Source organism: Monodelphis domestica, chromosome 1, assembly GCF_027887165.1.
Source record: "Monodelphis domestica isolate mMonDom1 chromosome 1, mMonDom1.pri, whole genome shotgun sequence".
Taxonomy (NCBI): domain Eukaryota; kingdom Metazoa; phylum Chordata; class Mammalia; order Didelphimorphia; family Didelphidae; genus Monodelphis; species Monodelphis domestica.
Window position 1 is genome coordinate 359,207,843 of NC_077227.1, and position 233,148 is coordinate 359,440,990.

General features: G+C 39.3%; 3 protein-coding genes across 4 annotated transcripts; 1 reads left to right on the forward strand and 2 right to left on the reverse strand.

Annotated features, from left to right (window-relative positions):
• Positions 1–13,062: 13,062 nt before the first annotated feature.
• On the reverse strand, positions 13,063–16,124 carry LOC100030072 (ribosomal L1 domain-containing protein 1-like). The gene has a single exon (XM_001379636.4). It carries the CDS (start codon positions 16,105–16,107, stop codon positions 14,767–14,769), a length of 1,341 nt encoding a protein of 446 aa, XP_001379673.1. The 5' UTR covers positions 16,108–16,124; the 3' UTR covers positions 13,063–14,766.
• Positions 16,125–34,547: 18,423 nt separating this feature from the next.
• NIPAL4 (NIPA like domain containing 4) lies at positions 34,548–58,164 on the forward strand. The gene is made up of 6 exons (XM_007473949.3): positions 34,548–34,805; positions 48,435–48,674; positions 49,313–49,369; positions 51,266–51,356; positions 52,532–52,692; positions 53,502–58,164. The coding sequence occupies exons 1-6, from the start codon at positions 34,769–34,771 to the stop codon at positions 54,125–54,127; spliced, it is 1,212 nt and encodes a 403-aa protein (XP_007474011.1). The 5' UTR covers positions 34,548–34,768; the 3' UTR covers positions 54,128–58,164.
• Positions 57,818–193,007, reverse strand: ADAM19 (ADAM metallopeptidase domain 19). 2 transcript variants are annotated; one of them, XM_056811523.1, is made up of 23 exons: positions 192,787–193,007; positions 189,851–189,936; positions 172,097–172,167; positions 132,500–132,578; positions 125,603–125,679; positions 114,021–114,213; positions 111,708–111,773; positions 100,947–101,018; positions 96,192–96,358; positions 88,911–88,995; positions 87,847–87,986; positions 82,158–82,335; positions 80,612–80,701; positions 78,061–78,256; positions 77,300–77,408; positions 75,926–76,130; positions 74,752–74,829; positions 74,484–74,592; positions 74,126–74,267; positions 70,702–70,786; positions 70,051–70,275; positions 61,146–61,304; positions 57,818–60,424 (listed from the first exon to the last, which is right to left on the reverse strand). In XM_056811523.1, exons 1-23 carry the CDS (start codon positions 192,908–192,910, stop codon positions 60,371–60,373), a joined length of 2,790 nt encoding a protein of 929 aa, XP_056667501.1. In that variant the 5' UTR covers positions 192,911–193,007; the 3' UTR covers positions 57,818–60,370. The 2 variants fall into 2 exon arrangements, with proteins under 2 accessions (XP_056667501.1, XP_056667502.1); XM_056811524.1 differs by having other exon boundaries at positions 61,109–61,304; positions 192,787–193,003.
• Positions 193,008–233,148: the final 40,141 nt, after the last annotated feature.

The window sequence follows — 233,148 nt, forward strand, 5'->3', positions numbered from 1 at the left end:
GTTTCATTCTTTGAATCTAGCACTTAGTAAGTATTCAATAAATACTTTTTGATTGATGGATGGATCTTCCCTTTACTGGTACAACCTTTGAGAACCCAGTCATTTCTACCCTACAATGAGACATTAGAGTAAATCATTTATGAAAGATAAATTTGACAATAATTTTAGATTAATTTACTAATTTTTAAACTATCTTAAAATCATAATAGCATTATATGTATTTGAAAGTGTCATGATATATATTCACATACACATATATATGCATTAGAGTCAAAGATGAATATAACAATTCTTGATGCACATATAAATTCAAGAATCCCATACAATAACTCCATGACACCTCCCCCCACCCCCAGCATTCTATAGCCCAGTGACTGATCAGTACAAATTTAGTAATCCCTTCATTCTATGAATGACATAGAATCAGAGAGGTAGAATTATTTGCCCCAGCTCTCACGGCTAGGTCCAGTACTCAAATCCCAAACCCCTATATTCTGCCTCCAAAGTCTAATATTCTTTCTACTATGCCATGCTTCTTCCCTCTATAGTATGTCCTGCCCCCTCTAACAAACAAGTAATTATTCAGCACTAGGATTTAGGAGACAGGTGTAAATTTTAGATTTACTCCACCCTGCTTAGTCTAACAAACAGGAATGTCTACACCCCCACTTAAGGATTAAGTGTTGGGGAGGAAGGTCTATGACTGGCATGTGCTAGCAAGTGACAAATCAGAAACAACTGACTGACCCCCTGGGCTGTCCTAAGTCAAGCTTAAGCCATCATTGGTACATTTGAGACACAGGAAGTAATGAAAAGAACTGCCTTTATATGTCACATCACTTCCTGTGATCACGCTCTCCACGGAGTTGGGAGCTCTCAGCAGTATTGGGAGTTCTGGGAGGTGTTTTGGCATGCTTGCAGCATTTCGCTCTGTAGTATGGTTTAGATGAGGTGTCTTCCCTGAGTGACCTTAGTGAGTGGTAAGGCTGATTCCTCCTTTCCTTTACCTCCTGAAAGGCACTATCCTCTGAGGAAGCCCCTCATCTTGGAGGAGGCCTCATGGCTGGAAGCCAAGCTAGATTTAATCTTCTGAGAAGGCCCCTTGTCTGAGGCCTCTGAACTTCCCTTGGCTTAGGCTAGGCTGGAGAAATCTTATACCCTTTCCTCTCTCTCTTCTTCTTAATTTCTTCCTACTATTGTAATTAAACCACCATAAAAATACCAAACTGACTTGAGTATTTTATTGGGATTGAATTTAAATCCCTGGCAACCACTAATTTAATATATTCAGTCAACAACCCTAATTGTATCCTTAACACAGGGCAATGAAAAAAGGCAAAGGTAATATTTCTTTGTCTTCGTGGAGCTCTGCTCTTCTTTTTTTTATTTTATTTAATTGATTAATTAAGAAAAATTTTCCATGGTTACATGATTCATGTTCTTTCTCTCCCCTCTTCCCAACCCCCTCTCATAGCCAATGTGCAATTCCACTGGGTTTTACATGTGTCACTGATAAAGACCTATTTCCATATTATTAATATTTGCACTAGGGTAATCGTTTAGAGATTCTATAACCCCAATCATATCCACATTGACCCAGGTGATCAAGCAGTTGTTTTTCTTCTGTGTTTCTACTCCCACAGTTCTTCCTCTGGATGTGGATAGCGTTCCTTCTCATAAGTCCTTCAGAATTGTCCTGAATCATTGCATTGCTGTTAGTAGAGAAGTTCATTACATTTGATTGTGCCACAGTATATCAGTCTCTGTGTATAACATTCTCCTGGTTCTGCTCCTTTCACTCTGCATCAATTCCTGAAGGTCATTCCAGTTCACATGGAATTCCTCCAGTTCATTATTCCTTTGAGCACAATAGTATTCCATCACCAACATATACCACAATTTGTTCAGCCATTCCCCAATTGAAGGGCATCCCCTCATTTTCCAATTTTTTGCCACCACAAAGAGCATGGCTATAAATCTATAAATATTTTTGTACAAGTCGTCTTCATTATTATCTCTTTGGGGTATAAACCCAACAGTGGTATGGATGGATCAAAGGGCAGGCAGTCTTTTAAAGCCCTTTGGGCATAGTTCCAAATTTCTGCTCTTCTTCTTATGCCACTGGCCATGTGTGGTGAGAGACAATGCAGTAAGGAGAGAGATTGGACCCTTTCTATCTGAGGCTGACACATAACCTAGAGGGAAAAAAAAAAAGTCCTTTGCCTGCCACAGAATTTGTTCTTTCTTTTTTAGGTGAAGGAGATGAATCTGAAAGCTCTCACTCTGGACATTTCAAGAGATCAAGAGAGCTAGCCTCCAGGAAGCAGGGAATCTGGAGTCCAGGAATCTCAGGACCACCAAAGATCCAATCGTCTGGGAATCAGAATCCATAATAGGTATTATAGCTAGACTCTGTATCAATACCCTGAAAAGAAAGGAGCCACCTTTAAATCCATCCCAGGACTAGCTGAGATAAGAATTCACTCATTAATCATGGCAGATTTGGATATGAAGTTGCTGGGTCAGGGGAAGGCAAAAAATGAGTCTATTCTCTTCAGAGACTCACATGATATAAAGAAGAATATACCCCCAACATCTTAAATTTGTACTTTTGTTATTACTATACCCTTGTAGTAAATATCAATTTGTAAAAGCTTTTAAAAAAAGAAGGGGATGTAGCTCTTATGCTCAAGAAGTTTATAATCTCTCTTTTTAGAGGAGTGAGACTAAGCTAAATAAATGAGTTCTGTCTGTCACAAAATAGAATAGAATTAAATTCCAGATTGAATGGAATAGGCTATAAGTGGTATAGAAAGAAAAAAGAGAGGGAGACTAATTAGTGCCACAATAATCAGGAATACTTAATGAAGGGGTTGAATTTTCCTCAAGTTGGAATTTCTGTGGTGAGGACTTAATGACATACTAGGTAGGAGAGACAGCCTATAGACCTATCAGGGTTTTCCCCATGCCACAACTTCTTTTGACGTGCCCCCCATCATTCCATCCCCAAGTTTCCCTGGCACCCATTAGAGACAGCTAAGTGGCACAGTAGATAGAGTGAGATGAGATAGATAGACTTAGGGTTGGGATGGCCTGAATTCAAATCCTGCCTCAGAGTTTTACTAGCTATGTGATCATGGAAAAGTCCCTTAACATCTGCCTCAGTTTCCTCAACTATAAAATGGATCATCTTGAGGATTAAATGAGATATTTATTAAGTGTTTAGTGTAGTGTCTGGCAGATAGTAGGCACTATATAAATGCTTATAATCAATCAGAAATATTTTTGAAGCATCTATTCTGTGCCAAGCAATAATAAGTACATATTTGTCCCAGACATTGTGCTAAACACAGGGAATACAATTACAAATGAAAAGAAAAAAAGGCAGTCCCTGCACTCAAGGAATTAATGATCAGTTGGGGAAACCAGACACAAAAAGAGACTAAAAGGCATTGGGGGAAGGAGCTGGGGATAGTGATTGGAGAAGATACCAGGAGATGAAAGGTATGTGGTACAAGTCCATAGATGTTTCAAAAAAATGAAGCTGGTGGGAGATGAGAAGACTATGTTGGACCCCTTCTTTAAATGAAGATTTTGGAGCTCTCAGCTCTGTCTGCCAGTCATATGGTTCAGGGTATGTGATGAGATGTGAGCACTGAGGTTGATTCAATCTTGTAGATTAATGAAGGCAAGAAAGAGGGAATAAGCACTTATATGTATCAGACACCACGTTAAGCACCTTTATAAGTATTATCTCATTTGATCTGTACAACAACCCTATGAGACAGGTGCTAGTATTGTCCCTATTTTACATGAAGGGAACTGAAGCAAGCAGAGGTAAAGTGACTTGCTCAGGATCTCACAGTAAGAGTCTGAGGTCATATTCAAATTCAGATCTTTCTTACTCTAGGACCATCACTCCATCCACTGTGCCCCCAGTTGCCTCAGATTTCTCAATGATGAGCAGAGTGTCAGAGACACAAATATAAAAGCCAGATAGTTCCTACCCTCAAAAAGCTTACCTCCTTTTCCAGGTTAAGATGGCTGAGGTATAGAAGCATGATTTTTACTCTCTTCTCAACCGACCAATATAGACTACCTCAAAAGGACAAAAAAAAAAACAAGTTCAGATGAATGAAGAGACCCCCACAGTAGGGTACAGCATTGAAGTGACAGAGTCAGAGTCAGCATGAGAGAATCAGAGCAATCTAGGGGCAACTCTAGCTCCTTGGGAGTTGACAGAGACCACCAGGGACTTACCCCTGAAAGCAGCTAGACTTGGGACCCCAGAAGGCTGAAGAGTGCAAACATTGGGCACTGAGATAGAGCAGAGAGGGGCAGCACACAGTAGAAGCTGCAGAGATTGGAAAAGTAGCCACAGGCAAGTTGTGCTCCATAGTTCCATCCACAGAGAGTCTGCCCTCCTCACTCAGACTCCTGGCTGGGAAGGGAAGGAAAAATCAGGCCAGCAATGACTAGCAATGCTCAAGAAATATAATTTTCAACCAGAAAAAAGAACAAAAGAAAGGCATTGATCCTGTATAAGTTTTAAGAAGAAAATCTAGACTACAGAAGAGACTGCAAAAGAAGACAAACAAGCAAATACATCCAAACTCCCCACCCCCCCAAAATGGAAGCTAGTCAGAAGCTCTCCAAGAAATCAGGCTGGAATTTGAGACCCAAGTTAAAAAGATAGGAGAAACTTGGTAAGAAAAGTGGGAAATAATTCAAAAAGGAAATAACAGTTTAAAAGACAGAATATCAACCTTGGAAAAAGACATCCAGAAATCAAATGAGATGATAAGCAAATTGAAGACCAGAAATGTCCTGCTGGAAGCCATGAAAAGCAGGATAGACCAAATCGAAAAGGAAAATCAAAAGATCATAGCAGAAAACCAGTCTTTAAAGACTAGAATTGGGCAAGTAGAAGCTAATGATCACACAAGACAGCAAGTATTAATAAAAACAAAGTCAAAAGACTGACAAAAAGAAGGAAACATGAAATATCTCACTGAAAAAATGACTGAGCAAGAAAACCAGTCTAGAAGAGGCAATTTGAGGATCATTAGTCTACTTGAAAATCCAGAAATAAACAGAAACCTGGACATCATACTACAAGAAAGTATCCAAGAAAACTGCCCTGATGTTCTTGAACAAGTGGGAAAAATAGACATTGAAAGAGCCCATAGATCACCCTCTACACTAAATCCTCAAAAGACAACCCCCAGGAATGTAATTACCATTCAAGAGCTTCCAAGCTAAGGAGAAAATATTGCAAGAAGACAGAGACAATTCAGATTTCAAGGAACATCAATTAGGATTACATGGGATCTGGCAGCATCTACACTAAAGGATTGCAAGGCTTGGAATATGATATTCAGAAAGTCAAGAGAATTGGGTTTGTAACCAAAGATAACCTACCCATCAAAATTGACTATATACTTCCAGAGAAAAGTATGGGCATTCAACAAAATAGAAGATTTCCAAGTATTTATAAATAAAAGATCAGAACTAAGCAGAAAGTTTGACATCCAAACACAAAAATCAAGAGAAACATGAAAAGATAAATAAGAGAGGGGAAAAGAAAAAAATTAAATGTTCTTCCATAAGGATTCAATAAGGTCAAATTGTTTATATTCCTATATGGAAAAATGTTATTTGTAACTCTCAAAAATTGTATTCACTATTATAGTAATTAGAAGAATTATTCATAGGTAGAGGTTGGGGTACTAAGTGGTCAAAGATGATATGCAAAAAAAAAAAGAAAGAAAGGGGGGGAAAGAAGATGGCACCAAGAAAAACTTGAAGGACTAAGAAAAATAGGATAATCTATACCACACAAAGAGGCTCATAGGAAGGGGAGGGGAAGGATATTATTATCAGAAGGAGAGGAAGAGAACGTTAATAGGTAATACTTAAACCTTACTTTCAGTGGAGTCAGTTCTGAGAGAGAAGAGTATCTAGATCCAATGGGGTATCAAATTTCATCTTACCCTACAGGGAAAGTGAGAAGGAAAAAACCAAGGTGGGGTAGAGGGGTGGAAATACAAAAATGGAGGGAAAGAGAGGGGGGAGGGAATTTAATAGACCTTAAAAATAATAAGAGAGGAACAAAAAGAGAGGGGGGTGTAAAGGGAAGAAAAATGGTAGGAATTAGGGGGGGGCTGGTTAAAAGCAAACCATTGGTTTAAAAGGAAATAGCAAAAGAAGAAAGGGAAGAACTAGGATAGGAAATCAAAATGTTGGGGAATACACACATGGTAATTATAACTCTGAATGTGATCTGAATGGGATGAACTCACCCATAAAATGGAAGCAAATAGCAGAGTGGATTAGAAACCAAAATCCTAACATATGTTGTCTACAAGAAACATGCAAGAGAAAGGTACACACACACACACACACACACACACACACACACACACACACACACACACACATACACGGTAAAGGTAAAAAGATGGAGCAAAATCTATTGAGCTTCAACTGAGAAAAAGAAGGCAGGAGTCACAACCATGATATCTGACAAAGTCAAAGTAAAAATAGATCTAATTAAAAGAGATAGGGAAGGGCAGTATAGACAATGAGGAAATAACAATACCCAATATGTATGTACCAAATGGTACAGCACCCAAATTTCTAAAGGAGAAACAGTGGAGCTCAAGGACAAAATAGATAGTAAAACTATGCTAGTGAGAGACCTGAACCTTCCTCTATCAGATTTAGGTAAATCCAACCAAAAATAAATAAGAAAGAGGTAAGAGATGTGAATGAAATATTGGAAAAATTAGAGTTACTATGTGGAGAAAAATAAATAGGGACAAAAAGGAATATACCTTTTCAGCAGCACATGGTATTTTCACAAAGATTGACCATGTACTAGGGCATAGAAACTTTACAAACAAGTGCAAAAGAGCAGATCATAATGCAATGAAAATAATAATTAGTAAGGGTACCTGGAGAGACAAATCAAAAATTAACTGGAAATTAAATAATATGATTCTCCAAAATCAGTTAAAGAACAAATCATAGAAAGTATTAATAATTTCATTGAAGAGAATGACAATGATGAGACATCCTACCAAAATCAATGGGATGCAGCCAAAGCAGTACTCAGGAGGAAATTTATATCCTTGGGTTCATATATTAACAAATTAGAGAGGGCAAAGATCAATTATTTGGGCATGCAAATTTAAAAAAACTAGAAAGCAAACAAATTAAAAATCCCCAGATGAAAACTAAATTAGAGATCCTAAAAATCAAAGGAGAAATTAATAAAATCAAATGTAAAAGAACTATTGAATTAACAAATAAGACAAGAAACTGGTACTTAAAAAAAAACAAATAAAACAGATAAAGTACTGGACAATCTAATAAAAAAAATAAAGAAGAAAACCAAATTGACAGTATCAAAGAGGAAAAGGGAGACCTCACCTCTAATGAACAGGAAATTAAAGCAATCATTAAAAATGATTTCACCCAATCATATGGCAATAAATATGGCAATCTAGGAGATATGGATGAATATTTACAAAAATATAAATTGCCTAGATTAACAGAAGAAGAAATAAAATACTTAAGTAATCCCATATTAGAAAAATAAATTGAACAAGCCATCAAATAACTCTCTAAGAAAAAATCTCCAGGACCAGATGGATTCACAAGTGAATTCTATCAAACATTCACAGAACAGCTAATCCCAATACTATACAAACTAATAAGCAAAGAAGTTATTCCAAATTCCTTTTATGACATAAATATGGTAGTAATTCCAAAGCCAAGTAGATCAAAAACAGAGAAAGAAAACTATAGACCAATCTCCTTAATGAATACAGATGCAAATATATTAAAAAGAATACTAGCAGAAAGATGCCAGGGGGCAGTTGAGTAGCTCAGTGGACTGAGAGCCAGGCCTAGAGATGGGAGTTCCTGGGTTCAAATGGTCATCAAAACAATATGGTACTGACTAAGAGAGACAGAAAGGCGGATCAGTGGAAGAGACTTGGGGTAAGTGACTTCAACAAGATAGTCTATGATAAACCCAAATATCTCAGATTTTGGAACAAAAATCCACTATTTGACAAAAACTGCTGGGAAAATTATAAAACAGTATGGGAGAGATTAGGTTTAGATCAACATCTCACACTCTACACCAAGATAAATTCAGAATAGGTGAATGACTTGAATATAAAGAAGGAAACTATAAGTAAGTTAGGTGAACACAGAATAGTATACTTGCCAGATCTTTAGGAAAGGAAAGATTTTAAGACAAAGGAAGAGTTAGAAAAAATTACAAAAAGTAAAATAAAAAATTTTTATTATATTGAATTAAAAATTTTTTGTACAAACAAAAGCAATGCAACCAAAATTAGAATGGAAGCAACAAATTGGGAAAAAATCTTCATAACAAAAAAACTCTGACAAAAGTCTAATTACTATAAAAATTAAATTATATTTCTACTAATACAATATTATATTTATGATGTTTATTAAGAATTATTAGAAAATCAAGGAATAAAGAAGATACAAAATAAAAATCACATGCCCATGGCTGATTAGCCAATTCAGAATACCTGTGTTTAGCTTACCACTAACTTTCTACATCATTGCAATTGAAGAGAGAGCATGGTAGGCGTTACTGCCAGTTAAATACTAATTGTGATCTCTCCCAGGTGGAGACTCAGGTGAGATTATAGGGAATTCTGGGAAATATGAAGGACTTTGGGGGATTGAAGTCTAGGGTTCAAAATCTCCATTTTTAAATTCCCCCTGAGGCCCAAAGAAGACTAGTCTCTCCGCTGGGTCTTGTAAACATATCAACTTTGAAATTACAATAATTTGAGGATAAGAGAAAAAGAGAACAAAACCAAAGATTGCTAGGCGCATTGACAAAAAGCCAGTTAGGAGGCAGTCCCCTTTGGCATAAGAGTATATATTCAAAACAAATGCATTTAAACCCCACACAGTTCAAATCACATCCCCAAGTTCACTCTGGATCTTCTGGTCTTCTTGTGTTCTGTGGAGGCATCTTCATGGTGCCTTCTCCAAACAGATCACTTTCTGGATTCAGAGAGTTAGCATGTTTCTTAACCTAAAATTACTCTCAAAAGGAATTTAAACTTTGCAATTTAAAATAATGATATTTTTTACATTCCCCCCCTGAAGAGGGTGATTGAAAAACACAGGGATCACTCAGGGATGCATGGCTGAGTTATGAAGTATATGAATTCAATTGGCAAGAGAAATAAAAAACATAAAAAAAATCCAAATAAAAAAAGCTAATTTCTGGTTAAAATATAGACTATCAAAGTCTTATGTGTAAAAATTCTAAGTATAGGAAAAAATAAATCTATAGCAGGTCCTTGAATCAGGGCCCAATTAAAATGATATAAGCATTTAAGCATCTACCCAATCAGTAGCCAGGACCATAGAAAGTTTGCCGCACTATGAAAGACAGAAAAGGGACTACATTTTTAGGAGCAAGGTAGGAGCCAAATTTGAGATACTTGGTAGAATGTGGAACAAGGAAGATCTGCCTTTAACACATGTTAAACAGCTGCAACCTCTAACCCCAAGCATGTTCAAGTCCTTTTGTCATGGCTCAAAATTATCATCAATCCCATCGGAATTGGTTGATCTCTTTGACCTTGTGCTCAATTGGCACTATGCAGTTTAGCTTTGTGCTTCCTTGGCACTATGCAATGGCTCTTTTTATTCTGTTGTCCTGGAATCAGATAGAATCATTAAGCAAAGTCCCATAATTTTTTTAAAACAATCAAGGGCATCATTTTTATAGTCTCAACCTTTTGGGTATGCATTGATATTATAGCAAATATATTTTAAACTTATATTACCGCAAAATTTAAAAAGTTAAAGAAAATCTTAATACTGGTGACATATGCTTAAAATGTAAAAAGGAGAGAAAAAAACTGAAATAGTATATTGCACATGAAAGAAGAATATAATAATAAAAGAGTTTTTAAAATATATTTTATAATCATTGACACACTGTGTCAGCTAAGAAAATGTAGAATACAAGGTTTCTCACCAAAAATGAGATCCATTTCCTCTTCATGCCTGGCCATGATCCACTGTGAGTACAAGCAAATGATTTTCACAAAGTAACAGGTTTTTTTTTTATAAAGAACAGTAGTACACCATGTAATACAAATTCAAAAGGTATCAGTATCCCCAAAATTCACAACAGCCCAGTTAATTACAATAGCAAATAAACCCACTATCATATTTCATATACGTTTCTATATGACATAAAAAAACTTATTAACTGATGGATATTTGTCACAATTTTTACAGGTGTAGCAATATTTAAACCTTGGCAAATACATTTTTAAACAAAGTAAAACTTATTTGGGTCTAGAACATCATCAAGAAATCTAGATTGTTCTGGTGAAAGCGTAAAGTGAACTGAAGAGTTATAAATGAGAGATACTCCCTTTTGGGGAGCCATCCAGGGGTACCATGCCCTGGGATTGACTTCCCTGCTCCTTTGGTATGAGACTGTGAGGTCCCATCCATTCACATTTTTATAAATGTGGGAGGTGGGGATTATAATTGTATTTCACTTCAGCTACTAAAATGGACCTTACCTCCTGTTAGAGGCAGGCAAAATGATCAGAGTTATTGAAAAAAAATCTAAAAATCATGTCTAAGAAACCCTTTAAAATCAATGTGAGATATTTAGCTCATTAAATTTTCCAAAGGTTGTTATACAATTGTAACCAGTTTTGATGAAGTCCATCCATCCTCTATGTGACAATTTACAAAGCCAAAATAGAAAAAAGGCTGTTTTTTTTTAAATATGGGCTTATTTCAGTAATATTTGTTCAGTATAGTTATAGGGGGAAAGCAACAGAATATAACAGTAGTTAAAACCCAGTACATTAAAATGATTCAGTGTAACAGAATAGTATTGAATACATTAATATATTAACTTAACCCCAACAAAATTAAATCTTAAACAAAACAATCAGAAAAATGCAATAAAATACAGAGAATTTTATAAAACATTGGAGTCTGAAAAGTCTTTAACCTCCAGTCCCTTTAAAGTTCGGGTTTTTTTTTTTTTGGTGTTTTGTTTTGTTTTTTTTTATCCATTTAGATTCCTTTTGTCAGTATTATGGGATCTCCCATGGGTTTTAGGAATCTCAAATCGGGCAGGTCCAAATGGCAAAGAGTTGCAGGGAGATGAATTTCTCCCCTGAATCTCAGGTAAAATAAGTAAAAGGATAAGTGCACTCAAAAAATATCCTTTGAAATAGGCAGTGCACTGCTCTCTCATAGAATATGCCATGCTTGTAATCAACTTCCTGTTTGGAAAAGTCTCTTCCTTCTCCTCATTCCCCCTCCCCCCCAAGTGGTCCCCAGCCATGAGGAGGCTAATTGTAGACTAAGGAAAGAACACCCCAGTTTTCACCAGCTGGTTTGTGGTTCTGAAGACACAGAAACAGCTACCAGCAGCCTGGGTCCTGGGGCTGGGCCTGGGGCGATCTGGGTCAGGGAAGCCGGAGATCAGCTGGGGCCAGGGGCCAGCTGGGTTTGGGACTGGGGTGGGAGAACGATCTGGGTCAAGCATGTCTGGAGTGGACGAATGGAGGCAGGAACAGGCAGCAGGAGAGAGCTGAATCAAGAGAGCTTTGCAAGGGGGGCCGAAAAGCCTTGGCAGGAGAAACTTGGCTTAAAAAAATTATCTAGGCTATCTTTAAAAAAAAATTGAGAAGTTCTTGTCCAATCTTGTGGCTGCCAAAAACTGTAAAAATTAAATTAGTATCTAGTAATAAAAAATTATATTTTTTGAGGTTTATTAAGAATTATTAGAAAATCAAGGAATAAAGAAGATACAAAATAAAAATCACATGCCCATGGCTGATAAGCCAATTCAGAATCCTTGTGCTTAGCTTACCACTAACTTCCTACATCATTGCAATTGAAGAGAGAGCATGGTAGGCGTTACTGCCAGTTAAATACTAATTGTAATCTCTCCCAGGTGGAGACTCAGGTGAGATTATAGGGAATTCTGGGAAATACCAAGGACTTCTGGGGATTGAAGTCTAGGGTTCAATATCTCCATTTTTACATTACTCAAACATATAAGTAGCTAAATCAACTGTACAAAAAAGCAAGCCATTCCCCAATTGACAAATGGGCAAGGGACATGAATAGATAATTTTCAAATAAAGAAATCAAAACTATCAATAAACACATGAAGAAATGTTCCAAATCTCTTGTAATTAGAGGAATGCAAATCAAAACAACTCTGAGGTACCATCTCATACCTAGCAGATTAGCTAATGTGACAGCAAAGGGAAGTAATAAATGTTGGAGGGGGTTTGGCAAAATTGAGACATTAATGCATTGCTGGTGGAGTTGTGAATTGATCCAATCATTTTGGATGGCAATTTGGAACTATGTTCAAAGGGCGTTAAAAGACTGTCTGCCCTTTGATCCAGCCATAACACTACTGGGTTTATACTCCAAAGAGACCATAGGGGGAAAAGACTTGTACAAAAATATTTATAGATGTATAGCCATGCTCTTTGTGGTGGCAAAAAATTGGAAAATGAGGTTGTGCCCTCCAATTGGGAATGATTGAACAAATTGTGGTATCTGTTGGTGATAGAATACTATTGTGCTCCAAGAAATAATAAACTGGAGGAATTCCATGTGAATTGGAATGACCTCCAGGAACTGATGCAGAGTGAGAGGAACAGAACCAGGAGAACATTATGCACAGAAATTGATACACTGGCACAATCAAATGTAATGGACTTCTCTACTAGCAGCCATGCAGATGAGGAACTTATGAGAAAGAATACTATCCATATTCAGAGAAAGAATGGTGGGAATAGAAACACAGAAGAAAAACAATTGTTTGATCACATGGGTCAATGGAGATATGTTTGGAGATTACCCTGGTGCAAACATCAATAATATGGAAATAAGTCTTGATCAATGACATATGAAAAACCCAGTGGAACTGTGCATCAGCTATGGGGGGGGGGGGGAGGGAAAGAATATGAATCATGTAACCATGAGAAAATATTCTTTTTTTTTTCACTTTTTCAAACATGTTTATTTATCAGTAGGAAAGTTAATTTAAAAAAGCAAACTATAAGGAAATAGAGATGGAGAAGTTGACGGTGTGTGTGGAGTGCATTAGCTTATTGGTATGTGTCGAGGCTATAGGGTATATGTGAAGTTTTCTTTTGATTTGGGAGATTTTACACGATTTAGATCCTTGTCTCCTTGATTCACTTATTAATTGTTTACAATTGAGGATATTTGTGCATCTATGCAAAATACTTGAATAATACAAATCATTGTGCCTTTTTCCTTGTTTATATTTAATTAAAATGAATTATGGTTTGCCATTTGAAATGCAAAAAAAAAAAGCAAACTATAAAATACATTGCATTTTCTAGAAGTATATTGCTGTACCCACAAGTCTTATGGCACCTCAAAGAGATGACAGCGACTATCTAACCTTTTAATGGCTTTTTCATTATTTTGAACATTTCTTTATTTTGTTGCCTATACTTTAAACTATGCCTAGTTGAGAGATTATTCTTGCGTAGAGATTCTTTAATGACCTATTTGTTCCTGGGATTGGCAAACTAAAATAAAAGGTAGAGGAATGAAATGAATGCACATAAATATTGTTTCCCGATTTTGGTTTCAAACAACAAGGAAGGTAGGGAGTAATTAAATGACTGAGTGGATAGAGCACCAGGCCTGAAGACAAATTCTGGGTTCAAATATGACCATAGGCATTTCCCAGCTGTGTGGCCCTGGGCAAGTCACTTAATCTCAATTGCATAGCCCTACTAAATATAAAGTAAGGGTTTAAAAAACAATAGAGAAAACTGAGGATGCAAATTTTTTACTATATTTTAAAATTAGAAGGATTTTTGGCCACTAGATATAGTCTATTCTGAATCTTCCAACAGCTTAACCACCCAACTTATGGGCTAAAAACCTGTTTGATTGTAAGGAAGGATTAAGGGACAGAAGAAGAAAAATCTTAAAAAAGGAAAGGTCGGGGGCATCTGGGTAGCTCAGTGGATTGAGAACCAGGCCTAGAGACGGGAGGTCCTAGGTTCAAATGTGGCCTCAGACATGTCCCAGCTGTGTGGTCCTGGGTAAGTCACTTGACCCACATTACCTAGCCCTTACCACTCTTCTGCCTTGGAGCCAATACACAGTATTGACGCCAAGACGGAAGGTAAGGGTTTAAAAAAAAAAAGGAAAGGTCATTTTTTGCCTTCATTAACCCTGTATCAATTCACTGTTTGCTTCACAAATAACTTGACCTATTTTAAGGTATTAGTAAAGAAAATAAATGCATTAAATCTGACAAGAAAACAGTTCAAGCCATGAGGCTTAAGTTAACATAGACAGCAACATTAATAAAGCAGAACTACTTTAAAAACAGGAGGAAGACTGGCTCAGGAACAAATGCTACTACAGAATAAGGGAACTGAAGCATCAGATTTGACCCTGAAAACACTTATTTTTTTCATTGTGTGAAGTAAATAGAAAAGCAAGTAAAAATAGACTTCATTCTAAATGCCATTCAAAAGATATCTAGGTTGTTTTGAGTGAAAATACATGTAAAACCTAGTGGAACTGCTTGTCAACTATGGGTGAGGGGAGGACAGGGGAGGGAGACAACAATCATGTAACTTGGGGAAACTTATGTATAGATTTGTTAATGGAATAAAAGAAAGAAAATTAAAAAAAAAAAGATACCTAGGTGGACTTGGGGGTGACTTTTGTTTTTTTCTGCTTTTGTCTTGGAGTTTGGGGAGCTTTGGGAGCTGATTTCATAATTTTCCCTACTTTATTGTGAGTAAATGACTTGGGTTGTGGTTTCTTGGGAGTCTTCTCCAGAGCTTTGACCTCTAGGGAAGAATTATTTTCTTTCTGTGTTTTCTTAGGGATGGGTCCTTGGCTTCTTACTTTGCCAGTGGTTGGAGTCTTCTTCAATTGTGTGGAACCTTTCTTAATCTGTTTTGAAGTCTCCAGAGCCATGGAGGCTTTTCTCTTTTTACCACGAGTTTTAGCTTGTGGTGTTTCAGGGCTGAGGTTCTCTCCTGTAGACTCCTTAATTAGGGCTATTTTCTCTGGACACTTTTGAGGAGATGTTGCTTGAATTGGAACTAGCTGTGGAATCTCATCCTCAGAGTCAGGTTCTGTTTTGCCATCCTTTGTGGCCTCAAGCCCATGACCTTCCAAATTTCCCTCACCATCAGGCCTCACTGCATTTTGATCAGGCTTCGAGGTCACTTTTTTGCCTTGATTTTGCTTCTTAGTTTTCTTATGAGTCCCCAAATGGGAGACAAATGAAGAAAAGATTGGAAGGGAAAGAGATTTTTCTGTTTTCAGGTGTAGAATTTTTACACTCTCCCACTTCATTGGCAGTTTTTCTGAAAGCACTTTTATAGCAGCAACAGTATTTTCTACTAGATGATCTACAGGCATTCCAGTGTGACCCACACGTGTTGTATTGCAACAACCATGATTAGTGACAGTCAATGTAGTTCCCTGGACAATCTTATTGATGTGTTCCAACAAATTTTGGGTCGTGAGGTCTACTGCTAGAGGTACTCTCTTTCTTCGATAGAAATGCTTTCCTATGTGTGAGGGCAAAAGTCGTCTAATTCTTTGATCAGCAAGAAAAAGGTCAAAACTATTCAAAAGGCGCCGCTTGGCTTCATAAGGTTTATATTCTTGTTTTAATCTTTTATAAGGGATGACCTCAGTAATGCTTGTAATTCCCTTCTTTTTCAAAAGCTGCTTATAGAAATGTTCTGTCTGTTCTGAAGTTAAATTGGATTCATCCTTGGTAAATAAGCATATGTCTTTTGAATCAGACCTGATACCGTGTGGCAAAGGGATTTTGATTTCTTTTCCCTTTGGGGGAATTTTCCATAATGTCACCATTAAAAACACATTCTCGTTCTCATTCAAAAGTAATGTATTATCATTTTGTTTCTTCTTTGTATAACTCAACAAAGCTTCTGTAGCCTTTTTAATCTGCTCGTGCGACACGAGATTAGGCTCAGTCTTCTCCCCCGCTTGACCATCCATTTTACTCGGAAGCACGTGTCCTCGAGAAAATATTCTAAATTAATTAATTAAATAAAATTTTCAATTAAGAAAAAAAGCTTACATTCTGTAATGGAGAATACAAAAGAAAAGAACAGGGATCTTCCTTGCAGGTTGGGTATTCTGAGATATAAAGCCAAGAAGATCAGACACACAAGCATCATCTTTACCTTAAGCCTGCTGCATTATCACAAAGTAAATTTGCACACCCTTCATTTGGAAACAACTGCTGTTGTTTTACAGGAGACAATTTTTATCTCCCTAAAACAATTTCCTGGGCCCCACCTTATCTCTTCTGGACTCCCTATCAATGAGGAATGCTATTCTCTGGGTAGGTCTGGAAGAGGTAGGGGAGAGGGATCTGAATCAGAACTATTTTTATAGCATGCCCTACTTGTCTTGTGGGGTGAAGAAATCTTAACCCACGCTCTGGATTCCTTCAGGGTATCTCACCACTCTCAAGAGCTCCCAAACCAGTATTTCTCGTGTATCTGCATTGGCAAGGAAGTCACTGCAATGAGGTTCATGGGCTTTGGACTCTTGCTTGTCTGTCCCTACAGGGTTGGAATTGAAGAGCTTTGATAACACTCTTTTCTGTAGGAAGGTGACAGTTTGGGAAGCCATCCTAGGAGTAGAAGCAGTATCCAGGGTCATGGCTGAGGACAGAAGGTAGAGAAGAAGTCCTGAAATTAGGAGAGATCCAAATTTAACTCCTGAATGTCTCTCCTCCCTAGAGACCTGCCTGGACTTGTGAAGAAGCAATTTCCCAAATCAAATGTGTAATGTCATCCTCAGAGTTTGAGTAATAGGAGAACTGGCATATAAGGATATGTCTCTTAAGACTGAGATGCTGTTTCCCCCTAGCTCTAGCCACTCTCTCTTTCTCATGACTCTCCAAGCAAAGGACTGTTGATGACACCCTGGGTGCATCTGTCCTCCTGATCCCTCTTCGCCATACTCATTGTTTAGTTTGAATAAACATGAATGCACCATGATCTAAGCAAAGCACTAGGAAAAATTTTTCAGTTAGAAAGTGGTTCCTTATTTCAGAATCCCACTTCACAGTAAGATTCAACTTTATCCAGAGAATTTCCAAATATATTTAAAATAGAATTTGAGGGAGTAACTAGGTGGCTCAGTGGATTGAGAACTAGTTCCTGGGTTCAAATATGATCTCAGACACTTCCTAGCTGTGTGACCCTGGGCAAGTCACTTAACCTCCATTACCTAGCCCTTACTGCTCTTCTGCCTTAGAACCAATACACAGTATTGATTCAAAGAAGGCAAGGATTGGGTTTTTTTTAATGGTATTTGATTTGATCATTCAACAAGCATTTATGAAAGGATACTAAGACAAAAATGAAACAATGCCTGCCCTCTAGAAACTTATATTCTATCATTTTATATGACAGAGGTTAATAGAGATACAGTATTTATTAAATATGAAGTGGTCCTATGTGTCAGTCACTGTGCTAAATATGAATTATACAAATACAAGCTGACAAGACCATTCCTTCCCTCCATGGGCTTGTAAATTCTAATAGAGAAATATGACACATAAAGATGAGCTAGAAAGCTAGAGGTTGAGAAGACGTAGTGAGGAAATTGAAGGGATTGGAGCAGCAGGTGGTTAATTGTGGGAATTGAGTGAACCACGCTGACTCCATCTTGTGCCTCAGTTCTGGAGCTAGCTCAGGTTCCTTTTTATTCAATTATGGGTGTAGGCCAGTTTCTATCTTGTGAGAAAATTGTATTCAACTGTGGGAATCGAAAGAAGACCTTATTACATAGTTTGAATATAGCTCTGTGTGGCTGGGAAGTTGAACCACCTTTAACTGAGGTTATTTGTTTTGATTTGTTTTTTACTTTCTATTTTACATCAATATCAGTTCAAAGAGGGAAGAGTGACAAGGGTTAGGCAATTGGGGTTAAATGACTTGCCCAGAGTCACACAGCTAGAAATGTCTGAGGCCAGATTTGAACCTAGGACCTCCCATCTCTATGTCTGGCTCTCTATCCACTGAACCATCTAGCTGCCCCTTACTTGAGATTTAAAGACCTAGGTTATGCTGACCAGAAACCAAATTAGATCCAAAAATTGATATAAGAATTTCCTCACAATTATACATCTCAAGAAATCCATATGTTTTATCTGAGAAATGACCTCTGTAAAAATGGAGATTTGAACCCCAGACTTCAATCTCCAAAAGTCCTTGGCAGTTCCCAGAATTCCCTATAATCTCACAAAAATCCCAACCTGGGCCGAGAACAAAATCGGTATTTAAATTGACTGTACCTCCTATTTGGTCTCGCTCTGCTTCCACTTCTAAGCACACAAGTCTCTCAAGATGTAGTAAGTGAAATTAAATGGGCTATGGGCCCTAGGCACGCACTTTCTTATTTTATATTTTCTTATTTCCTTGATTTCTAATAATCATTAATAAACCTCTAAAAATATAATACTTTTAGTAGAGAAACTAATTTAATTTTTACACCTCAAACTGATCAATAAGTAATTATTTCCATGTTCTTTTAATTGTTTGCAGACATTTGGGAGAACTGGGCTGCTCTTTATCTGAATTTAGGACTTTTCACCTGTTTACTCTCCTCTACCCAGTTTTGAGAGTCCCTAATTTATTCTTCAATTAGAAATCAGATAACCTAATGTGGTACCCTGGTTAATTGTTTTCTTTTTATAAATTGGTCTTATTTGACTCATGGTTTTTAATGTATAGAAGTCTGTCTCTTCCTGTATTCAGGATCCCAGAGTGTCAAAGCTGAGGGGGTTTGGTTGTTTTTTGTTAAACTGGCATGCATTCCTTAATAAATCAAAATGCTTGGGAGCTCAAAGGCCAGAGAGTGAATTCATTTGGGTGTGAAGTGGACATGACAAGGTCCTCATGAAATAACAAAATTATATTCAGAAAGTTGGCCATACAGCAGAGAAAATCATGGCAAAGTTGGAGAATCATCGACATAAAAGATCAAAAGCTTGGCAGTTTCTCAATATCATACAGTCAGGGGAGACTAGGATTATAGATTTAGAACTGGAAGAGCCTTTGGAGCTCATCTGATCCAACCCTCTCATTTTACCCATGAGGAAAAACTGTCATCTTAACTGGTATACTCTTTCCAAAGTTATTGATGAGCTCTTCATCACCAAACTTAATGGCCTTTTCTCAGGTTTTATTCTTCTTGGCCTCTCTGAAATATTTCACCATATAAACTTCTTTCTCCTCCTGGAATCTTTCTCTGGAGTTTTGTGGCTGTTCTCTCTTTGTTCTCCTCCTTCTATCTGTTGGTGGTTGTTGAGTTATTTTTCAATCATTTCTGCCTTTTTGGGACCCCATTTGTTTTTTCTTAGCAGAGATACTAGAGTGGTTTGCCAGATCCTTTTCCAGTTCATCTTACAGATGAGGAACCCAAGGCATGTAGTATTAAGTGACTTGTCCAGGGTTACACAGTTAGTGAGTATCTGGGACCAGATTTAAATTCAGAAAGATGAGTTTTTCCAATTCCAGGCTATACACTCTATCCTCTCTATCCACTGCACCACCTAGCTGCCCTCTATCTGTTGCTGTCTCCTCAATACCCCCCAAACTTCTACTGTAAGCCCCCTTTTTTCTCTACACTGTCTTATTTAGTAATCTCATCAGCTCCCAGGGTTTCAATTGTCATTTTTATGCAAATGATTCCCAGGTGAACATATCCAGCTCTAGTATCTCTATCTCTGTCTTTGACTCTGTCTCTGTCTCTGTTTCTGTCTCTCTCTCTCTCTCTCTCTCTCTCTCTCTCTCTCTCTCTCTCTCTCTCTCTCTCTCTCTCTCCTGAACTTCTGTTCCCAATCACTAATTGCCTTTTGGACATTTCTTTCTTTTTTATTCAAAGATATTTTATTTTCCCAATTACATGTAATAACAATTTTCAACATGTATTTTCTGAAATTATAAGATCCAAGCCTATTGTATATTTCAAACTGGATGCCCTATAGGTATTTCAAAGTTAATATCCCATACAAAAGTCATTATTCCCACCCCCCTGAAACCACCTATCTTCTGATATTACCTATTACTATTAAGGACACCCCTAACTTCCTCTATTCCTCACTCCATCTCATCCCAATATAACATACCCAATCTCTTGTCGTCTTGTTCTACTTTCACAATATCTTTTGTATACATCCCCTTCCCTCTCCTCACACTGTTACCCGCCTAGTTCATCACCTCTCCATGGACTGCTATAATGGCTTTTTCATTGGTCTTGCTTCCTTAACTCTCTTCTCATTCTAATCTACTCTCCACTCTGCTTCCAAAGTGATTTTCTGTAAGCAAAAGTCTGGTCATGCCTCTTGCCCCCAACTGGAAAAACATTCCAGTGACTCCCTAATATTTTTTAAACCCTTACCTTCCATCTTAGGCTCAGTAATATGCATTGGTTCCAAGGCAGAAGAATGGTAAGGGCTACCCAAGGAGGGGTAAGTGACTTGCCCAGGGTCACACAGCTAGGAAGTATCTGAGGTCACATTTGAACCCAGGACATCCAGTCTCTAGGTCTGACTCTCTATCCACTGAGCCTCTCAGCTGCCTCTGACTTTCTAATATCTTTAGAATATAATAGAATTCCTTTGTATAGCATTTAAACTGCTTCACAAAATATCTTCACAGTTGGTTGTATTTTTTTAACGTATCCCCTCCATGTGCTCTATGATCTTCCTATTTGCTGTTCCTCATACTACACTCCATCTCTCATCTCAGTACCTTTACAGAACTCTTACCCATGACTTGAATGCTTTTCCTCCTATTCTCACTCAGAATCCATAGCTTCCTTTAAGACTCAGAGACTCACTTGCCACCTTTGGTCTGAGGCCTTTTCCAGTTGCTGGTCTAGCTTCTCCCACCTCCCTTAACTAGGTTACCTAGTATTTGCTTTGCATGTGTTTTGCTTTTTCTATAACTATGCATATGATCTCCTCTCATGGAATGTAGCTTCCAGAGGCTGCTGAAAGGATCTGTAATCAGAAAGTCATTTGCCCTGACCTAGACAGAGAAGACTAAAGAGATAAAAAACCAGAAGTCCAGGATTACTGCTTCATTCTTTTATCTTTCTATTCTAGCACTTAGTACTGCCTGGCCACAACAGGTGTTTAAATAAATGATGCTTGGAGGCGGAGTCAAGATGGCAGCATAGAGGCAGCAAAAGTTCAGGCCTCTGAAAACCCTTCCTTACCAATTACAAACTAAATGCTCCTAGGGGACTGAAAATCAAACCTAACAACAAGACAGCCAAGGAGCCCTCCTGCCCCCAAAAGCCAGAATTCAAGAACACTCTGGTCTAAGGAGAAGGAAGAAGGAGTGCTAAGCTTCCAGAGGTAGCTGGAACCTCTGGGCAGGCAAGGGTGCTGGTCTAGAGAGAGTACCTTACCGGCAAAGCTGTGCCAGGCTTAGAGCTTCAAACAGGTGGTGGGAAAGCAATTAGAGAAGAAGTGCAGAGCATGCAACCTAGTTGCAGCAGTTGAGACACTCCATATTTCCCCCCTCACACGTTTTGGCCTCAGGGCACATCCAGCTCTGCAACTCAGCTGGGCTTAATCCCATCAAAGCCTCCAGAAGAATTAGGATAGGAAATCAAAATGTTGGGGAATACACACATGGTAATTATAACTCTGAATGTGAATGGGATGAACTCACCCATAAAATGGAAGCAAATAGAAGAGTGGATTAAAAACCAAAATCCTAACATATGTTGTCTACAAGAAACATACAAGAGACAGACAGACACACACAGAGTAAAGGTAAAAGGATGGAGTAAAATCTATTGAGTCTCAACTGATAAAAAGAAGGCAGGAGTCACAATCATGATATCTGAAAAAGCCAAAGTAAAAATAGATCTAGTTAAAAGAGATAGGGAAAGTAATTACATCCTGATAAAAAGCAGTATACACAATGAGGAAATATCAATACTCAAGATGTATGCACCAAATGGCATAGCATCCAAAATTCTAAAGGAGAAACTAGTGGAGTTCAAGGATGCAATAGATAGAAAAACTATACTAGTGGGGGATCTGAACCTTCCTCTATCAGAAGTACATAAATAAAACCAAAAAATAAATAAGAAAGATGTAAGAGAAGTGAATGCAATCTTAGAAAAATTAATTAGTAGATATGTGAAGAAAAATAAATAGGGACAAAAAGAAATACACCTTCTTTTCAGCAGCACATGGTACATTCACAAAGATTGATCATGCACTAGGGCATAGAAACTTGGCAAAAAAGTGCAAAAGAGCAGAAATAATAAATGCAACCTTCTCAGATCACAATGCAATGAAAATAATAATTAGTCAGGGCACATGGAAAGGCAAACCAAAAATTAATTGGAAATTAAACAATACGATTCTCCAGATTCAGTTAGTTAAAGAACAAATCATAGAAAAAATTAATAATTTCATTTAAGAAAATGACAATGATGAGACATCCTACCAAAATCTATGGGATGCAGCCAAAGCAGTACTCAGGAGGAAATTTATATCCTTGGGTTCATATATTAACAAATTAGAGAGGGCTGAGGACAATGAATTGGACATGCAAATTAAAAAACTAGAAAGTGAACAAATTAAAAATCCTCAGATGAAGGCTAAATTAGAGATTCTAAAAATCAAAGGAGAAATTAATAAAATTGAAAGTCAAAAAACTATTGATTTAATAAATAAGACTAGAAGCTGGTATTTTGAAAAAAAAATAAAATAGACACAGTACTGGTCAATCTAATTTAAAAAAAGAAAGAACAAAACCAAATTGACAGTATCAAAGAGGAAAAGGGAGACCTCACCTCTAATGAAGAGGAAATTAAAGCTATAACAATCCGGCCAGTGGTTGTTATATAATTTTCCTTTGTGGGTTATAACTTGAGAAGGAGAAGGGAGCCTGAGGAAAATGGGTGATAAATGAAGACTCAAAGATAAGTTAATTGATATGGGGAGTGGCGCTAACCCCTTATAAGGTTTTCCTTTGAAGGTTAATTAAAGGAATACTTGAGAAATAAGGAAACACGTGGAGGTAAGAATTCCTAGATAGGAAGCATGTGGGTGATAGTGTCACTAGGAAAGATAAGGAGAGATAGGAGGAAGAACTCCAAGGAAACAGGAATCAATACAAGGAATAACACGCCTCATCCGTATTTAATGAGGGATGTGGATTGGGAGGTATTGAATGAATATGTAACATAGCATAGGTCTTAACATTGGTTGAATTGATAGTGACGAAAACAAATAGGTAGAAGTAAATCCAACCCACGCTTTGCAAATGAGTGTACTCCAAGCAAAAGTGCCCACATCTTGCAAATGAGTGTACTCCCAGCCGAGGCAGTGTGGCTGTCCACGCCCAGCCCAAGAATTTGCCCATGCATTGGACTGTTCCTATCACACAATGAACATTAAGAGGTCTGACCATGTGTCTGGTAGTACAATATCAATACATCAATCATACTTCCCAAATGTCAACATCCCTGGTATGCTACAAAGGCAATTATTAAAAACTATTATACCCAATTATACAGCAATAAATGTGATAATCTAGGTGATGTGGATGAGTATTTACAAAAATATAAATTGCCTAGACTAACAGAGGAAGAAATAGACTAACTAAACAACCCCATAAGAGAAAAAGAAATTGAACGAGCCATCAAAGAACTCCCTAAGAAAAAATCCCGGGGACAGCTGGGTAGCTCAGTGGATTGAGAGTCAGGCCTAGAGATGGGAGGTCCTAGGTTCAAATCTGGCCTCAGCCACTTCCTAGCTGTGTGACCCTGGGCAAGTCACTTGACCCCCATTATCTAGCCCTAACCACTCTTCTGCCTTGGAGCCAATACACAGTATTGACTCCAACACAGAAGGTAAGGGTTTAAAAAAAAATCCCCAGGTCCAAATGAACTCACAAATGAATTCTATCAAACATTCAAAGAACAACTAATCCCAATATTACACAAACTATTTGACAGAATAAGCTAAGGAGGAGTTCTACCATATTCCTTTTACAACACAAATATGCTACTGATTCCAAAGATAAAGGTCAAAAACAGAGAAAGAAAACTATAGACCAATCTCCTTAATGAATATAGATGCAAAAATCATAAATAGGATACTAGCAAAAAGACTCCAGTAAGTGATCATGAGGGTTATCCACTATGACCAGGTAGGATTCATACCAGGAATGCAAGGATGGTTCAATATTAGGAAAACCATCCATATAATTGACCATATTAACAAGCACACCGACAAAAATGACATGATTATCTCAATAGATGCAGAAATAGCCTTTGACAAAATACAACACCCATACCTATTGAAAACACTAGAAAGTAGAGGAATAGAAGGGCCTTTCCTAAAAATAATAAACAGTGTATATCTAAAACCATCAGTTAACATCATCTGCAATGGGGATAAACTAGAAGCCTTTCTAATAAGATCAAGAGTGAAAAAAGAAAGCCCATTATCACTGCTATTATTTAACATTGTACTAGAAACATTAGCAGTAGCAATTAGAGAAGAAAAAGAAATTGAAGGTATTAAAATTGGCAATGAGGAAACCAAGCTATCACTCTTTACAGATGATATGATGGTCTATTTAAAGAATCCTAGAAAATCAACCAAAAAGCTAGTTGAAATAGTCAACAACTTTAGCAAAGTTGCAGGATACAAAATAAACCCACATAAGCCATCAGCATTTCTATATATCTCCAACACATCTCAGCAGCAAGAATTAGAAAGAGAAATTCCATTTAAAATCACCCTAGATAATATTAAAATACTTAGGAATCTATCTGCCGAGACAAACACAGGAACTATATGAACACAACTACAGAACACTTTGCACACAATTAAAACTAGATCTAAACAATTTGAAGAACATTGATTGTTCATGGGTAGGATAACATAATAAAAATTACAATCCTACCCAAATTAATTTACTTATTTAGTGCCATACCCATTGAACTACCAAAAAACTTTTTTACTGAATTAGAAAAAACCATAACAAAGTTCATTTGGAAGAAAAAAAAATCAAGGATATCCAGGAAAATCATGAAAAAAAATGTGAAGGAAGATGGCCTTGCAGTCCCAGATCTCAAGCTATATTATAAAGCAGTGGTCATCAAAACAATTTGGTACTGGCTAATGTGAGATTTAAAATGGTTGAGGTCTTAAACTGTAGTGATTAAAATAGTGGAAGATATAAATTGTGATAGATATAAGAGAGGGTGAACAAATTTGACCACAGAAATAGGTTTCACTACAGTGTCTTGGGTTTTAAAATCAAATATAAGGTGGTCGCCAGGGAAATATTCCCAATTATTCAAATACCCAAGTCAATTGGGTTTTATAGAGATTTTTAATTAACAATACAATGAGTAATCAAAGAAGGAGAGAGTAAGAAAAGAATCAGTTTTTTAACACTCACCACATGGTCTGACTAAACAAGGATTTTAGTGACACCAGGCCAGCATCCTTCCTCAAAGAGTCTTCCAGCCAGAGATTGTTTCAAAGGGCCTCTCTCAAGAGCCTCCAGAGCTCCTACCCCAGAGGGACAGAGCCCCTCAGAGGAGCTCCTCAAGGAGCTCTCCTTCAGAATGAGAGTCAGAAATAGAGATTGAGATCCTCCAAAAGGCTTTCTCCAAAAGGATATCTATATCCTCAAGAGATTCTGCTTTTTCTTATATAGGGGTTTTTCTCCCATGTCACCTCCCCTAAGTCCCTACATCTACCAATCACTGTAGATGTTTTCCAAAAGACAGCCCATTTTGAATTCACAGCTGAGTAGATTAATCTCTTTAGCAAGAGAGAAAAAAATGCTGCTATGTTGACTAATTTCATTAAGAGAAAACCTCTGAGTAAGTTTTCACCTTTTAGGTCTAAGTAGTTTAAAAGTTGCCCACCTTTATAGGTACTTAGTATCCCATTGTATCAATTCTAAAACAGTCATGACTCAAAGAACTTCCTGTCCCTTCCATAAGCATGGATCAAAGTACTTTTCATTGTTCTCAAGGAGCTCTCTGTCCTAAAACAGTCCTAAGTAGGGTGGAGTAGGGATATTCCCAAGGCAAGGAGCCCTCACATTCAAGTAGAATTCTCACTATCTGCTAGGGAATTTTTTAAGTAGAAGATTCCCCAATGGGGGAAATTTCCAACATTCATAAGTCTGAGAAATTTTGAGGTTTACACTAAGAGACAGAAAAGAGGATCAGTGGAAAAGACTTGGTGTAAGTGACCTCAGCAAGACAGTCTATGATAAACCCAAAGATCCCAGCTTTTGGGACCAAAATCCACTATTTGATAAAAACTGCTGTGAAAATTGGAAGACAGTATGGGAGAGATTAGGTTTAGATCAACATCTCACACCCCACACCAAGATAAACTCAGAATGGGTGAATGACTTGAATATAAAGAAAGAAACTATAAGCAAATTAGGTGAACACAGAATAGTATACTTGTCAGATCTTTGGTAAAGGAAGGAAAGACTTTAAAATCAAACAAGAGCTAGAAAAAAATCACAAAAAGTAAAATCAATAATTTTGATTACATCAAATTAAAAAGTTTTGGTACAAACAAAACCAATGCAATCAAAATTAGAAGGGAAGCAACAAATTGGAAAACAATCTTCATTACTAAAACCTCTGACAAAGGCCTCATTACTCAAATTTATAAATAGCTAAACCAATTGTACAAAAAAACCAAGCCATTCTCCAATTGATAAATGGTCAAGGGACATGAATAGGCAATTTTCAAATAAAGAAATCAAAACTATTAATAAGCACATGAAAAAGTATTCTAAATCTCTTATAATCAGAGAGATGCAAATCAAAACAACTCTGAGGTATCACCTCACACCTAGCAGATTGGTTAACGTGACAGCAAAGGAAAGTAATGAATGCTGGAGGGGATGTAGCAAAGTCAGGACATTAATGCATTGCTGGTGGAGTTGTGAATTTATCCAGCCATTCTGGAAGATAATTTGGAACTATGCCCAAAGGGTGCTAAAAGACTATCTGCCCTTTGATCCAGCCACAGCACTGCTGGGTTTGTACCCCAAAGAGATAATAAGGAAAAAGACACGTACAAGAATATTCATAGCTGCGCTCTTTGTTTTAGCAAAAAATAATGGAAAATGAGGGGATGTCCTCCAATTGGGGAATAGCTGAACAAATTGTAGTATATGTTGGTGACAGAATGCTATTGTGCTCAAAGGAATAATAAAGTGGAGGAATTCCATGAGAACTGGAATGACCTCCAGGAATTGATGCAGAGTGAAAGGAGCAGAACCAGAAGAACATTGTACACAGAGACCAATACACTGTGGTACAATCAAATGTAATGGACTTCACTATTAGTGGCAATGCAGTGTTCCTGAACAACTTGGAGGAATCTATGTGAAAAAAACACTATCCACATTCAGAGGAAAAACTGTGGGAGTAGAAACACAGAAGAAAAACAACTGCTTGAATACATGGATCGAGGGGATACCATTGGGGATGTAGACTCTAAATGAACATCCTAATGCAAACACCAACAACATGGAAACATGTTTTGACCAAGGACACATGTAATACCCAGTGAAATTGCACGTCAGGTACAGGAAGGATGGGGATAGGGGATGGAGGAAAAGAATATGATTCTTGTAACCAAGAAATTATGTTATAAATTGACTAAACAAATTAATTTAAATTTAAAAAAATTTTAAAAATAAATTAAAATAAATAAATAAATGCCTATTGATTAACTGGAAACCATCCTTCTATGACTCTTTTTACCTCTTCAAGGTTCCCCAGAAGGTCTAAAAGGATCATGTATTAAGGCACAGGTTTATTCCTAAAATATTTCCCACTCATGGCTTGCCATCTTCTAACATCATTCCATCCAGAGGAACATTAAAGAATTTCTCTTAGAATAGGAACTTTCTCCTGTCCACCTGGGAAGTTTCATATCATTCTGATGGGGATGATTCTGTGTTCCAAGGCTGGAGAAGATATGCAAGGTATCTGAAGGAGGAGAAGATACAAAAAAAATGGAAAAAACATTAGATCTAGTTAATATTTTTTTGTGAGAGAATGAGAGAACATTAATAACTATCAACTTACATGCCCTTTCCCATCTATATACGATCTTTATTGTTGTTAAATCATTTTAGTCATGTTCAACTCTTTGTGACCCCATTTTGGAGGATTTCTTGACAAAGATACTGGAGTAGTTTGCCATTTCCTTCTCCTGCTGATTTTGATGTAGAACTGAGACAAACCAAGTTAAGTGACTTGTCCAGGGTCACACAACCAGTAAGTCTGGAAGGCTAAATATGAACTCAAGTCATCCTAACTCCAAAGTCAGAATTCTGTATGTTTTGCCACCCCTCTGCCCCAAAATCTTCATACAAATCATTTATGTACCAACATGGGACATCCTTAATAAGTTGTTGTTTTTTTTTAAATAAGCCCTTACCTTCTATCTCAGAACCCGTTTCAAGGCAGAAGAGCTGTAAGAGCTGAGCAATTAGGGTCAAGTGACTTGCTTAGAGTAACACAGCTAAGACATATCTGAGGCCAAATTTGAATCCAGATAAGGTTATTAATAAAGAACAATCAGCAATATTCAACAATGAACCACATCTTTGCCATTTCACAATTAACTGAAGGAAGTAAAAAAAAATGATCCCAATGTGCTTATTATTTCTTATCGAAAATAAGTTGATTTGGTAAAGCATAGTAACCTCATAGATTCTTTTACAAGAAATTATCTTGAATCTACCTATTAAAGTCATCCAAGATTGCTTGAAAGAAATAACAGAAGTTTTGTTATTGTTGTTTTTCAATTGTTCAATCATGTCCAACTCTTTGTGAGCTATAAACCATACTGTCCATGGAGTTTTTTAAGAGTGATTAGCCCTTTCTTTTTCTAGAACAGTGGTTCTCAACCTTTCTAATGCCATGACTCCGCAATACAGTTCCTCATGTTGCGGTGACCCCAAACCAAAAAATTATTTTGGTGGCTACTTCAAAACTGTAATTTTGCTACAGTTATGATTCGGAATGTAAATACCTGATATGCATTATGTATTCTCATTGCTACAAATAAAACAAAATTTAAACATAGTGATTAATCACAAAAACAATATTTAATTATATGTTGAGAAATATTAATCCAGCAGGAGACATCCTGAGTGCTGGGGCAGGAGGTAAGGCCTGCCTGGAGAGGGGTTCCGCAGACACTGCCTTCTTCTTCCTATTGTCTCCCTCCAGTTCGAGCTGAGGCTTCACTTTGCTGGGGTTACTCTGCTCCATTATCCATTCCAGGAGTTATCCACTCCAGGACTCTTTCTTAACCACTCCCGAGCCAGCACCTGGGTGCTCTCTCTGGGTCTCTGTTTGAGTCTGGTCTCGAGGCTACAGGGTAAACCCATCACCCCTCATAGGGGGAGGGCTGCTGATAGATAACTAATATTAGTACAATGTGCAGGCAGCAGGGTCCCCGTTCTTTCTGAGATCTTGATGTAAAGTAGCACGATTTCTCAGTGGCTAAAGCCATTGGAAATATGTATTTTCTGATGGCTTTAGGCGACCCCTGTGTTTTGGTCGTTAGACCCCCGCCGGGGTCACAACCCACAGGTTGAGAACTGCTGCTCTAGAAGATTAAGGCAAACAGAGGTTAAGTGACTTGCCCAGAGTCACAGGTCTAGTAAGTATCTGAAAGACAACAACAGAAATAGCCTAAGCTTTGGACATGGAGATATATTCTTTGAATTCTCACCAAAAGTACTTGACACTGGGATAGAGGAATGTGAGAGAAGAGACTAAGCAGAAAAAGGATTTTTGTTGAAAGCTAAGGTTCTCCAGATGCTCCTTCTTATAGATATGTGATGATTGCCTCAACCCCTAATACACACAGAACGTCATGGACAAGATCTGTAATCCAAAGACATTTGGTCTAACCATTCACATGGGGAAGATTAAGTGGATAAAAAATGCCTGGTGCCTAGGTTAAAACATGCATTTGGATAGACAACCAATAAAACTTGTCCAATAATTTCTATATCTGAGATAGAAAAACAAATCTGACCCTGAATGGAAAAGAATGTGGAGGATACAACCTATGGTTTTTGAGAAACTGCAAACTAATTAAACTTTCAATTTTCCCATGAAAGCAAAGACCTATCTTTTTACTACCAACACTCTCCAGTGTTGCTATAGGTTAGTTAAGACATAGAATGTAGCAATCTTTGAAGAATTAATAATAAATATCATAGTGAGAGCAATGGAGAGGCATACAGTATATGGAAGAAGGCTACAACAAGTAATCAATGAGGAACTCAGAAAAAAAAACAGGAGTAAAGGAGGTTATCAAAAAATTATATGAGAATTGCCTTGGAGCCAATACACAGTATATATATATATATATATATATATATATATATATATATATATATATATATATATATATATACATACATGTGACTTTGTGTCATCAAAACCTAGTGCAATGCTGACACATAGTAGTTGCAGTTGCTCAATAAATGCTTGCTGAATAAATGAATAAATAAACAAGTGAGGAAAGAGGGAGGGAACATCTTAAGGTGTTTATCTGTATAGTCAAGCCATAATTCCATCACTGTCATCAAAAGAAAGCCCCCTCCTCCCTTTTACTCCCACTCCTTCCAGACTGTTCTCTAACCTGATTTCTTGTGGGCACATTCATAGTGTGATTTATCCCCAGCTGAATCCCACTGGGGATAGTCTTGCCCACTCCTAATGTTGTCCAAAAAGATGGGTTCATGCATTCACTTGTTCAATGAACATTTATTGAGTGCCTCTTGTGTTCAGTAACTGTACATCCTGGATTTTCTGAAGTTGTCCCAGTTTTTAAGAAAATAAAACATAATAAAATAAAATATAGCTTTGCAAAAAAGAAAAAAGAAAATAAAATACAACTTTGCAAAAGCTACTTCCTTTGTTAAACCAAGTTTTCTGATTTGGCCTTTTGAAAACTATGGTCTCTGTAGACTTTAGGGAGACTGAGGAAAGGTTAGAAAGGATTAACTAGATCCAAAGCTGCCCTAACTGGTCTCATAACTACTCTGATTTCCCCAGGCACTCAGGAAGGCGATTTGAGTGTAAGGCAACCTCCTGGAAGGAGAGGCCCTGGGGCCAGTGAATCAGTCATTAGTCTCACTTTAAGTCTCCATAAACTCCAGTAGTTGGACATGACAAGCCAAGCTCATTTCCATAGCTTAATATGTATTTGTATGTTCCATTGCAACCATTATTTTTCAAGACAATGGGACCTTTTAAATGAATGGCATGAGATTCACACCCAGAAAAGAAGGTCAGTCAAATTCCCAGGATACCAAGACAGAGAATAAGGCAATATACCCAATGGAGGCATGTCATTGCTGCTCCCTCCTTCCCCAATCTCCAATAAAAACAGGTGTAACAAATGTAGCAACGGATTGGAATGCTAGAGGGAAACCTAAATACATTTAATGTGATTAAAGACACCCAAGAAACTAAATATCAGTTTCATTATGACAGTATATAAGATTTTCTTTCATCTGAGAGTCATCAGTTCATAGATCTGAGCTGAAAGGACATTAGAGATCCAACCCTTCCCCATTTTATAGTTGAAGAAACTTGAGTTTCAGGGCTTCAGGGTTCAGGGAAGTGATTTTCCCAAGGTCAAATAAGTGTGTCCTCTGGGTCCAAATTCAGTATTTTCCTCACTGCACCAAAATGTCTCATTATAATGCAATGGAAAGAGAGCCATAGAGAGAGTTTAGGAACCTGGGTTCAAGTCCTGGCTACATCACTTGCTAACAATTGAACAGATCACTTTATTTCCTCTGCCATCTGAGTTGCCTCATTTATAAAATGAAGTGAATTGATCAGGCATTCCATCTCTATCCTTGCCTGAGATACCAATCTTCTTCACCTTTACCTCTGAAATCCCAGCTCTTTTCAAGCATTAGCTTAAGTGCTATTAATTATACAAGGCCTTGGGGGCAGCTGGGTGGCTCAGTGGATTGAGAGTCAGGCCTACAGATGGGAGGTCCTAGGTTCAAATCTGGCCTCAGACACTTCCCAGCTGTGTGACCCTGGGCAAGTCACTTAACCCCATTGCCTAGCCCTTACCTCTCTTCTGCCTTGAAATCAATACACAGTGTTGATTCCAAGATGGAAAGTAAGGGTTTTTTAATTAAAAAAAAAATTATACAAGGCCTTTCCAGATCTCTCCCCTCCCCACTCCAAGTGCTGTGGTCCACTTCTCCCCCCATCCTCCATCCGATGTCAATTTGTATTTGCTTTATATAAACTGTACACACACATTTGTATTTTTCTCTTTGTACTTATACTGAATACATAAGCTATGCATTTTTCTTTGACTTTGTATCCTCAGTATCTAGCAGTGCCTAGCACATAGTAGGCTATTTTAAAACAGGCAGTGTCTATTTTAATAAAGCACTTGAGTGTCCTAGCATTTGATACTTCTTGAATGGAATTGAATTATTCTTTCCAGTTGGAAAATTCTATGCTTCTGATATAGATGTTTGGGTCATTCCTGATAACCAAAACTATTCTTAATAGAGTTGGGGTTTAATGAATCAAACTCTGGAAAGATACTGCTATGACACTTTTAATGTTGACTGGTCTAACTCTTTAAAAGGACAGCCCCATAAAGCTGAGCTGAGTTGAGCTTGGACAAACAACAGTGCCGTCCATTGTTCTCCACAGGGAAGGACAATACTAAGGTCTACTCTGCCATCCTAACAGGGACATTGTTGCTGGAGAAAAGGGCATTGTGGTCAAATGGAGAAAAGGAGCCGGCAGTTCAATGGGGCAAATTGTGTCTGGAGTCATAGAATCCTAGAATGCCCAAGCTAGAAAGGAATTTAGAGATAATTTAAACTGTACCGCCCCCCCCCCATTTTACAGTTGCAGAAAGGGAGATGTTTAAAGAAGTAATGACTTATCCAAGATCACACTACAAATCAGGGACAGAGCCAGGGCTCCAGACTGCTGATCCAATATTCTTTTGACCATACCACATGACCTATGGGTATGGAAGTCATTTAAACCTAAACTCAGAAACCCAAGATCTAAGTAAGGCTGGAATCAAAGGCCATAAAGCAGTGTTGTATAGTAGATAAGACACTTTGGTCTGGGATTTCTAGACTGAATCTTGAAATCTTGGGTTCAAGTACTGACTCTATACTTACTAGCTAGGTGCCCCAGGGCAAGTCACTTTAAAAAATCGCTTTGATCCTTTGCCTCCTCCTTAAAGTAGAGAGAGCAAAGAGTTCTTGAAAGGATCAGTGAGATAAAATATGTAAAAATATGAGTAAAAAGCCAAAACAACTTAGCTATCATCACACAAAATTCAACTCTTTCTGGTGCATCATCCTGCTTTCCAAGAGCTGACCAGACATTTTCTTCATCCTAACCTGCTCCCACAAATGGTGGTTCCAATATTAAAAAAAAAAAAATTAGAAATGGTCTAAATTGGACAGGACCATGTAGATCAGTATTGTGTAGTGGTTCCAAGGCAGAAGAGTGGTTAAGAGCAATGAAGGTTAAGCAACTTGCCCAGGGTCATACAGTTAGGAAATGCCTGAAGTCAAATTTAAACTCAGGACCTCCTCTCTGGATCTGGCTCTTGACCTGATCCCTTCTTTACTTTGAGAAAAAACATCCAGATAATTGAAAATGGCTTTTCCCAATTAGCTGTAGTCAGAGCTGGGACTGGGCCCAGGTATTTAGTCGCCTACCACACTAATCCTCTTTTGCACTGTCACCCATTTAACAAGTTTATTTTTCCTTGATACAATTCGAGCCCAGGAAGGTCTTTCCAGTTTCTCCGGCTTTTAGACTCAGACGCTTTCTTTTATTTCATTATTTGGACTGCTGCCCCAAACCTAAATTGGCAAATTGTAAGATATCATCCCAGTTCTTGAGTGGCAAAGCAGAACTTCTAAAGAAAGGAGAAAGTTGCCTCAAAGGGGCGGGCTGAGAATAATCACCCAGAGTTAAAGAACCAAGGCAGAAAGATGTTGAAAGCATGACTAGGTGATTAAGTTGGTCCCGACTCCGGAGAGAAAGAAGTGAGTCATATTGCAGGTTACGAGATTTTTCCGGGACAATCCTTGATTCCAAAACATCGCTTGTCTATTAATTTAAGTTTTTTAACTAAGTTATCCCAAAGTGATGAAAGGTCCCACTTAGAGAAAGCAGCAGAGTACAGAGCTCTGGCGGGAATCCCGAAGTTAATTTCCATAGAACCTCTAGGCTCCATCCCTCCCTTCCGAGGAAGATTCCTTCCCCTCCATCCCCACCCAGCCCAAGAGATCCTCCCCTCTGCTGGGACCCAAGCCCCTTCATGCCCCGCCCAGCCTCGCTGCCTCTCCCCGCCCAGTCCCGGGGCCCGTGCCGGGAGCTGTCACTCTCCAAAGAAGGAATCGCTCACTGGCAACTTCTACCAAGCTGAGGACCAGGGTAGCAAGCCAGGCCGGGCCGGGACCACACGCCTCCTCTCCTGCGGCCAGAGTCGGGGCAGTCCCTGAGTCCACGCCCCTGGCTTCGCGCGCGGAGCCGGAGCGGGCGCCGGAGCCGCAGCTGCCCTATGGAGACGCTGGGGAGCAACAGCAGTTGTGCGAACGGTGCGCCCGGGATACGGCCCAGGGAGGAGGGAGAGACCGGGAGGTCTGGGTGCTGGATTTTGGGGTCGGGGTAGAATTGGGGGAGGGAGGGGAGGATGGCTTCAAAGAGGCGCTGATCCCTCTACCTTAGCGCACCACCTCTCTTGCGTTTTCTTATAATCCGGCCGAAGGAGACGTATAGTTTATGAACTCAGGCCACCCACTAAGGAGCGCGGAAGGGACGAACGCTGGGGTCGGTGTCTGGCTCCCTGGGCACAACTCCCAGATCCTAGCATTTCGAGTATCAATAAGTCAGTCCATAAGTATTCATTAAGCGCTTCCTATGGAAGCTGGAGGAGCAGAGAGTCAAAACACGGTTCTTGCCCTCAAAGAGCTCCCGTTCCAATGAGGGAGACCACAAGCCAACCATCCTGTCCATTCAAGCTCTAGACTGTGGGAATGGAAGGTGATCTCTGAGGTATAAGGGACAGGTAATGAATGCTGGGAGAGGCCCCCTGCAGAAGGCTGAATGGGAGCGGAGTGTTGAAAGAAACCAGGGGAGCCCAGAGGCCAAGGTGAGGCGGCAAAGCATTCCAGCCATGGGGAACAGCTAATAAAAGGTATGGAGTTAGGAAATGAGCCCGTATTCTAGGAAGAACAGCAAGTAGAACAATGTCATTGGGCCATACTGTGTATCGGAAGGAAGTAAAGTATAAGAAGTCAAGAAAGGTAGGGAAGAGCTTTGAAAAGCAAACTGAGGAGTATCTGACCCAGGGGGTAACAGGGGTGCCCTTGGAGTGAAATGTGTCAGGACTGACATGATCAGAAGTCATGGAGTTCAAACCCTTTATTTCAGGGGGGGAAACTGAGGCTATGAAAAGGATAAGGAACTTACCCATGGTCACATAGGTAAGATTCAACCTACATGCTTGGATCAGAGAGAGGCTAGGAACCCAGTTCAGTCACCTAACTAGGATTGTCTTGAAGATTATCTAGACCAGTGGGGTCAGACTCAATCTGTAGGTCAGGATTCCTGCAGGCCATAAATTGGCTTAATTTTTGAATGTAGTATTACCTATGTTTGGTTGTAGTTTTCTTTATTTTGTTCCCTATTTCCCAGGTCGCACTCAGAACTATTGTGAACCAATGATACATCAATTTTTTAGTTGTTTTTCAGTCATGCCCTACTCTTTGTGTCACCATTTGGGGTTTTCTTGACTGGAATGCTTTGCCATTTCTTTCTCCAGCTCATTTTACAAATGAGGAACTAAGGCAAGAGCTATATGACTTGCTCTGGGTCACACATCTAGTAAGTGTCTGAGTCTGGATTTGAACTTGGGAAGATGAGTCTTCTTGACTCCAGACCCAGCATGCTATCAGTGCTCCACTTAGCTGCCCTATATAATCAGGAAACATTTATTAAGCACCTACTCTCTGCCAGGTTTAGTGCCAAGCACTGGGGATATAAAAAGAGGTAAAAGCCCCTGCCCTCAAGGAGCTTGCAATCTAATGGGGACAGCAGGTAGCCCACACATGTGACACTTCCAATCTAGTCCAAGCCCTCATTTTACATGGAAGGAAAGTGAATTATTTTGGAATTTCATTTAATTTTGTCTTTAGGCCTCTTCCAGAACTTTTATCTTTATGAGAGAACCAGGTTAAATTATTACTCTCAAGTGAATAAAAAATCATTTATTATGTGCTAAGCCCTTTGCTGAGTGCTAGAGAAACAAATACAAGGCAGTCTTGACCTTTGAGGAATTTAAATTCTTTTTTATTTTAACTCTTACCTTTCATCTTAGAATCAATACTGTGTATTAGTTCCAGGATAGAAGAGTAGTTAGGATTAGGCAATGGGGGTCAAGTGACTTGGCTCCAGTCACAAAGCTAGGAAGTGTCTGAGGTCACATTTGAACCCAGGACCTCCCATCTCTAGGCCAGGCCTGGCCCTCTATCCACTGTGTCAAATAGTTGCCCCTATAGTGCTTCTAAAAGGGAACAGAATTCCTGGTTAGGCTTAGATTCCTCCTAAGCCTTTTGGCTCATTCCACCAAAAACTTTTGTGCTATATGGTTCTAGACACACCTGAGAGAGAACTGGAAACACATGCCAAGCTTGCTATGGATTCCAGATCCCAGTCAATTAAGTTTCTTAGTTTGTTTCCTTCTGCCCTCTTTTCCCCATGGGCTCTTGCTCACTTCCTCATCACTGGGAACTCCCCAGATTGTCTATCTCTTAGAAGGAGAGTTAACAACTCAGCTGATGTGGTGAGAGATGGAGACTGAACTGATAAGGAGGGTTTGGGAAGGGAGTCAGCTTGGGACTCAGGGAGACCTGAATCCAAGTAGGACCTGAGATTTATATCACTTAGCCTTTTAGTACCTACCTCCTAATGACTCTAAAAGCAGTTGCTGATTAGAGTTAGAAAAGGAAGTTTCTTCACAGAGAGGGAATTTCTTGACACCAATGAAAACACAGATTGAAACAAACAAACAAAAAAATACTTTACATAAGGGTTAGACATAATGATCCCAGATGCTGTTGAAGAGGAAAAGCATGGTATCTCAGAAAAACCATTGGACTAGGTTCATGTCCTAGATCCACCATTAGAAATAATGACAAAAGTTCACATTTGTTTGTTCATTGAACTTAAAGTTTTCAAGTCTTTTACATATGTTAGCTCACTTGATCCTTACAAAAATCCTTAGAGACAACTATCATAAATCATACCTCTACAAAGAAAAACTGAAGTCAGAGAGATAACATTTTGCTTAAAAGGGTTTAAGTGGCAAATCCAGAACTTGAACTCAGGTCTTTCTGATATTGTCAAATTGATGTTGCTAAGAGCCCCAGTGGATAGAATGCAGGGCTGGCAGTCAGAAAGACTCCTCTTCCTGAATTCAAATCTGGCCTAAGACACTTACTGTCCATGGGACCCTGGATAAGTCATTTAACTCTATTTGCCTCAGTTTTCTCATCTGCAAAAAGAAATAGAGAAAGAAATGGCAAATCACTCCAGTATCTTTGCCAAGAAAACCCCAAATGGGGTCATGAGAGTTGGACACGACTAAACAATAACAGCAAATTCATAACAATTGAAATTTATATAAAACTTTATGATTTGCAGAATTCTTTATGCACATCTTTTCATATCAGCCTGTGAGGTAGATAATGGGAGCATTATTATCTCACTTTATAGATGAATAAATTGAGGCTCAGATGGTTAATAACTTGCCCAAAACCTAATAGCTAGTAAATGACAAAGATTCTAGCTTAAGTCTTTTGCTTTTAATCACAACCTCTCTAGGCTTTTCTTATTTGCAAAATGATTAAACTGGGTGATCTCTACAATTCTTCCCCATGCTGACATTCTAGAATCTTTAGTCCATTCCAGCTCTGAAACTGTGATTCAGTGATTCCATAAATGTCTACCAACAAAATGGCAGCCAAACTTCACACGGAGGGAAACAATGGATCCACCATTCCCATTTCCCACCTTAAGGGATTTCTACCAAATAATCTTCTGACTCTTGGCTGATATTGGAGCTTGAGTCCTTGGAAGAGTTGGCCTAAAGTTGTAGTTTGGTGTGGGATTTAACCTAAAATTTCTTGAGTTTTCTTGGGATTCTAAGACCTTGAGCCAGACTTATGTCCAGAGTCAGAATCAGCCTTAGCAACATTTAGAGGGAATAGGAGAGCATGGGTGGAAGATCATGCCAATACCACAGTGTTCTCCTTTTGGAACTTGTTGCATTGTGGGTAATTGGCTTAATGAAGATCTCTCTTATCCAGAATATCTTTGTTTTAATTTAATCAAAATATGCTGACATCTATCATCATATCTCTAGAACTTTAGAGTATTGGATTTGAAAGACCTGAGTTTGAATCCTGCCTCACTTACTTATTATTTTTGTGATCTTGGTGGAGTCACTTAAGCTTTTCTCAATCTCAGTTTCCTCATCTATAAAATGGGCATTACCTCACAAGGTTGTGTGGAATTTAAATGAAATATGTGTCAAGTGTTTCGCAAACCTTGAAGTGTAATAGGAATGTTAGTTTTTATTTTGAACCTCCATCCTTATCTCCCTGTGTATTCCTGTGCTCCAGTATTCATCCCCTTTACCTATTTGTTTCCTTCCATTCAGCTTCTTTCCTGTCTGTATGTATCCCTCAATCTACCCTCATCATTTGTACCTGCTCTCTAGTATCCTTCATCATTCTACAGTGTCTCTATACCTCATAGCTTTCCTCATCCTCATATGTACCTGTCCTCCATCATCCATCCTCACAGCCATCTATTCTCCAACATTCATCCTCATTCCTCTATGACTCTCTCTCCTACATTCCTCTTTCCCCTCCATTTGTCCTTCTCCCCAACATCCATATTTGTCTCTTTTTTCTATATTTGTCCAACAGTATCTCACATGTGTTCCATCAGAATTTCTTTCCACCTCCATCCTCATCTCTGTTCCTATCGTTCGACAGATCTTGTCTTTCTGCCTGCCACTGTCCCAATATCTATCCTCATTCCTCATCCGTTTGTTTCCCAGCATCCATCTTTATCTTCCTTGATATCCATTCTCATTTCTCTCTCTGAACCTATCAACTAACATTTATTCTATTCCCTTGAAAAAGAGTTCCTAGCCAGCATGGGAGGTTGGAGTGTAGAATTTATGGAGTCTTCTCCAAATCTGCATGTTAAGATTAAGGCCTGGAAAGCTTTCAACCCTGTAAAGACATTCAGTTATTTAGGATGTGAGTTGGCTATTTACGACTTAGCCGAAGCACAGGGAGTGAGAGGTTTGGTTGTCCAGACCCAATATTTCATCTTTTGCAGAGGATTCCTAATAAGGAAAATTCCTCTACCAAGCAAGATCTTGAACTATTCTGCAACTTTGAGTCTTAGGAAGCTGTATTGGGCACATAGACCTTGATTTACTTGCCTAGGATAACACAGCCAATACTAATCAGAGGTAAAATTTGAACCCAGATCATCCTGTTTCTAAGATTAGCCTTCTATTAGCTTCTATTTGATGATGAAATCTTCAGGCTGAGAGGAAACTAGTTATAGAGGTAGCTGATGACACAATAGAGAGAGCACTGGATCTTGAGTCAAGAAGACCTGAGATCAGATATGACCTCAGGCACTAGCTTAGTGATTCTAGGCAAGTCATTTAAGCTCAGTTTTCTCTTTTGTAAGCCTGGGATAATAAAACTTACCTTGCAAGACTGTTGTGAGGATCAAATGAGATAATATTTATAAAGCACTGCACAGTATCTGGTACATAATAGGTGTCAAATAAATGCTCATTTCCTTCCTTTTCCCTTATAAAGATGGCCATACTGCTAGACAGACGGACATTTGACCTTAAGCCCCAAATCCTTGCTTTCCTATGGGAAAAGCTTCTCTGGCTTTTTTGCTTGGCTTCATTGGAAATTCAAAGGGAACAATGGCCAGCTCACTCATTTACAGAATCATAGAACCTCGGAGTCGGACTGGACTTTATAGGCCATCTTGGTCAAACTGACCCTGAGCAGAAATCTGTTCTCCAGTTATTCCTAACAAGTGGCCAAGCCTTCATTTGACAGCCTCCAGTGATGGCAGCCCATTCTCCTAGCTCTAGTTCTTATTAATAATAGTCAATATTTACATAGAATTTTAAGGTTTGAAAAACACTTTACATCTATTATCTCATTTTATCCTCCCATCTCATCCCAGGGAGGTAGGTGTTATTATTCCCACTTTTAAAAGGAGGAAACTAAAGCAGGCAGAGAGTAAATGACTTACTCTGGATCTCACAGTTGGTAAGGAATTAGAAACATCTTCCTTATATCCATCTGATATCTGCTCTTCTGTAATTTATACTCTTTACTCCAAGACATGATCTCTAGGGCACATAGAACAAGTCTAATCTTTCTCCATGATAGATCTTCAGATATCTGAAAATGGTTAATGTGGTCTTCTCGGTGTATCCACTTCTCCAGGCTAAATAGCCTTGGTTCCTTCAACCACATGGTGTACAACCTGGACTCCAGTACCCAACCATACTGGTTACCTTCCTGAAATATACTTCAGTTGTTATTGTCCTTCCTGAGATGCTGGCCATAAGAACTTTTATCCCCCTTGGGTCTCCCTAGCTCACCAAGGCTAGAAGTGTCCAATTGGCCACTGCATCCTTGACCTGCTCTGTTGCTGACCAAGAATCAGTCCTCTTTCTGGTAGCTTCTTTCTCCTATTGGTACCAAATCCTCCTTAGCCCATCTGCAGCTCAGAATTCTGGACATCAAAAATTTACCAACTTTGATCTTCCTGTATCAGAGATTATAGGTGTGAGGCACCATGTCTGTCTCATCGATTAGTCAATTAGCATCATTAAGGGCTTGGTATAACAGGGACTGGAGAGGGAAAAAAAAGAGGGCAAGGCAGGAAGCTGTGCCCTTTCTGAAGGAACTCATAGTCTATACAACTATACAAGTAACCATACAAACAAAATACTTACAGGATAAGGTGGGAGTGATCTTAGAGAGAGGGCACTAAGATTGCTGAGAAGTAGGTCAGGCTTCTTGTAGAAGGTAGGAATTTAGCTGTGACTTGGAGAAAGCCAGGAAAGCCAGGAGGTAAAGATGATGAGAAACAGGGTTCTAAAGATGGGGAAGAACCAGTGAAAATGCCAGGAACTGGGAGTGCATGAAAGTGTCCCTAGATCCCAGAGTTCTTGCAGGGGTAGTGGGAGTTGGGTGGGTAAAGCTTGAGAAGACTGGAAAAGCAGATAGGAGGGGCTTTAACAGTCCAAAGAGGATTTTATATTTGATCCTGGAAGGTAGCTGGGAGCCCTTGAAGTGATATGATCACACCCACATTTTAGGGACATCAATTTAAGGACTGAATGGAAAATGGATTAAAGTGGAATGGAACTTGGGCACAGAGAAACAAACCAGAAAAGTCTATTAAAATAGTCCAGGAGGAATTAAGTGTGTCAGTGGATAGAAAACCAGACTTAAAAACTGGGGATCCTGGGTTCAAATATGGCCTCAGACCCTTCCTAGCTGTGTGACTGTGGGCAAGTCACTTAACCCCCATCACCTAGCCCTTACTACACAGTATTGATTCTGAGACAGAAGGTAAAGGTTAAAAATAAAAGACAATAGCATAAGAGTGAGGTGATGAGGGCCTTCACCAGGGTTGTTGTGATATCAGAGGAAAGTAGGAAGCATAAAAGAAAGATATAATATGGAGGGAAGGTGGGCAGCTCACAGGTGGCAGAGTTGGCCACTCTCCTCCCCCCTCTCTACACTCACTGAAGACATTCCTCACTTCACCCATCCAGCAACCCAATGGGAGCACTTTCTCCCTCCTCTGTGTGGGGTAAGGAGGTAGGGGGCACCTGGTCCTCCATGGGGGGGGGAGGGGAGGGTGACAGCATGCAGTCTCTCGAGGGAGGAGACAGGCACCTCACTGAGGAGGCACTCCATCTCTAAAAGGTTTGCCATTACTGCCCTAGATCTTTTTTTTTTTTTAACTATTATCTAGCCACCTCTATAGTCTGATATTTGTACAGCTGGTTATTTGAACCCCAAGAAAAAAACTTAACATTTATCCTGCTTAAGTTTCATCTGATTTAACTCATCATTCTAACCTGTCAAGATTTTTGGGATCTGTATTTTGCCATCCAATATGTTTGTTATTCCTTCTAGCTTTATGGCATTCGCTAATTTGACAAGCATGAACCTATGTCTTCATTTAAGTTGGGGGTTTTTAAGTGTTAAACGGGGAATAGCCAGAGATGAATACTCTAAGACTCTCTACTGGTGACCACCCTCCAAGTTTTTTGGATCTAGTTATTCAATCAACTTTACATACACGGTTATGGTAGGATTTGGGGTGAGGAAAAAATAAGAGGAAACAAATAAATTCTGATTTATTGTTTAGGAAAGGTAGGAAGGAATAAGGGTTTAGGAATAAATTTATACTTAATTTTAAAGCTAATATTTATAACTAACTAAGCTACATTACTAAGCTAAACATTAATAATTCCCAATATCCAAGTCTCACACCAGGAGTCTAATAAAATAGGGCCAGGATCTCAAGTTGGTAGATGTCCAAGTAGGTCCAGAAATCTTCTCACTGATGCTGCCAGCAGAACAGATCCAGAAAACCTCTTTCCTCTGTTGGACACAGGAGAAAATCCTCTTCCAACCTTAATCTCAAATCCTTCAGGAGAGAAGACAGTTGGGCAGATAGAATCTTCTCCCAGATTCCTCAGGTTCCCATGTGACCCTTGATCATATACTCCTGTCAATCATTCTCTAAGGTTTGCATCTCTCAGTTTTTGCAAACCTTTATCACATCCTTTATCACAACACCTAACTCTACCATCAAGCAGAATACATTTCTCAATCTTGTCTACAAAAATGCAAGGTGTTCCCAAAATCTTAATACAATTTTCAGTTATTAAAGCTTAAAACTGAACTAAGATTTGGGGGACCTCCTGTATGAGGAAAAACTTTGGCAAATGCTCCACTGAACTCTGGGTATGTCTGTGATTGTAAGGGTGGTACGAGCACTGATTCTAAATATGCCTTAATTCTAACACAGATATTCTCAGTAATAGATAAGGTCTTAGAGAATATGGTCAAAGATGGTTCTGTCACTAATCTTAGGTCTAGGTTTCACCACACTGCCAAAAAATAGCAAGAACTCCTGACCTAGATGCTGTATTACTATCTCAGATTTCAATTTCTTCTCTACCATTTTTCTAGTTTACCTAATCTCAGAATTGCTTTCCTATATCAAAGAATCAGTAACAAAATATAGTTGATTCATTGTACCATGTTCCATTATTATTCACTCATCTGTCCTGAATAACAGCCACAGCCTTTGAAAACAATGAATCAATCTACCTACCACTGTTCCTTAGTGAATCTCTTAATGATTATGTCTTCCCCAAAAACTCTTTCTAGAGAGGCAGCTATGTGACTAGATGATAAGGTGACCAGGTCTAGAGATAAGAGGTCTTGGGTTCATATCTGACCTCAGACACTTCCTCATAATCAAATAGTAAGTGTAAGAGGTAGGCTTTGAATTCAGGTTTTCCTGACTTCCCATAAGTAAATAGCCTTCCAGGAACAGCTGGGTGGCTCAATGGATTGAGAGTTAGGCCTGGAGTTGGAAGAACCTGGGTTCAAATTTGATCTCAGACATTTCCTAGCTATGTGACCCTGGGCAAGTCACTTAACCCTCATTTCCTAGCCCTTATCACTCTTCTGCCTTGGAACCAATATGTAGTATTGATTATAAGACAGAAGGTAAGGGTTTCAAAAATAATAAAAAATAATAATGCATTCTATATTTGGAAGATCAACATCAGGATCTCTGGTTTGAAAATCAGACTTGTTAGCATGCTGGTTTATGTTTGAGCATACCAATCCCAGTGTTCTTTTAAATAGTTTATTATTTTTTATTCAAGTAGCAAGTATTTAATCTATCTCTACTATTTCCCTCATTAAACAAACTGAAAAAGAAAAGAATTCTTCAATAAGTTACTGCATAAATCAGCAAAACAAATTTCTGCATTAGCCATTTCTAAAAATGTATTTTTGGAATTTAAAATTCTGAATTTTAAGTTTCATAAGATGAGTGATGAATTTCATCTGCTTTCTTTTGGACTAACATTTCTTCACTGTATTGATCAGAGTTCCAAAGTCTTTCAAAGTTGTTTTTCCCTAAAAGGTTGTTAGCATTGTACAAATTTTTCTCCACATTCTGCTCACTTTAGACTAGCTCATACAAGATTTCTCAGGGCTTTTTAAATCATACTGTCCCTTTCAGCATTTATATCACAAGAATTCCATTATATTCATTTTCTTTAATTTGTTTAGCCATTGCCCAATCAGTGGACATACCTTTAATTTCCAGTTTGGGGCTACTATGAAATGAACTGCTATAAATACCTTTATTCATTTAAGTCCTTTTCTTTTCTCTTTGATCTCTCTGAAACATAGGCACATCCATAGTGGTACAGTTAGAGCTTAGTTGGTTAGTCTTCCTGCCACAGGTCCTCCCCACCTCAGTCCATTCTGCACTCACTCAGCTGTCAATGATCTCCCCATAGTACATACATACTCACTAAGCTCCATTGGCTCCCTATCACCTCTTGACTCAAATATAAAAGCCTCTGTTCAGCTTTTAAAACCCCTCCTGACTTTTCCCCTTCCTACCTTCTGTTAGATTTAAAATAGTTTTGAGCGTTAAATAGTTGTCAATAAGAGCGTGGGAGCCATAAAATGTGATAATTAAAATGTTTGGGAGCAAGGGAAATACATATATCAATTATGACCGCTGAAATATGTTTTCTACTGTGTCTTGGTTCTATATAAATATAAGATGGTTGCCAGGGAATATATTCCCAATTTATGAATATTCCCAAGCCAACTGGATTTTATAGAGAAATTTAATTTATAATACACTGATTAATCAATAGAAAAAGAAAGAAAGTAAGAAAGGAATAAGAATGAAGGGCCTCAAGCCAATAAGGCCTAGACCTCAGTCCTAAGAGATAAATCAGTCAGTTGGTTTTATCACTCACCCAAGATCTCTCTAGGTAAGGCTTCTCATGCCAACCTCAGGCTCCACCTTCAAGAGAGCCTCCTTTCAAGAAATGTTTCCAGAGAATCCTCCTCCTGACTCCTCCTGAGTTCTCCTTCCACAGTCTCCTTCAAGACCTCTCCAGGAGTTCTCCCTCCAGGACCTCTCTCCTCTCAGACGCCCTTCAGAGCATCCACCCCCTCAGTCCTCAGACCCCAGTATCTTTAAGCCAAAAATCTAAGTTCCCTCCTCTCTGTTCTCACATCTACCAATCACTGTCAATGTCTCCCCTCTGCCAATGGTGGCTCTAGCTTAACCCAGGACCGCCCAGAGGTCTGCCCCCTTTGCACATGTCTGTTGAAGGCCATATTCTCAAATAATTAAATCTTGATCTTTGCTGCAGCCCTTTCTAAATCCTGTTACTCTGAGAAGGGTGGAGATTGTAGTTTCCAAGACCTGGTTCTGTCATTCCAAGTACCTCTATTGTATCAATTCTAAAATCAATCATGACTCAAAGAACTTCCTGTTCTATGCTTAAGCATAGATCAAAGCCCTTTCCATTGTTTAGCAAAAGGTTTCTGTCCTAAAGTAGTCTTAAGTGGGGAGGAGAAGGATCCTCCCATGCCAAGGAGTTTCATATTCCAATAGAGTTCTTACTATCAGTAGGAGATTTTTTTAAGTATGAAATTTCCCAATGGGGAAATTTCCAACATTCATAAGTCTAAGAAATTTTAAGGTTTACACTTCCCAGCCTTCTTACACTCTACTTCCCCAGTCTGGAAGCCAGTAACACTGACCTCCATGAGGTTCCTCCTCCGTGATTGTCTGGTTCCTGACACCAGGCGTTTTCCTAGGTTCCCACCACCATCACCATGCCTAAAACTCTGTCTCTCCTCATTTCTGCCTCCTGACTTCTCTGGTTTCCTTCAAGACCCAGTTAAAGTCCTGCCGACCATCTGTAGGAAGCCCTTTCTAATCCTCCTTCATTCCTATGTCTTCTCTCTGCTGATTCTTTTTCCCTCTTTTAAGCCATACCTTCTTAGAGTCGATACTCAGACAGAAGAGTCTAAGGACAAGGCAATTAGAGCTAAGGGACTTGCTCAGGGTCACAGCTATCCTCTGCCGATTCTTTACAAAGTTTCCCTGTGTATAGCTTGTTTGTACTGTTGTTTACATGTTGTCCCTCTCATTAGATTGTGAGCTCTTCAAGGGCAGGAATAGTCCTTTGCCTTTATTCTTATCCTCAGTGCTTAGCTCAGTGACTGGCACGCAGTAAGTGCCTAAGAAATGTTTTTTGACTCACTGACTGACACAGCTCCAAATTGCTTTCCAGAATGGCAGGCCCATTCTCCACCCACAGTGCTTGTTAGTATGCCTGCTTTCATGCAATCCTTCCAGTGTTTGTCATTTTCCTCATTAGTTATCTTTGCCAACCTGATGGGCATGAGGAAGAACTTTAGGTTTATTTTATTTTATTATTATTTTTAAACCCTTACCTTCCATCTTAGAATCAATACTGTATATTGGTTCCAAGGCAGAAGAGTGGTAAGGGCTAGGCAATGGGGGTTAAGTGACTTTCCCAGGGTCACACAGCTGGGAAGTGTCTGAGGTTAGATTTGAACCTAGAACCTCCCATCTCTAGGCCTGTCTCTCAAACCACTGAGATACCCAGCTTCCCCCTAGGCTTACTTTAATTACATTTCTCTAATTATTAGTGATTTGGAAGCATTTTTCATATGGCTGTTGATAACTTGCCTTTTTTTTTCTTTGAGAAATACTTGTTTGCATTCTTTCTCCATTTATTCATTGGACAATGTATAAGAGATTATATTATAAGATAGAGATGTATACATTGGGTATGCAATATGTTATAAATTTAAATCAGTTACTTAACGTTTGAATAAGAGACCTTCATCAGAGAAACTTGCTGTTGAGATTTTATATGCAAGTTTTCTGTCTCCCCTCTAATTTTAACTGCATTAGATTTGTTGGTATAAAAACTTTTTAAATTTTCCATAATCAAAATAGTTTATTTTTATCTCCTATGAACTTTTCCATCACTGATTTAATTATGAACTCCTACCTTACCCACACACCTCTTTCTTCTCTAATTTGTTCATGATGGACTCATTTCAGATTTATCTTAGTAAATATGAAGTACATATGTAAATATATATGTATCTTAGTGTATATATACAGCATGAAGTGTTAGTTTATTCCTAATTTCCATGAGACTGCTTTCCAATTTTCTGAGCTTTTGTCAAATATGAATCTTTACCTAAACTAATTGGGATCTTTGGGTTTATCAGACTCCATGCTTTTACTGTGTTTGTTTCTGTATATTGTGTGGCTAATAACCAGAGCCAAATTGTTTTAATGAACACTGCTTTGTAGTGCAATTTGTGATATGCTACTGATGGACTTAATCTCAATATTCTTTTTTGTTTGTTTGTTTTTTATTTGTTTCTTTGTTTGCCTCATTAAAGTTCCCAGCTATCTCCCTCTCTCCCTACCCTTCCCCAATAAAAAAGGTATCATTTGACAAAAAAGAAATATATATATATATATATGAATGTATATGTAAAACTATGCATTGCATTTTTCTATTTATCAATTCTTTCTCTAGAGGTGAGCATTCACAATTATTTTTCAAACAACATTTGTTGTAGTATATTTAATGTTTTCTTGATTTTGCTCATTTCACTCCATAATTTCATGTAGATCTTTCCATGGTTTTTTAATTAAATTGCTCATCATTTCTTACCATGCATAACCCAATATTCATTTTTTTAAAAGTTCTTACCTTTTGTCTTAGAGTCAATACTGAATATTGAATCCAAAGCAGAAGAATGTAAGGGTTAGGCAATGAGGATTAAGTGACTTGCCCAGGATCACACAGCGAGGAAGTGTTGGAGGCCAGATTGGATCTCAGGACCTTCTATCTCTAGTTCTGGCTCTTAACCCACCAGGTCACCTAGCTTCCCCTTCGTAATCTTAATATTCTTAAGGAACATGGACATGTAAGCAATGTCTAAGTAATTGTTTCTCTTTCAATATCCATTTAGGCTCCCTGATCACCTTGTATTGTTACTCCCAGCAAGTCCTTTGCCAGATTGTCAGTGACTTTGAACCTGACAGCTCAAACAACATCACACTGAGCAGTTGGCAAAAGAGGGCCACCAAGAACTATGGCTTCTTCATTGGAGTGGGCCTGGCTATACTCTCCAGCTTCCTCATTGGCAGCAGCGTCATCCTTAAGAAGAAGGGCCTCGTTCGGCTGGTAGACAAGGGCGCCACTCGAGCTGGTAGGACTGCCGCTTACTGGGAAAAGATGGGGAGCTCGAGCACTGAATCACTAATGTATTCATTCTAATCAATTGTGTAGGAGCTTGAGAATTGGGTCTTATCAGCAGGATGGTTATGTCAGTCAAGCAAACTTCTGTAAACTTAATCAACAATCAAATCTTCAACATGCCTTCCAGGGTCAAATCTGCTTATTTTATGCCACTGTAACATCCATACCAGGTTGGGTCAGTGGGACAGCTAGCTTGCCACTATCTCCCTTCCCTTTTCTCCAGAAAATGCCCAAAGAGTAGGTTAATCCCTATGTCATCAGCAAAATGCCCATTTTCCCTGGCAGGGAAGTTATCCTAGATGAAGGGTTTGGTTAATAAATGTGACATCCCTAGCCCAGAGTCATAGATTGTTTCCAAGGCAGGGAAACCTATTTGGATCAACTCCAATTTTTACAGTTTCATTTCACAGCCTTTTAATATCTCTGTTTTGGCAATGGGGGTAGAAGTTCCTCTGCTGTAAAAATGATTATTATGGTGATTTATTCAGGCGTCCTCTTGAAGAATCAATTCTGGAAGCCTTGTGTGTTCCCTCTCTTCTACTGGGTGCATTCTAATTTCCTTAACTTTATTTTTCTTCCCTTTCCTAGTGGATGGAGGCTTCGGCTACCTCTTGGATAAAATGTGGTGGGCTGGATTTCTCACCAGTAAGTAGGTCATTTCCATTAATGATCATGTAAAGGAGGTGATGGGAGAATGGAGGGACCAATTTCCATCCTGTTATGCTTAGATCCAGCAAACTGTAGTCTAAGTGGAATCACTTTGCATCTGTTTTTAGTTATCTTTTACCCCAGATAAATTTTTCACCAACAAAACTTTGATGAGTTCAGATTGTATGAATCATTCTCTATCCTAAAACAAATTCTGACACCAGTATTTGGAAAGCTACTCTTAGTTGGATGTTTTATATGGAAGAGTGATTAGAATAGGAAATATAGAAACTTGACAGAACCTTAGAAAACAAAGGATAGAATGCTAGACTTGGAAACAATTTTTAGAGATCATCTAGTTCAATCCCTCAGTCAACCCTAAGGCCATCTTGCTATTCAATGCTGCTAATAGGAAAAGAGCAAAACTGGAATCCCTCAAGATTTTACTATGCCCACAATAGGCTTATTTTTCAGTCTTTATAGGGTTGAGTTAATCAGCCTAAATTTCCAGATGATACACATCTCTCTTGTCTTTCCTACTTCCAATTTATTCTTTCTGTCTGCTATACTCTGATGCTATACTTAGAGTCAAGAAAAGTCAAATCAAGACAACCAGCATTCATTAAGGATCTACTATGTGCCAGGCACTGTGCTAGGCACTGGGTTAAAAAAAAAAGGCAATGAGTTCCCAGTCTAATGGGAGAGAAAACATCCAAACAACTATGTATGAACTATATATATATATATATATATATATATATATATATGATAAATATACATACACATTATTCACACAGATCTGTATGTATAAATTATATCCATGTGTGTATATTTTTTATCATAGGACTGTGGAAAAATTTGTGTAAATTGTAAAGCACTGTAGAAATATGAACAATTATTACCAGTTCTCATGGGAAAGATATTTAAGAGAATCAAAGATTTGGGGGCTTGAGATGGGCAAAGAGCACTGGATTTGTAGCCAGAGATCTTGGGTTTTAATCCCAGCTCTCTGCCACTGCCACCATATCCGATGATGATTGCTGAATGATTTCCCTTGTTTCAGCCCAAGTTAGTTGCTCTATGAAATGAGGCATTCAGACAAGCTGATCTCTAAGATTCCTTCCAACCCTAAGTCTGTAGGAAGCCAAGGCTTTTCTTCATCGAAAGTAACCCTTTCTAGTGATTACCTGTTAAAGCTATTTTGGTGACCAAAGTTCCTTGAGTCCTGAGGAAATGACCTTCATGTAGACCTTTACCTAAATATAGACAGGATAGATGTGGGTCACTCATTGGACTTCTCCTTCCTATACTTGGCTATGAACTTGGTCATCAAGCATTTATTAACTACTTACAGTGTGCCAGGCACCATGCTAAGTGCTGAGAAAATAAAGGTATAAATTCAGCTCCTGGCCTCAAGGAGCTCACATTCTGATGGGATAGATAGATCATATAAAAATTACTGTCTACATATAAGATTTTGGATATAGATCTAGGCAAACCTAAGGAGACAGACAGATGATAGAGAGATAGATAGACAGACAGACAGGATGGATGGATGGGTGGTTGGGTAGATGGATAGATAGATATAGATAGATAGATAGATAGATAGATAGATAGATAGATAGATAGATAGATAGATAGATGGATGGACGAACAGGCAGACAGACAGACAGACAGTCAGACAGACAGACAGACAGACAGATAGATAGATAGATAGATAGATAGATAGATAGATAGATAGATAGATAGATAGACGGATGGGTGGATGGAAAGAAAGAAAAAAAAGACAAGGTAGAAGAACATTGTTAAAGCAGCTGGGGTCATAGGGAAAGTTTTAGATCTCTGTGATTTCAATAATGTACTATTTCTCCTTCCCCTCTTCTTGTTTACTAGTGGCTCTAGGTGAAGCTGCCAACTTTGGGGCCTACATATTTGCTCCTGCGACGGTGGTCACTCCACTGGGAGCCCTGAGCGTGCTTATAAGGTATTGATAAATTGTTTGCTTTTTTCCCACTTGTGGCTCATTATTGCATGCATTTGGATGAGGCTCTTCCAGAACCACCAAGTGAGGCTGAATGGATTTAATATGCCAAGAATGTGCCTTAGCCTCAGTTTCCCCAGAAAGAGGTGCTGTTTAACACTCTATAACAGAGAACAGTAAAAAAAAAAAACAACTTGCTTTTGGAGTCATGGAAGATGGATTTAAACAGTCTCTGCTGATTCCAGGCTGGACAACACTGAGCAGGTCATTTACCTCTCTGGGCATAAGTTTCTTTCCTTGTAAAATCAAGGAGTTGGACTAGATCAGGGATTTCTAGCCATGTTTGTGTCACTGTGGCTCTCTTTGGCAGACTGGTGAAGCCTATGCATCTCTTTTTGAAACCCTATTTATAAATTAATGAAGGAAATGATCAATTTCAGTTAGATGTTAGTGAAAATAAAGATGTAAATGTTTTCTTATCCAAGTTCATGGATCCCTTGAAACCTATGAAAAATATATTATAAATTTGTCTGTCTTCTAAAATCACAAACTCCTGGATGAAGAACTCCTGGATTAGAGGATTCCTAAGGTCTCTTCCATCTCCAAGTCCTATCTCTTAATGCAGCCTAGCAAATAAAATTTAAAACTGACCAGCTCAAATAGTTGACATAATAGAGTGCTCAGTCAATGTTTGCTACATATCAGTGTTTTGCAAACCTGCCTTCGTGGGCAGAGGTGACTGTAGTTATAAAAATATTCAAAACAGTTTTTCTAATCATCAGCATCTGTGGTTACTCTTCTCAGGCAAGTTGTATTTTCTTTTCTTTTTTTACACCTTTACCTGCCACCTTCGAATTAATACTCTGTATTGGCTCCAAAGCAGAAGAATGGGAAGGGCTAGGCAATGGAGGTTAAATGACTTGCCCAGAGTATGAGAGTGTCTGAAGTCAGATCTGAACCCAGGACTTCCCATCTCTAGGCCTGGCTCTCAATTCACTGAGCCACTCAGCTGCCCCCTACAAGTTCTATTTTCTAAAGTGGGATTAATGGTTTGATATAGTTTTCCTTTTGGAAGACTAGGCTTACCCCTAATGTTTCCCTTATTTTAAGGCCTCTTCAAAGGCAGTAAATGGCGTAAGCTGTGTTGTAACAACTTTGTCTCCCTTCTCTCTGTGTAGTGCGATATTATCATCTTACTTTCTGGGAGAGCGACTGAACTTGTTAGGCAAGTTGGGCTGCATGATTGCCATAGCAGGCAGTTCGGTGATGGTGATCCATGCCCCTGAAGAAGAGAAAGTCAACTCAATAAATGAAATGGCTTCAAAGCTGAAGGACACAGGTGAGGGTAACCAGTTACCCTAAAACTAGATAATGCTAGGAGATGTAGGAGATGTTTGCTCTGATTTTGTTTTGCTTTTGCTAATTTCTGGGCCACCTAAAGTCGACTAGTAAAAGAAATTTGCTGGATCTGTATGTAAGTAGAGAAGAGGGAGTAAAGGGGGGGTGGGAAGAATTGGTCAACGAGGGCCCAGTTCTGGGATGACCAGTTTGAGGAGGTTTGGGGGTCTTTGCTTACTACTTCAGAGCATGCAAGCTTATCTTAAGACTTTTTCTGGTCCACTGAATATGGTAAAAAAAGACTTTTGATTGGCAGCTGAGCCAGAACTGAATTTGCATTCAAAAGACAATAACTAGCCAAAGTGAGGTCTCCCTTTTTTTTTCTTTCTGGCTGCATTCCAGTGAGGAGGCAAAGACAGCTATAAGTCTCAGAATGGGTAGGAAGTGAGAGTTAGCCCTAACCGCAGAGTGGAAAGCAGGACCTAAAAGCATGTTCATCAAAAACATCTGTGTGTTCCTGGGACTGAGACCTCATTGGCCAGTACTCCCCATTTGCAAGGTTGGTTTAAAAGCACCCTGGGAAGGAGGACCTGAGATTTTCACCCCAGACATTTCCTAATTGGGCAAGTCACTTAACCCCCATTGCCTAGCTCTTTCTACTCTTCTGCCTTGGAACCCATACTTAGTATTGAGTTGAATGCAGAAGGTACAATTTAAGAAAAAAATCAACATCTTTTGTTAATGATACAATTTGCATATTTTCCCAAAATCTAATGTTGAGATTCAAGCTGTTTCCCTTCCCTTCTGCAGGCTTCATTGTGTTCGCTGTGCTCCTACTGGTAAGCTCTCTCATCCTCATCTTCATCATTGCCCCTCGCTATGGGCAGAAGAACATCCTTGTTTATATCATCATCTGTTCTGTGATGGGATCCTACTCCGTGTGTGCTGTCAAAGGCATGGGGATTGCCATCAAGGGCTTCTTCAAGGGACAGCCAGTTCTCCGGCACCCTCTTACATATTGCCTTGGACTGATCCTGGCAACTTCAATCCCCATACAGGTCAACTTCCTCAACAGGGCTCTGGATATCTACAACACCTCTTTAGTGTTCCCAATTTACTATGTGACCTTTACGAGTACGGTCATCACCTCCTCTATCATCCTCTTCAAAGAGTGGAACAGCATGTCAGTGGTGGACATCCTGGGCACAATCTCGGGTTTCATTACGATTATCCTAGGGGTATTCTTGCTCTACGCTTTTAAGGACCTCGATATTACCTGGGAAAGCCTTCCCCATACCCACAAAAACCCAATTCCACCTCCCACCCCTGAGCCCACAATCATCAAGCTGGAAGACAAAAATGTCCTTGTGGACAATATAGAATTGCCGCCCCCCTCACCTGAGGAGAAACCCAAAGTCTTCACAATCCACACCTAAAGCTTTTACTAGATGAGAGGATACATTCTATTAGCCCATCTAACCCCAGAACAATCTAGTGATTCCAAATATCATGTCAAGAGACAAGATGCTCTTTTCCTAACAGTGTGGCTTCATACCTCATTAATATTTCCAGGAGAAAAGAATTTCCAGTTATATAGGACCTGATCAGCTCCTGACTTCCTGGAAGCACAGTTGGCCATACTGCATGGTTTGTATTGGTGCACTATCTCTCCCTCCTTTCCTCCTGGTCCCTGAGGCCTCTAGAAAGACTTTTTTTTTTACCCTCTACCCTCCATGCCAGTGGAGGTTGCCTATGCTGGTAGGCGGAGAAGAGAACTTGACCCTTTGAATGTATTAGAGTCCAGCTGTTTCTGTGGGGTGAGCAAAACCAAGAGGTCCTCAGTTCTGACCTTCATCATGAGGATATATGAGCTACACCATTCCTCACCCCAAGGCAGAGGCCTGCTGAATCTAAGTGGGAGAAGGAAGGATTCCCTGCCCAAAGCTTATATGGAAAGAATCTGGCCAATGTTTATTCAAGCCATCCTCAGATCCTCACTTCTCCCTTCACACCAACCCAAGGGAGATGGACCTCTGCTTGACTTTGTTCTGCTAAAGTCACCTTGTGACTCAGGGAAAAGGCTGGAGCAAAAGAAACTTTTTTAAAAAAGAAAGAAACAAAATGAAAAAAAAGAAAAAAGAAAGAAAATCTAGGAGCCAAACTAATTCTCTGGATTTATAACTCAGTGGTGGACCTCTGCTATCTGTCTCTCTTTTGGCATGCTGGGGTACCAGTCACCAGGGAGGTCACACAATGACCTCAAGATTCAAACAAAAGACTCGTCACTACCAAATTCTGGATTAACTGGCATGCTTGCTCTCTCTTGTATTTCATCTTCTTGTCTTGGAAGGAGAATGGCAGCTGTTCCATAACTGCTTTGCTCTTTAAAAAAGTCTTGGTTTCTGAGTGGGAATCTGGCAAAGTGTGCCAGTTCCTGTTCCTCCTTAAGAAATAAACAAGATGTGGTATTTTGGAGATGTGGAGAGAAGGGAACCAGCATGGGAGGTGAGGGTTAGAGGGAAGCAATCCCAGCTCCACTGAAGCCAGAAGATTTATGCTCTTTGTTTATTCTGGGCTCTAACCAAGCACTTTGGACTGAAGGACTCCCACATCCGTCCTTCGCTATTGCCTCAGTGACCTGGCTCCCTGGTTAGTAAGTGTGCCTTAAATCTGGGTGACCTTGTGGGCACACAGGCGACGAGCTTGGCAAGGGGCACCCAATCCCTGATACTGGCTGCTGCTTCCTTTCCTCTGGGGCTTGCCCAGGGGCCAATCCCTGTCAATGAGCCGCCTACAAAGGCAGCCACCCAAGTATAATGGGCCAGCTCCAACAGCTGCGACTGCCTCATGTTCCATCATTACCCACTCCCTTCCCCCAGCCCAACTGAGTGCTAGCTCATCAGAGCAGCTGCCAGCACCAGGATCCTGGCTGAGCTGCAGTGCCAGGGACCTTCAGATGAATGGTTGGGCTCAGGGGGGATGGATGCTTCTTTCCCTGCTTGTCCTCCTTTCTTCTGTCTCTGCTCTAAGAGTAGAGAAGCTGGGGCAGAAATCTATAGAGGAAATACATGGTGTCTGGGTCAAAAAAATTAGAAAGTGGAATAAGTCCTTCTTAATAGTCATGATCTGAGGGTATGGACATTGCCCCCCAGTCACCCAGGCATGTATGCTCATACACCCAAGCCCCAAGCAGAGGGAAGCCATTTCTCAGAGATTTGCTGGTCCCTGTGGGAAGTTTTAGTCATGACTCTAGAGCCCGAATTTCCCCATTTCTGATGAATGTGAATTTCTGTCAAGGTCTAAATCAAAGCTACGTGTTTACTTATTGTTAGAACCTATTATCCTGAGATTAAAAGTGTACCTGTGGGAGCAGAGGACCAAGTTTCATACATGTGATTAACTGGGCCTTTAGGTGTCTTAGAAGTAAGGGATCTCAATTAACTGTCTCTGGTCTATGTCTCCATCCATCACTGGGTATCTCAAGGTTTCCCCTGATATGCCAAACTGGCTATTTTTGCTCATAGGGAGGGAGAAGGAAGCTTCCTTTAAGCAAGGTTCAGTTGATCACAATATTGAGGAGTAAGCATGGTATCCTGGCACCCCTGGCACTCTGACCCTAGCAATTTCTTATGTAAAATCAGGATAATAATGGCACCTACCTCCGTGTTGTTTGCAAGACTTAAATGAGATAATATGTAGAAAATATTTTGCGAACCCTAAAGTGCTTTATAAATATCAGCAGCTCTTATTATTACTACCTTGGGATATCATTTGGAGACATTCATCAATTCTCATTTTCTTATTTTAAACCAGCCTTAGGCCATCTACAGCAGCGGTTCTCAACCTCTCAGTTTGTAGCAATGAGAATACATAATGCATATCAGGTATTTACATTCCCAATCATAACTGTAGCAAAGTTACAGTTTTGAAGTAGCCACCAAAATCATTTTTTGGTTTGGGGTCACCGCAACATGAGGAATTGTACTGAGGGGTCACGGCATTAGAAAGGTCGAGAAACACTGCTCGAGAGTATAGCTCTTTACTGTGGCCTGTTTAAGAGTAGACCCAGTCCAAGACCTATTGTACTAAATGGGGACAATTCTAACACAGATTTCATTAAGTGGTGGCCTGAGGGCAGCTAAGTGGTACTGCAGATAAAGTACCAGGTCCAGAGTCAGGAAGACTCATCTTCTGAGTTCAAATTTGGCCTGAGATATCAACTAGCTGTGTGACCTTAGGCAAGTCACTTAATCCTGTTTGCCTCAGTTTCCTCATCTATAAAATGAGCTGGAGAAGGAAATGGCAAACCACTCCAATATCTTGGCCCAAAGATGCCCCAAGTGAGGTCAGAAAGAGTCAGATATAGGCTGAAAAATGGTTCAATAACAGACAACCTGTCATGGGGGAAAAAACATTTGGTAGGAATTTAAATCCTGATTTCTAATCCCAACTGTGCCACCTAATTTGCTATATGACCTTAAATATTTCTCTTCTCTTTTCTGGGCCTCATTGTCCCCAAATAAAGTGAGGGTACTAGACTAAATTGGTGGCTCTCCAATGTTTTGGTCCCAAGGTCCTTTTGTATTCTTTAAAATTATTCAAGATTCCACAAAGATTTTTTGTTTGGGTGGGTTATTTCTATCAACATTTACCACAAATGACATCATTAAGAAGATAATTTTGACTTCCTAGACTCCCTAAAAGGGTCTCGGGAACCCCTGGGGGGTCTTTGGACCCTATTTGGAGAAATGCTGCGCCAGTAGCCCATGGTCTTTGTCCCTTTGCTTCTCTACGTTTAAGCAGGTTACCTTTCCAAGTTAAGATCGGGCCTTGGCTCAGGGGTTTCACTGGTATTCTACTATTCTCAGTCTCACAAAGAAATATGTAAACAACTGAACTAGTTCTAGACTGTATAGAAAAACAGCCCCCTCTACTGGAGACGTGGGAGGCCAGGCTTTCTTCCTCATGAACTGGAACATTTGTGTTCTACTTTGATGGCCTGTAAGTGGCGCAGATATAAGCTTTTAAATGCTGCAGGGAGCTCCCTACAGCCAAGTAGCTGCTGGTGTCCAGATCCCAGCTCTGGGATCATTTTGGTATAGACTGGATTTGCAAGACAACTCATGTGGCATTTCAAATGGCAAACCATAATTCATTTTAATTAAATATAAACAAGGAAAAAGGCACAATGATTTGTATTATTCAAGTATTTTGCATAGATGCACAAATATCCTCAATTGTAAACAATTAATAAGTGAATCAAGGAGACAAGGATCTAAATCGTGTAAAATCTCCCAAATCAAAAGAAAACTTCACATATACCCTATAGCCTCGACACATACCAATAAGCAAATTCACTCCACATACACTGTCAACTTCTCCATCTGTTTCCTCCTTCTCTCTCTCTCTCTCTCTCTCTCTCTCTCTCTCTCTCTCTCTCTCTCTCTCTCACACACACACACACACACACACACACACATACATACATACATACCCACATACTAAAAGTTTACCTTGGAAGACTGTTTTTGCAAAGCCTCAGTCTACCAGTTTCCAAAGGAACTGGGGTACCTTTCCAGTCGGTTTCTGAATTTTATATTCCCTGGGATTTCCTTGGGCTTATATCCTGAGCAGTGCTTTTTAGACATGGTAATGGGTATCAAAAATAGAGGAGTGACTAAAACTCTTTTTAGCCTGGGATTCTATCAGGTTGGCCTGCTGTTTCCAGATCAGTCGAATAGATGCAGAATCAGTACAGGACAGAGATTCCAAAAGATTGCAGAATCCAGAGAAGATTCACCCATTTTCAGTTCCCAGTGCCCTTCTATGGGGATAGGGAGTAGGTAGAAAGAGGTTTTCAAAAAAGCAAAATTACTGGTTTCCTTTCCATGTTGTTTCAGGGAGAAATGATTTTAGGATTAAATGCCCTTCTTGCATCAGAGAGACATCTCAGCTGTGCATCTCCTATAATTAAGGATTAGGAGAAAGGCTGTGAGAAGGCTGGAGAGAACAGCTGGCTTAACCACTAGAATCTCTGCCAATGTACAACTGGCTAATAAAGCAATTTTTCTTTTCATTGTCTTCCCTTGACACAGATATTCTTTTTCTGGATAACTCCCACAGATCCAGGAGGAACTGGGTCATTTAGGACGGACAGTTTATAAAGGGTCTATGAGCTAGCTGGCAGGGAGAACACTGAAGCAACATTCTAAAAGGACTTGTGATCTAGACACTCCTCTGGATCTCTTGCTAGAGAGATTATTTTTCAGAGCTGGGAGATTCATGGGATGTATATTTTCTGGAATGTATGACTGGAGAGGATAGAAGATGCCCGAATCTGTTAACCCATGCCAAGAGGCAATTCCTTAGATATACATAGGAAATGGGGGAAAAAATAACCCCTGATTCCATAAAACAAAAATAGGCTAAGTTGGGGGAGGAAGCATCATCAGTGTCTCTATCTCTCCAATCTTATTCCAGTCAGTGATCCTGAGATCCAATATCAGAAAGCCCAAAGCACAAAGATAAACACAGATTTATAAGTAAGACCCTGTCTGCAATTCTAGGGAATTACTTATAAGCCCTGAGGATAGCTATATGCACCAGATCCCTAAGGAAGACAGGGCTTGCTATTGTCCATTCACCAAAGCACCACGCATCATTATAGTCAAGGACCAGGGTGAGAGTGAGGTGAGGGGAAGAGGGGAGGAATCAAGTGATGGAACTCCGGAGTAGCAAGTGCTAGAATGGAATGTACCTGATATGCACCAAGGAGGATAAGACAAGAGACCCAATCTATTGGTACTCAAGACCTTTGGCATTACCATTATGGCTCAGAGGAGACACAAGCATGGCACTCCCCCCTGCTGTCTATGTTATCATAGATGGACTGGTTAATCTAGCTGTAGTACCTATCTGAGTCAAAAATGACCCATGTGAATAATGGAGAGAGGGGAAGGGAAGTGGGAAAGAAGACTCCACAGGATATGTATCACAAACAGAGAAAGGATCGACAAAGCATCCCAATCAAGGTGGCTCAGGTGACCTGGCACATCTTGATCACAAGAGATTTTCCTCTGGTTCTCCTGGTTCCAGGGTTCCCTGGAGCTGAACCACTTATTCCAACTTCTTAGAGAGAGAAGGTATGGAAGACACATTGGATTGGTCTACCCCCTCCACGAGCCTCAGAGAGGCTTTTCCAGGCTGAGTCTTGATCTGAGATGGCTTAAGAGGTAGATGGGTCATCCCTCAATAGCCAGATTTCTCCTTTGATGCTGGTCTTTGGAGGTTCAGGTGACCATGGGAAGGTAAGTGACCCAGTCTCTGCAGATATTTTGAGTGATTGACAGTCAAGAGAAGCCAATATTCATCTTCTTTCTCAAGTTCCTACACTCTCCTCCTCCCCAAATTATATATTACATAAAACAACACTTAAATTTTGTTGAAAATGAGTCATTTGGGGTTCCAAAGGAAGTCAGATCATACTGAGTCTGGTTCAAAGTATCCAAGAATTGGAGGTGATGGGATAGGAGGAGGGAGAAGGAGGAGGTAAGTTAAGTAAATGGCAAGTAACTAGATATGGTTCTGCCTCATCACAAGGTCACGACATCTTTTGTGACATCCTAGGTCTTCATGGAAACAAGGAACTCCAGTTGGGACTCCTCATATAAGTGTTGGTATTATATTTTTGAGCTAGTCACTCTCCCAGCCCTCTGGGTCCTGAAATCTGGGAACTTTAGGAAACAAAAAAGGGAAAGAAGGGAATAATCAGTTCAATGCACTAAACAGAAACAAAGTTAACCATTTGAATGTTCGCTAAACATATTTACTAAGAGTGACCTCCCACAAGAGCTATCAGTCTGTCCATTCATAACAATAACTCACATTTCAAATCCTTTAAGGTTTACAAACTAGCAATATAGGTATCATCCCTATTTAAGAGATGAGGACACTGATGCTTAGAGAAGTACCAACCAATGATTACAGAGCTAGCAAGCAGCAATTAGGAGTCAAATTCAGGTCTTTAAAAACTCTAAAAGAAGAATTCTTACTGCCTCTATTTTCCATGGTCTCCCTCCTTCTCCCCACTGAACCAAGATATCAATAAATCACTTCCCCACAACCTAACAACTTAACTATGGGTTCAAACCCCCTGGAGACCCATGGTTTCATATATGCCCATGGATCTATCAACCTTTTGTGTCAAATGAAAGCTGGGTAAATCAGCTGACTTCATCATCTCCCCCATCTCCATCCCAGAACAGATAATATAGCAACACTCCAATCACAAAAGAGCTGTCCAAATACTTCATTTGGAATATTGATAGCACAAGGCAACAGAAGAGTCTGGTCTTTTACCCCCAAAGAACTACACTCATCTCTTCTGGACCCCAGGGGCAATTAGAGGCAATGTGTACCTTGTTCCTATTCTAAATGCTTCCTTGGGAGACACACCTTGGGAGCTGGAGCCACTAGTGGCCGAAGATGCCGCGGGCTGCTTCCAGCAGCAGGTGACAATAGAGTAGAGGAGCTGCTATTCTTTGGAAGTGTCTTGCGACCTGGCACAGGGTTAGCAGGCAGAGCTTTCTGAGGTGGACGGGGTCTGGAGAAGTCCTAAAGAGAAAGTAAAAAGACTTCAGCTTAACTAAACAGAAAGGATAACATCGGAGACCAGATAATGCAACTAGTGTCCTTAGGGTTACCAGCCCATTGGGATGGGGTAAAAGAAGTACTATGGAGAATAAAGATTCATTCAGTTCATTGAAGTTAGAGCCAGAAGGGCCCTTGGAGATGATCTGGTTCAATACTTTCATTTTCAGAGAAATGAAATAGATTCCTAATATGACTCCACTGAACAGGTTAGAGAATCCACAGAATTTTAAATTGGAAAGGATTTTATAGACCATCAGTAGTTCTCCCTTCTGTTACCACCCATTTTACAGATGAGAAAAGCAAGAGGTTCAGAGAAGTCAAGTGACTAAGGTTATATATATATTGGGTTAAATCATCAGAAATAGAATTTTATGTGACATAGTCAGGGAGGCTGAGAGGTGTCCTGCTAGCTAATGATGATGCTTCCTTGCTTGCTTAATGATGATACCAGTACATATTAATATAGCAGTTTAAAGGTTTTTTTAAATCTGTTCACAGAGGCAATCTTACAAAAATCCTATTGGAAATCCATATGAAATAGTTAGGGCAGATATTTGACACTCGAGAAGACTGAGGGATAAAGGAGTTAAATGATCTACTTAAAATTTCATAGCTTTTTTTTTTTTAGGGGCAGAGCTCCTCCTACAACCCAAGCCTCCTGAATCAAGTCCTTTATTCTTCCCATCAGTCCACACTGCCTCAATGAGTAAGGGAGAGAAAAAGAATGGTAGTGGGTGTAGAATGAGAGTTTTAGAGAGAAACAGAGCTTTCAAATGCCATATTTCGATCTTGATTCAGATTTTTTTTTCAACTTTCTCTTCCATTCTTGATATCACAACTGAAATCTCTCAAGGATACCCATCAAATGTAAGAAATGGAAGCTGCCTCACAAGTCAATGAAATACTCTACTGGCTTGACCTTGTCAACCTTTCTTTCATTCAACATTTCCTGAGCATCTGCTAAATTCAACACTTGAAAGACAAGGCACACTCCCTGCCGTCATGAAGTTTATAATCTGATCTTTTTTTAAACCAAAGGAACCAATTTGACAGATTTAAGTTTTTAATTCCTGGTTTTTTTTTCCTTTTGTCCATCCTCAGAGGAGATGCTAAGGGATAGTGGAAAAATCTGAGGATAATCTCAGGACCTGAAAAATTTACAATGTCAGTCATTGGACCTTAGATAATATAAACTGGTTTATATGGATTATTGAACTCCAGTGAAAGGATGGGTAGGTGGCTCTTGCAAATGAAAGGAGTTTTATCTAATTTATTTCATAAAATCCCTTGACTGATCAGCAAAATAGGAATGAAAATGTTCCTAAGGAATGAAGAAATGAACAGCTGTGTGCAGATGTCAGACAGTCATTGGAAAAACTCCACTGACAGCTGCAAAATTAATGTCTCAGGGGAAGCATTAGCAGGAAGGAATCTCCATCAAAATCTTAGTGTTTGGCCTCTCTGCTCCCCCTCTGGCTATGAGGAGAGAACTGATCATGACAAAGAACAGAGTGAGGCAGGTCAAAAGGCCTTCCTCAACTCTTGGCCACTTGGCCGCATTAAGAGCCACATTCAACTTACTGCACAGCTCTAGAAAAGGAACTGCCTATCTGCATAGAGTCAGGGATCAGAGAGGCAAGGAGACAAGGGGATCTTGGTATGCCAGGATATAAAGAATTCCATGGAAATCAATCAATCAGTCTACCAAATTTCCTCTAAGCATAGTGTCTATGAGGAGAAGAAGGGTCAGGAGACTAGAAATGTTGAATAGAGGCTCACTGAACACTCAGTGCCCTATATTCACTGCAAAAAATACAGTACTAGATCTTCAAGATTCTTAGTTTGGCCTTCAAAGATCTTCCAAGTCCTTCATAACTTCCCAAGCACCAAGCATTCTGCAGAGAGTAGCCACTTAGCTTTAGAAAACATGTAAATGTTTTTTGACTAAGTACTCATTGACACTGAAATCCATAAAAGCTAAAAACTTGGCTACTAAACTCACATTAGGTGATTTAACCCCTGTAGATCTCAATTTCCTTAGCTATAAAATGGGGACCATAATTTTTTTTTTGCCTGCCTAAAGAGGTCACTATGAGGTTCAAAGGAAAAAGTGAATATGAAAATCTTAGGGAAATGTTAAACTTGGGGAATTTTACTAAGGAGTAATGGTAGTACAGAACTTTGGAAGCCTACAAGACTGGGCTTTGAGAGCAAATCCAGTTATTGCCAAACACAGGGAAGGGGTTAGTTTTTTCACTTGTCTTTCCCACTGTATGATCTTCCTGCCACAGAGAGGAGTGGGCACTTCTGCCAGATTATATAGGTAGTCTGGTGAAAAATGGAGACCATTCTTGGTAGTAAGAGAAAATAGTGCTGAGAGATGGATAAGACAATCAAAAGAATACTGGGAAAGTCTCCTAGAAGCTTCAAAACATATGGCACAGCCTAGTGATGCCATCTGCACAATTCATCTCAATTCTCCTTTTCTTGTATAAAGAAGGTCCTCTTTTTGGTGTGTTGGGGATGGGAGACAAGTAGGCTTTCTAAGCATTTATATTAATCTATGTCATGCCTTGCATTTCTTGATTATAAATTCCTTGAGGGCAGGAGTTGTGTTTTATCTATACTTTCTTTTTCTCACCCCCCACCTCAGTGCCTAAAATAATGCACCGTACACATGTACTTAATAAATATTCGTTCAGTTTTATGTTTTGAAGTGTATTGACCCTGTACACAGCATATCCACATACTGGGAAACAAGTAAGGCTGAGGCTGTGAAATTAGACCCAGTCTAGTTCTGCTGATCTGACTTGAACTATCAGACTCAGTTTCAGCTTTTTGATATCTAGACAAAGATGGTGAAAAAAGCACTAGACAAACCTGAAGGGTATCAGCAGCAGCAGCATCACTTCAATGTAACGAGCAGTTATGACTGGGGTAGAAGGAGAAGACTTATAAAGGTGGACCAACAAGTTGGTCCATATGTTAAGTTTATCAGGAGAGAAGGTATATCAACAAACTGAGACTGATCTCGGCCACTTACTATCTGTGTGGCTTTTGGAGAGTCACAACTTTCCTGGGACTCAGCTCTCTCATCAATGAAACAAGTACTGATGGCCTCTAAGGTTCCTTCTAGCTCTAACAATCAAGGAGTTTATAATCACATAATCTGGGTTCGATGAATGAATCCACATTAAGATGTTAGCATCATAACTCACAAACACTTTCTCTTTAGAGTGGAGTTGTCACTCAGGTAGGCATGGAGTAGTAACTGGATACTTCCTGGTCGCTTCCTAAATTCATTTAAACCAAGCCCTTGCATTGTCCCAATAGTAACTGCCCTCCACTGCTTCTTTCTTTTATATATATGGCATTTATCAAAATGAAATGTATTGAAGAGCTCAAATAAGATATAGCTCTAAGCTCATTTTTTTTACCAATCAGTTAATATATTTCCCCAAGTGACTTTTTATTGAATAAAAATTCCATTTCCTAGAGATTTTTAGTAATTAGTTTATGAAACAAATCACTTATATACATTAATGGTCTATTCCTGGGTTTTCTGCTTTGTTCCATTAACAATTTTCCTTTGTTTTCCCCCAGGATGATACCATTTTTATAATTATTGGCTTAAATTTTTTTTTATTTCCATCTTGAAGGATGGGGTTCCTTTCACCTGCTCTTTTTCTTTTCTTTTTTATATTTTTACTCATTGACTTCTCCATTTTTCCCAGTGGTTTTTCCATTCCAATTTTAATTGTTCATGACTTTATTGAATCTTGTGATATAATCTACTGGTATAGGCATCAGAATTGCATTAAATCTATAAATTAATTTGGGAAGAATAGACACTTTGGGGAATATTTATTCAACTTAACCATGAGGAGGGTATAACATTTTTGTTTATTTCCTTCCTCAATTTCCATCAAAATCATTTTGAAGTTTTCTCTACATAATTCTATATAATGATAGGGTAAATATTTGACACAATTTGTTATCCTTACTAACGACATTTTCCAGAGTAGTTCTTTATTTTTGTTTAAGATATATAGAAATGAAAATTATTTTATTTTATTTTTTGCAGTGATACCAACTTGTGCTATTTCAGTGATACTGTGATGTGATATAATTTCTCTGTTCAGCATCACTTTTACTCTATCCATAGAACGAAATCATATTTTCCTCATGTATGGAATTTGATAGTGTGCCAACTTTCTTTATGTTTAAACAATCTCTATGTAGGAAAAGAAATTTTTAAGTGCTTAGATGAATTCACTTATGTGTCCATTCAACAACAGTCTTTGGGGTGAGGATAGCTCCTTAACAATTTGTTGATTTCTTCTTCTATGGTTGAATAATTTAGATTCTCTACTTTGCTGAAGATAGTTTTGGTTGTTTGTGTTGCCAGCTCTGTTCATTGTCATTAATCTTGGCTTTGTAATCTCTGTTTTCTCATTTCTAACTTTGGAAATTACAACTGGTCTTTTTTCCCTTTTTAATTGATTTATTCCATCTTTGTCAATTTGTTGTTGGTTTTATTTGTCATTTAAATTGTTTAATTGTTTTCAATTATGTTGATTTCAGTTCTTAATTTGGTTAGTTCCCTTTCTATTTCCTGTTAGAGCATTGTTTTGCTTATTTTTTTTTTAAGTGCAGACTCCTCTAGCCAGGTTTCTCTACTTATTGAATATGGACATTCAGCACTATGATGTTTTCTTTTGGGTTCTGCTTTGGTTATATCCCCAGGATTTTTATATATAGTACTTTGTGGTCTCTACCCAAGATAAAATCTATTGTTTTTACAATTTCATCCTTCCCTTGCATATTATTTAGCCATAAGCAAAATGACTTTTATCTTTTAATTATACCATTGTTGTTTATTATTAACTTTGTAGAACTATAATCTATAAATGTAGCTTATAGAATGTCTGCTTTTTTTTACCTATTTCTTCTTTCTTACTTGGCAGGTGATCTATTTTTTTGTTGTTGTTTATTTACTAGCCTTCAGGGGAAAATAATATATATTTATTTTCCACCTTCCCTTTTTCTCTTTTCTTTAGTTTATTGAATGTTTTGAATTTTAATTTAGTATAATTTTCCAAAGGTTTTCATCATTATTTATGAAATAGTTTGTCTTGAGGTAAGAAGTAGTAAGTATTTAATTCTATGGTTCAACTACCTGACTGCCTTTATAACAATGTGTTTGAAATCCATATAGTTCTGTGGATTGCTCAAAATCCAAAAGTTTATTATTTGTCTCTCTTTCCTAGTAACAGTACATTAAGCTTGACTGGACAGATAATTCCAACTTTCTAGCCCATGTATATGGGACAGTGGATAGTGCCAGACTTAGAGCCGGGAAGACCTGCTTTCAAATCCCATTTCTGACACTAGTAGTGGGAGCATGAGCAAGTTTTTAAACTTTCTAACCTACACTTTCCTCATCTATAAAATTGGTATAATTCTAAGAGTACCTAATTCATGGGTTGAGGTGAAATTCAAATTCCATAGTACTCTATGGAAAGTACTTTGCAAACTTAAAAAGTGCTACATTTGTTGTTGAATCATTCAGTCGTGTCTGACTCTTCATGACCCCATGGACCATATTGTCCAGGAGGTTTTCCTGGCAAAGATGCCAGAGTGATTTGCCATTTCATCCTCCAGTGGATTCAGACAAATAGAAATTAAGTGACTTGCCCAGGGTCACACAGTTAGTAAGTGTTTGAGGCTGGATTTGAACTTGTCTTCCTGATTCCAGGGCAGCTAGATGATCAATGGTTAGAGTGCTAGGCCAGACTCAGATAGGTTACTACCTATGTGACCCTGAGCAAGTCACATAACCTCTGTTTGCCTTAATCTACTAGAGAGAAAAAAAAAATTATAAATCACTCCACTACCTTTGCCAGGAAAACCTCATGGACAGAATGATTCACAGAACTTTGAAAAGTCAAACACAACTGACATGACTGCACAACAACGAATTTAATGATTCCAGTGCTTTATCTACTGAGCCACTTAGCTGTTGCCTCCTAAAGTGCTACATGCCTGTCAATTATTGTCAATAAAAATACTAATTTGTTACATTCTACATACTAACGTGTTATATTCCAATTTGTCTGCTCATTCTTTATGGTGAAATCTGCTGTCGTAATTAATGTTCTTAGTATGTTCTTTCTGTCTTATTACAGCTCAAATTGGATTCATTCCTTGTTGTTTTAATGCGGGAATTTATACTGTCTCTAGGAAAGTTGACTCAAGTTTTTTTCCAAGTAGGGGCCAATAGATTCTTTACATTTGCCTATTGTTATTTATTTTCATAATTCTGGAAATCTTTCTTGAATAATTTCCTGGAATAGAGTTTTAATGTTCTTTTCCATTTTCATTTTTGTTTTCAGATTGGCTGAGATGTTCGTAATCCCTGACATTAGTGGGCCCTGACTGATCCTCTGATCTCCCATATATCTTTGATTACTTTTCCATTTTCTCAATATGTTAATTCTCTTAGATTGTTTTTCTACTTTGTGCATACGTGTCTGTGACTCTTTTCCCCACTTTGTAAATTTATTTTTGACTGCTTCTACAATAATCTTTTTCAGATTTTTCTCTTAGGTTCTCCATTTTACTCATTTTAAAAATAATATCCTCTTTATTTCTTAAAATTAAAACTGTTACTTTCTGACTGAGAATCACTATCAAGTATCAATTCTAAGACAAAAAAGGCAGTAAGGACTAAGCAATTGGGGTTAAGTGACTTGCCTAGGGTCACACAGTTGGAAATATCTGAGGCCAAATTTGAACACAGTATTCCTGCCTCCAAGCCAGACACTCTATCCACTGAGCCACCTAGCTGCCCCATATCCTCCTAATTTTTATCTATTTATTCTTAAATATTTTTCCATGTTTCCATAATTCATTTTCTTTCCCTCCCCCTCCCAGAGCCAATAAGCAATTCCACTGGGTTGTACAAATGTTGCCACTTGATACCTATTTCCATATTATTCATTTTTGCTATCGAGTGATTTCCTCCTAATTTTTAAAGGGATCTTTTCATTCTAGCATTAGTTCCTCGCATATAAAAATTTCTACAAGTTTTTTTTTTTTGTTTGCTCTAGTGATTCTCTTGACATGGAAACTCCTCTTTTTAAATTATTTAAATATGGCATTTCTCCATTGAAGGATGTCAGGATATCTTGCATTGTTTCTTTTGCTTCTTAGATCTTAATCTGTTTCAGATGGTCTATGGTGTTTTGTGGTATTGTGTTTTTATTGTGCTGGTCCTTCTTTTTTTTTGTGGTAAATTTTTATGATCATGTGTGGTTTTCTAGTTATTTTTCTTTTGTCTTTAGTGTTTCTCTTGTTGTTTTTTAAGGGAATGTGAGGAATATGAGGCTTCCTCATAATTTCTCACTCCACCATCTTGCCTGGAAGCATGCCCAAGGACATCTAGCCCAGCTGTGCTCAATGTCTCAGTCGCAGTAAACACTCCTGATGTGAGGGGAAACAATCTCTGTGCTTGGGCACTAGGGATATTTACTTGACACTGATCCGTGGTCCCTTCCTGGTTTTGTTTGCTTCTTCTTCCTGCCAGGAGCCTTCTTAACTGGGAAGTGGGGGCTGGCAACTAAAGTTGGTTGCTTGTTTCTTCCCATCCTCCAGAGATATAGCTGTCCCTCTGAATTCCTTCTGCTCTGCCTTTCTCTTCCATCCCCTTGACCTCAGGCCAGTGGGTAATGTGGGGTGAGCCTGGTTCTTTCTTCCTCACAAAATGATTGAGCAGCTTTCTAGGAAAGAATAGACTGACAATTTCTCTCTCCACTCTCTTCAGTTTCTCTTTTTTTCCTTCTTTTTCTTTCGCCTTCTTTCTGTATTTCTCTCCCTCCTTTTTTTCTGCTTCTTCCTTTGTCTTCTTTTCTCCCATTTTGCCTTCTCTCTGCTTTCTCCATTCCTTTCTCACTGTCTCTCTCCTCTATTCTTCTTTTTCTAATGTTGTCTTTCCTCTTCCCTTTCTTAACTTTTTATCTTCCTTTTTTTCATCTTTTCCCCTTCCTCTCTTCCTTTTCCTTCTCTCTTCTGTTTCCCTTTCTTCTCTCCATTTTTAGCAAATGGATATAGGGAAGTATCATCAAGAAAAAAAACCCTTCAAAATCAGCACTAAACCCTCTTAGTTGGCTCAATAATAACCTTGACCCTACCTCCCCCAAACCCACTTAAGTCTTGACTTATATATATATATATATATATATATATATACATATAAATACATACACACACACATATGTATGTATATATAAGCATTATATAACACTGTTTCTATGATGGAAAGTAAGGGTTCCTTTTAAAAAAGGGAAAAAAAGAAAAGAAACCTTGGTATCTCTTCCTGATCTTCCTCAGCAGACAGTCCTCTCATTATAGAGCATCTTTAGCACATTCTGATAAAACAGGAACTTTTTTTAATTAATAAGTTCTCCCTGGTTCTAAATCCTTTGCAGTTGGTGGTGATGGGACAGGGAGCTGCTGGGATATACTTCATTGATACTCTCTGTTTAACATCTCTGCTGAATCCCACATTTAACTAGCTGTGGGACTTTGACAAGTCACTTGTGCTTTCCAAGTCTTAGGATGCTCATCTATGAAATTAGAAGGTTGCTCTGGGTGGTCTCTAAGGACCCTTTCTAGCTCTCATGCTAGGAGATGGGCAAACTCTTACCTGGGTGGCGACATAATTGGGAGCTGGAGGCACTGGCCGGCTTGGGGGAGGCCGTCTCACAGATTCTTTTCTTTCCACTTGGGTGCTGGCTCCTGGAGAGTTCCTGATATCCCTATTGAGGTGTATTGAGAGAGGGGGAGGGGGAGAGCTGCCATGCATATAGTCTGGAGGAGGTCGGGGAGGAGGTTGTGATGGCTTGCGTGGAACTTCAGGTGTGTTGGTAACCTGCATATGGGGCAAAAACACAAAACACTGATCAGCTGTCTGGACCCTCCCTGTACCTAAAGGGCCTGCATCTTTGTTGCCCTTCTCTAAATCCCATTGAGATAGATGATCAGAGCTAGGAGAATGAGCAAGATGAATTCTGGAGGATTCTCCTAAATCTAGAATTTCCAGATTTCATAGAACCACTTAGATAAATTCTTGTCTTCTTTTACAAGAATGTTATAACTAGGCATAATTTTCAGACCAATTCAGTAAAATGTGTTTACAGATAGATCTGTGCCCGTGTGAAAAGCAGACCTGGGTTCAAATCTGGCCTCAGAACTCTGGAGAAAACCAAAGGGCAATTCCATGTATGTGCAACATAGGGGACTGTGGGAAGGTACAGAAATAAGAAGATGCAGGTTTCCAAGCGTATGCTAGACTTACCTTTCTCTTTCCCTGGGGTGTCTGTAACTTGAAAGTCGGGTTGGCATGACCAGTGCCGTCATTTTGAGTCACCTTGAAGGGGCAACTGGAAACAAGAGAGAAGATTGGAAGCACATAACCACCACAGGTGCTGTCAGAGGCAAGCTGTCAGATGCTTCAGATTCCAAGTTGCTATCAGTGTGTCCAGATTTCTCCCTCCCCAATGCCCCTTTCTATCCTGAACAAAAGGAAGGAGCTTCTGTTCCCCTCTGTATGGTTCCTCACACCTACCCCACCACCCTCCATCCCTCTCTCCATAATCTGGCCTCAGGATGAAATAGAGGCTTGGCTCTCTGAAAACTGAAAGCATCCAAAATTGCTTTGGGACTTCCATCTTCCCAGCAGTATTTTTCTTCCCTCAAGGATGGTTCAAGTAGAAAGCACTTAGGCCCATGGGTACAAAATTTAATTTAATTTGTCAGTCAAAGCCTCTGCATCAGATGATTCTGCAAGAGCTGTTGTTGGTTTTGGTTATATGGGATAAAATAAATGAGAGGGGGAAATGACTGGAGTGTAAAAAAATGAAATAGGCTAACCTAAGCCAAAATAGAATGTCTCATGTCCTGACCCCAGAGGATGGGGAGATGAGGCTTTGCTCATCTCTGTTCCTTTTTTTTTCTCTGTCCCCTTGACTTGGAGCACACTCCCTCCTCAGCTCAGCCTTAGAGAAATCTCTCTTATTTTTCCTTTTTAAAACCCTCACCTTCCATCTTGGAATCAATACTATATATTGGTTCCAAGCCAGAAGAGCAGTAAGAGCTAGGCAATTGGGGTTGAGTGACTTGCCCAGGGTCACACAGCTGGGAAATGTCTGAGGCCAGATTTGAACCTAGGACCTCCCTTCTCTAGGTTTGACTCTCAATCCACCAAGCTACCCAGCTGTCCTCTCATTTGATTTTCAAGGCATAGTTCAATTATCACCTTCTAATCTACACAACATCTTTAACTAGACACCTCAAACTTTACTGATTTCTTTCTTTAAATATGTTGTATTGAATGGCTTTGTGTATATTTTGTATTTATTCTACCTATAGTGATCTATTTACATGTTTTCTCTAGAGTGAGCATTTCATATTTAACTGTACATTTTATTCTCCTGTAAAGTAAGGATTGTTTTATTTTGTTGCTATTGTTTTCTATCACAAAGGCCTGGTGCATAGTAAGGTGCTTAATAATATTTATGGATCAAATAGTTAATTTACTTCCAGGGCATTGAAATTTAGAAACTGTTGATGACCCTTGTATTTATTCTACAAGCAAAAATAATTGAACCTAGTACCTAATTAGCAAAAAAGTACTAGTTAAAATAAAAAGATAACAGATAGTTGCTTCCTTCCCAACCATAAGTTAGTGTAGGGAGCAGACAGCTACATCCCAGATGAATTCTTCACCAGCATGGACCTGGGAAAGACCTTTGTCCCTTACCTACTGGTCCCCCTCTCCACCAACAACTTTATGATGCTCTCAAGTCAATGCCCACAGGGAACAGGATCCTTATGTCTCTGTCTCCCTTCTCAGGGTCCCTCTTCTTTTCCCCTTCATCCTTGACCTTGCCTAAGATTAAATTTATGAACACTTGGTTGTGCAAAGACTTATAACTATAGCTATTAATCAATCAACAAACATTTATTAAGCACCTACTAGATGCCAGGCATGTGCTAAGCACTGGGGATACAAAAGAAAAAAGCAAGAGATAGTCCCTCTCTTCAAGAAACTTACAATCTAATGAGGGAGACAATGAGCAAACACAAGAGAGAGAGAGAGAGAGAGAGAGAGAGAGAGAGAGAGAGAGAGAGAGAGAGAGAGAGAGAGGAGAGAGAAGAGAGAGAGAAGAGAGAGAGGAGAGAGAGAGGAGAGAGAGAGAGAGAGAGAGAGGGAGAGACAGAGAGACAGAGAGACAGAGAGAGACAGAGAGAGAGACAGAGAGAGACAGAGAGAGAGAGAGAGAGAGAGAGAGAGAAAGTATAGCAGGATAAATAGGAAATAATTCACAGAGAGGAAACCTTTTTGAATGTATGGAGTTAGAGAAGATTTCCTATAGAATGTGGGATTTAGGACTTAAAAGGAAACCAGGGAAGTCAGTAGTCAGAAATTAAGAAAGGAGAATATTCCAGAAATGGGGGACAGCCAGAGAAAGGTCCTGGCATTGAAGGATGGAACATTTTGTTCTTGGGAGAGCCAGGAGGTCACTGTCGCTGGATCAAAGCATACATGCTAGGGAGTAAAGTATAAGAAGGCTGGAAAGGTAGCAGGAGGCTAAATTATGCAGGGATTTTAACACCAAACAGAGCATTTTGTATTTGATCCTGGAGAAACTGAGGGCCACTGGAACTTATTAAGTAGAGGAGTGACATGGTCAAACCTACACTTTAGGAAAATTACTTTAGTGGTTGAATGTAAGATAGATTGGAAAAGGGAAAGATTTGAGACAAGTTGATCCACCAACAGAGGAGGCCTATTGGAGAGATTAAATCGTCTAGTGTTGGCAACACATTAGATATTGGGAGGTGAGAGATAGTGAGAAATCCAGGATGATGCCTAGATTGTAGGTCTGAGGGATTGGGAAGATGGTGATGCCCTCCCCAGTAATAGGGAAGGTAAGGCTGAGAGATGGGGAGAGGAAGATTTAGGGGATACAATAATGAGTTCAGTTTCAGACATGTTGAGTTTACAATGTCTACTGGACATCTAATTCGAGATGTCTATAAGACAATTGGAAAATCAAGGTTGGAAGATAGCAGAGTGGTTGAGACAGGATAGATTTGAGAATTATCAGTATAGAGATGGTAATTAAATTCTCAGAAGTTGATAAGATCACCAAGTAAAATAATATAGAGAAAAGGCTTGAGTCAGAACTACTATACCCCTCTGAGGTGAAGTTTCCTTATTTTAGGGTTGAGAACCCCAGGGGGAGTCTGACATGGGAACTATAGTATGCCCAACAACTATCAGCACTAACTAATGATTTCCTAGATCATACAAGATGATGTGGGTGAAGCTGGCTTGGTATGGCAATGCAACATGCCAAGATGTCTTTGTGGAGTGGTGATCTAAGAGAACATTTTATGTCCTCTCAAGGTTTGTTCTATGCTGTCAGCTCCAGGTACCAGAAGAATTGTTCATTAAAGCTCTACCTGGCCTACGCTACTGCTAGTGCTAGTCCTTTACCCAGAAAGATATCATCTCTAACCTCCAAAATCCAAAGGAGGCTAAATAACCCCAAACAATCCAGCCACAATGTCAGACATCTAAAGGACTTATCATTAGAGAGACTCAAGGCATGGAAGCCTGCTAGAAGGGAATTACAACTGTCCAGAAAAGTGGTGGTCAAAATCTAAATTAGATAGTGGCTGTGTAAGTAGAGAAGTCAAGACACTCATCTCACCTGAACTGTTGCCTCCACTTGGAAGGGAGAGCAGAGGGCTTCAGGGGGCCCAGTCTGCGCCTTTTGCAATAATAGAACACCAGTAGGATGATACCCAACAACAAAATGGCGGTCAACACTCCAGCTACCACAGGGCCAACATCTGCCAGAAAGATCATAAAGAAACAAGCTGGAAAAAATGCTCACTATGCAAATGTAAGGATCATTTAAACTCAAGAAGTTTCTAAGAAATATAAGAGATCATAGCTCTCATTTGTGCTATAAGCTACCCCCAAGGTCCTCTACTCATCCTCTCCCACTTGCTCCATTCATTGCTGTAGAATACCGGCAATAACAAAGATGAGGGTATCTGACTCACTCTGGGGGGGCATAGGCCCACTGTCGATGCTGCCTCCATGGCCCACAGTATTGCAGAAAGGTGGGGCCCACCCTTGGAAGCAATGACAATTCTGTTTATTGTTACAGACCTGCAGTGGGAAGACAGAAAGCATGAGAGCCTGCCATCAGCCAGACTCTCAGCCCCATACTTCAGAAGAGAACCATAGCCTCCCACAGAGAACCACCTCACCACCACCACCACCCACTTCTGGAAACAGATGGAGGACAGGATGTCTGCCAAGACCTACCCCATGGCCGTGGCATTTCTTCCCACAACCTTCAGTTTCAAAAAATGAGGTATTCCTGCATTGTCCCTCGAAGCAAATCTATGGAAAGAAAGAAGCTAAGTCATCCATAAACAGGGAATCAGGTACCTTGGCTTCTGAATCTTGGCTTTTCCAAGACTTAAAATTGAAGCCAGTGTTTCCTGTCTGAGATCCTATCTCTCCATTTTCAAGTTGCCCAAGAAGGCAGACAGCCAAGCTCAGAAGGCACAGTGTCCTTGCGGCTATAAGCAATCATTAGTCATCCTCCAGGCTATAATAGATGACCCTGGTGAACCTGGCTTGGCATGCGGTACTACAAGATTCTCCCCCTGGGTGTCTGTATTGTGGTCTTCAAGGAGGGAAGTACATGTGGGAGAGAAGAGGATGTGGTTTGGGTATTATGTGCATGAGATGAAGGGACATACAACACGAAGGAGAGAGAAGGAGAGAGGGAAAAGGCATCTATCTAGGTGTGGACCCTTACAGCTTGTCCCACTTTTGAGTATTACGCTCTGAGTGTACTAGGAGACAGATACAGGCAGCGAGGTGCTCCAGTAGACAAGAGTGCAGGGTCTAGACTCAGGAAGACTTATTTTCTGAATTCAAATTTGGTCTCAGCAGTGGGACCCCTGGCAAGTCACTTAATTCTGCTTGCCTAGGTCCCCATATTTATAAAATGAGCTAGAGAAGGAAATGGCAAAACACTCTGGTAACTTTGCCAATACAATGACAAATGGGGTCATAAAGAGTCACCAAGAAAGAAGCCAACGGATGAGAGCTCAGCTATCCTCTACTTAATCATTACCTTAGCCTTCATGGTAATGGGTAATATGGAATTCATCACCCTTTTCCACTGGGGGACAGCTCTAATTGCTAGGAAGTTCTTCCCCATATCAAGGTGAAATTTTTTCTTGTTATAATTTCCATTCATTGGTCCTCAGCTCTTCCTTCTGAGGTCAAGTAGATTAAGTCTAATCCCTCCATCTCCTTTAAGTTTCCAATGGGAGACCTTGAACTTGGGGATTGGGGTAATTTATAGGATTATTTTCTTCCTACTGATCCACCTTGTCCCCGATACTCTTCCTCCTATGACAGACTTTCTCAAGTCCATTTTCCACTGTTGCAAGGCGAGGCAAGGCAAGGCAAGAATACTTACATGGTTATAGCCACACTTGGTTCCAGTCATCACTAGCCCTGGATCCAGCATGTCTCCCTCTTCCTCTGGACCTCGGTACACATGGGTGCCCCGGCAGCGAATCTGTTTCCCATTCATGGTGATGGTTGTATCAATGGGCACTGCATTGGACTCCAGGGGCCTGGCCTCTGAACTCTGACACTGGATTTTCCCACACTTGGCATCTCTAAAATCAAAAAAGAAAAATGGAGATGGAACTCAGGGAGTAGAAGAGGTATGGGTTAGCCACAAAGCAGCCTTTCTCTCTGACCATCATTCATAAGGTTGGCCCTATCCAAAAGATCCCCATTGATGAGTTTGGTAAAGCAACCTTCTCTTTAAAGAGTCTATACATTACAAAGGCAAAGCAATACCATCTTAGTTCCTGAAATCACTAGCCCTAGATCCAACACTGCTTCCTCTTTCTCCAGATTTCAATAGACATAGGTGCCCCAGCAGTGGATTTCCTCCCCAATACCCCTATGGTGGTATCAATGGATAATATAGAATGGGGCAGAAGAATTGGCAGAGGCCAACTCCCCCTTCATGGGAAGAAGAAAGGCTAGGGTGACTGATAACACAGCTTTGTAAGTTTGTGTGCTTTTCCAATCAAGAAAAGAGATTCATAGGGGCATCTGGATAGCACAGTAGATGGGAGGTCCTAGGTTCAAATCTGGCCTCAGACACTTCATAGCCATTGCCTAGCCCTTACGTCTCTTCTGCCTTGGAACCAATATACAGTATTGATTCTAAGGCAGAAGGTAAGTGAGAAAAGAAAGGGAGGGAGGGAGGGGGAGAGAGAGAAAGAGAGAGAGAGAGAGAGAGAGAGAGAGAGAGAGAGAGAGAGAGAGAGAGAGAGAGAGAGAGAGAGAGAGAGAGAGAGAGAGAGAAAGAGAGAGAAAGAGAGAGAGAGAGAAAGAGAGAGAAAGAGAGAGAGAGAGAGAAAGAAAGAGAGAAAGAGAGAAAGAGAGAAAGAGAGAAAGAGAGAAAGAGAGAAAGAGAGAAAGAGAGAAAGAGAGAAAGAGAGAAAGAGAGAAAGAGAGAAAGAGAGAAAGAGAGAAAGAGAGAAAAAAGAAAGAAAGAAAGAAAGAAAGAAAGAAAGAAAGAAAGAAAGAAAGAAAGAAAGAAAGAAAGAAAGAAAGAAAGAAAGAAAGAAAGAAAGAAAGAAAGATTCATCTGCTTCTATCACCATGTACTGAAACTGCAAGCAGGAACTATAGCAGAAGCAGGTAGCCAGGAGGGGCTATGGTCAGCCTGGAGCTTATAGAGCTTCCCTAGAACCAGGGTTAGCCTGGATATAGTGATTGGAACTTTTTGCCACTACTCTTCCCAAATGGCTTCTCTTACAATCATCACCTCATGGCACACTTCTTGTGTTCTCCATTCATGTTCTTCCCACAGTTCCCAAAAGTATCTCCTGCTACATTCACCTTCTCAAAGCAGAGATCAGGGGCCGGGCGAGCTCCTGGGGAGAGAACAAAACACATTTGTCAAGCAGTGTCCATCCAGAGAACGTGGAACAAATCTCCTGCAAAAGTATTCCATCAGTGAGTTTGTCCTGGCAGGTTCTCAGAATCCCCTTTATGTTCTGTTCTCTCCTTCTCTACTACTCTCAAAATAATAATAGCCAGCATTGATATATCACTTCAAGAATTTACAAAGTGTTTTACCAAGATCTCATTTGCTCCCCACAACAACTCTAGGTTGCTGCAATTTTTGTCCCTGTTTTGCAGATGAGGAAACTGAAACAAGTCAGAGGTTACGTGACTTGCTTCGGATCACACAGCTAGTAGTGTCTGAGGTCATATTTGAATTCAGTTCTTCCAGATTCCAAGCCCAACACTATCCAGTTGGCCATCTCACTTCTGCCAGAACTCATGCTTTATTTTGTTATTTTTCATTTTTGACATATATTTAGACTTATCTAAAACTTCTTCCAGATCTTAGGTATTATCTACCATCCAAGCTGCTGTGAGGAAAGGAGTTTCCTAAATCTGAAGACACCATACAAATGAGTTGTGAGGTTCTCTTAGCAGTAAGGCGTGATGTTATCCATGGCAATTAGAGAAGAGTCAGATTGAGATGAGGGCTTCTGGGAAGGAAAGTGTGTGTCTTACCAGGACCCCAGAGTTGCTGGCACTGCTCCTGATAGGTCAGGCACATGCCATTGTAACAGTATGCCTGCCCACCTTCACATGGGGTGCCATCCATCTGGTAGAAGTTGGTAGGACAGTGAGGTGACTTGCCAGTACAGAACTCCGGGAGGTCACACTGCCGGGATTGCTCACGGCACAGAGTACCTGGAGCTAGCAGCTGAGTCATAGGAAAGAAGGGATAAATCGTAAGTGAGTTATCTTCATTTAACCTCCCAAAGGCCCTGTGATCATCATCTATTTTATGTTTCTATAGAATTTTCTTATTTTTCATTTTTAATCCCAATATTCTCTTGCTGATGTGTCAGGTCTATTGTTCTTTTTTAAAATTTGAAATCTTTTATTTTTAAAAGATAATTTCATTTCTTTATTTTTTAATATTTTTCCACGGTTACATGATTTATGTTCTCTCCTTCCTCTCTTCCCTCCCCTCCTGGAACTGACAAGAAATTCTGCTGTGTTATACATATATTATCACTCAATACCTAGTGAGTGATAATTCATTTTTGTAATGTAGTCTTTTAAAACCAAAAACCCCAATCCTATACCCATATAAACAAGTGATAAATAGTGTTTTCCTTCTGCATTTCTATTTCCACAATTGTTGGGGAGATTTTTTTAAACCCTTACCTTCCATCTCAGAATCAATACTATGTATTGATTCCAAGGCAGAAGAGCAGCAAGTGGTAGGCCATGAGGGTTAAGTGACTTGCCCAAGGTCACACAGCTAGGAAGTATCTGACAGCAAATTTGAACCTAGGTTCTCCAGTCCCTAGGCCTGGCTCTTCATCTACTGAGCCACCCAGCTGCCCCCTCCAAGGTTCATTCTCTTGATATGGATAGTGTTCTTTCACATAAGTTCCTCGGGGTTGCCCTGGATCATTGCATTGCTATTAATAGGGTTATTAAGTTTGGAAACCCCTAACCTCAGAAGTATCAAAACTGTAGGTGACCCAAGGAGCAAAGGAGGGACACAGTATCACCAAGGACAGCACCAGAAAAGGAGGTGGGTCAGTTAAGTCATGCAAATACAAGACTTCCTAAATACTCCCAAGTGTTGCATCCATAGCCATTCAATAGTAAAAGGCTCAGGAGGAGGACCTCAGTTTACTGGGTAGATTTGTTATGGAGAACTTCTAAAAAGATAAAGACAAATTGCGCATCAACTCCGGGGGAGGGGAGAAGCGGAGGGAAAGAATATGAATCATGTAAAAATATTCTAAATTAATTAATGAAATAAAAATGTTCAATTCAATTAAAAATAAATAAATAAAAATAAAAACATAAAGACAAGATGCTAAGTAAGGCACCGAGGACTTGAGTACTACACCGTGGAAATGATGACACACACTCTCTCTAATTCAACTTGCTCCCTACTGGGATTCCAAAGAAAGTCCATTCACTAGGGGCATTAGGTGGAGAAGCCCGGTCTCTCCCCTTCTCTGCTCCTCTGTCATCAGTCTGTGCCTCACAGCTTTGTTCAGGCCATATCCCTGAGGCAGCCTCAGGAGCTACTTTGGAAAGAACAAGAGCAAACTATGTCCTTCCCCTCAACCTTCCAGCCAACGACCAGCAGTGTATACTTTCTTCTCTGGAGAAAGTGGACAAGGCCCCTCCTTTTTTTCCCCCTCCACTTTTTTCAAATTTTATTTAATTAGATGATTTAGAATAATTTTCCATGGCTTCCAAGACTCGTGGTCCTTCCCTCTCCTCCCCCCTCCCGTATCTGATGCACATGCCATCAATCAAGACCCATTTTGACAAGGCCCATTCTGCTGCCAAACTGGCGCCCTGAACGTGACAGGTGATGACAACGTGAGTCAGGGAGCTATTGGCGGGGAACCAACTTTATGAATAAAATCTCAGCCAAACTTTGGGAAAAAAGCAGAGATGTATTAAGGGAGATGAGGATCTTCGCCAATAGGTTGTTAGCAATCCATGTTCCTAAGTCTCAGGCTCCCGTCTGCACTTGGCCCCATTACATATCTGTCTTCCTTAGGGGACCTTGCTCAGGGTTCTCAGCTAGGGCAGGTAAACCAGTTTCTTCTGGAATAATGCAGGAGGCCTTCCATTAGCCTCCCAAAGAAAGCTAAGCCCAGACATTTCAGCAGCTTTAAAGAATAGGAAGCACAGTTCCCTGAGATGATTTTTAGTTTTTTAAACCTTTACTTTCCATCTTGGGATCAATATTGTGTATTGGTTCCAAGGTAAAAAAGTAGTAAGGGGCTTAAATGACTTGCCCAAGGTCACACAGCTAGGAAGAGCCCGAGGCCAAATTTGAACCCAGAATCTCCAGTCTCTAGCTAGGCCTGGCTCTCAATCCCCTGAGCCACCCAGCTGCCCCCTTCCCTGGGATGGCTCGAAATCAGCTTAACCTAGAGACAGAGCCACAGACTCAGTTCTCATTAGCAGACCCTTCCAGCAGAGAGCATCTCTCATTCCTACGCCTTCTCCTTTCTCCAGGGGAAGCCAGTCGTGTAACCCTCACCCCTCTCTGGTCGCCCAGTCTCCTCACCTTGCACTGGTGACAGCAGGAGCCATGTGCACACTCTGCCCCTGGTTTCAGAGTACAATTAGAAGCATTGCAGCAGGGATTGTGGCATTCCTGGGGGAGAGAGAATCACAAGGTGTTTATAGGGCTGATAGGAAGAGGGGGTGTGGGTGGAGAGGGGCACAAATCCATTTGCCTCTATTCCATGTCCCCACCCCACCCCCAACCATGCACTAGAGACCCCCAAAAGTCCACACCCTTCAGAATCCCTTGAGAGCCACTCCTCTGGCCCACAAAAAGTGCCCAGGAAGAGGCCATTAGAACAAGGGGCCAGTGGTTGCAGCCCCTAAACACACCTCGGTTGGTCTCCTGGGTTCTGTCCCAGAAACTTCCTTTCTTTTTTTTTTAAAGGAGATAACTTAATTTTTTTTTTAATTTGGAAAACTTTAATTAATTAATTTAGAATATTTTTTATTAAAAACTTATTTTCTTACTAAAACTAACCTTAGCCGAACCAGTCCCTTCAATTTCTAAAATGCTGTGAGGCGGTGGGCCGCCATTGGAAGATACTTCTTCCTTCTTCTCCCCAGCCTCAGTGGGGCTAATTTACTAAAAAGTCATGAACTTCTCATGTATGAAACATACAGAGCAAACTGATAAAACTGCCCATTGGCATTCGCAGCTTCTGTATTACAATTATGCTGGAGACTGAAGGGTTCAGTGAGGGAAAGGCAGGGTGGAAATTTAGAGCAGGACTTATCTAGAGAATCTCTGGGTTTGGCTATGAAAAGATGACCCAGTCTCCCTCTAATTATGATTATTTTGAAATTAGTGATTATTTACCTATTATTCACTATTTTTAGGTTCACAGGATTTTTATCTGGAGAGATATTAGAGGTCATCCAGCCCAGTTTTTCACAGATAAAGACTGAAGTTGAGGAGGAATGAAGTGACTTGCCCAAGGTCACACAAGTACTAAGTAAGAGAGAAGAGATTTGAACTCAGGCCTGATGAGGCCAAGTTCAGTACTCTTAGGTTCCATTTATTATACTAGACTGTCTCCCATTTTATAGATGAGGAAATTGAGGCCAAGGGTTAGGTTTGGGGAAGAGACTTTTCCAAGATTAGAGGAGCCATTATTCCAAGAACTTGGCAGTCTAGTTATCTCCAAATGAAGTAGTCTTGTTACTATACCAGCCCCTCTCTACAAGACTTTTGGGATCAATCAATAATCAAACACATTGGGGGTGAGGGGGTTTCCTCCTCTGAACTTTTTATTTTTAAACCTTTACCTTCCATTCTAGAATCAACACTGTGCATTGGTTCTAAGGCAAAAGAGAGGTAAGGGCTAGGCAATGGTGACTTGCCCAAGGTCACAGGACTAGGTAGTATCTGAGATCAGATTTGAACCCAGGACCTCCCATCTCTAGGCCTGGCTTTTAATCCACTGAGCCACCTATCACTCCCTCCCCCCTCCTGCATTAGCTTCAACCCATCGCAACAGTCCTTAGTTCTTCCCTTATGATCATATTCCCTCCCTCTTCCCCCAGCACCAGCACCAAGTTCTTACCTCCTCCTCACCACAGTCACACTCTTCTCCATCTTCCAGGTATCCATTTCCACATCTCTGGCCACCATACAATGTCCTGGTATCTGGCATGTTGGAAAGACACATGCCACCTCCTGACTGCAGGTATCTGTCCAGCTCCTTCCTGTTGCACCGATTGAATACCTTGGGGAAGGGGTGCCTGGTAGAGAACGGAACACAGAGCTGGAATGAGCCCACCAGCTGAGATAGCAATATGGTGGAGACGGGACACAAGTCTATTTGGATGAATCCCTCTGCCTGATGGTTACCAGAATCATGCGCCCATATTTCAAACTCCTTTTATCCTTTGTGCTGGCACAGGTTTGACTTTCATCTTTTATGGTGATTGATGCCCAATAGATACGGCTCCATCCTCTTACTTTGACCTGATGTGTATCCTCATGTGTGTTTCTTATAGACAGCATGTGGTAGGGTTTTGGATTCTAATCCATTCTGTTATTTGCTTGTGTTTTATGGGTGAGTTCATTCCATTCACATTCAGGGTTATGATTACTAGCTGTGTATTTCCCAGCATTTTGATTTCTACTCCTGGTCCTGCCTTTTCTTCTTTCACTATTTCCTTCCACACCAATGTTTTGTTTTTTAATCAGTCCCCCTAATTCCCACCCTTATTTTACTTCCCTTTCTACCCCCTTCCCTTCTTATTCCCCCCCTTATTTTCTTTACAATCCTTTTAAACTACCCCCCACCTTCTCCCTCCCTTATACTGCTTCCCTCCTCACCAGTCCATTTGTTACCCTTCTACTTCCCTATAGGGCGCAAGTCAATTCTCTGCCCCAATGGATTGGATTGTTCTTCCCTCTTTGGGTCAATTTCAATGCTCATAAGAGTTGAGTATTTCCTATCTTTCGCTGCCTCTACGCTGCCATCTTGACTCCACCCTCTTATATGATGATTGAGAGATGATCTATACAGCCCTGTGTTATGTTGCTTTCTTTGCCACATCATGAGAAGGTGAGGAAGGTCTTCAGTACATCGGCTGAAAGCTCTGTCAAACTTGGGGGAAAATGAGCCCATTCTTGCCCAACATGGGCACAGAGTGTCAACTATGATCTATACTGTTTCCAAATCGCTGCAGTCAGAGCCACACTTGATCCAGCTCCCGAGTGTGGACAACATGGGCGTTCTCGAATTCATTTTTTTGCTTCAGGCGGTACCAGAGCTGGTATTTGAAAATCAAAGACAGCAGCATCACTCTTGTGGCATGGATGATACAGATCTTTGATCTGTCTCAACGGAGTTAGACTTCTCTCCCCTTAGAACTAATGAGCAAGCCTACAAGAAAGTTTATTCACCAATTCAGTAAAAATGTATTAAGTGCCTACTATGAGAAAATCCCCTTTCTGGTGCTGAAGGACATTCAGAGTTTACGGGAGAAGGAATGTAGCATAGTAGATAGATATTGGACATGGAGTCAGGAAGATCGGATTTGAATTGTATTCTATAGACATTCATAACCTCTGCCACGCTGAGCTATTTATTGAACTTCTCCAAGCCTCAATTTTGTTATCAATAAAATGGGAGTAATAATAACACCCATCTAATAGGGTCTTTATTAAGATCAAATGAGATCCTGTATATAAAACACCTTGTAAATCTTCAAGTTCTATATAAATTTGCACAATTATTATTATTATTACATAAGCTTTAGTCTTATGTATGTTTTATGACAGTTTATGATAGTTTAATAAGGGGATAAAGATAAAGACATAAACACATGAAGCTAGAATACTGAGTATTACATAGTAAGTATGTTAGAGATAGATATTAAAACAAAGGGTTTTTGTGAGGTCTGAAGGAGCAAGTTTTTACAGACAAGAGGGATCAGAAAAGGCTTGGGGGGGGGGGGAGCTGGGTAGTTCAGTGTATTGAGAGCTAGGCCCAGAGGTCCTGGGTTCAAACCTGACCTCATACACTTCTCAGCTGTGTGACCCTGGTCAAGTCACTTAACCCCCATTACCACTCTTCTGCCAATACACAGTATTGATTCCAAGACGGAAGGTAAGGGTTTAAAAAAAAAAGAAAAAGGCTTCCTAGAAAAGGGGAAGGGAACAAGAATTAAAAAAAAAAATTTTAACATTCATTTTTCAAAGTTGGAATTTTTCCTTCCATCAGCCCTCTCCCACTCATTATTAAGGCAAGGCAAGATGTGGTTTCAATTATATATGTGAAATCATGCAAAACATAGCTTCATAGTTCCAATATAGCCATGTTGCAAAACAGAAAAAAATACAGTAAGCTTCTAAATTATGCTTCAATCTGTATTCAGACTATACCAGTTATCTCTCTGGAGGTGGGTAGTAATTTTCATCAAATGTCCTTTGAAATTGTCTTGGATCATTAAATTGATTATAATTCACACTCAGTCATTGTACAATTTCACTACTAATTAGTGTAAAATGTACTAGTTCTGATTCCTTCACTTTGCATCAATTTATAGAAATCTTCCAGGTTTTTTTTGAAACCATGCTGCTCATCTTTTCTTATAAGACAATAATGTTCCATTACAATAATATACCACAGTTTGTTCAGTCATTGCCAAATATGGGCATCTCCTCAATTTCCAATTCTTTGCCACCACAAAAAGAGCTGCTATAAATAGTTTTGTACATGAGTGTCTTTTTTCTTTTTTTCTTTGGAATGCAAACTTAATAGTGGTATTACGGAACAAAAGATATGCAGTTTTATAGCCTTTTAGGCATATTTCTAAATTGCTCTCCAGAATAGCTATACAAGTTCACAACTCCACCAACAATGTATTAGTGTCCAAATTTTCCCATGTCCCTGTTAGCATGTCATTTTCCTTTTCTATCATATTAGCCAACCTGATGTGAACATTTGTTAGTAACCTACTCTGTGTCAGACATTGTGTTAAGTATTTTATAAATATCATCTCATTTGATCCTCACAACAACCCTGAGAGGTAGGTGCTTTAATGATCTTCATTTTATAGTTGAGGAAAATGACAGAGGTTAAGTGACTTGCACAGGATAGCTAGTAAGTGTCTGAAGCTAATTCAAACTTATATCAGGGATCTACCCATTGCACCACCTAGCTAGAGGAGATAGCATTTGAGCTGGGCTTTAATTTAAAGGCTAGGAACTCAACCAGCATAGATGGAAAAGGAAAATATCCTACTGCTGTGGAATAGCATTAGCAAAGGCATGGAGGATAGGAATAACTAGGTGTATTTCAGGGAAGCAAATATTTCAGTTTGCTAGGAATATAGAGTCCAAAGAGGAGAAGGGGACATATGTGAAAAAGGCCTGGAACTGTCAGGGAGGGCCAGATTATAAGTGGCGATGAATGTTAGGCAGAGGAGTTTGAACCTTAGTAAGGAGTCAGTCAACTGGAAACCACTGACAATCTTTAAAAGGCTATTTAAGAATGTTTTAAGTTGATCAGAGGACTATACCAAGGGGCCCAAGTCATGGGCTCAATGCTATGCCAGATGGCTTCATTTCATTTCATGGTCACAGGCCACATCCCTAATTCTAGCCAGCCAGTACTCTTTCTTGAGTTGTTTCATAACTGCATCCTTCTAGTCACCTTAACATCAGTGTCTTCCTCAGCTCCCTATTATTGCTCATTATTCAGTTGTTCCCATCATGTCTGACTCTTCCATGAGCCCATTTGGGGTTTTCTTGACAAAGATACCAGAATAGTAGTTTGCCATTTCTTTCTCTAGCTCATTTTACAGGTGAGGAAACTGAGGCAAACAGGGTTAAGTGACTTGTCCAGAGTCACACAGCTGGGAAGACTAGAGATTAGATTTTAACTCAAGAAGCCGAGTCTTCCTGATTCCTGGTCCAGTGCTCTCTCCAAAGTGCCACCTAGAGGTCCCCTAAAATAAATAGGTATTATTGATCACAACGTGAACTAGCTGAAAGATTTTGGTGATTCAGTGAAAATATGTACCTGTGTAATTATTTCAGGGGATGGAGATGGGAATGAGTGAAGAGGCAACATGAGCCCCATAATGATGGGTTACCTACCATGAAGGGAGTAGAACCAGACAAACAATTTATATGACTATAATTATGTCAATGAAAACAACTGTGAGGGACCTCAAAATTCTGATCAAAGCAACAACTCATCACAACTCCAGAAGATAGATGATGCTTCCTTCTTCCCACTTCTTGGCTGAGCCACGATGGACCAGAGGTGCAGAATGAGACTATGATTTTCAGACGCAGCCAATGTGTGGATTGGCTTGACCTCTCTTATTTATTACAAAGAAGGGCTTCTATTTCTGGATAAAAGGAAACTCTACAGGATGGGGAATGGCTGGCTAATGATAATCATGCAACAAAGAAATGCAAAAGAAGCATTTAAATATATTTCTATTGTATTGTAGGGCTCAAAAAAAGCTCTGCTTAAAGTGAATTTCAGACCTGGGCAGATTAAACAAGGCACTCACTCCTTCTGGGAGATGAAGCCTCCCATGATGATGCTTCTACCTCCCCTTTTCTTTCTCTGAGGGACACAGCAGTGCTCCTCACAGAACCTGAGCCCCTCATGCTACTTTACATAATTCTTGTTATTGACAAACCCCCAAATCACCATAAGAAGCTATGATAATAACATTGATGATACCCAACATTTGGACAGTTTTAAAAATAGTTTTCATAGTATTGTCACTTTTTTTTCCCATTAGCACCTTAAAATGTCCCATCCCACAGGTAAGACAGGCACTATGACTGTGCTTTGAAAAGTTGACCCTGAGGCAGGAAAAGCAGGGCCAGAACCAAGATGGGAACCTGCCTTCAAAGTCAACTGTAGAGCATAGTAAAAAAAGGATACTAGACTTGGAATCAGACTAGAGGGGTTCAAGTTGGAGTTCTATTACCTAATAAGCTGAGGGACCATGGAACATATCACATCTCTCTGAGCCTCATTTTTCCCATTTGTGAAGTGGACAAAATTAGGAAAAGAGGAGGGGGAGGAAATGAGATTAGAAGAGCAAAATGCTTTAATACTCTAAAATAAAAGACAATTACCTTATGTTATTATACACCTATCACCTTCCTGCCAAAAGTCACAGATCTCCATAATTGCTTCTGAGAACCCTCTGCCCAAAGTTCTAACAAAGAACTTGCAGGATCCTTACAATCACCTTTAAGATACGTTGAAAAATAGACTATCATCCTGTCCCCCATGCCCTTAGCCTCCATCCTTACAAGCTTCTTAGTTAAAAGGCCTGGATATAAGTCTAAAGATCTGCCATTAACTTAGTTGTGTTCCATTAGGCAAATTGCTTCCAATCTTAATCATTTTCTCATTTATAAAATCAGGGATGATTTCCAAAATCCCATGTTCTAATATTCTATGTCCTTTCTAGCTCTAACATTTCATATTTAAAGATCCCTTCTAGATCCATCTCTAGTTTATGTTCTAAGATCTCTTCTAGTTCTAACATTCTATGTTTTAAAGGTTCCCTTCTAGTTCTATCTATATTCAATGTTCTAAGGTCTCTCCTAGCTCTAAGATTAAGCTTTAACATTCTCTGTTGTGTTCTTTCCAGGTCCAACATTCTTTGTTTTAGTTCTAGCACTAAGTTCTAAGGTCTCTGATAATTCTGCCATTCTGTGTTCCCATGTCCTTTCCATTCAGTGGTCTAAGATCCGTTCCAGCTCCCCATATGACTCACCCAGTGGCAGCAGCCATGATGCACCCACCATCTGCAGCACTTGCCGAGCAACAATCTGCCAAATCATGGCTCATTCCAAAGTTATGGCCCATCTCATGCGCCATAGTGGCAGCTACCCCAATGGCGTTCTCTGAGTGATCCTGGTGAAAGAGAAAGTTCAATCAACATGAGCAAATTGTTAGCCATCACCCTATAACCCTGACCTTCTCTAAAGATCTTCTCACCTGTTCTTTACAAATCCAGCCTTTTAACATACATACACACATAGACATTTAATAAGTGCTTGGAGCCCTTTTGATGCAGTGATTTGGGAGTCATTTTTTCATAGCATTTAAAGAAGATGAACTTAAGGTATTCTCTACTGGATTAGACACATGCCCAATATAGATAGCCTAGTGTTATGGCTCAGGGAGAGTACCTACCATGGGACATGTCATAGAAGGCTGTGATTATTTTTCTTAACATCACCCTGAAAGGTTACCTGTGAAACCCCTAATATAGTCTGTTGAGGAATACCTCAGCTAAGGACAGCAGTTTTTTAGAGTATTTACCAAAATCCTTAATTGCATAAGGACAGAGGTAGTGTCACTTCTATTACTTTCCCAGTTCCTTGGCTAGAACATACATGAGTCTTATACACTGCATATTTCAAGAAGGGATTGGGGATCCAAACGGGGTCAAGGGAGTGATGTTATCACATCAGGAGTAACACTGCTTCATTTAGTTGTAATTGATGCTAAATTAATTAACCTGAATTTATGGTTCAGTTGAATGCACACTAGAGCTTAGCTTTTTTAGTTTACATAGTAATTGCTTCCCTATCTCCTTTCTTCTGTTTTCTCATTGGAGATTTCCAAGAGGAATTGCATAGGAGGCTGGAGATATAAGATGTTCTTGGCCAGTATTTGCTGGGATTGCCACCAGTAGTTTGGGTGGGAGTGGGAGGGTCAGTTTTTTTATCCCAATGGGAAAAATAGAGGCCAATTTGCAGAGATGCAGATTTCCTGGTTCATGCAACAATCTAATTAACTTCTCTACTACCTGATTTAATGGGCAAGACTCACCATGTTGACCCCTCCAGACTGGTACACAGAACACATGGCCATCAGTGGGGCCAGACCAATTGTGGTACCATGGAAAGACATTCCCCTGAAAGTGAAGAGAAAAGGCAATGAAGCTTATCTTGAGAGGATCACCTCAAAAGTCAGCCAGATATAGGAACACCCTAATCAACAATGACCTGTTAATAGTTTTCAGTGACAAGCCAACTTTCATTTCAAGACCAAGAAAGAGTTAGAAAAAATTATAAAATGTAAAATAAATAATTTTGATTACATTAAATTAAAAAGTTTTTGAACAAACAAAACCAATGCAACCAAAATTAGAGGGGAAGCAACAAATTGGGGGGGAAATCTTTAACAAAAACCACTGACAAAGGTCTAATTACTCAAATATATAAGGAGCTAAATCAATTGTACAAAAAAGCAAGCCATTTCCCAACTGATAAATGGGCAAGGGACATGAATAGGCAATTTTCAGATAAAGAAATCAAAACTATCAATAAAAACATGAAAAAGTTCTAAATCTCTTATAATTAGAGAAATGCAATCAAAACAACTCAATTGGAGAGTGGCTAAACAAATTGTGGTATCTGTTGGTGATGGAATACTATTGTGCTCAAAGGAATAATAAAGTGGAGGAATTCCATGTGAACTGGAACAACCTCCAGGAAGTGATACAGAATGAAAGGAGCAGAACCAGGAGAACAATGTACACAGAGTCTGATACACTGTGGTACTATCAAATGTAATGGACTTCTCTGCTAGCAACAAGGCAATGATCCAAGACACTTCTGAGGGACTTAGGAGAAAGAACACTATCTGCATCCAGAGGAAGAACTCTGGGAGTATAAACACAGAAGAAAAACAACTGCTTGATCACATGGGTCAATGGGGATATGATTGGGCACGTAGACTCTAAATGATCATCCTAGTGCAAATATCAATAATATGGAAATAGGTCTTGATCAATGACACATGTAAAACCCAATGGAGGGGGCAGCTGGGTAGCTCAGTGTATTGAGAGCCAGGCCTAGAGACGAGAGGTCCTAGGTTCAAATCTGGCCTCAGACAATTCCTAGCTGTGTGACCCTGGGCAAGTCACTTGACCCCCATTGCCTAGTCCTTACCACTCTTCTGCCTTGGAGCCAATACACAGTATTGACTCCAAGATGGAAGGTAAGGGTTTAAAAAAAAAAAACCAGTGGAATTATGTGTTGGCTATGGGAATGGGGTGGGAGGGGGGAGGGAAAGAACATGAATCATATAACCATCGAAAAATTTTCTTAATTAATCAATTAAATAAAATTTTAAAAAATTAAAAAGAAAAAAAGAAAAAGAAAAGCCAACTTTCTTAAGCCCATCCTCTGACTCATAGACAAATAAAAGTCTTTTCATTTCTGGGTCATCTCTATGGCTTCCAAGATGACCCCCAACCCACTCACACCACCATTTTCCTTTATCCACTTCCATGCAAACTCACAGAGGAGAAAGGTAGAGAGCAAAGATTTCAAGAGTCAGAGATGCAGTTTCCCACTCTCCTCCCCTTCCTACAATATGCCAATAGCCTAATCTTACTGGAAGGAAATGAGCAGGGTTTATAAATTGCTTCCCATTCCTGCTGGACAGGATGAGGCCAGCTGGGTGGAGGAGGGGGGAAGGAGGGGAAGGTGGTATAAGTCATGATGCCCAAGATGATTCACACATATCCTTCAGCTGCCAAGCTTTCACATCAGCATCCCAGGCGGAAAGAGGTAGCTATGGGTTCTGGTGCATCAACCCCACATCACACCTCAGGACCAACAAAGCTAATAATATTTTGGGCTGTATTATGAACTTATAGGAATGAAAGGCTGATAGTTCCACTGTAAAAGATGCCCTGGTAAGGTCACATCTGGAATATCATAGTCAGTTTGGAGTCCCTTTTTAGGAATATTACTGAGGTGGAAAGCATTCAGAGAATGGCTGCCCTGATAGGAAAGGAGCTTATGTCCATACTATATGAGGAACTGAGCATAATTAGCCTGGAGAAGTAAAAACTGGTATGGGCAGGGATTAGGAGAGGAATGACGGGCTGCCTCTAAATATTTGTAAGTCCATTAAATGAGGAAGGGAGTTGACTTGTTCTGTTTGTCCTCAGAGGGTAGGTATAGAAGTCCTGGGTAGAAGAAGCAGAGGGAAATTTAATCTCGATTTAAGGGAAAGCTTCTAACAACCAGAGCTATCCACAAGAGAGATGGGCTGCCTTAGAAGGCTTGGGATCACCCTCAGTGGACGTCTTCAGGCACAGGCTAGATGACTATTTGCCCACTTTGTTGTAGCGGGATTCCACATGAAGTATGGGTTGGACTAGATGGTGACTGAGGTCCCTTACAATTCCCAGATTCTGTGATGCTACATTTAATTCCAAAGGTTCTTTCAAGTTCTAACATTCTATGTTCTAAGGTCCTTTCCAGTTCTTTTTTTTTTCTCTTGAGACTAAGCCTCCTTATCTCCCTCAGGCTAAAAGCACAGCAACCACTCAAAGGTCTAATCTCAATGCTGATAGGTAACAGAGGCAGAAAAATCTGCAGTTTTTCTAACCTAGGCAAGTTTGACCCTCCCTAGGCAGCCTGGCGGCATTCTGTTCTAAAGGAACTCAGCATATTACTGCCAGACAGTGCAAACATCCCATGGATTTTAGACCTGCTGAGGCTCAGAACCCCCACTCACACCATCCGCCAGCCTCAGTAGCCCCCAGCAGCAAGGATTACATCCCTTCTGAAGAGGCAAGATTACTTTCCACTTCTACACTATACATTATGTCTGTAACTTAATTGTTTGGTGTCTCCCTTTGGAATGTGATGCACCCTTGATGACCATGTTTTGCCTTTTCTTTGGATCTTCAGCCTTTGGCATAGTGCCTGACACAGTTATTATAGTTAAAATGTTTAACAACCATTATTCTTAGCCAACTGAGCTTACTCACTGATTTTGTGACTGAGCTTGGGAAAAGATACTATTCCATACTTTGGGACTCCATAAAATCTTGAGGTCCAAGTAGTCTAAACATGGTCCAAGCATGCTTTTGCAGGTACTTTCTTCAATTTTCTACCAGCAACTCTTACCATAATTCTCATTTAGCCTTTCTTTTTTAACTTTTCCCTAGCTCTAGGCATCTCCTTTTATTTGCTATGTGCTCCTAGGGAGAAGAGATAAATGAATGGAGAAGAAATCAGAAGACAAAAACCAAAGCATGACAATCGCCTGTCAATAATTTCTCTTAAAGAGAAAAAAGAAAAAAAACATGGTCCAACTAGTCTGAGAACTTATTGTGTTCCTTCCACAAGTGCAGGATTGCCACCCCTCCACATCTTTTATATCATACAATTCATAGATCATCCACAGAAGATATCCCCAATGTGCTAAAGGTCTTCTCTTTCCTTTAATCTTTCAGAGGATTATAATATCAGAATTTTAGAAATAAAAAAGGCCTTAGAGGTCAGATAATCCCTCCCCACCCATTTTATAGATGAGGTAGCTGAGCCCAGAGAGGTGAAATGATTATTATTGCTCAAGTTAGTAAGTGGTAGAGCCAAGAGTCAAACCTAGGTCCTCTAACTTCAAATCTGACACCCACCCAAAAGAAATACTCAACCATGATAATGGTGGCAGGCTGTCCATCTTTTATTCCTCCCTCTCTCTGCAAGGCCAGTCCATCTCCTTTTCTAGCCATACAGATCCTTGATGATGGCTTTTCTGCCATGTCTTCCTCTGTCTCCCCATATTAAATGCCAAAATGACTTGTGAGCCTCTTAAATCATTTCAAAATCTGGGCAAGATGCTTGGGAAGACCCAAGGGTAGACCAAGATTGGAGTAAAACTGTGGTCCAGCCAACCTGGCCTTCTCTCTGTTTCTCACACTGGAGATCCCATCTCCTATTTCCTTGCCTTTGACCTGGCCTTTTCTCATGTCTAAGATATACTCTCTCCTCATTCCACCTAATAGAATCCCTCTCTTCTTTTAAGACATAGCTCAATGGCCACCTTCTATATGAAGCCTTTTCTGATATTCCTGACTGCTGGTGCCCTCCCTCCCTCCCAATTCTGGTATAGGTGCTGCTGAAGCAAGTGTTTAACCACCTTGCATTTAGTTGTACTTATTCTCTTTATATTTATTCTGGAAATACAGGTCTATGTATTTGTTGTGTCTTACATTTAGATGCAAGAGGAAGGACTACTTCATTCTTCATCTTTGTGTCCCCAGAGACAGTGTCTAGTAGGCATTTAATAAATGTTTGTTGATTGATAGCAGGATGAAGTTACACCCATGATGCCAGGAAACTCTGAACATTTTTTTTCTAAACCCATACCTTTCATCTTAGAGTCAATACTGTGTATTGGCTCCAAGGCAGAAGAGTGGTACGGGCTAGGCAATGGGGGTTAAGTGACTTCCCAGGGTCACACAGCTGGGAAGTGTCTGAGGCCAGATTTGAACCTAGGACCTCCCATCTCTAGGCCTGGCTCTCAATCCACTGAGCCACCCAGCTGCCCCCTCTGGACAATTTTTAAGAACTGGAGAAAATATTTCATGTGGCCCCCACTGGATGGCTGTCCCTTTGCCCTCCATTAGGGTAGATTCCACTCTGCTGATCATTATATTAAAATATAGCCATTTTTATTGAAAGTGGCTGATTCATAGAATTTCAATTCTGAATGGGTAGAAGTTAAAAGTCTGTTGTTAGCTCACGCCTTTTCCCCCCTCTACTCTATACCCCCTGAGTTCATCTGTGGAATTCTTTTTTCTTTTTAACTCTTATGTTCTGCCTTAGAATTGATACCAAATACTGGTTCCAAGGCAGAAATGCAGATTTATGTAATAGGGGTTAAATGACTTGCTTTGGGTCACACAACAGGAAAGTATCTGAGGCCATTTGAACCCAGAAACTTCCAACACTAGACCTGGTGCACTATTCAGTGAGCCATGTAGCTGCCCCTATCCATTGCCTTTAATGCTTTTCTCCATTAATAGTGACATCATTTTAGTCCTCTGAGTACGAAGGACAACCACCAACCTTCTCTGTTAACTGACATGGACTCTACGTCCCCAGAGACAACCATGACAACGAGCACATACGTTTCCACAATGGGGTGAATGACTGGCCAGGCACTCTGTCCAAGTAATTAGAGACAAAGCAGCCCAAGGGAACAGGTTCCTACCTCATGGGTGCCAATTAGCTTTGAATAAAGAAAACTCCTGACCACACAGTCAACACTGTGATAAATGTGTGCCCTCTATCCCAGGAGGGTTTGCTTCACTCCCTAATTGGGCCTGTCATCTCTTTCTACTTCTTAAGGGCAGGAACTACATTTTATATTCCTTCTCTTCTGCTTAACACAGTGCTAGGCACATGCGGATCACAGAAAGGCATCAGCACAGCACCTCGCACACAAAAGATGCTTAAATATTGAATTGAACATAATCTAAGCTTCCCATTTTATAGATAAGGGAACTGAAGTCCAGAAACTGAAAGAGAAATTATTGGGTCAAGTATAAGGAGACAGGACTTGAACTCAAGTCCTCTGAGCGCTCACTCCACTGCCCCTCATTGCCTGATAGCATGTGCTTAACTAGAGCCTGGAGCAAATAGCCTACCACAAGATATTTGGTCACTAGCCCCAATGATGGAGAAATGCAAACAATAAGCACTTATGAAGGGCCTGCTCCTTCTTCAATGTCATGCTGCACACTGTGGATACAAGAACAAAAAGGAAATAACCAGTAATCTTAAGGATCTCGCTTACAGTCGATGAATCAGGAAAGCAATGAAGGGATTCTGCATCCATCACGCGTTTGGAACTCTTCTATTTATCCTTCTTAGATAGACTCAGAGATTAGACTCTGGTCTAGGACCAAAAGAGACAAAGCTCCTGCCCCAGCAAAACCAAACAGGCCAAGCACCTAAAGCCAAGAGGTGCAAGGAGATTTTTCTGGGCAATCCCTGACAGTAAACTCCTGTCGGCACAAACCACCTTTCTGGGCACATTCCTGGCTGTGGCGTCTCAAGTCTGACTTTAGCCCTGCTGCTATTGCTGCTGCCTTGACTGTTTTCTTGGTCTCAAAAGCAGCTTGTTAACTAAGCATCTGCCTGGTTCATGATCACTGCAGACTTCGCTCCCCATTCACTACCTCCTGGGTATTCTTGTAATGAATCCCCACATCCTTTCTGCCAGCTGCCTGATCTAACCCAAACCTTTCCAGTCTATCGCTGCCCTTGAACCTAACATAGTGCTTGGAACTGGCTCTCATTGGAGCCCTAGTCCAGCCCCTCGGGGAACCACCACCTTCCTCCATCCTTGTCCGAGATCATCTACTTGGTCATCTCTCAAAAAAAACTCAAGCAGCTAAATATTCACTCAAGGGAGAGTGGGCATTTTGCAGCACAATCTCACCTAGATCATCCTTTGTCACACAGATATTCATAATGTAAAATAAAATTTTTTTAAAAATAGTTGCCTGATAATCAAATGTAATGAACTTTTCTACTAGTAGACAATCCAGAGGATCTTATGAGAAAGAACACTATCCACATCCCGAGAAAGAACTGTGGGAGCAGAAATGCAGAAGAAAAACGTATGGTCAATCACATAGTTTGATGGACATATGATTGGGGTTTTGATGTTAAAAGATCACTCTATTGCAAATAGTAATAATATGGAAATAGTTTTTGAACAATGATACATGTAAAATCCAGTGGACCTGCTTGTTAGTTCCAGGAGAGGAGAGGGAGGAGGGGAAAGAAGGAACATGAATCATGTAACCATGGGAAAATATTCTAAATTAATTAATCAAATTTTAAAAATCTAAAAAAATTAAAAAAAATAGTTGCCTGACAATAATACATGTATAACCCAGACCAGTTCAGGGAGAGGTGAGGAGAGCGAGGTGGACAACATAACTTCAGAAAACCTATTTGGAAATTTGTTATTACATGTAATTGGTAAAATTAAATTAAAAATGGTTTCCTATTGTGGTTTACTAAGGATTTTATATTATCTCTTTTGGTCCTCAAAATACTTCCAGAAAGTTGTATATTATCCCCATTTTAGATGAGGAAATTGAGGCTCAGACCAATTAAATGATCTGCCCTGGGTTACACAGCTAGTAAGTAGCAGAGCTGAGATTAGAACCCAGGATTTCTGTCTGCAGATCAAGTACTCTTTCTGCTTTAGCACCAACAGTGGTAGGTGCTGTCCTCTTCATACAAGGAGAAGCAGTATCTCTTAGCTCAGGAATAGTCCACCTACGTGATCAGTTGGGCATTGTCGTGGTTCTTCTGTACAAGTAACTTGCGCCGCCAGCTGAGAAAGGACCAGAGAGTAGAATATGGATTCTCTGAGACTTCACACATGTTTCCATGAGTCCAGACTTCCAAGCCCACAAGGGCAATACGGATGTTCAGAGAGCGATAAAACTAAAAGGATAAGGAAAGCAAAAATATATATTGGTATCTCTTCTTGTTCATTCATTTCACTTGTGGGTCCAATTCTTTATGACCCCATTTAGAGTTTTCTTGACACAGATATCAAAATGATTTACCATTTCCTTTTCTAGCTCACTTTTTTACAGATGAGGAAACTTGAGGTAAGCAGAGTTAAGTGACTTTCCCAGGGTTACACAGTAGTAAGTGTCAAAATCCAGATTTGAATTGAGGAAGATGAGTCTTCCTGATGTCAGACACAGCAACCTATCCAGTGTGCCACCTCGCTGTTTCTGGCATCTCTTCACTACCTCTTAAAATAACATCAATTTGGATTCACATCATTTTTCCCCTAGTGAGCAGTCAAAGCATCAGTGATCACACTGGTTTTTCTCAGCATAACTTGGGGCAAAAAGAAACAGGCATTAGACCCGTCTTTCAGACAAGAAAAAATAGACCAAGAGGTGAAAGACTAATGGCAGAACCAAGAGCAGGATCTCAGGAGTAAGAGTTTAAAGGGTCCTTAGAAGCCATCTTGGTCTGAGAGATGTGAGAACTAATAACCAGAGAGTGTAGGTAGAGGCAAGATGGCACACTGGAAAGAATATGGGAGTTGGAGGACTCGGGCAGGGGAAGGGATAGTCACAATTCTATTATTAGTTCCTTGGATCTCATCCTTACTGAGTAATGATGGGAAATTCAAATATGGCCTCAGACACTCACTAGCTGTGTGACCCTGAGCAAGTCACTCAACTTCATTTGCCTCAGTTTCTCACCTGTAAAATGAGCTGGAGAAAGAAATGGCAAACTACTCCAGTATCATTGCCAAGAAAACCCCAGATGGAGTCACAGAGTCAGACACAACTGAACAACTGAGCAACAACAAGGATAGGGAAAGCACTTGAATGCTCTGTGCCTCAGTTTCCCTATATTTAAAATGGAAGTAAAATATTCATACATAGTACATACTTCGAAGACTTGCTGTGAAGTTCAAATTAAATAATACATGTGAAAGGTTTTGCAAACTCTAGAATAATATACAAATGTCAACTGTCATTATTATTATCATTACTATCTCAGAATCATGGTCAAATAACAGCATCTCTGAGCCCCAGTTTCCTTATCTATAAAATGAGAGGTTTGGGCTCATGGTCCTTTCCATATGATCTATGATCTATAATCCTTTAATAATTACCATAACCATTATTATTATCATCACTATATTGTAATTATTATCTTGGTCAAGTCTTCCTTTCTCTAGACCTCAATTTTCTAATCTGTAAAAGGAATCACCAAAGTTTCTTTCTCAATAAATAAAGCCAAAAGGGATTTCAATATGGGGCAATTAGATGATACAGTGGGTAGAGCACCACACCTGGAAACAAGAAAACTTATTCGCCTGAGTTCAAATCTGGCCTCAGATACTCACTGTATAACTTGGGCAAGACACTTTGCCCTGTTTACTTCAGATCTCAGTTTCCTTATCTGTAAAATGAGCTGGAAAAAGGAATAGCAAATCACTCCAGTATCTTTGCTCCAAAAAAAAAACCCCAAATGGGCTCATGAAGAATAGGAAACAACTGAAAAATGCCTAAACAACAAACAACATGATATGGAAGAATCACCACTGGATTTGGAATGAGCAAATCTGGATTCAAATCCTGGCTCTTCAACTTACTATGTGTGTGATCTTAGGTAAATTACCTCATTTCTCTGGGCTTCCTCAGATCCAGCAAGGCAGATGGAATAGAAGGATATTTTTCTTCATGTAAGTTAGTCATTCATTCAACAAACAGTTATTGAGTGACTGCTTGTTAATATGTGTAATACAAATGACCCATGACCAGGAGTGTAAATTAAGGCTGCAAGTGCCTTTGAAGCAGAGTTCTGAAAATCCTCACCATCAAAATGAAACACATGAACCATTTAGAAAATATTTCAAGAAAGATTTGTATCTTAATGACCCCTTTGCCTCTATTCCAATTTCATTCACCCCTTCTTTAGGTTGAACCAATCTGGCTAATCTGGGTCACTCTAAAAGCCAGACCAACTTCCCACCCACTAAAGCCTAAAAATAATGAATATTAAATGAAAAGCTACAGAATCTGTTTCCTCCAGTGGCCCCATGGGAGACACGTTTTTTCCATTTTTCCCAGATGTTGTTCTTGTTTTGGATTGAAAATTATTCCAATGTTATCCTAGAACAGACTGAGGGTTGGAAAGAGGTGCTAAAATAATGGCCCACGGGACCGATTCTTCTAGTCATTCCTGGCCCAAGTTTGGCAGTAACTTTCTTCTTCCCAGCTCTCCTTTCCTCCCTAACATCCTCTGGAGGGAGTCAGTTTGGGACCCACTTAAGGATAAGTCATTTAATTGGGACAGAAGTAAAGGCCTGAACTTGGGTAAATTTTTTTTTAATCAACTGTGAATGAGGGAGGCAAGGCAGGACAGAAGCCTTGTTTAAAAAAAACTGAGTTTAGCTGACTAAAAACTCATTAAGAGGCACCAAAGACCAGTGCCATATTAGGGCACACAAAAAGAATTCTAAGGTTCAAAAGGAAACAAAGACAATCAACACAGCTTTGAAAGTTATATATTTTTTATTTTTATAATATATATAATATAATATATATGATAATAATATAATAAATAAAAATAAATTTATTATATACTTTAAATTATTATTTTAAATAATTTATTAAAATTATTTTATATTTTAATATTTATATATTATATATTTGTATATTATGTATTATATAAATATGTAATATTATATATATTTATATATATACATTTAATAATACATCTATTAAAATAAGATGTACAGTCTCATATTCAAGTCTCCTTTTCTATCCTGCATATCTATTTTCTTAAATATTTCCTAATTACATTTTAATCTAGGTGGGGCCTCATGTGTTTGACATCTTTACCCAGCAACTCTCTACGCCTATAATTTGAAGAGAAGGACCTACCTACATTAGTAGAGTTTCCGTTACCCAAGAGTCCTCTATTCCAATGAAATCACCATTCAGTTCCTATCCCTAATGTATCAAACTGAAATCTATCTCTCTGCCCCCTTTCTCCTTAAAACTTCATTCTAGCGTCATAAATAAATAAATAAATAAATAAATGAATGAATAAATAAATAAATAAATAATGAATGAATGAATGAATGAATGAATGAATGAATGAATAAATGAATAAATAAATAAATAAATGAATGAATGAATGAATAGGAAGGCATGGATATCAGCCTCCCAGGCCCCAGCCTTAAGCTTTTTCTTCCATAATCCAAATATCTCAAGACTTCCAGCTGGTTGAAAGGTTCTTTCACTATCACTACTCCTGAAGTCACACTCCAGCTTGTCAAGACCTTTCTTAAAATGTAGAGCTCAGAAATGGTCATAATGATCCAGATATAATTACATTTCATATGGAAAAAAAATCTGGGGATTTTCATGGACTGAAACTAAAAAGGAGTCAATACTGTATCATGGTAACCCAAAAAGCCAATAAGAAATTAGGCAAGTATCGTGTACAGAATTCAAAAGGACATGGGCTTATGATTTGGGAAGGTAGGCTTATGCATATTAAATTTCATCTTATCATAGATGTTAGTAATTAAACTCATATTTTAATCCTTTGATATTTTTATTAAAATTCTACTATTCAACCCTTGTTGAGTTGTGTCATCTGAAGATTTGATAATCTCTTCCCTGTGGCTTCATCCTTGTTATGGTTAAAAATATTGAGCAAGACAAGTTTAATGATAGGAGTCTTGTGGCACTCCATAGTTCTCCACATTGACACTGATTTATTTATCATCACTTTTTTTTTTTGTGGGTCCATCAGTCAGTTCTGAAACTAATTATTTTCCTTTGTCAACTGAATGTCTCCATCTTGTCCACTAAAATATTGTGCAAGATTTTGTGAAATGCCTTATTGAAATTCTACTCGATTATGTATATAGTATTCCTCTGATTTCCTAATTTGATAACTAGATCAAAGGAAATGAGATTATCTTGGCACAATTTGCTTTTTTTAAAAAATACTATTTTTTTTAAAACACTTACTTTGTGTCTTAGAATCAGTACTAAGCATTAGTTCCAAGGCAGAAGAGTGGTAAGGGCTAGGCAATGGGGGTTAAGTGACTTGCCCAGGATCATATAGCTAGGAAGAGTTTGAGACCAGATTTGGACCCAAGACCTCCCCTCTCTATCCACTGAGTCTGCTAGTTGCCCTTAATGAATACATGATGGTTCATGGTGCTTCCTTTTTTAAAATTCTCATTTTGTCATTTAGACATTTTAGGTTCTTCATGAGCCCTTTTGGGGTTTTCTTGGCAAAGATGGTTGGCTATTTCCTTTTCTATGTCATTTTACAGATAAGGAAACTGAGGCAAACAAGGCTATATGACTTACCAGGACCACACAGCTAGTAGGCATCTGAGGCTAGATTTAAACTCATGTAAATGAATCTTCCTGACTCCTGATCCAGCCTTCTATCCACTGCACCACGTAGCTGCCCCCAAATTCTCATACACTGTCTGTTTAAATAATCCATTCTACACACCTGGTCTCACCTTATCAACATAATTAGCAATCTCCATGAGTTTGTGTCTGGTGGCATCCGGGTCTCGACGGTTCTTCTGAAACTGAAAGGAACAAACAAAACCAGGTGATTCGTCAAGAAGAGGCTTAGAATGTCTGTCCACTTTTTCGTAGTGATACTTATGGTAACTTGGCACCTTACAACCAAACTGGGACAAGTCCTCTGAGCAGGGAAAGCCGCATGAAATCTTGCCATTCTCAGGACTCCGTGACTAGCATCACCACCTCCATGGTGCTCAGGAGATATTCCCAAAGATAATCATCCAAGGAATGTGCATCATCATATTGAAAGCTTCAGAGGACATACGGCAGAAAGAGGTAGAAAACCAACTTTGAAGTCAGGAGGGATTGAAGGAGGTTAACAATGACATTGAAGAATATCCAGAGGATAACCCAGCATGGTAGAAGGCCCTGAGATCATATCATATGAGGATTGATTGAAGGAATTAGACCTGGTTAGCTTTGAGGAGAAGACGACTCAGGGGTGACCCGCCAGCTCTCTTCAAATATAAAATGGACTACCATGTGGAGAAGGGATTAGACTTTTTTTTTTTACCCCAGCGGAAAAACCAGAAGCTATTTTAGCCAATGTCAAAAGAATTTTTTCCTAGCAATCAGAACTGTCCAAAAGTAGAAGAAGCTGCCCCGTGATGTGGTAGGGTCCTTCTCCTTGAAGGGCTCCAAACAGAGGTGGGATGATCGCTATTTAGGTATATTATAGTAGATTAGTTGATTGCTAAGGATGCTACTAGCTCTCATATTCTGTGATTCATCAATCCCTGACTCTGACACATACTGGCTGTGTGACACTGGGCAAGTCACTTAATCTCTCACTGCTCCCAAACATGGAAGCTTATAAATGATTTAGAGGACTGCCACATACACACTGTGTAAATGAAAATCTTGTGTCTTTGAATTACATTTCCCAGGAGCCCACTGGCTTCCTGTCGATACCTGCTGACACAGACAGGGGATAAATAGGTTGGTCTTCCGTGACTAGCTCTCTTTCCTTCCTGGGTCAGGACATGGGTGGAGTGGGCTATTTGAACAGGTAGATTAGCCATGGACACGGGGTTTTATTTTGTTACCTTTTTATTCCTTTATTTCTAGTGATCATTAATGAATCGTATAAAATATAATTTTGAAGTTATTATAGATTAATTTTAATTTTTACGACACATAACTTCAGTGTGAGGAAGTTTGTTACAACAACAGAAGTTTGCTTTTTTCTTGAACTACATATTCAGTATAAGTCAAAAGACCTCCTAAGACTTGTTGGTCTTGATAATTACCACCCACTTTTGGTGATGCCCATAAGCATGAATATCATTGTCAGAAGGAACGTGAAAGGACTGTTATAGATTAGGATGTCAACCACAAGAAATAAAAGACTTTGGGGGCACAGGTGATATTTTTCATCTCTGCTATCAATCAAAGGCCAGAAACTGAACACTGTGATAAAGAGAAGCTCTCTGAGAATAGGCTTTGGATTCTAGATTATAACATAGAATATAGAAACGACGGGCTAGGGATGATTAAAAGACAACAGCAATATTGGACTATACTTTGATAAACTGAATCAAAGGGACTTTTAAGCTGCAAAAAAAAACTGCATATAGATAGAGGTGTGTGTGTGTGTGTGTGTGTGTGTGTGTGTGTTCCTGTTCAACAGGCTATATGTCATAGAGAATAAGAATCACTATAATTTGTAAAGATTAATACTGTTGGAAACACCCAGAAATTCACTGGAGATAAAATTTAATAAACAAGAACGTTTTGATAATACTAGACCTCAGATTTTTATACACAAATTCATGAAGTGTAGATAACGAATAGGGAATCCTACCAATTCTAACCAAAGAAAGGAAATTTGACATTCCAGATATCACTTATACCTAATGGGCTGAGACCCAGATAAGTCTAGATGGGTAAGCTATTTAAAAGGGAGGAAACAGGTGAAGAATGGGTTGAGAACATGTGGAATATGATTGTTTATTAAAAAATATACTCAATTGGAAGTCTCAGGACTGAGATCGAGTATATCTTCCCAGATTAATCTGAGTACCTTAATTAAAGACCCTTATTATAACTGAAGAAAAAGATACTTAAGACCCTTCATGACTCTAACCTGGGGGCAGCTGGGTAGCCCAGTGCATCAAGATCCAGGCCTAGAGATGGGAGGTCCTAGGTTCAAATCTGGCCTCAGACACTTCCCAGCTATGTGACCCTGGGCAAGTCACTTAACCCCCACTGCCTAGCCCTTACCACTCTTCTGCCACCAATACTCTGCACAGTATTGACTCTAAGATGGAAGATAAGGGTTTAAAAAAAAACACACACCTTACCTTCTGTCTTAGAATCCCTACTAAGTATCAGTTCCAAGGCAGAAAAATGGTAAGAGCTGGGCATCTGGGGATGGGTGAATTGCCCACAATCACACAGCAAGGAAAATCTGAGGACAAATTTGAACCCAAAATCTCCCATCTCCAAATCTGGCTTTCTATCCACTGAGTCACTTAGCTGCCCCCTTCTAAAAATCTTGATAATGAGGCATGCTTCCCAGTTAGCAGAGGTCTGATGGACCAGAATGAAACAAAAATGTGTATACATGATCAATATGTGGATTTATTTGGCTTGATTATACTTCTTCAAGCCTAGCTTTTATTTGGGGAAGGGGAGAGTTATGGTGGGCAAGTGAGTTAATAATGATAATACAAAAAAAACGAAAAGAGCATTTAAAATGAAGTCTTTTAAAAATATACGAAGAGGCAGAAACAGTGGTATATGCCTATAGTCCCTATTGCAGAGAAGGCAAAGGCTGGTGACTCTCTTGAGTTTAAGGATTCTGAACTGCTGTAGACTAAACCAATCAAGTGTCCATACCAAGTTCAGCCTTAATATGGTAAGCCTCCAAGAAGCAGAAGATCAACAGGTTGCTTTAGGAGTGGCAGAGGAGCTCAGATCAGAAAAACAAAACAGGTTAGAGCTCTGGTGCTGATCATTTGTGAGATCAGCTCCATGACTAGCTGCTGCAATTATAACTTGAGTGACATAAGGAGATCAAGTCTTAAAATATAAATAAGAGGACACATATAAGAGAATAAAGGCAAGTTGAGAAAGGAACACAGACAAACAGAACAGTGGATGCTATTGTGTTCAAATCCAAAACACACTTTAAAAACTTTAAAAATAAAAAATAAAAGTTCATGTCATATATAGTTCTCCTTTCTGTTCTTTGAATATTGAAATGTTCATAATAAAAAACATTTTTAAATAAAGAAGATATATTCATGGGAAGAAGTCCAAGGACCAGAGCAGGAAATGTGATAAAAGGACATTTGAGTGAAGATCAATATAGGCAGGAACAGAAGCAATATTGTCATTGGCATATACCACAGACCACCTGGACAAAAAGAGGAAATGCATAAGGACATCTTGGCAAACAGTCATGACATAGCAGTGACAGGGACTTCAATTATTTAGACATCTGCTGGTTCTCTCTCCACCTCCCTTGAACCCTCCTTCTCTCTTTCCCTCTCTTTGTTTCTATCTCCCTCTGTCTCTATCTCTGTCCATCTCTGCCTCCATGTTTCTCTTTGTCTATTTCTTTGTTGTCTTTCTACTGTCTCAGTGTCTGTCTCTTTCTTGTCTCTATTTCTCTGTCTGTCTCCAAAAAAGCAGAACAACTAACTTCTTGGCTTCCTTTAATCCTTCAAATTATGTGGGAATCATAGTTAGATTTTATTTAGGGAAATGGGGAGATTTAGGCAAAAGAAGAGTAGGGAACAGAGAGCAGATGAGAAAATGATAGCTGTGTTGCAGCAGAATGTAATCTTCTTGGAAGCAGGTACAGTTTTTTCATCTTTGTATTCTCAACATTAAGCATGGTATCTTGCACATAATTGGTATTTTAATAAATTCTTGCCAAATTGAACTGAAGTATTTAAGTATCCTGTAGAAGGGGAATTGCTCTTCTTGGCACCAGAGGTATGATAAGAAGGGGAAGTTGCAGAGGCAGATTTAGACCCATTGAAAGAAATCATTTCCCAACAATTAAAGGAATGGGTTGACTTGGAAAACACTGGATCTGCCTTTGTCTTTCTTTCTACCTCTGCCTCTGTTTCTCTGTGTCTCTGTCTCTCTCTCCCAAAAGCAGAACAGCTAGTAACTTCTTGGTTTCCTTCAATGATCATTTCATCCTTCAAAATATGTGAAGTAAGTAGGAACTTCAAGCAGAAGCCAATTTATCATTTGTTGGGCAGGTATTGTCAGCTAAGGTGTGGGATAAAAGACCAACTTTAAAATCCTGTGATGCTATGTGATGCCAGGGCTGTGAGATCTCAGGGGAACAACCTATCCTTTCAAGCTAGTGTTATCAAGCAGGCACTTCATGCCTTGTGTAAACCTCAAAATTCCTTAGACTTATAAATGTTGGAAATTTCACCATTGGGATATTTCATACTTGGAAAATTTCTTACTGATAGTCTATTGGAATGGGAACCCCATTGGCATGGGAGGTTCCTTCTCTTCCCTTCTTAAGATTACTTTAGGACAGAAACCTTTTGCTGAACAATGGAAAGGACTTTGAACTATGCTTAAGCATAGAACAGGAATTTCTTTGAGTCATGATTGATTTTAGAATTGATACAATGGAGATACTTGGAATCAATCTCCACCCTATTCAGTCCTAACAGGATTGAGTAAGGGCTGCAGCCTAGATCAAAATTTAATTATTCCAATCTCTACCCTACTCAGATTAACAGGATTTAGAAAGGGCTGTAGCAAAGGAGCAAAGATTTAATTATTGAAAATATGACCTTCAACAGACATGTGCAAAGCCTCTGGGCGGTCCTGGGTTAAGCTAGATCCTCCATTGGCACAGGGAAATTGATGGACAGTGATTGGTAGATGTGAGAACTGAGGGGAGGCAACTTGGATGGTTTCCTTAAAGATCAGGGGGGTCTGAAGACTCGAGGTGGTTGAGGAGTTGGTCGGAGTGGTGGCAGTGTACTCTGAGAAGCTTGCTCTGAAGGAAGCTGAAGGTGGGGGCCCCTGAGACTGTTTCTCCATTTTGGTCACGTGAGTAATAGGGACTGATCTCTTTTCTTTGCCCCAGCTATCTAAGGGCTTGGGTCTTTTGGCCCAGCCTAAACAGAAGGGGTATTTAAGCCCTATTCCCTTCTCTCCCTTTTTCTCTCTCTCTATCTCTAACTTCTTTCTTCCTCCTATTGTAATTAAACTCCATAAAAGATTGACTGCTGGCTTGAGTTTTCATTTTAGGAATTACATAGCTGAATTCCTTGGCGACCTTAAATTAATATATATCAGTCTTTTAAAGTGATTTCCTTGTAACACTTGGCAGGTGGGATTTTCTCCCATTCAACCTAAAATCCTCAAGCAATGAGAACATCCTGGTAAGTGTTCCTTAGGATAGAAGTTTAATTACCTGAACTGATTTCTACATGAAAAGGACTATATGTGTTGTTCCAACCCAAAACACACTATCCCTTCTCTCTATTCCTTCTACTTCATTTCCGTAATAAAAAGATCCTAAGAACTAAACAGTATTAACAGTAAGCATCAAAAGGATTAGCAAGATGTTAAGCTAAAAAGATGTCCAATTTTAACACACCTCTTAAAGATATTCAAGAATCCCAGGATTTCAATAATAAATCAATAAGCATTTATTAAATTCCTATTCTGTCTAGGTACAGTGCATAATGGGAACTAACATCAGTGGAATAGGCATAAAGAGTAGCCTGGTGATTTCATTGGCAAGGGGAACTACCAGGTGAGGAAAATCCTTCTGCCAATTCAAAAGAGCACATTCTCAGCAACTTATCATAATAGTGAGTTGCCTGGGGGCACTGAGCCTTTAAGTTGCTCAGAATCCTGGATTTACACTTAGACCATTAAGGGCACTTCTCGATTTACCATGTATCTGTGTGACCCTAGACAAGTCACATAACATCTCAATGACCCAGACAATTTCCTAAGAGGAATATGAGTTACAGAAAAAATGCCAACTGAATTGGTAGGAGTTCCTAGAATCAGTAAAACTACAGGTCCAATGACAGAAGCATCTCACAATAAAACTGCTTACTATGAGTTAGCATATGTATTTCCATTGTACTCTGCCCACCACTCTTGGTTAGGTCCATGTTCATACCTTTGCACTGAGCCACCCCCATCCCCAAAATGTATTCCCATCTCACCTCTGTCTCCATAGATGCCTCTGAAAATCCCTTCCTGACCTCCCAGTCCCACTCCCTCATATGCAATTACCTTACATTTATTGTTCATTTGTTCTATATTTATGTATGTGTGTGTGTGTGTGTGTGTGTGTGTGTGTGTGTGTGTGTGTGTGTGTGTGTGTGTATGGCATCTAGGTGATGTGGTGGATAGAGTACCAGGCTTGAAATCAAGAAGATTCATCTTCCTGGGTTCAAATCTAGTCTCAGACACTTCTTAGCTGTTTAACCTTAGGCAAATCACAACCCAGTTTGTCTCCATTTCCTCATCTATAAAATGGGCTGAAGAAGGAAATGGCAAACACTTTAGTATATTTGTCAAGAAAATGCCAAATGTGGTCACAAAGAAACAGACAACAACTAGAAACAATTAAACAACAATAACAATAAAAATGTGGGTGTATGTCTATATATGTATAGATATGTATATTCTATGTGTGCATATACTGTATTCTGATAGAAGGTAAACTCCTTGAGAAGAGGAATTCTTTCACATTCATATAATACATGATATATGCATATATATAAATATATTTATTATATATTATATCTATATAAAAATCCCTAGCAGCTAGTATAACGCCTGGCACTGAGTAGGCATTTAATATGTTCATTGATTGGTATTTGCCATATCTTCAGAGAGATGATCTATGATGACCATCTATGTCAATTACAACTTCAGCCCCTCCTTGACAATATCTCTGCCTGTTGAATGTCTGTCTCTCTGTCTCTCTCTCTCTGTCTCTCTCCTTCCTCTCTCTCTCTCTCTGTCTCTCTCTGTCTCTGTCTCTCTCTGTCTCTCTCTCTCTGTCTCTCTCTGTCTCTCTCTCTCTCTGTCTCTCTCTCTCTCTCTCTCTGTCTCTCTCTCTCTCTCTCTCTCTCTCTCTCTCTCTCTCTCTCCCTCCCTCCCCTTTGCCCTTGAATTGCATAGAGCACGGAAGGATAGGAAATCCTCAGTTGAAAAGATAATGGAAGGGAGAAGGAATGAGTCACCGGATTTTCCCTAAAGAGCTACATCTCTCATGGGGCAGTATATCACACTCAGCTCACAACCCTAAGGACCCTGTTTGGTTTCAGTACTAGGTTGTAAATCATGAATGAGCCAGACCTTCCCTTGTCCTTCTCCTCTTCTCGGGGCTAAGTAATTAATTAGTTGGTAATATAATTCTGCCAGGGAAAGACAAGAAGAATTGAATGTGGCTAAAGATACCTTGTTCAAGAATCTCAGTTTAAAAAAAAAAAAAAGCTTAGTCTTTGACATTCCCCTTCCCATGAATCATTCAGAACTGCAGAAAGGAATGAAAAATTGGGTAGGGCCCAGAGAAAGACAAATACCCTCCTATCAAATGTTACCATACTGAATCATTTCCATGCTGGAAGCTTGACTCTGAGAGTGATGTCATTGCTGGTGTTGGAGGGCTCTCCTCTGGGGATAGTTAAATGCAATATGGATCTGTATAGTCTGAAGCTGATCACAAAAATCTTAGGGCTGTTATTTTCCAGTGTCAATTTAGTGTGTGCTGTGACAGTTGCAGAGCCATAACTAATAGAGTTCAAACCAGAGAAAGAGATAGCAAGGGATGCTCTCCTAAAGTGTGACCCAGGAGGAGGAAGTATACCTGAAAATCTTTGGCAGTTTCTACACTGCTGAAAGGACTGGCCACAAATGAGAGAGCAAGACTCATATGAAATATACTCCCAGAACATTGTAAGAATTCTAGGCTCCTGAAAAGGAAGGAGGCATCACCTAAGATGGTGTTACCCATGCCTATAAATTTCCCAGCCTAGAGCAAAACTCAGATGGCCTCATGCTTGCTACAGCTCTTGACCTATTCCTAAATTACTGATAAAATCAAGATGGCTCTTCCACTCTTGCTTGTTCCAGGTCCCAAGGATGCAAACTAAATCAAGTCAGCAAAGAGAAAGAGCTGAAGACCAAGCAGCTGTCTCATTTCTTCAAGCCAACATTTCTGCTCCCAAAGAAACCATATACTAGGTTAAAGGAAAAGTCCAGTGTCTATGGAAACCTGGCTACACCACATGGTTCCTTTCTAAACAGGACTCTTGATATTCTGGTCTTTGGGGAGTTCTTATCTCTTAATGCAAAGTGGTGTTGTTTTTCTAATCATTGACTCAAAAGAGGAAAAATTAGGAGTTGGATAAACCACTACCAAACTTTTTGAGCCAATAATCCCAATGCTAGGCAGATATTCTAAGGAGATCAGAGTCAGCGGAGAAGCTCCCACATATACCCAAAAAAAAAAAAAGTATAGCAACACTTTTTGCAAAAACCTTAAAGAAAATTTGGGTGACTTTATTGGAGAATGGATGAACAAACTGGGTATATGGATGCAGAATCTAGAGAAACTTGGGAAGAAATGTATGCATTTGCACTCTTTGTGGTGGTCAAAAATTGGAAAATGAGGGGATGCCCTTCAATTGAGGAATGGCTGAACAAATTGTGGTATCTGTTGGTGATGGAATACTATTGTGCTCAAAGGAATAATAAAGTGGAGGAATTCCATGTGAACTGGAATGACCTCCAGGAAGTGAAACAAAGTGAGAGGAGCAGAACCAGGAAAATATTGTACACAGAGACTGATACACTGTGGTACAATCAAACGTAATGGACTTCTCCAATAATGGCTTTACAATGTCCCTGAATAATCTGCAGGGATCTATGAGAAGAAAACTATCCTCAAGCAGAGGACAAACTGTGAGAGTAAAAACACCGAGGAAAGGCAACTGCCTGACTACAGAGGTTGAGGGGATATGATTGAGGAGAGACTCTAAATGAGCACCCTAATGCAAATACCAACAACAAGGAAATGGGTTCGGAGCAAGGACACATGTGATACCCAGACGAATCGCGCCTCGGCTAGGGGGGCGGGGGAGGGGTTGGGGAGGGAGGAAAAGAAAATTATCTCTTTTTCCAATGAACAATGTATGAAAATGACCAAATAAAATAATGTTTAAAAAAAAAGAAATGTATGCATTAATGCAGAGCAAAGTGAGTAAAACCGGGAGAATACAACACTACCCTAATGATGTAATAGAAAACAACACTGAAATAATTCTAAACACTGATCAAAGTAGTGACCACCTGGGGCTTCATAGGACTGATGATGACACGTGCCTCTTAGCAGAAAGGCAATGGGCAGCAAATAGAGAATGAGACATACAATTTCAGATGCGGCCAGGAGGTAGATACTTGATAGAAGGGAAGGTTCTATTGGGGAATTTTTGGGAAATGGCAATGATATAAAAGAGAAAACAATATCAATAATGCATTTTTTAAATGGGGGGATGGAGAAAACCAATATCAAAAGAAAATGAAAACAGAAACCCTGCCAAAGCATAATTTTTGGCAAGGTTGAATTTAAAGATGTCAGTCATCTTCTTGGCATAGGAGATAGAATGTAAGATTTGGGAGTCATGAAGAACTGGGTTTCAATTCCTCCTCAGGGTCTTATTATTACTATATGACATTGGGGAAGTCCCTCAACTTCTCTATACTTCAAATTCCTCATCTGTAAAATGAAAGGGTGGGACTCAAAGACCTCTATGGTGAGATAGATAAGATAGATAGATAGACAGATAGAAAGATAGACAGATATCTATAGACAGACAGATAGATAGGTAGATAAATAGATAGATAGACAGATAGATAGATAGATAGATAGATAGATAGATAGATAGATAGATAGATAGAGATGTAGATAGAATATGGTTTTTGCTTTAAGTAGCAGATCAGGGGGTCAAAGCCAGGAATGAAGGGAATTGAATTTGGGGCAGAGAGAGTGCACTGTAAGAGTAGGGACAGTTAGAAGGAACAGAAATCACAATTAAGTTGAAGAATAGGCTTCTTGAGCATGAAAAAGTCAAAGAGAAGGGTAGGAGCACAAGTTCCAGATCTTGGAGGTGGTGCAGTTGTGAGACAGTAAAGGTCTAAGATCTTACTTTGGTCTTTGAAGTCTAAAGGAGCTAGAGAAAGTTGATGGAGTTGAGGAAGTCGAGGGCTCCATCCTCAGGGTCCATTTCCATCAATATGGCTGAGACTACTTTGTATTGAGATTAATGGAGTTCCTCAGGAATTCAACTTCTTCAGATAAGGGCTCAAGAATACCCACGTTTTAGCCAATTCCACTTGATCATAGAATGATAATTCTTTTTAACTTGGATGTGTTCTTGCATAAAACAATGGTTATGATTATTCTGTTAAAAGTAGGTTCTTTATGCCTTACATATCTGAATAATTTACTTTATTGTGTATACCTATAGAAAGATTTATAGAGGGGACTTTCGCTCATCTTTTCTACCTCAATGGCCAAAGAGATTTTAAAAAATGATAAAAATCCTATGAGGATAGGATTTGAAATGTTCAATGAAAGACACAAAAGAAAAGACTACTTAAGTCCCACTGTTTAACAACAATGGGAAAAAAATCAACCCAGAAATAATCCGCAGAGCCTCTTTTCTTACCTCTGCATAATCTGCTACCAGGTAGAGTTCCACATACTTTGTAGACTGTAAATCTTCCCTCCGGACCTAAGCAAAAGGCATAAAATGGGTCAGAATCACAGTAGAATTTAGCAACATTTCAAAAGAAGTGCTCAGCAATGGAATCTGGAACTTTTGTGCTCATTGTACTTGGGTTGCTTACACCTCCCCCTTCCTCCTGGTTACTAGTGGGGAACACACTGAGATGTTAGCATAGACATCAAACTATAAGATTTAGAATTGGAAGGGACTTTGGAGATCATTTAGTCCAACCCCTTCATTTTACAAACAAAGGCATGGCAGTCCAGAGAGGTCAAGTGTCTTCTCTGAGGTCACACAGGGTGGCAGAGCATTTTGACTAACTACAAAGGCAGTGTCCTTGACACTATACTCTGGCTGCCAGTCCCTTTCAAGTGGAAGAGTTTAAAGTAAATACAACTTAAACTGTAATTACTTTTTTCCCCACCACCAACTGCCCTCTATCCAAAGAGAGAGATACAAAGAGATAAACAGCCAAGAGCAACAGAGATGGAGAGAGAAGCAAGTAACACTAAAGAGAATCCAGCACCTTGCCACCTGAACTAAACACAAACAGGAGTGAAAAGAGCACTCAGTTACTTAAATGTGAGACCTTAATCAAGTTATTGGGCATTAATTCTTAATATTAGAAAGTGAAGGTATTTAACTTTTTAAATTCCTTTTAAATCTAAATCCATGATTCTGGGCTCCTACTCTTGGGAACTTTCCAATTAGGACTTCTCCCTTCTGTCAGGCAAGTTTAACTTTCACCAGAGGTCACAGTGTGACCTATGCCTACTCAGTTAAAGAACTCTTCCCTGATTGTGTCCTCAAGATCAGAATCAGAGTGGTTGTGGGCACGTAGGATCTCGAGAGTTCATCTGCTTCATTTAGAAATGAAACAACAGAAGCCCAGAGAGGTTAAGATTACAGTAACACTGACCTAGTGGGGCAAGGAGGGATGCAGGACAGCAGTCCACCAGCTGCCAAAAAGGACAACATCTGAAGCATGGAAAATGCAAATGGCCATCCAGCCAGTGCCTCCTTTAGAGAGTGCACCTCCATGCCAATATCCTACATATGGACCTTTGATAAATATGGACCTCTATTTTTACCTCCTGCTCAGCCTTTTGGTAATATGGTGAATACTTTCCTGACTGTAAAATTTCTTGGTTTCCAGCTTCTTTTCCCAGAGACCCTCTAACTGCCACCCAATTGCTAGCACTTGTTGCCTCTAGAAATTCCCTAGTGGGGAAGGGGAAGCACATGGAAATATAAATTATTTTCTCCCAAGGGTTGCATTACATGATAGGAGTAGAATTTACACATCTGGCTAGGTGTGGCAAGGTATAAGAAGTCCAGGGAACTCAGCTGTGAAATGTGAAAGAGGCTCACACAATTGGGTGTGGATCTCTAGTAAATAGCAACTGGTTTCCAAGTGTTCAAAATGCTGGATTAGAACTCACAAAGATCTGGATTCAAATCCTATTTCTGATACTTACTAGCTATATGATCAGGAGAAAATCACCTCCTCTGAGTCTCAACTTTCCCTAGGAGGAAGTTCAACTAGATGGCTTCTAAGATCCCTTTCAGTTCCAAAATCCATGCTTTTATGATCGCTGCCACCAAAAGTATTTATTCCAATGTTACGTGCATATTCCACTATTCCAAGCAAGTCAGACTCAATGTCTTGGGGAATTTATAACCTGAGACAGACCTTGCACTTTAAAGCAGGAAGTACAAATGCCCACAGGCCTTGAAAAGGCTATCCACATCAATAAATGTCTCTTGCTCCTATTTGGTGAATAAGGCATTCCCATCGATACAATAGATCAAGTTGGAATTTCCCAGAGGAAAAAGAATAACATGAGAGAGAAAGGACATTTTAGGTATTCTTTCCTTCTCTCTTTCCATTTCTTTATACCTCCTTTTGGCCTTGGTATCTGGAAGGCCACCTGCTTGCCCCAAGGTAAGAGTCCCAAAACAGAGCAAGGCACATTTCCATTTTTTTTTAAACCCTTACCTTCCATCTTGGAGTCAATACTGTGTATTGGCTCCAAGGCAGAAGAATGGTAAGGGCTAGGCAATGGGGGTTAAGTGACTTGCCCAAGATCACACAGCTGGGAAGTGTCTGAGGCCAGATTTGAACCTAGAACCTTCCATCTCCAGGTTTGACTATCAATCCACTGAGCCACCCAGCTGCCCCCCACATTTCCATTCTAAAGAGTCACAGCCCAGCAAGAGTCTAACACCCCAGATCAGCTGTGTGGAACTTACCCTGTGATGCCTCTTCTTGGCTTGGTTTGTGAACTGTAGAACCCAGTCCATGGCAGAGGGTTGGGAATGCTCATAACCACAACTTCCAGCAGGCAACTGGAGATGCTCCGATCTATAAATAAGGTGCTGGTCCTGCCCATTGGGCAGGGGTTCGATGATATAACTAAGGTTGCTCCTCACCACAATCAGGCCTCTGTAGAAAGGAGAAACCAAAACAAAGAGAAGTGCATTCAAGAATGATCAACATTCCTAATACCAAAGTTCTATCCTATCCAAGAAACCAAAGAACCTCCAGAATCTCAAAGATGCATATTACAACAACAACAACAAAAAATAACTAAAATGAGGCATAGCCCAGAATCACTTCTTTGATATCATAAATAATTAGTGTGGTATCAGGAAAAGGTAAAACTGGACTAGCAAATAAGAGAGTTGGTTTCTGGTTACAATTCTGCCTTGTGTAACCCAGGATCTTGCTTAGCCTTTTTATGCCTCATTTTTCTCATCTTAAAAATGGAAAGAATGATTCCTGCCTCCTCCAAACTCACAGAATGGTTCTAAGAAGCAAATGTGAGACATGATGCAAAAGTGCTTATCCAGATCAATACCAAATTCTCTTTTCTACAGGGTAACTAGGCCTCCGGGAAGGGCCCCAACCCTCCCAGAGAGGAATATCAGGCTTTTAGAGGTCAGAAGTATCGAGCCAGCAGCAATTCCCAGATCTTGTCCCAGGCTAATTTCATTCTGGTGCCAGGGAACCTGATCATTATCATGGGCTGGTCGCCAGGTCTGTCTCACCCAACCAGCAATAACTGCCTCTCCCCACAGCAAAAGCCCAAGGCTCCCTCTCTCCCTTTCCTAGCTGAAGGGCAAAAGCTAAGGTTATATCATTAACCCGTGGTGTTTTCTCAGGCAGGAGAACCAAAAAGCAGGAAAGAACAGAGGGAGGAGACCTGATCTGAGCATCCTGCTGGCCGAGTGATCTTCCCAATCCTGCTCTCAAAAGAGTACCAGGACAACAGATCATGTCTGACCACTTCCTATACCTCAGTCTCCCTTGACTGCCTGGAAAATTGGAAATGCAGAATCACTCCGAACAAATGTGAGCAAATAACCATTCGTGCTTCTAGGACACACTGAAATGGGACAAGAGGAGAGGGAAAGGCATGAGCACCAATCCAAATCAGTAGAATCAGAGTATAGATTAGATTAGATAAATACAGCAGATCAGGAATCTTACTTATCATGGACTTTGTTACTATTCAGTTGTTTCAGGTGTGTCAAATTCTTTGTGACTCCATTTGGGATTTTCTTGGCAAAGAGGATGGAGTGGTTTGCCATTTCCTTCTCCAGCTCATTTTACAGATGAGGAAACTGAGGCAGATAAGGGTTAAGTGACTTGCCCAGGGTCCCATAGCTAGTGAATGTCTGAGGTCAGATTTGAGCTCAGGTCTTCCTGACTCCAGGCCTGACTCTCTATTCCTTGTACCACCCACCTGCCCTATCACCGACTTTAGTGTGTAATGAAACTGAAATCAAGTCACACATTAAGTCATAGCAGTCATTTATACCTTAATGAGAATGAATTTGCCAGATTCTTCTTAAAGAATAGGTATTGATAGGAAGAAAAGAGATGAGGACACTCAGGAGATGAGAATAGTGGTATCAAGTATGTGGCAAATGGGGAAAAGAAGTAAGAAAGTATACAAAGTGGATTTAGAAGTTCTATGATAATCTCATTACTGTACCATTTGTCTGATAGCTAGTCATTGTCTGGAGTACACACTTTTCCCAAAGATGGGAGAATAGGAAGGGAAGTAAAAGAGATGTTGATTAGTGAGTGCCATGTGACTCTACATGACTCTATGGACTTTTGTCCATTGGGTTTTCTCAGCAAAAATACTAGAGCTGTTTGCCATTTCCTTCTCCTGTGTGTCCCCATCATTTTTTTTTACAGATGAGAAACTGAGGCATGACTTGCCCAGAGTCACACAACCAGCAAGTGTCTGAATCTAGATTTGAACTCAGATCTTCCTGTCTCCAAGCCCAGTGTTTTATCCACTATACCATCAAGTGAAGGAGAACTATGTTCTATTCCAAGAACATCTCCCAGAGGTAGAAGGAATTTACTGAGTCTGTATCACGGGAGTAGCTAAGCTCCCCACCGTACCTATTCACTCCCAGTACCATAACATGATGGGCAGAAAGAACACTACATTTTGGGGAATTGGAAGATCTGGGCTTGAGTACTGGTTATGACATTTACTAAGTGTATGATCCTGGCCACACTTTATATCCCTGTGAATTTCTGTTGTCTCATCTGTAAAATGAAGATAATAATATTTGAACCACTCATCTCACAAGGTGATCATCAGAAAAAACAAGAGAGAGAGAGAGAGAGAGAGAGAGAGAGCTAGCAAAGGAGTGTTACTGAGTTATTCAGACCTCAGTCTCAGTTTTCTCAAAGGCAAAATGGAGGGAGGAAACAATACTTACACTCTAAGTCCAAGGTCTATGTGAGGACAACTCTTTTGCAAAGCTAAAGATGCCACAGTCATGAGTATTACTATTTGTATTATTGCTGATTCCATTATCGAGCACAGAGAAACTAGGTGAAGCCGTTGGAGAGAGTGTCAGGGAGATTTATTTTCCTGAGTTCAAATCAAGCCTCAGACACTTCCTGGCTCTGTCACTTAACCCTGTTTGCCTCAGTTTCCTCATCTGTAAAATGAGCTGGAGAGGGAAATGGCAAGCCACTCTAGTATCTTTGCCAAGAAAGCTCTAAATGAGATCAACTGAGTCAAACTGAACAACTGTAAAGCACTATCAAAAATTGGGGCCTCTCCAGGTGGAATACACCTTCTAGACCTTCTCTCCCATTGTTGCCTGGATCTACCTCTCCCCATCTCAACAAGCCCCCTCCTAGACATGCTTGTTACTGCAGAAATAACAGGGACAGAAGCCAGGCTTTGCCCTCTACCAATGGCTTTGACCTTGAGAGAATTCCTCCGACTCTTCCTCCTAGCGCCCTTTCCTGCTGCAGTACCCATTCAGCGCAGCTACTCTTCCTCCTGTTTATTCTATTAGGAGATTCCGTTGATTTAATTTGTTCAATATTAGTGCTAGCAGACAGAGATTGGGTGAGGAAGAGAAAGGGTAGCCAGGCCTCTGGGTAGGCAGGAGACCTCGCACACCATCTTTCATCATTAAGTGCTCTCTGAAAATGAAATCCAACAGAATGAATCCAAATGGAGTCATGGAAGCCATGGACGTGGGAGCTGGTGAGGCTATTCACGTTTAACCTCTGATTGGCTGGGAAGCATGTCCCTGAAGCTGACGCCCTAGCAGCCCTGCAGAGGATCTACACACATAATTTAGGCATTCTAAACCTCATCTTTGGGTTATCAAGTTTACCTCGTGCTTAATGAATACCAAGGGTCATCTTCAAGGAGAAAAAAAGGGACAAAAGGACAGCTAGTATGCATCCTCGTGTGTACACAGGAAGGAGGACCTCTGTCTTATCTTGGTGAATGAGGAAAGCTGCTTCTCACAGAACTAATATGAGACTCAGCCTTTTTTAAAAAAAATACCACTTGCAAAAGCCACTTTCCCCATCTCTACTTCCACTCTTTCCCTCTTCTCTCAATCAAAGAAATTTTATAGGCACTGAGTTTTAGGCACTGAGGATATAAAAACAAATTAAATAATTCCTGCCCCTTTCCTCTAAAGAGCTTACAGCTGACTTACTAGCTTTGTGAACTTGGATAAGTCACTGCCTGCCTCTGTTTCCTCATCTGCAAAATGAGGATAGTAATAGCACCTGCTTGACAGAGTTGTTTTGAGAAGAAAATGAGAGATTTGTAAAGTGTATCACAAACCTTAAAACTATATAAATCCTGTTATTATTATTTGGGCAGTTGGGTGGGCAGAGTTACAGGGCCAAGAGTTAGAAAGGCCTAAGTTCAAATCCACCCTCAGACACTTATTATCTTTGTGACCCTGGACAAGTCACTTAGTCTCTCTTTGTCCAGGTTTCTTTCTCTGTAAAATGGGGATAATACTAACACTATCTTGCCAGGGTTGTTGTGAGGATCCAATGAGATAATAGTTATAAAGTACTTAGCACAATGCCTGGCATATATTAAGTGCTATATAAATGTTAGCTATTATTATTATTATTTTGGGAAGAAATAATACATAAGCATCTAAGTAAATACATGAAAGCAAACTCAGGGTCATTTTGGAGGGGAGGCACTAAAAGGTCCCCTCCAAAGGAGGGTCAGAAAAAGTCTCCTGTAAGAGATGGCTTTTGAACTGAGTTTTGAAGGAAACTAAGGATTTTAGGAATTGAAGGGGAGGAGGGGGCAGCATATGCTCCCGAGTGTCCTCAGTGGAAGGTAACCTCTACATGTGCAAAACTCCATGTCTAGGAACAGCTCGCTCAAAATAATAGAAATCACTAATATTTCTAGAAGGCTGACTATGCACTAGACACTGAGCTGGAGATTTGACAATAACTGTCTCACTTAATCCTCACAACAACCCTGGGAGGCAGATGACATTATCATCCCTATTTTACAAATTAGGCAATTGAGGCAAAGAGAGGTTGAGTGACTTGTCCAGGTCACATAGCTAGAAAGTGTCTAAGGTTGCTCTACCCACTGAGCAAAAACTGCCCTCAGAAGCTTCACAAGCCAGTCTGGTTCATAGTGGACTCACCGCAACAAAATATCATGACAACCTTAAAGCAGACAACTTGGCATAGAGACAAGAACACTGGAGTTTAAGGCAAAAGACCCAAGTTCGAATCTTGGTTCTGATACTTATTAGCTGTATGACTTTAGGCAAATCACTTACCCACTCTGTATTTCAGTTTATCTGAGAACGGAGATTAATTCTACTTGATCTACCTACTTCACATTCCTGATGGGAGGAAATTGCTTTGTTAATTTTAATAAAATAAACTATAGAAATACGAGTGATTTTAATTGTCCTTACAAAAGTATACAGCTGCCCGGCTGATATTATTTAAGGGTGGGAAGGGCTTCTTCCATATTCATCTACCATAGTGCCTACATTTTTACTAGTAAGAGATTCATTCCTTTTTGTTGTGAATAACATTTTCAAAGGATTTTCTTTTTTAAAAAAGAATAACAAAAGCTCAAGTTAGACCGCATTTATATATGTGTGTACATGTGTATCGCATGCATATATTATGTATATAATAGACATGTCAATTTATGGTTTACAAAGTAAATGAAGACAATACAAATGAAAAATAGCTAGCATTTATGTAGCGCTTCAAGGTTTGTAAAGCAATTTATACATAATATCCTATTAAATCCTTATAACAACCTTGATAGGGATTTGTTGCTTTGGGGTTGTTGTTTTTTTTTTAACACAGAAGGAACTGAAGCAGACAGAGGAATGAGAAAAAAAACCCCCATCAGGTTTGGCAATTAAGAAATCATACCTTAAAACAACTGAAATTGAAACCTATGGAGTTATAATGACCAGGTTTAGCCCAAAGAAGGAATATGAAAAGGCACCTCCACCACTCCTATGCAGAAATAGGATACTACATATAATGTCAGGCTTTTGTGATCAGTTGTTTAGTTTTGCTGAACTTTCCTTTTTTCATGTTTTTTTTTAAATAAAAGATGGCTCTCAAGGAGATGAGGGAAGACTACAGGGAATAGAAGTAGGGACTAGAAGTAATGTAAAAAAAGATATCAAAATTTTATTTTATTTTTTTTACAAAAGGAAATTGTTGATAACCTTAGAGAGAAGTTTCAGTTTATTATGAGAGTGGAAGCCAGATTGCAAAGGGTTAAGGAATAAATGAAAGGAGAGGAAGGGAAGGTAGAAAGAGTAGACATTTTTTTCTAGGAGTTTCAGGAAGGAACGATAGATATGGGATAACTTGAGAATGTGGGAGGGTCTAGGAAAGGGTTTGTTTGTTTTTAAGATAAGACTTAGGTATATTTGAAGACAACAGGGAAAGAATCAGGGATAGGAGGAGGTTGAAGATTAGAGAAGGAAATTTAATTGTGAAAGGTCAATCTGCTGAAGACTGAAGAGATTATGCTTAAGGACTGGGCAGCTAGGTGGCACAGTAGTTAGAGCACCAGGCCTGGAATCAAGAAGACATCTCCCTAAGTTCAAATATGGCCTCAGACATTTCTTAGATGTGTCACCCTGGGCAAGTCACTTACCCTGCTTGCCTCAATTTCCTCATCCTTAAATTGAGTTATAGAGAAGGAAATGGCAAGCCATTACAAATATTTTTGCCAAGAAAACCCCTAAAGGGTGCACAAAGAGTTGAATATGACTAAAAAACAACTAAAGACCAATATAGAGGAATTGGCCTTGGTGAGAAGAAGGGTCACCTCATCAGAAACTGTAGAGAAAAAGGAAAAAGGCAGGGACAATGTCAATGTATTTTGAGATGTAGAGAAAGGGACAAGAGGGAGCACATAGTAGGCACTCAATAAATAGAATGAAATTGATAAATCTTACATATCTCTTATAAAACAGGGGTTTTTAACCTTGAAGCCCATGAAAAATTTTTTTAATCATTTGATAAGTGTATTTCAATATAATTGGTTTCCTTTGTAATCCTAGATATTCAATTTTATCCATTTAAAAACATTCTGAAAAGTGGTCCATAAGCTTTACTAACTTACCAAAGGGCCTATAACATCCACCTAAAAAAAGATTAGGAGCCCCTGCTCTCAAGAAAATAACATAGATCAGAGGGGGAAATGATTAATTTAAAAGGACCTAGGTTTAAATCTTAAACTCCTACTACTTTCTACCGGCGTGGCCTTAGACAAATCATTTAATCTCCATTTTTTCTACTTACAGAAAGAGACTAAAAAACCTCTGATTTATTCTAGCTCAAGATCAACGATCCTGGCTTCTCTGCATTCTTCATAATCTAGCATAGTAATGATCTATCCATAGTAGGAGCTCAGCCATAGATGGTGAAAACTAATTGTCTCTTCCAGAAGTTACCTAACCCAAGGGTCAATTCATTCCCCTAAAGATCATATTTTCAATTTTAAATATAAATAAATATATTTTTCAGAAAAAGAGCTATGTAGAAAAATAAAGTGAATACGGCATAATTATAATAGTCAAAGTTAGTTCCAGGGAGAAGTTGAGAAAATGCACCTATTTCTCTGCTCTCCAGAGATAAGAGATTATTTGTATAGAATACTGAATCAACAGTTGGCTATAACAGATGATTGGTTGGCTTTCCTGAACCATTTTTTTCTCACTCTTCTTTAGGAGGGATGGCTTCTTTAGGAGGGATGGTAGGGGAGGGGAAAACTTATATTTGGAAATAAAGGTGATATAAAAACAAAAGCTACTGACAAAAACAAGATTAAAAGCGAAAGAGCAAGAGAAGGAAAGAGCTGCTTATCATGGACTGATAATTTTCCTGGGAAAGGCTCCAATTTTGCCATTCTAACTTTTCCACACCCTCACAGCCATCCTTGGCTTTTATTAAAGAACCCTCATAAAGAGAGATGAAAGTAATGGTGTCCAACAAGAGGATTCAAAAAAAAAAAGGAAAGGTGGGAAATGAGTGAGGGTCTATGGTAAAATTTGTCTCCCCCACCCTGGGGATTTGAGGGAAAGGAAGGAAACAAAAGGAAAACATTCCTGTTCTCTGCTCTTTAAGGACCAGAATCCTCTCTTCCTTCTGATCTCTGAAACCAGAGCCATACAAAAGGGGTGAGGAATGTGGACTTTGGCCTCCATAGGGAGTGAAAGGTGTTACTACTACTTTAATCAGAGTCCTGAGCTGGGAAGGGCAGTTAAGGAATCTAATCCTGCCTCTGGCTTGTTCTGAAATGGGACCCAAATAAACCATTAATAAAACCTCCCAGCAGAGGAGGGCTAGGAGCTAAATCCTGCCAGCCAGGATTTCCAGGGCCAGGAGCCAAGAAGCAAATGATAATAACACCACCTTCCATTTTTTGCAGCCTTTTCCAGGTTGCTCAGTGTCTTCCCATCCATTATCTATTTCAGTCCAATAACCTGTGAGGTAGGCAGGGCAAGGATTATCTCATTTCATGCTTTTTTTTTTTAAGGACACAAATGCTACAAGTTTAAATATCTTGCCCAAGGCCACATGGCTAGTGTCAGAGCTGAACCTCAAACTCAATCTACTGACTTTTTGAGTGCTTTTTCCATCCCACTACTCTGTAAAAGAAATCACCATTCCTCTTCCCCGTCCTGTACCTGCAACTCATCTGCCTCATGCCTTGGCACCAGCCCTGGAAAAGGAGAGCTCAAGGGAGAGCCTAGCAACAGTCTCTATGTCACAGAACAGGACCCAAAAGAAATAGGGTGAACTCCTCCACACTTGTTTCGTAGGGCCTGAAGATTCCTTATGGCATAAATCAAGTCCATTTCCTCAAATCACAGGGAACATGTTTCTAGTGGAGGAAAAGCAATTGCTATGGAGATTTTCCATTACAAAACTGCATTAATAAGACTCGGGAGCTAACCATGGTGTTATATGGGTTAGTCCTGGGAGATGGGGAGCTGCTGCTGCAGCCGGGCTTCTCCACTGGGGTTCGCTTAGAGCCATTTGGCCCCAGACCACTCGCTCTTAAACCAGTCGCACAGGAATCGTGTCTGGTCTGGAAACACCGTTGGTTTCCTGGGGGAGAGAGTGGAGAGGCAGAAGAGAATGTGGGGGCAGGGAAGAAGGTAAGGACTAGCATTCCCCACTGAGTTGGAAAGGCAAAGTGAAAACATATGGAAGCTTCAGCTGGTTTGCACACATTGTCAGGGCTTCTGGAATGATTTATAAAAGGCTTTGGAACCCAAGCCAAATTCCGGTGGCTCCTGCCAGAGTAGACAGAGGATAGCTAAAAAGAACCAGGTCACACCTGCACCTTCTCTTCTTCTGGGGAAGAATCTTATTTATTGGAGAACCACAGGTGGCTGAGGCTTAGCCTTGGTTCGCCAATATGCTGATCCAGTTTATGGGCTCAAGTCACTGGAGAAGATCTGGAGATCGTTTCATTCCAGCCCCTCGGCCAAACCTCGTTTCCTGACTGCTTGAATTCCCATTAGGGAGCTTCGCCAAACAGCATTAGGACGGAGACAGCCCTAAACAATCAGTATCCTATTTATAAACAAACATGCAGGGGTCACAATGTAGGGAATGAAGGATATGTCTCTTCTTTCAGAACATGCAAGACAGGACAAAGCAACGAGCATTTAAGTGCTTCCCATGTGCCAGGCAGAAGTATGAACCATGGATATTGGATCAGTTCAACCAACACAGATAGCTGCCAGATGGGATTGATGGTGCCATATTGGAAGGGTGATCTGCAGGCAAGGAGCCATTATGCATTTAAAAAAAAATGATGAGAGAGGAAAGAATTGAGGTTAGGGGAAGAGGTTGAATAAGAGATTCTAGGAAGGGGATCAGCAGAGAGATAACGGTGGTGGTGGTGGTGATAATGATAGATGATGACATTCATCTTCTATTGAGCCACCATACTGATTTTCCTAAAGCTCAGGTCTGACAATATCACCCCCTTACTCAATAAACTCCAGTGGTTTCCTGCCACTTCCAGGTTCAAATAAAAATTTTCTGCTTGATGTTTAAAGTACTTCATAACCAATTCCCCATAACCTTCCCAGTCTCCTTATATCTTACTGCCTTCCATGTACTTTTTAAAGATCCACTGGTCTCCTAGCTGTGCTCAAACAAGGCATGCTATCTCTCTGCTCCAGGTATCTGCCCTGACTGTCCTCCATGTCTACTCTTCCCTTCTCATTTCCTCCTCCTCAGCTTCCTTCAAGTCCTAGCCACAATCTCACTTTCTATAAGAAGTCTTTCCTAATCCCTCTTAATTCTGGTGCCTTATCTCCACTGATTATTTCCAATTTATCCTGTATGTAGTTCATTTGGACATACTTGTTTATGTGTTGTCTCCCCAATTAGACCATGAATTCCTCTAAGGCAGGGATCATCTTTTTCTTGTCTTTGTTTTCCCAGTGTTCAACATGTCATCTGGCACATAGTAGGAGCTTAATAAATGTTTACTGATTAACATAATAATAGCTAGCATTTATATGGGGCGTGTAGGTGGTCAGTAGATGGGACTCCAGGCCTAGAGTCAGGAAGACCTGAGTTTAAATCTAGCTTCAGATAATTATTAACTGTATGATCCTGAGCAAGTCACTTAACCCTGTTGCCTCAGTTTCCTCATCTATAAAATGAGCTGTTGAAGAAAATGGCAAATGACTCTAGTATCTTTGCCAAGAATACTCAAAATAGAGTCACAAAGAGTTGAGCACAACTAAAAAGTGACTGAACAACAACAGCTTTTATATATCACTTTAGAGTTTGAAAAGTGCTTTATAAATACTATCTTATTCTGGTCTCATAATAACCCTGGGAGATAGGTATTATTATTATTATTGTTGTTATTATTATTATTCCTATTTTAAAGATGACGAAACCAAGGCAGAGGATAAGTGATTTTTCTAGGATCATACAGTTACTAAGTGTTGGAGAATAGCTTTGAATTCAGGTCTTCATGGCTCCAGGTCCAGTGCTATGTACTATACCAATTGTGTTAAACTTAATTAGAAATGGATTAGATCCCTGCAGACTGTATATCTACTTAAAAAACTGCAAGTTAACATTATTTATGTTGTGTGGCATTTTTAATAATGTTTTTAAACATTTCCCGACTACATATTAATTTTAAAGAAGCACTCTGCCCTTTGTAGTTTCAAGTCAGTTTGGTACCTCTGCATTATATAGCTGTTTCTAAACTAAGGCTAAATGTTGCATCCTCTTTCCAAAAACCTCTCTGGTCAAATTGTTCAGATCAGTCTGTAGATTTTCTGGATTGGGTTGGCTCTGTTCCAAGAGAAAGCCACTCAAGTCTTTACTTAAAGCAATAAAAATGGCCCAAAAAAGACCTGCCCATCTCTTAAAATCTAGTTTGAAAAGAGGCAATAAAGAGCTGCTCACTGAGGTGTGAAGACTGTGTTTAATACCTCAAAAACCGTATTTGTGAATAAGTCAAGTGCCCTGACAAATCTCTAAGACTCTCAAATGTAGGAAAGGTTCTGACTTGCACTGGTAAAGGGAGATTGATTCCTCACCAGAAGAAAGGATCAAAATCAAAGAAATCACAGGTCTTTTTTTTTTTTTAGGAAAGAAGGAAGGGAAGGAGAAAGGGGGGGAAGGAAGGAGAGGGGGGGGGAGGGAGGGAGGGAAGGAGGGAGGAAGGAAGGAAGGAAGGAAGGAAGGAAAGAAGGAAGGAAGGAAGGAAGGAAGGAAGGAAGGAAGGAAGGAAGGAAGGAAGGAAGGAAGGAAGGAAGGAAGGAAGGAAGGAAGGAAGGAAGGAAGGAAGGAAGGAAGGAAGGAAGGAAGGAAGGAAGGAAGGAAGGAAGGAAGGAAGGAAGGAAGGAAGGAAGGAAGGAAGGAAGAAGAATGGGAGGCTTCAGTGGAATGATAGGATACCTGGGGAGAGAAGGGTGGTCCATTCTCTACCACACCCTGGATCATGAATAGGGTGCCCAGATCTACTTACCTGATGCCTCTACAGGTACTGAGAGTAACACTGGATTGTTCTTCCTTTCTCACTTTCCCATGGTAAAAACAGTCATCCTGGAAGAGTCAAAGAACTTGATCAAGACAGAGAAAAGAAAGAAAATGGTATCTAAAACTTGTAATTCTACAAGTTTCATCCCTCTTCCTTAAGAATTTCCTGACTTCTCTAGTCAAGTGACTGGTTGAGTTCTGTGCACGTTTTTACTCTAAGTTATTTATTCTCATTGCAAATTTCATTTTTTATCTCTTGTTTTAAGTATTTCATTTTTCCTTCTATTCTTGGGGTTCTTGTAGCCAATCCATTCCTTTTTCCTTAGAATTACATGATCATTTCTTATAAAATTCATTATTGATGTTTTGTTTTTATATTACAAACATAAAAGACCACTTATAGCAGATATGAAGCAAAAAGACATTATATCATCTGAAGGTTGCATGTAATATCTCACATTTGTAGTACCCCTCACCTCTCTTTTTTTCTTTTCTTTTTTTTAAATCCTTATCTTCCACCTTAGAATCATACTTTGTATTGGTCATAAGACAGAAGAGTGGTACAGGCTAGACAATGGGGGTTAAGTGACTTGCCCAGGGTCATACTGCTAGGAAGTGTCTAAATTCAGATTTGAACCCAGGACCTCCCATCTCTAGGCCTGGCTCTCAATCCACTGAGTTACCCAGTTGCCCCCCTTTGCCTCTTTTTTAAAAAATTAATAGAAATGCATTTTCTCTTCCTCTGACCCTCCTAATTCAATTGGAAAAAAAGAGAGAAGAAAGGCAATTCCTTGTAATAAATGTGCATAATCGAGCAAAACAAATTCCCTCAGCAATATCTGATATATAAACATATAATATGTATAGTGAAAGGAAAAGTGATGATGTAGTATGCTATCCATCTCCATACAAAGGTGGTGAGAATTTAGGTTTACATAATGAGACATTTAAGCTGCAGACCATAGCCTGGTGACAGAGCACAACTAACTGGTCCACAAGGAGATTGAAATCGTAACTTTCGCCTTTTTTGCAACATGCCCTCATCAACTGAGTAAGCCAACTGCAAATGGAAGATGAAGGTTATTTAGGCAGCAGAGCTATTACTAGAAGTTCTGGTGTCTGGGGGAAATTTATTGAGTAACAGTTGGGTACAATCACACAAAGAGAATATCCAATTCCTTCCCAAAAATCTGGCTCCAATCACCAAGGCATGGCCAATGACCCTTAACTGCGAACCCCCTGGGCTGTAGGAGACAGAACAGGAAGAGAAGGAAGGCAGTGGATTCAGGGATGAAGGTAGGTAAGTCCTAGGAAGCATTCAGCAATCAAGAATCATAGAGGTACAGGACTTGTGAACTGGTATACTATCAAGGAGAGAAAATGTAACCCCCAAATTTCAGCATCCTGATCCCCTTTCCCTAGTGATACTTTTGTGGGAAATTATTTTCTCAGTCTGCATGGCATTTAGATTAGTTATCTTGGCTACTACCTCATTTTCATCTGGATTTTAAGATGCTGACTAATGGCAAAATTTCTTCAACATCTGGGACTCGTGTTTTTATTCAAATATACACAATTCTAGCAGAGTTTTCTCTAGGAGGAAAAAAAGCATCATGTTCTCTCTCTATCTCTGTCTCTGTCTCTGTCTCAGTCTCTGATTCTGTCTCCACCCCCCCAACCCCTTCTTCTCAACTGATATTGGCATTATTAACAATTCCAGCCCTTGAAAAGAATAAAGCAAAAAAATAATAAAATAAATTTTAAAAAGAGAAAAGCTTGTCTCTAAGGAAATTATTCCTTCTCAATGGACAATCACCTCCATTCTTTAAAATCCTTCATTTAAGCCTGTCATCTTTTTAATCTATCAGGTTATATAGTCTCTTCTCCCATCTATGATCAAAATTCCAAAAAAAGTTATCTAAAGCTGTTACTCATCTGGCATCTCATAAGCTTTTAAAAATGACAACCACCCAGTCCTCCTAGACTCTCTCTCCTCCTTTTGTTTCCATAATATTACTCTCCCTTCTTACTTGTATGACTATTCTTCAGCCTCCATTGCTGAATCATCACCCACTTCCTAAGTAAAGGCGTCCTTCAACACTGTCCAGAGCCTCTTCTTTCTCTTTGCTTTCTCTCAGTGATCTCATCAGATCCAATAGGTTCTATTACCATATTTGTGTAAATGGAATCCAGAATCATATATCTAACCCAAATTTCTATCTTGATCTCCTGTCTCTCATTGTTGTTGTTCGGTCATTTCAATATTGTCTGACTTCATGACACTATTTGGGGTTTTCTTTTTTCTTTTCTTTTCTTTTTTTTTTTAAACCCTTACCTTCCATCTTGGAGTCAATACTGTGTATTGGCTCCAAAGCAGAAGCGTGGTAAGGGCTAGGCAATGGGGGTCAAGTGACTTGCCCAGGGTCACACAGCTAGGCCTATTTGGGGTTTTCTTGACAAAGATACTGGAATAGTTTGCCATTTTCTTCTCCAGATAATTTTACAGATAAGGAAACTGAGGCAAAGAGGATTAAGAGACTTGCTCACAGTCACACAGCTAGTAAACATTTAAGGCTGGATTTGAACTCAGGAAGATGAGTCTTCCTGACTGCAGATCCAGCACTCTTTATCCACCGAGCTACCTAGCTGCAAGTCTCACATTGCCAACTGCCTTATTAGATATCTCTACCTAGAAATCCTATTGATAGCATAATCTCACTGTGTCTAAAACAACACTCATTATATTACCCCACAATCCCACTCTTCTTCTAAACTTTCTTATTTTGCTTACAACATTGTCATCCTTCCTAGTCACAGCCCTTAACAGCCTTAGCATCATCTTGGATGATTCCCTTTCCCTTACCTGTCATATCTAATCAATTACTGAGTTTCTCACTTCTATCTCTGTAACTTCTCTTATAATCTTCCCCTTATCTCTATCCACAAAGTCACCACCACTATCAATTATACCTTGTACTACTGGAGTGTCAAGAAAGTAGCACTATAAATGGAGCTCCTGGGATGCAGGACAAAGGTGAGCAAGCTCCACCATCCACCTTACTAAGTAAAGCTTTAGAGAAATATGAATGACATCACTAAATACACCCTATTTTCTCACCCCAATCCAAATATCAGGCATACCTGAGAGTATTGCTTCTGAGAGAATTGCCTTTCTTGAGATCTCCAGCAGCGTGGAAGCTTCTTGAGATTGTTCCTTGCTTATAGTGTGCACCTCACCTGAACTTTCTTCCACCTCATTTCCCTGTTAAATTTCTATTCACTGTATTGACTTATTGAGTCTCGAACCCCTCAGGATCTCTGTGCTAATGACATTAGATTAGAAAAAAAGAATAGTCCATCCTCTCTGCACTTCCAAATCCATCTCTGATCCTCAATATCCCTTCCCAGATTACACAAAGAGACAGCGGTGCTTAATTTGGTCATCGAATCCAGAGAAAATTGCCAAGCCATGGAAGAGAGAGAAATTACTTCAAGTCAAGGCTATACGAGGAGTCCTTTAGAGTAGGTACCACATCCTCCTAAAGCTGACTCTGACTAGAGATGTGTCTCTGAATTTCTTGAAGTCTTTAGGCATTACCTAGTGTATCTGGGCATAGTCTTCAGGAAATATCAATTCAGCTGTAAGGAAAAACTTACAAATCATTATAGCTGCCAAATTCAGGAGACAAAGGATTGGTTCTATGTCATTAGAATTTTGTTCAGGATGTTGTAGAGGAATTGTTGGTCAGATATAAGTTGTTTTAGATGGTCTGTGAGACTGAAATTCTCTAATCTTTAAGGCTGGGCTCAAATGTAAGAACAGATAATTTCAGATTCATTTTACCCTTTGGTTCTTCAAAAAATAAAATGATTTGAGAACCCAATGTGACAGGCACAGGGGAAACAATCTATAAGCTTAAACAATAGGATTTTGGGGAAAGGATGGTCAACATTGTACATTCTGGATCACTAACTCAAAATATTTGGGTATCATTGTATTATTCAATAGAACTCTTGAACAAAGACTCAAAGGAAAGATATTAGGGAGTTAAGAAGTGCAATAGAGGGATGTTTATGTCTCCAAAGAAATTGCATGACATCTCCTTCTAATGCAAATGCCAAAGGCACAGAGAACAAGCAGATCATTAGGGTCTATGAAGTCACAGAATTCCATCCCCACTCTGCATCCCTGGGGGAGTCCATGACACCAGGAAGGATGAGCTCACTGACTTCTGCTAATGTGTGTTTCTAAGACTGTGACCCATTCTGATCCATGTGGAGCAACAGTGGCAGAAGCCCTGGACTGGCAGCAGAGAAGAAAGCAATTTCATGAAGTCTTTGTGGAAGCAATCTGGGCCAGCCCATGACCTCCCCAAAAGGCTAGGAACAGAGCTGACCCTGAAGTGAAAGTTTCCAGCAGAAGGGCAAGAGGAAGAAACAGATTCCTGGAGCTCTAGTCACAACTGGGCAGCCCCCTGGGAAGCTGGATAACACTACAGATTTAGTTGTTTCAGTAATGTCTGACTCTCATGACCCCATTTAGGATTTTCTGAGCAGATACCAGAGTAGTTTGTCATCTCCTTCTCCAGCTCATTTTACATATGAGGAAATTGAGGAAAATAGGGTTAAGTGACTTGCCCAGGGACACAGCAAGGAAGCATCTGAGTCCAAATCCAAATTCAGATCTTCCTGACTCTGGGCCTGGCACTCTATCCACTGTACCACCTAGTTGCCCCATTATTCTCAAATATACTCCCTTAAAAGAAGACATTTTCCATAAGTACTAGCTCTTAGCAAAGCTGTAGGAAGGTTAAAGTTTATCTTGGGTGTCTCTCCCCTCCCCTTCCAAGGTTTTTCCTTCCCAGAGATCAAGAGGCATGCACTGACGCAGCTCTGGACCTCTTTTTACTTCTATCCAAATTTACCAGTCCTATGTCCAAAGTCTGGAGTGCTACTTTACTAGTACTAATTTGAGAAGAAATTCCAATCTAAGGAGTTGATAATAGTTGATAATGGCATCATTCATTCATTCAACATTTATTAATAGCCTCTTTACTTTGTCCTTAATATTTTGATATTAAATATATATTTATTGATTGATATAATTGATATCAATCATTGATATCAAAATTGATATAAAAACATAATAATGTTTCATCCTCCCCAGATAGCATTTTTGTCTTAATAACATTTTCAACACCCTAAATAATAAGCAGTGTGGGAACTGTAGTAGACTGGTAAAAAAAAGGCAGGAAAGGGATTTCCTGGTGATCCCTAAATCACATCACAAAGACAACTCTACTCAGATTTCCATGCATCTTGAACCTTAGTTACTAGAGAAACCACATGGAATTTTAAGATGCAGGAGCAGGGAGCAACTAGGTAGCTCAGTGGATTGAGAGTCAGTCCCAGAGATGGGAGGTCCTGGGTTCAAATCTGGCCTCAGACACTTTCTAGCTGTGTGACCCTGGGCAAGTCACTTGACCCCGATTGCCTAGCCTTTAGCCACTCTTCTGCCTTATTGATTCCAAGACAGTAGGTAAGGGTTTAAAAAAGAGAGAGGTAGGAGCATAAAGGGAAAGATGATTGCATTAGGACCTCGGTTCAAATTTGGCTCTACCACTTATAACCTGTATTTCCTAGGGGAAGTTACTTCACATGTGTCATGCATATTCTCTGTCTGTAATATTAGAAGGGTGTTAAGCTAGATAGCCTCTAAAGCCCCTTCTTACTCTAAGTCTATGATATGACCTATGATTGGAGTCAGAAGACAGGTTTGAATCCTGACTCGGCCCCTCATTAGCTATGGGACATTCAATCAATTGACAAGCATGTATTGAGTACTTACTGTATGCCATGTACTGCTCTAGGTGCTGGGAATACAAGCATAAAGACAAAACTGCCCTCAAGGAGCTTGTATTTTATTAGAGGAGGTAATATGTACATATACTTACAGATCATACAAAATAAACCAAAGGTAGCTTGGGAAACGAGGTAACTAACAGCTAAGACTATTAACTTCATGTAGAAAGTGAAACTTTAGTTGTATCTTGAAGGTTACTAGGAATTCTAAGAGTCAAAAGTGAGGAGGGAATTCATTCCAGGAATGGAGACTACCTAGAGCAGAGAGAAGTTTGGAAATATAAGACTGGAGCATCACGTGTGAGCAAAAAGATGGCTGGACCACAGAGTGTGGGAAATGCAATGTATATAAGAAGACTGGAAATGTAGGAAGAGGTCAAATTATAAAAGGCTTTAATAGTCAGACAAGAGTATTTATATTTGTCCCTAGAGGCAACAGGAAGCTACTGGAGTTTGAGTAGGGGGATGATATGGTCAAGGGACACTGACAATTGTATGGAGAAATTGGAAAGGAGAGAAACAAAGCAAATAGGAGAGTATTACAATAGGTGAGAGGTAATAGAGTTTCAAAGCAAAGTGGTGGCCATTTGAGTAGTGAGAAGGTGTTTGGCATTAGTCATGTTGTGGAGACAGAATAAATAGATTGGAGACTGACTAGATCTGTGTGGTGAGAGTGAGAAATCAGTAATAGTACCAAGATTAGGAACCTGGATGACTGGAAATATGGTGGTGCCCTTGACAAAAATTTGAAAGTTCAGAATATGAGTGGGCTTGGGGATAAAGATAATGAATTCCAGTTGGGAAGTGTTGAGTTCAAGATGTTTCTAGGACATCCAGTCTGGAATGTCCAATAGGCTGTCGGTGAAGGGATCAAAACCCCTCAGGAATGGGGAGCTCAGCTCATTAGCAATGGATGTAACCCATGAACTGAATTTTGGACCTTCTATTTCTTCTGCACTTCCTTTTCCCACTCTACTTTCCCGTGTTGCCCTTCCTAGAGAAGGAAATGATTTAAGATACTGACCTCAGCTTTCAATGGTATGACTTGACGGCTTTTACTTGGAGTATACTGGGTTTCTGTGAAGCCAGGGGCAAAGAGGTACCTGCAGATGGCAAAAGCAGAACCAGGCTTTGTTAGACCAGGAATACCATTATCTCAGCAAAATCATTTACTGACCTTATCCACTTTCAGAGTATACTCAAAGTAGGTTCCCCTTTGAAGAATATCCTTTGAGTTCAAAATTACAATGAAATGGATTATGTTTCTATCACTCATTCATTTACTCAAACATTCATTAAATGCTGACCATAAGCAATATGATATGTTAGTTCCTCTGGACAAAAAAGAGATACATAACACAGAGCATCCTACACAAGAACTTACAACAGAATCAGGGAAAGGAAAAGAGGAAGCTAAATGGCACAGTGGATAAAGCACTCAACTTGAAGTCAGGAAGACCTGAGTTTAAATTTGGCTTCAGATATTAGTTTTGTGATCCCGTGAAAAATCACTTCACCTCTGTTTGCCTCAGTTTCTCCATCTATAAAATAGGGGTGGATAAAATACTTAGGAACCTATCTGCCGAGACAAACACAGGAACTATATGAACACAACTACAAAACACTCTCCACAAAATTAAAACTAGATCTAAATAATTGGAAAAACATTGATTGCTTATGAGTAGGATGAGCTAACATAATAAAAATTACAATCCTACCCAAATTAATTTACTTATTTAGTGCCATACCCATTGAACTACCAAAAAACTTTTTTACTGAAGAAGAAAAAAATAACAAAGTTCTTTTAGTACCAAAAGGGGGGTAAAAGACTGTCTGCTCTCTGACCCAGCCATAACACTGCTGAGTTTATAACCCAAAGAGATAATAAGGAAAAATACTTGTACAAAAATATTTATAGCAGCACTCTTTGTGGTGGAAAAAAAATTGGAAAATGAGGGGATACCCTTCAATTGTGGAATGGCTGAACAAAGTATGGTATATGTTGGTGATGGAATACTATTGTGCTCGAAGTAATAATAAAGTGGAGGAATTCCATGGGAACTGGACTGACATCCAGGAATTGATGCAGAGTGAGAGGAGTAGAACCAGGAGAACATTATACACAGAGACTGATACACTGTGGTACAATCGAATGTAATGGATTTCTCCATTAGTGGCAGTGATCCTGAACAACTCAGAGGGATTTAGGAGAAAGAAAGCTATCCACATCCAGAGGAAGAACTGTGGGAGTAGAAACACAGAAGAAAAACAACTGCTTGATCACTTGGGTCAATGGGGATACGATTGGGGATGTAGACTCTACATGATCATCCTAGTGCAAACATCAACAACATGGAAATAGGTTCTGACCAAGGACATATGTAAAACCCAGTGGAATTATGTGTTGGCTAAGGGAAGGGGTTGGGGTTGGGGAGGGAAGGAAAGAATATGATTCTTGTAACCAAGGAATTATGTTCTAAATGGACTGAATACAATTTTAAAAATAAAATAAAATAGGGGTGGTAATAATAGCATCTGCCTAACAGGTTTATTGTGGGGATCTAATGAGATCACTTTTATAGAGTGGTTAACATATAGTAGGCATCATATAAATCCTTATTCCCTTTACCTTATTTTTAAAGTAATCAAATAACTATAATATGGGGGAAAGTGAGCTTAATAAGAAAGAGAAATCAGTGTAACATATTATCAAACACAAAATCTGAGAAATGAGAGAATATTTTTACCTGGAAAGGACAAGTAAGGCTTCACCAAAAAGATACTAAGTTTGACTTAGGAGGGAAATACTTCCAAGGCTAAATTTAGGCAAAATTATAAAGCAGGAAAAGTGTTTCTCCTTTATTTGAAGGTTTATTCACATCACCCATCTCTCACTGGGTGCCTCATGACTGAGGGAGCCTCCTTGCCCTTGCCCCATTGATATGTTTCCCTTTCAATTGTCTTTCTCCCTACTAACACATAAGGCTTAGGGATCTCCCAACCTCGGGATGCGAAAATGTTCTCAGGGAGGCATCTGCTGACTCTGGTGATATCATTTTATCACAGTTCTTCCAACTAGACTTAGAAAAATTGATGCCTGGGGAACACATAGATAACACTGGTACAAAAGCCTACAAAGTTGATAACGCAGAGTAACTTCCCTCATGCTATTCTCAAAAGAAGGGCAATGGAAGATCACACAAAAATACACAAGGGGCACAACCAGAAGCCCTACAAACCTCACCTGGCTCTTCTTTTACTCTATCTTTTTACACAAACTCTCTGAAACCCATAGAACAATATGTCCAGTTCTGCAATGAACACCATCCCTGTTCTCCCTGTCTGTTTTCCTTAAATATCCTGCCTAAAACAGCACTGAGAGATTTATTGTTGTTGTCGTCAAGTCGTATCCAACTCTTCATGACCCCTGGATCACAGCTTACCAGACCCTTCTATTCTCCACTATCTCCCAAAGTCTATCTAATCTCATGTTCTTTTGCTTCCATGACACTATCTGTCCATCTCATCCTCTGCCATTTCCTTCTCCTTTAATTTTCCCCAGCATCAGCATCTTTTCTAGTGAGTTCTATTTTCTCATTGTGACCAAAGTATTTAAGCTTCAGTTTTAGTATTTGACTTTCCAAAGAATAGTGCTAATTAAATTTTCCTTTAAGTATTGACTAATTTGATCTTCTTGCTGTCTTAGAGACTCTCAAAATTCTTCTCCAGCACCACAATTTGAAAGCATAGATTCTGTGTGCTCAGCTTTCCTTCTAGTCTAGCTCTCACAGTCATACAATGCTACTGTATGTATGGTAAAAACCATAGCTTTGACTATATAGGCCTTTGTTGACAAGGTGATGTCTCTTCCTTTTAGTATGCTGTCCAGATTTGCCATATCTTTCCTTCCAAAGAGCATGCATCTTTTAATTTCATGGCATCATCTGCAAGTGATCTTTGAGCCCCAAAATATAAAATCTTTTACCATTTCCATTTCTTCTCCCTCTGTTTGTCAGGAAGTGGAAAAAGCAGCTGTCATGATCTTAGTTTGGGGTTTTTTTTTTTATATTGAGCTTCAAGCCAGCTTTTACTCATCTTTAATCCTCACCAAAGGGCTTCTTAATTCTTTACTTTCAGTCATGAGAGTATTCAGTCATGAGAGTAAAATATGCATCATCTGCATATTTTAGATTGTTGATATTTCTCTCAGCAATCTTAATTATGGCTTTTGATTCATCCAGTCTAGCATTTCATTTAATGTACTTTGTATATAAGTTAAATAAATATGGTGACAATATACAGCCTTGTCTTACTCCTTTTACAATCTTAAAGCAATCAGTTGTTCCATGTTTGGTTCTAACTGTTGCTTCTTGACCCACAGATTCCTAAGGAGATGAGTTAAGGTTTTCTGATACTCCCATCTCTTTGAGGAGTTACTGTATTTTGTTGTGGTCCACACACAGTCAACGACTTTAGCATAGTCAATGAAGCTGAAGTAGTTATTTTTCTGGAACTCCTTTGGTTTCTCCATAATCCAGCAAATGTTGGCAATTTGGTCTCTAGTTCTTTTGCCTCTTTGAAACTAGCCAGTACTTCTGCTATTCTTGGTTTACATATTGCTGAAACCTAGCTGCTGGCATGTGAAATAAGTAGAAGACATACCAAGGCAACTAACCAACTTCACAATAGCTACTTTCAGTATCCACTGCAGAGTGGAGGTCTCTTTTTTTAAATTGAACATTTTTATTTAATTAATTAATTTAGAATATTTTCCCAAGGTTACATGATTTATGTTCTTTCCCTCCCCTCCTCCTACCCCCCTCCCTGCCAAAGCCAACTAGCAATTCCACTGGGTTTTACTTGTGTTTATTGATCAAGACCTATTTCCAAGGGGCAACTGGGTAGCTCGGTTGATTGAGAGTCAGGCCTAGAGACGGGAGGTCCTAGGTTCAAATCTGACCTCAGATACTTCCCTGCTGTGTGAGCAGGGGCAAGTCACTTAACCCCCATTGCCTAACCCTTACCACTCTTCTGCCTTGGAATCAATATACAGTATTGATTCTAAAATGGTATTTTTGATAACTTCACTAGGGTGATTTAGTGTCTACATCTCTAATCATATCCCCAGAGTGGAGGCCTCTTGAGACCATTCCCTGCTCAGACCACACATCTCAAATGAACTTTCTTCCAACTCATTTCCCTGATAAATTTCCCTCTTCACTATACTGACCTTTTAAATCTCAATCCCTGTGCTAACGACACTAGATTGGAATAAAAGAATAGTTCATCTTCTCCCCAATCCCAACTCCATCTCTGCCTCTCAGGAGAAGATTCAATGTCCCTTGTCAGGTAATATATATATACAATATGCTTAATTTTGTCATTAAATTAAAAAAACTATGCCTTCAGCCAAACCAAGGAAGAGAGAATAGTGATTTTAAGTCAAAACTATAAGAGGGGTCATTTAGAGTAGGTATCACCTTCCCCTAAAGATGGCCCTGACCAGAGAACTGTCTCTGAACCTCATGAAGTTGTCAGATAACTTGGATACTACAGCATTCACCATGGGTTTCTGAATATAGTGTTTAGGAAACACCCACTTTGATGCTTTTGCCCTTAATTTACTCTCTATCTATCCTAATTATTTATGCATATAGTTTCTCCAGTTCCTACCATACACATATACCTTTGTCTCAAAATTCAATTCCATTCAAAAAATGTTTATTAAGTATATTTATTAAAATGTATTTGTTAAAATACCTTTACCAGGTATTTATCCTAAAGAGATCAAAGAAAAGTAAAAGAACCTATTTGTATTAAAAAAAAAAAACATTTATAGCACCTCTTTTTCTAGTGGAAGAGAATTGGAAATTGATGGGATGTTCATCAATTGGGGAGTGGCTAAACAAGTTGCAGTATATTATTGTGATGAAATACTAAGAGATGACAAGTAGGATAGTTTCAGAAAAACCTTGGAAGTTACATGCATTGATACAAAGTGGCATGAGCAGAACTAGGATGTTATACACAGTAACAGCAATATTGAAAGGATGTTGCTGTAAATCATTTTTTAATAATGTCTAACTTTTAATGATCCTTTTTGGGATTTTCTTGGTATAGATACTGGAATGGTTTGCCATTTCCTTCCCCAAATCATTTTATAGATAAGTAAACTGAAGCAAACAGAGTTAAGTGGCCTGCCCAGGGTCACACAGCAAGGAAGGGTCTAAGACCAGATTTGAACTTGGGTCTTCCTGCCTCCAGGCTCAATGCACTTTAATCACTACTCCATTGCAAGGATGATCAACGGTGAAAGACTTAGCTACTTTGATCAAGATACTGATCCATGTCTTAGATCCATGACAAAAAATGCTGTCCACCTCTAGAAAGAAAACTGATGAGCTCTCAATGTAGATAAAAATAAAACCTTTTATTTTCTTTATTTTTATTTTTTGTGTGTTTTCTTTTGCAATATGGCTAATATGGAAATATATTTTGCATGACTCTATACACGAAATTGATATAGTGCTTGCCTTCTCAAGGGGTAGCTAAATTTAAAGGTAAACTAAAAAATTAAATAAAAGCTTAAAAAAGCAAATTGAGAGAAAGGGAGATAATTTGGAATTCAACATTTAAAAAAATATAAAATATTTTTAAATGTAACTGGGAAATATTAAGTGAAATACACAAATATATTTTCGTGTGTTAAGTACTCTGTTAGGCTCTGGGTATGTAAAAACAAAAGTTGAAATAGTTTTCAAGGAGCTTATATTGTACATTAGACTATAAGATAGATCCCTTAGAGATCTGTATCAGATCGGCTTTTGCATTCTCATTGCCTACCACTACACTTTGCAACATAGAAGGCAGTAAATGTCTGTTAAATGGAACTAGATTCTTATATCAGCTTTTCAGTAGTGGTAGAAATAAGCCAAAAAATTGTAAAGGAGAAAATGATGGGGTCTTTTCTCATATCATGGTAGTTTTAAGGCTTTCAAAAGAATTTGGAAAGGAGTAGCAACCAAAAACCCTTTAAGGAAATATCCAATGGACTTGAAAAGCACAAATTGCCCTCTCCAGTCTTTGCTGGCTGAAAAAAAAAATGCCCTCAGACTAGACCCACATAGACAGCAGCTCCCTTCAAGGATCCTGTCAAGCACAAGGGCCTAAGGAGTGAGAAGGGAAACAGGGAAGTCTTGGCCATTAACTCTATATTCATGGGGATGCCTGGTGTGTGATGTGGCAGAGGGCTCTCCAAAGTCAAGAGGAGGCATGCAGAAAACAGTCTTTGTACTTTCTTTAAAAGGCAAAGAAAAAAGACAGAGAGAGGGACAAAGAATTAAATGAAAAGGAACAAGATCTCCTTTCATTTGGGAAATAGAGCAGTATAGGAAGAAATTAATTACACAGACAGAAACAATCAACTAGGACAAGGTCTTTTTTTTTTTAAACCCTTACCTTCTGTCTTAGAATCAGTACTGTGCATTGGTTCTAACGCAGAAGAGCAGTAAGGGCTAGGCAAAGGGGGTCATGTACTTTGCCCAGGGTCACACAGCTAGGAAGTGTCCGAGGCCAGATTTGAACCCAGGACTTGGCTCTCAATCCACTGAGCCACCCAGCTTCCCCCTAAGACAAGGTCTTAAATGCAAATAATAGAAAGCTATCACAGAGGCAAGTGAGACATATAAGAAAATATAGGGGATTGAGATTCAAAGGATCCAAGCCTGAATCCAAGATCTACTAATTACTGTCCACATGACCTTGAGCATTAAAAATAATAGTTTATATTTATGTTGCCATTTAAGGTTTGCAAAGTTCTTTAAGTTATTTCAGTGGACTCTTATAGCCACACTCTGCTTTACAGATAAGGAAATAGAGGCTCAGAAAGGTAGTGGGAATCTGAAGCAGGATTTCAACTCCAGTCTTCCTGACTCCAATTCTAGTACTCCATCTAATATGCCACCTACTGATCTCAGTAGTTATGAGTCTTTTCATTCAATTCAATCAACATTTAAGTGCCTACTGTGTGCCTCTCTGGGCCTCATTTTCCATTTCAGTAAAGTCTGGGAAGTTGGATTAGATGTTCTCAAAGGTCCTTTTCAGCTCTTCCTATTATCCTACCAATTCCAAATTAGATTGTACTTAAACTTTCTAACCCAGTGTTTAATTAAAGTCCTTTAGGTCAGGGTTAACCTTCTTAATACTCCATAGCTAAGTTCTCTCTTGGGCCATGAAGATAATAGGGGTTTTGTTCACCAAAGATGTTCTCTCCCTTTACTTCATCCATATCTGGTACTTAACTACCTGAATATTTCAGCATGGAGCTGCAACTGTGTGTGTGTGTGTGTGTAAGAGAAAGAGAGAGAGAGAGAGAGAGAGAGAGAGAGAGAGAGGGGATTGAACATTGAACACCAGCCATTCCCCTGAATATAGAGTTAATGGCCAGGACTCCTGTTTTCCTTCTTATTCCTCAAGGCTCTTTGTGCTTGACAGAATCCTTGAAAGGAGCTGCTGTCTATTTGCATTTAGTCTGAGGGCATTTTTCTCAACCAGGAAAGACTGGACTGGGCAATTTGTGTTTTTCTGTCTCTGTCCATTTTTGTGCTTTTTCTTGCTGGGATCTAGTGAGTCAAGAACTAGTGAGCTGCTACATTTGGAGAGGGACCTTAGCTAGTTACCCTATCTCCCATCCAGTCACCATTATGTCTGTGAACATATGCAATCTCTATTTCTTCAGAGTTTGTTTTTTATCTTGGCTATTCTGAGGTGAGAAGATCCAAGTGAAAGGTGAGACTAAGATCCATTAAGATATCAGAGGTCCAAAGAGCAATCAAAGCTGGTAGCAATAGCCAAGTCCACTAGGTAATTGGCTCTACAGTCAATCAACTACTTGACCATGCCCATCTATGGATGGACTTATCAGCTAAGACACCAGCTGAGCAAGGGGAGAAAATTGTCCACCTTTGAAACCTTACTCCAAAGCAAACTCGGTGGCAACTCCGAGGGCCCCCTTCATGTGTGCCTCATTACCTTTGAGCCCACTGCCCCCAGGTACTGTACATGTGCAGAGGGGAGAATAAGTGTCAGGCTTGGAAAAGGTTTTGTGACTTCTATCCTTGCTAAATGTTCTCAGTAAAGATCCCTTTTACAAAAGTTAACTGTTGTCAATTGGATGATCAATATATCATGGAAAGCACATTATCAGGGTTTGTGAATGACAGTAAAAGAAACCCTATAACCCCTCAAGGTTGTCCCTCAAACCCTGAGAACTGCAGTCATTGCCTTTGACAGCTAGTCCAGTGGAATTAAAATGAGGGAACCCAGAAAGGGTGTTATACACAAATGAGTCCTTTCTGAACCCTCCAGTTACTAAATCCCCTCCTCATCAAAATTTTACCATACATTTATTTTGTATATGCTGTTGTGTGCACATGTTTTCTCCCTCTGATAAGCTTCTTGATGGTAGATTTTTTATTTCTAGGTAATTGGCAAAGTATCCAGCACATAGTAGGTACCTAAAATCACTTAATGATTAATTGGTTAATCACTAGATAACTCCCTATCATGGAAGAGAAAAGGAAATATAAATACAGATAGCCCTTCCATCCCCTCAAATAAAAAATTCACACTAATGCAAAAGCACATAGAGATAACACCAATAATACACATATATATATATATATTCCCACTAACTTATTCATACTACAGAAAGGTCAAAGAGAAGGGTCATGAGTTCTCTTCTAAGGATGCCATGAGAAGCCAAATGTTAGACCCAGCTCAGGAACTTCAGGAATCCCCAGCAATGACCACAGCTTTTGAAGAGACAGTATTTCCTGGCCAAAATTCTTGGTCTCCTTCCCATCCACCCCCTCCCACCCCTACTCCCTTCTTTGTGGCCAGATGGACAAGATGCACAAGAATGGTCTCTCTTGTCACATTTCAACCCCCTTCTGCTTCTAGACTTTGGCTAGAAAACAAGAGACAGCAGGGAGATTAAATATAAAGCAAAACACAAGAACCATTCTCTTGGTTCAATGGAAAGTGACTCTCCCATGTCAGAATCTCTCCTATCCTCTCTCAAGTCCTTTCAGGTAACTCCACGTATCAAATTATCCAGTCCTCACCTCTCTCCTAAACTCCAGTACCACAATACTAATTGCCTGCTGAACATCTCTCCCTGGATGACCTATTAGTATCTCAAAGTCAACATGTCCAAAACCAAGCTCATTATTTTTTCTCCTAAATCTACTCCTTCTTTGATGACAGCATCGTCCTTCCCATCACTTCAGGCTTAAAACGAGAGTCAATCTCAACTCTTCCTTTTCCCTATACTCTCCATGTCCAACCAGTTACCAATTCTTGTCAATTTTATCTCCATAACATCTTATACAGTAGAGGATGCATACTAAAGATTTTTTAAAATGCAACTTTCATACATTCATTCATTCAGAACATCTCTACCATCTCCCTCATTTCCTCCACTCATATAGTCACCACTCTAGTCCAGGCTATTATCACCTCTTGCAGGGACTATTGTAATAATCTCTTAATTGGTCTGCTTGCCTTTGGTCTCTTTCTCTCTCTAATCTATCACATAAAACACCAAATGGATTTTTCTAAATAAGAGAGCTGTACATATCACTGCCTTGCTCAAAAAGTGTCAAGGGTTCCTAATTATCTCTAGGATAAAACAAAAACTCTGGCATTTAAAGCCCTTCACAATCCTGTTCCAACTTCTCTTTTCAGAATATTTTTATATCACTTCCCCCTTCACACATTTATGAAGTATCTACTATGTGGCAAAACTGTGCTACACCCTGGAGGTACAAAAAAGAGGACAAACAGTCCCTACCCTCAGGGTGCTTACAAGGTAAAAAGAAAGACATGTAATCAAATATGGTTATCTCTTCCACATCAGGGGGGGGGCACCCCTGATCTGGAAAATTCATGTAAAAATTTTAGCCCTTCCTTCATACCACAGAAGAAGTCAGAATTTTTTCTTTTTCTTTTATGAGATGCTTACATTATCTTATTGTAAATTTGGGGTTGTTTGCATTTCTGAGTTTCCAATTTTTTTTTATGTTGTCTGAAGGCCTTCATATGTCATCTTCAAATTCAACAAATCTCCCAAAAAACTCCTATTTATTTTCTTATGCTAACCCACAATATATCAAAACCTCAACGGAGAAAGTCACGATATGGAAGGAATAGTTGTATATACAAAGCAAGCTACATACAGGCTAAAATGGAAATAATTAACAGAGAGAAGGTACTATAATTAAGAGGGATTTGGGGAAGTCTTCTATACAAGATGGAATTTTAATTGGAATTTAAAGGAAATCCTAGAGGTCAGCAGTCTGAATAAAGGAGAGAGAGCATTCCAGGCATAGGAGAATAGACAAAGAAAACACCTGGAGCTGAGATATAGTGTCTTGTTCTTGGAACAGCCAGGAGGCCAGTGTCACTAGATTGAAGAGAATGTGTCCAAGACTGGAAAGGAAGGAGAGGGCTAGGTTTTGAAGAGTTCTGAATGCCAGACAGCAAAACGCCCAATCACTTTAAGTCTTACAAATTTTAGCTTATCTAAGGACAAAGTTAAAATGGCTATTCCCAGTTTTCATCATCATTTTTCTTTTAAAAAATGCTTTTAATTCTGAATATATTTTAACTAAACCAAATCTAAGTTCTATAACTTTCTCTTCTATTTATTTTGGAATCACTTGTCCCATTCTACTTATTTCAAACAACTTTCTTAACCTTTCTCCTTTCATTTAACCACTGAACTTATATCCTGAGAGAATTTATTTTTAATAGATACTGAATTGTTCTTATATCTGAGTTCTAAATTAGAGGTCAACTTCCTGGTGATGAGCCTCCCCTGTGCTAGTTAGCTGGTCCTTAGTCAGCAGACACTATCCATCACTGGGATCCAGGAGCAATGTAAGAGACAATATATCAAAGAAAAAATTTAAGTGGAAAAAAAGATGCCCATGAAATATTAAAGGATGCAGAGGAGGGCCCCCAGCACATTAGGCATATACTCTTGAGAATTACAGACAAGAATTACACACCATGAGTAGGTATAGATCTGTGATCTCTACTAGTGAATGGAGTATCCATAGAGCCAAAACATAGGCTACACTGGCAGATTATGATAGGGGAGAGTAACAGAGTTTTCTCTATTGTCAGTTGAGTTCAAATTGTTTAATGGATTATAGGCTAATAGTTCACACAATAATAGTCCTTCTCCAAGGCCTTCAGCCTAGCTATAAATTTTCTTTCAGAGAATGTACCTTTGGTTATATAAATATACTAGCACCAAGAATAGTCAACCTACAAGAATTTGTAGAAGTAGAAGGAACCTTAGATTTGGGTCAGGAGCCCTGGGTTCAAATTCAATATCTGAAATTTATTAACTGTGAGTCTGTAGAATTACATCACTTCATCTCTCTGGCTCTCAGTTTTATCAGCTGTAAAATGGGCATACTTGTACTATTCACTTCACAGAGGCAGAAAGCTCTGAGAAAAGTTCTGATCTGCTGATCTGATACCCCATATAAATATAAGTGAATCCTGGAACTCTAAAAAAAAAAAATCATTCATTTGATGAAATTAAGATCATCCAAAGGGAATCACTCTTTCTCCCTGAAACACCATCAGAGGTTCCCCAAGCTCCAATCTTTTCCCCTACTATAATCTATTCCTTTTTCATGCAATCAAATACCCAGAGTCAATGGATCCAGAACTGATGCTAACAAAATAGAAGCTAGGTAGAACCTGGGGGCATCAGGCATCCCACATCCCCATCAGCATCTCCTCAGGCTCCTAACCTTGGTGTTTTATTTGACTCTTCACTCTTCCTCAACCACAAATCCAATCCATTGCCAAATTTTGTCTTTACTTTCCCAACATCTCATATGTCTCCTCTCCACTCACATAGCTGTCACCCTAGTTCAGACCTTCTTCACCTACTGGGGCAATTGAAGTAGCCTATTACTAACTGATCTCATTGCCACAAGTCTTTCCTTCACTCCATTCTCCATTCTCCATTCAGCTGCCAAGGTGATTCTGACCAGTCTCCTCCCTACTCTATGAGTTCCAGCAGCTCCCTTGTACCTCTAGAATCAAATGCCTATTTGGCTTTTAAAGCTCTCTGTAACCTGACCCATTCTTATACCTTTCTCCCCTCAATGTAGTCAATGATCCAGCTTTACTGGTCTGCCTTTCTCTACCTTCTGGGTCCAGTGACATGCCTTAGCACTGGCTCTCCTCCCTTTTTAGATTCCTTTGCCTCTTTATTTCCTTGGCTTCCATAAAGATTCAACTCAAATCCTACCTCCTTCAGGAAGCCTTTCCTGGTTCTGAAGCTGCTCCTGCCTCTCTTCTCTTATCTTGGAGAAGCATATGGAAAACTGCTCCAGTATCTTTGTAGAGAAAACCCCAAAGGGGGGAAAATGATTGACCAGCAACTTTGGTATCTATCTTTAGGTACCTAGTTATTTCCAAGTTATTACCTCACTTAGCATACATTAAAATGTAGATTTCTTGAGGGCAAGAAATGTCTTTGGCATTCCTTTCCCTAGGGCTTAGCACAATGCCTGGTACATATTACACACATAATAAATGACTGACTGTTGGTTGACAAAAGATTTAAGTTGCCAACGATCCAAGCCAAAAACACAAAAGAAGAAGAGTAGAAAGGTCAAAACAGTTTCCATTATGTATTTGTGAGACCTTGCCTCCATTTCCTCATCTGTAAAATGAGGGGATTAAACTAAAGAGAATTTAAGATCCCTTTCAGCACTCCGTGTTTTATCCTATGATCTCTAGTCTTGTCAACCAGAGGAAAACCTTGAAGTGCCACTGACCACCTCAGGAATGAAGATTGGTACTCAGGCAAGGGTCTCCAAGGGAACCCATCCTCAACCTTACTGAAAGGCAGCCCAGATGCTAAAGAGTGTTTACTGAAAGGCTTCCTAGAATCTCAGCCTGGTCAGAGCTCATCCTTCCTGGAAAATAACATGGATCCCTGAATTATAGAATGACTGCACAATGTCTCTTTACTGTGCTCCTCCTCTACCACCACACATCCTCTCACCTCCAGGGGAGAACTGAGGCAGAGGGAAGGGAGTGTCCCAAATAGCCCCTGGGTCATTACTACCAACAATAAGCCATAGAAATCGAGTAAATCAGGTTCTGCCTCCAGGGCTTTGTCTTTTACTCCCCCCCCCCCCTCTCATCATTTAGGACCTCAGATAGACCAGCCTGGGAGTCTGGAAGACTTGGGCTCAGATCTTTCTTATGACAGTTGTGAGATTCTGGCCAAAGCACCGACCTCATCACCTGAAGCAACTCTGGGAGTCTAAGAATTATAGAAGAGATGTTGATGTGTACTGGTAGAAGGACTTTCCTCAGAAGGAGTTCCTTAAAGCAATAAAATCACAGGTTTAAAAAAAAAAATCTCCTCCCTTTCCAACAAATAGTCAAGCCACCTCCATTCTCTGTGTCCAGTTTCCTCCTTTATTGGAAAAAAAAAAGCCTCTGGATCAGCTTCAGGAAAAGCTAAGATTTTTTTCCAGCTCCAGACCTATGATCCCCATGACCTAGATTCAAAGTCAAATTCTACCACTTAATAGCTGTGTGGTTTAAGGCAAAACACTGCCTCATTCTGTGCCTTAGTTTCCTCAGATGTAAAATGGGAATAATGAGGCTTTGGGGTACAACTTAATTTGAATTTAAATTTTTCTACTGACTACCTAGGTGACTTTAGGCAAGGAATTTCCCCCACTGTTGGCTTCAGTTTCCTCATCTGTAAAATGAAAGCATTAGACTAGATAATCTCTAATCCAATGATTCTGAATCCAATGATTCTAAGATATGCATCATTCAGAAGCTTCAAACAGGACTCTAGGACTGGCAGGGCTGCTATCAACACCAGTGCTTCCGAGGAGAAAATAGCATACAGAACTAGTCACGAAACACTTCCCCTTCTCAGCCCACATCTTTTTTTTTTCTACTCTCTTCCCTGACAGGAGCTGGCTCAGCAAGAATCCACAGGAAGCCAGTCTTTCATCACTCAACTGAATTAGAATTTTCAAGAAACCATCTTGAATGATGTGATTCCCAGAAGATTTTCATACATACAACACACACACACACACACACACACACACACACACACACACACACACACACACTTCCCTCCTAATGGCCTGGTTAAAAAAAAAAGGAAATGGGGACAGGGATGGGGATGGATATGGAGGAGGAAATGACTTACTGCATCTCTCAATGGTTAACTAGTTCCCCTTTGTTTCCTCTAACTAGTTCCTCATGTTTGTTCACTACAAGGATGTTGATAGTTTTGGTTCTCTGAGTTCCTGGACATGGTTAGAAAATTCTCTCCAGTCAAGCATCATCCTGGGATAAAGCCCTCTCCAAAGATTAGCCTTTAGCACTGTGCCTGGTACCTAAGGTGTGCTAGATAAATGCTTCTTTATTCATGCACAGAGTGTAAACCATAGTGAAATGGCACCAAGTTAGATTTCTTAATATTTGCCACCAAGTACTGTAACCAAAAGCGAGTCTGAAAATAGCTCCCTGGTTTCTAATACATGCAGTAAAGCCCTTTTAGAGACCTTTTAAGTCTCTCCATATTACAAAAGCTCTTCTAGTATCTGATCTTTAAAGTCCCTTTTTCCTTGTTGAAAGGATGTGCACCATTTCTTTTTCTAGCCAACCTCTTTCTTTAGTGTGATAAGTTGATTCTCAGATAAGCTGATGAACAATTCTTAACTGCTTTAAAAGATGGAAACTTTTTGCAGACAAATTCAACAGAAATAAAAGTCACTGTCTCTATTATTCTAATTATGAACCTGGAGTGAGGAATCAGGAAACCTTCCTTTCACTCCAACTCTTGGACAGAAAATATTTCTGGGTCTCAGTTTCCTCACAATAAAGAGATTATTTTTAGGGTCCCTTCTGGCTCATAGAATCCTGAAAGATTCTAACTCCCTCCCTAAGAACCCTTATATTCATTAACGATGGGAGGAGTGGGTATCTAAAATCATTTTTAGGTACTTCTATGGCAGGGGTTCTTAATCTTTGGGGTCAAGGGCCCATTTGGCAATCTGGCTAAAGCTCATGAAGCCCTTTTTCAGAGTGACATTTTAAATTTTTAGTTAGGTTAGTGAAAATAAAGATGTAATTTTCCCATTCTCGTTCTCTGGTTAGGCTAAGAGCTCCTATTCTATAGTGACTAAGCCTGAAGACATCAGGAGGCAGGCCAGGCATAGACTTGTGGGTCACCTCCTACCTCCTATCTACCTCTTCCCAGGTAGAATGTAAATTCCTTGGGGCCAAAAACTTTCAATTTTGACTTTGTATTCCCATCACCTAACACAGTACCTACCATACAGTAAGCAGTTAATAAATATTCTCTTGCTTAATTAACTGATTGCACTGGAGAATTCCCAAAAATAACCCCTGGTTTTAGTAAATAATTGGACAATAGCATTTTCTGTAAAAATTTTAATGCTTTCCTAATCACTTCCACCCCTTTCTTTGCATAACCCCCAAGGCCAAAGGTGATACCAGAAGGAGAGGGACTGCCACTGCTAACAGCACCAAGCCAGAAGACCTGGGTTCTAGTCCTATCTTTTTCACCATCTATCTTTCCCTTTGGGTCAGTCTTGCCCAGGTCTTCACCTTCTTCTGTCCAGTGAAGAATAATATTTCTAGTTTTATCTATCCTCACATTCAATTTCAAATTAATTTAGCAAGCATTTACTGAATGCCAAATAGGTACTTATGTGCTAGCCCCGAGGATACAAAGACAAATAAAATCTGCCCCTCCACAAATTCACCTTACTCCACAGTCTTCTATAGTCTTTCAGAACTTCTGTGAGGATAAAGGTGATCAGGGTCAAAGATCTTTAGAAAACAGATTGCTGCACAGATGTTCCAAATACTTAATTGAAAGGTCAACAACTTTTTTTTTTCTTTAAATGAGCTTCTCAGGGAAACTGAGGCTCAAAGTGTTACACTATCTCTTGATTTAAACCATGAAAGAGAAGGAAATTTTAACCTGGAATCCTATAGCTTGTTCTTTTTTAAAATTTTGATAACTATATTTCAGAATGAGTTTCCTTTGTAATCTTATGTCGTTTGCTGATGCTGTTCAGTCATTTCAGTTATATGTATCTCTTAATGACCCCATTTGGGGTTTTCCTGGCAAAAATACTGGGGTGGTTGACCATTTCCTTCTCCAACTCATTTTAAAGAGGAAGAGGAGGCAAAGAAGGTTAAATGACTTGCCCAGGATCATACAGCTAGTATTTGAGGGTAGATTTTACCACAAGATGTATTTTATTTTATGAATTTATAATTATTCTGAGAAGGGGTCCATAGGCTTCACAAGACTGCAGAAGGTGAGCATGACTCAAAAAAGGTTAAGAATTCCTGTAGTGCTTGTAGACTTTTCAATTCATCTTCCTGCCTTAAAGGATTATATTTAATTATTTTGGTTTACACAGGCCAAGGGGGCTCTTAAGTAAGCCTTTCTGAAAGCCAGGAAAGTGGAAGGACACCTTAAGCAATGAAGAAAGGGGTCAAGACCTAAGGCACTAGCTTTGGAGTCAAAAGACCTTGAAATCTCAGTTCTGCAATTGACCATCTTTATTGTCATTAGGCAAATCACATCCCCTCTCAGGAACTTAGTATTTACTCCTTTGGACTAAGAAGGACCCCAACATTATATGGGAAGAATAATACAAATTACATCATGCTGTGAAGGGAAAAGGAATAGATTTAGAGTCAAAAGACATGAATTAAACTCAGAACTCCACCACTATGTGACCCCAGCAAGACACTTAAATTCTCCAAATTTCACTTTTCTCATCTGTCAAAGGAAAAGTGTGTGACTTAAGGATCTTTAATGTCCCTCTAAGCTTTAGAGCAAATCCTCTCATAATACCCACTTTGGGGATGGAAATGTCTAGGATATTGATGAATACTGGCCTGGGAAGGTCAGGAAAAGGCATCTACTACACCTCTAACTCTTGAGTTTTGGTTTGGTTTGATTTTTTTTAACCCTTACCTTCTATTTTAGAATTGATACCAAATATCAGTTAAGACAAAAAACAGAACAGTAAGGGTTAGGCAATTTGGGTTAAGTGATTTGCCCAGGGTCACACAGCAAGGAAGTGTAAGAGCTTAGATTTGAACCCACGTCCTCCTAATTTCAGGTCTGGTGCTATATCCATTGTGCTGTTTAGCTTCCTCACGCTACCCATAACACTTGGGCAGGGAGTTTCTTGAGAATACTGAGAATCTCTGGGAAAGGAATATCAAAGATATACTTCAGGATTCTCTCTTCTAAGAATGTGTAAATTCTGCTTTGGGGAAGATCATCAAACCTCTCAATCTCCCAAAAGGAACTTAATTGTGAGAATTCCTAGGAGAAAGAAGAAAGATACTGCAAGGCCAAACAGAAATTCCAGGAATCGAATTTAGGAGTGCCTAACCCCCCAAGAAGTAGCGCAAACAAACAAATCTATGGTCCTAAAACAAAAGTAGTCCAAGGGCCCTGAGTCAAAAAAGTATTTTGAGGTTCTATGAGTAACCCAGCTATAATTGCTAATCTGGTCCCAACTTCTTAAGGCCTCAGTCAGACATAAAATCTTTGCATGATTTCAATCTAACCAAAGTCACATTACCTCAGGGGAACCAGAACTAGGAAAGATGATAATGCAAAACAAAATGGCGCCACCCAGAAGTCTGGCCAAGAGCCAAGTCTAGGAGGTATGTTTTCCTTAACCTTCTTCTATGCAGGAAGTTTCAAACAATGCATTAAATCAACACTTCTTTTCACAAACTATTTCCCATTATATCTGCCCCTGACTCTTACAAGGGCCCCAGCACCCTTCTGTCAGCCCAGATTTCTTTGTTTTATTTTTACATTACACACCATAGGATGTTTTCACTAATCTTGTTTATTTCATCAGCAGTATGATCTTTATTTAACCCCAGACTCTTTGTGGGCAATTCCTCGAGCTAAAGGGCTGCTCAGCACAAAGGGTAAGCAACTTATTTAGGGACTCAAATGAAAGCTCATTATAAAGTATTCTTGGTGTACAAAATTATGCAATTATATGACACAGTGAATATAGCGCCAGGCCTGGAACTGGGAGGACTTAGGTTTAAATCAGGCCTCAGACCCTTCCTATCTGGGTGACCTTGGACAAGTCAGTTAACTCAGTTTGCCTACTTCTTGCCCTTCTTAAGAATTTTACCAGAACAGAAAAAAGGGATTGAAAAAAAGTCAGAGTGGCATAGTGAGAAGTGCCTGGACTTAAGATTAGAGGACCTGGGTTTGAAATTTAAATCTTCTACTTGTTAGTAATTATCACCCTGGATAAATTATTTTACTTTTTCACATTTCATCTATAAAATAGACTAGATAATATCTAACATTTCTCCTATCTCTAATATACTATGATTCTATGGTAGCTTTAAATATTCTCAGAATTAGACAATAAAAATCAACACTGTATCCAGAAAACCTCTTTTAAAGTAAAACTTGGCTAAATTGGAACTTTGTTCATTGAGAGGGTGAGTCAGATATAAGCTAAGATGGATTGAAGTTCCTGGGAGGAGAAGAGTGGAAGGAACATTGGGTAGAAAACCTGAAATAATGGGAAAGAAGATAGCATAAAGTAAATGAGAACAGACCTTAGGATGAAAGAGAGACAGGCAGCCCTAAAAGAAGAGGTGGTACCCTCAAGAAAAGACCTTTAAATTTTGAATCAAAAGTTTGTTTTGAATTATTGACTGTTAGGAAAGGAAGGAAGGAAGGAAGGAAGGAAGGAAGGAAGGAAGGAAGGAAGGAAGGAAGGAAGGAAGGAAGGAAGGAAGGAAGGAAGGAAGGAAGGAAGGAAGGAAGAAAAAAGAGAGAAAGAGAGAGAAAGTAAATGAGGGAGTTGGGACCACATAGCTTCTAAGTTCATTTGCCACTTCAAGTTCTAAGAACTATGAACAAACTTGATCTGTTAACTAATTTACCCAGAGTAGATTTCCCCCCACAGAGTTCTGCCTTGTCTAGGGCCTTCTTTTAGCATTTGACTTTCTGAGAGGGTTTTTCTGCTCTTTCTGGTCTTGACCAGGGTTTCTTAGACTGTGGCCTACTATGGAACTCAAACCACATCCCTTTGACCCCAATTTTATATTAATCTAAATATACTAAAGCTTGGGGAGTGGGAAACTGGAGAGTAAAATATAACAGAGGATTAAGCTAGCTGGACTTCCTCCCACTGGGGAGGGTTGCTAGGAGCCAGAGTAAGGTAAGTTTGGGGCTGCAGAAGCAAATAGGGACCCAGCTACCAGCAGTGGCCAATATGTCACCCAATTATAAAGCTAAGATCCAGATTGCAGTGAAGAATTACAAGAAAAAAAAAATGCTGCCTTGTTTCTTGTTTCTGGGATCTAATCACCAATGTAGTTCCCATTTGCTTAATAGATAGATAACCCATCTAAGGTTGCACAGTGCTCCTTCCTTCCTTCCTTCTCAGAATTGTTGCAAAGCATGAATGTGATCCCCACAAGGAACAGTCTCCACAGAGCTGAGGCAGACACAGTCCAAAAAGTGGCAGGAACTGGAAATCAGGGCCCAAGGATACCCTATCATTCACCTTTCACATTCCAACATCCACCCACCTATAACTCTGAAAGGCTAGTCTGACCTTTGTCATGGGATGCCACAAACTCACCCTCTCACTCCTCAAGCTCACAGAATGAAGATCAGTAGCTAAAGCTTCAAGTCTAGAGAGGCTTCTGCTGTCCTTAGCTCATCCCTGCCCTTGGCACTCTTGACCTCACCCTTCTTCATGACTCCCATTACCCATCACCAGAAAGGGGACAATGGAAAAAAGAAGCCCCCTCCGCTATATAATGTAGCCATTGACAGCCCCACAGCCCCACTCAGCTGCTCTCCAAGAAGCCTGGGGTGCACAAGGGGAAAAAGGCTGAGGCTGCCAATTTTCTGTGAGGCAGCAAGAGAGGGGTCATATCAGAGCTGGTGAGAGAAGGGCTGGAAAGAGGCCATCATGTAAAGATGTCATAAAGACCCCATTTCTCCTTAAAATGGCTTACAGTGATCTTGGCCCTGCTCCACCCACTCAATGATATCATTGTTTTCAAGAAGCCAAATCTTAAAGGCAGTTTGAGAGCCCATGAAAAGGTCCCCAGTGAAAAGTCTCTGGTGATAGAATTGGGGTGGGGGTGTTCCGCAGTTCCCCTCCAGTTGCTTGAGAGTAGAGATCAGATGTTTAAAATTTTAGATGAGGATTGTATAAGCCTAAATTAAATAGAAAGGACAAATTTTGACCCTAGCAAGCTAATAAGAGATCACACTGCACTAGGAGACAAGAGACTTGGTCCTTCAAGGCATGTTCATATTCATTAGCTCAGTGAGGATCATCCAGCAACTTTGCAAGGCAGGCAAAGTAGGGCAGCCACTAATTATGCCCATTTGACAGATGAGGATCACCAGATCACATATTTAGAGTTAGGTGGGTCTTCAGAAGTCTTCTAACCTAACCTCATTTCTACAGTGGAAGAAACTGAGGCTCAGGAAGGGATGACCCTACACAACTTGCTCAAGGTCACAAAGGCAATAATCACTAGAGCTTGGGTTTGAATTTAGATTCTTTAACTCCAGAGTACATTTTCTTACCACAGTACTAAGCTGTTTCAAGGTTGAGAGGAGATGGAAGGTAACATAATGAATTAGCCAAGCACAAAGCTTGTCTTTTAATTCCTCGCCCAAAAATATATATCCACTGCAGAGAATGTGCATAATGAGAAGAACAAGAAGCTCCTACTATGTCCACAGCAGAGAGGTTGCATTTTGTGTACAGACCAGCATCAGCTGAACAGAAACAAGAGCTACAAGTTTCCTCCTCCATTCCCTGACCCTCATTCATCTCATTTAGGATTCAAGGTGTCTCCAAAAGGCTCCGTGAGTCATCGGCTCTAAATCAGGAAAGAGTAAATCTCACTTTCTCAAAATCAAAATATCTTCTGGGGGAAGTATAAATATGGTTTAGTGCTCTGGCTAAGAACAGCCCAGGGAGGGTCAATTTTCAGAGCTGCCAAGATCCTTCAATTTGTCTGACCCAGAATTTTCCTACACCATTTCCTCCAACTTGCCCTCCTCCTCAATGTTTGAAGGCCTTTATTCCATGTATCCCTCCAAGAAGCTAGTGTAGAAATATCAGCATGCCACAAACCTTGCTGATATGGCACAGATTATGAAGCATGATGCATGTCCCAAGATGCTATATAGTCAGGGGAAATAATACTAGACTGATAGCCAAGAGACCTGGGTTTGAGTCCTGAGTCTGTATGATGAAAGGGTTGGACTAAATTACCTCTAAGATCCATTCCAGCACTAAATCTATGGACCTCCATGATTCCTATGGGCTTCAGTTTCCTCCTCTCAAAAAAAGAGAGCTGCAGCAGCAAAGAGGTAATGAATGCTCATTCATTAAACACTTACTTTTTGGCAGACAGTGGGCTAAGCGTTAGGTGACACACACACACACACACACACACAAAACAGGCATTCAAGATAGTACCTGTTTCCTCTCAGCTCTTTAAAGACCTTGATTTTATTAGAAGTGTGGGAAGGTATTGAATTTTCATGGAGCAAATGAGTCTTCTCAAATTTTTATCTTCTCTCTTCTCACTTCAATGGATCCAGGATCTCATTCATAGAGCTATTCCCTACACCAAAACAGACTATTACCCATCTACTCCTTCCCATCTTGGGCAAATCTTGTTCATAACTTTCTTCCTTCTTCTTCTTTCACTTCCTCTTCCTCTTCTTCTTCCTCTTCCTCCTCATTTTCCTACTTAAAATCAGTACTGCGAGGTAATGGCTAGGCAATGGGAATTAAGTGACTTGCCCTGGGGCACACAGCTAGAAAGTGTCCAAGGCCAAGTTTGAACCCAGGATTTCCAGTCTCTAGGTCTGGCTCTCTATTCACTGAGCCACCCAACTGGACTCTTTTAATATTGTATAGTTGGAAAATCTTGAACCCCAGGACTACGTCCCCCAGAATTCTTTTTCATCTCCCAGCATCCCTTCCCCTACATCCTCACGTTTGCATAGTTACATTATTGTTTGTAATTCTCTGTGGTTCCTCCCTCTCTTCTTTCTGGAGATCATAGTGGAGTTAGGCAGGTTTTTACTCTAGCTTTTTATTTCAAGTTGTTATTAATACATCTTAAAAATATAATACTTAAGTTATTATATCTTAATTTTAATGCTCACAATTTCTTTCCTCACATACTCCAGAGGATTCATTTACCTAATGTGACAGGAGTCTTCCTCTGGTTCTTTTAGTATTTCCTGGCTAGCAGGAAAACACTTGGAGTATCCATAACTCTTACTTCATGACCATACTTCTTCAGTGCCTCACTGTAGTGTAGAGATAACCATGAGTCATTACATTCTTGCCAATGAATTGTAAGACCTGAAAGGTCTTCCAAATGGAAAAGCTTCAAGTTTGGGACTAAGGAGAGAATATCTGTCTGCAGTCAAAGGTCCAGTCAATCAATCAGCAAGCATTTATTGATCAATTAATATGTTCCAGGTACTATGTTTGGCCCCAGGCACACAAAGACAAAAGGGAAATAAAATAGAGAAACTCCCTGCTGACATGGCCTTAAGTAAGAAAATAGCTTTTGCTCAAAGAATGACAGTCTACTCAAACTCATCAAAACCCAGTGACCACTCTCAAAGCTGCTAGACTTTCTGTGCAGTGCAAAGGGCCTGGCCAAGTCCATTGGGGTGGGTTGTCTGCCTTCCATTATTCTTCCACAGCAATTCACTCCCATACTGGAGTAGTATCAATGGGACAAAAGAAAATCTAGACTATCCTTCCTGTTCAGTCCTGTGCAGCAACTCTGGCTCTGGTTTCTCACCCCACCCCCAGCTCAAGCCTGCTAAATGAGATAAAGCTGGAAACTGTAACCAAAAATTACCCCCCTTGTGCCTTATCAGACACTTTAGCATTTTGGAAAGGAGGAGCTGTTTGTTATTTCAGGCGCAGACAAGAGTTATCCCATGCCCATCTGTTTGAGAGCTCTGCAAAGCCATATGCCTCCACTTATCTCAACTTATTACGTGGGGGCTAGTCTTCCCAACAATGAGTTCTCTCTAGGGCACTGGGTTTTTCAGGTCACTCCTTAATTACATTTGGCAACAGCTCTGGGGGTTTCCCTCTGATTCTACTTTTAAGTGATATGAGATCAAATAAAATGTGGAGCTATATAGGAAGAAAAAAAGGAAAGGGTAGAGAGAAGGAAAAAAGAAAAGAGGGAGGACCAAAAGCAGCTGAAGTGAACAAAGGAAGAATCTGAAAACAATGAGTAAGTCACAGATTCATAGTTTTAGAGCTGAAAAAAGATTATGGAGGGCACCTAAGTCTTCACAGGCAAGACAGAGAAGCATCTCACTAGTACCCCTCCAGTCTGATGAGATTGTGATTCCTAAACTAGAAGGGACTTTAGAGATTCTCCAATTTAATCTCAGAGGCAAATAAGTTAAATGATTTATGTAAGGTCACACAGGGAGTGAGATTTGAACCCAGAATCTTTGACTCTATATCATTAGATTGTAAGTTTTTTGAAGGCAAGGCATGCCTTTTGCCTCCTTGTGTTTCCCCACTGCTTAGCAAAGTGCTGGCACATAGTAGGCATTTAATAAGTTTTTACTGAATTGATTTAAAATGAAATGCTCCTTTTTCTACTATATCATGTTGTCTCTCATCAAGAACAGTGTCTTCTTGGAGTCAGGCCGTGTGTGCTTGGGCAATATCAAGGACTAATAAGCAACTGCAGAATATTTCTAAAAATGTTTCCCTTTGGGTCACAACATACACAGGGAAGATGTTACAGAAAGAGATACAGTGGTATTATATAAAGAGTATTGAGACAGCAAAGACCTGGGGAGAAATCCTGCCTCTGACATCATCTGTGTGACTATGAGAAAGTCACTTAACCTGTCTAAGCCTCACTTTTCTCATCTATAAAATGGAGATTAAAAATCCTATAGTAGATACTTTACAAGGTAATTATAAAGTCTAAACTAGTTAAGCTATTAAAAATGTTTTATAAACCATAAAGGTTTATATAGACGTGAATCAACCATCACTGGGCATTTGTGCGTTTGTTATGACTTCAAAGGATCTGAGCTCTCTAGTTCTCATTCTTCCATATCATGACACTAGTTGGGCATCGTATTTGGAATCAGAGGACCAGTGTTCAAATACTGATTCTGCTAAATACTGTGAGACCTTGAATAAATCACTTTATTTATTTGGGCTTGGCCTTCCTTATCTATAAAATTTGATTAGATAAGTCTAAGGTAAATTCTCTAATTCCAACCAATTTACTCTTTAAAATATCCAAGTCACTTATCTTCTCTTGGGCTTTGTTTGCCCATCTGCAAAATAGGAATCGTAACATCCAAATGAAAAATAGACAGTTTTGGTTTTTTTTTTTTTAAATAAACCCTTACTTTCCATCTTAGAATCAATACTGTATATTGGTTCCAAGGCAGAAGAGTGGTAAGGGTTAGGCAATGGGGGTTAAGTGACTTGCCCAGGGTCACACAGCTAGAAAGTATCTATGGGCATATTCGATTTTAGGACTTCACATCTCCAGGCTTGACTCTCAATCCACTGAGCCATCCCACTGCCCCGACAGTTCCTTTATGATCTGAGAAACCACTAGTATTCACTGAACAGAAGTGGTATGATCAGACCTGCTTTTTAGGAGAATCAGTTAGAAGTTGGAGGACCTAAGGCAGGGAGACCAGTTAGGAGGCTTTTACAATATTCTAAGTGAAAGGTGATGAGGGCCTGAACTAAACTGGTGTCTGTATTAAGTGGAGGAAAGGAAGCATTTAGGAGAGATATGGTAGAGATAGAAATATCAAGATTCGTCAGCTGAATGGATGTAGGATGAGTGATGGCACGAGGAGGGCATGAGAGAATTTATCAAATGTTTCGTTGAAATCTAGACATATGATATCTACAATAACCCTTCATGTAACTCATCTAATTATGCTATCCAAAAAAGGAAATGGAGTTAATCATCTGGTTTGACTTGATGAAGCCATCCTGGCCTTCCCTGATCACTGTTTCTCTTTCTGAATGCTCAGAGATCATCCCTTTAATAATATGTCTTAAGAGTTGTTTTTTTTTTTCAAGAAGCAAAATCAAACTCAGCAGCCTGCAAGTTGAGGAACCCACCCTTTTCCCTCTTTTTAAGACCCCCCCCCTTTTCCAATCCTATGGCACTTCTCCCATCCCCTTGACCTTTCAAAGATAACTAATAGCAAGCCAGTAATCCCATGTGCTCCTCTAGTTCAAGTCTCATAGTTACTGGGGCTGAGGTTATCTCAGGCCCTGGCAAGGAGAAGGTAACTAAGGAAACATGATCATGCTGAGTCTGGCACCCTGTGGGGGCCAAGTGGAAAGGATACTTGACTTGGAGTAAAAAAGCCTGAATCTTGGCTCCATTATTTTACCAGTTGTATGAGCTGAGGCAAGTCTCTTGAACTTTCCATCTATAAATCTATGATCTTCTGAAACTAGTTTTGATGCCCCTGCTCGATTTATATCAGTATTTATGTACTCTGTTTCTGGTAATTTTATGGGGATCAGTGTTAGACTGAATACAGTTAAGACTGATACAGTAAGATCTATAGATATAGATAATAGTGATATTATAGAGAATTACATTACATTATTATTTTAACAGCATTAACCCTCACCCCTATAAATCCTGTCACCACTCCCTTGTGACCTTTTCTTTCACTCACAACTTCCTTGGACCCTAGGATAATGTTGGTCTAACCCTAGAGTCCTATGACCCATGGAAGGCTCTGAGATAGTGTTGGCTAAACCACTGCTGAGGTGTCAGGATGTACACCATTACTGGGAAAAACCTGCAGTTGATGACCTGTGGAAAAGTCTCCTGGCAGGATATCAGTCATCAACCACCTGTGAAAAGGCCTGCTGACAAAATGGTTATGATTGATAATGTTTCTGAAGATGATCAGTATGGGATTGTACCATCCAATCCCATTTTTGGTGACATTGCAAATGCTATAAAACTACTAGAACCCCTAAAGATCCAGGTCTTTGACTGTGAGGATGGTCTTGGACATAATAGATTAGGGACCACTAGAATCCCTAATAAATTGATTAATCATGCTCAGAGCTCTGTCTCAGTGACTTCTGTTGCAAATTGGATATTTTTGGCCCAGTCCTATGATAGACAATACCAAATCAAAATTCATGTATTAATGAGTCACCAGAATAGCAAGGGAACAGCACTTTAGTGGAATTTGCACATAGGGAGATATAAATAGTGGCATGGCCTGAGATTAAGAACACATGGCCCAGGAGAGGTAATGAATGTGCAGAGAAAATGGAATAGACATACATCAAAGCTCCATATATTTTCTTTCATCCAATAAATATTGCTTGAGTACCTACTATGGGGCTAGATGTGGTGGGGGATATAAAGTTTTCTAAGACAGAATCATAGCCTTCTAGTGATTTACAATTTCAGTGCAGAGGAAATAGAATTATGGAATGAAAAATGCTTTGGATTTGGAGTCAGGGGACATGGGTTCAATCCTGGCCCTGCTCATCCCTCTACATAGGAAGTTACCTCTAAGGTCTCTTCCAATTCACTAGTTAGTAGTGGATAGAATAAACCCACAACATGGCAATAGTTATTAGGTAAGAGTTGTAGACAAAGAAGTCAGAAAGGAAACTCCATCCATTAGGACTCATCAAGTCAGGAAGCAAATCATGGGAAAGACTATGAGATACTGTTTTGAGTTCATATATAGTTAGAGAAGGAAGAAATGGGGAAAAGTAATTATATAGGGCCAGCCTCTGTGCCAACTGCTTTACAAATATTATCTCGTTAGGTTATGCTCTTGAGTATTTCGCAACACCTAATTTTGAGTAACTTTCCTCCTATTCCCATTAATTTTCCCCTTTCTTATTGGGAAACATCAGTCCTTAAACCTTGAGTGGCACCGTAAAAAGGAAGCTGGATCCAGAGTCCAAATTTCATCTCTGCTACTTACTATGTGGCCTTGGCAAGTCACATAACCTCTGTGGCCCTCACTTTCTTCATCTCTGGCATAAAGAAGTTGGATTACATAACTTATGAGGCCCCTTTCTAAATCTATATTTATGAGTTACTCATATTCCATTTGCTTTCAGCCAACAGGAATGATGATTAATTACTCTTCTCCCCTTATTCTACAGTCACTGAAATTGTACCTGGAGTTATTAGCCGGTTGGTTACATTTGATGGCACATTTACAGATAAACCAATCAAACTAAAATGAGAACAGGCCACCACCTAGCTTAGGTCATTATCACCTTTCACAAAATCTATCACAAAAGCCATTTCATTGCTCTCCCAGCCTCTAGTCCAGTCTCTCTCCTAATCTGCCCTCCATGATATTCCTAAATCACAGATCGGATCAAGTCATTGTCCTGCTCAGAAAGTTCCAATGGTCCCCTCCCCTGCCTCTAGCATCAAATGCAAATCCCTGTTTAGCAATGTGAAGTCCTACACGGTCTGGGGTCTGGTTCCAGTCTAACTTTTACCTGACTCAATACTTCATCCCCAATTTCCATGCCTGTGCACAGACCATCTGCCCCCTTACATCTATATGTGAACTGAATGAAAGTACAGTTAGGTGGTTTCCAAATTGGTTGAATGAATGAACCCAAAGCATATTTACATTATTTCATCAATGTTAGCTTAAAGAGACTTTTCTAGTAGAATTACCTTAATGATTTGTCCTGGGCCCTGATGCAATTTAACATTTTTTATAAGTGACCTGAATTGAATATAAATAATGGCATGTTCATGAAATTGTCTAGTTCAATTCAATTCAATATGCATTTAATAAATGTTGGCTGCATGCCAAAAACATCATGCTAGGCACTGGGGATACAAAGACAAAAATAAAAACAGTCCCTGCCTTCCTTCCAGAAGTTGGAAGAGATAAGCCAACTGTGAGATGACAGAATCAAGATTCAAAAAAGATCAAAAGAACAGAATGAAGAGCCATTATCAGGCACAATTGAATGTAAAATGTTATATTTTGATTCTTAAAAATCGTTTCAAGATACAAGATGATGAAAACATAGCTAGACAGCTGTATGAAAAATGATGATTTTTAGTGGACTTTAAGCAAAATAAGTCAGTTTTGTAATATGGCAGCCAAAACCATTAATATAGCTTCATGAATTCTTAAGAGAAGCATAGTGATAGAAGAAGTCATGTTGAACTCTGTCCTATCCAGACCATATTAGGAGGGTTATATTCTGGTCTGACCACCACAAACAGGGAATATGGTATCCATGTATTCACTGAAGGAAGAAGAACTATCTAGCCTGGTAAAAAGAAACCCTGGGAGTGAGAGATAGCTAGGTGCTTCCATTGACAAAGAGCCAGACCTACAAATGGGAGGTCCTGAGTTCAAATATGGTCTCAGATACTTCCTAGTTGTGAGATCCCAGGCAAATTACTTTACCCAATTACCTAGTCCTTATTTCTCTTCTGCCTTGGAACCTTAGAATCGATTCTAAGATAGAAGGTAAGAGAGAAAAGGGAAGGGACAGGAAGGAAAGGAAAAGAAAGAAGCCTTGGGGAAGAGCAGGATAATAACCTTCCTCAGATATTTAAAATACTGCAATATGTAAGAGATATTAGGCTTGTTTCTGCTTATCTTGAAGTCAAAATCAGAAAAATAAGGACAAGTTGAAAAGAAAAGTTATATTGGCTTGATAAAAGGAAAAAAATTCATGAAATTAGAACTATATAAAAATGAAATCTCGCTGGCACAAGGAAAGGCCTAGAGTCAGGAAGACATACTAGCTATGTGACCTGGGGTAAGTCCTTTAACCTTGTTTACCTCAGTTTCCTCATCTGTAAAATAAGCTAGACAAGGAAATGGCAAACCACTCAAGTATCTCTGTCAAGAAAACTCCAAATGGGATCCCAAGGAGTCAAAAACAATTGAAAAAGACTAAACAATAAAAATAACAAAAGTGAAATGGGCATCCATGGAATGGAGCTAATTTTTCCTCACTAGAAGTCTTCAGGCAAAGTCTACATAACCATTTGCTGAGAAAGTTATAGAAAGAATTCTTGGTCATGTGTGAGTGGAACTGAATTGGATTCTCAAGTCTCTTCCAACTCTGAGATTCTGTGATTCTCAGGGGCAACAGAGTGACTAGATAGAAGAAAAGGCCAAGAAATTCTTCGAATATGACAATTGAAAGGATTACAACTTGATATTCAGAAATATTGTCTATTTTTTCCTCCACACATAGCTGTAAAAACAACTCAATTTTTAAATGTCTTTTCTCAAAGGACTGCTTAGCATCTGCTGCATACACATCACAAATGAGAAACACTTTAGTAAACAAGCACAATAGATATTCATGAGAACTGTGAGTTCCGCTCTCTAACACATGTTAAAAACTAAATAGCCAAGTTCAGAACAAAATTGCAGGAAGCCATTCCACGGAGGAACTAGGTGAAGTCATTGCGCTCAGCTCTGCTGCATCCATTTCTGTCAGGAATTCTGACTTCTGCCAACTTGGAGAAGATGCAAACAACACACTGAACAATGTTTTGCTTTGTCCTTCTGTAATGCACAAGTCATAAAACTGTGTAGCGTAGGTATCATTGTTTGCATCTTACTCTCCTGCTGGACTATAGACTCCATTGGTCAACAATAATTAGCCAAAAAACATATATTGAGCACCTACTGTGCACCCAGGAACTGAGATCAAGGAAAAAATGAAACAGTTCCTGCCCTTAAGGAGTTTGCATTCTGTCAAAAGATACAGTATACAGATATACTATATATCTCATAGATATACTATATCTCTAGAATATATTGTATATCTGTATATATATATAGCTATATACAAAATAAATGCAGTTTTACTTTGAAGATATATTGTATATATAGTATATCTAATATATACCTAGTATATATATACATACTTTTTATCTAGTACATATACTAGATAGTTTAGAATATATTGTATATATGCTGTGTCTATATATAGCTATATATAAAAATAAATAGTTTTACTTTGAAGATAAAGACTCTAATATATATAGCTTGTATGGCAAACTACTCCAGTAACTACCAAGAAAATCTCAGATAGGGTCAGGTCAGCCTTAGGTCCTGTAAAAAGAGAAATAACACCTACTGCAAGATTAGAGAAGAGACAGTTCACATGGAGGAGAGAACAGTCTCTGATAGAGACTATCTGAAGAGAGAGTTGGGGAGGAGCAAGAAGAAAAAACTGAGAATTCTAGGGGAGAATCAGAAACTTGGAGATCCATTGGGCAACTTCACTTCCAGCTGGGAGCCTGAGGAGGGAGGTGGATTTCCTAGGTTGAAAAGAAGCCTGTTCCTTTGGAGATTTACTGCCCTTCTGAACCCCTGAATACCTCCAATCAAACTCTCCGTGACAGCAGTCTAAAAGTCCTCAGGGGGACTATGGATTGGGACTTTTTGAAGAGAACCATCCCACAGATCCTTTCCAAGAATTTCTCTCTGTCTCCCTCTCCCTTACATGTCCCTGGACTCATATTCAAGTTTTAGTTAGCTTAAGAGTAGGGACTAAAAGGCAGTTGGCAAGAAAGAGGGATCAAGGCTGAGAAGCCTTGAACCCTAGACTTTAGAGGGCCAACCTGCTAGAGGGGACAATTTGTAGGGCTTCCCTGTTTACCCACTTTCCTAGCTGACATATTTACCACCCCTTTCATGCTTGAACCCCAATAAATTACCTGATATTTAAATTTTAAGTTTGGGCCAGTCTCTAAACAACGTAGTTAAGGGAATTGAAGATTTGGAGAGGGTCACACTTCTCCCCAAAAGGGGGTTGACTTCTGGATCCCAGTTATTTAAGATTGCCTGAACCAAGGAACTGACATCTTTCCTTGTCAGTTGAGTAGTAAGTACTAAGACTCTGAAAAGGACTGACAGTAAGTGTCCCTGGGGGAAGCAGAGGCATAAGAAATCATCTTGCCTCTCAAAGATAGATTGGACCTCAGGAGCCCTGGGCTCCCTCTGAGGGGGGCATCTTGTCATCTTCCTGAGGCAATCCCTCTCTAGTCTCCTGTCCTCCATCTCCCAGAAAACATTCTCTGGGGAAACATACTCCCCTTTCAAGGAGACAGGACTTGGCTTATCTCCCCCCAGAAGAAAGGGAGGAGGATCTCTTCACTCTCTCAACCCTATTCCCTCTTTCTCCCCATCATCACTATCCCTTCTCCAAATCTCACCATGACACTACCTCACAGATTTTAAGAGGATGAAATGAGGAAATATATGTAAAATGCTTTGCAAACTTGAAAATATTATATTCGTTTTATTATCATTACTTCTATTATTCTCATTCACATTTTCCACAGCATTTAGCACAAACCTCTGGCATAGTATAGGCAGATAATAAAAATCTATCAAAGGAATACTGACTGTGTCTAAAGGACAGTTTTCAACTCTGGGGCATGTGAGTAAAGCATCAGGATTTAGAGCTAGAAAGGACTAGAGCTGATTACCCGTACCACTCCCTTTAAAAAATCTTTTTTTAAAAATTCAATTAATGTGTTTCTACATCACAATCATTTCTGAATATCCCCTTCACCCCATTATTAAACTATCCCTTTTAACAAAGAAAAGATAGAAGCATCTAGGTAGCCCAATGAAGTGCCAAGGCTAGAATTAGGAGGAACTGGGTTCAAATTGGGCTTCAAACACTTCCTTGCTATGTGACCCTGGGCAAATCACTTAACCACAATTGTGTAGACCGTACTGCTCTTCTACCTTAGAACCAACATTTACTTAGTGTCCATTACAAGACAGAAAGAAAAGGTTTAAAAAAAACTAAGAAAAATAAGTAAAAATCAATAGTTGATACATCTGACATCTCTCTCACTTTGCACATAAGACAATGAAGATTCTGGCTGTATATTAGTAATTAAAGGAGGGAGAGCCTTAGCTCTCTAGGGGGTTGAAGAGGAGCAGTCCTACTTAATAAAGGCAGAGGAATGGACAGAATGGCTTTGAGGAGACAAAGAAAGCTAAGGCCACAAAGCAGCAAAACTGGTGGAAACAGCTGATCAGAAAGGAGAAAAAGGAGGAGAGGTCCAGATATTTGCAAAGTGGATGTAGCAAAATTTCTTTTTAAGGGAGGTTAGCTTCTATTTGCACTAGATATTTGAATAAACTGCTAATTTCTGAACAAAAGTGAATGAGTAAACTGGTTATCCTTGGTGAGAAAAAAGTAGCAAACATTCTGCAAGCAGTCTAGGTTGTTAAGGAACCCCCAAGCATGGCTATTGGGTAACTGGCCCTATCAATTCATAAGATGTACCACTAAAAACTTCAGGGGACCAAAGATTTTCCATCAAGCAACTGTAGAAGGAAAGGAGAAATGCATAGTAAGCTGCAGAGGACAAGCCTTAGTGACAATTAATAGTTATGTATGACCAAAGGAGAAAGAAAATTAAAGAACTAGGATAACAAGGTGCTCAATTATAGTGACCTTGATGATAATCTCCAGGTGATCAAGGAAAATAGAAGTATCTCTAGAAAGAATGGGGAAAGCTCTTCAAAGAGAAAATAAAATTCTCAAGAAACAGAGGAGAATCCTAAGGAGAGCAGGAGGGAGAGAAGAGGAAAAAAGGCAACATAGAAAAGAAAGGAGAAAGAAGATTCCCAGAACATTTGGGATTGTATAACAGGTAGGAATAATTTTCTTCAGAATGGAAGAGCTGTCCTACCTCAGGAAGAGAGAAACTCCAAGGATTAATGAATGGCTGCACGGATGTGGTGACTAGACAGATCACTGGGTAATAATCATATTAGAGGAAGAAGGGATGAATAATGATTTGGTGACTCATTGCTGAAGGGTATAAGGGCAACCATGCATCAGTCTGACATAAGCATGAGTAAGGTTGGCCACCATTTCAGGATGTATAAGCAGTGGGGAGTGAGAAATTAGTGTATTATTCTCAAATATATCTGCAATATTAATTTATCCAAAATGTATATGCCTACAACCCCAGAAAAAGCTACTAAAGCTGGTCTCTCTGAGACAGCATCCCTTGCAGGACAAGATTGCCCCATTTCATTCAGAAAGCAAATGGCCACTTAATTACCTTTGGCCCGAGTGAGGCAGAAACAACTTATGTCTTTACTATCAGAATCGACCAGTGTCTTTATTATACAAACTATTTTGGGAATTTTGGGATGTCTTTTGAGTTTGTATTTTTAAAATGTTCAAAACTGCCCTCTAGTGATTTAGGAATAAGTTTTATGAACCAGAGGCTGGGCTAATGGCCTCTTCCCTATTCTATAACCCCCTTCCCCAGTTTCCTTCACAAGTAACCCTTGGCTACTTTAATTTGCATTCTTAGTCCCTTCACCTCTTACCCAGCCTGTGCAATTTTCATTCAAAGGGGTGACTGCCTGGGAGAACAGGTAGGCTAGAAGCTTTGGGAAACACAATTGTGGCTTGTCAGAAGTAGCAATCTCCAATTAGCCCCACATCCAAAATGTATCATAAACTGTTCTGAGTTTGTTTGCAGATTAAAACCTGATTCTGACCCTTACTATTGGCTAAAAAGGTTAATTTGAAGGATACCTCCTACTGGAAGGCTGGACCATGACCAGGGTGACCACGTCAGGATGATATCATTAAGCCTGATGGTTGTATTTTCCTATAAATAAGGGTTTCTCGGTAAGCTGGGGCTTTTTGCTTTTTTTTTTTTTGCTGCTGCTTTTTAGCTTTTGAGCACTTTTTCTTTTTGGTTGCCTTTTTCTTTCTCTTTCTCTCTCAATAAAGCATTGCATTCGAAATGGCTCCCTGATACCTTGAATAGGCTGGAGAGGATAAACCTTGATATTTCAAAGCCCCCTTAAACTTCTACTTCACACAGCAGGATGCAAAAAAAAAGCCTTGTCAATGGTGATGGCAAATAGCCCTATGAGTCTGGAGGAGAGCATAAATAGCATTTTCATCATGGCTGCTGAATGAAGGAAGAAGGGAGGGACAAAGTAGAGGAAAGAAGAGGCAGATTCAAAAAGTAAAAAACTGGTTAAGGAAGTGAAACCCAAGTGTGAGTTCTGGATTTCAGGACCAGATCTTAAAATACAGCAATATTCTTGACAGGTATCTGTCAGATTGAGCACATCTAATGAGATCCAACAAAATACAAACTGAAATGGAATCTTGAAAATCTGATTCAGAGGTTTTTAAAGTAAAAACAGAGCAGGGGTGGGGGGTGGGGGGGGGGGAGGAGGGAGAGAAAACAACCTCCATGATGTGACAAGTCAAAGAGAGTAGTTAGTACAACAGAGGAAAAAAAGGTATCAGTAGAGAGATCAATTAGTATCCAGAAGTCAAATTTAAGAAAGCCAAATATAAACAACACATAACCTCAGATTTCTATGTATAAATGAACCTAGTATGGCTAATAAGTAGGGTGAATTAGGGATCCTAAGTGAAAGAAGCAAATTGGACCCCATGAGTATCATTGATGGATGATGATGGATTGGTACTACTAACTAGAAAGTGGTTCTGGAAGAGTATGCCCCTTTCATGAGAAACAGAAGAAATAACAAGAGCTGTGACAATAATATTTGTCTTTCAGGGGAAGAGATGGGAGGTGCTGGGTTCAAATATCATTTCAAACACTTCCTAGCTGTGTGACCCTGGACAAGTCACTTAACTCCCATTGCCTAGTCCTTACCACTCTTCTGCTGAGTTTTATTTGCCTTTCTCAAAACTTTTGGTGAGCATAGAGAAGAGTGGTAGGAATGGTGATTCCAAAGAAAAAAAGAGATGTCAATCAAACTTTATTTTTTAATTCACAGAAGAGAGTAGAAGGAAGTTGGGAGGGAGAAAAAGAATAGGAACATAGTTTGGAACTACAATGTTGACTTCCTTACTATTTTCATAAAATGTATATAATAGAGCTTTACAGATTCATAGACAATCCTCTTTTTCTTGCTACCCATGTGACCCTGGGGGAAATGAGAGAACCTATCTACAGTGATTTGCAAACCTTAAAGTATTAGATAAATGTTAGTTATTACTATTATTATTATTTCTGTTATTATTCTTCTTCACATTTCCCACAGCATTTCTTCGCATATGGAAATAATTATTGACCTTTTTCAAGTTTATAAAAATTTTTAAAAATAAGAAAATATGCAAATGTGAGTAAATTCATGGAGTAGAAAGGAAAGGCCTAATGAAGGACTTCTGGGTAAAGATCAATGAAACTTTGGGTAAATATCAATTTTAATTGAACAAAAGAAAAGATAGTGTCTTTGGACAGAAAAATAGAAATTTATGAGAATTCGGGAAATAGATCTAAAATCAAGCATAGAGTTCTAATATTATAGTAGAGGAAGACTTCTACTTTCTAGCTATGTCTCCCTCTCCACCCCACTCCACCCCATCCCACCTCTTTCACCTCAAGCAAATTTGATGATCGATTCCTGGTTTATCTTAATATTAATTTTACTCTTGAAAACAGAGAAGAAAGAAATTGCTATTCTGGACTGAATTCTGAGCAATAAGCAGGAACTGGCTACTTGGAACACAGGGAGGATATGATTATTCTTTCCTACAATGAGTGACAGAGGAGAGGAAAGCCAGGCATAGATTGACAAACACCCTGGATTATGATAGAACAAATTTCAAAGAGTGAAAAGATATGTGGGATCTAAGACTTAAAACTCTAAAGGGGAAGTCTACTCAAGGGAAATGATGAACTCTCAAAAATAAAATTTTATAGCACAAATGATTACAACGAATAAAAAAAGGGGGAGCTTATCTAAGGAGATCCAAATGAACACGAAGGAAATTAATTGACCGATTTAGAGCTTTAAAAGGCCAGAAAAAAAGTCATTATTAAAAGATTAGCACTGACTTTGAAAATAATTCCTTGGTGGATGGGGTGCTGAATATTTGTTCTTGACCCTATGTGCAACAATTTTATCAATGATTTAGATAAAGGGATCAAAGGTATATTTGTCATATCTGAAGATAATGCAAAGCTGAACATTACAACTAACAATTGACAACTGAGACACAATCTAAACAGATTTCAACAGGCTAAAACAATGGGTCAAATCTAGTAAGATCACATTTAATAATAATAAATGTACAGTACCATGCTCAGTTCCAAAAAATTAGCTTCAATACTCTGGTTTCTCTTCAGATTGTATAAATCTTTTGTCTTTACAAAAATTAGCTTCATAAGTAAAAGATCATCTTGTTTGGAGAAGATCTAAGGGTCTGAGTGATTTAAAGATCAGTGAGCCAACAATATGAATCTTATTATCTCATAAGACAGCCTGGTCTATTTGTGGATAGCTTTAATGTCCACAAATAGACCAAGACTGACTTATGTGATTGTTAGATAAATCCATCAATCAACAAGCAAATATTCAGAGCCTCCTCCGTTCTAGGCATCTTTCTAGGCACTGGAGATAAAAAGCCAAAGAAAGAAACAATTCTGGCTCTTGAGAAGTTTTTATTCTAATAGGAGAGATAAGTACATATATATGTATAATAAATAAAAAATAAGCACATGTATATAAATATAAGAAGAATCAATACAAGTAAATTCAAAGTCATTAATACATAGTAGTTTGTGAGGCAACCACTGAACAAGATCAGGAAAAGCTTCATGTAAAAGGTGATGTGCCAGGAGTCATCAAAAAGTTGTTGCTTCTTTTTTTTTATAGGTACAGAAGCACTTTTAATGACCTAACACTTCCATTTTTACTTATGGAAACTGTCAGGACAAGTTTTTTTGCCTTTTAAAATCTCCATAGGGGCAGCTGGGTAGCTCAGTGGATTGAGAGTCAGGCCTAGAGATGGGAGGTCCTGGGTTCAAATCTGGTCCCAGCCACTTCCCAGCTGTGTGACCCTGGGCAAGTCACTTGACCCCCATTGCCTAGCCCTTACCACTCTTCTGCCTTGGAACCATTACACAGTATTCATTCCAAAACAGAAGGTAAGGGTTTTTTTAAATAAATTAATTAAAATAAAATAAAATCTCCATGAAAAGATCTGTGGTTCTGTCCAATGTGAATTCGGAATTAATTTGCTATGATTTATAATTTAAAATCACAGATTAACAAAATCAGATTAGAGGTACTGAAGCTTGAGCTATTTCTTGAAGGAAAAGAAGGATTTTGTGAGCCAGAGCTCATGAGAGGTGAGTCCATTCTGGCCAGGAATGGGGAACAGCCAGTGCAAAACAGAGATGAGAGACAACTATTGGATCAGATAGTAGCAGAGGGCTGGTAATATACAATAAAGTTGGTAAAGATAAGTTGAGAAAATATCTTGTAGAGCTTTAAAAAACAGAGAGAGAGAAATTTGCATTTTATCCTAGAGGCAAAAGTGAGTCACTGAAATTTACTGACTAGGGGAATGATGTCATCCAGTCTGTGCCAAAGTAACATCACTTTGATAGCAGTGTGGGGAATGGACTGGAGCAGAGAGTCTTGAGACAAGAAGACCAAGGGAGACCCCTGCAATAATGGAGATGAGAGGCGATGGGGGTGAGAGGTGCAGGAAAGGTGATTTCTGTTCAGGTAAAGGTAAAGGATGGACTTCACCCTCTCTGAAATCCCATGGTGCCATGATGCTTCCCCCGTCTGCCTCCATGATTCCCCTCACCCCGCCACATTCATGCCCACTGCATCAGAATAACTTTTACCTTGCCTCAGACTTTCTTTTCCTTTCTTTTAAAAGGCTAGAAAAATCCAAATTAGGAATAATTCATTTTCTCTCTTGCTACTGGACCCTAGCAACCATTCTCATCATGCTGAATATGGCAAGGTCCTTATCCATCCCTTTCTTGGAAGCATTAGATTTGATTACTCATCTGCTTTCAGTGGGCTCAGAGAGCTGCCAAGAAGAAGCCGGCACTTCTCCAAAAGCCATGCAGTCTTATCAGCTATGTTTACAGGACAGAATGAAGTCTGGTTCCTTTGGTACAATTATACCCCAAGGACTTCATTTTTTTCCAGCCCATGAAAGAAGGGAGCTCACCTGGTCAGGGACTACTCTACCACTGTCCTTGGGGAATGGCAAATATTTCTGCTCACCAGCACCATGGTCTGATCAAGATATTCTAAGGCCAGATGGAAAATCAATCCATAAACATTCCCAAGCCAGGCCACCACCCAAAATCAATGGCATTAGGGAGACAAACAAGCACAGGCCAGATGTGACCTCCAGACTGCTGACTGAGCCACAACCGGCAGAATCTAATCCCTTTGTTTGGGGAGAGAGTGCTGGTAGAGAACACAGAGAAGCCAGGCTCTCTGGATCCAAATCCCAGCACATGCCTTGTTGGCCTCTGCTCAGCTCTACTGCTTTCCCCCATCTCTTCTGCTTTCTGCTACGAGCTGGGGTTGGAGCTTGGCCGTGTAGGCAGTGAAACAGCTGCTGCGGCTGGACAACATTTTCTTTACATCAACCTTTTCCAGAAGGCTTTCATGAACTCCAAGGACTCCCCAGAGAGGGACAACCTAAGCAAATCCAGCAAAGACTCCTTGAGCATTACGCATGAACCGTAAGATTTAGAAGTATATGGGGTAGGAGGGATAGCTAGATGACTCAGTGGATTGAGAACCAGGCTAGAAAAGTAGAGGTCCTGGGTTCAGATCTGACCTCAGACATTTCCTAGCAGTGTGACCCTGGGCAAGTCACTTAATCCCCATTTCCTAGCTCTTACAACTCTTCTGCCTTGGTACCAGTACACGGTAGTAATTCCAAGATGTAAGATAAGGGTTAAAAAAAAAAAGAAAAAGTGTATGGGGTCTTGGAAATCATCTAGTTCAGTGGTATCAAAAACAAGATTGATCACATATTGAGAAAAAAAAAACATAAATTAACATAAAATTGTATTTTTATCAATTTTGTTAAACTTTTCTTAATTACAGCTTCACCTGGCTCCTGCCATACTCAAAACAGTTTTGTAGTTGCTCAGGGGCCACCAGTTTGACACCTCTAGTTCACAGGTTCATTATTCACAAACTAGGAATTGGAAGAGTGTGTCTAGACCAACTTCCTGGAAGCCTAGAAAGATTAAGAGATAGAGCTGAGACCTGAACCAAGTTCCTCTCACTCTAAATCTATCATGCTTTCCACTGTGCCACTGAGACTCTTTAAGCATCCTTATTTCACAGATGAGGAAATGATGAGCATTTACAAGCAGCAGAGGCATAACTGGAACTCAGGTCCTCTGACTCCAAATCTAATGCCCCTCCACCATCCTAGAAACAAGCAGGGAGGTACTAGGAACTCCAACCTGCTTCCTCCGAGGAGCTGTGAACTCTTGCTATGAACTCACTCGCCTTTCCCATTCTAAAACAGACACCTGCTTCCTCTATTTGACACGAAGGGTTATAAAAGTTAATTGGTTCATTTCCTAGACATTGTGGTGATCCACTTACTCATTCTTCTCCAGGTCCAAGATGAGGTCTTTCCCTTCTGCGGTTATCCTGAGTTCAGCTCGGAGGGGATGCTGAAAACAATAAAGAAAGAATGTCAGCTCCCTCCGAGAAGGGACTGTGTGCCCAGGTGTCCAGAACAGGACCAAGCGCAGAGGATTCCATACTAGGGGACAGTAAACAAGAAAGGGAGAGTCACCTCCAGAGCTGACAAAACTTTCTTAACAAAAAGCAGCCCAAATGAGCAACCTCCAGAGTCTTCTCTCTGCCTTTTCTTGAAAGACAAAAGAAACGTATAACAGAAATTCAGCCTAACAGAAGTCAGTGCCATCCAGGTGAACCGGGAACAGGGAACCAGGAGCTGGATGTCAAACACAAGTTTGCCTCTCTACAAAGAAATTCATTCATTTGGCTTCAACATCTTTTTCTCCTCAGCTTGAATATTGCTGTTTTTATTACTGTTAGGAATATTTCATTAATAATCAGGACAGTGGAGGGGAAGGAGGGAAATAATGTGATTATTATAACCAAGGAATAATGTTCTAAATTGACTAAATAAATTAATTCAAATAAAAAATAATTAGGACAGAGATTTCAATACTAATGAGAAATAAGATCATGTGTATCTAAACCTTGTATCTCTATCAGTGTCTACCACATGTGCTCTACACACAGTAGGTATTTAATTAATTTTTTTGTTTTTAAACCCTTACCTTCTGTCTTGGAATCAATACTGTATATTGGTTCCAAGGCAGAAGAGTGGTAAGGGCTAGGCAATGGGGATCAAGTGATTTGCCCAGGGTCACCCAGCTGAGAAGTGTCTGATGATAGATTTGAACCTAGGACCTCCTATCTCAATTAATGTTTTTTGAATTGTGCTATCCCTTCCTTGTGGAGTTGTTGTTAGGCTTACCTGATACAATGGATATCTTTGTAACCATAAAATTTTCAGTCAATGATTGAATATTATTCATAGTAATTAGTAGTAGTAGTAACTATTAATATCATTAAGAGTTTTTATTTATTATTAATCATTAATAGTAATCATTACTTATTCTTAATAGTAATTATGAATTTTTAAAACTATGAACTGGTATTGATTTGATACTTTATATGAGCTGTTTAATAAGTTAAATATGTAACAGCAGAATGCAAGGGAGTAGGTTCATTCTGCTGTTGCATATATTATAATAATGATAAATAGTCATTATTCTACATAATAAAATAGCAGATTTGACATTTTATAGCAATGAAGAGCTTTTTCATAAATAATTATAAAAATCAGTAGTTTTCATGAATAGCTTACATCAATTTTACTCTCTCTGGCTGTAAAAAGCTTCACCTATGTTTTATCAAGTGAGCTTCATGATAACCCTGTGAGAAGGTAGAGTATAACAAACACTTAATAAATTGTATGCAGTGCACTGTGCCAGAGACACCTAAAGAAGGAGGATAGGCCACATGCCACATACTGTCTATAATATAAGTACATTGCAGTGTTGCAAAACAAAGTTCCCTGTCAGGTCTAGAGGGAACAATGACTTAAATAGCTGGGGAAGAAGGTCAGAGAGGTTTCTTGGAAAAGATGACATTCGGGCTGAGTTTGAAAAGCTAGGCAGGAGGAGCTGGGTGACTCAGGGGATAGAGAGCTAAGCCTGGGGATGGGAGGTCCTGGGTTCAAATATGACCCTGGGCAACTCTTTACCCCAATTGCCTAACCCTTATCACTCTTCTGTCTTGGAACCCATATTTAGTATTGATTCTAAGACAGAAGGTATGGGCTTTAAAAAAAAAAGCTAGGCAAGAATTTAACAGATAAGGAAAAAGAGGGAAAAGGAAAAATCACAGATATGAGTGAGCAGAGGTTTTTGGCAGGGACAGAGAGTGGTTAAGTTTAGCTGGAGCTCAGCAGCCATAAGAGGAGGAATAACACATAGGAGAGGGGGAAAGTTGATGGCATTGTGTTGTGGAGGGCCTTGAATGACAGTTAAAGGAGTTCAGACTCGCTAAGATGTAAACAGATATGGGGCATAAGTAAATCTATGCATCAGAAAGAATGCTACAGCAAGACTATGCAAGTATAGGTTGCCAGAAAGAAAGAACAGACCTAGGGAGAATTAAGAAGTTAATCTTTTAGTCTGGAGCTAGCAAGCTAGTGAAATGATTCAAGTACCCAGGACTGACTCAAAGCCCATTGCTCTTTCCATTGTGCTGAGTTCAGAGGAAGTAGATGAAGAACATCTCAAATATGATGCCAAGGAACAAATAAGGGTGAGGAGAATTGTGCCATAGATATTATTCAGTTAATCAGACAAATGTAAAACATAAATTTTGTATAAAGATTAAGCCACATTTTACCAATTTTTTACAAATACCAAAGATTTACAACAATTTTTTACAAATACCAAAGATTTACCACATTTTACAAAAGGCAATAAATAAGATAATTCATGATTGAGCCTCCCTCCAATATGTGTTTTGGTGCCACTATCTCTGCCCAGAATGGCAAATCTGGCTCTGTTCACTCATCTGCCCCTCTGCAACTACCCTAATTCAGGCAATCATCTCCTTACCTAGTTAAAGACAACCACTTCTTTACTGGCCTTGCTGTCCATCCCCTCTCCAATCCATACAACTCCCTGAGTAATCATCTTAATGATCGCTATGATGAGGTCATTCTGTTACTCAAAAACTTTAAGTGTGTCCATACAGCCTAATAAATAAAGATCCAACTCTGATGTCCAAACCCTTGTACAATCTGGATCCAACTGATCTTTTTTCTAGGCTTGTTTCATCTTGGCATGTACATTGTACCCTCAAAATCATAGAAATGTTTCAGGCAAACGGTAAGCAGGGAAATTCCTTTGCTCCCTTACATCTTTGTGACTCCTAACCAGAAACATCTGATAACTCCTATTAGATCCTAAGAGGATTATCCTCCTTGGATCATCCTTTAGATGGACAGAGAGACACACCTTCAGTCAATGCCTTAATACCATCAATTTGTATCTAAGACATCTATCTGTCATGTCCCCTAACCTATGAGGGTCACTCCCTATGTTCTTCAGGCAAACCACGGTGAGATGACCTGCCCATGCCTCAGTGCACATCACTCTAGTGTCAAGTCATCACCATGGCATAGGGTCATGTCTTCACTGTTGTAAAGAGTATTGTGTCAATGAAGCTCGTCCCTTCCCCCTCCTGAGTAACTTTACCTGTTTTTCAAACATTCCTGACATACCACAGTTGTGGTATAAGTTCTGTACGTCAATAAAAGTTAAGGTTTGGGACAGAACCGGGGTTAAGCTGAAAGAAGATGAGAGAGACTGAGAAGAGACAGAGAAGGCAGGTGAGGGGGAAAAAGGAAGAAACTGGCAGGCTAGGCCAGGTTACTTAGGAATGATTGTCTACCCTTCCTAATAAACTTTATAAAATATATATCTCTGGATAGAAAGAAATATTATTATTTTTTAATTATTACAGTATAAAGACCCTAGAATTAATGTCTTCTGGGAGACAGCTTTCCATCTATGCTGTCCTCCTGGCCTGATTCAACATTACTTTCTAAATTAATAAATTTTTATTTTTAAGCTAAGTTTTGGTCTTGCATCCTTGCAAAAGATACCCTTTCCGAACCCCAGGAATTCACCTCAACCCCCCCCACAACAATCCTATTACTCTCCTGGTATTCTCTGAACCACTCTTTGCCCTCTTTCCTTATCCAGCCCTCCCCTCTCTCCATGCCTTGGCTCATGCCAGAGCCCATGTTTGGAATGGAACCCCACCACCACTATCACCCCCATATTAATTTCACAAAGTCCCTTCTATTCCTCAAGGCGAAACTCAGAGGTACCATAATCTCCAAGAATTCTCTTTGTTTCCTCTGCCCCATATGAAAGGATCTCTCCCATCTCAGATTTCTCACAGTGCTGTGGCTGCTTTCTCATGGATTTCATCTCATTCTACTTTGTATTTTATGAGGATTACAAAATCTCAGAATTGGAAGGGGCCCCAAAAGCCATCTAATCCAACTTTTGCATGAAGAAGAATCCTTTCTATAATGTCCTTAACAAGTGCTCATACTTGCTCAATATGTTCTTCTAAAGAAAAATTCACCACTTTCTATGGCAGTCCATTTCATTTTAGAATACTTCTAATTGTTCGAAAGTTTTTCCTGACATCTAGCTATTACTATAGAGCTTAGAATCATAGAATCAAAGATTTTGAGCGAGAAAGAACCAACTACAGGACATCATCTAGTCCAATCTCCTTATGAGTGATGTGGGAGTAAAGGCACAAAAAATGGTAGACAACTCCTCTGAAGATATTTATATTTATATATATATATATATATATATATATATATATATATATATATACACACACACACATCAGTGTTCCATCCCATTAACTAACCAACTTGCCTGCTAGGTTATTCCTGATTGCCTTTTGAGACCAAATAGAACAAGTCTAATCCACAAAGAAAATGATAGAAAATGATTCACAGGCTTGAAAAGAGCTACTATATATATTCTCTTCCACCCTTCTCCAGGGTAGAAGCAACCCAAGTCTTTTTTTTCTCCAGGCAAAACCTTCTCAGGTTCTTCAAATGATCTTCATATGATATGACTTTGAAGCTTTTCATCAACATACTTATTGTTTTCTGGATATTTTAGCTTATTTGTGTCATTCCAGATGTGATCTTATGGGTAGGATAGAGTGGGGGCTATCACGCCTTTCATCTTAGACACTCTGCTGCTCTTCAATACTGCCCAAGTTGTTTTGTTGTTTTGACTGCCATGTCACATTGTTGACTCACATTGTATGGGTTGGACACAGGGATCTGTCAGCCCCAAAATCTTGTTTCTGCTTTTTTGAGTTTGCGATCCATTAAAACCCTCACATTATTTTCAAACTGCTATCTAGCTAGTCCTCCTCCATCTTATATTTGTGAAGTTGATTTTTATAACCCAACTGCAAGTTTATCCTAATTAAATTTAATCTTATTAGACTTTGTCCATCATCTTAGCCTGTCAATATCTTGCTGGATCTGGATTCTATCACACGGTGTATTAGCCTTTCTTCCCAGTCTTGGATCATCTGACATTCTTTAAGCATGCCATCTATGCCCTAATCCAAGACACTGATTAAAAATGTTTAACAGCACAAAAACCAAAGAGGGATTCTTAGGATGCCCCTACTAAAGCTCTTTCATGGTTTTTAAAAAATAAAACCATTCATGACCATTCTTTGGTTCTAGCTGCTTAGTCAATTCTGAATCCTTTTAATCATACCATTGTGTACTCCATTTTTTAATCTTGTCCTTTAAGAGACTGAGATCCTTTCCAGTCTTAAATCTATGATCCTATAATTGTCTTCTCTGCCTCATCCTCTTGACCTTAGTCCAACTTGGTCAAGTTGCATTGCTGAAAGCTAGATAAACTATATCTACAGGCACATTCCTCTGATCTTCCAGTCTAGCAACACCATCAAAAATAAATGCAGTTAGGAGGCACCTAGTAGCTCAGTGGATTGAGAGCCAGATGTATGGGATGTACTGGATTCAAGTCTGGCCTCAGACACTTTCTAGTTGTATGACTTTGGACAAGTCACTTGTACTCAAGAAGAAAAATCGGTCTTTTTCCTTGAAAAACCTTTACTTGTATCCCTGATTCAATAATCTCCATCTCCTCCAAGAAACTTGCCCCCTTCTTTTTATCATTACCTCTGTCTCTTATCTTTGATTTCCTCCTTTCTAATGGTTCCTTCTCTAGTACTTATATATTTCCTATTCATACAAACTTCCTCTGACTGTAGTATTTCCTCATTCCATATCTTTATTCTCTTTATTTCTTTATACTTTAAACTCTTTACTTCAGGGATTCTGTATTTGCTACCCTTATTTCTTGCCTTCTCAACCTACAGAAATTAAATGGTTTGCTCAGGGTCAGACAACTGACATAGGATTTGAACTCAGGTCTTCTTGACTCCAAGTATAATGTTGTATCCAAGCTACCTCTTTAAAATATTTGAATAATACCTGGCCCCCTGTCCTTGGGGGAACCCTCAGCATAGCAAGGAAAGTCACTTTTCCACTTTTAACCCCAGTTTTCTCCTTTGTTAAATGAATGGTTTGGATTGGGTAATCTCTAAGCGTCCTTCCAAGGCTGATATTTATGACTGAATCAAAGCACTTTTTCTGCAGCAAATATCAAATGTAAAGTAGACTGCAAAGCATATAATGGGAAGGTGATTTTGTTTTCATTGTTACCAAAGGACAATTTGCTAAAGTCCTCAAAAATCTGAGTGATGTCATTTTGCTATCCTTCTCTACCTAAGAGGAGCCATGTTTCAGCAATAGTCTGAGAGACCCAAGTTGGATAAAAGGCAAGACTTCCTAACCATGAGTGGTGTTAGACACTAAAACAAGTCATCTCAAATTCAAGAAACATTCCACACATACTATACGAAGGGCACAATGGCAAGCCCTTGCCAAAACAGAGATTTTGAAATGGTCAGCCCTTCAGGATTCTCAGTCTGCCCAGAAAGCTACACATGCTACTAAACATCACATAGTCGGAAGGGGACAAAGGGAAGATAGATACCCATTTAAGAGAATGATAGAGCCATCAACTCTCTATAAGTCAGAGGGTTTAGGATGTTTTTAGGATTATCTTGCTGAGTCAGGACAGAGTGATCTGTCCAGGTTTCTTGAAGCCTTGGGAGATCTCTGCCAATTTGAAGTCAAGCAAAGCATCTTGCCCCTCTTAGTTTGGGTCTCACTTCCAACTGTGCAGCTGGCACACTCTTTTTCCTACCCACCCCCACCCCATTTCCCCCAATTCCACTTCCCTAAGAGCCCCAAAACAGAGGTCCTCTGAGATCTGAATGTTCTGACCCACAGCTCTTGAGAAATGACAATAGAGTACATTGCTTAAGCTTCTCTGTTACCTAATCACAAAGAGAACTTCACGTTTACAGAACAAGAAAGCTGCTAAATCAGTTGCTTAACTCCCTGAGTGAAGACGACTTTACTGTTAAATTGCCCCTATTCTCCCTCAGCTGTCACCTCACAGCTCCTGGGCCTCAGCTGGTCACTCTGTGGGTCTCTGCCAGGCAAACTCTATGCCATTCACACGGTACCACTTAAAGAGTGTCTCAGGGACCAACAAAATAGGATGGGGCTTCGGGACGGATACGTGGCCACAAAGGCTGTAGTAACCTGCCCTTGTCAATAGCATTATCCTACTAAGAGATGTTATGAGCAGTTCAAAGGAACATCCTCACTTATGGAGGAATGGAGTGGATAATTACCAAAGAAAAGTAGGTCATATAAAAACCAATTTTCTTTGACTTAGGAAAATGTCCTTAAACTTAAATTCAATTATGACGCTCCTAATATACCAGAAATACATGAAACGAAACACTAAGGCTCTATTAATCTTTTTCATGTGGCTACAGTGGTTCAACCCTTATACTGCTCCCTACCCTAAACTGGGCAGTCAGTAACCTTTTTAATATTGATGTTTTTAATAGGATCTAGAGCAGGAATGGGCTCTCTCTGCAAAGTTGTTGGTTTGTTCATTTAATAAACACTTAGATTGCACAGTGATTAGAGCACCAGTCCTAGAGTCAGGAGGACCTAAGTTCAAATTTGACCTCAGGTACTAACTAGCTATGTGACCTTGGGTAAATTCCTTAGCCTCTGTTTGCCTCAGTTTCCCCATCTAGAAAATGGGGATAATAATAACATCTACATTCCAGGGTTAGTGTGAGTATCAAATGAAAAAATAATTGTGAAGCCCTTGGCACAGTGCCTGGCATACTGTAAGTGCCATATAAATGTTAGCTATTATTATTACCTGCTGATCTAAATATTGTGAAGGATGTACTAGGTAGAAATGTTTCAATCCTTGCCCTTAAAGAACATATCACCCAAGACTTTATTTTTGTTTAAAAGTCTTTTTTTCAGCTCATGTTGAATAAGATTTAACAAGATCTTATTTATAGCTTAAGACTACAAGGATAGTCTTATCAATTTGTACCTATTGTCCCTTGTAGAACACGATATCCTTCGTTTGGACACACTATAGTTTGGTAGAAAGACAAAATGGCATTTATTTATAATTCTCTTTCTGTTGATCTTTATTAACTTTGCTAGGCATCAGACTACAGAAAGACACAATGAGTCACTATCTTCAGGTGAGCAATAAGGCCTCCCTACAATGTTCAATGCACACTCCTAACTTCCTTCATAGAAGAGATGACTATATGGCAGTCATCCACGAGCATAATAACATTTTCTAAAGCTCTTTCCAGTTTCTCCATCTCACCATGTATTTGCTGGCCTTCGAGGTTCTTGAGGACAGGGACTAGGTACCTTCCTCATCTCTGCCTGTTAAATCTGTATCTTCCTTCAAGGCTTGCTCTGGTGTCATTCCTTTCATTAAAGGTTCCTGACACCCCGGCCCCACTTCAACTAAGTGTTTTTTTTCTGCCTCATGTTTTCCTATAACACTTTGCCCAGATCTCTCCTTTGCACCCATCTCCCTTTACATCAAATTATTCTAATTGTGTAGGTATCACCTTCCCCTAGGATATAGGATCCCTAAGATTAGGACATTCTTTCATTGTTCATCTTTCTGCCTCTAGCTCTTGGCAGAGTCCACAACTTGTACATGACAGGTGCCTAGAAGAATGCCGCATTAAATTAAACGTGGATAGCCTAAGATTCCTCCCTAATCTTGTTTGACTTGTACTAATATTAGAAGGAATCTACATTCCCTTAGCAGACCAAATGCTCATGATATCCTCAGAGAAGTATAACTAGATAACTGAATTCCCTTGTTTACAGGGGAGAAAATTGAAGAGCAGGAAAGAAAAGCTACTTCTCTCCATGGTCCCACAGTGAGCTATCTCATTGTAGAGCCACTGTTAAGAAATGACCCAAACATTAATGCATTGCTGGTGGAGTTGTGAATTGATCCAACCATTCTGGAGGGCAATTTGGAACTATGCCCAAAGGGCGATAAAAGACTGTCTGCCCTTTGATCCAGCCATAGCACTGCTGGGCTTGTACCCCAAAGAGATAATAAGGAAAAAGACCTGTACAAAAATATTCATAGCTGCGCTCTTTGTGGTGGCCAAAAATTGGAAAATGAGGGGATGCCTTTCAATTGGGGAATGGCTGAACAAATTATGGTATCTGTTGGTGATGGAATACTATTGTGATCAAAGGAATAATAAGCTGGAGCAATTCCATGGGAACTGGAATAACCTCCAGGAATCGATGCAGAGTGAGAGGAGCAGAACCAGGAGAACATTGTACACAGAGACTGATACATTGTGGTACAATTGAATGTAATGGACTTCTCTACTAGCAGTAATGCAATGACCCAGAACTATTCGGAAGGACTTATGAGAAAGAACACTATCCACATTCAGAGGAAGAACTGTGGGAAAAGAAACACAGAAGAAAAACAACTACTTGATCACATGGGTCAATGGGGATATGACTGGGGATGTAGACTCTAAAAGATCACCCTGGTGCAAATATTAATAGTAGGGAAATAAGTCTTGATCAATGACACATGTTAAACCCAGTGGAATTGCATGTCAGATATGGGAGGGGAGTGGGAGGAGGGAAGGGAAAGAACATGAGTCTTGTAACCATGGAAAAATATTCTAAATCATATAATTAAATAAAATTTTCAAGAAAAAAATGGTTCTTCTGTCTTAAAAGTTGTTACAAAAACAGAAAGAGTTTAAAAAAAAAAAACAGGAAAGACAGAATAGGCCACAGTATCTGTGTCTACAGGAAAATAAAGCAAGTAGTGACCCAGGGTATATTACAAACAATTCGGTATGATATACAGAGTATCGGACTTCACATCAAGAAGGCTTGGGTTTTCACTGGGGGTAAGTTAATTAACCTCTAGAAGAATCAGTTTCCTTGTCTGTAAAAGGGAGATGATAAAACTTGTATTATCTACCTTGTGGAGTTATTGTTGAGGATCCCAATATATGCAAAATACTTTGCAAACCTTAAAACAATACATAAATGTCAGTTGTTGTTATTATTATCACTCAAAGTTACCAAAGGACTTCACTTGTGCCAAAACATCTTTTCCACAGACCTGCCCTAATATCCCTCCCTCTATTTCTGTCCTACATGGCCTGAAATTTTTACCATCACTTTCATAAATGTGTCATGACAATAAGAGCAAGGCATCATCTCTAGAAAATACTTTGGTGATTTTATGAGCTTATGGAAGTGATCGCTCTGCCCATCAGTGTATATCCTAAGCCATCCGTGCCATCTTATCATGTATCACACTTACCCTTGCCCCTCCCAATAATTTCTCAACAGGAAATTTGTTGTTATTAGTCCTTTGTTTTCAAAGAAGACCAATCACATCACAAGGGTAGACCTGCACAAAGTCATCAGCTCCACTCTCTCTCTTCCAGAGTCATTGAAGTCCCATGGCAGAACAAAAATCAGGATGGCTGGCAATGACCTACCATCACCAAACCTCGGTGTCTTCATCGTTTATCAAAAGCATTCTACAGCACCTGTTTCAGCTTAGCTATTGGAACAAATTGTTCTCAGGATAGACATTCCCCTAATTCACCAACTTGGCTTAGCCCATCTACAGAGACTATTTTGCTGCAGTGTGGCTGTTGCTCATGCTACCATTTTACAGAGCCACAGTGGGGTTTATCCAGTCAATCAAGTAATATGTGCCAGCTGCCTACTCTGTGCTCAGTATTGAGTTAGGCACTGGGGTAGAAAGACGTTTAAAAAAATCCTACCTTTGAGGAACTTACAGCCTAGAAAAGACAGACAAAATGTGCACACATAGGCATATAAGATTAGATATATAATACATACAAGATAATTTGGAGAGGAGAAAAGTACCAAAAGGCTATTGGGATTAGGAAAGTCCTTATTCAGGACATAATGCTTGAGGTAAGCATTGGAGAAAAACTAGAGATTCAAAGCAGCAGGGAAGGAGGGAATATATTCTAGTCATGAGGGACAGCCTGAATGAATCACAAAAGGGGGGAGATGGAATTTTGTGTGTAAGGGGCAGGAATAAAGCATAAAGAGTATGTAAGGAAATAATCATAATTTAGGTAGAGTAGAGCCAGACCAAATAGAGGAGCTTTCATTTAATCAGAGAAGTAAAAGGAGATGATAGCGCTTCATGAGAGGAGAAGCAATGATCAGATCTGTGCTTTAAGACTATCAAGATGGCAGGTATACAAATCATGGATTTGAGAGGGGAGAAAATGAAGACAGGAAAACCAATTAGGATATTATTTTAATAGTCTAGGAGATATGAAAAGGGCCTGAACTCCAGTGGTAGGTATATAAATGAAGAAAAGAGGACAGATTTGAGGAACATCATAGAGATAGAATTGACAAAATTTTGATGAGTTGGGGATGAGCAAAAGTGAAGATTAAGGATTAATTCTGAAGTTGAAAGTCTGAACCATTGGAAGGATAATCCAAAGAACAGGAAAGGTAGGAAGAGTGAATGAATCGGGGCAAGGGGTAGAGATAATAAACTCTGCTTTGGGCATGTTGTATTAAAGATGCCTGTGAGATATCTAGATATAAATTCCTAATAAGTGATGGGTAATTTGGAAATAGAGCTCAAGGGGGCTCATACATGTAAAGAGGATAATTCTAGACATGGGAGTTGATGAGGTCACCAAAAGAATGTGAAGAGAGAAGAAAAGAGGGCCCAGAACAGAACCAATACATATAGGTGTATTTTTCCTACTAAATCAAATGCTTTTTTTATAATAAAAAAAAGTAGTACAGAGCATTTCAAGAATAGGAGAAGGTGACCAAAGGGACAGAGAAGGGGAGAAGGAATTCTGAATTTTGAGGAACAGAAAAAGGTCAGCTTGTCTGGATCACAGAGTATGGGGTGGGAAGTAGTGTATGAGAAGTCTGGAAAAACAGGTGGTGATTTAAATAAATTTTATTGAAATTTTTTTTTAATATTGTCTAAATTTTCTCTTGTATCCCACTCTTTCCCCACCAAACCATCTCATGTAGCAATGAGTTTACTCTTTAAAGAATAAAAATGGAAGAAAAAAATCAGCAAAACGGATCAACACATCAAAAAAATCTACTAACATATTGCAATGTTCCATATGCATGACTAACCTCCTCCACCTCTGCAAAGGAGTATAAGGAAGGGTCTTCTCATGTCTCTCCTATGGAGCCAATTCTGTATAATTTTGTAATATTTATTTCTTTATTATTCTGAGATTATTCTTTTTTCCATTTACATTGTCAGAATCATCACCTATATGGTTTTCTGGACTCTGCTCACTTATGAAATACTTCAAAGACTAAACAGATGGGTTTTTATTTATCCTAGAGACAATAGAAGCTAGTGCAGTTTTTGAGCAGAAGAGTGATTTGCTCAAAAATAGACTCAAGAAAAATTGCTTTGGCAGCTGTGAGGAATGGAATGAAGGGAGACTGGAGGCAAAGAGACCAGTTCAGAAGCTATTATAGTATTCTATGGATGACCTTGGCATATTCCATAGTCCCTCCCATTGCAAGAGTTAGGGGCATGATACCCTCTCAATCTAGAAAAAAAAGCTGTGTAAAATTTTTTGCTCCTCCATTTATACCACAGAAAAAGTCTGAATTTTTTTCTTTTTCTTTAAGGGGATATTTACAATCCCTTATTGTAAATTTTGTGTTAAGTATGCATTTCCAAATTTCAAAACTTTTTCTCTATCATCTGCTGGCCTTCACATGGTGTCTACTGCTTACACAAAACTCTCCCAAAATTTCCACTTAATTTCTTATGTCAACTCACAATATTTTAAAACTAAAAGTCACATTATGGAAGGGATAACTAGATATGTTATTCTCATAGAAGTTTTGCAGTGGGGAAGGCTAAATATATGCGTCAATACTTATTGGTACTCTTTAGGGTCAAGAAAGTCAAGATTTTCTCCAAAACTTTATCATTTTCTCAGATACTTTGAGAATCAAACCATCAATTCCCTCAAAGGGGTATCATTTCCACCATGGACTTCCTCTGTGAATGCTTGGTCTAGTCTATCTAATCATACTGGTTTTGTGCTTTTTTCACTTTCTTCAGTGCTATTTTCATTTCCTCATGTAGTACACATCTGGGATTCTAGTGTTAAAATTCAAATGTGGTAGCTGTACTTTTAATGATGCAATCTATCTTCTATCTCTAGCCCTCTTCAGAAACCACTTTCTCTGCAATTTCAAAATACAATGGCCTTTTCTTAGTCCTACTGCTTCTTCACTTTCCTAAAATGTTTGGCATTGAAGCTTTTCCCTTTTTTTCTGGATGCTCTCTCCTACCTGGCCTTTTATAACAACTCTAGATTCTCATCCTAACTCTCAATCCTCACTCTCTTTTGCAGAATCCTCATCCATGTTCCACCCCCTTTGTGTGGGTGTACTCCAAGGCTCTGTCCTGAGTCCTCTCCTCCCTTTAGTTATACTCTCTTTATTGGTAATCTAATTAGCATCTTTGTGTTTAAGTATCATCCCTATGTATTTGATTACCAAGTACACATTCATCTCTCTTCTGAACTGCCATCCCTGCATCTTCAACAATCTACTAGACATATTCACCTGGATTTCTTATAGATATCTCAAACTCAAATGTGTTCAAAGCAGAACTAGTTATCTTTCCCATTAAGCCCACTCCTACTTCTGATTTGCCTACTTCCATTAAGGCCAAGTGGCACTCTTCCAGCCATGCAGGTTTGCAAACTAGGGGTCATTATAGACTGTTCAGTTTCATGCCTCATAGCCAAAGGTGTGACAAGTTTGACTAATTCCACGTCTTCAAAGCCTCTCATATCTGTCTGCTTTCTCACTGCTCACACCACAGCCACCTTGGTACAAGACCTCACTGCCTTTTGCCTGAGCTACCTACAATGGTTTCCTAATAAATGCCTCCAGATTCTCCCATCTCCAATTCTTTCTCGATACAATGGACAGAAAATGACATTCCTGAAGTCTAGTTAGCCTATTTCACTGTCCTCCTCCTGCAGCTCTGATAGCTCCCTTTTACCTCTTACTTCTACTTTCAATCACCTGTTTGACATTTAAGGTCCTCTCCAGTCTCATTCCTGCCTATCTCTCCAGGAGAGTCACACATTACTCTACTTCACATAATTCGTGCTCCAGTCAAACCAGCCAACTTGCTATTCCCCATATTCAAAATTCTGACAGTGCATTTGTACAGGCTGCCCCTGTTGAATGGAAAGCTCTTTCTCCTCACTCCTATCTCTTAGAATTCCAGCTTCCATCAGGGTCCAGTTTAGAAGCCACCCCTTCACCTGATTGCCCCAGTTTTTAGTGCCTATTTTCAATATAGTCTATATTTACTTATCTGTGAACATTTGGTATTTGTATAAATAATACCTAAGCACAGCACATACCATGTGATAAAGTTCAATTAATGCTTTATTTCTCATGAAAAGAATGTCATAAAAATATTTAGACTCCCACCTCCCCATTTTTTGCATGTTTTATCATCCTTCCAGTTTCATCCTTAAATACCCTTAGGACAATTTTGCTTAGTTGGTTCTCTAACCGAGCTTTTCAAAAACACATTTTCTTCTCCTAGTTTATGAGGTAACCCTACTCATATTCCTGCCCTCCATAAGATTTTACAAACACGTTTATGTTCTAACCCAGTGTTTCAGTTGGCTGCCTATAGATTTTTATAGCTCACAGGTTTAGAAATAAAAGCGACCTCAGAAGTCAACCCACTTATTTTACAAAGGTTCTTTCCACTGTATCATACTGCCTTCTCTCTCAGGTTATAAAAGTGATCTAGTATTTGCCGGCTCTAAAAGGGTCTAACTTTTTTTGTTCTATATGTTATTTACATCAATTAAACTTAGGAAGCTGTGATCATTTGTGTCAATGGTGGTTGCTTTATCCATTTCCTATTTTGGCATCATTAGCTCATTTTAGAAAGTCAAACTGAAGTTGTAACAAATAGAAAACCTTGCTTTTAATCTTTCTCAAACTTTGATGCTGGTTTTTTCTTTGCTTCAGCTTATTGGTGGTCTCATTCAGAAATGTTTTCCTTGTGAATAAGATAGTCATTTCTTATTAAAAATTAATCAATTTCATTTTTTTATTATGTAATTTGGTATTTGTTATATCCAACACATCTCAGAAGAAATAGTTATTGTATGGAGGTATGAGGCTTCAGTGTAATCACAATCCTTTAGTGTCCCTTGTTTCTAATTCCTGGGGCATATTTTTCAATAAAATTTTCACCATCTATTCCTTTGATTACCTTTACTTTGAAGTTAGCTAATCCGTGGTGAGCCTCTCTGTACTTAGATCCTGGCAGAGATGGTCTGTTCTGGGACTGTATATTTAAAGCCTTTCTGGCTTGATAGAGCCTGACTTCGCTTGAATCTTACTTATCTGCGTTTTGAATCTTACTTCTGACATTACCATATGATCACAGATAAGTCACCAGGCTTCTATAAGTTTCAGTTTACTTATCTGTAAGGTGTAGGCAAGAATATTTGTAGAGTGGAGCAGTGAGGTGGCTCAGTGGATAGAGAGACAGACTTGGAATTGGGAGATCTTGGGTTCATAGCTGACCTCAGACTCCTCCCTAGCTGTGTGACCCTGGGCAAGTCACTTAACTCCTATTACCTAGCCCTTACCACTCTTTTGCCTTGGAACCAATACACAATATTGATTCTAAGATGAAGACAAGGTTTGAAAGAAAAGAAAAAGAAAAATACATATAGGTTCAAGGGATTTTGAGCAGGTTGAAATGTTAGATGTCATCTAGACTATACCCTCCAAACACATGAGGAGACTGGAGTCCAGAGAAAGGAAGTGACTTATCCAAGATTATATTCAAGATGGAAAGAAACAGGGCCAGGATTTATACTCACTGTGGAATGGGAGGAGGGGGCAGTATTATGTCAGCTTCAAAGGAATGAGGTAGTAAACTTTGACCTCAAAGTGATGGGGGTGGGGAGGAGGAGAAGGAGGAGGAGAGCATAGCAGTGACAAGATCTCAGCAAACAGAGGAAGAGTCATTGAACCAGGTGAGAATCAGAGCAAAGGATCACAGTTTTAAAGCTGGAAAGTTTTTCACAGGGCATCATCCATTGCATCTCCCTCGAGTAGATAGGAAAGTTAAGTCAAATGGCCAGTGTTCTAAATTAGTACATATCTGAGAAAGGATTCTAACCCAAGTCTTTGGGAGACTTGCATTAACTGATGCAGAATGGATAGAACAGAACCAGGAGAATAATTTATATATACAATGGCAACAGTATTTTAAAGGCAGCCAACTTTAAATAAGACTTAAGAACTCTGATCAATGCAACAAGCAGCCATTAAACCCTAGAACCAATGTTGATACATATTTGCACCTCCTTACAAAGACATGATAGATTCAAGATACAGAATGAGACCTATCCTTCAGCATAGCCAAGGTGTGAATTTGTTTGGTTTTATTATGCATATTTGTTATAAGAGATTGTTTTTCTTTTATCCATTTTCCAGTGGGATGAGGAAACAAAGAAGGAAAGAAGGGAGGAAAGAAGAGAGAGAGGGAGGGAGAAAAGAAAGTTTTAAGTATTTGCAACGTGCCCATGAGTGGAAGGTGTGAGAGAGTTTAAAATAAATATTTGTTAACTGAAAAAATCAAAATCAAAATAAAATAAAATCTAGGTCTTTATTTAAGTCCACAACACCATTCTGCTTGAGAAAGAAAAGGCAAATGCCTGGCTTAGGTCAGGAATAACTGTCCAGAGCTCTCTAAAGAAAACTGTACCAATAAGGCAAATTCCAGAAAAAAGTATTTGCATACCCTAAGCAACACCCATGAATTATGGTCCACAAAAGATTAGTAACCTATGTTACTAAATGTTACAATATAAGCCAAATGCCAGCAATTATTATTTCCTAGTCCAATCATCTTTTACTGGTGAGAAAACTGAGGCCATTAAGTAACTTGCACCAAATCACACAGGCAGGAAGAATCAGCGCTAGGATTTGATCCAGATTTGAAGCCTTCTAACTTCATACCCCATGTTACAGATGATCAAAAAGATCCCTTCCAGTTTCACATTCTGCCTTGTACCTGAGAGTCCTTAACCAAGAACATGGGTACAACAGGCCTTGAACTCCCCTCTCTCTCTATGGCTAACATTACGCAATTCACCAAGATTTAGGTTCTCCCTGAGCATAATTAAACAGTTGTGCCTCTTTCCAAATCTGGCTACATTCTGTGGTACAAAGTGGACTATTTGGAGTCAGAAGACTTTGTTTCAAATTCTAGCTCTGGTCCTCCGTTTTCTCATCTGTAAAATAAAGGGACTAGTTGCCTGGATCAGAAGGTTCTAAATCCTTTGTCCTTAAAAAGAAAGCAGTGCTTGAACTGCAGCTGATTCCCAGATCTCAACACAGGCAAAATCAGACAACAGAGGGCACTAGCATTCCTCAGTGAGCTGAGAGGTAGGGTCAGCCCAGGAAAGAGGAAGCAGGATTACTTAGAACTGAACACTGTGGTTGTGTGCTAATTTCTTCTGGTTGCAGATCTGTTTAATCAATGAAACCATGCTTCATTCAACTTGCCTTCATCAGTCAGTTAACAGAAGCCATTCCATTAAAAAGAAAATGTGTTAAGACATTAATTCCAATAAACTGGTACAATGCTCGCAACTCAGGAAGGGACCTCTGAGTCTTACCTTCTCTCTTGCTGTGTTCTCTGTTCTTCTCCACTGAGGAATTATCAGTTCATGCTGTGGTAAGAGATTTGCTTCATCTTTTCCTCCTGCAGAACAAAGAGTACAAACTCCAATGAAAGCTGGGCCTCCATGGTAGGGCAAGGCAGCATGCCACAGTGAGAGGACCTAGGTTGGAATCCCAATTCTGTCACTTGCTACTTATGAGACCCCACCACAACTGCCATGTTCCCTTCCAGCTCCAAATCTGTGATTCTGTGAATCATGGCAAATGCTTCATTTCATTTATCAAGACTTGTCTTTCACAGCAAATTATTCTTTACAGCAGAACATAAACTATTGAGGAGCAGAACAATCATGAGCAAAAAAAACCAAAACAATGGCATAACTAGAGTGATGATTCCATCTGTGTGGATAGTAGGGGTTCAAAATACCTTGTGTAGAAGCAGATACAGGAAATTGTATGGCTTAGAGGTTTAGAACTCTCAGTCTGTGCTCTCCTTCTGAATTGGACAAGTACTTTCAATTCCAACCTGGTCTATTTCTTCAACTACTAAATTCTATTGAATCCCTGGGTCCACTGGGCCCATTTTGGCTTTTTTTTTTTTTCAGCTCAAGTTAAACTCATCAGATCTGGTATTCTGTTGTCATAGCAGCTAGGCCATGACAAGGCATCAGCATAGAACTCTATGAAGGGTGGAGGACTGAGAGTAGCCCACACAAAAAGGCCAATCCAAGTCCCTGTCCTGTTTACCTGTGGGACCTTAAGCAAGTCACCAAAACTCTCTAGCCCCAGGTTGATCCCCTATAATACCAGGGGGATTGAAACAAATGAACTCGTTTGGCCCCTCAGCTCTAAATCTGTGAAATAAACATCTATTAGGCACCTTCTGTACATAAAGGCATTCCTTTATTGGAGGTATGATCTTATTACACATAAATACTATCTCTGTTCCACAAACCTGAGTCTTGCTGACTGATCAGTTATCTCATGTTGTTCTAAGAAAGTAGGGGTTGTGCCTCGCTTTCCACCTGACTTGACCTGACACAGTTCCTATATGATGTCCAAACAGGAAAGACTTATGAATTGAATAAGACTGCTCATTATTATGAAGACATCCTCTTAAAAGGGTTATGGACCCTAGACAACCTCACTTAGTGGTCATTAAGGGAGGCGAAGGGGTTTTCCTTCTGTGTTATAAATGCTTAGCACTCCCTGAGCAGTAAGAAGAGTTTTCTGCTCCATCAGTCAAATATCCACCCCCACCCCCTGCTTTCCAGGAAGGCCACCCAACCTCTGGGGGATGAGGAACATGATTCCATTTCCTCCCAGAGCATCTCTCTCTCTCTCTCTCTCTCTCTCTCTCTCTCTCTCTCTCTCTCTCTCTCTCTCTCTCTCTCTCTCTCTCTCTCTCTCTCTCTCTCCTTCCCCTCTCTCTCTCTCTCTCTCTCTCTCTGACTCTCTCTCCCTTTCCCTCTCTCTCTCTCTTTGACTCTCTCTCCCTTCCCCCCCCCTCTCTCTCACACACACACACACACACACACACACACACACACACACACACACTCTACCCTGCACACACACACTCTACCCTGTTATCTCAAAGATTCCAGGTTGGAAAAGTGTATGTGTTGGGAGGAAGGCTGGCAGGAGAGGGGAGGGAGGAGAGAAACAAAATTCAAAAAGAAAAGAATCTATGTCTGTGGACTCTCTATTTGTCAGCTCCTCCAGGGCATAGCTCCTGCCTGAAATGCTCTGTTCAATTTCCAGGACTGTAGCCACTCCATAAACACGAAAGCCGGTTGACTGCTCCCCCTCGCAAGCTACTCTGGTGGACTGAGGCGCCAACTAAGTCCCAGGACAGTATCAGCTTGACTCAGCTCAGATCAACTCAGCCTTCCCTTTAGCAGTTAGGCTCCTGCACCCAGACCCTTCTCCAGCGCAAGGCTCGGAGCTTATCAATTATCTTAGTAAGGCGGGAAAGCCAGCCAAGCCTTCCAACCTCCGGGCGGGGCTGTCATTTCTTGAGGTTGTAATGAATGAGTACAGTTAGTTACCCACCCAGAATCACAGAACACAGAATGATAGAGCTGAAAAGGACCTTAGACCGCAGAGTGAATACTGTATCTAACAAACAGGGACTTTAAAATATAAAATGTCAGCACTAGAAGGAATGAATCTTCAAGCACACAATGTCTTTTAGAGGTAGAAGAGATTTACAATATACAATGTCAGAATTGAAAAGGACCTGGAACACAGAACGTTGGAACTATAAGGAAGCCTAGAGCATAGGATGACAGAACTGAGAGGATGATTATTTCAGGAGCGGATCGAAGACTGGGCGGATCCAGGGGCACGTTAGTGGTAGAGAGCGGAGGGAGCTGGTCCCCAGAGAACTCCAGGAGCGGTACAGTCTGCAAGTACTGCCCCAGCGCCTGCTGTGCGCCTGACACTAAGGATGCCGCGGGGACTGAACCCGGGACGCTGGGACTCAGCCTCCCACACGGAATCTTGGGTGAGCGAGGACGTGGATGCTCGGGGCTGGCAATGACCCGGCTAAGAGAGTGTTTGTTTATCCTGGAGCGCTCGGTCCGGTTCCTCTGCAGGAGAGGCTGCCTTACTTGGGAGCAAGCTCAAGACAACTAAACAAAGCCGAGCCATGCCCAGCCCGTAGTGGGGGATCTAGCAGAGGAACCACCCACAGGGCGAGCCCGGGCATCCCGAGGAAAGTTCCCAATCAGAGGGCAAAATGAAGGATGGTTCCCCCTCCCCTCTTTTTTGCTCCAAGCCACCCCCCAGTTCCTTGCACTTTTGCCCATATTTCAGGGAATAGGGGGTTCCCTCTAGGTTCCCCCCAATCAACGGCTCCAGCTTCTTCCAACCCACACACATATACATACATCCACACCCATCCACACACGCCCACACAGACACTTACTTCTCCATCTCGGATCCGGAGCCGCCAGCAGCCCTAGGACAGGCAGTGAAAAGGAGAGAAAGCAAAGCCAATCTCTCCCCGCGACCCCCAGCATGGCTTCTCCCGAGCCTTTACAGAGCCACATCCATTCTGACTGAGGCGGCTGCTTCTCCCCTCCTCCGCTGCTCCCAGCTCTCCGCCTTCCCCTGGCTGCTGCCTTCCTTTCACAGCTGCGATGCTCCACCCCCAATCCAATTCAGCAGGATATGGACCTCCAACCAGTCGGGGATGTGGTAGGGGAAATTGAGCCGTGAAAGGGAGGAGCCGGGATGGACCGAGGTCAGGCAAGGTGTGATAGGAAAGGAGGGAAGGACAAAGACCAAAAGGTGAAAAATGCACATTTAGAACTCTTATCTCTGAGCATTCCGAACTAGTTTAAATGACAGGATGCAAAGAGTAGTTGATGACTTCTTGCCCGGAGGTCTCTAGTGAAGTGCCCAAGGGATCTAGCCTAGGTACGAAGCTGTTTGTTCAACATATTATTTACTTCTGTGAAGACACGTTCATCAAATCGAATATGGGGGAAAAAACCCTTACAATGGACGATCGAATCAACTTGAAAATGGACTGATTGGAAAAGGATGAAATTTAATAAGGATAAATATAGTTCTCCATTTGTTCTTGTTTTTTATCTGTTTCAAAAACATGGGATTGTAGAGGTTTCATTGTTCATGAGGAAAGAGCTAGGGTTTTTTAGAGAACTGCAGAATTAAAATAAGTCAGTCAACAACAGCTTCTTATGGCAGCTGAACAAAAGCTAACCAGGTCCCTAAGGCTCATGGGAAGGCATGGAGTGTTCCTCTGCACCCAGCCCTCTTCAGACCACATCTGAATGACCGTTTCCAGTGGCAAGTGTCCCATTTTCCAAAAAATATTGACAAACTGGAGAAAGTCCAAAGATGCAGTATGGTGAGGGGACTGGAGTTCATACCATAAGAAGAGGAACTGGAGATAGTTAGGCAAAAGATGAAAAAGCATAATGGAGACTTTATTGGTCCTTCAAATGCTTGTAGAGAGCTATTAGACATTTTCTTCTTGGCTTCAGGGAGTATGGAAATGTTAGCTATATAGTTATAACTTGAGCAATTTTCCTTTAATTTTAAGAAGGCTCTTTGCAACTTTTCCCACTAGTGCCTTCCTAAAGTTAAAGGAAAACTGCTCAACAGTTACAACTATATAGCTAGCATTTCCTTAGTGCTTTAAAGTTTGCAAAGCACTTTCCAAATATTATTTCATTTCGACCTCAAAACAGTCCTGTTAGGTTCCAGTATTACCTCCATTTTACAAATGAAGAAACTAAGGCATGGAGCAGTCAAATGCCATAAACCAGCGTCACACAGGTATCCAAAGTGTCCATCCTTCACTCTCCTTCACTTGTCCAGTCTGATAGATGATTTTTAGGTGTGAAAAACTGAGATTTTTCCAATCTTGCTGAGCAACTCATAGGACCTCCTTTCAGAACAGGGTTATCCCAAAGAGTGAAGTCTGTTGAATTAACTGAATCTCAAAGCACCTTGGGAAAATTCTTTTAGCCATAATCCATCTCTGAGATTCCATTCAGATTTAAAGAAACTCAACTTGTAAATCTCTCTCTTATATATCTACCAATACTACTTAACTATTTCCTAATGAACTCCTACTTAATTAACAAATAATTCTCTACAATTGTATATCAAAATATTTTATCTTTTAATACCACAATTAATTAAGCAGTTTCTAAAATTCCTTCCAGTTTGGAGATTCTGTAATTTATTAAGCATTTACTGTTATCTGAGCTCTGAGTTTAGTGAAAGATATGAAATTTAGATAAACCTACCTCCTGTCCACCCTGGGGCTTCCTATCTAGTATGATATTAAGGCAAACAAATAACCAGAATACACCATTTATGTGGGGAGCCCCAGCCTGATTCTTGCTGTGTGACCTTCAGCAAGTCACAACCTCCCTGAGGTTTAGGTTTTTCACCAGTATGTAAGGGAGAGGGAATTTGTCTTCCCCTACCACCACCCACTGCACCATCCATGTAGCTATAGGATGCTATCGCTTCAGTCTAAATTTTGCAAGTGACTACGCAAAGTCATGTCATACTATAGTGGGAGTGTTTATTGAATGCAGAGACATGCACTGTGCATTGTAGGAATGATAAAAAAGGGGGTCTTTGTTATAGAATTACAGAATGCCCAAACATTAAAACATGAAATATTGGGGCCAGTTAGGTGGTTCAGTGGATGGAGAGCCAGATCTGGAGACAGGAAGTTCTGGGTTCAAATTTGGTCTCAGATACTTCCTAGCTGTGTGACCCTGGGAAGTCACTTCATCCCCATGTCTAAGCAGTACCACACAGCATTGATTTTAAGACTAAAGTTAAGGGTTTTTAAAAGATGGGATATAGGCATTTAGAACTTGGAGATAATCTAATCCACAATCTTCATTTTACAGATCACAATGCACTGAGGTGCAGGAATGGAATGACTATCCCCCAAGATCACAGCAGAATTGTGATTAGATCAGGGTCACCTGATTCTTCGTTCAGTTTATTTTCAAAATTACACTTCAAATGAATATTTGGGGATGTGATGCTCTACAAAGTCCCTTCTTTTTGACTCATTCCCTTTCTAGACTTATATCTTTCACAAACTCTATGTTCTGACCTACTACTGGTTATTACCCAAAGTTGACATCCTACCTTTCTGCATTCATCCAGACCATTCCCCATACCTGGAATATACTCCTTCTTTCTTTCTGCTTTTCACAGTACTCATCCTTCAAGGTTCAGATCAGGAGGTTTTCCCTGATCCCTACATTCATTATGTACCTCAACCTGTACTTTTCCGGTCATGTACTATAGTTTAATTATGCCCATTAGGTGTCTTTTCCCTCTTATCCCACCTTTTAAGCTTCCATTTGCATACTGTCTTTTCCCATTAGATAGTAAACTCCTTGAGGACAAGGACTGCCTTTCAATTCTAATCACCAGTGCCTGGCATGTAGTAAGCCCTTAATAAATGTTTGACTATTTTTGACCATTGACATGTTGCCTTTCGAGTTAGCTACAACTTTGATTCTTCTGAAATCATGACATTCCCTGATTTAAAGCTAGATAACCTAGTTGTAAGAATAACAGTCGATCCAGATGGGTGCCGGCATCAGCAAAATGTTTGTGATCACTGAAAGTGATCCAATTTTGTCTCAATGCAGGGCACTTTCTATGATCCAGGTAAATACTGTAGGACAGTACTTGTCTCTTTGTTTTATACTCTACTTGATGTTGATACTCAGCAGATCTTTGAACAAATATATATTCCATTATGGCCATATCAGTCACAGACTTATTTGATTTTAATATGTGTATGGGAGAAACCTTATTGGAGAAGTGGTAAAGGCTTTACTTTATTAAACCAAGTCAAATGATTTTTTTTATTCAACAAATTCTAGCCACAGCACTATCTTTTATTCTCTAGATCTTTTAAGGCAGCAGTAGGACTGTGGAGATATTGTCTGCTACAGCAAATTGTCTGCAAATACCTCATGTTTTCATTAAGGATAACCTCAATACTTGCTTATGTCATTCCTATAAAGGTTTTATAGAGATGAGAAATGAGGCATATGAATAGGTAAAGAGTAATATCCTCTCATTCACCCTTTTCTGGGAAATGATTCATTCTTATTTTCTCTTCTTTTAGAATCTTTTTCTTTTAAATATATTGCAAATTGATTCTTAAGTGCCTTTAAAACCATGTCAACATCACCATAAATTTCTTCTGTATAAAATTGATTAAGTTCAGCTGGATTTTCCAACATCATCATCTTAAGTGAAATCAAAGAGCACATGGAGTACCAAAATAGTGAAAAGAAAATAGAGATATCCCTTCCACATCACTACTTTCCCTATTGCAATTTTGATATATCATGGATCAACATAAGAAATTCAGTGGACTTTTTTGGGGCTGCAGATGACAAGTGAAGGCCAACAGATGACACAGAGTTTAGAAACTCAGAAATGTATAATATATGGAGTATTTGTTCTAAGGGTTTCTTAACCCTTATAGATTATTGGTATTGTATGTTATTGCCAATAATTGTCCTGTGTGAACAGGCTGTTGATTTGACTGTTGAGAAAGATGGCTTCTCAGAGTAGTCTAAAGAATTCTGGCTCAAGCTTGTATATAAAAATATATTTTTTATTGTGAGTAAAAAAAGCTAAAGGAAGGGATAGTAAAAGAAAATTCTTACAATAGATAGGTCCCTAAACTAATAAATCTTACTCTAACAACCCAAGGTTCAGCTTCTCCCTCAAATAGTTGAGGCTATCCTCTCTTCCTAATTTATCTAAAACCCCAAAATACTTATCTAACTATCCTAACCTAAATTATGAACTTATAAGTGAGAGGAATAAGTTAGCTTTCTCTTCCTTGCTGTCTAGATGAAAAATACAGCTTAGAATCTCCACAGCCTTTCTCTACTTCCACAGCAATCCTTCTGGGGCTTGTACTGGTATTGCACCCAACAATCCCCTTCACTTGTCCAGTCTGATAGATGATTTTTAGATGTGAAAAACTGAGATTTTTCCAATCTTGCTGAGCAACTCATAGGACCTCCTTTCAGAACAGGGTTATCCCAAAGAGTGAAGTCTGTTGAATTAACTGAATCTCAAAGCACCTTGGGAAAATTCTTTTACCTATAATCCATCTCTGAGATTCCATTCAGATTTAAAGAAACTCAACTTGTAAATCTCTCTCTTATATATCTACCAATACTACTTAACTCTATTTCCTAATGAACTCTTACTTAATTAACAAATAATTCTCTACAATTGTATATCAAAATATTTTGTCTTTTAATACCATAAATATACACAAATTTATTTTTTAAAATTAAAATAAAAAGTTAAAGTTTGCAAAAAGAACACAAAAGCCAAAAAAATTTTATATAGATTTTCCTTATTGTGCTTCTACCATCATCACCAATGAGAATAGTTTACTATAGTTACTATAGTAACATCTGATGATCTGTTCTGTTTCATGAACATTTGTTGTCCTTTAAGTTTCAACAACAAAAGTTCTGGGATGATATGGTCCAGCTAAGTCTTGTACTAATTTCTCAGAAATTTGGTTTTCCACTTGTCTGTTTTTCACTATTTTAGGAAGTAATACTTTTCCTAAATTACCATCATCCTTCCTCAAAATATTTTTGAAATGAGTTTATACACTCAATCAGTATTATTCTTGGTTGCCAGGTCTCTGCTTGACAAGAAGTATGAGCTGGATGAGATAATTTTTGTAGTCTTTCAGTATTTTTTAGGGAACTGTGTTTTGTTATTTCATTTCTTTAAGCAATGGTGAGAGAATTAATGACTTTACTTTTATCTTTTCCCCTTCTAAGTTGATAGGTTGTTTAAACAAGTTGTATTGGAATTGCTATCATCATGTATAGCAGGGGGTGATTAGGGGAATCCTGCTAGATATGCCCTAGCTTTTAATTAGGCCATGCATCTTGCTGAGCTAATGTGCTGAAGTCCTGATTGGTCCCCAGTAAATAGGATTGCACTGAAAATGATTGGTTATATTTTGCATGCCTTCCTATGGGTATTGGGTATTATACTTACCAACTCAGTGGGTGGGAGAGGGACAGGAGCGGGAAGGGAATTCAAAATTGAAAATGAACATTTTCTAAAATTAATTTTTTAAAAAAAGAAAATGGTTGGTAATTGAGTGTCATTGGGGATTTACTTTTGTTAGAGGAAACTCCCTTCTCTGTGGTCTATCAAACTTGTGGAAATTACTTCCCCTTAACCCCACGCATTTTGTACAATGCTTTTCCACCCCTGATTTCCAGCTATTGCTATTTGACAATAGCAGCTTGCCGCACAAACACAAAAGCAGAAATGTGTACTTTACCTAGGTAGGCTTGAGACTGGACCTTGGGCCCCTGGCTGCCTCCTTTGGCCTTTTTGTGTCCTTCCCTGAGCACAGCTCAGCCAGGGGTAATCCCAAAAAATGAACTTCTCTGGCTTTAGTAACAAGTTCAAGAGTTCCTATGTTGGGTGCACTTCTTTAACAACTCATTTCTTGGAAGAGAAGGTGACCACTGTCAGGATAATCTTAGAGTTGAAACTATATCTTGGCTGATCAGGAAATCTCTATGAGTTTCTCTGACAGTACAGGTCTGAGGTGAATAAGAAATATCTGTTTAATGTTCCACAAAGTTGTCTTTACTTTCTGGGGTAATCCTAATGAATGTAATGGCTATTTGAGAAGTTTTATGTCTTATATAATCATATATCTGTGAATCTTGTGTTTTGTCATTTTTTTCAGTTAATAAAAATCTATTTTCTTTCCGGGCCAGTAAAAAAAGGAAAATAAAGAAGAAGAAATCCCTTGCAACAAATATAAACAAAGTTAAGCAAAACAAAAATTTTAGACATCTGTGAAATCTTCTGTGTCTTATATGGTTTTCCTATTGGAGGAAATAAACAAATGATCACAAACAGCACAAGAGCCATATTGTACACTGAGTACCTTTTCTGGAAGGGAGTCTATATCCCATATCTTTAGGAAATCCTAGATGTGGGTCATATTAAGCTCTGTTTTACAGATTTCCTGGGGAAAATCCCTGTTTGGCATGAGCCTCCTTCTTCAAAATTGAACTCCTGCCTATGAACCCAAAGATTATTGCATGGATCCCTTGGACCTCAGGGTATGTGTATACAATATCTTCTTCTAACCTTTTTTTTTCCTAGCTTGGAATAGACTTGTTCTATTTAGTCAAAGTATTCCTAGGCTAGCAACCAGCCTTTTTCTATCTGTAACACATAGCATTCACTACATAAATTAATTTGCAAATTTGGTGCCATTCCAATCAAACTACTGAAAAATTAAAAATAATAATAAAATTTATTTGAAGAAACAGTTGATTAAAAAAAGGAATGAAGAAGGCCTAATCTACCAGTTCTTAAACTATATACAAAGCAGTTGATTAGTAGAACCAATTAGGTAATCAAGACCTAGGTGCAATTAGACGTATTATAGTGTTCAATAAATCCAGAAGTGCCAAATACTGGGGTAAAGACTCATTATCTGGCAAAACTCACTAGGGAAAACTGGAAAGTAGTCTAGAAGAAATTAGATTTAGAGTAATATCTCACATTATAAAATATAAAAAGTTCCAAAGAATTACATGACCTAAATTTAAAAGGTCAGAACATAAAGAAATTAGAAGGGAAGTTGTTTTCAATTACATAAAATTGAAATGATTTTGCACGAGCAAAATCAGTGCAGTTAATATTAGAAACAAAATGTTTAAAAAGGAAAAAAATCTTTATAGCAAATTTTTCTGATAAAGATCTGCTATTTAAGATATTTAGTGAGTTGATAAAAATATATAAGATCAAGAGCTATTACCCAAAGCATAAATGGTCAAAAGAGCTGAATAGGTAGGATTTTTTTTTTTTAAGGAAGAAATGTAAACTATTAGTAACCATATGAAAAAAATGCTCAAAACCATTAATAAGAGAAATGCAAATTAAAACAACTCTCAAAGTTAACCTCACATCTATCAGATTAGCAAAGATAACAAAAGAAGAAGATGGGAAATTGTTGGAAGGATTTTAGAATGGATACATTACTGTACTGTTAGTGGAAATTTGAGTTGTGGAAAGCAATTTGAAACAATACTCCAAAAGTCAATAAAACTGTGCATACCTTTTGTCCTAGGAATACTACTGCTAGGCATATACTCTAAGGAGGCCAAAAGGGAAAGGACCTATATGTTAAAAAATATAACAGCTTTCTTTTGTAGCATAGAGCTAGAAACAAAGAAAGGGCTCATTGATTTGAGAATGGCTGAAGCCATAGTGATATATTAATATGAATGCAATGGAATATTATTGAACCATAGGAAAAAACTTGGACACTTAAACATAAAAACAGGTTGAAGTGAGGTATTCAGGATCAGAAGAAGTTACAGTGACCGAAATACTGAGGAAAGCGATTCTAAAGGTTTTTAAAATATTAATCAATACAGCAGCAGATCAATATAACTTCAAAAGGCTAAAAATGAAGGTGATAGAGTAAAGATACAGAAATGGCCATATATTTTCAGGTATGGCCAATATGTTTTGTTTTGCTTAACTAGTCCACTTATTGATTAAAAAAGAGATCTATTGGGGATGGAGAAGGAATTGGTGAATAGAGATGATACAAAAAAAAGGAAAAGAAACAAGTATCAATATAATATAAAAATACCAGAGGGCAGTTTTGTTACTATCATATTAAATTCAATACATAAAACCATAAAACAGAAATTCACAGTTGTAGGATATGTAATCCTCTGTTCTTTTCTTTGTTTATTGAGATGTTTATGTTTGTGGATGCTTAAATTTGTAATAAAAATGTTTTTAAAAGATATTATCAATTTTGGTTTTTGTGAAGCTGTTTGTTGATTTGCCACTTCCAACACCTTGTGACCCTCTTAAGTATTCATTACACATAGGCATGAGATTTCTACATAGTCTACAATCATTTTTTATTTCTTGATCCTAAACCATCCGACATAATTTGTACCTTATTCCCCTGGGCCTACATACACATTGAATCCAGCAAGTACTAGGGAATATGTTGATTTAGGAGGGGAAAGATTCTTCACAAAACTTCTTTACATATTCATCCTCCATACAAGTTATGAGCAATTATGTTTTCATACATCCTCTGATACACTGCCATTTCTGAACTTGGGCTGTACTTTCTCTTAAGAACTCAAGTTATGGTCTTTTGGCTGACATCACAAGCCAGGAAGGGGAGTCAATCCATGTTTTCTCCCATTTGACCTAGAAAAGTATTTTTAACAATGCTGAAAAGGATAATGATGTCAAAGTGTCTAGAAAGATCCGAGGCCAGGGCTAAGCATCCTGCAGCTGCTTCCCCTTCAAACTACCAATCTTTCTTCACTCCCTCCCCCAAGCATTTTTCCTGCCCTGGTCAAGCTATTGTCATTTAAATTTTAACCTAGGAATGGGATTGCCTGGGAAAGGAGAGAAGCAGGAAAAAGATTAAAAGCTGTACCATTCCACTACTAGTGTCTTTTTTTCTCCATGATATTGGACCTCTAATACAGAGTCATTTTTTCATTCAAACTCCTCAGCAACTTTTTTAAGGATGTCACTAATTTCCAGAAGAGTCTTAAGGAAAACTGCAAAGACTGAGATTATCAATTGAATTCACATCAATTCAACAGATATCTGTTAAAGTTTAAGGAGATTATCATTTAATAGATGCAATAGAAATAGCACAAATAAGTCTGATTTTAAGTAGTATGATATGATAAGGGAAAAGAAGACCAAGATGCTTAAAGGAATTCAAGGAAGAAGAAGTCACTTTTACTCAAGAGATATGCAAAGCTTCTTGAAAGAAGGTGCTTATTAGCTAGGCCTTAAAGGAAGAAAGGAGTTCAGAAGAGAAGAGAGGATGAACTGTGTAAATGCATAAAGACATTTGAGAGAGGGAGGTGGGGGAACAACTAATGTTTTAACTCTTCTAGTTTGTTTAGAAGGTAGATTCCTTTTCCTTATTTTTCATACTCTTCACCAATAAAAAATGTATATCAAGTTCAGAATGATCTACTTCTGTCTAAGATCATGATGTCTTACAGTGTAACACCTAAGAGATGTAAAGTCCTGTAAAATATCACAATTTCCGAGTGGTTTAGAGGATGAAGTGGAAGAACCCAGAAATACAGAAGAATGGGTGGGTAGAGGGTAGAAATACTAGGGTTGATGAGATGGTTGGAGCCAGGAAAAAAAAGTAGATATGTGTGCCACCCCCAACCCCAACAGAACACTTAATAGTTCAATCAACATCTACTCCCAAAGTCCAATTTTTATCTAGTTGGCTTTGTTTGGTTCTAAACCTCAGTTTAGAATGGATAGTTTCAAAGGTATCATCTCCATTGTATGGAGATTAGGCATCAAAGCATTTTCTTTGAAGACCTAGAAGTGTCATTCTGCACAAAGAATGTAACATTTGCAAAGGATTAACCTTTGTTAAAAAAAAATTTTTTTAAGTGATCTGGGTTTCAAACCAGAAGCAGCAAAGGGCACAGACACTGAGAGATAAAAAGCAGTTACTGTAGATACCTTGAAAGTGAAATGAAGGGTCTCAAGAGACCAATTAAATTCATCATTTCCTCTCCAAAGTCTTCAAAAGCTTATTGATTTCTATCAACTCTGTCCTTTCCCTGTAAACCAAAGTTCTCCTGAGAGAAAAGCCAAGGGGGACTTTAAAAGGAATGGTTTGCCAAAAGATTAGAAATGCAAACTGGGTTTGAGCTAGTGCTGCTTTTGAATGTTCATACATCAGCACAATAAAGAATTAACATCCCATTTGGAGAAAACCTTTATCAGAGTGGAAATAATGATTTTCTGTCTCACAAAGGGATAGAAGCTCTCAAGGTGGACTAAAATTATCATTAAAAGTCTTTTGGATGGAAACCTAACACTATTTTAATAGTTACAGATGATTATAAGAAAATTTCCAGCATCAACTATATGGATATGTGTTCGATTGCTCATTCATTCATTCATTCATTCATTCATTCATTCAACAAAACAAGTATTTGGGCCTCTCTTTTGTGTGCTGGCCATATAAGCCAGCCAAAGATGAATAACACAATGCCTACTATCTTGGACCTTACAATCCTTTGGCAAAATAAGAGATACAAATGAATAACAATAATGCATAATAATAATAATAGTAATACAATAAAGCCTAGAATTAAATTATTAGTGGTAAATAAATTAAGTACTATAGCAGTTTAGCCAAAATAGAGATGAAATCTAATTTGTGAATCTTAAAACTCCTCAGGCACTACTTCAGAAGACTTGATTAAGCTATTCCCCATTTTTAACAATGGAGGTACTTGATCAGGAATGTATTGAGAACTTTAAGATTACTCCACCCTACTCAGACAGTGCCTTAGGGGAAGATAAAGTTGCAAACTCCTGATTAAACAATGAAAAGTCCCCAACTCATACTTATAGTGAAACCAAAACCTTAAGCTAGGTGGTCTATTTTTAGATCTAATACAAAAAGTTGCTAAGTACCTATAAAGGTTAAATTAATCACTAAAAGATCAAGCAACTTACAAAAGGTAAGCTTAACAAAAGAGGTGTGAAGTTTTAATCTAACCAGAGAAGGTGAGAACCAAAGAAGATGAGAACTAAGAACGGGCAGTCCTGGGAAAGAGCGTCCTACTGTGATTGGTAGATGTGAAAATTTAGGGAAGGTGACATAAGAGAAAATTTCTTTAAAAGGAGAATTCAGTTCAGTTTGGGGTTAGTTCAGTTTGGAAGTTGAATTGGAGTTGGAGTTCGGAGGTTTGGAGCTTGCTTGAAGACAATCTTGTGGTGAGTGAAAAAGACTGACTCGCTCTCCCTTAGGCTCAGACCTAGGCCATTTGGCCTAGGCCCTTTCTACTATTTTCTCTCTCTCTCTCGCTCTCTCACTCTCTCCTTCCCTTAATTCCTTTATTTATATTAATTAAAATCTCCATAAAAACCAGCTGACTTGGGTATTTTCATATTTGGGAATTTTCCCATGGCGACCACTTAATTTTAGATTTTAAATCAAGACACTAAAAATTATCTTTACAGTTTGGCTGAAACCTTTACAGTTTGGGCAATTCACAGTCTTGGCAAACCACATTTTAATGGTTACAAATTGAAGTGATCATGAAAGACTTCAGTAAAGAGTTACCATTTTATTTCAACTTGAAGGATGAATATGATATCAGTATATGGGTTTGGGAGAAGGATGGGGGACAAGGAGAAGGGAAGAATGTAAAGCAATGAGATTGCTATTGTTCCTTTTTGAAGAGGATCAATAACATCACAAGGGTGATGTCTTGACTTGTAAGTTGAATTTAAGTAAAGAATAGTTTTACAAAGTTGTCAACCTCACTCTCTCTGTCAGAGTCATCAAGGTCCAGTGGCAGGACAAAAGTCAAGATGACATGGAATGGCCTGATAGGCAGTGGATGATGTTGGTATCTATAATGTCTGACCAAACTTCTAGTTCCCCACAGCACCTGCTTCAGCTGCCTTCATGGCCGTTTGGAGCAAATGGTCTTAATGTGATGATTCTGCCAGCAAGTTTTCACATACTTGGGGTGGTGATTCTCACCCATTAGCTCATCAACTGGTTTGAGGCCTGTTGGTTACCCTCAACCTAGTTTAGCTGGTCTGCTGAAACAGTTTTACCAGGGTGGGTCACTTCCACCCTGTAGGTGGAAGTTGTAAGTGGGCTACAACTTTTTGGAGCCATATTTGAGAGTTGGGTAAAAGGTGGACAACAAACAGGGATGAGTTGCCCTGAAAAAGACTAAGTATGCCCTCACATCAGAGGTAATACCCCAGAGAAGGAAGAGGATTCCAATTCTGGCAAGAACATAATTTTTGTATAGAATGATAGTGGGAAATAAACCTAAAAAAGTAGTTTAGGGCTAGATGGTAGATGCCTTCAATTCTTCACTAAGGAGTATGAATTTTCTTTAGCAAGTAATGAGAAGCTAAGAAGCAGCATAATCAAAGGTTTAGGAAGATAGATATGACTACCTTCCTGGAAACCAGAGAGGAAGTCATTGAAGTAGTTCAGGTTTGAGCATAGTAAAAGGTTCAGACAAATTCACAAGTCATAGTTCCAGAAAGTTATTAACTAACTCAGAAAAAAATACTTATCAAGTGCCCAATCTATGCCATGTTCTATGGAGAATTCAAAGTACCAGACAAGAAAATACAGTAAGACAATGGAAAGGAAGAACAAAGAAGGGATGAAGTGTTGTTAATCTGATATTATTGTTCAGTTGCATCTGACTCTACCTTACCCTACTTGGGATTTTTGAGGTAAAGATACTAGATTGTTTTTCCATTTCCTTCTCTAACTCATTTTATAGATAAGGAAACTGAATTAAATGAGTTAAGTGACTTGCCCAGACAGCTAATAAGTGTCTGAGGCCAGATTTGAACTCAGGAAGATGAGTCTTCCTGACTCCAAGCCTGGCACTCTATCCACTGAGCTCCTGCTAGCTCCTGATGTTGTGGGGGTGTAGAGGTGTGTACCCCTGGGGTTCAGGAAAGATACCTTCTGCAAGAATGCAAGACTCCAAAACTTAACTTAAAAGTATATAGAGAGATTTATTAATAATGTTGAATTTTTGGCTAACAAGACAGTATGAGTGGAGCAACCCATGTTGCTCCCCAAATGCCTCCATTCTGGGGTTTTTATATTCTTCTACAGCAATGGGAAACATGATTCTGGAGCAAGGGGTTGGTGGGATAGCCTGAGGCATGGGGGTGATTTGGAGGATGAATGAATGAGGTGTGTCTCTTTGTCCATCTCAATTCAATGGGGCAATGAAAGGAAGGTAATCTCCAAATTCAGATGTTTTGGATTTGGAGTCAAGAGGTCCTAAGGGAGCAGAGGAATTTCCCAGGTAATAGTTTGCCTGAGTTTCTGGGGATACAATGCCCATTACACTATTTGATATTGGGCTTTTCTGTCTTACTCAGCCTAAGAGTGTAGAGGGCACTCTTAGCCTTGATCCCCAAACTGACTGGCACAGAAACCTTGACAATTTTCCTGGCCTGAGCCAATTGCTCCACTTTAGGCAATCTTCCACTCCCAAGGTTTGACCATATTGGTACTAATTGGATTTAGCCCTTCTTTAACTCAGAACTTCTGAACCAGAGAGATCCATTAGCCTCAGCCACCCTCAGCAGAGAATTTTGACTTGGATACTTTTTCAGGTCCTTTTGTCATGGGCATTGTACCCCCAGAAACTCAAACTATTATCAGGGAAATTCCTTTGCTCCCTTACACCCTCTGATTCCCAAACCAAAACATCTGACCCAGAGAGGATTATCCTCCTTTGATTGTCCCATTTATCCAAATCATGAGAACCACCCCCTTGCCTTCAGGGAAAACTCCTCCCCAACCCCTTGCCCCAGAGTCAAGGCCTCATTGAATATAAAAACCCCAGAACTGAGGCATTCCAGGAGCTACATCCCAGGTTGCTCCACTCATGGTGTCTTCCTGTCCAAAAATTCAACCTTACTAATAAATCTCTCTTTAATTTTAAGTTAAGTTTTGGAGTCTTGCATTCTTGCAAAAGGTATCCTTCCTGAACCCCAGGAGTGAACCTCTTCACCCCACAACACTTTTTGCTCCAAAATTGATCATCTATAACCTAGTCAAAGACCCTGATCTCAAAGAAGCTTGTGACTACTTAGTACTTGTGACTTTTCAAATAGTTTCCCTATTTCCTTGAGGTTGACAAGAAGACCACCATACCCTCTGGCATCAGTTCCCTTGGTTCTGCTGTCTGTGACAGAATGCTAGACCAGCTGTAGCAGAAGTCTGACATAGTTTTGTCATGGGTGTCAACATGGAATCTAGAAGTCCCCAAACTTGTAGCTTGGAGGGGTTTGGTGATCCCCAGTTTATTTAGTGGGGAGGTAGAAACCCCAGGTTTTGACCTTGTCACATGAGAGTTCCTCCCTGAGGGAAAGTCCTACTTCCCGATGGTCTCAGGCTAATAATAGACCTTGAGTTAAAGCACAGTACATAGCGTGTCAGTCTCATAAATTCAATCCTCAAAAGGCATCTGATGGGATTAGCTATCCCCACTCAGAACTAACTCATGCCCTCAGGCTAACCTCCTGCCCCCCAACCCCTTGCTCCAGAGTCATGTCCCCATTGCTGTAGAAGAATATAAAAACCCCAGAATGGAGGCATTCAGGGAGCAACATCCCAGGTTGCTCCACTCATGTTGTCTTGCTGGCCAAAAATTCATCATTACTAATAAATCTCTCTCCTTTAAGTTAAGTTTTGGAGTCCTGCATTCTTGCAAAAGGTATCCATCCCAAACCCCAGGGGTACATCTCTACACCCCACAACATTTTGACAATTCTTACATAGAAAGATTTCTTTATAAGTGGAGAGAGGGGTATTAATATCTATCAGGTTGGATCCACCTGAAAAGCCACACAAAGCCAAAGCAATAGAGTTGAACTTATTGGCCACCCTGTCAGAAAGAGGGAAGAATAGCAGAGGCTGACTTTCCTGGCTCTAGCTTCCCTTAAGTCAGTTCCTCCTAGTTACAGTGGCATAAACAAGCCACAGCAAGAAAAACCATAGGTCCCCTCTAACCACAGGACATCAAACAGAAAAGGACTGACCATAGGACCCTCTATTTACACTAAGGAGTTTTCCTCAAGTTTATGCCCTGTGCTGCAAAGTTACATATACAAAAAACAAATAAAACTAAATACTTCCCCAGCTCCCTTTCAATAAGTAGATCATATGACCACAAGAGTGATAAAAGGACTTTCCAATAATCAGTCTTTGGGGAACAAAAAAATCAAGTTAGTGGCTAACAATGCTTCTTGTTACGTTTTATTTCCTCCTCTATTCCAGTGACTCAGTGTATGAGTACTCTACCACCCTAAAAAGGGTATAGTCCAAACAAACATACCATGTATGAACTTTAAGATAAAGGAGAAATAGAATAAATGCATCTTCCTGGAGAGGAGGTAGCATCTCAGCTGAGGGCTTTCACTCAAGCCAGAAGCTAGAAGCAAAGAGAAGCTTCACAGCCATGTGCCAACATGAGTTGCATTTGATGATAACAAGCAATGACCACTGGACTACTGAAAAACACCCTGAGCAGTAAAAAAAATGCTTGGCAGAGACTACATGCCACCCACAAACTCAGCAGAGATGGCATGTGAGTGTGGCAGGCAGTATCATAGTAACATCATTAGAAGACCTCGAACCAAGAGACCCCTCCATGCTTGGGCTCTGACTACACGTTCCTAAATGAATCGATTTCCCACTGATGGTGTCTACATTATAGATAAGTATGTCCCAGATTAGGAGGGCAGAATGTGTAGAAACAGGGAGATAAGGAATAAGGGAAAATACAAAATTGTCTCTAAAAGGGAGAGAGGAAAATTTAGCCATGAACCCTGGGAAAAGATTCTGGAATGAGAAGGCATCGCAGAGGAGAGGTTTGGGAGTTAACTGACTCTTCACTGTTTTTCCTGTCCCTGAGCTGAAAGGGAGAACAGTATGAGAGAGCTCTTCTGATCCTACCAGCTCCCTCTTCTTATCTAAACCCAAAAAACATCTGACTAACTACTTAGACTAAGTATCCCAGATTGTTAATCAACTAACCTTAAATTGTCTCTAAAAAGCTATTGAGAATAGACTCACAGGTGTACTGAGTCCTTCCCCAAGCCTGGGGTTGGCCTCTAAGGTAAAAACCCCAAAAACCCAGATGTTAAAATCTTTGGATTACCTCAGCTAAATTGACACAACTCTGCAGGGAAAACCAGATCACCTTATAATATCTTCCAAGGCACAGGAACCTCCAAGTTTCTCCACAAACTGGTCAGGTCACAGGAGCTGATGAAGCTGCTGTTCTCCCTTCCAGCTCAGGGACAGGAAAAACAGTGAAGAGTCAATTAACTCTCTTCTGCAGTGCCTTCTCATTCCAGAATCTTTTCCCAGGGTTCATGGCTAAATTTTCCTCTCTCACTTTTAGAGACAATTTTGCATTTTCCCTTATGCCTTATCTCCCTATTCCTACAAATGTTTTATTGCTATTTCCATTAACATGCTATTTCACAAAGTGCCTTCACTTTGAACAAATTTTGTCCTATGGTTGATAAGTAAATGTAAACACATTAGTGTTGCCTTTTGAGCTATGACTCTTGAGTGGTTGTGGACCTATCAAATGTCTTGAATTTGGGGTGGCTTTTAAAAAGTAAAGCAAGAAATTGGAGGTAGCGTTTGAGAGGTAAACTTGCATTAAAATTAAAGGGTTTGCTCAGGAGCTACATTTTTTTTGTATGCCTAATGAACTTTCATGTAATACTGCATACTTTTCTTATCTGAGTATGTGTCATTCTACCTTACCCCAAAGTTAACTCCATCAAGGCAGGAAGCATGTCTTATCTAGGATGTGTATTTCTCTCCCACACCACCACCACCATCACCCAGCACCCTGCTTACTAAGTATTTGTTGATGAATTGATTATTTCTTTTCATGACTAGATAGGAAAGACATACTAGAACCAAACGCTCAGGTTCATAGGATCATAAAGTTTAGAGTTGAAAGGGACTTTGGAAGTCAGTTCCTAACTCATCTTGTAGAGAAACAAACCAAATAAACCAAATATAAAATAAATCAAAAGAGGTTATAAAAAAAAACAAAAAATAAATAAACCAGAAAAGGCTAATAAACCAAAGCAAATCAAAGGAGTTCTTGACTTGTTAAAGGTCACAAAGGTAGTAATTAGCAGGGTTAGTAATTGAGCACAAGCTCTCTAACTCCAAACCAATTCTCTTTTCACTGCTTCATACTTCATTCATTCATTTATGATCACTGGGTCAATCACACAGCAATGCCCTTGAAAGAGAAAGACGGTTATGATGAATAGCTTAGGGCTATTGTTAGTGCCCAAGGCAAATTTTAAAAAGAAGGAAGTCTAGCTGATAATCTTATCTTGGATGGTTATATTTTTATACTGGGGTAATTCAAGCTTCCCTCTTAGAGTTGACAGCCACAAGAAATCCTTAATAAAAATACTACCTAAGGTCATACCCTCAAGCCCAGTTGAACACTGTTGAAATCTTTTTTAAGAGCCTTCAAATTTAGATGCTCTGAAAGAATTGGGATTTGTTCTTTATTTCTAGTCCCAAATAGCTTTAAAATGTTTATTAATTCTTGGAAGAACACTATACATATATATATTTATTCATTCTTAGAACACTATATATGTCTCTCTTTATATATATATATATATATATATATATATACATGTTTTTTTTTTATTAAAACAGAACCATCAAAGTAGTTAGAAAGGACAAGTCTCAATCAGCCACTACACAGTTATGTGCAAGATACTACACACAACCAAGGGATTCTGGGAACACTATTTCCAGGAAAAGGCACCTTGAAAGGAGATTTTCCCATGAGCTAAAAAACTTGGGATCTTATATACCTTTTGGGGAATAAAGGACTGCAAGAACAATTGATTGGCTTACATTGGAGATAAAGGAAGGAGCTGGAAAGACATATATATATATATATATATATATATATATATATATATAAATATATATATATATATCTTTTGTTTGGGATTTCTCTAATCCAATCAGTTTAACAAATATTCATTGAAAATACATCATATGCTCAGCAATTTGCCAGGCTTTCTAGGGGATACAAATAAGTGTGATTCAGTGTCTACTTCAAAAAATCTTTCACTACTTTGGGAAGGACAAGAATGTTTGTGAAATGATTAGAGCAAAGGCATAAATAAAAATTTTTGTTCTAGGGCTAGGTCTCTACACTATGCCCATGGTAAACTCAATGAGGGCAGTAGCAGGCATCAGCCCATGGGAAAAAAGACAGGAAACTCAAGGATGTAAGTATTTTGTTAGGAATTGGGAAGAGGAAATCACACCAGCATGCCAAGTTCTTGTTTTAGCTAATTTTTCTTGTTAATTAGATGATAAGCCTGTTTGTCTCTAGGCTGCTGAAGGAGGATTCCAGAAGTTGTCAGCACACTCTAAATTTTGCACCTTGGGGAAAATCCTAGGTTGCCTAAACCCTGTGTTTTGAAATAATATTAATTAAACAATTGGAAAAACATCAATTGCTCATGAGTAGGCCAAGCTAATGATAGTTCATATTAATTTCTTATTGCATTTCATTTCTTTTGTAGCATTCTAGTAAATTGTATTTTGGGAAATATTTGAAATTATATAATTCCTGAATAAATAATTTCCCAAAAATAACTTTTTGTTCCATAAATTATGTATTTCATTGTGAATAATAAAGCAAGTCTGAAAAAGGAGAAAAAATGACAATTCTGCCTAAATTAATTTACTTATTCAGTGTCACACTAATTAAACTACCAAAAATTATTTTATAGAACTAGAAAAAATGATTACAAAATTCATCTGGAAGAACAAAAGATCAAGAATATCAAGGGAATTCATTTTTAAAAATGTAAAGGAAGGTGGCCACGTAGTACCAGATCTTAAACTATACTATAAAGCAGTGATCATCAAAAGAGTCTGGTACTAGCTAAGAAATAGAATGGTGAGTCAGTGGAATAGATTAAGGGGTCTCAGTCTTGAAAAATGGAACCATCAAAGCAGTTAGAAAGGACAAGTCTCTATAAGCCACTACATAGAGTCATGTGCAAGATACTGCTTAAAGATAAGCTCTGGGATTCTGGGAACACTGTCTCTGGGAAAGGGCACCCTGAAAGATTTTCCCATGAGTTGAAGAACTTGGGGTCTTATATACCTTTTGGGGAATAAAAGACAGGAAGGACTATTGATTGGCTTACATTGGAGACAAAGGAAGGAGCTGAAAAGACTTATATGAACTGATTCAGAATGAAATAAGCAGAACCAGAAAAACATTGTACATAGTAACAGCAATATTGTGGAACAATCAACTGTGAAAGACTTAGCTACTCTCAGCAATACAATGATCCAGGACAATTCTGAGGGATTTATGACAAAGAATATTATCTACCTCCAGAGAAAGAACTATTGAAATTGTAATACAGTTGTCCCTTGCTATATGACAGTTCATTCATCATGGCTTCACTGTATTGGGTTGCCTTTTTTTTTTTTTAATATATCTAATTCTATTATCACAGAGATACACTTATTGCAGCACACTATTGGCTGATGGATTGAAAAGCAACCAACCACAATGCTTTGTTCTGTATCCTGGTTGTTGATTGACTCAGTGATTATAGGTTAATAAGAGTGTGGAAAAGGTTTATAGGTGAGTTATAAAGCCTGAAAATATATGTAAATAATAAAATAAAAATAATCCTTCTACTTCATGGATTTTCACGTATAGTGGGAGTCTCTGGAACTCAATTCTCCCATAGGTGAGGGATCACTGTAAAGAACAAAGCATGGTCTTTTTCACTTTAGTTTATTTGGGTTTTGATTTTATATGGGCATTCTCTTAAAATAATAAATAATATGGAAATAGGTTTTGCATGATGATACATGAATAATCCAAAAAAAATATTAGCCAGTATGTTAAGCTTTACATTGCTAAAAGCTATTTCTGTGCTTCAAAAGATCTGTGGAGTCCTTTATGACTTACTAAATTGCCTTCTTGAGTGGCAGTGGCCAAAAGCATTCATCATACCTGGTGGCAAATATTCTGGTGATAAGGTTCTAGATTTGAACAGTTGTCAGAAAAAAAAAGTCAGTCCATGAATGTTACTGGATCCATACACAAAGCCTTCCTAGCTGGGTCAGACCTGTTACAGCTGATGTTCTGTTGACAGAGCCTCCAAGGATGAACCTATGTGAAGGGGCTTAGTCATGGCTTCTTTATTCAGCTGCTGGAGGTCAAATGAACCAAAGGATCTGATGCTGAGAAGTCAAGATGATAAGACTGTGGTCTAAGCATTTAATTATTGCCAGGCTTGGTGGCTTTCCAATAGCCACTCATAAAGCTGTGGGACCTCAGGAGACAAGGCACAGTGTAAAGTGAAAAGAGTATTAGATTCAGAATTCAAAGTATTCCAGTTCAAATTCAGCTTCTGACATTTACTACCTATGCAATTGCCATAAATTCATTAGCCTCTTTAGTTTCTTCTTAGAAATTTCTGTTTCCTCAGATTCAAAATGAGAGGATTGAACTAAATGACCTTAAAAGTTCCTTATCACTCTAAATCCCATGATCCTCCCAATCTGTAGAAAGGAGATCTTAGTGACTTCGTCTTCACAGCCTCTCATCCCACTGACACAGGTGGTAAGGGTACAGGAAAGAAAGAATATACTATTGTGCTTCAACTCTGAAACCTAAAATTGTTTGGAAATATTGGCATGCACTCTGGTTGTTTGGATAGAAAACCTATTCCTGGATTTGCTCATGATCTATATCTCTTTTTTTTTGTCAATGTAAATCTCTAAAAGGAATATTCCTGGGAAGATTCAAAGAGCATCAATGCTTCTATACATCATGGATTTTAGCTCCACCTTTGCCACTTAATTGCTATGTGAGTGTTCAAGTCCCTTCATCAGTGAAATGATGGTAATAATTTTTCATTACCAAAGTCATAGAGTCACTAGAAGAACAATAATTGCTGAAATTTATATACATTTTATTTATTTGTTTATTTTGTTTTTTAAAAAACTCTTACCTTCCATCTTGGAATCAATACTGGGTATAATACTGGGTATTGGTTCCAAGGCATAAGAGTGGTAAGGGCTAGGCAATGAGGGGTTAAGTGACTTGCCCAGGGTCACATAGCTAAGGAGTGTCTGAGGCCAGATTTGAACCCAGGACCTCCCATCTCTGGGCCTGTCTCTTAATCCACTGAGCCACCCAGCTGTCCCCTATATCTTAGATACATGATCTCATTTGATTCTCAAAGATACCTTGTGAAATAGGCAATATATTATTACTCCGATTTTATAGATGAAGAAACTATGGTTGCTAAGTGACTTGTCAAACTTGCTTGAGTTACTAATATACAGACAAGATTTGAACTCATTTCCTCTAAATCCAAATTCAGCATTCTTTCAACTCTACCACAGGATCAAATGATACAATATATGTAAAGGTTTTTCTAAGTTGTAAAGCACTAGAAAGAGAAAATATATTATATTATGTAAATATACTATGTTATATAAAATATATGTTATAATGAAGACAATGTGGTGTACTAGAAAGCACACAGGACAAGAAGAATGTCTTGTTTCTCTCTACCTGCTAGCCCTATAACCTTGAGTAAGTCATTTCCCTTCCCTGATGTGTAAAATGGGTATAACAATAATTGCATTACCTACATCACAGTATAGGTGAAAGGAAAAGACTTTATATGACTTGTAATGCATCATAGCAATGTGAGCTTTTGTCTTTGTTAGTATTCTTCTTCTAAACAAGAGTGGAATCATTTAGGTGTCCAGACTCTCACAGTCCCACCAACTAAAAATATTCCCTGGAGAATGATTTCCCAGGGACTTTCCAAGGATGCAGCAGAAAACCCGTTCTTGGCCTGAGCCAGGCACCATACCCTTGGGTCCAGGACAACTTCCATCTGGATTTGTGTGTTGGAAATCAGAGCAGTGCAGGAAGACATGTATCCTTCAGAGGAAATAAGCATCTTGCTCACAGCGGTTTCATTATTTGGGGAAGTGGATTGTTTTAATTCATCCCAACTTAACTCCTCTCATCTGTTCCAGCCCTGGTGAAGAATAGCAGGCTGTATTCAGAGATGCCAACAACAGCTGTGTCTTCCAAACCAAGGAGCTGTTCAGTAAGATGAAACCAATGTGGGCTGTGGATTTCAGCTCAACCTAGTGGGGCTTTCCTACTCAAAGTAGTCTTTGTGTGCTTTTTAAAGACTGAGCACTCACCCCGCGCGTGGCTAAAGCATGATGAATGACTGAGGACTTCCAAATGTTCAATTTACATTTGGCAGGTGGCCAAGACTGAAAAGTCAAAAATGCACAGACATCTGACAAGCTCAGGACCCTACTTGTTCAGGCTTGTGGGGGACAGAGAAGGCTGCTCCTGGGGAATTTGTTCTGGCCAGTTTTTTACGAGGTAAAAACTAAGCTCAGGCACCACCAACATCTGCCCTCGAGCTCTACCCAGAGACCCACAATGCAGTGCTAGAGCTTCATGTTCCATAAGTTTTGATCAGTCAATTAACAAGAAATCATTAAGTGGGCCATAATGGATGCTGGGAGATAAAAATATGAAAGAGAATGGTTCATGTAATATAATAGAATCCTATTTTAGTGTTTGCCCCAGGGCAGCGAGGCAGTAAAATAGATGAGTGCCAGGGTTGGAGTCAAGGAGACTCATCTTCCTGAATTCAAATCTAGCCTCAGACACTTAGCTATGTGATCCTGGGTAAGTCATTTAACCCTGCTTGCCTCAGTTTCCTCACCTGTAAAATTAGTTAGAAAATGAAATGGCAAACCATTCCAGTGACTGCTAAGAAAATCTCAAATGGGGTCATAAAGACTCAGACACAACCCAACAACAACAACTGACCAATATAGTTCATTCTCCTTAGTCTGCCATTCAGATGTGAAAGAGAATTCTTTATTGTCTACCCTGAGTTAACACTAACTTACTTAGTACCTCACTAGACTGAAGACAGGGTTAACTCTTCCTTGTCTACATTTGTATTGAATCAACAAAAGATTGAACATCCTACTTAATACTAGGTGAGAAGCTAGCAAGGTACTTAGAGAATTCCCATCTTTAGAAATTCCATCAAATCAGGAAACTGTGAACCTTTTTGATTCAATCAGCCAGTAATCTGTGAATCTTTTTGATGAGAATTTAACCTTCAGGAGGTGAGAAGTCAATACTACAAACACTACCCCCTGGGCAGTGCTAGACAATTTGGGAACTGTGTGATTAGCCCCTGTGAAGAGGGGAAGGGACAAGAAGTCACCATAAAAAGCTAGCCTTGAACTCTTTCAGGTGTGCAGATAGAAAATTTGCAACACCTGAGCTACATTCCCAGAATTCTTTTTAGTTCTGTCCTCATTTTACATAAGGATGCTTAGGAGATAAATTTGGCTGAGACCCACGCTGCTGGGCTCTTCTTTTTGAAGCTTGTGCTTTTGGTAAAGTGCTACAGGTGTGAGTCTCTCTTTGCTCTGCTCACTTGACTGAAAGAACTTTTTTTCTTTTCCCTCTTTTTTGATTATTATTAAAAATCCTACACAAGGCAGATTGTATTTGAGAAGATAGTCGGAAGAGATTGTCCTCTGGAGATAGTCTTAGTCTTCAAGGGAGCTTTACTGGAGGCTATGGCTTGGATTGTGGACTTGGAGCTCAGCCTCTACTTGGACTCAGACTCTTGGATTACTTCATTGGTTGAATAAAAAGCTGATCCCTTTCCTAGTTTCTGGAGAGACTAGCTTCCATCTTGGGGTAGGTAGTGTGGTTACTCACTACCAGCTTTCCTGTTTGAGAGCTAATTAATCTCTGCCTGGATTAAGCAGATCTGGAGCAAAACATTTAGGTTGATAAGATAGATAGCTTCTCTATCTCTCTCACATTTCCCTTCTTTATTATTTCCTCTCTATTTGTAAACAAATTTCTGACTCAAGATAAAATAAATACCGATGACTACATAATTTCATATAATCATAGTCCAATCATTAATTTTAACCTTTACAAGCTCTACACAATCAGAGAGGTATCTACATTTTCATTTCAAACTCCCACTCCATCTCCTCATGAATCACATTCAAGCCAAATTCCTGAATCTAAACATGTTCCATTCTTCTTCCCAGTTTCCATCCCTTCACTCACACTGTTTCTTAGACCTAGCTAGCTCTGTTCCCTTCATGGCTACTAACTTCCAATGCATCCTTCAAGGCCCAGCTTGGATGACACTTCCACCAGGAAGCATTTTCAAAAGGCCCTGCTAAAATAGAAATCTACTTCATCCTAGCTCAATCTATTTTACATTTCTCTTTTACATGTCATATTCTAATTTATATCACATTATCTTTATTTTTCTTATCTCCCACTTCCATTTTCTAAGTTTCTTGAAGACATTACCAGATTAAAAAGAAAACGTTAGGTAACAGATCTTATGAGGTTTGCTGCTGTTATTCAGTCACGTCCAACTCTCCTTGACAATTTTATTGGTAAAGATAATAGAGTGATATGCCATTTCCTTCTCCAATAGATTAAATAGAGGTTAATCGATTTGCCCAGCGCCACGTAGTTCATAAGTGTCTAAGGCCGAATTTGAACTTTGGACTCCCTGACTCTAGACAGAAGGCTCTATCTGCTGAGCTATCTAGCTACCTCCTCCTCCTTGCATTAAATAATTATTATGTGCCAGACATTGCAGGAGGCCCTAGAAAGATACAATGCCAAAAACCCAACCAAACCAAACAAAAAACTTTGAAACAATCTCTGCCTCACTGAGGTTGCTATTCAATAGAGGGGAGAATACCATGTAAACACATAAATATATGGAGAATACATTCAAAATAAATATAAGGTAATGAGGAGGAAGTACTAGCAGCTTGATGGGGGATAGGGGATGAGGTGCCGGGCACTACAGATGTAAGGACAAATTTTAAACAGTATCTGCCACCAAGGAGCTTACATTTCCCTTAGAGGGGGGATATACCATGCACACAGATAAACAGAAAGTAATTTGAAGTGGGCACTAACTGAAGAGACCAAGAAAGTCTCCACACAGGAGATGTCCTCTGAGTGGAGCTCCAAAAGAAATTGAAGACTCTAAGAGACTAAGAGGAGGAGAGCACATCTCAAGGGGGGTAAGTCCCAGCAACAGAAAGTAGAATGTTGAGTTTGGGGAACAGCTAGTAGCCCAGTTTGGCTACCAAGTAGGATGAGTTAAAAGCATAGACAAGTCTGGAAAAGTGGGCTGGTGCCAGATTGGGCAGAATTATAAATTCTAGGCTGCATTTGTAGTTATAGGTGGCAATAAAGTGCTGTGCACTGAACCATCAGACGTGTGTCTTGGGAAAATTATTCTTCAAAGCTGTGTGTTGAGGAGACAGCTGGGTGGCTCAGTGGATTGAGAGCCAGGCCTAGAGACGGGAGGTCCTAGGTTAAAATCTGGCCTCAGACACTTCCTAGCTGTGTGACCCTGGTCAAGTCACTTGACCCCCATTGCCTAACTCTTACTGCTCTTCTGCCTTGGAACCAATACACAGTATTGATTCTAAGATGAAAGGTGTAAGGGTTTTATAAGAACAAATTTAAAAAGAATGATTCTAAGGTTTATAGACTTTAGTAACTGGAAAGAAATAAGGAAGTGCCAAAGCAGACAGATGTAGTGGGGAGAAGATAATGAATTCCTTTTTAGGTATATTACAGTTGAAGTGCTGATCCAGGGAAGAGGCCCATGAGAGATGGCAATGTGGAACTAGAATTCAATTTGGGGATTAGTGATGTATAGATTTGAGAGTATTCTATTAGGTGAATCAGTGAATAAAGCATTGGACTTAGAATCAGGAAGCTCAGAGTTTAAATCTGCACTCAGAAACTTATTAGCTGTGTGAACCTGGGTTAGTCACTTAACCCTGTTTGCCTCAGTTTCCTAATCTGTAAAATGAGTTGGAGAAGGAAATGGCAAGAGTATCTTTGCCAAGAAAACCTTAAATAGGGTCATAAAGAGTTGGACATGACTGAAAACAACTAAACAACAGCACATAGAGCTAATCATAGAGCCATGGGAGCTTATAGGACCATTAAGAGAGAATTAAGGAGAAAAGAAAAGAAGACCAAAGCCTGAGATTTGGGTGGAAGATAAAGGATGATCTGGCCACAGCCCTAAGAGTCAGGTAGAAAGAGAATCAGGAGAGTAGTGTGATGGAAATAGAGACAAGAAAACAACTTACAACTATAAAAACTATAAATGGAAAGAACTACCACAAAACAATAAAAAGTGAATGTAGCAAAATTATAAAGAATAGGCTTGGCCCCAAAGAAGAGATATGAGAAAACACCTCCTCTACTCCTTTGCAGAGTTGGAGAGTTCACAGGTGTGGAACGGCATATGTGTGTGTGTGTGTTTCCCACTTTTTCAATCTTTTGTATAGGTTTTGTTAATTTCTCTTTTTCCTCTTTTCCTTTTTCCTTTTAAAAAAGATCTTTTTTTTCAAAGGGATGGTTCTCTGGGAGGGAGAGGAGAAAAAAAATACAGGTATCACTTAGGTGATATAAAAACAAAATGTCATTGACAAAATGTCAATTTAATTAAAAGTTACAAAAGAAATGATATCTAAAAGATTGTGTGTGTGTGTGTGTGTGTGTGTGTGTGTGTGTGTGAGTGTGATAAGCTGGCAAACCACTACAGTTTCTTTATGAAGAAAACCCCAAATGGAGTCATGAAGAGTTAAACGCCACTGAAAATATCTGAACACATAGAGCTGATCACTAAGATCTTTAAAAGGGAGTTAAAAAATAGACATTTAAGGCAACTTAAGGGCATCTTGCCTTGGTCACAATTTTGTTAAGGATTGGTTTTGTTTCATTTCATTTACAAATTGTAAAATTTTCATGTCTTTCAGTTTTTTCAGGACTGAAAGACATGAGCTTCATTTGAGACTGGATGCCATGTACTGTTGCTAAAAACACAAGATGGTAAAAAATAATGGGGTACACTGAAGGTGAAGAATCTGCAGTGCAAAAACATACCCTGGAATCTCAACATTGCTCCCATTGCCACACATTGCTTTTGGAAAGTGTTGTTTTGTAGGTTTCCAAAGGGGAGCTCTTCATACCTCCTCCATAAAGTAGCTGGGTTTGAGGGGATGTTACCTGATTTCTTCCAAATCTCCCAAATTTCTCTCCATCAACTTTCATCTCTTTCACTTCTAAGCTCCCCTAACGTCTTTTTTATTTCCAATCTAGCTTCAGATTCCACCTAGGCACTCTCCAAAATCTAGCAAATGAAGGGAATTAATGTAGAAGTTACAGCTGTATGTTTTTAGCAGTATGTTATGCTCTTTTTTTCCTTTATAAGAAGAATGTACTCCTCTGTCTCTTCACTGAATAGTTCCTGGGTTTTAGAATATAGTATGGTTGTCCTGAGCCTTAAAACAATGCCTTAGAGCAGGGGTCCCCAAACTATGGCCCATGGGCCACATGTAGCCCCCTGAGGCCATTTATCCAGCCCCCACTGCACTTCTGGAAGGGGCACCTCTTTCACGGGTGGTTAGTAAGAAGAGCACAGGATGCATCCATATGCTGTGCTCCTGGAGCACTGTATATGGCGGTGCCACAAAGTGCAGCATTGCTCACATATAATACTACTTCCAGTGATATAATCCTTTGCTGGCGCCTTGTTCTGAGAGTAACTGAATGAGAACAAGGCACCACACAAAGGATTATGTGGCTGCACAATGGAAGATGTCAGCATGGTGAGTGGTGATCTGGGGGAGGGGATTCCACACTGTGTATACTGCTGCCCTGTATAGTGGTGGCAGTGCTAGGCCTGTGCAAGGTGACAGGCCCATCACAGCCAGCGCTGCAGCCTCTGTTATACCAGACAGCGGTATACAGATTTGTTCATAGTTTGTTTTATAGTCCGGCCCTCCAACGGTCTGAGGGACAGTGAACTGGCCCCCTGTGTAAAAAGCTTGGGGACTGATTGGGGTAAATAATCAGGGGGAAATGAGAAGCTCTTATTAGCTTATACCAAAGGAGAGGGAAAAAAGACAAAAATATTCATATTATAAATTAGCTTATAAAGAGTAAACTAGTTATTCAGGCAAAGTTGTGGAGTTGATTTAGTTAATGAAAATTTTGAATGCATACTCTGTACTTGTCATTGTAGGCACTGGAGATACAATGAAAAAGACAATCCCTGCCTTCAAGAAGCTTACATTCTAATCTATTACTGCCCTCTTCCCCCTTTTCTACTCCTATTCATGTACTGCTATGAGAAGCTAGAGAAAGAGAGGCAACTGTGCTGACTAGGTACATTATAAATTCATGTTACACAAATTCAGCTGGGCCCTTACTGCTGAAAGGCAATCTTTTTATTCTTGCTAAGTTGAATCTCACTCCCCACAAAAGTTTTCCAGACTTTTTCTTCTCTCCTCAAATCTTCCCTCTCTTTACTCTTTCCCCCTCTGCTCTCAGCTGAGGATCTTACTTCTTACTTGACTGAAAAAAATGAGTCCATTTAATATTTACCCCTCTTCTCTTTTCTTTATCTCAAAATCTCTTGACACCATTTCCCCCTTTTCTTCTCCCTAGTCTGACGATGAGCTATCCTTCATTGTACTGTATTTGCCAAAGCCTAACTTCTCCGACAATTTGCCAACTTAATGACCCCATCCCCAGTCTTCAACACTCTTTAGCCTTTTGATTAGCTCTTTCCCTTCAGACATGCCAAGTTTCCTTCAAGATTAAAAAACTCACCATATCCTACTATCTCCTCAAATTATCATCTCTTTCAACTCTTTGAAATCTAACTTCCTATTTCATCACTTAACTGAAACTTTTTTCTTCAAAGAAACCAGTGAATGATCTCTTAATTTCCAAAACTGATGGTCTTTTTTTCAATCTTCATTGTTCCCAAACTACCTGCTATATTTGACACTGTTGTCCACCTTCTTCTAGATTCTCTCCTCTCTGAGTTTTCATGATACTACCCTCTCCCGGTTTTTCTCTTATCTGTCTAGTCATTCCTCCTCAATCTCTTTTGCAATTTCATCATCCAGATCACAACACCTAATTATGGGTGTTCCCCAGGGTTATTGGTCCTCAGCTCTCTTTTTATATGTTTTCCTAGTTCTCTGAGCAGTTCCCAAGGGTCTAATTATCATCCCTATGCCACTAGGTTTCACAGTGGATAGAGCACCAGACCTGCAATTAGGAAGCATCTCCTTGGGTTAAAATCAGACCTCCAATCCTTATTAGCTGGGTGAACCTGAGGAAGTCACTTAACCCTGTTTGCCTCAGTTTCTCAACTGTAAAATAAGCTGAGATATTTGCTAAGAAAACCCCAAATGGAGTCACAAAGAATTGGACACTACTGAAACAACTGAACAACAAAACACATATGACCCCAAGAGTTTTGTACCAGATCCAGTTTCTCCTTTGGACTTCAATCCCATATCACCAGTTCCCTACTTTTGTTCAGTCATTTTTCAGTCACAGGTGTCTCCTCATGAACCCACTTGGGGTTTTCTTGACAAAAATACTGGAGTGGTTTGCTATTTCCTTCTCTAGCTGACTTTCCAGATGAGGAAACTGAGGCAAATAGGATTAAGTGATTTGCCCAGGATCACACAGCTAGTCTGTGTCTGAGGTCACATTTGAATTCAGGTCTTTCTGACCCAAGGACTGGCACTCTATTCACTGTGCTGCCTAGCTGCCCTTATAGTTCCCTATAGGACATTTTAAACTGGATATACCACAGAGATTCTCAGATCAATATTTGATCCCTTCTCTCCAGTCACCCCAGGCCCTTATCATCTACTATCTAAACAATTGCAATAGCCTATTAATTGGCCTCTTCAAGTCTTTTCCCACTTTAGTTCATCCTCGACACAGCCACCAAAATGATTTTTCCTTAAAGATTCATACAAGAATATTCATAGCTGTGCTCTTTGTGGTGGCCAAAAATTGGAAAAGGAGGGGAAGCCCTTCAATTGGAGAATGGCTGAACAAATTGTGGTACATGCTGGTGATGGAATACTATTGTGCTCAAAGGAATTATGAAATGGAAGAATTCCATGGAGACTGGAACAACCTCCAGGAAGTGATGCAGAGCGAAAGGAGCAGAACCAGGAAAACATTGTACACAGAGACTGATTGATACACTGTGGTACAATCGATTAATGGACTTCTCCATTAGTGGCAATGCAATGATCCAGGACAATTCTGAGGGACTGATGAGAAATAATGCTATCTACATCCAGAGAAAAAACTGTGGGACTGGAAACAGAAGAAAAACAATTGCTTGATCACACAGGTTGAGGGGATATGACTGGGGATGTAGACTCTAAACAAGCACCCTGGTGGAAATATCAATAATATGGAAATAGGTTTTGAACAATGACACATGTTAAACCCAGTGGAATTGCTTGTTGGCTATGGGGGGGGGGAGGGGAAGGGAAAGAACATGATTCATGTAACCATGGAAAAATAAAATTAATTAATTAAATAAATGAACTTTAAAAAAGGGGGGAAATGATTTTTTTTTCCTTAAGAGCAGATCTTACAATGTCACACCCCTACTAAATAAATTCCAGTAGATGCCTATTTGCCCCTGGAGTTAAATACAAAATCCCCGGTTTAGTTTTTAAAGTCCTTTACAACTTGACCTCAACCTATCTTTCCACCTCACTGCACATTACTTTGCTCTCCCACATTTTGCCATCAAGATAAACTGACCTTCTTCTTCCTTGGAGCTGGTTGTCCCCTGCCCCTGGGGTGCTCTCCCTTCTCATTTCTGCCTCTTTAAATCTCTTTCTTCCTTCAAGAAGCCACTCAAGAACTACTTTTTCCATGAAGATTTTCCTGATTCCTTCAACTGCTAGTACTGTAAAATTGAGATTTGAACTCTGGACTTCAATCCCCACAAACCCTTGCTCCACTTCCCCAAAATGCTTTGTAATCCCACGGAATTCTGAGGTGGGCGAGATCGAGAAGGTATTTAAGCTGATTACAAAGGCTTTTGAGGTCTCGTTTGGACTTCATTTTGGAGCAGATGTGTCTCTTCTGTGATGTGAGGTAATCTTGCCTAGGCCTCTGGCCTAGGCACGTGTTTTTTTCTTATTCTGTATTTTCTTTAATCTTTAACCTTTAATAAACCTCTAAAAAATATAATACTCCTTGCAGAGAGAAACTAATTTCTACCTGCCTCAGTCTCCCCTAAATTTTAACTGTTACAGTACTGCCCCTTTCAAATTACCTTGTATGCCACTACTCTTAATAATTTGAATTTTTTTTCTCTTTAGATTTATTCCACACATGTGTATGTATACATACAATATTTGTATTGATTATATTTAGGTATATGTGTGTGAACACACATACACATATCCTTGTTTACACCATTAGAAAGTAACAAGCTTCTTGAGAGCAGGGATTATTTCATTCACTGTATTTATATCACCAGACTGCCTGGATGAATAAATGCAGCCTGACACATAATAAAGACATGGCAACTGATTCATGGAACTGCTTCTTCTCCCTTCCATTAAATAGTTTCAGTGTCTTAATATTTGCCTTAGTACTTCAATAGGAACAGCCCCACCTACTCTTGTCCCTCAGGTGTTTTGTTTTGTTTTGATTCCAGTAAATGAACATTCAAGCTTGTGATGAACTGAATCTCACTCTCAAACCAACATACAGCAATGGCTGGTTTAGGGGCTCCACTATCCTAGCATGAATCTTCAATAAATATTCAAGCTTAGATCTCAGCCTAAAATCTTGAACCTTATTAACCCTTAGCTCAAAAGGACAATTATGTAGGACTACCTACTCACTGGTAGAGACTAATTACACCATAATACAAATGTTCTAGTCTTGACAGGAACTTTAGAGATCATCTAGTGCCGTGATGGCAAACCTATGGCACACATGTCAGCATTGACATGCATAGCCATTTTCTATGACACATGACTGCATGTGGTTTTAATGTATCTCAGGGCCCAGGAGTTGCTTGGAGAGCCGAGCACCCGCAGCCTTGGCTGTGGCCATGCCCCTGACTGGTGACCAAGCAGGAGCAAAGGGAGGGCTTCTTTACTCTATGGCTGTGGGGGTTGGGGGAGGCAGGACCGAACACAGGCAGGCAGTGACTGCTCTCCCAGTGCCCTAGAGCCAGCTGGCTAGGGTGGGGAGGGGCCAGGCCAGGGGAAGACTGGGCAAGACTTCAGCCCACATGCAAAGGAAGAGTGCCTGGAACCAATTACCGGACACTTTTAGCACCCTGAAAAAATGGCAGTGGCTTTATTCACAATTTTCCCCTGTATGTACTTTTGTGAGACTTTATTCTCAGCTTTAAATAATATCAAAACCAACAAAAGAAACAGATTGACAGATGAAATTAGTAGTGCTTGCTTGGGCTTGAAGTAAACAAAATACCAACCTTCAATTGAAGATTTAGTCAATGAAATTCAGCAACAAAAAAGTCACTAATAGGTAGGTTAGTTAAAGAATTCCCCCTCCCTCTCACTTATCTTAGTTCATAGCATCCCACATAAGTTAAATAATATCAAGACCAACAAAAAAAACCAACTGACAGATAAAGAAGTCACTAAGCAGGTAAGTTAAATAATTAGTTTTGGGTTTATTAAATACAGTTATATATTACAATTAGAAATTTTTGTTATTTAAACCATAAATATTACAGAATTATGTTTTTTTTCTCAAAGTGACACACCACCTGAATTATGCTCAGTTTTTTTGGCGAATTTTGACACACCACGCTCAAAAGGTTGCCCATCACTGATTCTAGTGCAAGGATTCTTAACCCTTTATCTATTATGGAATCCTTTGGTGGCAAACCATGAAGTCTATAGATACATCAGAATAATGTATTTAAATGTATTTTTAAAATATATAGAATTACAAAAAAACCTTGTGTTTTTCATATGAAAAGATATAATTTAGATATGTATATACATACATACATATGAGTTGATTATTCATAGAATTGTGCTTCGTACACAACATATTTTAATATGTACATTACAGCTATGTGATTTGTATATCTATAATATTAAAAAGCAAAATTTATGGATACCAAGAACCCCTTATCTTAAAAATCACCCAAGTCTCTCATTTTTAAAGTTGAGGAAACTGAGGTTCAGACGTTTAGAAATTTTTGTATAGCTAGTAATTGGTGGAGCTGGCTACAATCCCAATGGCTTTTGACTATACCACCATTGTCTGGAATCCTTTTAAAGCTTACTAAGACTGAACAGCTGGACCAATTTGGGAGACATATTTTAACAATAAAGCCCCTTTAACCCCATAAAAAGTGAAAGTTTCGGTTATTATTATATCCCTAGTTTAATCTAAGTCAACTAACAATGTGGAGAATTCAAAACCATAAGATCTGTAAATGAATATAATACACTTTGATATTTGTAGAGAAACACCACAAAGAGCAGAAACACAAAGAAAACTAATGTTTAATGAGTGCTAATCTTCAAAAATGCAACCTTACAGAAAATACCAGGCAGAAGTTTATATATATGTCACACATATAATACATATATACATACATGTGCATATGCACACACATATACCTTAATACATATATGTGCGTGTGTGTTTCTTAAAAACAAGTCTAGAGGAGAGTTAGGAGGCTCAGTGGATAGACATCTAGACCTAAAGATAGGAAGTCCTCGGTTCAAAATTGCTTTCTGACACTTTCTAGCTGTGTGACCCTAGGTAAGTCACTTAACTCCTATTGCCTAGCACTTCCTACTATTCAGTCATAGAAACAATATATTGTATTAATTATGAGATGGAAGGTAAGGTTTTTTTTAAGTATCAATCAAAAAATGTTTATTAAACACCTTCTATATTCCAGACATACAAAAACAAAAATGAAAGAGTACTAGCATTTCAGATGATTAAGTTTCTAGTGTAACAATGTTTTTAAATTTTAAAATAGTTTAAGTGCTTGAAGCAGAGACATGTCAAAAAGTCTTCCATTACCCTCATTTCCTCTCTAGCAAAAATATTTATGATGCTATTTCTAAATTATTTATTATATTATTAGTGTAATAATATTTTTTGCATGTTGAGCTGCCAAAAGTACCTACAAGCTGCTAGATGCTACAGTGAATAGAGCACTGAGCCTAGAACCAGGAAGATCTGAGCTCAAATTTAACCTCTGATACTTCCTAGTTATCTGCCTCAGTTTCCTCAACTACAAAATGAGGATAATAATGGCACCTACTTCCCAGGATTGCTATGAGAATCAAGTGAGAAATGTGTAAAGCACTTAGTATAGTACCTGGCACCTAGTAAGTATTTGATAAATGCTCTTCCCCTCCTTCTCTTCCTAAGAAAGAAAAAGAAACTCTCCTACAGTAGAGTTATCAGGAATTGACATGAGCCCCCCAAATAATATACTAAGAAGACCGATAATAACACTGAAGAGAAAAAAAATTGTGAAATTCCTCTTGTACAAGTTCCCAGGTGGGGTCTAGGGCCTTTTAAGAAACTTGTTTTCTGGGTACCTCTAGATTTTCATTTATATCTAGAGTAAAAAGAATATATATTATAGTGTCAGGAATCTAGAAAATATCATGCCCCAGAAGATCCTATTCCAAAATAAAAGGCAAAAGGCATAAGAATAATGGTGCCCTCCTCCAACTTGATGCTATAAATCTAAAGGAAGGTATAAGGACCATGAAATCCTCACTGTTTTCTTTCAAAAGCAGCCCAACAATGTAAAGTTTCACAAGGAACTAAGAGAAGCACCACTTTTTCTGGCTCAGGGAATAATCCTACAACAGGTGGTTTATACTATTGAAAACATCCTTGTGGGAGAATTAGCACATTTGCCCCACTTACTTTCTTGGGCCCAAGATCGACTTTCAGAAAGAAGCTGGTCTAGGAATTAGTGGCAATTTATACCTATTTATAATTCTCCGTTGCTTTCCTCAATCACCATGTGTCCAATACAGAAAATAAGACAAGAATTCAGTGATGTATTTTTTAATCAAAAGCTTTTATACACAATTCTTTCCTAATTCTAATAACTCAAATTTGGAAATGAGCATAGACATAACTATATAAGGCCCACGCCAGGAAGTGGTAGCCATCAGCAAATGGACAGATCAGCCCCAATGGGGCAACCACTGAAACCTAAATGAACCAAAACCAAAAAATTGCACCTAGGTTTTCAGTGGATAGAGTGCCAGGCCAAGACATGGAAAGGCCTGGGTTCAAATATGGCCTCAGATACTTTCTAACTGTGTGACCCTGGGCAAGTCACTTAACCCTATTGCCTAGCCCTTTTCACTCTTCCACCTTGGAACCAATATACAGTATTGATCCTAAGATGGAAGGTAAGGGTTTAAAAAAAAGATCAAACAATGAAACCCATTAGAAGGTTCTTGTTTTTGGAATGGTTCTGACAGGCAGAGGAGCCAAAGCTGCAGATATTCCTGTACCTCTAGATTAACTCTTCAATTATCACAAAGACTAAAGGTCTAACAGGACAGCTAGGTAGCACAGTGGACAAAGTGCTGGGTCTGGAGTCAGGAAGACTCCTCTTCCTGAGTTCAAATCTGGCCCCAGACATTTATTAGCTGTCTGGCCTGGGCAAGTCACTTAACTCTGTTTGCCTCAGTTTCTTTATCTGTAAAATGAGCTGGAAAAGGAAATAGCAAACTACTTCTGTATTTTTGCCAAAAAAATCCCAATGGGGTCACAAAAAGTTGGACACAACTGAAAAACAAATGACAATGCAATAATATAATGCTGAAAAACAACATGATGTAGTCAAAGAACCTGGGATTGAATCCCAGCTTTACCACTTACTGCTTGTTTAGTCTTGGAAAAGGGATTTCCTCCCCCTCAGGCTCTCCTCTAAAGGGCTAAGGTAAGACCAGATATTCTGATCTCTAAGCTCCTTTTCAGTTCAAGGTCTCATCAACCATTAGTATTAACTGGTAAGGAAGTACTTTATTCTGTGTCTACTAAGCCAGAGCCAAAAATAATATTTAATCATTTCAGATGCACTGATCTGAGAATTTACAGATAACAGCATTTATTTTCAATTTAGCACATTTCTAAATATGGGCTTCATCTACTGGTTACAGTTTTTTTCCTACACCCAAATCAGGACACATAGTCTGAACAAGAATATTCCTGTTGCAAAACTTCATTAAGTGCCTATGTTCTTCTCTGATCAAGGCAATAACAAACCACAATTCCAGAGGACCAAAGATAAAGCACATTACCCACTTCCTGACAGGGAGCTTATTTATGGATTAAGAATGTAAAATAAGGCCTACGAATTTGGACATGGACAATAAGAGAATTTGCTTTGCTTGACTAGGTGTATTTGTTATAAAGCTTTTTTGTTGTTGTTTATTGATTCTTTTAAAAAATATTCTGCAAAAGACAGAAATGGTGTTTGAGGGGCTAAGAAAAGAGATAAGCCCATTAATAAATTTTGAAAAACTGTGAATTAATCCAACCACTCATGAAATTTGGAATTATCTTTAAAAAATAAATGATTATGATGTCCATATCCTTTGACCTAACTGGGAGACACATACCCATACCCCAGGAAAGTCAAAGACCAAAGGAAACTAGAAACAAACTAGATGTCCACTAATTTAGGAAAGGTTAGCCAAATCATGATACTCATGAATGGAAAGGAATATTCCTGGGTCATAAGAAATGGTAAATATGAAGAAATTGAAGAATTTTGGGAAGATATCTGACCTGATGTACCATGAAGTGGGCAGAACCAGAAAAACAACCTATAAAATAACTACTATGAAATAAATGGGAATAATAGAAACAAAGAAACAAAATTCTGAGTACTTTGTTAATAACACAATGATCACAATGATCAAACATGGCCCTAGAGAAGAATCAAGAAAATGGGCCTCCTTTCTTCCTTTGGAGAGATGAGAAACAGGAATTAAGTATATATAATATTGCATATGTTGTCATGTTGTTTTTGTGAGTTGATTTTGTTGAGTTACTTTTCTCTTATAATCTTTTTTTACAAGAGATAGCTCATTTAGTAGCAGAATGAAGAAGGGTTACAGTAAAAAATGAAAATGATATAAAAACACAATATCAATATCAATATATCAATAAAATATTTATAAAAGAAATTGAACTGAGGTATAAGAGCCACCTTTCCAGCATAAATATATAAACCATCCCTAAATCAAATAGGAGCTCTAAACCTGGTATACTAGGTCATTTTACTATGAACCGGTATGACAAACACCAACTGAATACCCCCAACATACATTCAATAAGTCATAGTAAACTGGGACAATAAAAAAAATTTACAAGCCCACTCTAATTGATTCAAGTTTCCTACCAAAGTTCCCTTTGACGGTCTTCAGAGGAAGGTCCAAGTTTGTCAGGGACGCTGGAGAGAGTGGTCTCATTTAAGTATGGATTGGATTAGATGCCTCTGAAATCACAAATTTAAATGCTGTGTTCTGTAGAATAATTCAGTATCAAGCTGCTCCTACAGGTTAGACATGATCTTTTTTGGTGGGGAAAGGAAATGTGAAATTGATTTTAGTAAGTACAGGAAATTCATCGTGTAGAAATTCCTTCCACAGATGTAAATACAGTAACATGTCTGAAACTTAAAGTCTTAAGAAAGTTGCTTTGAGCAGTCAGCAGTAAAGTAATTGCCTGTGATAACACAGGGAGTAGGGATCAGAGGCAGGATGGGAAACCAAGTCTTCTTGACTCCATTGCTGGCTCTTCACTCATTACATGTGTTGCATCACAACTTTAAGCCTACACTATCCTACAAGTTCCCATCAAAGTTCTAATCTGGCATAACCTGCTTAGTTTTAGATGTGATATGAGAACATAGCATAGATATAGCTTTAAGGCTATATCAAAGCAAAACAATGTTAAGACATGATCAGTATAGATGTGATATTATATAATGATTTTTATCAAATATGTAGAATACTTTGGATGTTTAAGGTCAGGTAGGAAACTCATTTTGTTCCTCAATCACATAAATGTAACAATGAACAATTAAGTCTGTTGACAAAAGAAGGAAACATGATGAAAATAAAAATTTATGAAGAGTGGGGAAAGAAAAACTTTAAAAATGGAATATTAATAGAAAGGTAGTATATTAATAATCCGAATAAACTGAAGTTTTCTAGGTGTACACAGTACAGGTGCATTTTTACCATAAAAGCTAAGAGCAAGTCTCTAGAACCATAATTATTTGGGTAATTTTGGCCAAAAATAATTTAATTTTGTATGAAAAATTTTGTAAAAAAAATAGGTTGGCTTTGGGATTTTTTGGAGAAGAGAGCAGTTTGACAGGGCTATCTGCATCATTTTTATGTTCTGTAGATCTGAGTGTTTCCAGGAATATCACCAACCATGCTAGGCCCCAAGTTTGACATGGAAAAAAATCACTTTCAATTCTTTGTAGAGATTTCTTCACAATTGGTTATACCACAATTACACATTTTTAAAAATCTATGAATTAAATGAATTATATACACTAAAAGCTTGGGGTTCAAATAGAGTTAAATTAAACCTATATGAGATGCTATGACAATCCAAAAACCCCTAAGGTTTTGGGGGAGCAGAGACTCAAAAGGTTCATTTGTAGCATACCACATCTCCCATGGATGCACTATGGCTTCCTTCTCTTTTCTATAAAATTCCACACCCCAAGCTTACTTTCTCTAATTCATTGGTTAATGTCTAGCAGAATCTGCCTGTAAGTTCAGAAACTGAAAATAAATCAGATGCATTTGACCCAGAACTTGTTCTCTTCCCTTTAAAATGGAGCCCTTAGGGCAGCTAGCCAGCACAATGGATAGAGCACCAGGCCTGGAATTGGGAGGACCTGAGTTCAAATGTAGCCTCAGACACTACCTGGCTGGGTGACCCTGAACAAGTCACTTAACTCTAATTGCTTAGCCCTTGCAGCCTTTCTGTCTTAGAACTGATACTAAGAGAGAAGTTAAGGTTTAAAAAATAAAATAAAATAAAATGGAGGCAAGAGGCCTCTTTGATCTACCCTAATGTGAAAGACACTAAGGAGTCTGGACCCTTACATATTGCTGGAGAGGCAGAGGACTTAGCTAAATGTATGTGTCTCAGACAGCTTAATAGTACAATGGATAGAGATGTAGGCCTGGTCAGGAGGGTCTGAGTTCAAATCTGATCCCAGACATACACTTCCAACTGTATGACCCTGGGTGAGTCACTAAAACTAAACCTGTTTGCCTAACCCAGTGATCAAGAACCTATGGCACGGGTGCCAAAGATGGCATGCAGAGCATTTTCTGTGGACATGCAGTCCCTCCCCTACACCCCCAGAGTAGAAAAAGTAGAAAAGCAGAGGGACTCAGACAGAGCTGCTCCCCTCCCCCTCTCCACTGCACCTAATGACATTTTTTCACAACTCCCAACCCTCTTCCCAGCAACCAATGGAAGTGGGGGTGGGGGAGGGGGAGGAGGAAGGTGGGTAGCTCACAGGTAACAGAGATGGAAGGGAGCTGAGTTCTCTGGCCACTCCCCTCCCTCTCTCTACAACTGCTGAGGGCATTCCTCACTTCCCCTTCCCCTCTGCCCAGCAACCCAATAGAAGTGTTTCCTCCCTCCCCTGTGTAGGGTAAGGGGGAGGGAGGGTACAGCACTTGGTCCCTTGGGGAGGGGAGTGAGCATGGCACTTGGTCTAGGGGGAGGGCCCATTACTCCATCTCTAAAAGGTTCTCCATCACTGGCCTAGCCCTTGCCCTTTTGTCTTATGAGTTGCAACTGACAGAAAGATTAAAAAAAAATTAAAAACTGTGTTTAGTCTGAAGATGGTTTCTGCAAAGTCCTATGGCTGGTCCCTATTGCTCTTACTGTGTCCTGAGAATAGGCAAAATAAGACTGAATTTTCCCTTGCTCTTAAATTCCTTATTCCTTGAACTTTGGTCACCTATGCTCTTGCCTTCAGGATAAAATCTCATGGGCATTGGCTTGTCTGACTCCTGTAAAAATCTCTGCTAATTGTTAAAACTACCAGGATGGACTAATAAAAGTATTCT

What these genes read in the sequence shown, in the direction of transcription:
- LOC100030072 (XM_001379636.4), bottom strand. Translation starts at nt 16,107, where the DNA reads ATGGATGGTCAAGCGGGGGAGAAGACTGAGCCTAATCTCGTGTCGCAC.
- NIPAL4 (XM_007473949.3), top strand. Translation starts at nt 34,769, where the DNA reads ATGGAGACGCTGGGGAGCAACAGCAGTTGTGCGAACG. An exon ending in CAACAGCAGTTGTGCGAACG is followed by an intron (nt 34,806 to 48,434) that starts GTGCGCCCGGGA and finishes ATATCCATTTAG; the next exon opens with GCTCCCTGATCACCTTGTAT. An exon ending in GTGGGCTGGATTTCTCACCA is followed by an intron (nt 49,370 to 51,265) that starts GTAAGTAGGTCA and finishes CTTGTTTACTAG; the next exon opens with TGGCTCTAGGTGAAGCTGCC.
- ADAM19 (XM_056811523.1), bottom strand. Translation starts at nt 192,910, where the DNA reads ATGTGGCTCTGTAAAGGCTCGGGAGAAGCCATGCTGGGGGTCGCGGGG. An exon ending in TTGGACCTGGAGAAGAATGA is followed by an intron (nt 132,579 to 172,096) that starts GTAAGTGGATCA and finishes TGCCATCTGCAG; the next exon opens with GTACCTCTTTGCCCCTGGCT. An exon ending in CACCCCAGGGAAAGAGAAAG is followed by an intron (nt 70,276 to 70,701) that starts GTAAGTCTAGCA and finishes CCCCATATGCAG; the next exon opens with GTTACCAACACACCTGAAGT.